Source organism: Ranitomeya variabilis, chromosome 8, assembly GCF_051348905.1.
Source record: "Ranitomeya variabilis isolate aRanVar5 chromosome 8, aRanVar5.hap1, whole genome shotgun sequence".
NCBI classification, from domain to species: domain Eukaryota; kingdom Metazoa; phylum Chordata; class Amphibia; order Anura; family Dendrobatidae; genus Ranitomeya; species Ranitomeya variabilis.
Window position 1 is genome coordinate 40,713,088 of NC_135239.1, and position 288,358 is coordinate 41,001,445.

The 288,358-nt window shown below is 44.9% G+C and overlaps 3 protein-coding genes across 10 annotated transcripts in view; 1 reads left to right on the forward strand and 2 right to left on the reverse strand.

Moving 5' to 3' along the window:
* Positions 1-29,429: 29,429 nt before the first annotated feature.
* LOC143787613 (histo-blood group ABO system transferase 2-like) lies at positions 29,430-112,934 on the reverse strand. 7 transcript variants are annotated; one of them, XM_077276511.1, is made up of 6 exons: positions 112,813-112,934; positions 70,148-70,212; positions 52,814-52,934; positions 47,974-48,111; positions 46,705-46,833; positions 29,430-30,545 (listed from the first exon to the last, which is right to left on the reverse strand). In XM_077276511.1, the coding sequence occupies exons 1-6, from the start codon at positions 112,899-112,901 to the stop codon at positions 29,861-29,863; spliced, it is 1,227 nt and encodes a 408-aa protein (XP_077132626.1). In that variant the 5' UTR covers positions 112,902-112,934; the 3' UTR covers positions 29,430-29,860. The 7 variants fall into 7 exon arrangements, with proteins under 7 accessions (XP_077132626.1, XP_077132625.1, XP_077132627.1 ...); XM_077276510.1 differs by lacking the exon at positions 29,430-30,545 and adding an exon at positions 39,379-43,804 and having other exon boundaries at positions 112,813-112,918; XM_077276512.1 differs by lacking the exon at positions 29,430-30,545 and adding an exon at positions 39,379-43,804 and having other exon boundaries at positions 47,980-48,111; positions 112,813-112,917.
* A 17,435-nt stretch (positions 112,935-130,369) lies between these two features.
* On the reverse strand, positions 130,370-202,876 carry LOC143788898 (histo-blood group ABO system transferase 1-like). The gene is made up of 3 exons (XM_077278827.1): positions 202,766-202,876; positions 182,673-182,801; positions 130,370-131,493 (listed from the first exon to the last, which is right to left on the reverse strand). The coding sequence occupies exons 1-3, from the start codon at positions 202,828-202,830 to the stop codon at positions 130,809-130,811; spliced, it is 879 nt and encodes a 292-aa protein (XP_077134942.1). The 5' UTR covers positions 202,831-202,876; the 3' UTR covers positions 130,370-130,808.
* Positions 202,877-268,184: 65,308 nt separating this feature from the next.
* Positions 268,185-288,358, forward strand: part of RASAL2 (RAS protein activator like 2) — a 260,823-nt gene continuing 240,649 nt past the window's right edge. For both annotated transcript variants that reach the window (XM_077275986.1, XM_077275987.1), the window contains exon 1: positions 268,185-268,596. In XM_077275986.1, the coding sequence (XP_077132101.1) occupies positions 268,425-268,596 (172 nt within the window). In that variant the 5' untranslated portion in view covers positions 268,185-268,424. The remainder of the gene's footprint in view (positions 268,597-288,358) is intronic.

A 288,358-nucleotide genomic window follows, 5' to 3' on the forward strand; every position in this document is an offset into this window, starting at 1 on the left:
GTGGAACTCGCTGATCCCACCTGCCTATCAGAATCCTCTGTGTCTCGCATGGGCATTGATGGTCAAGTCAGACATTCTCAGCTTGCAAAGCCACTGAGCGTGTGCACTCAGCCAGGACACTCTATCCTGTCCCAGTTTGTGGTGTAAAGGACCTGCCACTCAACCTGCTGGGAGCGAACCTACTGCAGAAGCTGAAGGCAACCACAGTGTTCCACGAAGATGGGACAGTGACACTTTCTTCATCCCTGACCCAAGAAGAGTCATGCTGGCGGCCCTACAAGAACATTAAGCAACCAATGAGGCCTACTCAAGGAGGTACTGAACGTAGTACCAGGAAGTCTATGGTCTAAGGGACCCCAGCACGTGAGAACCTCAAGTTGCCCCAGTACGGGTGTCACTCAAGCCATGTACCCCGTACCCTCGTAAGGCCCAGGCCAGACCTAGAGTCAAGCTGCCTCTGACCAACTGAAGGTCTACCTGGAAATAGGAATCATTGTTCCTCGCCCATCGCCTTGCAATACCCTGCTTTTCCCTGTCAAGAAAAAGACTGTAAAAGGAGAGCCAGCCAAGTTCAGAATGGTATATGACCTGAGAGCTGTGAATGACGCCACGGTGTTTGAAACTGCAATTATGCCGAATCCGCACACTCTGCGCTCAAATGTGCCTGCCACAGTAAAAGTGTTCACAGTGAACAACCTGGCTAATGTTTTCTCCAGTGTTCCCCTTCATCTGGAAGACCAGTTCCTGTTTGCCTTAATGCACCAGGGGGGGACACCACACATGGACAGTGATGCCACAGTGGGCCCAGAACAGCCCTCCACAGTTCACCAGAGCAATGTCCACAGTCCTCACCAACTGGGTCACAGAACATGCAGAAGTAACCCTGCTACAATACATGGACAATCTACTCCTTTGTGCAGTTGACTTTGACACGTGTAAAGCCCTTTCCTTGTATCTCCTACTCTACCTGGCGGAGCAGCACTGCAAGATCTCAAAGAACAAAGTCCAGTGGTGTCAGGAAGCGAGTTACGTTCCAGAGACACTGTATTGCTCACCAAACGAAACACCTGACAGATGACCAGAAGACCACAGTGGAGAAGATGGTTCCTCCAACAACTCCAAAGGTGCTACAGGCCTTCCTTGGTCTAGTTTCGTATTGCAGAGCCTGGATCCCTGATGCTTCCGTCCTAATGCAGCCTCTGTGTGAATACGTCAGCGTGACCCCGTTCCTCCTGACAGATGCAGCCTTCAGTTCGTTCAAGAAGTTAAAAGGCACAGTAGTCTCAGAGCCAGCACTAGGCCCATCTGACTACGAGAAGCCATTCCGCCTCTACTTGATGAGAAAAGAAGGCCTTGCTACTGGAGTCCTGACACAGCTTCAGGGGGGAAAGCAGAGACTTTCAGACTACTTTTCAGCTTGCCTGGATCCAGTTGCAAGGGAAGCCTCTTCCTCCCGCATGAGAGCAGCAGTTGCAGCACACGCCCTCCTGGACAGGACTACTGACATCAGTGGAAAAAACCATTGGAAATCCTGGTTCTGCATGACATCTCAGCAATCCTCAACCAAACCCAGCTAAAACATCTCTCCACCGCCAGGCATCTTCGCCTCCAGTGCTCTCTACTCCTGCCCAACAATGTCACCATCTCCAGATGCACAGTCCTCAATCCGCCCACTCTACTCCCACTCCCAAGGGGGGATACAGATACGGATCCTCAGATAAAAAGTCTGATCAAAATCTGCATGATACCTTCTGCAGGGATCTGAATTTGCTCCGGACGGATGACCATGATTGCTTCAGCATCATGCAACAGGAAACAGCAGGACTACCCAAGGTGGCAGAAGAGCCACTGACCAACCGAGAGTTGATCCTCTCTGTGGATGGCTCCAGATTTGCAGATGATGAAGGAATATTTCACATGGGATGTGCAGTGACCAGCAATCAAGAGATCCTGTGGTCCAGAAGTCTGCCGCCCAGTCTGTCAGCCCAGGAAGCAGAACTGATAGCGCTGATGAAGGCCTACCAGATGGCAGAAGGCAAGACTGAGAAAATGTATACCGATTCAAGGTACTTGCATGGCATAGCACACAACTTCGGACCCATCTGGGCTGCAAGGGACTTCATAACAGCAAGCGGAACAACCGTGAAGCATCATGGAGCCATTAAGGACCTGCTGAACACACTTCAACTTCCAAAAGTGGTGACAATGCTAAAAGTCAAAGCGCATGGAAAACTGAACACAGTAGGGGCACGAGGCAACAACATGGCGGATATGGCAGCCAAAGAAACAGTCAAGGGAAGACAATATGGACAAGTGGAAGAGGTCATAGAGCGGGACGGCTACTACAGGACGGCTGAAGACAGGAAACCTGACAAGATGACATCCTGGGATCTGCTCAAAAAAGTTGCAAGAGCAAGCCCCAAAGGACAAGAAGGAATGCTGGATGCAGAAGTGAGCAACACATGAAGAAGGAAGGGTATACTAAATGGACTACAAACCCTGTTTACCCCGAAGCATGTACCCTATGGTGGTCCAGTTGGCACATGGGCCCACACACAGATTAAAGACACAGATGAATGATCCGATTGGTGCTTACTGGTTCGCTCCAGAAATCTCCACCCTAACAGCCAAGTTCATAAACAGCTGTCTGACCTGTGGCAAATGCAACCCTGGAAGAATGAAGAAAGTTCCCACACATCGTCTTGCCAGACCACTGTACCCCCTTCCAGAGGATCCATATAGACCACATCCAGATGCCGCCAAGTGGAGGATTCGAATATGCCCTTGTGGTCGTGGATATGTTCTCAGGATGACAGCCAGAAGCTTTCCCAGTGAGGAATCAGTCAGCAAAGACTACTGCAAAGAAGCTACTCTCAGAGACGAGATATGCAGCTATGGGGTCCCAGAAGTGATAGAGAGTGACCAGGGACCCGCATTCACAGCAAATCTCACACGAGAGATCTAGTCAGCAGTAGGGTCAGACTTAGGCCTACACATTCCCAATCACACTACTTAATGTAAGACATACTTCCAGAGGCCCAGCAAGGCTGTCACCATATGAAACTTTGTTTGTGTCTGGTCCCAGGTTGGGGGTATCCTTTCCCTCAGCAGCTGACTATGTAATATGATACTTTGTCTGCTTATGTAATTGAAATCACCAAGAAACTTGCTAACATCCATTCTCGAGTTTTTTTTTCTTCATTGCCAGATCCAGATTCAGTGTCCGGTATGCACTCCTAGAAGCCAGGAGACTGGGTGTTGGTGAAAAAGCTTGTAAGGAGAACACCACTCGATCCCAGATTTGATGATCCTGTTCAAGTGCTGCTGATGACACCAAACTCTGTGAAACTGGAGGGAAGACTCGCTTGGATCCACTCATCGCATTGCAAGAAAGCTCCCCTACCAGAAGATGACACCCAAGCCAGAATGATGTCGTGGATGCCCTGCCTGACCGAACAGATGACCTACCTGATAAAGACTGCACATCGCTCACTACACCTGCTATTGACTAAGAGACTGATTGCAACGAACCCCCGTTAGGGACAGATCTCCTGACCGCCCATTTGCGAAAAGTCTGTACGGAGTGGGGCACAGGCGTTAGGCTTGTGTCAGTTCGCCGACAGCACAAAAGAGTTGCAGCGCTTTGGGACAGGAGGCTAGGATTAGGGCAAGTGATATCTAAGGGGGGCTTGTGATAGAAATATATATATCATGTAGATCTCACTTGCATGTATACTCCTCTATAATCAAATATATACTTATATGCTCACAGCTAATATATACATTATAATCAATGGTTTAAAATGGCTGACAAACTGATATAACCCAGACAGATCATATGGGGTTTTCCATCCCAAAAAAGCAGAAGAGTGTCAGATGTTTGGTGACTGCTGATCAGATGTCTCCACTTTGTCCTAGACACAGAACTCAAGTTTAGTTGCTTAATCAGCAGTCATATGAGCATTAATCACAATATTCCATATATGTTTAGATAACCAATGACAGAGGAGCTAGACAATATGGTAATTAACTAACCACCCCTGACAACCCCTAACCACTCCTTTCTATGTGAAAATATAAAACTATGTATGTACAATAAAGTTTCAGTATTGATGGAATGTTGTTCTGTCACAGTTGTGTACAGTCCATTCTTGATGAGCGCTCAAAATACTCAGTCTAATTGGGAGCGGCCTCAGCACACACAGGGATATATTTATCCAACCCTAATATTTCCATAACAATTCCTCTTTGGGACACCCTCCTTAATCGGGTGCGACCAATACTCATAGACACGCGGTGGGTCTGGATTTCCTGGGGTTCCGCGGAGGCAGGTTCCGTCACCTTCTCCGCAGGGGATTTATCCTCCGACGTCCCGGCAGCGGCCTGGAGTGCGACGCACCGCTGGACACCCCGAGCCACCCAGCTGACCTCCCTCCTCCACCGCGTGTAGGTTACTGCATCCCCGGGCTCCAGGTCGCGGTCATACCTTCCTCCGCAGGGCTCCACTTCTTTCCGGTCAACACGGACCTGCAGTGGCTCTCCAATTTCTTGGATGACTCCCCTTCCTTCCCGGGAGTTGAAGAACACCACCACACCCCAGTGTGACGGCGGAGCCTCCTCAACGCCCGTCAGGTTGACCTGGGCCGCAGGTTGGGGTCTGCTTCGCCACGCCACCATGAAGCGCCGCAGGTGTTCTGCCTCCGGCAGGATCCTCAGGCCCTGTGCCTGCAGCACACACTCTGTCGTGGCCAGGATGGAGGAAGCAGGGGACACCGGAGTTAGGCGGACCTCCGTAGGCTGACCCAGCCGAGCGGTCACACGAGCTTCGGCCTCCCGGCGGCGTGCTATCTGCCGGGCCTCAGCTGCAGCCACACACTCCTCAGACGGCGGCCAGTTAGGTCTGCCCAGCGGTACCTCCGTGAGGGCCAGTCCCTGTAACGATGGCGGGTCTGGGGCTGTGACGGGTAGTGCAGCCTCATGCTGGGTCGGGTCGCCCCCAGGCGGTGCTTCCGACATCGCCATCTTTGCCTCCTCCTCGGTATCTTCTTCCCGCGCTCTCTTTCGTGGGCGGCCCCATCTCCATGGTCTCCACCCTCCAAAGAGGATGAGAAGGCAGACCTCAGCTACTGACGGGCACGTCCTCAAGATACAGAGATATTTGGACTGGGCGGCCATTGCCTTTCGCGCCCTTCAGTTTAGTTGCACCCACTCCACGCCCTTCTTCTTCTCCTGCGCTCTCCTTAGCGCTGTAATGGCGGTCGTTTTGGTGGCAAGTGGCAATACACAGTCATTGCAATAAGTCACAGTCCAAGCACAATAAATCACAGTTCCAAGGCACACATGACCTGATTCTTCAGGCTTAAGTAGATCCTGTTCGTGACGCCAAGTTGGAGCGCCCCCACTGCCGCAGGGCCGAGAGGTACCGGGCCTCTCTGTCTCGGTTCTGGGATTGTCACGGTGGCTAGACCCGGTCTGTGACCCTGCTGAGGGGCGTCCGATGAAAGTTGGGAATGTTGTGGTGTGGTGCAGGTCGCGATGAATAACGAGGACACCAGGTTGCAGTCTCTTTACTAGGGTTGAGCGACTTTTATTCTTATAGGATCGGGTCGGGTTTCACGAAACCCGACTTTCTCAAAAGTCGGGTCGAGTGAAATCGGCCGATCCTATAAAAAAGTCGGGTCGGGGTCGGCCGAAACGCGAAACCCAATGCAGTGCAATGGGATACTATGGTTCCCAGGGTCTGAAGGAGAGGAAACTCTCCTTCAGGCCCTGGGATCCATATTTAAGTGTAAAATAAATAATTAAAATAAAAAATATTGATATACTCACCTCTCCGACGCAGCCTGGACATCGCCGCTGGTAACCGGCATCTTCCGTTCCTAAGAATGGCGCTTGAAAGACCTTTCGATGACGTCACTTCTTGTGATTGGTCGTGGCGGCCCACGTGACCGCTCAGCGACCAATCACAAGCCGTGACGTAATTCTCTTAGGTCCTAAATTCCTCATGCTAGGAATTTAGGCCATGAGAATTACGTCGCGGCTTGTGATTGGTCGCTGAGCGGTCACGTGGGCTGCCGCGACCAATCACAAGCCATGACGTCATCTAAGGCCCTTCACGCGCTCATTCTTAAGAAGGAAGGCTACCGGAAAGAAGCAGGGCGCGTACGAGGGTGAGTATATACCTAATAAGAATATACTCACCCTCGGCTTCTTTCCGGCAGCCTTCCTTCTTAAGAATGAGCGCGTGAAGGGCCTTAGATGACGTCACGGCTTGTGATTGGTCGCGGTGGCCCACGTGACCGCTCAGCAACCAATCACAAGCCGTGACGTAATTCTCATGGCCTAAATTCCTAGAATGAGGAATTTAGGACCTGAGAGAATTATGTCACGGCTTGTGATTGGTCGCTGAGCGGTCACGTGGGCCGCCGCGACCAATCACAAGCCGTGACTAGTGTTGAGCATTCCGATACCGCAAGTATCGGGTATCGGCCGATACTTGCGGTATCGGAATTCCGATACCGGGATTCCGATACTTGCCGCGTATCGGATACCGGAATCGGAAGTTCCCAGATTCAAACTGCACAAATTCAGCCAATGACAATGATTCCAAGTGTGGGCACATCCTGTTCAGCATGGAGGGCATGAAACTACTGGCATGGCTGTGATTGGCTGCTGAAATGATGTCATGATGCAGTTTAAAAGTCGCTGGCGCCATTTTGCGCTCACTCTGCTGTGAATTCAGTTAGTGACAGGATGCTGTTTGCTGACTGAGGGCCAGTTTAGAGATAGCGATTTGCTTTTTTGTGCTTTTCAAAGGCTAATTTAGCAACCGCTGTGTTCACCTACTATTCACCTTGCTTTTGCCTTGTAGCGCTGTTTTCACAGCGATCTGCAAGGTCTGTGTGTGTGTGTGTGTGTGTGTGAGTGCAGCCCACTCTCTAGTCTGAGTGCAGCCACATAGGCCATCCATAGCTGGTTGTATTCAGTTCAGGGAGGGTGGTTCATTGCCTCATACTGTTTTTTTTTTTTTTTTCCAAGTAGTGTAGTCTGCTGCTAATTTTTTCAAAAAAATCCTATTAGTGTCTTTCCACCCGTCTCCAGCTAATTTGTGGAAAAACACTACATAGGATAACGTAGAGGAGGGTTTTTGGGCCTTGCAGCGCCGTTTACGGCTGTCTGCACGGTCTCCGTGTGACTGCAGCTCGCCCTGTAGTCTGTGAGCAGCCATAGCCTGGTTGTCTCCAGCTCAGGGTTCTTCACTGCGTCATACTGTAAAATCAATTTTCCTTTTCTTTTAAGTAGTGCAGGCTGCTGCACATTTTTTCAAAAAAATCCTATTAGTGTCTTTCCACCCGTCTCCAGCTAATTTGTGGAAAAACACTACATAGGATAACGTAGAGGAGGGTTTTTGGGCCTTGCAGCGCCATTTACGGCTGTCTGCACGGTCTCCGTGTGACTGCAGCTCGCCCTGTAGTCTGTGAGCAGCCATAGCCTGGTTGTCTCCAGCTCAGGGTTCTTCACTGCGTCATACCGTAAAATCAATTTTCCTTTTCTTTTAAGTAGTGCAGGCTGCTGCACATTTTTTCAAAAAAATCCTATTAGTGTCTTTCCACCCGTCTCCAGCTAATTTGTGGAAAAACACTACATAGGATAACGTAGAGGAGGGTTTTTGGGTCTTGCAGCGCCGTTTACGGCTGTCTGCACGGTCTCCGTGTGACTGCAGCTCGCCCTGTAGTCTGTGAGCAGCCATAGCCTGGTTGTCTCCAGCTCAGGGTTCTTCACTGCGTCATACCGTAAAATCAATTTTCCTTTTCCTTTAAGTAGTGCAGGCTGCTGCACATTTTTTCAAAAAATTCCTATTAGTGTCTTTCCACCCGTCTCCAGCTAATTTGTGGAAAAACACTACATAGGATAACGTAGAGGAGGGTTTTCTGGCCTTGCAGTGCCGTTTACGGCTGTCTGCACGGTCTCCGTGTGACTGCAGCTCTCTCTGTTGTCAGTTCAGCCCCCCCAAAAAAAATAAATAATAAAGTTCACCAAACACACCAGTGACACCACTTTACATTTGTGTAGGCCACATTAGCTCATATTAAAGTCTAGTCCACACTTTAGAAAATTAGTGTTTCTTATACCTGTTAGGAGTTGTTCAGGAATAAGCACACAAAGCCGTTAGTACTTTTCTGCTTATCTTTATCAGTCAACCAAGATGAAGAAGGCAGTGAGTAAGGCACGTGGGCGTGGGCGTGGGCGCTGAGCAGGGAGGGGACGTGGGGATTCTGTGCCTGCTGCGGGCACCGGTGACTCATCAGCACCCACTTTCACCAGGGAACAGTCATTCATGCGCAGCTTTGTCGCAGAGCGCCGTACACCGCTGCTGCGTGAAGAACAAATTGAAGCCGTTGTCGGATGGATGGCAGCTAATGCATCAACTTCAATTAGTGCCACATCCTCTCAGACACAGAGCACTGGAGAGCAGCCATCTGTCTCTTCACCACCTGCCAAATTGCCCAGGCAGACAGAGAGCCCAGGACAGGAGCCGTCTCTACTTCTGTTCTCTGAATCTCTTGGCTTGGAAACAGGGGGCCAGCCAAGCAGCATTGGAGAAATGGAAGAAGAGGAAGGGTGCAGTGATGCCCAACAGCTTTTTCTCTCTGAGTCTGAAGAGGCGGGTGGGCCAGTGCCTCCGGTCACCACATCGCAGGCCGCATCCGCTGATGATGACACTCAGGTGCCACTTACTGGTGCGTGCTCTGCTGCTGAGACTACCCAGGAGGAGCAGTTGGGGGCAGAGGGTAGTGTAGATGATGAGGTCCTTGACCCATCTTGGCGTGAGGGACAGGAAGGTGGTGGGAGCAGCTCTGAGGAAGAGATTCCCCGTACAGCCCAAAGAGGGAGAGGGAGGGGGAAGACTGCGGATCCTGCAGCCTCCGCTTTGGCACCCGTTAGGAGCATGTCTCTTCCAAAAGTCAAAAAGGGCGCTCCCAAGACTTGCAGTGCCTGGTCCTTTTTTGACACAGTTGCAGATGACATTTGCTATGTCAAATGCAAGGTGTGTCATCACAAAGTAAAAAGAGGTCGAAATGTCAGCAACCTCAATACCTCCAACATGTGGAAACATGTGCGCAACAGGCACGCGGCGGAGTTACAAAAACACACTGAAGAGCTAGGCCAAACAACAGCGGCAGCTACCACCTCTTCAGCTCGTGTTGCCTCTTCCTCCAGCTCACATGCAGCTGGTTCGGCTTCCTCCCAGGATCACCGTGGAAGAACCTCTGGCCCTGTTGTCCAGAGACCCGGTGTAATTCCACCCGCAGCACCTCTTTCCCAGTCATCCACACACTCCCAGCCCAGTCTACAGCCATCGGTAGTACAGGCATGGGAGAAAAGGCGGCCTTTCTCGGCAAACCACCCACGAGCACAGGCTCTGACTGCAGGCATTGCCAAACTTCTGTCACTGGAAATGCTGTCATTCAGGCTGGTGGAGACTGACAGCTTCCGTGACTTGATGTCATTGGCAGTCCCACAGTACAATGTGCCCAGCTGCTTTTATTTCAGCAGGCAAGCCGTCCCTGTCTGCACAAGCATGTGGAGGGACACATAAAACACGCGCTACTGAACGCCGTCAGTAGCAAGGTCCACCTCACCACCGATGCGTGGACCAGTCAACATGGGCAGGGGCGATACCTTTCCCTCACTGCCCATTGGGTTAATGTCGTTGAGCCGGGTACAGACCGTGCGAGTGGCGCAGGACGTGTCCTGCCCACTCCAAGGATTGCAGGAATCCATTCTGTACGCATTGACTCCTCCTCTTACACCAGTTCCTCAGAATCATCGCTGCAGGAGCCGTCACAGTCCACCTCCACATGGACCCGTGATGAACGTTTACCTGTTACGACCGACATGAGCACAGCAGTGGCCAAACGTCAACAGGCCGTCTTGAAATTAATTTCTTTGGGGAATCGAAGCCACACAGCGCAGGAGCTCTGGAATGCCATCAAGCAGGAGAGCGATGTGTGGTTTGTGCCAGCGAATCTCCAACCAGGCATGGTAGTGTGTTATAATGGCCGAAATCTAGTGGCAGCTCTGGGCCTCGGCAACCTCACTCACATCCCATGTCTGGCACATGTGCTCAATTTGGTCATGCAGAGTTTTTTGAGGGACTATCCGGATCTTGATGCGCTGCTGCACAAGGTCCGCCTAGAGTGTGCTCACTTGTGGCGTTCCAGCACGGCAAAAGCGTGCATTGCGGCTCTGCAGCGCCGACACCACCTGCCGGAACATCGCATCATATGTGACCTACCTACCAGGTGGAATTCCACGTTACATATGTTGGAGCGGTTGTGTGAGCAGCAGCAAGCTGTAATGGAGTACCAGCTGTATCAGGCGCAAAGAAGTCGCACTCCGCGCCGTACAGACTTCACAACCACAGAGTGGGCCACTATGAATGACGTCTGCCAGGTTTTGCGTCCCTTTGATTATTCCACGCGGATGGCGAGTGCAGATGATGCACTAGTCAGCATGACTGTCCCCCTTATCTGCCTGCTTGAAAAATCACTGCAAGCGCTAAGGGATGATGTTGTGGAAGAGGTGGAGGATGAGGATTCACCACTTCCATCATCTTCTGGACAGTCAGCGCCACGTGGTTCCTCACAAACGCGTAGGCAGGGGACAGTTTGTGAGGAGGATGAGGAGGAGTCAATGGAGGAGGAAGACATCCGTCCAGAGGAGGGAGTTACACAATTGTCCAGTACTCAGTGTGTACAGCGAGGGTGGGGTGATGACGAGCGGGCAGAGATCACGCCTCCAGCAGGGGACAGCGTTTCTTGGGCAGTTGGCAGTCTGCAGCACATGGTGGATTACATGCTGCAGTGCCTGAGAAACGACCGCCGCATCGCCCACATTCTCAACATGTCTGATTATTGGGTGTTCACCCTTCTCGATCCTCGCTACTGGGACAACGTAGAAAGCCTCATCACACCGTTGAACCGGGAGCGAAAAATGAGGGAGTACCAAGACACACTGGTGAATTCCATCATCTTCTCCATTCCAAGTGAGAGAAGTGCTGCTAGTGCATTACAAAGCAGCTCAGTGCGTCCAGGCAGTTGTGGAGGCTCTGCACAAAGAGGGAGCAGAAGCAGTGCCTCTGCCCAAGGCAAGACCAGTATGGCCCAACTGTGCCCGCCACAAAAGTCTACACCATCACAGACGGCTCCAGTCAGCAGGAGGCAACGGTTCCGTCAGATGGTGACAGACTACATGTCTTGCCCTCTTGCTGTACTCCCAGACAGCTCTTCCCCTTTCAAGTTTTGGGTCTCAAAGCTGGATACATGGCCAGAGCTAAGCCAGTATGCATTGGAGGTGCTGGCTTGCCCTGCGGCTAGTGCATTATCGGAACGCGTCTTTAGTGCTGCAGGTGGTGTACTAACTGACCGTCGCATGCGACTATCCTCCGATAACGTTGACCGGCTTACTTTCCTGAAAATGAACAAGGCCTGGATCTCGAAGGAATTTGCCACTCCTCTTCCTGATTAAATAATTAGGTGACTGTCTACGTTATCCAGGTCTCCTGTTGTGTTCATCTTTCTACCACCTGAACTTAAATTCCTGGGCTCCAACACCGCCAGTTGAGGCTCAGAAGTGCCGTCTGCACAGTCAAAACATACGACCCAGTGTTATTGGGTTTCAGTAACGTCAGCTGATCCCCAGCTGTGTAGCCGGCAATGTGTCCTGCGACCGCCACGCTGACACAACAACTGAAATGTAAGGGAACCTGTCCCCCCCCCCCCAAGGCGTTTGTTACTGAAAGAGCCACCTTGTGCAGCAGTAATGCTGCACAAGGAAAAGGTAGCTATTTTTGTTAAGCTCCTTGCACACGCAGAACTTAACACTTATAAAATGTGTCCACTGATACCGTAAAACCGTCCCGGAGGTGGGACTTTCCTTCGTAATATGACGCAGCACAGCTGTCATTCCTACCCCATTGGCGACGTGCCCCGGCTCCTCAGCGTTGTTTAAATCTGTCCCGGAGCCTGCGCTGTTATGTTATCCCTTGGCCAGGCACACTTAGCGCTGCCCATCTTCTGACATCAATTGGTGTCAGGCTGGCTGCGCCTGTGCGGCCGCGCTGGCCGAGAGCCCGCCTCGCATTGTCTTCTGATTTCATCCCACTGGGGGCCTGAGATCCATGGACATGCGCAGTGCATATCTGAACCTCCGCCTCTCACTCATCTCCCTACGCCTTCTTCAGACTGTGCGCCGTCAGCTGATCCCTAATAGCATGCCACGGCCGTGACGCCGCACAGTCTGAAGAAGCCGTAGGGAGGGGAGTGAGAGACAAGGATATGCACTGCGCATGGCCACGGATCCCAGGCCCGCGGTGGGATTACATTAGATGACACTGCGAGGCGGGATCTCGGCCAGCGCGGCCGCACAGGCGCAGCCAGCCTGACACCAAATGATGTCAGAAGATGGGCAGCGCTAAGTGTGCCTGGCCAAGGGATAACATAACAGCGCAGGCTCCGGGACAGATTCAAACAACGCTGAGGAGCCAGGGCACGGCGCCAAGGGTGTAGGAATGACAGCTGTGCTGCGTCACATCACAAAGGAAAGTCCCACCTCCGGGACGGTCTCACGATTTCAGGGGACACATTTTATAAGTGTTTAGTTCTGTGTTTGCAAGGAGCATAATGAAAAGAGCCACCTTTTCCTTTTGCATCTTTTGTGCTGCACAAGCTGGCTCTTTCAGCTACAAACGCCTTGGGGGGGGGGTTAAAGGTTCCCTTTCTCCAATCAGGCTTCGGCCTACATTGTGTTCCTCTGCTTCTCCTGCTGTCCCTGGGCTCCAACACTGCTAGTTGTTGCCTGGTAGTGCTGTACGCACAGTCAACAGTCGCTCCTCTGTTATTGGGGTACAGTAACGTCAGCTGTTCCCGTGCTGTGTGTGTGGCAATCCCTCCTATCTCCTCCACCTCCTCCTCCTCCTGTCCCTGGGCTCCAACACCGCTAGTTGTTGCTTGGTAGTGCTGTACGCACAGTCCCAACAGTCCCTCCTCTGTTATTGGGGTTCAGTAACGTCAGCTGTTCCCCTGCTGTGTGTGTGGCAATCCCTCCTATCTCCTCCACCTCCTCCTCCTCCTGTCCCTGGGCTCCAACACCGCTAGTTGTTGCCTGGTAGTGCTGTACGCACAGTCCCAACAGTCCCTCCTCTGTTATTGGGGTTCAGTAACGTCAGCTGTTCCCCTGCTGTGTGTGTGGCAATCCCTCCTATCTCCTCCACCTCCTCCTCCTCCTGTCCCTGGGCTCCAACACCGCTAGTTGCTGTCCAGAAGTGCTGTACGCACAGTCCCAACAGTCCCTCCTCTGTTATTGGGGTTCAGTAACGTCAGCTGTTCCCCTGCTGTGTGTGTGGCAATACCTCCTATCTCCTCCACCTCCTCCTCCTCCTGTCCCTGGGCTCCAACACCGCTAGTTGCTGTCCAGAAGTGCTGTACGCACAGTCCCAACAGTCCCTCCTCTGTTATTGGGGTTCAGTGACGTCAGCTGTTCCCCTGCTGTGTGTGTGGCAATCCCTCCTATCTCCTCCACCTCCTCCTCCTCCTGTCCCTGGGCTCCAACACCGCTAGTTGTTGCCTGGTAGTGCTGTACGCACAGTCCCAACAGTCCCTCCTCTGTTATTGGGGTTCAGTAACGTCAGCTGTTCCCCTGCTGTGTGTGTGGCAATCCCTCCTATCTCCTCCACCTCCTCCTCCTCCTGTCCCTGGGCTCCAACACCGCTAGTTGTTGCCTGGTAGTGCTGTATGCACAGTCCCAACAGTCCCTCCTCTGTTATTGGGGTTCAGTAACGTCAGCTGTTCCCCTGCTGTGTGTGTGGCAATCCCTCCTATCTCCTCCACCTCCTCCTCCTCCTGTCCCTGGGCTCCAACACCGCTAGTTGCTGTCCAGAAGTGCTGTACGCACAGTCCCAACAGTCCCTCCTCTGTTATTGGGGTTCAGTAACGTCAGCTGTTCCCCTGCTGTGTGTGTGGCAATCCCTCCTATCTCCTCCACCTCCTCCTCCTCCTGTCCCTGGGCTCCAACACCGCTAGTTGTTGCCTGGTAGTGCTGTACGCACAGTCCCAACAGTCCCTCCTCTGTTATTGGGGTTCAGTAACGTCAGCTGTTCCCCTGCTGTGTGTGTGGCAATCCCTCCTATCTCCTCCACCTCCTCCTCCTCCTGTCCCTGGGCTCCAACACCGCTAGTTGTTGCCTGGTAGTGCTGTACGCACAGTCCCAACAGTCCCTCCTCTGTTATTGGGGTTCAGTAACGTCAGCTGTTCCCCTGCTGTGTGTGTGGCAATCCCTCCTATCTCCTCCACCTCCTCCTCCTCCTGTCCCTGGGCTCCAACACCGCTAGTTGTTGCCTGGTAGTGCTGTACGCACAGTCCCAACAGTCCCTCCTCTGTTATTGGGGTTCAGTAACGTCAGCTGTTCCCCTGCTGTGTGTGTGGCAATCCCTCCTATCTCCTCCACCTCCTCCTCCTGTCCCTGGGCTCCAACACCGCTAGTTGCTGTCCAGAAGTGCTGTACGCACAGTCCCAACAGTCCCTCCTCTGTTATTGGGGTTCAGTAACGTCAGCTGTTCCCCTGCTGTGTGTGTGGCAATCCCTCCTATCTCCTCCACCTCCTCCTCCTCCTGTCCCTGTGCTCCAACACCGCTAGTTGTTGCCTGGTAGTGCTGTACGCACAGTCCCAACACTCGCTCCTCTGTTATTGGGGTTCAGTAACGTCAGCTGCTCCCCTGCTGTGTGTGTGGCAATCCCTCCTATCTCCTCCACCTCCTCCTCCTCCTGTCCCTGGGCTCCAACACCGCTAGTTGCTGTCCAGAAGTGCTGTACGCACAGAGCCAAACACCTCGCCAATGTGTTAGTGGGGTTCAGCACCGCCAGCTGTTCCCCTGCTGTGTATACGGCAACGTGTACTGCGACCGCCACGCAGGCACAACAAGTTAAATTTAAGGGAACCTGTCCCCCCCCAGGCGTTTGTTACTGAAGGAGCCACCTTGTGCAGCAGTAATGATGCAAAGGGAAAAAGTGCCTCTTTTCGTGGTGCTCCGTGCACATGCTGAACCTAACACTTATGAAATGTGTCCCCTCACAACGTTAAACCGTCCGGTAGGTGGAACTTTCCTTTGTCATGTGACGCAGCACAGCCGTCATTCTTACCCCCTTGGCGCCGTGCGCCGCCTCCTCAGCGTTGTTTGAATCTGTCCCGGAGCCTGCGCTGTTAGGTTACCCCTTGGCCATGCACACATTTTGCGCTGCCCGTCTTCTGACATCATTTGGTGGCAGGCTGGCTGCACCTGTGCGGCCGCGCTGGCCGAGAGCCCGCCTCGCATTGTCTTCTGATTTAATCCCACTGGGGGCCTGAGATCCATGGACATGCGCAGTGCATATCTGAACCTCCGCCTCTCACTCATCTCCCTACGGCTTCTTCAGACTGTGCGGTGTCAGCTGATCCCTAATAGCATGCCACGGCCGTGACACCGCACAGTCTAAAGAAGCCGTAGGGAGGGGAGTGAGAGGCGAGGATATGCACTGCGCATGGCCACGGATCCCAGGCCCGCGGTGGGATTACATTAGATGACACAGCGAGGCGGGCTCTCGGCCAGCGCGGCCGCACAGGCGCAGCCAGCCTGACACCAAATGATGTCAGAAGACGGGCAGCGCAAAATGTGTGCATGGCCAAGGGCTAACCTAACAGCGCAGGCTCCGGGACAGATTCAAACAACGCTGAGGAGGCGGTGCACAGCGCCAAGGGGGTAAGAATGACGGCTGTGCTGCGTCACATGACAAAGGAAAGTTCCACCTACCGGATGGTTTAACGGTGTGAGGGGACACACTTCATAAGTGTTAGGTTCAGCATGTGCAAGGACCATAATTAAAAGAGCTAAGTTTACCTTTTCCAGCATTAGTGCTGTACACGATGGCTCTTTCAGCTACAAACGCCTGGGGGGGGGTTAAAGGTTCCCTTTCAACTTGCTCCAGTGCAGGCTTCGGCCTACACTCCGCTCCCCCTGCTCCTCCTGCTGACCCTGGGATCTAACACCGCCAGTTGGGGCCCAGATGTGCTAGCTGCACAGAGAAAAACACCAGCCAATGTGTAAGTGGGGTCCAGCACCGCCAGCTGTTCCCCTGCTGTGTAGCCGGCAACGTGTCCTGCAAAAGCCACGCAGACACAAGAACTGAAATTGAAGGGAACCTGTCCCCCCTCCCCCAGGTGTTTCTATGTTTTACAGCCACCTTGTACAGCAGTAATGCTGCATGTGTGCAAGGTGGCTCAGAAACTTATTCTCCTTGCCCATGTGGAACTGAACACGTCTAAAATGAGTCCTCTGAGACCATTAAAACATCCCTCAGGTGTGATTTTCCTTTGTATTGACACGCAACAAGCTCCTTGGTAGCGCTGCCCGTCTTCTGGCATCATTGTTTGGCTGGCTGCGCCTCTGCGGCCGCCTTGCCCCACACAACGCCCCTCGGTCTTATTTATTTTGACTGCGAGGGTGTGATTGACGGGCATGAACGGTGCATTTCTTCGCCTATCCCTCATCTCCTTCCGCCTTCTTCGGACTGTGCGGCTTCATGGCCGTGGCATGCGATAAGGGATCAGCTGACGCCGCATAGTCTGAAGCAGGTGTAAGGACCCAAGCGAGAGGCGAACATATGTACTGCGCCAGGCCATGAATCCCAGCCCCGCAGTGTTTTAACTATGTAAAGACACTGCGGGGCTGGGATTCATGGTCATCGCAAAGCGCAACGGCCGACATCAAATGATGTCAGAAGACGGGCAGCGCTAACAGCGCAAGGCCAAGGGATAACACGACAGCGCAGACTCCTGTACAGCAAATAACAACGCTCAGGAGGCTGCGCTCAGCACCAAGGTGGGATTCTTGACATCTGTGCTGCGTCTCATTACGAAGGGAACTCTCGCCTCCAACACAGTTTGACTGTATAAAGGGCTAAATGTTATACGTGTTTCATTCAGCGTGTGCAAGGAGAAAAATTAAAAGAGCAACCTTTGACTTGTGCAGCACTACTGCTGCATAAACTGTGGCTCTTCTAGTTTGTAACCCCTGAGGGGGGGTTAAAGGTTACTTTTAAAATCGGTTCAATTAGGCTTCGGCCTACACTCTGCTCCACCTGCAGAGCCCGGGCTCCAACACCGCTAGTTGCTGTCCGGAAGTGCTGGCTGCACAGAGCCAAACACCTCGCCAATGTGTCAGTGGGGTCCAGCACCGCCAGCTGTTCCCCTGCTGTGTAGCCGGCAACGTGTCCTGCGACCGCCACGCAGACACAACAGACCCAAAGCTGCCGCCAGTGCAGGCTTCGGCCTACACTCCCCTCCTCCTGCTCCTCCTCCTGCTCTTCCTCCTGCTGACCCTGGGCTCTAACACCGCCAGTTGGGGCCCAGATGTGCTAGCTGCACAGAGAAAAACACCAGCCAATGTGTCAGTGGGGTCCAGCACCGCCAGCTGTTCCCCTGCTGTGTAGCCGGCAACGTGTCCTGCGACAGCCACGCAGACACAAGAACTGAAATTGAAGGGAACCTGTCCCCCCTCCCCCAGGTGTTTCTATGTTTTACAGCCACCTTGTACAGCAGTAATGCTGCATGTGTGCAAGGTGGCTCGAAAACTTATTCTCCTTGCCCATGGGGAACTGAACACGTCTAAAATGTGTCCTCTGTGACCATTTAACCGTCCCGGAGGTGTGACTTTCCTTTGTAATGACACGCTGCAACCCCCTTGGTAGCGCTGCCCGTCTTCTGGCATCATTGTTTGGCTGGCTGCGCCTCTGCGGCCGCCCTGACCCACACAACGCCCCTCGGTGTCTTATTTATTTGGACTGCGAGGGTGTGATTGATGGGCATGAGCAGTGCCTATGTTCGCCTGTCCCTCATCTCCTTCCGCCTTCTTCAGACTGTGCGGCTTCATGGCCGTGGCATGAGATAAGGGATCAGCTGACGCCGCACAGTCTGAAGCGGGTGTAAGGACCCGAGTGTGAGAGGCGAACATATGTACTGCGCCAGGCCATGAATCCCAGCCCCGCAGTGTTTTAACTATGTAAAGACACTGCGGGGCTGGGATTCATGGTCATCGCAAAGCGCAACGGCCGACATCAAATGATGTCAGAAGACGGGCAGCGCTAACAGCGCAAGGCCAAGGGATAACACGACAGCGCAGACTCCTGTACAGCAAATAACAACGCTCAGGAGGCTGCGCTCAGCACCAAGGTGGGATTCTTGACATCTGTGCTGTGTCTCATTGCGAAGGGAACTCTCGCCTCCAACACAATTTGACTGTATAAAGGGCTAAATGTTATACGTGTTTCATTCAGCGTGTGCAAGGAGAAAAATTAAAAGAGCAACCTTTGACTTGTGCAGCACTACTGCTGCATAAGCTGTGGCTCTTCTAGTTTGTAACCCCTGAGGGGGGGTTAAAGGTTACTTTTAAAATCGGTTCAATTAGGCTTCGGCCTACACTCTGCTCCACCTGCAGAGCCCGGGCTCCAACACCGCTAGTTGCTGTCCGGAAGTGCTGGCTGCACAGAGCCAAACACCTCGCCAATGTGTCAGTGGGGTCCAGCACCGCCAGCTGTTCCCCTGCTGTGTAGCCGGCAACGTGTCCTGCGACCGCCACGCAGACACAACAGACCCAAAGCTGCCGCCAGTGCAGGCTTCGAAGCTGCCGCCAGTGCAGGCTTCGAAGCTGCCGCCAGTGCAGGCTTCGGCCTACACTCCCCTCCCTCTCCTCCTCCTGCTGACCCTGGGCTCTAACACCACCAGTTGGGGCTCTAGGAAGACAAGCTTGAATAGGTCCCCATCCTGGTTCCAGTACCGTCAGCTGGTTCCGGGCAGAGCCTTTGGCTTAGGTGCCTCCCTCTGGGTATCCGAGTTCCACCAACGTCAGGTGGTCCTTGGTAGTGCTTTCAGGCACGGGTACCTCCTGCTTAGTAACCGGGTTCCAGTAACGTCAGCTGGTCCTTGGTAGTTCCATTGGCTCTTGGACCTTCGGCTACCCATCCGGGTTCCAGTACCGTCAGTTGGTTCTCGGCAGTGTCTTTTGCTCTTGTACCTTCTGCTCCCCATCCTGGTTCCAGTACCGTCAGCTGGTTCCGGGCAGAGCCTTTGGCTTAGGTGCCTCCCTCTGGGTATCCGAGTTCCACCAACGTCAGGTGGTCCTTGGTAGTGCTTTCAGGCACGGGTACCTCCTGCTTAGTAACCGGGTTCCAGTAACGTCAGCTGGTCCACGGTAGTTCCATTGGCTCTTGGACCTTCGGGTAGCCATCCGAGTTCCAGTTCCATCAGCTGTTTCTCGGCATTTTCTCAGCCTTCTTGTACCTTCTGCTACATTTCCAAGTTCAAGACCCTAAAGACGATGACCCGGAAGACCACCCCTAAGATGATGACGACACCAGAGACGACAACCACCGAGATGACGACGACCCTGGAGACGATGACCCTGAAGACGACCCCGATGACGATGACCCAGATGACGACGACCCCGGAGACGACGACCCTGGAGACAACGACGACAACCTGGAAGACCGAGAAGCAGAAGAACAAGAGGCTGCAGAACAAAGAGCAGAAGAACATTAAGCATAAGACTAAATATAAGAGCAAAAGATATTATCTAAATTATAAGCAGAAGAAGACTAAGCAGTGTATGGGGGTGAGTCCGTTCCTCCTCGTGGTGCCCCTGGATAAAGCCTGATGCTGCAGGCCAAACTGAACGCGGACAAATGTAACTCTTTTGTGACAGGCAGAACGGAAGGTGTAATCTTCAAACTTTTATAGATAACAACTACGGGAATGCCTGTCACAAATAAGAATATGATGAAGAAGTTGAATATGAAAAAGATAATAGTTAAATAAAAAGAATATGAACAATGTAAAAAAAAAAAAATATAGGTAGAAGAAGAAGAAGATGAATAAGGTGAAGATAGTTGATGTCAAAGAAGCTGATGATGAGGATAATGAAGAAGAAAGTGTGGGAGAAGTAAAAAAGAAGGTGAAGAACGTGGAAGTAGTGAAACATCAATATCTGACAAAATAAAAAAAAAAAATAGTCAAAATCTTTCTAACGCCGAACGTCATAAAAAAAACCAAAAAAACCTGCTATTCTATTTGTTTGGGCTAAACCTCTGTGCCTTTAATGTCTCCGCCACCTCCCCCAATACATCCTACATTATTCTTAGTTGTTTTCCTTCATGTAGAATTAACCTACAAGGAAAGAAAGGGTTTATTTTAATTCCGATATTTTCGTCCCATTGACTTGCATTGGGATCGGGTATCGGTATCGGTATCGGATTAGATCCGATACTTTGACGGTATCGGCCGATACTTTCCGATACCGATACTTTCCGATATCGGAAGGTATCGCTCAACACTAGCCGTGACGTCATCGAAAGGTCTTTCAAGCGCCATTCTTAGGAACGGAAGATGCCGGTTACCAGCGGCGATGTCCAGGCTGCGTCGGAGAGGTGAGTATATCAATATTTTTTATTTTAATTCTTTATTTTACACTTAAATGTGGATTCCGATACCGAGTTCCGATATCGCAAACATATCGGAACTCGGTATCGGAATTCCGATACCAGATTCAGAAGATCGCTGACCTCATGGCCGACCCCACACAGGGGTCGGGTCGGGTTTCATGAAACCCGACTTTGCCAAAAGTCGGCGACTTCTGAAAATGGTCAACCCGTTTCGCTCAACCCTACTCTTTACCTCTTTACTGAAGGCTTCAGGATCCTCAATCCGGAGTACGGTTAGCAGGGCTGTCTGAGACCGGCCGGTCCGATGGCACTTCCAGAGTTCCCTTTGCAGGTGGAAATCTGTGCCTACCTTCTAGTGCTTGTGTGTTGTAGTCCTTCCCTGCTTAGCACCACGGGATAGTCCTCACAACTGTTGTGTCTGTTTCTGAAGTTCCCTCACAACTGATTCTGATGTTCTTCTCCGTCCCCCAGATGATATGGCTAGGACGCACCCGTATGACAGGTAGGCCTGGAGGTCTTCCGGGACCCTAGAGTCGCCCCTCTCCAACTGTTGCCCCCTATGTCTGCTTAGGTGATTTAGGTGAGACAGCCCGCCTATAACTGACTGTCCTGCCGTAGGTTTGAAGTAAGGCTTGGAGCTCAATACTTCCTCTGCGTTTCCGGCCACCGGCTACGCGCCTCAGTAGGATGTTGCCTCATTCTTACAGCATGACTCCTACTGGCATTTCTCCTTGTTGCGTTGATCTCGTTTCTCACTCTTCACAATAAACCTCGCTTCTTGTCCTTTCTTGGGGTACCGCCGCAATGAAGTGCAGGTGCGGTCCCGTAACGTTCTTTCTGTTCGCTAGGCCTCTGTCAGGATCCCACCCCTGACAGGGACCCCCTGAATCTTCCCCTGCAACACCCTCTGCCACAGGATGTTGCCTGGTTCCAACCCAGTCAGCTTCTCACTAACTTCCTATCTAACCCCCAGTTTTACCAGATTGTGAGGAGTGGCCTAATACATAGCACCCTTAGCTCCCCCCTGGAGGCCAGACTGTGAAGTGTATTGGTGTCTGTGATACCTGGTCAGGTGAACCCCTTCAGTGCCATCAGACGTACCAACACCCCCCTTAGCGGCGGAGCATCAGTACTGCAATGACCAGGACTCTGGGGCACTGCACTTATACAGTGTAAGCTCCTATGATCAGCAGGGTCCTCTCTTTCTACTGTAGAGTGTAAACTCTTATGGTCAGTGGGATCCTCTCTCTCCTATATACTGTAGTGCAAACTCTTATGTTCAGTGAGGTCCTCTCTCTCTCCTACAGTATATAGTGTAAGCTCTTGTGAGATGTGTGTCAGCTCACCATGGTGATATAATTGAAGATAAGTGTCATTGTACTCACTCCTGAATAATCTTTGTATTTGTTGTCAATAGTTTTGTTTCTTTATAGTTAATGTTATTAACTGGCCACAAGATGTCACTGTTGTTTGAGCATGGTTAAGAAACTGTGATATGTATGTAAGATGTAAAAGGGAGGGGTTTTATGAATCTGAAAGACAGGGAGAGGAAGCGAGGCCATCTTGGTCAAAATCTTCTGGAATGAGGAGTGTATGAGGCTGTGCTGGAGAGGGATACAGTGACATCCCCTCATGACAGCACCCAACTGAGTAAAGAGCAGCGGCAGATTCAGGTCTGGGGAACGGGCGGGCCAGTCCATAGCTTCAATGCCTTCATCTTGCAGGAACTCCTGACACACTACAGCCACATGAGGTCTGGCATTGTCCTGCATTAGGAGAAACTCAGGGCCAACTGCACCAGCATATGGCCTCACAAGGGTGGGTCGCCCCAAGGCTCAGGGCAGTGGGGTACTCGGCATCGGGTCCCTCGGTCTCGGTTCTGGGGGATGTCACAGTGGCCCGACCAGGTCCATGGCCCTGCTGAGGGGCGCCCAATTAAAGGTGTAAGTTTGTACGGTGTTCGTGACGCCACCTGTGGTATTCAAATGCAAGTAGAGGAGCTGCGGAGACACCATCACGTGTTTCTCAACGCAGGCAGTGAATAGCCAGGCCTTTCCCCGGGAAGGAACAACCAAGGGAAGGGCAGCATCCCTTCTCCGCAGCTCCTCTACTTGCATTTGCATATTTGGGGGCAGTGTTCTGGATCACTGCGTTGAGAAACACGTGATGGTGTCTCCGCAGTGTTGGATGCTTTGGTCTCCACGAGGTCAATCATCCGTGCCTTTATAGTCTTTCTACTAGGCACTGCTCCTGATAGCCAGTTTCCTACTCCACACTGATGAGGGGCAAAAACCCCGAAACAGCTGTCTGTGGATGGATACCATGCTTGGCATAGGTGGTTTTCCTTTATTGGATGTTTTCCTTTATTGGATGCTGCCCTTCCCTTGGTTGTTCCTTCCCGGGGAAAGGCCTGGCTATTCACTGCCTGCGTTAAGAAACACGTGATGGTGTCTCCGCAGCTCCTCTACTTGCATTTGCATATTTGGGGGCAGTGTTCTGGATCACTGCGTTGAGAAACACGTGATGGTGTCTCCGCAGTGTTGGATGTTTTGGTCTCCACGAGGTCAATCATCCGTACCTGTGGTATTCAGTCAGGGTGACCGACCCTGCTGGGGGTCCGCTGGGGTGATGGAATGGCAGCTAGATGGTATACCTTCCCGCAGGTGAAGTATGTCCCCAGGGCTTCCCGAAATGTGTGGATGATGATAGTGGTCGTTGTAAGGCGCGATGAATAATGAGCACACAAAGGTTGCAGTCTCTTTACCTTTTACTGAAGACTTCAGAGTCCACAGTCCAGAGTACTGCTCACAGGGCTGGCTGAGTCCGGCCGGTCCGAAGGCACATCCAGAGTTCCCTTAGCCAGGAGGAAATCAGAAGCCTTCCTACTAGCGCCTGTGTGTTGTAGCACCTCCCTGCTGAGCATCACAGGAAAGTCCTCACAACCTTCGTAGATATTTCTGATGTTCTCTCTCTCTGTCCCACAGATGATATGGATAGGACAACCCGTATGACAGAGTAGGCCTGGAGTTAATTTAGAGGGACCCTAGAGACGCCCCTCTCCCACAATTGCCTCCGTGTCTTCTTAGGTATTTAGGTTGGGCAGCCAACTTGGAATTAACTGTCCTGCCGTTGTTTGGAATAATGCGTAGAGTCAGTACTCTCTCGGTGTTCTGGCTGTTGTGAAATTGGATTTTGGGCTCCCCCGGTGGCCACTGGTGGAATTGAACTGGTGTGCATCATCCCCTCTGTTCACCTGTTTCCATCAGGATGTGGGAGTCGCTATTTAACCTTGCTCCTCTGTCACTTCCATGCCGGTCAACATTGTAATCAGAAGCCTTTCTGTGCATGTTCCTGCTGCTAGACAACTCCCAGCTAAGTTGGACTTTAGTCCTCGTTTGTTTTTGCATTTTGTTCCAGTTCACTGCTGTAGTTTCGTTTCTGTGTCTGGAAAGCTCTTGTGATCTGAAATTGCCACTCTGATGTTATGAGTTAATACTAGAGTCTTAAAGTAATTCCAGGATGGTATTTTGATAGGGTTTTCAGCTGACCATGAAAGTGCCCTTTCTGTCTTCCTGCTATCTAGTAAGTGGACCTCAATTTTGCTAAACCTATTTTCATACTTCGTTTGTCATTTCATCTAAAATCACCGCCAATATATGTGGGGGCCTCTGTCTGCCTATCGGGGAAATTTCTCTAGAGGTGAGCCAGGACTATATTTTCCTCTGCCAGGATTAGTTAGTCCTCCGGCCGGCGCTGGGCGTCTAGGGATAAAAACGTAGGCAACGCTACCCGGCTACTGTTAGTTGTGCGGCAGGTTTAGTTCATGGTCAGTTTAGTTTCCATCCTTCCAAGAGCTAGTACTTATGTTTGCTGGGCTATGTTCTCTTGCCATTGAGAACCATAACAGTTTGACTGGCCAAAAAGGGTTAAATTAATTGACAGAGAAAGGAGAGAAAAGAGAAGTCTGCTGAAGATTTTTTTTTTTTTTTCCCTTCCCTTCAGTTCTGAGTGTGCTTGTAATTGAATCTCTTGCAAGTCTGCCTATATTGCAGCCTTTCTCTCTCTCTCTCTCCTTCTAATCCTGGAATGGCTCTGTGTTCACCTGTTTAAAATGGATATTCAGAGTTTAGCTGCAGGTTTGAATAATCTCACCACGAAAGTTCAAAATTTACAAGATTTTGTTGTTCATGTTCCTATATCTGAACCTAGAATTCCTTTGCCTGAATTTTTCTCGGGGAATAGATCTTGCTTTCAAAATTTCAAAAATAATTGCAAGTTGTTTTTGTCCCTATGAGGGTTTCTTCTCCTAAGTTTAAGCCTCGGTTCATCGGCCCGTACAAGATATTGGAGATTCTTAACCCTGTGTCCTTCCGTTTGGACCTCCCTGCATCTTTTTCTTTTTAGAAAACATAATGTTTTTCATCGGTCATTGTTGCGCAGGTATGAGGTACCGGTTGTGCCTTCCGTTGAGCCTCCTGCTCCGGTGTTGGTTGAGGGCGAGTTGGAGTACGTTGTGGAAAAGATCTTAGACTCTCGTGTTTCCAGACGGAAACTCCAGTATCTGGTCAAATGGAAGGGATACGGTCAGGAGGATAATTCTTGGGTCACTGCCTCTGATGTTCATGCCTCCGATCTTGTCCGTGCCTTTCATAGGGCTCATCCTGATCGCCCTGGTGGTTCTGGTGAGGGTTCGGTGCCCCCTCCTTGAGGGGGGGGTACTGTTGTGAAATTGGATTCTGGGCTCCCCCGGTGGCCACTTGTGGAATTGAACTTGTGTGCATCATCCCCTCTGTTCACCTGCTCCTATCAGGATGTGGGAGTCGCTATATAACCTTGCTCCTCTGTCAGTTTCTTGCCGGTCAACAATGTAATCAGAAGCCTTTCTGTGCTTGTTCCTGCTACTAGACAACTCCCAGCTAAGTTGGACTTTTGTCCTTGTGTGTTTTTGCATTTTGTTCCTGTTCACAGCTGCTGTTTCGTTACTGTGTCTGGAAAGCTCTAGTGATCGGAAATTGCCACTCTGGTGTTATGAGTTAATGCTAGAGTCTTAAAGTAATTTCTGGATGGTGTTTTGATAGGGTTTTCTGCTGACCATGAAAGTGCCCTTTCTGTCTTCCTGCTATCTAGTAAGCGGACCTCGATTTTGCTAAACCTATTTTCATACTACGTTTGTCATTTCATCTAAAATCACCGCCAATATATGTGGGGGCCTCTGTCTGCCTTTTGGGAAAATTTCTCTAGAGGTGAGCCAGGACTGTCTTTTCCTCTGCTAGGATTAGGTAGTTCTCCGGCTGGCGCTGGGCATCTAGGGATAAAAAAACGTAGGCATGCTACCCGGCCACTTCTAGTTGTGCGGCAGGTTTAGTTCATGGTCAGTATAGTTTCCATCTTCCAAGAGCTAGTTCTCATATATGCTGGGCTATGTTCTCTCGCCATTGAGAATCATGACAGCAAGCAAATGCATGTGCTTAAAAATGCATGCGTTTACATAGACAACAATACTTTTTTTGCGGCAAAAAAACGCCTCTAGAAATTACTACATGTTGCATTTCTGTGACAGAACGCATGCAGCAAAAAAATGCATGCGTCGTTAATCGCGGCCAAACGCGTACAAAAAAACGCATGCGTTTTTAATGTTAAACATAGGGAAAAAACGCATGCGTTTTTTTCTGTACAAATGCTGCAGATCAAAACGCAAGTGTGAAACCAGCCGTATATAGGGTTTTAATGTCATTAGACAACACTTCTCCTCATTACAGAGATGCACATCACCTGATTTACTTAATTGGTAGTTGGCTCTCAAGCCTGAACAGCTTGGAGTAGGACAACATGTATAAAAAGTATCATGTGATCAAAATACAACTTGCCTAATAATTCTGCACACAGTGTATATGGTCCCTTCATTCTCATTCTAATACATATGGCCCCTCATCCCTATAATGGTATGCATGGCTCCCTCATCCCTATCCTGGTATGCATGGCCCCCTCATCCAGACCTGGTATAATAAGCCCCATCACGGCCCTGGTTTGATTGGTACCATCCTTTTTCTGGTATAAATGGCCCCATCCTGTTCCTGGTATAAATGGCCCCATCCTGTTCCTGGTATAAATGGCCCCATCCTGTTCCTGGTATGATTGGTCCCATCCTTTTTCTTTTATAATTGCCCCATCCCGTTCCTGGTATGATTGATCCCATCCTTTTTCTTTTATAATTGCCCCATCCCGTTCCTGGTATGATTGGTCCTATAAAAAAACACACACAAAATTTCAGCTCACCCTTCTTGAATAATCTCCATGAGTTTTAATCAGTCCGAGCACGGAAAGGGCTTCTGCCAAAGCTCTCTGGGAACGATGAAAGTGAGAAAAGAATCCAGCTCAGGAAAATGTATAAAATCCAAAATTCTTTATTCCAAACTCTTTTTAAAAAGAGAGGAAACACTGCATGTCAAAAATCAGCAATATCCAAAAAATGGAAGGACAACCATGATACAGCTGAATGCGTTTCGAACACTGAGTGTTCTTAGTCCACAGGGCTGTATCATGGTTGTCCTTCCATTTTTTGGATATTGCTGATTTTTGACATGCAGTGTTTCCTCTCTTTTTAAAAAGAGTTTGGAATAAAGAATTTTTGATTTTATACATTTTCCTAAGCTGGATTCTTTTCTCACTTTCATGATTGGTCCTATCTTTTTTCTTTTATAATTGCCCCATCCCGTTCCTGGTATGATTGGTCCCATCCTTTTTCCTTTTATAATTGCCCCATCCTGTTCCTGGTATGCATGCCTCATCAGGAAAGATTAAAAAAAAAAAAATTACACTCACCTACACAGCGCTCCCTTGCAGCGTCCTGCTCTGGTGCCAGCAGCTGCTTGATGCTTGTAAGCAGTGCATGATGGGACTTCACAAGCAGAGCACAGCTGCCAGAATACTCACCGGGACCTTCATCGCAGAGAGTGGTGAGTATCCATTCCTCTTCACTAGCGCACCGTGTCAGCCAGTGACTTCCTGCTGCGGGCGGTGGTCACGAGTGCTGATACTTAAGAGAAATGAATATTCAGAATATTTAGGCATTAGTGATAGAGTAAAAAAAAATTGCCTCCTCCAAGATGGCGGCGCCTGCGCAGTAACATCTATCAAGTCGCCGATAGATGCAACTGCACAGGCGGCGCCATCTTAGTGGAGACAATTTTTTTTTTCTCTCGCAAGATGGTGCAGCCTGTGCAGTGACATCTATCGGGGATCTGATAGATGCTACTCTGCAGGCGCTGGTGGCACCATCTTGGAGGAGGCAATTTTATTTTTTTCTCTAGCTAGATGGCGCCACCTGCACAGTAGCCTCTGTCGGGTCGCCGATAGCTGCTACTGCGCAGTCAAGGCCCGCGCCATTTTGAGACAGATTTTTTTAATTAATTTATTTATTCATTATGTAAACTAGAGGGCAGGTCACTGAGGGATCAATGGTCTGTCAGGAGCCACACTGATGAATACCTAATCAAAGCACCACATATAAAGCCCCGCCCAGGAGCACGAGCATGTCATTAACTCAAAACTGAAAATAAACATTAAACAACAACCACAAGATGGAATCATCAACCAAGGTATCATTTTAATCAGTATAATGGCGCTGACCTGTCACTGTCTGTAGGTTTATGGGGAAAATCCTGCTGACAGGTTCCCTTTAAGCTTTTTCACATTAATTTCCCTGTAAAAAAATTAATCTGATTTTTCAAAAAATGACTTCTGCATTTGAATAGGAAAAAATATTTATTTTATTCACAATAAAATCCAACAAAATAGCCAATATCCAACTTATATAGCCACTGTCATTACACTAAACTTTGCATAAGTCAATAGTACAGGCAAATATAGAACATTTTGTAATATCTTTTAAGAAATATTATTTTTAATCCATTTATGAGCCACTTCTTCCATTCCCCACACCTTCTGAACTCATCAACCCCTCTGATAAACAACTAAAATCCATCATCACAGTAGAGAAAGATGGCCTGCCAGTTCACTGAGAGATCAGATTACAGCTGCCTATTGAAGTCAAAAATAGCAGATACGGAAGGGGAGGGAGAAGAAGAGAATATCAGCATTGGGGAAGGTGCAAACAAGCATATATTCTCTCATCCAACAAAATCTAGTTGATTATGCAAATCACAGTCTGATCATAGTGTTTTCCAGTTCTCTCGATTGAGGAGAAAAAAATCTCCATCTCCTCCTTTCTGTGAGTCTGTAGAAAACAGACTGCACTCAGATGTCATCCGAGTGCAGTCCGATGTTTTCCACAGACTCATTACATTTGGGCATGCAACGGTTTTTTTCCTAGGACTGACTTGATCCAAAGAAAAAATGTGACATGTGCACTGCCCCATAGAAAAACATAGGTCTCAGTGCGTTCCAATGTTTTGTCAAATCGCATTCAGGCTGAAAATACAGTCATGTACACGATCCCTTATAGAGACACAGACATGGTACTGGTGCTTTCTTGTAACTGATTTATTTCACCCTAGTGATGGACTCCCAGCTACACTGCTTAGTACGGCTGTATTATACCCTTGTCATTCTACATAGAGAAAAAAAAGCTGGAATCCCTCATATCTGTGTGCTGTGTGTAGGAGATATAATTGCAGCTTGTCTCTTTTCTAGCTCAGAGAAAACTGAAAATTAGAAAGAACTTATATAGGGAAACACTTGAGAAAAATGCAGAATACATATGTACATATATACAAAGGTGAACACATTCTTAAAAGTCACATGTGGTGACTGATATACTTTAAAGACTTTTTTCTCAAACCCACATAGAAACAGTTACATTCGTTATAGTGAGGTATATGCAATACTTCAGTCCATGTTCATTAAAATGGACAGCAATAAATTGTTCAAAATTGTAAAAAAAGAGAGGTCCAGATGTTATAATAACCAAATCACATGACTCAATGACTATGACGCAATAAATGTTAAAGTAATACAAAGAATGTTTACAGAAGTGTCTAAACCCAAAAAACAAGAAAATGTAGGTTCCTATGTCAGGCGTCTTTCTCTGCTGTTCTTCTAGAAGTTAAAGACCATTGAAAATTTCTCAAATTCTCCCAATCTAAGCAAAGAGACAAATGCATAATGAAAAAAGCTGGAACATTATTTGCTCTTTGCAATAGTCATCTCCACTTCCAGTATCATCAACTCAACACCTAAAAAATGAAGTGTAAAGTTCAATGTCCTTGACAATACATTAACTCCTAGCTTGTAAATATACGAGCAGAACTGCTTCTAGTTCCTCACCGGATGAACACATTACATATTTCGTTTTATCTTTACATAACAGCATTTTAGTTCCTCACTTGTCGATGGTTTTTGTGCACGGCTAAGAATCGCTTCTTCTTGATGAACTCACCATTACGTAGGTTGGTATCCCAGATGTATTCAGGTGAAAGTATCTTAGTAGGTTTATTATAGACCAGATACCTGTTCAGATGAGATTCCTCCTGCCACACAGCTTCTATACTTTCTATCTTGTCCTCCATAATACCTTTCTGGCATTCCATACTAAGTTTGTAAATTTCTTCCACTTTTCCACCATACAGAGCGGCCATGTAATAAAAGTCTCCTTCCCCTTGTGGTATATATGCTGCAGAAATTGGTCTACGCTCATATGGGAAGGACTCTGGTTCAGAAAGAAAATATCCTGGGTGGAGAGTAGCTACTAAATCTCCAAGTATTTCAACGCCTACGTGATCATTGAATACCATATCTACATCAGCGCATATCAGGTAGTCTATCTCATTGGGCATATGCTCCTTGGTGAAAATCGTGAGGGTTTCCATTCTTCTCATGGAAATATCTTGCCAGCGTTGGTCAGCAGCCACATTGTGCAGTTGCAAGATGCGTCCATCGGCCATTTTGGGTTTAACTAAATCGTTAACTTTGTCCGTGAATACATAGTATGTAACATTGTGACCAACCATGAAATAACGTTCCGCAGACTCCAAGAATGGTAGAAGGAATCGGATATACCTGTAAAAAATGAATTTAATTTATTAAAGGAGTTGACAACTGCTCGGGCAACCCTGAGTCAATCAGCATGTTTCCACCCATAAAACAACAACACCTATAATCACTTCTGGTGCCAGCGCCGTTCCAGTGGTGTCAGCACTCGCTCTCGCAGGGCTTAAATGAGATTGTTATGTCATGTAAGCCCTGTGTCCAATCAGTGCAGCCTTCCTTGCTTCCTTCCTGTTTTCGGATGAATCGGATCCAGAAAAAGTGAGCTGCCAGGTTGCGGTTCTGACTTCCTCTTGATGTCCAATTTGTCTTAAGGTGAGGAGAGTGACGCCCACTCTTTTTGGCGCAGGGCTTGCATGACATAAGAATCTCACTCTGGCCCCGGAAGAGGGAGTGCTAACAACACTGGAACAGTGCCGGCACCGGAGGAAGTTTAGATGTTGTTATTCTTCCGGTGCAAACATGTTGAGTCGGGGTGGTCCGAGTAGTAGACATCCTTTATAAATACAATAATAGGCTTTAACCTGAAGTTATTTAACAAGATAAAATGTGTAAATTAGCTCTTTAACCCCTTCACTACCTGGCAATTTTTCGTTTTTTGTTTCTGATTTTTCCTTCCCTTCTTCCAGGAGCCATAACTTTTTTATGAGGGTTTTTTTTGTGAGACAAGTTGTACTTTTGAATGACATCATTTATTTTACCATATAGTGTACTGGAAAAGGGGAAACAAATACAAGTGCCTTGAAAGAAAAATATACAATTCTACAATTTTTTGGGGGGTGTTTTATTATACACAGATGCTAAACATATATAGTTTTTTCTTATTTAGGTGGTGTAAAAAAATGTGGATATTTGTAAAAAATACATTTTGCTTTTGTTGCCATTTTCCGAGACCCATAACGTTCTCATTTCTTTCATCTATGGATATGTGAGGCCTTATTTTTTGTGCCCTTAACTGACGTTTTTACTAATACCATTTTGGGGTAGATACAATGTTTTGATCTTATTGCATTTTTTTGCAACTTTCCAGAAGCCAAAAAAACTAAAATTTGATGTTTTGATTTTTTTCATCTTACATTGTTTACTAATCAGATTAATTTATTTTATATTTTAATAGATTGGACATTTCAGAATGTAGTGATACCAAATACGGTATGTGCATTTTGGGTTTTTTAATAGTTTTATTTTTAATGAGGCAAAAGGGGGATCATTTGAATTTTTATGTTTTTATTTTTTTTAAAGTTATGGAAAACTTTTTTTTTTTTACTTTATACTGAATTTAATAGCCACCATAGGGGACTTGAAGCTGCGATCATCCGATCACTTGTGGCATGTACAGCAGAAATCACGTTCACAGCAGGCTCGTAATGACAGGCACGGTGGTCTTCAGCAGACTCCTGGCTTTCATGTCAACTCATCGGCGCCCGGTGATCAGGTCATGGACGCGCCAAGTGAAGCTTGGAATGACGCGCTCCCTGCCAGCGCGTGTTAACTGCCACTGTCAGAGATTGAGTTGATTTATATTGAGTGAAGACCTGTAAGTCTAGTCGGAATGTGACTGAAATTTACAATATACAGAATATGGTTATTCATGAACCATGGAAAAAGTTGTCATTGTGTGTTATGCATCTCAAATATTAGAGGAGGATACACCTGCTTGTAAAAGGTTAATCTACAAGTGGAGGACATAGCTGCATATAAATGGTTAATCTGCTAAGGGAGGACATCTTTCAGATGCTGTTTTAAAAAAAGTAGAACACCAAAATCACAGGTTAATTATTTAAAAAAAATAATAGTAAATAGAAAAAAATACCTGCAAAAATAACACATATTTATAACCATGTGCAAAATGACCCATACTCTATCTTTTATAATGAGTCTAGTAAAAAAAAAAATCTATGCCAACTTTACTGTTTTTGTTCAGCTCGCCTCACAAAAAAAATGATGTTAAAAAAGATCAAAAAGTTATATATATCACAGAGTGGTACCAAAGAAAACTACATTTGTTATGCAACAAAAAGTCATCATAAAACTCTGTAAACCGCAAATTGTAAGAGTTATGGCTCTTTTCTTTTTCATTTGAATAGCTTGTGTAAAACTAAACAAAAAGGAAATTAGGTAATCATGCCTCACTCAACTGGGAACGGCGTATTGTACTGATTGTGAACACTGTAAAAATGTCTTTTAGCAAACAATTTCAAATACGTATATAGATTTTTGTTCATGTATCTTTCCAAAATGAAACAAAAAATTATCAAAAAGATGTATGAGAAATGGTACGAAAGAAAATGTTATCTTCTTATGCAGGAAAATAAGCCCTAAGATAACCCTATTGATAGAAAATTGAAAAACCTATGACTCCCAGAGTATGATCACACAAACAATATTGATTTTTTTTAATGAATGTATTTATACCATCAAATTAAATACTTAAATGCACATTATACATGCGATTATAAGGCAGCGCAGGCGCATGCCTGCTGAAGGTGATTGTTTTATTTTTTTAATATATATATAATATTCATTATGTAAACTAGGGGGAAGGTCAGTGAGGGATCAGTGACCTGTTAGAAGCCATACTGGTGAATACCTAATCAGTAAATATAGGTAAACTGACTGAACAGCAATCTAATAATCAGCAAGGTAGATGGAGTATAAACTAGAATAAAATATAGCTTTTAATATTAATATTTCAAAATCTTAGACAAAAACAACAAAACAGACATCGGTACACAAAAATTAATGCACCCAGACTATATGTCTATTTCTTCTTGGTGCATCAGAAAAAATTGCTCAAAAACATTCGCAATTTGATCACTACCAAAGCACTGACCTATGGCCTCATGCAGGTATTATTCTATGTACACAAAAGTCAGCATAACTTAAACACAATAAATACATGTCATAAAGTGCATGATAGCCATGAATATATAGGGCCCTATATATTCATGGCTGTCATGCACTTTATGACATGTATTTATTGTGTTTAAGTTATGCTGACTTTTGTGTACATAGAATAATACCTGCATGAGGCCATAGGTCAGTGCTTTGGTAGTGATCAAATTGCGAATGTTTTTGAGCAATTTTTTCTGATGCACCAAGAAGAAATAGACATATAGTCTGGGTGCATTAATTTTTGTGTACCGATGTCTGTTTTGTTGTTTTTGTCTAAGATTTTAAAATATTAATATTAAAAGCTATATTTTATTCTAGTTTATAATCCATCTACCTTGCTGCTTATTAAATTTTAGATTGGTAGTTAATTTTTTCTTGAACAGCAATCTAGTCTGAACTGGTGCATAACCAAAAAAGACTTACATAGCAAATAGATCAATGGCTGCACTCAACTGTACTAAAGCAAGGAAAGGTGCGATTCATGAAATGTGAATTTCTTAATGGCTTGTGAAATCTATGAAAAAACACATGAGATGCTTAGCACAAGATTGGGCCAAAAAATGTGAGCCCATCCACCAAACGTCAAGGTAATCTCAGATCGGATGGGTGTTGTGAATTCCGTTCTTGGGCTCCCTCTGATGGTTGTAAATGCACTTTTGTGAATTCTGCCCTTGGGCTCCCTCTGATGGTTTCAAGTGGAACTGCTGCTCCTTGGGTTTAACATTAGCAGCTGTTTCCACTTATCTTCTCTCCTGGCTTTGCTATTTAACCTGGCTCTGGTCTTCAGTCCATGCCAGCTGTCAATGTTTCTGGGTTGGATTCAGATCTCTCCTTGGATTTCTCTTATGGCCTGTCCATTTCAGCAAAAGATAAGTTCTTGCTAGTTCTTTTGTTGTCCATTTGCTGTGGACTTAATCGCTCAGCTCATGTTATGTCTCTTTTGTCCAGCTTGTCAGTATGATTTATTCAGTCTAGCTGGAAGCTCTGGGGAAGCAGATTTGCCCTCCACACCGTGAGTCGGTGTGGAGATTATTTTTGTAAACTCTGCGTGGACTTTTAGTTTTTAATACTGACCACACAGTATCCTTTTCTATTCTGTCTATCTAGATTAGTAGTGGCCTGCTTTGCTAAAATCTGTTTTCATTTCTGTGTATGTCATTTCCCTCTCCACTCACAGTCAATATTTGTGGGGGGCTATCTTTCCTTTTGGGGTTTTTCTCTGAGGCAAGATAGCTTTCTGTTTCCATCTTTAGGGGTAGTTAGTTCTCAGGCTGTGACGAGGTGTCTAGGGAGTGACAGGAACATCCCACGGCTACTGCTAGTGTTGGTGTTAGGATTAGGAACTGCGGTCAGTACAGATACCACCTCCTCAGAGCTCATCCCATGTTGCTCCTTAACCACCAGGTCATAACAATGGGTCCCTGACCTGACTGCCTAGTGTGAAAACTTACCTATGGCTAATAACATGGTAAAGCCTGCATTTATAGGAAGGTCGGAACCAACTGTGTTTGGATGTAATTAAAATCACAGCTATTCACATTTCATGTATCGCACATTTCCTTGCTTTAGCACAGTAAAATTGAGTGCAGCCATTATCTATTTGCTATGTAAGTCTTTTTTGGTTATGCACCTGTTCAGACTAGATTGCTGTTCAGTCAGTTTTCCTATATTTACTATGTACTATTTTTTCTAACTTGAACGTCCCGCCCTTCACCATGCTGTGATGTTAATTACATCCAAACACAGTTGGTTCCGACCTTCCTATAAATGCAGGTTTTGCCATGTTATTAGCCATAGGTAAAGGTACCGTCACACTAGGCGATATCGCCAGCGATCCGTGACGTTGCAGCGACCTGGATAGCGATATCGCTGTATTTGACACGCAGCAGCGATCTGGATCCCGCTGTGAAATTGCTGGTCGCTGCTAGAAGGTCTGCACTTTATTTGGTCGCTAGGTCGCCGTGTATCGCCGTGTTTGACAGCAAAAGCAAGGATACCAGCGATATTTTACACTGGTAACCAGGGTAAACATCGGGTTACTAAGCGCAGGGCCGCGCTTAGTAACCCGATGTTTACCCTGGTTACCAGCGTAAAAGTTAAAAAAACAAACAGCACATACTCACCTGCGCGTCCCCCAGCCTCTGCTTCCTGACACTGACTGAGCGCCGGCCCTAAACTGAAAGTGAAAGCACAGCGGTGACGTCACCGCTCTGCTGTTAGGGCCGGAGCTCAGTCAGTGTCAGGAAGCAGAGGCTGGGGGACGCGCAGGTGAGTATGTGCTGTTTGTTTTTTTAACTTTTACGCTGGTAACCAGGGTAAACATCGGGTTACTAAGCGCGGCTCTGCACTTAGCAACCCGATGCTTACCCTGGTTACCCGGGGATCTCGGCATCGTTGGTCGCTGGAGAGCGGTCTGTGTGACAGCTCTCCAGCGACCAAACAGCGACGCTGCAGCGATCGGCATCGCTGTCGCTATCGCTGCAGCGTCGCTTAATGTGACGGTACCTTAAGTGTTCACACTAGGCAGTCAGGTCAGGGACCCATCCGATCTGAGATTACCTTGACGTTTGGTGGATGGGCTCACAATTTTTGGCCAAATCTTGTGCTAAGCATCTCATGTGTTTTTTCATAGATTTCACAAGCCATTATGCTATTCACATTTCATGTATCGCACCTTTCCTTGCTTTAGTACAGTTGAGTGAAGCCATTGATCTATTTGCTATGAATACCTAATCAGAGCACCACATGAAGACCTCCAAAAGACTAACCCTTCAAAGCATGAGCATATCATTAACTCAAAACTGAAAAAAAGGATAAATAACAACCACAAGATGGATTTCATTAACCAAAGTATCCTTGTAATCAGTATAACGGCGCCGTCCTGACACTGTCTGTAGGTTACGGTGCACAATCCTGCTGACAGGTTTTTTTCACATGAATTTCCCTATAAAAAATGAATCTGATTTTCCAGAACATGACTTCTGCATCTGAATAGGAAAAAATATTTATTTAATTCACAATAAAATCCAACAAAATGCTTTTATTCTTAAATAGTTACTGTCATTACAACAAATTTTGCGTAACTCAATAGTACAGGCAAATATAGAACATTTTGTAATATCCTTTAAGAAATATTATTTTAATCCACTTAGGAGCCACTTCTGCCATTTCCCACACCATCTGAACTCATCATCCCCTCTGATAAACAAATAAAATCCATCATAGCAAGAAAAGATGTCCTTCCAGTTCACTGAGAGATCACATTACAGCAGCCTATTGAAGTCAACAGAGAGCAGATACGGAAGGGGAGGGAGAAGAAGAGAGTATCAGCATTGGGGCAGGTGTAAACAAGCATATATTCTCTCATCCAACAGAATCTGGTTGATTATGCAAATCACACTCTGATCAGAGTGTGATCATAGTGTTTTCCAATTCTCTCAGTTGAGAAGATGGGGATAAAAATCTTCATCTCCTCCATTCTGTAGGAATCAGACTGCACTCAGATGTCATCCTTGTGCAGTCCAATGTTCTCCATTGACTTGCATTGCTGAGTACCATCACATTTGGGCATGCAGCATTTTTTTCCCTAGGACAGACTTGGTCCAAGGAAAAAAAAATGTGACATGTGTACGGCACCATAGAAAAACATAAGTCTCGGTGCAATCCGGTATTTTGCCAAATCGCATTCAGGCCGAAAATAGTAATTTATACGATCTCTTAGATAGATACAGACATAATGCTGCTGCTTTCTTGTAAGTGATTTATTTCACCCTAGTGATGGACTCCCAGCTACACAGCTTAGTACGGCTCTATTACACCCTTGCCTTCTACATAGAGAAAGAAAAGCAGGAATCCCTCAAATCAGTGTGCTGTGTGTAGGAGATATAATAGCAGCTTGTCTCTATTTTCTAGCTCAGAGAAAACTGAAAATTAGAGAGAACTCATATAGGGAAACAATTGAGAAAAATGCTGAATACAAGGGATATAACAGTCAGAGAAAATATTTTTCCTCATATATACAAAGGTGAGCACTTATTCTTAAAAGTCATATGTGGAGACGGATGTGCTTTAAAGAGTTTCTCCCAACATAGAAACAGTTACATTCATTACCGAGAGGTACAGTTGCTCTCAAAAGTTTACATACCCTGGCAGAATTTTTGCTTTCTTGCCCTTTTTTCAGAGAATATGAATGATAACACCAAAACTTTTTCTCCACTCATGGTTAGCGGTTGGGTGAAGCCATTTATTGTCAATCTACTGTGTTTTCTCTTTTTAAATCACAATGACAATTCAAAACATCCTAATGACCCTGATAACAAGTTCACAGACCCCATTTCTTAATACCGTGTTTTGCCCCCTCTAACATCAATGACAGCTTGAAGTCTTTTGTGGTAGTTGTGGATCAGGTTCTTTATTTTCTCATATGGTAAAGCCGTCCACTCTTCTTGACAAAAAACTCAAGTTCCCGTAAATTCATGGGCTGTCTAGCATGAACTGCATACTTGAGACCTCTCCAGAGTGGCTCAATGATATTGAGGTCAGGAGACTGAGATGACCACTCCAGAACCTTCACTTTGTTCTGCTGTAGCTAATGACAGGTCGACATGGACTTGTGTTTTGGATCGTTGTCATGTTGGAGCGTCCAAGTAATGTCCCATGCGCAGCTTCCAGGCTGATGAGTGCAAATTTGCCTCCAGTATTTGCTGATAACGTGCTGCATTCATCTTTCCGTCAACTTTGACCAAGTTTCCTGTGCCTTTGTAGCTCACACATCCCCAAAACATCAGCGATCCACCTCCATGCTTTACAGCAGGAATGGTGTTCCTTTCATCATAGGCCTTGTTGACCTCTCTCCAAATGCAATGTTGATGGTTTTGGCAAAAAAGTTCAATTTTGGTCTCATCACTCCAAATTACCTTGTTCCAGAAGTTTTGATGCTTGTCTCTGTGCTGTTTTGCGTATTGTAGGTGACATATTTTGTGGCATTTGCGCAGTAATGGCTTTTTTCTGGTGACTCGACCATGCAGCCAATTTTTCTTCAAGTGCCTCCTTATTGTGCATCTTGAAACAGCCACACCGCTAGTTTTCAGAGAGTCCAGTATTTGAGCTGTTAATTGTGGGTGTTTCTTTGCATTCTGAACAATTTTCCTGGCAGTTGTCGACAACATTTTTGTTGGTCTACCTGACTGTGGTTTTGTTTTTACAGAGGCCCTGATTTTCCATTTGTTAATAACAATTTGAATGCTGCTGACTGGCATTATTAATTCCTTGGGGTCTTTTTGTATCCCTTTTCTGTTTTATACAGTTCAACTATCTTTTCCCATAGATCCATTGACAATTATTTTGCTTTCCCCTTGAATCACAATCTAGAAACATCAGTGGCTGGATGAAAAATGCAAGGGTCTGTCTGGATCCCAGAAACTCACTCAGCTTTTATGCACACACACTGATTAAAAGCAAACAGGTCACAGGTGAGGATGTTACCTTTAGTAGCCATTCAAACCCATTTGTGTCAACTTCTGCTGTGCATGTTATCAGGCCAAAATCACGAGGGTATGTAAACTTTTGATCATGGTCATTTGGATGTTTTGGGTTGTCATTCTGATTTAAAAAGAGAAAACACAGTAGTTTGACAATAAATAGTTTCACCCAACCACTAACCATGAGTGAAGAAAAAGTTTTGGTGTTATCATTCATATTCTCTGAAAAAAGGCCAAGAAAGCAAAAATTCTTTTGCTGTATGTAAACTTTTGAGCACAACTGTATACAGGGCCATATTTGCCACTAGGCACTTGAGGGCATGTGCCTAGGGCGGCAGGATGCGGGGGGCGCACTCGAGCTAGGTTTTTTTTTAATAAAAGTCCGAGGTCAAGTGCCCGCCCCCCTCCTCCCTAACCTCCTTGACGCCCCCTCCCTCCCTCCCTCCTTGATGCCCCCTCCCTGAAGATGTCATACCCACCTTCCTCCAGCGGTGGCTGCAACTCCATCTCAGTGCCGGCAGCACATCCTGTCTTCAGCGGTCACGTGGTGCCGCTCATTAAGGTGATGAATATGCGCATATTCATCACCTTAATGAGCGGTACCACGTGACCGCTCATACAGGAAGGAAGATGCTGCAGAGATACCGGGAAGTTCTGCGCCACGTGGTGAGAGGTGAGTATGAGAGGGGAGAAGGATGGGGGAGCCATGCATGCAGGGGAGAAGGATGGGGGAGCCATGCACGCAGGGTGGGAGGATAGGGGAGCCATGCACACAGGGGAGAAGGATGGGGGAGCCATGCATGCAGGGGTGGAGGATGGGGGAGCCATGCACGCAGGGGAGGATGGGGGAGCCATGCACTCAGGGGAGAAGGATGGGGGAGCCATGCACGCAGGGGAGAAGGATGGGGGAGCCATGCACGCAGGGTGGGAGGATAGAGGAGCCATGCACACAGGGGAGAAGGATGGGGGAGCCATCCCGCAGGGGAGAAGGATGGGGGAGCCATGCACGCAGGGGAGGATGGTGGAGCCATGCACGCAGGGGAGGATGGGGGAGCCATGCACGCAGGGGAGAAGGATGGGGGAGCCATGCACACAGGGGAGAAGGATGGGGGAGCCATGCACGCAAGGGAGAAGGATGGGGGAGCCATGCCCGCAGGGGAGAAGGATGGGGGAGCCATGCACGCAGGGTGAGAGGATAGAGGAGCCATGCACGCAGGGTGAGGATAGGGGAGCCTTGCACGCAGGGGAGAAGGATGGGGGAGCCATGCACGCAGGGTGGGAGGATAGGTGAGCCATGCACGCAGGGGAGAAGGATGGGGGAGCCATGCATGCAGGGGAGGAGGATGGGGGAGCCATGCACTCAGGGGAGAAGGATAGGGGAGCCATGCACGCAGGGTCGGAGGATAGGGGAGCCATGCATGCAGGGGAGAAGGATGGGGGAGCCATGCATGCAGGGTGGGAAGATGGGGGAGCCATGCACACAGGGTGAGAAGATGGGGGAGCCATGCATGCAGGGTGGGAGCATGGAGTATAAATATGGAGTATAAATACTGGGCCCTATAGGGGGGACACAGTGTAAGAAGACAGTGTGAAGAGGGGGCCGGTATAGAAAGCAGAGGTCAGTGTGAAGAGTATGTACCATAAGAGGGACAGTGTGGGGGTCATATTTTGTGCAGACAATATAGTGAGGGGCAATTTTTTATTCAGGAGCATTATAATATAATAATATATCTTTAAGGGCATCATGTGGAAATTTTCTGCAAAAGAGCGGAGAAGATGGAAGTCTGCAGAGACGGCTGTGGATGAGAAAACTCATCATGGGGTCTGGACAAGATGAAGAAGAGAAGGAAAACAGCTTCAGAGGCAACGTCATCTATAAGGATGTCCAGGTTTGTGATGAGTCTGCAGTCATTCTTTGTGACTGCAGACTTCTGAATTCTCACAGTGCGCACTGCACGCTGTCAGAATTCTCTCATGCTGGTGATTTACATTAATGCGGTCACATGCTGACTAGACATGTGTGGCCTCCGTCAATGAAATTGAACTAAGCGAGGCCGGCACATCTAGTCGGAATGTGGTCAGAAGTATACAAATCGCAAGTGTCATGATCCATGTTTGGATCTGTGGCAGATCTGGTTTCCTTCAGATTAAAACCTTTTTTCCTTTCAGGTCTTCAGAGGTTATTGCAGTTTTTCCCCGATGGCCACTGGTGTAATTGCATTGCTGCTTGTTTTGCTGGTGCATCAGCTGAATGTTGGTTATACAGGTCCTTTGGATACCAACCTTGCTGGAATAGGAGCTTGCTGAGTGCTGTTGTTCTACAGCTGAATACTCATTCCTGGTGCCTTACTCTGCTGTGCGGTGCATTGCAGCAGAGAAAGCTAAGTGTGGTTTTATTGTTTCTTTATCCCTTTGTTGATTGTAACTTTCCCAGTGCTGTATTAGTGCAGCGGTGGGACCAGTGCTCTCACCTGCCAGTTCCCTATATAGAAATTAGAGCAGGGCAACTGAGGGACTAGGTATCCAGGTCGGCGACAGGTTGAAAGAACCCATATAGGGATGGTAGCAAGATCAGGGCACAGCCTCAGGTGAGCGCAGGAGGTGCCCATTCCCTGTTCCCTACCGACAGGGCCCACCGTTGTTAAAGTGTCCCTGGTGTACCCTTGTGTGTTTCATCATTTTGTGATCGACTACCCGCCAGGTCGTGTCACATCAGGACAGTCACTGCGTGACATTATAACCAACCATCCCTTTTTTTTTTCTGGTGAGCTATGGCTCAAATGCAGGCCTTTGCCCAACTGCTTCAGACCCTCACCGATGAGTTTAAGGTGCTTCGTGGTGAGGTGGTGCAGCAGCTGCAGCAGTTGGTGGGGTTTTGGGCTTCGGCCCAGGTACATGCTCAACCAGAGCCCAAGATATCTCTTCCTGACAGGTTCTCTGGAGGGAGAAATACATTTTTGGTTTTTCAGGAAGCCTGTAAGCTATACTTTAGGCTCCGCCCTCGTTCATCAGGGAGTGAGGAACAGCGTGTGGAGATTATAACCTCCCTTCTTAAGGGTGATCTTCAATCCTGGGCTTTCTCCCTGCCAGCCGGTTCTCCATCTTTACGGTAGGTGGACGAGTTTTTTGCGGCCTTGGCGCTTGTGTATGGGGATCCTGATGGCGTCTCCCTGGCAGAATCCCGACTGCGTAAAATCAAGCCTCCTGCACTGCAGTGCCCCATGTATTGTGCCCTGTGCCTCCTGCACTGCTGTGCCCCGTGTGTTGTGGTGCCCTGTGCCACCTGCACTGCTGTGCCCCATGTGTTGTGGTGCCCAGTGCCTCTTGCACTGCTGTGGCCAGTGTATTGTGGCTGGAGGGTCGAATGTTACTTGTCCCTGCCCCAATGGTCAAGCAACCCATTGGTCCCAGCCAGGCCCGCTAAGCTCCATATACTTGCCGAGTGTAACCTGGCAGCAGTGCTGTATTTGTCACTAGTCACTTGAGGGCACCAGGATGGGGGGGAGGGGGTGCACCTGAGCAAGTTTTTTTTATCTTTTTATGCGGATGTGGAAAAGCTGCCGGATCAGCCGCGAATAGCAAAAATCTCTGATGTGAAAGTAGCCTAAGTCACTGCCGATAGTGTCATACTCACCAATGGGGGAGGCAGCACGAAAAGTGCCTAGGGCAGCATAAACTCTAAATACAGCCCCGACTGTATATGCAATACTTCAGTCCATATTCATTAAAATAGACATATTTAAATACAGCAATAAAGAAAATAGTCAAAAATTGTAAAAAAAAAAAAAAAAAGTCCAGAGGTTATAATAACCAAATGACATGACTCACTGACTATGACACTACATATGTTAAGGTAACACAAAGAATGTTTACAGAAGTGTCTAAACCAAAAAACATGGAAATGTAGATTGCTATGTCAGGCGACTTCCTCTGCTGTTTTTCTAGAAGTTAAAGAACATTGAAAATTTCTCAAATTCTCCCAATCAAAGAGACAAATGCACAATAAAAAAAGCTGGAACATTATTTGCTCTTTGCAATAGTCATCTCCACTTCCAATATCAACAACTCAACACCTAAAAGATGAAGTGTAAAGTTCAATGTCCTTGACAATACATTAACTCCTAGCTTGTAAATATACGAGCAGAACTGCTTCTAGTTCCTCACCGGATGAACACATTACATACTTTGTTTTATCTTTACATAACAGCATTTTAGTTCCTCACTTGTCGATGGTTTTTGTGCACGGCTAAGAATCGCTTCTTCTTGATGAACTCACCATTAGGTAGGTCGGTATCCCAGATGTATTCGGGTGAAAGTATCTTAGTGGGTTTATTGTAGAACAGATACCTGTTCAGATGAGATTCATCCTGCCACACAGCTTCTATACCTTTTTTCTTGTCCTCCATAATACCTTTCTGGCATTCCATACTAAGTTTGTAAATTTCTTCCACTTTTCCACCATACAGAGCGGCCATGTAATAAAAGTCTCCTTCCCCTTGTGGTATATATGCTGCAGAAATTGGTCTACGCTCATATGTGAAGGACTTTGGTTCAAAAAGAAAAAATACTGGGTGGAGAGTAGCTACCAAATCTCCAAGTATTTCGACTCCTACGTGATCATTGAATACCATATCTACATCAGCGCATATCAGGTAGTCTATCTCATTGGGCATATGCTCCTTGGTGAAAATCGTGAGGGTTTCCATTCTTCTCATGGACACATCCTGCCAGCGTTGGTCAGCAGCCACATTGTGCAGTTGCAAGATGCGTCCATCGGCCATTTTGGGTTTAACTAAATCGTTAACTTTGTCTGTGAATACATAGTATGTAACATGGTGACCAACCATGAAATAACGTTCCGCAGACTCCAAGAATGGTAGAAGGAACTGGATATACCTGTAAAAAATTAATTAATTTTATTAAAGTAGTTGTCCACTACTCAGGCAACCCTGTGTCAATCAGCATGTTTGCACCCATAAAACAACAACACCTATACTCACTTCTGGTGCCAGCGCCGTTCCTCTGGTATCAGCACTCACTCTTCCAGGGCTCAAGTGAGATTGTTAAGTCATATGAGCCCTGCACCCAATCATTGTCTTAAGGTGGGTAGAGTGACGCCAACTCTTATTGGGCGCAGGGCTTACATGACATAACAATCTCACACTGGCCCTGGAAGAGCGAGTGCTGACAACACTGGAACGGCTCCGGCACCAGAGGAAGTTTAGGTGTTATTTTACCGGTGCAAACATGTTGATTGAGTCAGAGTAGTCTGAGTGGTGAACATCCCCTTTAAATACAATACTAGGCTTTAACCTGAAGTTATTTAACAAGACAAAACGTGTTAATTACCTCTCTAACCCCTTCACTACCTGGTGATTTTCCATTTTTTGTATCTGTCTTTTCCTCCCCTTCTTCCAAGAGCCATAACTTTTTTATTTTACTGTTCATATAGCCATACGAGAGCTTTTTTTTTTTTGCAGAAGAGTTATACTTTTGAATGACACCATTTATTTTACCCTATAGTGACTGGAAAAGGGCTACTAATTACAAGTGAGGTAGTAAAACTGACCTGCCAATATGATTCACAAGGTGAGTACGAGTACACAGATGCTAAACACGTATAGATTTTTTATATCTAGGTGGTGTAAAAAATGCGTAAATTTGTAAAAAAATAAATTTTGCTTTTGTTGCCATTTTCTGAGACCCATAATGTTTTCATTTTTTTTTTCATCTGTGAGGCCTTATTGTTTGTGCCCTGAACTTTATGTTTTTACTAATACCATTTTGAGGTAGATACAATGTTTTGATGTTATTGCATTTTTTTTGCAACTTTGCAGAGGCCAAAAAATAAAAACTCGGGCGTTTTGATTTTTTTTGTGCTACATCGTTTACCAATCAGATCAATTTATTTTATATTTTGATAGATTGTACATTTCAGAATGCAGTGATACCAAGTGTGTGTATTTTTCTCCTTTAATAGTTATATTTTAAATGGGGGAATCATTGAAGTTTTGTGGGGTCTTTTTTTTTCATATTATGGAAAAAAACTTTTTTTACTTTAAACTGAATATCTCTTTAGGGGACTTGAAGGTGCGATCATCCGATTGCTTGTGGTATGTATAGCAGAAATAATGTTCACAGGAGGCTCGTAAAGACAGGCACGGGGGTCTTCAGCAGAATCCCATCTGTCATGTCATGTCAATTCATCAGCGCCCGGTTATCATGTCACGCGCCAAGGGAAGCTTGGAATGACATGCTCATTGTTGTCATTGTGTGTTATGCAACCCAAATATTAGAGGAGGATACATCTGCTTCTAAAAGGTTAATCTACAAGTGGAGGACATAGCTGCATGTAAATGGTTAATCTGCTAAGGGAGGACATCTTTCAGATGCTGTTTTAAAAAAAAAAATTGAACACCAAAAATCACAGGTTAATGAATTTTTTTTTTTTTAAATAATAAATAGAAAAATAAATACCTGCAAAAATAACACATATTTGGCATCACCATGTGCAAAATGACCCATACTCTAATCTTTTATGGTGAATTCAGTAAAAAAAAAATCTATGCTAACTTTATTGGTTTTTGTTCAGCTCGTCTCACAAAAAATGATATTAAAAAAGATCAAAAAGTTATATATATCACAGACTGGTACCAAAGAAAACTACAGTTTGTTATGCAACAAAAAGTTCACAAAACTCTGTAAACCGAAAATTGCAAGAGTTATGGCTCTATTCCTTTTCATTTGAATAGCTTGTGTAAAACTAAAAAAAAAAGGAAATTAGGTAATCATGCCTCACTGAACTGGGACCGGTGTATTGTACTGATGGTGAACACAGTAAAAATGTCTTTTAGCAAACAAATTCAAATACGTGTATTTTTTTGTTCATGTATCCTTGCAAATGGAAACAAAAAATGATCAAAAAGATGTATCAGAAAGGGTACGAAAGAAAACGTTATCTTCTTATGTAGAAAAATAAGCCCTAAGATAACCGTATTGATAGAAAATTGAAAAATCTATGACTCTCAGAGTTTGATCACACAAACAATATGGATTTGTTCTTCAAAGGGTGTGATTTTTGTTGAAAAGTATAAAAAAAAGAAAATTATAAATAAAAAAACATATAAATTAGGTATCATGATATTTTTACTGACTGATGCAATAACGTGTTTCCACCTACCAACGCCCTCCCTCCATAAGAAAAAAGGGATCACATACTACTTTGTAGATGAAAAAAAAATGTTAAATAACACCAAAACGTAACAAAACAATGAAGTGAAGAAGGGAAGAAAAAAAAGGTTTGACATAAGAGACAAAACTGACTTTGGAGGAAAAGGAGCTTAAAGTCAAGCACTTAACTCATTTTTTCACATCCTTTTAAGCTGTTGATAGTTTCCTATTTTGATATGTAAGCCACACTAACGTATTATCTAAAAAGAATACTATGAAAATAACCTCAACCAGCTCCACTCTTCTAAGCTTAGTTAACATCACTTTACACTGCACAATTAATTCCTAAGAAAGCAGGCTTCACTATAATCGTGCAGATGTTTTGTTTTGCATAAAAAATCTTTTTTTGGCAGCGCATCATCCTGTGTAAACAGGACTCGAGCTGCTGAGAACAACAGCCTATGTGCATTGAATAATCTATTACTGATCGTTCAGTGCACGTCTAAAGCTTGTGTAGGCAAACTACTAAATGATCATCGACCAGCAAGCGAGTTACCGATCGGCAGTCGATCAACGCTTCACATCATGCACCATGAACCAACCATTACTTTTCAATGTATACTTACTTTTTGACAGCGAACACAAACAATCCAATTCTTGTACCTTTGTGTTGCTTATCTAGAATCTTAATGTTGTATATTCCATCCCAGATAATTGGGGCGAGCCAAGGAGTGAGAACATTGAGACCCGTTTTCCTATTGAAAAAAAGAAGAATGGTATCAAAATAACACATACCACACTCTCCCCGTATACAGTATGTGTATATATATACAGGGTTACCTTACATAGAGAAGCTTTAACATTGGAGAATGGACTCCTTACCAATAGAGGGGTTGTCCCATTTCAACAATTCTTAGCTCATAGGCTAGCTGATGTCTAAAATAACCAACTGGAGTTTACGTACCATACTCACAAGCAGCACTGCCTCTCCACTGCTACTCCGATTTTTGTTGATTGGCTGCAGCGGTGACATTTGCGTGGGCAGAACTGCAGCAAACTGGTAAGATCACCACTGAAGATGATCAACAAAGACTGGGGAGGGTAAGTAAAGCTCAGTTTGTAGTTCTATGTATCAATGAACCTAGGAGCTAAAAAAGTTGGAACATGACAATTCTTTTAAGTGCTCGCTCACACCAGCATATACATCGGATTACTGCTATCCTATTTTTTATCAGATAGGACTTAGACCAATGTTATTTGCTAATTACCAATTATTTTCTCTGACTTAATCTGTCTGTGAAAGAAATCGTAGGATATTACGATTTCACTGCGAAGTCAGAAGCCAATCGCCCTTTCAAGTGTCCGGTTGTGTGGAAAACATCGGGCGGCACTCGGGTGACATCCAACTTCCGCGGACTCACAGATCGAAAAAGACAGAGAAATTTAGTTATCCATCTTCTCCTCAATGCATGCTAAGATTCTCTCATCTGAGAGATTCAGATAACACTATGCTGATAGTCCGATCAAACTCAAACTTACTGCTCGGTTAAGCAGGTGGTATATTTCATGGAGAATTTATGATATTCCTGGTCATGGCAAAGTGAATGGCGCCATTAAAAACTATAACTCGTTCCTCAAAAAAAATATACAAGCCTTCATACGGCTATCAAGACTAAAAATAAATGAAAAGTTATGGCTCTTGGAAGAAGGGGAGGAAAAAAGCCACAAAAATGTAAAATTGCCCAGTAAGGAAGGTGTTCTTCTGCCTCGGTGTCTGAAGATTGTACCAGACTGTAGTAACCATAGCAAGTAGTTGTCATCTTACTTTTTGGCAATATACTAATTTATTTCTTATTTATTGACAACACAGTTTATTTTATCAAAGATTGATTTACCGGTACCTCATATTTCCAGTCTTTAGAAGCAGTTTCCTCTCACAGTGCTCCAGTTCTATAGCCTTCTCCACCACCTCCTGCGACCATTCAATAGGCCATTCTTGTTTGGATGGAAATACTAATTTTGCATTTTGTATGCTGTGAATGAGAGGAGGAAAAAGTCAGAGAGAAAAACAAATATTACCAAAGGAAAATTATTGTAACTGTAAATATGCAGGGGCTCAGCTATAGGTGAAGAAATCTGACGTGCTGTCCTTCCATTATTGCTCCTATAAATGTATTTACAATAGAGATGAGCAAATTTGTTTTAGCGGAATTTAATTCTAGATGAATTGTACAAAAATCTGCATTCTCTAAAAGAATGACCAGGTGAGGAAATCCTTTAAGCCCCAGGTTCGAATAGGCACACAGACTCCAGGCGTTGATGGAAAAAGCTGGAAGACGTGAGGACAAGTGAAGAGGGACCCAACAGGAATGAATGCGAACACAAACATTGCAAGTACAGATAATGGAGTAACCCAAACATGGAGTCCCAATCCCAAGACACAGGAGTGCATCTAAATGGGCCTTAAATAGGTCTAGGTAGATGATATATTTAATCCTCTCCAGGCTACCTGCAAAATCCGACGCTAAGCACAACAGAAGGCACTGGACCCAGGGGAAGGAAATGGAGCACGGGATACACGGGATAGGTGTGCAACATGAACGTTGAAAAGTTGTGACGCTGTGATCTCCCACAAGTTTGCACAGAACCTTTGAACGAAACCCACAAGTCCCGCCTGAGCATGAGGTTGGGTATATAATTAACAGGAATACATGTAACACTTCCCTTATCATAGTTTATTTTGACTGTACGTTCTGTCTTCTCATCCGGTCTTTACCACAATGTCTGTACTTGCAGATGTTGGATTAAAATTTTTACTATTTTCTTAAAGCACAAATTTTCCAATTTTTCTAGTCCAAGTTGGTTTACATTTGAAGCATGAAATGAACATTTTGAAAAAGCCGCTGATTAAGGAGACAGAACTGCGGTAACGCGACAAACTTCTAAAACAATGTTAGAAGAGCTGATACCGCAGAGGGTTACATACAAAAAGGATCCCCACAACAGCGTACTAGATGAAATTTATACAAGAATGGAACAATATACCATCTAAAAGGTTCTGCGCAATTGATAAAATTAACAAATAGCCAAACAACATTTAGAATTCAAGAAATACATAGCGCAATAACAGAATTTGCCAAAAAGTCAAAGTTTGTAGCTATGGATACGAGAATTAAAAGAAAACATTGCAAAAATCTGAGATAACAATAATGGGAACTAATGTACAACCCCATTTTAAAAAAAAAACGTTGGGATGCTTTATAAAAGGTAAAATAAAAAAGAATGCAATGATTTGGAAACACAGATCAGGTGAATGTCAGACATTTTTCTATGTAATTGGAAAAATTAAATAATTTAGCAAAACTTGATGGCAGCAACATATTTCAATGCAGTTGGGACAGGGTTATGGCTACAAAAGATTTCCTAATCATCGTATCGTAATATATAAAGAAAGTGGTTCCAATAGGAGAATTGCACATAACAAAAATAAATTGCTCTGAGGACTTGCTCTAGAATAGTGCTTCTTAGGGTATGTGTCCACGTTCAGGATTGCATCAGGCTTTGGTCAGGATTTTATGCAAGTAAAATCCTGACCAAAACTGCACCTGAGGTCACTGGCAGGTCACCTGCGGTGTACCTGCGTGTTTTGCTCATAGTAGCAACATGCTGCGTTTTGAAAAAACGCACCACGCATGCGTTTTCGCGGCAAAAACGTATGCGTTTTTTAACGCATAGTGGAGTCTGGATTTCATGAAATCCCCTCCACTATGCTGTAACATCTGGACGCTGCGTTTTTGACGCTGCGGAAAAACGCAGCGTCAAAAACGCAGCGTTTCCTGAACGTGGAAACATACCCTTAAACTCCACAACATGTCATGTTTTCAGGATTTCCTTAGGGTAAGTTCACACAAGGCTTTTTTTTGGCATGTTTACTTGCATTTTTCGCAGTGTTTTTTGTGGCAGTTTTGGCATGCGAGATTTGTCTAATTGTGCATGCTGATAAAGTTTAGTATTAAAAAAAGGCCTATTCCAAAGAATGAGGTTTTGGCACAAAAAAAAACTGCAAAAAATTATACCTGCATTTTTGCTGCATTTTCTCAGCGTTTTTTCACCACCCATTCAAGTCAATGGGTGAAAAACACTAAAAAAGCGATGAAAGCAGTGACATGCTTTATGAAAAAAACTGATGACAAAAAAAACAATGTGTGTGCATGAGATCTCTGAAATCTCATAGGCTTTGTTAGTACTGTAAAAAGCAGCTGAAAATTAGAATGAAAAACCGTGGCAAAGACGCCCAGTGTGAACCTAACCGTAGTATTGCACAGGTGATGGACGTTTCATCAAGGTATCGGGAATTCTCTCGCTGAGATCTCATCTCCCGAGATCTTGGTGCCAAGATCTCCATCTGCACATGCGCTGCCCCTGGCAGCCGTTTTCCCTGCATCCACCGCATAGGAAACCATGTAGCTGCAGGGGCTCTGGGTGTTCACAAAATGTCGGCAGAGCCCCCGCAGCACCGAACACCCGCAGCGGCGTACCGCACATCCAAACACCCCCCTCATCCCAGCCTGCGGCCTGTAGCAACGCTCCACTCTTGCCCAGCGACCCTACTTCACCACAGCCACCACCCTCGGTGGCAATAAGACACACGGATTATAAGAAGTACCACCATTTTATTTTTTTTAAAAAGTGTTTGGTTTTTTTTTCCTATTTTTCTCCTCAAAATTTTGGGTGCGTCTTATAATCCACAAAATACAGTGCACTGAAAGAGCATGTAATCCAAAACATGACTTTATCAATAACGTTTTTATCAATGCTGGAAGCATCCAAAACAAAGCAGTTTTATGTAAAACGTGACAGCAAAAGAAGACAAAAACTGCAGCAGGAAAAACATATTAAGAACACAATGAAAATACACAAATAATCTAATTTAAGTAAGTGGTGCAGAAATGCTGCAGCAACAAAAAATGTATCGTGGGGACTGGACAAAATCTGCAGACTCCCAGCTCTTTCCGCAGCAGTAAATATCTGCAGCATGTAGCATGGCCTAAAATTGTAGGTTCACATACCGAGAATCAGGACAGGTGCAGACACCATTTTTTCTCCATCTGAGAAAATCTGTCCGATTATGCTAATCACAGTCTAATCAGAGTGAAATATGATTTTTTTGGAGGTGGAGAGAACACGAAAACATTTCTCCGCCTTCTCCATTATGTCAGTCTGTGAAATTCAGACCATGTTTTAATGTCATCCTAGTGCGGTCCGATATTTTTTCCATGGATCCATAGACATGAATAGATGAGGGCTATCCGATTCTAGGAGGCAAATTGTGCAAGCTGTCATTCTTTTCTTCTAACCACTTGGTTCGAGGGGGGAAAAAAAAATCAAACACGTGCACAGACTCATTAAGTAACATTGGTTCAAGTTTGTTCCGATGTTTTGAAGAATGGCATTAACCCCAAACTTCTGTCGTCTGCTCAAGCCCTTAAGGAGGTTTCTGGTCTCAAGATTAATAGCACCCCCCACCTATGAATCAGAAATTTAGCACAAATTCTGTAGACGGGTAATATTATTTAAATTAATTATGTGACAACCCCATTCATTTCGAAAGAGATATTTGTATGCATGAACAATCCATTTGATCAAATATTCTTCATTGCTTTTCACATAACGTAGGAAAACTATGGTAGTTACAGAACCTTACTGAACTGAATAGAAACATTAAAAAATGAGCATTCCTGTGTTCTAATTTAAAAGCTACATAGTTATTTGAAGTGGTTTCCCACTTCTAGAAATAAAGCTTAATCTCTTTAAGAGAACTTACAACTTTCCAATGTCATTTATTTTTAAACTTCTCGTCATTGTCAGGATATTTGTTTGCTGTCAGTGACTGAGAACATTCCTCACTGTAGTCAGAGGTAATAAACCTGTACATAGCGAGCCCTGCATTCAGAAAAAATGGATATTGTACATTGTATAGGCATTGGTCTACGAGCTAAATCAACATTTTTTCCTCTTAATTCTAAGTAAATTTTACTTTGTCTGCCCAAAGTCCGAGGAAAATAAAAAAGTAAAATTTAAAAAATCGCAGCATGCACAATTTGCCTCTTAGAATCAGATGGCCCTCATCCATTTATGTCTACGGGTCCGCGAAAAAAAATCGGACCGAACTTGGATGGCATTTAAGTAAGGTCTGATTTTCACGGACTGACATAATGGTTAAGGAGGATAAACTTTTTTTTTTCTCCATATCCAAGAAAATTGGATCCCATGCTGATCAAACTCCTGATCAGAGCCTGATTAAACTCTGATCAGAAACTGATAAAACTCTGATCAGGGCCTAATCAAAGGCTGAGCAGCACAATCTGATCAATTTTCTCAAATGGAGAGAACCCAGTTGTTCGCACCTGCCCTTAGAATTTAGCAAGGATGTTTTCATTCACTGGCAACAATAAGAAATCTTAGAAATCGTGGTAAATGTTAAAGCAATGTATATTAGAAAGCTATAAAACTATATGTATATATTTGATATTTTTTCATGCAGACACAAGTAACAAGAAAAAAATTTGCCAAGAGATCAATTTTTAGAGAATCCAATTTTTGCATTAAGCAGAATGGATGAAATCAGCATACCGCAAATAAATATTATTGCTATTTTTTTTTTTTTTTTTTTAAACAATACATGTAAGCTAACAAATAAGGAAAACGCTACAGTAATACACAGAAATTACTTACCAAATTCCCACTATAAACAATATGAACACGAACAGGGCTACAAGTACATAACACCTGGGAGACACCATGTTCTTGCTAGCCTTCTTGCATTTATTCTTGGTGAATGTCAAAGTTACAGCTTCTTACATGCAAAAGAAAAAAAAATACAGCTCTCAGAAAGTTGCACTAAACTGTCATTGAGACAGGTAAGCGTTTGGAATGACAAATATGGTCATGGTCATCCATTCCGTCACCATACGCTATTCTCTAGATCTCAGAGGACAATGAGTCAGTTTCTCATGGAGCAGTGAGGCTAAGGCGTAACCTCCTCTTCCTCCTCCTTATAGTACTTCAACAATAACACACAGTCGCATTTGAATGTCAGTAGGAAATATCTGACTGTCAGAAAACCATCTAGGTAATCCAAAAAACTACACTCATATGTATCCAGTCACCAGAGTTCCCTGCTCAAACCTCCATACAATTATGAAGATTGTTTAGGATGTTTATAGCCTCTGTCAGGTTTCAACCTTTCTTCTATAGCTGGAATGTGTAACGTTAATGCCGGCACCCCAGCATGTTCACTCTCCCTCTTCTCGGCAGGGACGCAGACGTACTCACTGCCGCGACCACTCTGCAGCCTCTCTCTGTCTTTTCGCTGTTTCCTGATCCTGGCCCCGTTTTTTAAAGGGGTACTGTGCGCAATCTGAATCTGCCCCGAGCCAATAGCTGGGCGGCATCTAGTATTTAAGGCATGCACCACTGTAGGGAGGTGCCTGTACAATACCCTCTTCAGTGTTAGTTTGGGTTTGTCCCTGTTTGTTAGTTGTTAGGTCCCTGGACCTATTCTTAAACCTGTTGCTGAACCTATTTTGTTAGAACCTGAACCTGTTGCTGAACACGTCTTGTCTGAATCCAAATATGTTCCTGTTATTCGTGTTACCTGAACCTAAAGCTGCTTCAGCGGTACCAGAACCTGAAACCTCTCTGGCAGTACCTGAACCCGCTCTGACTGTACCTGAGCCTGAAGTCGCTTCAACGGTACTTGAACCTGAAGCCATTCTACCAGTTCCTGAGCCGGCTGCAGCTCCGACAGTACCAACAGAGGTGTATCTAGCATTTCTGGCACCCGGGGCAAGAATTCATTTTGGCGCCCCCCCCAAGGACATATGCCCCCCGTCAGCCCCATCATTGCCCTCCCCTCCCCCTACACACCCACCATTCACTTCTCTGCACATTCCCCTGCAGCGCGATACACACACACCCAATACTGAGCCACACACATATTCACACACACTCACATACACACACACACACATTCACACTCACCTCTCCTCGCGCTCTGCCACAACAGCTCCATCGCCTTCCTCTGACACAGCTGGCCGCTGAATGATGACGTCATCCAGCGGCGCGTCTGTGTGAGAGGAAGCAAGAGGAAGCAGGAAGACAGATCACTGGGCAGCGGAGCTGCAGGGATTTCTCCCTGCCCGCCGCAGCCACTCTGCAGGGGCTCCCCTCCCCCTCTGCACACATTGGGAGCCGGCACTCTGCAGCTTCTCTGTACCGGCTGTCAGCTTGACAGTCGGCACAGAGAACAGCTGACTCCCAGACCGGGGCGGCAGAATGCAGCCGCCGGGGGAGACACTGCGGACTGCCGAATTAGGCGGCCCGACTGCGCCCCCCTGCTGGCTGCGCCCAGGGCACATGCCCCGGCTGCCCCCCCTAGATATGCCACTGAGTACCAGTACCATTTTCTGTCTTGTCAAATGTTCCAAGATCCACACTGTCTGAACTTGCACCAGTGTCTATCCTGTCAAGTGTTCTAAGCTCTGTTGTGGCACTGTCTGAAGCCGCAACAGAATTCAGTCTTGCCTTGGACTCAGAGTCTGTGTCTGCAATCCTGATCCTTTGGGTCAGCTGCCGCAGTATGAGGACTGCCCTTGGAGTGGTACCTGGCGGCTCCTGGGACCAGGATCTCCTGCCCAGTCCTGTTGTGAATTTGGATTCTGGGCTCCCCCGGTGGCTACTGGTGGAATTGAACTGGTGTCTTCATCTTCTCTGTTCACCTGTTCCCATCAAGATGTGGGAGTCGCTATATAACCTTGCTGCTCTGTTAGTTGCTTGCCGGTCAACAATGTTATCAGAAGCCTCTCTGTGCTTGTTCCTGCTCCTAGACAACTACTAGATAAGTTGGACTCTTGTCCATGTTTGTTTTTGCATTTTTGTTCCAGTTCACAGCTGTAGTTTCGTTACTGTGTCTGGAAAGCTCTTGTGAACAGGAATTGCCACTCTGGTGTTATGAGTTAATGCCAGAGTTTTAAAGTAATTTCTGGATGGTGTTTTGATAGGGTTTTTAGCTGACCATGAAAGTGTCCTTCCTGTCTTCTGCTATGTAGTAAGTGGACCTCAAATTTGCTAAACCTATTTTCATACTACGTTTGTTATTTCATCTTGATTCACCGCCAATACATGTGGGGGGCCTCTGTCTCCTTTCGGGGTATTTCTCTAGAGGTGAGCTAGGACTAATATTTTCCTCTGCTAGTTTTATTTAGTCCTCCGGCTGGTGCTGGGCATCTAGATTCAACGTAGGCATGCTACCCGGCCACTGCTAGTTGTGTGTTAGGTTTAGTTCATGGTCAGCTCAGTTTCCATCTTCCAAGAGCTAGTTCCTATATATGCTGATGCTATGATCTCTTGCCATTGAGATCATGACAGTTTGACCGGCCCACTAAAGGGTTAAAATCCTTGGCTGAGAAAGGAGAGAAATAAGTAGTCTGCTGAAATTTTTTTTTTTTTTTTTTTTCTCTCCTTTGAATGGCTCTGTGTTCACCTGTTTGCAATGGATCTTCAGAGTGTAACTGCAGGTTTGAATAATCTCGCCACGAAGGTACAAAATTTGCAAGATTTTGTTTGTCATGCACCTGTATCTGAGCCGAGAATTCCTTTGCCGGAATTTTTCTCGGGGAATAGATCTGGGTTTCAGAATTTTCGAAATAATTGCAAATTATTTTTGTCCCTGAAATCTCGCTCTGCCGGAGATCCTGCACAGCAGGTCAGGATTGTGATTTCCTTGCTCCGGGGCGACCCTCAAGACTGGGCTTTTTCATTGACACCAGGGGATCCTGCGTTGTTCAATGTGGATGCGTTTTTTCTGGCCTTGGGGTTGCTTTATGACGAACCTCATTTGGAGCTTCAGGCAGAAAAAACTTTGATGTCCCTATCTCAGGGGCAAGATGAAGCGGAAATTTACTGCCAAAGATTCCGTAAATGGACTGTGCTTACTCAGTGGAATGAGTGCGCCCTGGCGGCGACTTTCAGAGAGGGTCTCTCTGATGCCATTAAGGATGTTATGGTGGGGTTCCCTGTGCCTGCGGGTCTGAATGAGTCCATGACAATGGCTATTCAGATCGATAGGCGTTTGCGGGAGCGCAAACCAGTGCACCATCTGGCGGTGTCCACTGAGAAATCACCAGAGAGTATGCAGTGTGATAGAATTCTGTCCCGAAGCGAGCGGCAGAATTTTAGACGGAAAAATGGGTTGTGTTTCTATTGTGGTGATTCTACTCATGTTATATCAGCATGCTCTAAGCGCACTAAAAAGCTTGGTAAATCTGTTTCCATTTGCACCTAACCGTCTAAGTTTATTCTATCTGTGACCCTGATTTGCTCTTTGTCATCTATTACCACGGACGCCTATGTCGACTCTGGCGCCGCTTTGAGTCTTATGGATTGGTCCTTAGCCAAACGCTGTGGGTATGATTTAGAGCCTTTGGAGACTCCTATTCCTCTGAAGGGGATTGACTCCACCCCATTGGCTAATAATAAACCACAATACTGGACACAAGTAACTATGCGTATTAATCCGGATCACCAGGAGATTATTCGCTTTCTGGTGCTGTATAATCTACATGATGATTTGGTGCTAGGATTGCCTTGGCTGCAATCTCACAACCCAGTCCTTGACTGGAAAGATATGTCTGTGTTGAGCTGGGGATGTAAGGGGGCTCATGGGGATGTACCTGTGGTTTCCATTTCATCATCTATTCCCTCTGAAATTCCTGAGTTCCTGTCTGACTATCGTGACGTCTTTGAAGAATCCAAGCTTGGTTCGTTACCTCCGCACCGAGAGTGCGATTGTGCCATAGATTTAATCCCGGGTAGTAAATACCCAAAGGGTCGTTTATTTAATCTGTCTGTGCCTGAACATGCTGCTATGCGTGAATATATAAAGGAGTCCTTGGAAAAGGGACATATTCGTCCATCGTCATCTCCCTTAGGAGCCGGTTTTTTCTTTGTGTCAAAAAAAGACGGCTCTTTGAGACCATGTATTGATTATCGGCTTTTGAATAAAATCACTGTTAAATATCAATACCCATTGCCGTTGCTGACTGATTTGTTTGCTCGCATAAAGGGGGCCAAGTGGTTCTCTAAGATTGACCTTCGTGGGGCGTATAATTTGGTGCGAATCAGGCAGGGGGATGAGTGGAAAACCGCATTTAATACGCCCGAGGGCCACTTTGAGTATTTAGTGATGCCTTTTGGTCTTTCAAATGCTCCGTCAGTTTTCCAGTCCTTTATGCATGATATTTTTCGCGATTATTTGGATAAATTTATGATTGTGTATCTGGATGATATTCTGATTTTTTCGGATGACTGGGACTCTCATGTCCAGCAAGTCAGGAGGGTTTTTCAGGTTTTGCGGTCTAATTCTTTGTGTGTGAAGGGTTCTAAGTGTGTTTTTGGGGTACAGAGGATTTCCTTTTTGGGATATATTTTTTCCCCCTCTTCCATTGAAATGGATCCTGTCAAGGTTCAAGCTATTTGTGATTGGACGCAGCCCTCTTCTCTTAAGAGTCTTCAGAAATTTTTGGGCTTTGCTAACTTTTATCGTCGATTTATTGCTGGTTTTTCGGATATTGCTAAGCCATTGACCGATTTGACTAAGAAGGGTGCTGATGTTGCTGATTGGTCCCCTGATGCTGTGGAGGCCTTTCGGGAGCTTAAGCGCCGTTTTTCCTCTGCCCCTGTGTTGCGTCAGCCTGATGTTGCTCTACCTTTTCAGGTTGAGGTCGACGCTTCTGAGATCGGAGCTGGGGCAGTGTTGTCGCAGAAAAGTTCTGACTGCTCCGTGATGAGGCCTTGTGCCTTCTTTTCCCGTAAATTTTCGCCCGCTGAGCGGAATTATGATGTTGGGAATCGGGAGCTTTTGGCCATGAAGTGGGCTTTTGAGGAGTGGCGCCATTGGCTTGAGGGGGCCAGACATCAGGTGGTGGTATTGACTGACCACAAAAATTTGGTTTATCTTGAGACCGCCAGGCGCCTGAATCCTAGACAGGCGCGCTGGTCATTATTTTTCTCTCGGTTTAATTTTGTGGTGTCATACCTACCGGGTTCTAAGAATGTTAAGGCGGATGCCCTTTCTAGGAGTTTTGAGCCTGACTCGCCTGGTAACTCTGAGCCCACAGGTATCCTTAAGGATGGAGTGGTATTGTCAGCCGTTTCTCCAGACCTGCGGCGGGCCTTGCAGGAGTTTCAGGCGGATAGACCTGATCGTTGCCCACCTGATAAACTGTTTGTTCCTGATGATTGGACCAGTAGAGTCATCTCTGAGGTTCATTCTTCTGCGTTGGCAGGTCATCCTGGCATTTTTGGTACCAGGGATTTGGTGGCAAGGTCCTTCTGGTGGCCTTCCCTGTCACGAGATGTGCGAGGCTTTGTGCAGTCTTGTGACGTTTGTGCTCGGGCCAAGCCTTGTTGTTCTCGGGCTAGTGGATTGTTGTTGCCCTTGCCTATTCCTAAGAGGCCTTGGACGCACATCTCGATGGATTTTATTTCAGATCTGCCTGTTTCTCAGAAGATGTCTGTCATCTGGGTGGTGTGTGACGGTTTCTCTAAGATGGTCCATTTGGTTCCTCTGCCCAAGTTGCCTTCTTCTTCCGAGTTGGTTCCTCTGTTTTTTCAAAATGTTGTTCGTTTGCATGGTATTCCTGAGAATATCGTTTCTGACAGAGGGACCCAATTCGTGTCTAGATTTTGGCGGGCATTCTGTGCTAGGATGGGCATAGATTTATCTTTTTCGTCCGCTTTCCATCCTCAGACGAATGGCCAGACTGAGCGGATTAATCAGACCCTGGAGACATATCTGAGGTGTTTTGTGTCTGCTGACCAGGATGATTGGGTTGCTTTTTTGCCATTGGCGGAGTTCGCTCTCAATAATCGGGCCAGCTCTGCCACTTTGGTGTCCCCGTTTTTCTGTAATTCGGGGTTTCATCCTCGATTTTCCTCTGGTCAGGTGGAATCTTCGGATTGTCCTGGAGTGGATGCTGTGGTGGAGAGATTGCATCAGATCTGGGGGCAGGTGGTGGACAATTTGAGGTTGTCCCAGGAGAAGACTCAGCTTTTTGCTAACCGCCGTCGTCGTGTTGGTCCTCGTCTTCGTGTTGGGGACTTGGTGTGGTTGTCTTCTCGTTTTGTCCCTATGAGGGTCTCTTCTCCTAAGTTTAAGCCTCGGTTCATCGGCCCGTATAAGATATTGGAGATTCTTAACCCTGTTTCCTTCCGTTTGGACCTCCCTGCATCCTTTTCTATTCATAACGTTTTTCATCGGTCATTATTGCGCAGGTATGAGGTACCGGTTGTGCCTTCCGTTGAGCCTCCTGCTCCGGTGTTGGTTGAGGGTGAGTTGGAGTACGTTGTGGAGAAAATCTTAGACTCTCGTGTTTCCAGACGGAGACTCCAGTATCTGGTCAAGTGGAAGGGATACGGCCAGGAGGATAATTCTTGGGTGAATGCATCTGATGTTCATGCCTCTGATCTGGTTCGTGCCTTTCATAGGGCCCATCCTGATCGCCCTGGTGGTTCTGGTGAGGGTTCGGTGCCCCCTCCTTGAGGGGGGGGTACTGTTGTGAATTTGGATTCTGGGCTCCCCCGGTGGCTACTGGTGGAATTGAACTGGTGTCTTCATCTTCTCTGTTCACCTGTTCCCATCAAGATGTGGGAGTCGCTATATAACCTTGCTGCTCTGTTAGTTGCTTGCCGGTCAACAATGTTATCAGAAGCCTCTCTGTGCTTGTTCCTGCTCCTAGACAACTACTAGATAAGTTGGACTCTTGTCCATGTTTGTTTTTGCATTTTTGTTCCAGTTCACAGCTGTAGTTTCGTTACTGTGTCTGGAAAGCTCTTGTGAACAGGAATTGCCACTCTGGTGTTATGAGTTAATGCCAGAGTTTTAAAGTAATTTCTGGATGGTGTTTTGATAGGGTTTTTAGCTGACCATGAAAGTGTCCTTCCTGTCTTCTGCTATGTAGTAAGTGGACCTCAAATTTGCTAAACCTATTTTCATACTACGTTTGTTATTTCATCTTGATTCACCGCCAATACATGTGGGGGGCCTCTGTCTCCTTTCGGGGTATTTCTCTAGAGGTGAGCTAGGACTAATATTTTCCTCTGCTAGTTTTATTTAGTCCTCCGGCTGGTGCTGGGCATCTAGATTCAACGTAGGCATGCTACCCGGCCACTGCTAGTTGTGTGTTAGGTTTAGTTCATGGTCAGCTCAGTTTCCATCTTCCAAGAGCTAGTTCCTATATATGCTGATGCTATGATCTCTTGCCATTGAGATCATGACACAGTCCCTAATGCCAGGGCCACCATCAGGGCATTAGTGCTCTTACTGATGTATGGGGCCCAGTAAGCAGAGGGGGCCCGCAGCAGTCCCCCTCTCCTCTGCTCAGCAGGCCTCAGCGGCACGATTCTGCCTGCCCACCTGATCATGATCATGATCCTAAGATGCACGAGCAGTTAAAATCTGTTGCCTTGCAGGAGATTCCTCCCGAATGGCAACAGTTAACAGTCGCCAGCCAATCACAGGCTGGCAGCTGTTGTAAGCGGGCACATCGTCGGCATATGACGTCACTGCCATACAACGGTCCACGTCTCAGATGTATCAAGCGAAGGACACCATTAGACCTCAGCTAGGTAAGAAGAAACAATTTTTTTGTAAAGCCGCAGTATGGGGCTGCATTATCCTACTATGGGGGTGCATTATACTCCTATGGGGTGCATTATACTATGAGGTGCATTATATTACTATGGAGTGCATTATACCACTATGGGGGTGCATTAAACTACTATGGGGCTGCATTATACTATGAGGTGCATTATACCACTGTGGGGGTGCATTATACTGCTATGGGGTTGCATTATAATACTATGGGGGTGCATTATTCTACTATGGGGGTGCATTATACTGCTATGGGGGTGCATTATACTGCTATGAGGCTGCACTACACTACTATGGGGCTGGATTATACTACTATGGGGCTGCATTATAATACTATATGTGACTATGGGATGCTGTATACTATTATGGAGTTGAATGTTGGGGTTAGGGTGGTGTTAGAGATGGGGTTAGGGTTGTGATTAAAGTGAGGGTTGTGGTTAGGGTCAGGGTTAGGGCTGTGTTAGGGTTGGAGTTAGAATTGGGCAGTTTACACTCTTTAGGTACATGAGGGGTCTCCAAACGTGACATGGCACCCGCCATTGATGCCAGACAATTTTGGGTTCAAAAAGTTAAACGGTGCTCCCTCCCTTCTGAGCCCTGCTGTGCTCACAAACAGTGGCTTTCCCCCACATTCGGCATATCGGTGTACTCAGGAGAAATTGCACAACAAATTTTGTGGTCTATTTTCTCTTGTTACCCTCGTGAAAATAAAAAAGTTTGGGTCCAAAGTATATTTTTTTTGTGAAAAAAGTAAAATGTTCATATTTTCCTTCCACATTGCTTTTGTTCTCATGAAGCACCTGAAGGATTTTTACATGCTATGTAGCGACTCAGTGGATGAGATGAGAAGTGACTGTGACTCATCATTATGAGTTGGCTGAATCAGGATCATTATGGAATTATTGTGACAATGGGTTCCTGATCCTGCTGAATCTGAAGACGATAGTTAATGGAGGACAGGTGTATGGAATTGTGATATTTTAGGAAATTGAATCTGCATCCACAGCTAGATTGTTGTCCTCTATGTCATTAGATCAAACCTGGAAAGATTGTGCTGCAATCTGATGAAGTACCTTCTTCAGGACTGTAAATTAGTTTCTTTTTAGCACAATTCTAAATTATATTTATCCCCTAACATTGCTTCATTGTTCTCTTTGAAATGAAACGTTACCATCTGGAAGCCAGCACTGAATGAACGCCACACCTTATTCTTTTTATCTGTTGAACCCATGGTCGGACAAGGTAACCGACAAGGATGCGGCAGCAATCACATGTGTAATGACTGTATGCACAGAGATGAAAGAGAGCACAAACTAAACCTGCTCTGCTTGTAAATTTGCCCATCTGTCAATACTTTCTCGCATTTCTTGATGACGTTATCGGCAGTGGAAACTACAAACAGGAAATATTTAGATATCTTTTTATAGCCAGGTATCTTGATTTTCAGATTTTTTTTCAACTGTTTAAGCCCATATTCTTTTCTTTTGTAGATGTTTGGTCCAGAAAGTATTACTGTATAGATGACCACAAGAATAAGGAACTTGTTTCCATTGTTCTAGCTTAGTTCTCTCTGGTTACAAAACCAAAGTCAGAAGAAACTGAAGAAGGCAGGTAGGTGGTCATCCATGTGCCATGCTTCTCTATGCAACCCTGAGCTTGACGATATCTGTACCTTCAGTGCCATGGACGGAGTGGAGCGGCAAGACCTTTAAATATTGGAATTGTCTACTTGTAACTTGGATTCCACAAAATAAGAAAAAAACCATTTTTATCCATCTACCTAATTTTTTTTTTTTCATACCTTTAGGCTCTAATGCTTTGGATACTTTCCAGTTTGCCTTGTAACATTTTCTAATAGTTGATCTTGGTCATAAGAAACTCATTACATTTATTAAAACTGGGCTTCAAGCCAGAGTCAATTGCAACATTTATGCCATGGTCCCTGTGCTAGAAATTCTGTGCATCTTCCATTAGTTACACTCATTAACCTCTAATGATTAACAGGTGATTAAAGAGACAGGAACATCTAGAAATAAAATGCACTCATATATATTAGACACTACAAATCTTCCCACAGATTTTCTTAGAAGTAACATTTTTAAAGGAGAAGGAATATGAGGTGTATTGCTCACGACTCGGCACAGTACTCATAAATCTAGTAGATAAGCTGGAAACTGGACATCAACCTTGGACTAAAAATCTGTCTGCTTTAAAGATTTTGGGACACTTTTTATCACTTTTACATTTAATAAACTCTGTTTTTACATGTAATAAACTCTGTTAATAGTCCTCCACCAGCTCACATTCAGTCTAAGGCTATGTGCACACATAGCGGGTTTTACCGCGGAACCGCAGCATTTCTGCAGCTGCGGGTCCGCAGCAGTTTCCATTGCGTTTACAGTTACATGTAAACCCTATGGAAACCGCAATCCGCTGTGCACATGCTGCGGGAAAAAACGTGCAGAAACGCAGCGGTTTACATTCCGCAGCATGTCACTTCTTTTGTGCAGAATCGCTGCGATTTTGCACCAATAGGAATGCATTGATCCGCTAACTTCCCGCATGGGGCTGTGCCCACGATGCGGGAAGTAAGCGGATAATGTGCAGATGGTACCCGGGGTGGAGGAGAGGAGACTCTCCTCCAGGCCCTGGGAACCATGTTAGTGTAAAAAAAAAAAGAATTAAAATAAAAAATAATGATAGTGTAGCGCCCCAGAGTCCTGGTTGTTGCAGTACTGATGCTCCGCCGCTAAGGGGGGCTATGGTACGTCTGATGGCACTGAAGGAGTTCACCTGACCAGGTATCACAGACACCAATACACCTCACAGTCTGGCCTTCAGGGGGAGCTAAGGGTGCTATGTATTAGGCCACTCCTCACAATCTGGTAAAACTGGGGATTAGGTAGGAAGTTAGAGAGAAGCTGACTGGGTTGGAACTGGGCAACATCCTGTGGCAGAGGGTGTTGCAGGGGAAGATTCAGGGGGGTCCCTGTCAGGGGTGGGATCCTGACAGAGGCCTAGCGAACAGAAAGAACGTTATGGGACCGCGCCTGCACTTCATCGCGGCGGTACCCCAAGAAAGGACAAAAAGCGAGGTTTATTGTGCTGAGTGAGAAACGATATCAACACAACAAGGAGAATCACCAGTAGGAGTCGGGCTGTAAGACGAGGCAACATCCTACTGAGGCGCGTAGCCGGTGGCCGGAAACGCCAAGGAAGTATTGAGCTCCAGGCCTTACTTCAAACCTACGGCAGGACAGTCAGTTATAGGCGGGCTGTCTCACCCAAATCACCTAAGAAGACATAGGAGGCAACATTTGGAGAGGGGCGACACTAGGGTCCCGGAAGAGCTCCGAGCCTACCCGTCATACGGGTGCGTCCTAGCCATATCATCTGGGGGGACGAAGAAGAACATCATAATCGAGTTGTGAGGGAACTTCAGAAACAGACACAACAGTTGTGGGGACTATCCCGTAAGCACAGCAGGGGAGGACCACAACACACAAGCGCTAGAAGGTAGGCACAGATTTCCACCTGCAAAGGGAACTCTGGAGGTGCCATCGGACTGGCCGGACTCAGGTAGCCCGGTTAACCGTATTCCGGACTGAGAATCCTGAAGCCTTCAGTAAAGAGTTAAAGAGACTGCAACTTGGTGTCCTCGTTATTCACCGTGACCTGCACCACACCACAGCATCATCACGTTCTCAACTTTCACTGGACGCCCCTCAGCAGGGTCACGGACCGGGCCTAGCCACCGTGACAACCCCAGAACCGAGACAGAGAGGCCCGGTACCGGGTGCCCCTCGGCCCTGCGGCAGTGGGGTCGCTCCAATATACTCACCTCTCAGCGCTGCACGCGGCCGTCCGGTCTCAGGGTTGCTGTGCGAGCAGGGCCTGAGATGATGTCGCAGTCACATGACCGTGACGTCACAAAGGTCCTTCTCGCACAGCATCTTTGGAACCGGACCGCCGCGTGCAGCGCCGAGGAGATCGGGACGTCAGAGGGTGAGTATATAACCGTTTTTTATTATTTTTAACATTACTATTGATGCTGCATATTCAACATCAGTAGTATAGGAGTAAACCCGCAGCGGAAACCGCAAAACAAACCGCGATAAATCTGCAGGGATAACCGCAGCGGCTTTGCCCTGCAGATTTATCAAATCCGCTGCGGGAGAACCCGCAGAGGACCCCGCAAAGTGTGCACATAGCCTAAAGAGAAAATGGACCATATGTAAAGTCTTGAGTCCTGATGGGAGACTTGTCAAGAGGGATCATGTCAATATTTACACAGCAAGTGACCATGAATGTGGTCATGACATCCCAGACAATCAGTCAGGAAGGACAAACATGTCGCCTTTAGTAGATCATTTAAAGAGGCTTATGACTGAGAATGACCCCACCAATAAAGTTTTGTATTAACTCGAGAGTGGATTTTACTGCCAGTATGGCAAACATCTGTTAGTCTACCAATGTTTGGTGCTATTCCGCAGCATTTTAGTAATCTTAAAGGGGTAATCTAGAGGTCAACTAAATTATGATCTAAATCTCAATCTATTGGATGCCATAATCTAAACTAATTTCTAATATTCTTGCATTAAAAATTCCCTACTGTTCCCCAATTACACTATCTAACAGCTATTGCACTTTTTTCCATACTTCTTTCTGGCATCCTACAGACAAGGGGTGTCTCAGTCCCGGTGTGCTGCTGTGTATGTGGTGCTTTCCACTTACTTCTGACCTGCAGGCCTCTTCTAAGTCCAGGAATCCTTCTTCTGGAACCAGGGCAGCAAATAATCCAGGAGACACAAGGTTGATAAAAAAAACAAACTTTTACTTTGTGATTGGCAGTCTGTACAGTATTTACAGGCAGAAGCAAAGGATAAGGCCCAACGAGTTGTCATCTTTCCCACAGGTACCTGATACAACTTCAGCCCTGGTTTTCGGAATAGGTGGCATATCCCCCTCTCTGGCTTTCCTAGCTCTTGGGGATCTTCCTGATCTCTGGCAATATATCTGGATTGCAATACCTTCCGCCCCATGTAGTCTGAGTCCATCTTTTCCCTGTAGCTTCAAAAGCTGAGTATTCCTTTGGCCCCCAAATCACATGGAAAAGGATTTGCTGCAATCCACTTCCCCCGAGTATTAGGCTCACGCTGTCCCTAGCAGCCAACTGCAGCCTGCTAGCATACTCTCTCCTTCCCTCACACTCATTGACTGTCACTTCCTCCACTTGCCAATGACACTCAGTTCCTCCTCCCAAACTGGGCTGGCAATTATAGTTAACCCTGTCCCAGCTAACTCAAGCCCCCAAGGGTGTAATACCTTTATGACATACATGGGGATCAAATACATTTAACCTTTGAGTATCAGGGAGCAATCCATCAGCTCCCACCACTGTTACAGGGTGACACTTCGTTTGGAAATCCCAGTGCAAGTTGGGATACTCAAGCGAAGCTTCATCAGAGCAGCGGACAATGGCTGCGGTCACTGACACATCCTATGCCCCCTCCCTGAAATTAAGTGTCACATTTGGCGCTGGTCTCTTCACGCCAGATATCCTGACACCGCTCTCTGATAGTTTGTTCTCCTCTGTGTTGCCGGTTCATTACTACTGATGTGAGCCGGTATCACATAGAGTGTGCATCGCACAATGACAGTGCGCAAGGACTAGCCCCGCCCTGGAAATGAGTGTCACTGACGACGCTTAGTTTTAGGGAGGGGGCATAGGCTGCGTCAATTACCTCAGCCTCCCCTTCCTGCTCTGATGACGCTTTGTTTGAATATCCCAGTATGCAATGCAGCAAGTAGGCAAAAAAAAAGGTACAACAGCTGTTAAATCATATAGTTTTGGAACAGTAGGGAGTGTTTAATGCAAGCATATTACAAATTAGTTTAGATTATGGTATCAAATAGATAGGGATTTAGATTAAAGTTTTATGGGAAATTCTGTTGACACAAAAGTTAAAGAACTATAGTGCGGAAGCTATGATTGTCCTGGCAAGATCCATTAATCATTTCATGACCAGAGTACACAAAACAATGCGCTGGTCCTGAAATGATGCAATCCAATCAGGTAAAAATATTAGCATCCTTAACATCACTAATTTAGTTTCAAATTAAGAAAAAATAGAGAAAAAAAAAGAACACAAATCTTTTGAAATGCAACCTTATTTTAGAACTTTATTGGGATTCTTCCACGAACAAAAGTACATTGTAATCAATAAGTATTGGAATATTAAAAAGCTCCACAATTGGATGTGTTAAAAAAAAATGTTGCTGTGCTGAGAATCTGACAAAGGTGCAGGGGCTGTATCCTGTGTAACTAGCTGTGTCCTGGCATGTAGAGATGATACAGCTGATAGTTGCACATACAAAGCTTCTGACAAGATGAGGAAGCATAAGTGAATACACTGATGTCATGGGAAAGGACTTTTTCACCTGCTTTTCGTGTGAGGTAACACATTTCCCTGGCTGTTTGTTTTATCAAAGGAGCAAATGTATCCGTTTCACTAGTCATGTGAGCTCAAGTAAGTAAATTAAATCAGTAAAGCATGTTTGCTGATCCATCCGGACACCTAAACTGAGCACACACAGCTTATCATTACAGTGATATCTACCGTATATACTCGAGTATAAGCCGAGATTTTCAGCCCACTTTTTTGGGCTGAAAGTGACCCTCTCGGCTTATACTCGAGTCATTGGCAGCGGGGGGGTTGGCGGGGGAGGGGGAGCAGCGCGGTGACATACTCACCTGCTCCTGGCCCGGTCCCTGCATGTCCGATGGTCTCTGGGAGCCGGCGGTATCTTCCTGTGTTCAGCGGTCACGTGGTGCCGCTCATTAAAGTAATGAATATGCAAGCATATTCATTACTGTAATGAGCGGTACGTGATTGCTGAACACAGGAAGATGCCGCCGGCTCCCGGAGACCATCTGACAGTGAGACGCTGCCAGGGACCAAGCCGGGAGCAGGTGAGTATATCGGGGGAGGTGAGCATTGCGCGATAGTCACCTTCCTCGTTACCTCGCTGCGCGTTGCTCTGTCTTCCGTCCTCTGGCTGTGACTGTTCAGGTCAGAGGGCGCGATGATGCGATTAGTGTGCGCGCCACCCTCTGCCTGGACAGTCAGTGCAGAGGATGGAAGACAGAGCAGCGCGCAGCGGTGGAACGAGGAAGGTGACTATCGCAAGTGCCGGGGCCGGAGCGAAGAGACGTGAGTATGTGATTTTTTTTTTATTTTAATCGCAGCAACAGCATATGGGGCATAGTGTGTGGAGCATCTATGGGGCCACAATGTATGGAGCATCTATGGGGCCACAATGTGTGGAGCATCTATGGGGCCACAATGTGTAGAGCATCTATGGGGCCACAATGTGTGGAGCATCTATGGGGCCACAATGTGTAGAGCATCTATGGGGCCACAATGTGTGGAGCATCTATAGGGCCACAATGTATGGAGCATCTATGGGGCCACAATGTGTGGAGCATCTATGGGGCCACAATGTGTAGAGCATCTATGGGGCCACAATGTGTGGAGCATCTATGGGGCCACAATGTGTGGAGCATCTATAGGGCCACAATGTATGGAGCATCTATGGGGCCACAATGTATGGGGCATAATGTTTGGATCATCTTATGGGGCATAATGTGTGGATCATCTTATGGGGCATAATGTGTGGAGCATCTTATGGGACCATCAACCTTTATGCAGCATTGTATGGGGCAAATGTTTCTATAGAGCATCTTATGGGGCCATTATTAACCTTTGTGCAGCATTATATGGGGCGTATTTTGTATGGAGCATCTTATGGGGCCCATCATGAACTGTATGGAGCATTATATGGGGCTCCAGATTCAATATGGATATTCAAAAGCACTTAATCTACTGATGTCCCAATTAATTTTACTTTTATTAGTATCTATTTTTATTTTTGACATTCACCGGTAGCTGCTGCATTTTCCACCCTAGGCTTATACTCGAGTCAATAAGTTTTCCCTGTTTTTTGTGGCAAAATTAGGGGGGTCGGCTTATACTCGGGTCGGCTTATACTCGAGTATATACGGTAAGTTGTCACTGAGTGCAGCACCAGAGTGAAGGAGCAAGCCAAATGCCAAACGTCCGGTGAAATAGCAGGCACACTTGGTTCTCAGATAAAAATAACCAGAAAGAAGGAGTGCTTCCCTAAGTGGCATCATAGATATCACTGTAATGATAAGCTCTGTGTGCTAAGTTTAAGTGTCTGGGTGGAGCTCGTACTTCGCTGTCAGGATTCCCCACTGCCGGGAGCGGTTAGGCGTGTGACCACAGATATGCATTTTGCATACTTGCGGGCATGTGATGAGTAGATGTGTTTGACCTCCTTCAATACAAGTAAATTGGGCGAGACCGGACACGTATAGTACAAATGTTGTAGAAAATATGCAAACTGAATACACGCTGTAAGATGACTGACCCTCTCCCATCAACGGCACCGGAGAATTCTGACCGCATGTACTGTGCGCGCTGTGAGAATTCACAGAATGACTGCAGAGTTGGACACCAAGCCTTGACAAGTACTATAAGTTTTTATATAAATTGATACAGAATCAAGTAAAGTATCCCAAGATTCTGTGCTATGCTAAAGTTTGTTTAACTGAACCTCTTGAAGACCAGAGTTAGGCCGGCACTCGGGATCGGGGTGTGCGGCTGCATGTATTCCTATGCAGCTGAATGCTCCGGTCCGGACCGCCGGCGGCAGTGCCGGGTATTGATACGAGAGACTCACGTGAGTTTCTCGCATTACACTCGCAAGAGTGACCCGGCCTTATAGTTGCATTATAGTCGAATGAGATACTCAGTGCCAATTGTTTACTTTCTAAGGACAGACTGATGACAAAATTTATCCTAGGAAGACAATTTTATATACCGGTCAATCTTTAACAATTATGGAAATGATTTTGGCCAACATATCCTATTTCCTTAGATATCATTAACTTTGCTACTTAGCTTATGTGATTTAGAAGTCATATTTTAGGGACAATTTGCAGTAAAACTTGGAATCTTTTTCTCCAAGCTGAGAACTCATTTATTTATAATTTATCTGCATAATGTAACAGCAAAATCAATGCCTCTTTGTATGCATCAAGATATATTAACATGTATATTTCTGCAGAGAACAGAGCTGGCAAAGTTCCCAAGTGCACAGCTGTTTTTCAAAGATAGTGTCGCTTTAACAAATATTGATGCTGCTTTGAATTCATCAATATACAATTTGGCCACTTTCCATCTAATGTACCTATTAATGATATCCATGTAAGTGAATCATTTTAATTGCTCGCAATTTATTACTTTGATATAAACTACTAAAGTACTTACTCCAAACTGAGTCAAAGGCTTTAAATTGACCAAGAATCCAAACTCTGAAAAGATGGATTAGTTGCCTGTAGGGAGGTTTAAGAACACAGCATTAGGTACACTTATACTTTAGCAATAGGCTACCTAATATTAAAAAATACTCTGTTGCATTAAAGTAGCACTGCATGGATTGTTTTTAATTAGTGATGAGCGAGGGTACTCGTTGCTCGGGTTTTCCCGAGCACGCTCGGGTGACCTCCGAGTATTTGTTAGTGTTCGGAGATTTAGTTTTCATCACGGCAGCTGGATGATTTACAGCTATTAGTCAGGCTGAGTACATGTGGGGGTTGCCTGGTTGCTAGGTAATCCCCACATGTAATCAAGCTGGCTAATAGCTGTAAATCATGCTGCTGAGGTGATGAAAACTTAATCTCCGAGCAGTCATAAATACTCGGAGACCACCCTGAGCGTGCTCATACACTCGCTCATTACTATTTTTAATTCATCCTGTCACTAGTTCACTAGTGACAGGATGAATTGAAAACAATATATATATATATATATATATATATATTTATATATATATATATATATATTTATATATATATATATATATATATATATATATATATATATATATATATATATATATATATATATACTAGATGGTGGCCCGATTCTAACGCATCGGGTATTCTAGAATATGCATGTCCACATAGTATATTGCACAGACCACGTAGTATATTGCCCAGTTACGTAGTGTATTGCCCAGTGACGTAGTATACAGCACAGAGCCACGTAGTATATTGCCCAGCCACACAGTATATTGCCCAGTTACTTAGTATATTGCCCAGTGACGTAGTATATTGCCCAGTGACGTAGTATACAGCACAGAGCCACGTAGTATATTGCCCAGCCACACAGTATATTGCCCAGTTACTTAGTATATTGCCCAGTGACGTAGTATATTGCCCAGTGACGTAGTATACAGCACAGAGCCACGTAGTATATTGCGCAGCCACGTATGTCACAGGTTAAAAAATAAAACATATACTCACCTTCCGAGGGCCCCTTGTAGTACTGTCGCCTGTGTGCGGTGCAGGCGGCAGCTTCCGGTCCCAGGGTGTGATGACGTCATGGTCACAGACGTGTGGATTCATGGACCGAGATAAAAGAGCAGCCCAAGGTTAAATTATATATTTAATCGTCTTAAGGACACACTAGACAATACGCTATAAGAACAACTGTCAGATATGCAAATACAATAGTGGTAGGACAAAAGATATAAGCAGAATATATGTCAATTACGGTTGATGTTAGATCATGGGTGCGCTGGGCGTCAGGGGGTATCAGCTTCCAGCTGGGTCCTAGGTCCTTCACAGCACGTTATTCAATGTGACGCCCCTCGTTTGAAGTGGACCGCATGTATCAGAAAGAGAGAGAGAGAGGGAGACAGACCACATGGCCTTACACTAGCTTTTTTTCCCTTTGGGTCACTTCCTTCATTCCTTGCTGTTGTAGTGCAGTGGGGTTTACACATAATGCATAACACAGTGCGGGGCTGGGATTCACAAGCTGGGTGGCCACACAGGCGCAGTCTGCGAGACTGCATCTGAGGTCAGACGGGCATCGCTCACTGCGTCTGCCCCAGGCAGAACAAAACAGCGCAAGCGCCGGATTTGAGTTGAAAACAGTGCGGAGGGGGCGGCGCCCGGCGCCGAAGAAGCCTGGAGTGACGGCAGCGTGGCGTGTGCAGCAGGGAGGTTAAGACCTGCCTCCAGGGCTAAAGACAGGTATTTTTGCGAAATTATAGAACGCTTTATTTCTGCTTTGACTGCACCAATAACTAAAAGAGCCACCTTGTCAGAATGCAGCATTACTGCTGCACAAGGTGGCTCTTTTAGTTTCTAACGGCTGGAGGGGGTGACAGAGTCCCTTTAAAGGCGGTTTATCCCAAAGTTCACCCATTTGGTTGGTCCTTTGAACAAGCTGCTGAGCGGCACATCTCGAGGGCCCAATAATTGTCTTATTCAGTGGGGTCCTCTACAACAGAAGGCCTTTGAGGATGTAAAAGATGCCCTAACGAGCACATTGATTATGGCTTTCCCCTGGAAGCAGTGTTATTGCAAGTAAAGGATGGCCGGGAGAGAGTGGTCGCTTATGGAAACCGTACCCAAAGAGACAGAGCGTAACCCTGCAAATTATAGTTCATTCAGGATAAAGTTACTGGCTTTGGTTTGGTTTTGACGGAACGATTTGCAGAGTACCTAACGGGGGCTGAAATGGTAGTAATGACTGACAACAATTCATTGGCCCACCTGGTAAATGTTAAACTTGAGGAGCAAGAATAGAGGTGGATGGCACAGCTGACTAAGTTTAACTAAAGCATCAATTTCCGGTCAGGAAGGGAAAATGGAAACGCAGACGCATTATCCCATGTTCCGATGGGACCGACGGCTAGGTGTATCAATGATTAACTCGAGGACACTGAGACACCCGGCCTAGGCCGACTGCCTGTCCTCCAGAGCATGATACATTCAAGTGGAGTGGCCTCTAGGATACCCACGGTGCTTGGAAAAGCCCCACGGATTGGGAACAGGCCCAGAATAACAACAGAGATGTGCAGCAGGTCATACGCTGAGTATAGACCAATATTTGGCCCCATCCTGAGGATTGAGCAGGGCTGTCCTCAGAGGAAAAAAAAACTGTTGTCTCAATGGGATAAACTGAGTGTGAGGTCAGGGCCTTTTGTGTTGTAAGATCTACTTACAGTAGCAGTTGCAGCACTGCCATCAGGTTGTAATTCCTATGTCATTAGGTCCAGTAGCTGCTCGAGAGGCCCATGAGAGAGAGGCTCACCTTGGGAGCGAAAAGAATTACAAGTGGTTACAGAGAATAAGATACTGCCCAGATCTGGAAAAGATGGTAACTGAAGCATGCCAAAAATGTTGAGTATGTGGGTTGAGCAAGAATCTCGAACTGCAAGCTCTTGTTCAGACCATCCCGACGTCCACTCTGTTGGAGGTGCTGATGATAGACTATGTGCAAATCGTGTACTCCAGTTTGGGACACTCTTCTCATCTCAGGAAACACGGTCTCTCTAAGTCTTCCACTGGTTTATTATATACATGCGGCATAAACCAGTGTGAAGTAAAAATAAACACGGCCCTTCTAGCAAAGCAGGTAAACAAAACAAAATGGTATACAGGCTCAGCCTTACCAAAACATACAATGGTTCAGTTTTCCTTATCAGGACCCATAGCACTGGAGTGTGGATCCGTTGAGCCAATGGATTGTGACTGATGGCAAAAAAACTGATGTGTGAAAGGGGCCTTACACTCTACAGGCCTACCAAACACCTAATGATTGTGAAGGCTGAGTGTATACCTTCTACTTACCTGGGGTGAAGATATGGTGAAAAACCTCCCACCTGCTCTTTACTTGTTCACTTAAAATCCCATCCCTTAAAATGGCCAATTAACCCCTCTCAGTGAACTTCTAGGTTTCAAATCAATGAAGCTAATAGCCTCAGTGAAACATGTCACTTTACCATTGACTTTGTCAGGGTACTCTGCACGAGGCTCTGTCAGGGTACGCTGCACCAGGCTCTGTTAGGTTACTCTGCACCAGGTTCTGTTAGGGTACGCAGCACCAGGTTCTGTTAGGGTATGAAGCACCAGGCTCTATTAGTCCACTTTGCACCAGGCTCTATTAGGGCACTCTTCACTAGGCTCTATTAGGGCACTTTGCACTAGGCTCCATTACGGTTCTCTGCCCCAGGCTCTATTAGGGCTTTCCGGATCAGGCTTTATTAGGGCACTTTGAACCAGGCTCTATTAGGGCACGCTGCACCAAGCTCTATTAGGGAACTCTACTGAATGGGTGCTCCAGTGTGTGGGAGAGCCTGCCGAGATGGATGCAGACCAATGATCGTCCGACAGCTATTTAATGTATATGGTGAGTTTTAGTTACCATAAAGCAGGGGTGCACATCCTGCAGCCTGTGATGCCATTCTGTGCAGCCTCCCAACCATAAGGACAGAAAAATTCTAGTCTGATATAGTATCAGAGATGTCCTCTCCAAAGTTGCCAAGTATAGTTATATGCCAAATCACCATAAAAGTATGGCCTGTTACATTTAATAGTGGTTTAGTGTGGAAACAAAAGCACTGCCAGCTCTATACTCACTTATTGTAGATAGTGATCCCTCGCGGGCAGGGTCCTCTCTCTATACCATATAGCTGCTATTGCGCAGGCACTCGTTGCGCCATCTTGGATGAGGAAATTATTTTCTCTAGCAAGATGGCACCACTGGCGCCTGCGCAGTAGCAGCTATCGGATCACCAATAGCTGCCACTGCGCAGGCACAGCTGATGCCATTTTCAAACTGATTTTTTTTTATGAATTTTAGGATAACATCAAACAAATGAATTATGTACACTTTACATATGATTACATATGCGATCATGCTGCAGTGCAGGCTCCACTGCTGGCGCCTGTCTGCAGAATGGGAATTTTTTCCCAAGCTATATATAATATTCATTATGTAAACTAGGAGGCAGGTCAGTGAGGGATCAGTGACCTGTCAGAAATCATACTGGTGAATACGTAATCAGAGCACCACATGAAGGCCCCAGAGCACGAGCATATCATTAACTCAAAACTGTAAATAAAGACTAAACAACAACCACAAGACGGATTTCATCACCAGGTATCATTGTAATTAGTATAACAGCGCTGACCAGACACTGTCTGTAGGTTACTGAGCACAATCCTGCTGACAGGTTCCCTATAATTCATACAAGCACATGCAATAATATACTGTATGTTCCGAGTGGGGTGTTGTGAGTCAGACAAAACTTTATTACTTTGTAGCACAGAAAGAAAAAGCGCACAAAAAGTCCCAAATAAAATCCAAATAATAATTTATTCCAAGAATACAAGTAGACACTACAAAATAACCCCAAAAGAATCAAATAGACAAAGTGGAATAGCTAACATTACAGGTATAACACCCAGATACCGCGTATATCAAAGTGGATGGGAGGTCACCAAATACCAATCCCACACACAATGTATGATATGCTATCACGTTGGGTAAATAACGTCACTGGTAGGAGATATCAAAGTGCTCAGAACAATAATTTAGCGCAGCTTCTAAAACGGTATATCCATAAATACAAAGTCAAAATATAAGGTGCTGCTATAAGAAAACTGAAAAGCAGTGAGACACTCAACCAGTAACAACGTAGCCCAGCACAGAATTAGGTATGTATCACTTTAAGATACATTCACATTAGGGGTGTGCAATGATATCCTTACCCATAGTCTCCACTGCGGTAACCTGAGTAGTGCAGCCCCAATGCGCGTTTCGCATGGGCTTCCTCGGGGGGCCACCCGAGGAAGCCCACGCGAAACGCGCGTTGGGGCTGCACTACTCAGGTGACCGCAGTGGAGACTATGGGTAAAGATATCATTGCACACCCCTAATGTGAATGTATCTTAATATAATACTCACCTTACTATAGCACCCCTATCATGTAAATTAAGGGGAAGAAGTGATCAAGGAAATGTTTTCTGTTCTAAAGTTTGTGTTTCTGAAAACTTTATTATTTACAGAATGAAGTAGCAAATGCGTCTTTGGAAACATGAAGCCAAACCCTTGTGTTTGTATTTGTCATGGGTTGACATGTTTTCTTTACACGTTTACAGATTTTGTCTGAACATGTTTTGCAATGTTTGCAATAGGATTTAATGTGGATCAGTTGGATTTCATCAGTGTCTCCCGAATAGAGCTGAGGGAAGTTCCCAAGATTTGCTCTAGACAGATTTATGCAAATCTGTCCGCTGATTCTACTGAGCACGAGTACAATTCTATTAAGTTGAATCACTTTTAAATTTGCTCAGTTGCCATGAAAAGATGTTTATTATTCTCTGAGTTGTCTCTTGAGTCCAAACCATAGTAAACGTAAGAGGGAAGTCTTTATACTCACCTATGTGATATACTCACCTGGCTCCTTGTACCTGCTCTGCCGCTTATCTGGTCCTCTAACGCTGAGGGCCACGTCGTTGCATGAGTAGCGACACATTTTCATATCATTGACACTAATGACATGTGCCACAGCTCAAGTGACGGCATAAGTCTCAGTGCTGTAAGAACCTAAAATTGCCGTGGGACCAAAAAGCAGTGGCGGGAACGACAAGAAGTCAGTTGAAGACCTAGGACAGCTGAGAATGATTTTCTTTTTATTTTAACTCCTTCTCAGCCCTCAAGAGAATCCGACAAATTGGTGAACCGGCTGGTCGCCATTTTGCTGGAGCCATGCACATTGAATCATGAAAATTTCACATTTATCTGAATTTTTGGCGAAGTTCATTGCAAATTCCATGTGATAGAAATGTTCATCCATTCTGCTGCAGCTTAAAGCCACAATCTGAAGTTCCTGCACCTTGATCTAACTTAGTGGCAAAGACAGCGGCATTTGTACCTTAAAACACAACTTTTAATTAGATCAAATTAAATCCCCAATCGGGTATCAGTTTAATATAAAAACCTGCAGACAATACATATAACATACATGGCTACAAAAACAAATATATATATATATATATATATATATATATATATATATATATATATATATATATATATATATATAGTGCCCACAATGTAACCAATGCAATTATAAAATTGGAAGGATCTCACCACTATCTTGAGACACCTGCTCATGGAAGCACCGTGCTGGTAAAAAGGGGGAAGAGATGAATATGTCTATCACTAAAATCCCCTTTCGTGCCCCATGTAATGACTCCTGCCCTAACACCAGCCTATTCGAGTCGGTGAACACCTCCCACACCAACCTATTCGAGTCGATGAGTCAGAGTGACACGATATGCGTCATAGAGGCGTCTCTGAAGGCACGGCTATAGAAAGACAAAAAAGGACATATTGAGGGGGATGGTATTCATAGATGTCATTGAAGTGGCAAATCTCCCTAACCTGGCAAGTAAAGAGCCAATGATTGTTTATATAACAGCATAGTTCCATATTTGGGATAAACCTGCTCCATGGAACCTAAACCGAAAGGTCCATATCTTCTCCTTCATTCATGTAAAGGAGAGAGCAACTCTGCTAGTTTATATGGTTCAATTAATCCAACTAAACATCAAATGAAACATCGGAAAAGGATCTCAGGCATATAATAGATGTTAAAAAGTAAAGCACAATATTGTCAAAGCAATAAGTACCAGGTATCTGTTAGAATTTGTTTAGTTTGTGACTATCCGCCATTTTCTTGTGGAGATCTGGCTGCTGGTCTTTTTCCTCTGGTGCTGGTTTGTCTTGGGTCAGGTGATTGTATCACCCTTTATTAACCAGCGCCTGCCTCCCAGTCCTTTCTGGACAACAGTGTTAATCTGCTTGAGTCCTGGCTTGGTGCTTTGCTTTGTGTTCTGTGTGTGTAATTTGTGCAGTACTGGGACCTCTGGTTCTGCTAGCCTTAGTTTCTGTTTTCAGTTGGTATCTCCAGCCTTCTCTGTGATTTCTATTAGGAGATGACCCGTTTTTGTACCCAGTCCTTAGATCTTTTAGGGAACCCCTTCCCCTATCTATAGGTCTTTGCTTGAGATTAACCAAGGATCATCGGTGGGTCTCTTCGCAAGAATGGGTCCATCGAAGGGTATCAGCCTAGTCATAGTGCAGGGTCAGTTTTCCCCCTTCTACACTAGTCCTGTGTTGCAGTTCCGTAACAGTATCCCTGGGTGATTATTTTTTTGCAGCTTAAGAAAAAATCGTGATAACCAGGTTCTGACAGTGTGTCACAGGTTACCACAAAAGAGAGGAGCCAGAAGACCGCTGCATCTGATTTCTCCTACTCCTGCACTGATTAGAAGCACTTCACCTTTGTATTAAATGGAATAAATTTCTTTTGGCAGTGCAGGGGTTAATCTGCTCAGTTGAGAGCTCCTGGAAGCTTTCCTGTGTTAAGGCTCAGCTGTTCACTGTTAGCCACTCCAATCTCCTATATAATCTGGGTCCTGGCTAGCACTCATTGTCAGAGCAAGCTTTTGCTGCATGGTTGGAGGTTGTTGTTGATGGTTATTAGAGTAGACATTTGGTGGATTTATCTGTGACTGTTCCTAGGTTTTGAGTGTGTGATAATTCCCCTACTCTTAGAGACAGAGTCATGACACACTGAATTGAAAGGAGGGAGGGCATATATCAGGCATGTGGGAAGGATGGAAATATTGTGGGGACTATATGAAGCAATTAAAATTGTTATTTTTTTATGAAGCAATTAAAAGCTTTCAGTCTAGTCAGTTCAACCACCCAGGAAGATAGATTACCGAGCTGGAGCTGGATCCAGAGGAGGACTACCCACGGACAGGGGTGTCCACCTGGGTTCGAGAACACCATCATCGTCTGCAGATGCTACATCATCTGGTGCAGACCAGATTTCAGGAACTAGAGCATCCAGAAACAACTCCTCTGCGGGGGACGGCTCTTCAGGCAGGGGATCGGCTTTTTGGTTCGAGATAAATGTCCTTGAGATAAACTAGAGTACCGTGGGAGACAAACCCATATCAGGTGAAGCAGAGAATCAACTCAGAAGGGTCCATCTACGAAATTCAACCAGAAGGGGAAGAAAACGCTTCCACTTGAACAGTTCACCGGAATATGCTACGACCCAGTCTGTCAAGAGATCCTGACCAGGTGGAGGAAATACAAGATGCTCCTGATATACCTCCTTCAGACATCGCTGGTGGTGAAGAAGAGGAAGGGACTGAACAACTGCCTGTAGATCTGAGAGAGGGACAAGAGCTTGAAGTTCCTGACGAGACTGTCCCATTGGAAATCGGCGTGTCCCTGTCTTTACCTGTAATACCTGACTCAACTACTCAACTTGACTCCACTACTCCTTCTGACTTACGGTGCTCTGAACGGACAACAGCTGGAATACCCCCCAACCGATACAATCAAGACCAATTTATTTGACAACAAATTGTTCATGGATCAGAACTCTTGCCTGCGGAATGGCGAGCAAAAGGAGAAGGGAAGTGTAAGAAGATGGACCAGGGGTACCTTTCTTGCTCCAGTTCCAGAACTGTTGGGGCTGTCACCTTTGTTGCCTGGGGGAAAGCTTTCTGACCCATACGGACCTTTGCGCTGTTCAACAGGGGGCATGTCTGATATAAAGTGGGCTGTGCGCGGGAAGGGAGCAAGAAACTTGGCGGGAAGACAGCAAGCGCAACAGGTGAAGGTTGGTGCTTGGACCTTCAAGCAACATGACAGCGCAGGCCCATGCTATAGACCCCTCAGCTGTCAAGTACAGTGACTGTCAACAGAGACCTGCTTTTTGCCCGCTGGATCCTGCATCCGAAAGTGTCAGATGCTCCGGGCCATTTTTGCTGCGCATGTGCCACCTGAGACAAACAGGGTGACTTGCATAGAACTGTGTCCTTCCTCAGCCGTAGTGTTCTGCCAAGCTGAACCACGCTCAAGCTGCATCATAGACTATTCTTCACTTCTCAAGGCGAATCAAGACCCAGGACCCCGTTCGAGACAACGAGGACTCGTCACCACCATTAGGAACCAGGTCTTCAATTTCTTTAGAACAAACCCGGGATCATCACATGTCGGTTGCAAAGGCGCCACCATTAAGCATTAAGACTCTGCACCAAAGAAGCCTTCAGACTGATAAGTTTAACCTCTCATAACAGTTGCTTTATCTACTAACATTTTTTACTTTAACCTGCCCTTATTCTGGGCCTTTTCCTCCTGCCAAATACCTGTTTACCCTTCACCTCCCTGCGTGGAGTAATCCCTTTGTTAATAAACCTGCTAATTCTTGTTCTGCCTTCTGTCCATCACTGCATCTCGCAACCTGCTCACACATGGGCCATGTTGACTGCTACTGTGCCATTATAAAATGTTCTACTGTGGGTCAATTGATCAGTCAACTAGCTATGCTACTATCCTTACATTTTTCTAACATTAGCACTCTATCAAGTTTACGTTTATTTGTGCCACCTGAGTGTTGCTGGGAAAAAAAAAACAGTTGGAGCTGTCGCATGAGATATCAGGGCTCTCAGCAAAGAAGGTTTAGACCGCTCCCTCACCCACCTAGTCCTAATTTAAACTTCAATTCAAAGCTCTAAATGCTGGCACAGACCCCGATACCTCATGCTTGGCCCATGACTCACTGCTTCTTTGCCATTATAAAATGTTCTACAGTGTCAATTGATGCCACTTTCTCTGGTGTCTGCCCCTAATTCTTGGAAATGTTTGGACTCCAAGTTGGGATGGCTTCATGCATGTTGCTTGAATTTGGCAGACGTTTCAGAAAGCAGGCCTACACCTGTCACTCATCCACCTGTCAATGTTTCAGCTAGAAATGCTAGTCCAAGCCCTGTCCCATGCATCCATGTTGTGCAATTATACTATTTGTACACTGGGTCAATTAATGCCACTTTTCCTGGTGTCTGCCCCAAATTTGAGCTGTTTGGAAAGTTTTTTTGCCCCTCTTCCTTAAGATTTTGTATAGCTGTTTGGATTTGCCTCCCATTTAATGCAATGGGATTCGGGAACGTTAGATGAACCGTTCTGTGAAAATGATCATCGGGACATTCGCCGAACTGAACCTTGAAAGGTTCACTCTTTTCCAATCAAGATTTGCTGCTGGCAGTGCCATTTGCAATTGCCATCCAATGACTGATATGCTCAATGGGAGACAAGTCCAGAGATGCTGCAGGCCATGGTGGCATGTTTAGGCCATGCAGGCTGCTGACAGTAGTATGAGCAACATGTTGCCAAGCGTTTGGAGGGCTGCCTGATGACCCTCCAAAATGTATGAGTGAGAGCCATTAGCTTTTTCATTTTTCCATCAACATGGCAATATGAGAGATTGTTTTTTTTTGTGGGATGATTTGTAGTTTTGAATTACACCATTCATTTTATCAAATAACATACTGAAAGATGGGACAAAAGTTCCAACTGCTGTAATATGGTAAAATGAAAAAAACACACAATTACGCCATTGTTGTTTGAGTTTGTAGTGCAATAAAAATAAACTGGTAATATGATTATAAAGGTCAGTATCATTACAACGATGCAAAACTTCTGAATCTTTTTTTTTTCTTTAATTCTCTTCATATTGCCATTTTCTGATACCCTTAATGTTAGCATCTTTTGGTCCATAGAAATGAGTGAGGGTTCTTTTTTTGCACATTGAGCTGATGTTTTAGTGATTCCATCTTGAGGTACATGTGATATTTTGATCACTTTTATTGTATTTTTAAGGTGACCAAAAAACAGCAAGTCTGGTATTTTGGTTTCTTTTATGTTCGTCATTTAATGAATAATTTAAATAATATTATGTTTTGACAGAATGGACTTTCTCGGACACCTTGATGCCAAATATGATTATTGTTGTCATTTTTTAACTTCTATATTTTTGAATGGGGAAAGAGGGTTGATTCAAAGTTTATATATTTTTAAAACTTTTTTTTACTTTATATTCTAGCCCCTGTAAGGGACTTGAACTTGTGATCAACTTGTACTATATTTTGCAATACCATAGTATTGCAGTATATGGCGAAATTGCAGTTCATGTGCACATAGAAAATTACATCATAAAAAGTGGCTGTCAGTAACTGATAGCAGCAACTAAATAGTTAACAACAGCGGAGTTCAACCCTGGCTTCTGCTGTTAGGGACAGATGACAGCAATGTAACACAGTTGGAATCTGCTGTGGATGAACCAGGTTCAATACAGCCCTAAGCAAAAGGGCTGTGGCAAAAATGTACATCCCAGGTCGATAAGGGGATTAACTCTATTATATCTATATTTGTTTGTAAGCTACTTAGAAATCTCTACAGCAATTGTAAAGTTTTATACAAAGCATTTCATAGTCCTCTCTTTTGTAGAGAAAAATGTAATAAAAATGAAATGTTTCAGTTGGAAGAAAAGAACAACTTGTGTATCAGGCCATTTCAATAATACAAAAGTCCTTGGAAGCCTTGTAACTATGATTATATAAATCAAATGTAGCATTTGTGGCTTTATAATTAAACTCACTGGAACTGCTATTAATTTTAATGGTATTACAGAAGAACTAACTGGAAAGTCATTAACAAATAAAAGTCAGTAAATAAATACGGAACGGCTACTTTTAATTTTCTAATTTCATTTTTTTATCACCTCTCCTAATTTTATAATGACACAGAAAAATTGATTTAAATTCAAATGCGGCTTGTTTTATTTTTGTAAATTTACTAGAGTGTTTGACTATTTCTATGGTTTTTCTTGTGTTATATGGTACAGTCACAGGTTTACCGTGACAGAGAGGGACTAGAAGACCGCAGCGTCTGATTTCACGTACCCCTGCACTCATTAGAAGCACTTCTCCTTCATATTAAATGGTACAGGATTATGTTAGCAGTGCAGGGGTTAAACTGTTCAGTTCAGAATCTATGAAGCTTTCCTACCTGAATGATCTCAACTGCTCAAAATTGGCCACTCGCCTCTCCTATACATACTGGCTTCTGGCAATCAGGATTGCCAGTGTTAGTCTTATACTGCCTTGTGAGGAGTTGGTTGTTTGTAGAGGCATTTGGAGTGTTGATCTGTGACTGTTGCTAGGAGTTTCGGTTGTGTGCAAATTCTAAGGCTATGTGCACACGTTGCGGATTTTGCTATGGAACTGCAGTGAATATGATGCTGGAGATTAGCAGAAGTTTTCCATGTGATTTACAGTAGCATGTAAACCTATGGAAAACCAAATCCGCAGTGCACATGCTGTGGAAAATTCCGCACTGAAAAGTTGTGGTTTATTTTCCGCAGCATGTCAATTCTTTGTGCGGATTCCACAGCATTTTACTCCTGTTCCATAATTGGAATCCGCAGGTGTCAAAATGCATGTGAAATCCGTACAAAATCTGCATTAAATCCGCAGTAAATCCGCTGTGGCATTTTACCACGCAGGGCGTTTTGCCTGCAGATTTTGCAGAATCCGTGCGTAAAAATCCTCAATGGAATCCGCAACGTGTGCTCATACCCTAATCCTCTCAAATTTGGTTTTCCTTCCTTTTTCTCCCTGATGTACCTCTCTGTTGTCTGTGAGTGCATATCTGTATGTTTGGTATTTCATTTTTTCCTATATGTCCTCTGGGGTCCATAGGGGGAATTGATGCTAGGAACCTACCTTACAGTTACAGTTACGTCCATATATATTTGGACAGAGACAACATTTTTCTAATTTTGGTTATAGACATTACCACAATGAATTTTAAACAAAACAATTCAGATGCAGTTGAAGTTCAGACTTTCAGCTTTCATTTGAGGGTATCCACATTAAAATTGGATGAAGGGTTTAGGAGTTTCAGCTCCTTAACATGTGCCACCCTGTTTTTTAAGGGACCAAAAGTAATTGGACAATTGACTCCAAGGCTATTTCATGGACAGGTGTGGGTAGTCCCTTCGTTATGTCATTCTCAATTAAGCAGATAAAAGGCCTAGAGTTGATTTGAGGTGTGGTGCTTGCATTTGGAAGGTTTTGCTGAGAAGTAAACATGCGGTCAAAGGAGCTCTCCATGCAGGTGAAACAAGCCATCCTTAAGCTGCGAAAACAGAAAAAACCCATCCGAGAAATTGCTACAATATTAGGAGTGGCAAAATCTACAGTTTGGTACATCCTGAGAAAGAAAGAAAGCACTGGTGAACTCCTCAATGCAAAAAGACCTGGGCGCCCACGGAAGACAACAGTGGTGGATGATCGCAGAATAATCTCCATGGTGAAGAGAAACCCCTTCACAACAGCCAACCAAGTGAACAACACTCTCCAGGAGGTCGGCGTATCAATATCCAAATCTACCATAAAGAGAAGACTGCATGAAAGTAACTACAGAGGGTTCACTGCACGGTGCAAGCCACTCATAAGCATCAAGAACAAAAAGGCTAGACTGGACTTTGCTAAAAAACATCTAAAAAAGCCAGCACAGTTCTGGAAGAACATTCTTTGGACAGATGAAACCAAGATCAACCTCTACCAGAATGATGGAAAGAGAAATGTATGGCGAAGGCGTGGTACAGCTCATGATCCAAAGCATACCACATCATCTGTAAAACACGGCGGAGGCAGTGTGATGGCTTGGGCATGCATGGCTGCCAGTGGCACTGGGTCACTAGTGTTTATTGATGATGTGACACAGGACAGAAGCAGCCGAATGAATTCTGAGGTCTTCAGAGCCGCCATACTGTGTGCTCAGATCCAGCCAAATGCAGCCAAACTGATTGGCAAAGAAGTGGAATATTCTTGAATGGCCAAGTCAGTCACCTGATCTCAACCCAATTGAGCATGCATTTCACTTGTTATAGACTAAACTTCAGACAGAAAGGCTCACAAACAAACAGCAACTGAAAACCACCGCAGTGAAGGCCTGGCAGAGCATCAAAAAGGAGGAAACACAGTGTCTGGTGATGTCCATGAGTTCAAGACTTCAGGCAGTCATTGCCAACAAAGGGTTTTCAACCAAGTACTAGAAATTAACATTTTATTTAAAATTATTGAATCTGTCCAATTACTTTTGGTCCCTTTAAAAACAGGGTGGCACATGTTAAGGAGCTGAAACTCCTAAACCCTTCATCCAATTTTAATGTGGATACCCTCAAATGAAAGCTGAAAGTCTGAACTTCAACTGCATCTGAATTGTTTTGTTTAAAATTCATTGTGGTAATGTCTATAACCAAAAGTAGAAAAATGTTGTCTCTGTCCAAATATATAAATATATATGGATGTAACTGGATATACAAATACCTGTTAGCTATTATCCCTGTTATAGTGGTGCATCAACTGTAAAACACAGGCAGCTCCTGTACATCTAATGTGTGCACATCATTACAGGAATGTACAATTACGGTAGTTTGCATTAAAGGTGTTCTTTACTTAAATGAAGTTATAATAATACCACATACTGTACAAGGGAGAAATACTGACACACCAAGATTGGACTACATATTTCACCACATAATGACCAAATAATACCACATACAAGGGAAAAATACTGCCACGCCATGACTAGACCACATATTACCACATACAAGGAACAAATGCCACCACACCATGACCAGATCAGATATTATCCCCACATAATGACCAAATAATACCACATAAAATGGAGAAATACAGCCACACCATGACCAGACCAGATATTACCACCACAGTGACCGAATACTACAATACCAATCATGAATAAATCTTACAATACTAACAACACTGTTATTACCACCAGTGACATTATACACAGGAGTGTATAGTGTACAGTATAGTGTCAGTGTTCAGGTAATACAATAATCACCAGTGACATTATAAACAGGAGCTCTGTGTATTGTGTATAGTTTACAGGTAGTACAGGTATAACCAATTACAGTATACACAGGAGCTCTGTATATAGTGTCAGTGTACAGGTAATACAGTGATCACCAGTGACATTATACAAAAGAGCTCTGTACATAGTGTCAGTGTACAGGAAATATAGTGATCACCAGTGACATTATACACAGGAGCTCTGTATATAATGTCAGTGTTCAGGTAATATAGGGATCACCAGTGACATTATACACAGGAGCTCTGTATATAGTCTCAGTGTTCAGGTAATATAGGGATCACCAGTAATATTATACACAGAAGCTCAGTATATAGAGTCAGTGTACAGATAATACAGGTATGAAAATAAATGAAGAAAATGAAGCGTCAAGCAGTATATGCTGGTTTCAGTATACCAACTTTCATCAGCTCTTGAGGATCGTATCTGGACATACCGGTATATTTTGAGTAATACCTTGGTGCCGTTCACCTTTGGATCTTTCTGGTTGCCATGAAAATAAATTGAGCTACCAATCCGGATATAGTATATAGCAAGGTAGTGGTAAGATTAAAATATAACTTTTAATAATCCTTTTAAAATAGACCCTTAGTCTCAATAAGATAACAAACACAACAGACACATATATATAAAATAATAGTGTGATGCGTCCAACAATACAAAGGTATTATTAAATGGGGATTAAGAGTGAACATTGGTTTAATAATACCTTTGTACTGTTGGACGCATCACACTGCAATACTGTAACTCTACGGATAATACAGGGATCACCAGTGACACTACATACAGGAGCTCTGTATATATTGTACAGGTAATACAGGGATCACAGGTGACATCATACACAGGAGCTCTGTATAAATTGTACAGGTAATACAGGCATCACAGGCAGTGTCGGACTGGGGTGCCAAGGGCCCACCCGTAACTGACTTTGGGGGGCCCACTTTTCACACAAATTTTACACTGCCCTCATTCACAAATTTACCTGAATCTCTATATAACAATAAACTGGGCAGTTTGGTTAATGAATGAGGAGATGCTGCTTTTTTCTGTACAGAGAGAATCAAGTGAATTATGCCAAGTACAGCCCATACAGTGGGGTTGGGGGCCCAGATCTGCACAGGAGCCCGCCGGGGGATTCCCCTGTTACTCTGTGGGCCAGTCCGAGCCTGATCACAGGTGACATCATAAACAGGAGCTCTGTATATATTGTACAGGTAATACAGGGATCACAGGTGACATCATACACAGGAGCTCTGTATATAGCTTTAAGTGTGTGTGTACATGTGATACAGTGACTCACCAGTGACGTTTCTAGGTGAAATCCTATATCTTCACTTTTCTTCTTCGTCTTAGAGACTGCCATGACTTCTTCTTGCTGGGAGTTGTCTCTACAGGAAATAACAGTCATTTATAGCTGATCTATTCCAGAGCACATTCCTCCCTTTTTTCCTGACTACTACACTATGCCAGAGGAAGAATAAAAGCAACAGTGACGCCCTACACAGTAACAAGACCCCCCTTCCATGGAAAACAGTCTCCTAAAAGTAAATTATATTACAGCAGTAATAATGGATCGCCCCCACGTGAGGGCAATCGGGTACTCGGTACCGGGTCCTTCAGTTCTCGATGGGGACGTCACGGTGGCCTGACCCGGTCCGTGGCCCTTTGAGGGGCGTCCAATAAAAGTAATATGCTTTACGGGAATAGTGTTCGTGACGCCACCTGTGGTATTCGGTCAGGGTGACCGACGCTGCTTAGGGGTCCTCTGGGGTGATGTTATGGCAGCTAGATTGTATACCTTCCCACAGGTCAAGTGTATCCCCAGGACTTCTCAGAAGTGGAGATGGTGATGGTGTAAGGCGCAGTGAATAACGAGGACACAAGGTTGCAGTCTCTTTACCTTTTACTGAAGACTTCAGCATCCACAGTCCAAGGAACAGACCACAGGGCAGGCAGAGTCTGGCCGGTCCGAAGGCAAATCCAGAGTCCCCTTATCCAGGTGGAAATCAGTAGTCTTCCTACTAGCGCCTGTGTGTTGTAGTACCTCCCTGCTGAGCAACTCGGTAAGGTCCTCACAACTTTTGTAGATGTTCTAGATGTCTTCCTCTCTGTCCCCCAGATGATATGGATAGGACAAATCCGTATGACTGATGGCCTGAGGCTTGTTTATAGGGACCCTAGAGACGCCCCGACCCACACAATTTGCCACCGTGTCTTCTTAGGTATTAAGGTCGGGCAGCCAACTTGGAATTGACTGTCGTGCCGGTCTCTGAAGTAATGCGTAGAGTCAATTACTCCCTCGGTGTTCTGGCCACTGGCTACGCGCCTTAGAAGGAGGCTGCCTATTTCAGGGCAGAACTCCTTCTGGTGTTATCTCCTTGTGCTGTGACTTTGTTTCTCACTTTCTACAACACAGTTCTCTTCGTGTCCTTTCTTAGGATGCTGCAGCATGTGGGGCAGGCGCAGCTCCGTAGCTTTCTATCCCGCTAGGCCTCTGACAGGATCCCACCCCTGTCAGGGACCCTCTGTCTGCAGCTCAGATGTTCCTCCTTTCCCCCTGTCTACCTGACAGGTCCTCTCTGGGTCAAACCCAGGCAGCGTCTCTCTAACTTCCTATCCAAACCACCAGTTTTACCCTTCTGTGAGGAGTGCCCTAGTAGATAGGAGCAAGGCTCCCCCTGGTGGATTGGAGTGTGAAGTGTGGTGTGTGGTTTGTGATACCTGGAAAGATGAACTCCTTTATTACCTTCAGACGTAATATCACTCCCCCTTGTGGAAGAATGACATTACTGCAACAACCAGGACTCTGGGGCGCTGCAATAATGTCTCCCACTTGCCACCATACACTAATAATGTATGTTGCTCATTCTGACCCCCATACAGTAATTAAAGGGAACCTGTCTGGTCCCCCATGCCCTCCAACCAAGCAACATTCACTTGTTTGAGTAAACTTCCTGCTACTTTCACACTTCCGTCTTATGGCCTACGTCGCGTAAAACTGCATCCGCTGCCCACGTTGTGCTACATTTAGCACAACGTCCGTCGGGCCGACGGTTTGCGACGGCCCCGTACCGACGGAAGTGTGAAAGTAGCTGGTTAGGTAGTTTACTCATAAATAAGTGAATGCTGCTAGGTTGGAGGGCATGGGGGATGTAAGAGGTTCCCTTTAAGTCCCTCATCCTGGCCACCTTTACTTAATAATGTGCCCCATCATGGCCCCCTTTGTCCTTTGTCATGGTCTGTGCCCCCTAATTCCCTTGGCCCTATGACGGGGCACAGCCAGGACCAAGAGATCTAGGGGGCATAGCCAGGTGACCTAGGGGGCACAGCAAGTGCCAGGGGGCCTAGCCAGGGCAAGGGGGTCTAGCCAAGGCCAGTGGGCCTCTGTCCCTTGTCTCTGGCTGTACCTCCTAGGTCCATTAGCCTGGCCCCAGGAACATGCCGCATCCACAGTGACATTAGAAAGAAAAAAAAAGATCCCTCTTACTTGCCTGCACTCCCAGCGCTGCACAGCGTCGTCTTCTTATATCTGGCGCAATCATGTTAAAATGGCCGCTGGCCTAGCAGAAGTCAGCAGCTGGCGCAACTGTGCCTGACAGTGACGTCATTCACCGGCGACATCAATGTCATGAGCCGCCTGCGATGGGTGCACACAAGTCAGCCATCTGCCTCTGCTAGGTCGATGGCCTATTGAGACGGCGACGGGGCAATACACTTCAACTCAATGTGCGTCCGAGGACACACATTCAGTTCACAGCAGCGGCAACTTCTGCATCCTGCTTGGGGACCCGCCAAAGCCCCAGGGCCCACTGAAAAATTCTCCACTGGTCTCAGGGGACCTGTCCGACCCAGTTTGTGTATATACTGTACATATGTAACCAGACAATATGACCATTCTGTAAAATTGGTGCCATTAATGAGCGCATACCTCGGGGATTACGCGTTTCTCTACGCCCGACCCTATTTTCAGAGAAACCAGATTTTTGTTCTAAGTTTGAAGGTATTCTCAATAAATGCTCCATGGATATTATGATTTTAACCATAGAATATCTTCAGAAAGAGATTTCTGAGATAGAGAAGCAATTGGAGGTTACTCACCAACAACTGCGTGATACACTTTCTACTGAGAAATTTGATGGTAGGAAACAAAAAATTGAGAAAACTATTGAGGACTTCAGAAATCAACTACAGGACAGGAAACGTTTAAAGTTTTTACGAGATACAGAAGACTACCATCGCAAAACTGTATACAGATGGCGTGATAATAACACCCAGAGGGATCGTCGACAATTTAGACGTGGATATTCCACTGCCTCCTCCAGCTCCGATAATGACTCTAACCCTCGTGATACCTTTCCTTTTTTAGAGCAAAGGCGAGGTCGGTCCAACAGAGGCCGACGAGGAGGGGCTCCGGAACCCGTCGACGTCAACTCCAGAATCAGAACTCGGTCTCAGGTAGGGACCAATTGGTCTATAACATCTCCTCATACAATCTCTCACCATCTGAACTAACTGTTCTACAAAAGGGACTTTCCTTCTGTCCCACTCCATCATTCAATGAGTTCCAACTTTATCAGGAACTTCAACGTTTCTTCAGAAATCTTAGATTGAAAGTACATTTTTCTACGGCTGAAACCAGTGACCGCAGTTCGAATTTTACCTCTGATATAACACAAAGTGCATTCAGTCTCAGTGATCTTAATTTGTCTGTACCCAGTAACTATAATCCGCCTAAATCAAACCACCCGGTGGAGACATACATCTCGCTGGTAACACAGGACATTCAGAATAAATGTACTCTAATTGGTCAGGGTCTTATTCCCATTAAGAGAAATTGCACCCCCCTTGAAAAGAGAGCCTTGGACAGTCTGAAGAACAATAAGTCTATCACCATTAAACCGGCTGACAAGGGGGGTGCGATTGTTGTTATGGACACTTCGTACTATAATACTATGGTTTTTCAACATTTGAATGATCACATGACCTATTTACCTGTGGATAGAGATCCTACTTCAGAGATCTCCCGACAGATCCAACAGTTGATTAAACTGTACAAGGAACAAAACGTCATTGACTCTAAACTTGGTGAATTTATGTATAATATGCATCCGGTAATTCCGGTTTTCTATGTGTTACCGAAAATTCACAAACATTTAACACGTCCTCTAGGAAGACCTATTGTAGCGTCCACTGACTCTTTATTGTCACCAATAGCTAGAACAATTGAAAAAATTCTAACCCCTCTATTGACACACATTGCCTCCTTTATTAAAGACACTACTGACTTTTTGCAGTATCTTAAGTCAATGGGTACCTTACCTCAGGGATGTTTACTCGTCACCATGGACGTGAATAATTTGTACACTAGTATTGATCACACTAGAGGTCTACATGCTATTCAATGGTTTCTGGATACATATACCGACTTTTCTGTGAGACAAAAGGAATTTTGTTTGACTATGTTAGATCTGGTTTTATCCAAGAATTTTTTTATGTTTGCCGATCAGTTTTTTCTCCAGAAGGTCGGGACCGCTATGGGGTCGAATGTCGCGCCTCCATATGCAAACATCTTTATGGCATTTTTTGAAGAAAAATTTGTTTACATCCATCATTTATATATTCAACACGTAGTATGTTGGAAAAGATTTATAGATGATGTTTTCTTGATATGGAGGGGCGACGAGTCATCCCTTACACAATTCTTTCAGGATCTAAATTGTTTGATACCCAAGTTGACATTTACTATGGTGAAAGATCCCCAGAAAGTGAGTTTTTTGGATACACTAGTGAGTTTGAAGGAGGATGGGACACTAGACATTGATTTATATATAAAAACCACTGATAGAAATAGTCTATTGGAGTTTTCAAGTTGTCACCCAAGTCATGTAAAGAGATCTTTACCAAAGTCACAAATTGAACGCATTAGACGCATCGTCACCAGACCTGATGTGTTGCAACAACGTATTCATGAGATGCAAACAAAATTTAGGGCACGGGGTTACCCCCCCTCGGTTCTTAATAGAGCCACGGATCAACCGGATATACGTCCCCAAAAGACGAAGAGAGTGGCCTGTGTAACCACCTATCACCCTTACACGAATTTTTTGAAAGGCCCCATTTTGGAACATTGGCCATTACTTCATAAAGCCTATCCCACTATCTCTGAATTTAGGATACCACCCCTATTATGTTATAAGAAGCCACAAAATATTAGGAACATTTTAGTGAAAGCAGATGTGGGCAGTGATAGGAGGGATTTGAGGCAAGCCACACTTATGACACAGAGAAGGGGTACATTTCCGTGTCTACATTGTTCACAGTGTTCCAACGTTACCAAAGGAGAAACCTTCTCACATCCACGATCAGGAAAATTATTTCCCATAAAAGGTTTTTTTACATGCGACTCTACTCATGTCGTTTACTTGATCAAATGTCCTTGCGGTCTCGGATATGTTGGAGAGACTACCCAACATATCCGAGACCGCATCTCTAAACATAAGTCTACTATTCGATGTGGTCGTACATTACTACCGATTCCCGCACACTTTATATCAGTAGGACACTCGATATCTCAATTGAGGTTTCAAGTTCTTGAGAGTATCCCTCCACTGAGACGGGGTGGCAATAGAGTCGCGAAACTGAAAGAAAGAGAATCCTTTTGGATTTTCACACTCCAAACTCTCCATCCCCTGGGTATGAATAGGGAGTATGAGATACTTCCCTACTGAAATTCAGCTTTAGATTTATTCTTGTGTTGTATCATAGTATAATCATGTTTCTATTTTTTTCTAGATGCCTTCTTGATTCGAATATTATTCAACTTGATCTGTTTCCTTACTTGAGAACACGTTTTCTATACTATATGTTGCTATATATAATATGTGTATAATCATTGTTGATAAGGATTATATTATAACAATATTTTGATGTCGTTCCCTTCCTTTTTCTTCAGTCTGATTGGTTTCCTTAATAGATTTTCTCTATTTTCTCTCTTTTCGCATTTCTCTAGCCTGGGTCTTCCAGTACACTGGTTTATGGGTGTCGTTTCCCCCTTTTTTTTCTTCTCCTTTGGACCAGGTGGGTTCTTAGTATATAAGTCAGATTTATTGTGCTTTAGTATTATTTATTCAGCTTATGTTTGTTAGTACCGTACTCTGGTATTCCCCAGACATCACTTTTTCTTACAGATTATTCTGGTTAGTTACCGCTCACTACACTAGGGGGCGCCTGTCATAAGGCTGATTAATCTGTAGTAAATTCATTGAATCATGTTGTACCTACAGCAGTTCCCCCTGCTACCTTCTGCGCATGTGCTAGCTTTCACTTTCACATTTACTTCATACATAGCACTTGCTATGACTGGAAGTGACGTATCAGCGTTCACTGCATTTATATCCACTTTACGGCACCTCTTTCACTCCTGGCTCACACACACACCGGTCTCCTGAGGACGGACATGCATTAAGGTATTTATACTTCTATCTTGTATCTTCTACTGCCACTCAGTCCCCCTGGTATTAGAGCGATGTTCTGGTTTGTTGTAAATAGGATTGGCTGATTCCCCTTAGACTGCCTGTTCACTTATCCAGGATTCAGGTATTTTGTGAACTACAGTGTATGGTATTTACCCTGGCGTTTTTTCATAGGTTATAGCTACTCACTGACTGCACGTGGCTCTTTTGTTTCTGTTTCTTTTTCTTTTTTTCTTGTTATCTGAAGCCTCCATGATGTCCATATGGTTTATTGCTGCTGGGTTCACCCATATATCTCTCTCATATTCCTTTATCTACTCACTTATTTCTGGTGATTTTTTTCCTTAGGATTTTTCACTATCATGTGGTATGACCTGATTAGATACACAGATAATGAGATGAATTGTCCTGTATACTATATCATTTAATGTATGATTATATGTTGTTTATTGTTTATCATAGACTTCCGTGAAAAAGGCTTTAAATTAGCCGAAACGTTGGAGATAATCTGTTTATTAAGACCGGTAGTGAATAAATCCACTTTTTCAAATATAAACATTTGTCTGTTTTTGAGTGCCAGAGGTTGTATAAAAATATATATTTAGTTTCTTTTTCCTCTGAGCACCGCCCTATTATATGGAGTGCGCCCCTCCTGCTCTAAATATATTAATGAGGAAAGACTTCCATCTGCTGGCCAGCCAAAATCAAGCGGAACCAAAGTGTGCTGGAAGATTTGCAGAGGGACGAACCTTGTGTGCTGGATGAGATCAGGTGACTCTCTGTAAGAACTGCCCTGATATAAAAGCCCAGCGTGCCAAACCACAGGGGAATTTGGTGCCAGAAAAGAGAGCACGAGCAGACGTGCTCCAGAGACTCCACTGAGACCAACATGACAGGCCTCAGCAGGGAGTCTGTGGTACCTGGGTGTCGGTCAGGAAGATATCCCAGAGTGTGGCTTAAGCTGGTCTGAGCTGTAATCTGCACCCTGCACTGGTCAAGCTTCCAGGTTCCGACTACGCCTGTCAAGAGTTGAAGACCAATCCTCTCTTCCCCCAGCCTGAGAGACTTTCGTCGATGAACAAGCCGAGAAGAGCCATGCAGAAATTGCGACAGGAGAGGCACGCCTGCAAGAGAGGGATAGTGCAAATGAGCATGACCATCACTTCCAGCTATCACCTACGGTACCAGGGTTAGCTGGGACTAGGTTTACAAATTGGGAGGGGGCCGGTTGGGGCACAGGAGGCTCAAAGGGCTTTAATAGGCTAAGTCAGGAAGAGACTTGTGGCCTAGCGTGAAAACCAGATGACCACCACTAGAGACAGATCTTCAAGTGAGAACTCACGTTCTGTTTGCCAAGACTGGGCACACCACTAACTTTAAGTACTGAGAGACTTTCTAGCTTGTTCATAACCTCTTATAATCCTCTATATTGTTAAATTGCATATTTACTAACCCTAATTGTTTACAGGTTATCGTTGTATAAAAATACCAAAATATCAACCCCTGGCTGTTTCCACCTCGTGATCTCTGTACGTTGCATCCAGGCACCTGCATTAGACATACACTATTGCTCGCAAATTACCTGAATGGGGGAGAGGGACAGATATAGGGCTGATTCAGAAGTTCAGCAAGGTACGTGACCCTGGCGTCTTCACCATCAGAAGCAATTTAAGGAGCAGAGAAAGCTACGGCACCCCTAGTGTTAGGGACAGGAAAGGAGCCCCAAGTATTCTGACAACAGAGTTGTGACAGGTATGATTGGAAAATTAGATGCAAAACATACTGAAATGCGTGGATGAATGGAAGATCAAGGTTTCAGGGCTCAAAACAATATGTCTTAGATACGTGTTAATATAGTGTATTGGTGGAGTTCTTGAACTTGGACTACTTCTAATTTACAGAATAAAAGGGCTACTGGATTCTGTAGATCACCCTGACTACAAGGAACATTCCTAACACTATTTATTTCAATCGCTGTTTGTTTAATATTCTGCAACAAAGAGTGTCTAATTGGAAATTTCTAACCCATGCCGTAAAAGTTTGATGTTTTTGGAAGTCTGAGTTCATGCACTCTGTTCACGTTAATCTTCTGGTACAGTATATTACTATATAGATTTAAAAGAAAACCTTTGGGATGAATCCAAGTGCAAAAGTTGTAGCGTGTATATGATACGACACGATACGATACAATACACTTTATTGATCCCAGGGGAAATCATGGTATTACAGCAGCAATACAAACAGCACTACATAAAATATTAGGACACAAATCTTGCACAAGTATACCAACATTACATAACAAATAAATGTGGGTAGTGCAAGTATATAAGTCACTTAATTGACATTAGTACACCTGCAATCAGTCATTGTTGTCTACCACCCTTAGGAAATTATTATACACTAGATGGTGGCCCGATTCTAACGCATCGGGTATTCTAGAATATGCATGTCCATGTAGTATATTGCACAGCCCACGTAGTATATTGCCCAGCCATGTAGTATATTGCCCAGCCACGTAATATATTGCCCAGCCACGTAGTATATTGCCCAGTCACGTAGTATATTGCCCAGCCACGTAGTATATTGCCCAGCCACGTAGTATATTGCCCAGTCACGTAGTATATTGCCCAGCCACGTAGTATATAGCACAGCCCATGCAGTGTATAACAGACAACATAGCATATAACACAGCCACGTAGTTTATAACAGCCCACGCACGCAGTATATAACACAGCCCACGTAGTGTATAACACAGGCCACGTAGTATATAACACAGGCCACGTAGTATATTGCACAGCCCACCTAGTATATAGCCCAGCCCATGCAGTATATAGCACAGCCCATGTAGTATATAGCACAGCCCATGTAGTATATAGCTCAGCCCATGTAGTATATAGCACAGCACACGCAGTATATTGCACAGCCCACGTAGTATATAGCAGCCCACGTAGTATATTGCACAGCCCACGTAGTATATTGCACAGTCCACATAGTATATTGCACAGCCCACGTAGTATATAGCAGCCCACAAAATATATTGCACAGCCCACGTAGTATATTGCACAGCCCACGTAGTATATAGCAGCCCACGTAGTATATAGCAGCCCACGTAGTATATTGCACAGCCCACGTATTATATTGCACAGCCCACATAGTATATTGCACAGCCCACGTATTATATTGCACAGCCCACGTATTATATTGCACAGCCCAGGTAGTATATTGCACAGCCCACGTATTATATTGCACAGCCCACGAAGTATATTGCACAGCCCACGTATTATATTGCACAGCCCACATATTATATTGCACAGCCCATGTAGTATATTGCGCAGCCCACGCAGTATATAGCAGCCCACGCAGTATATTGCACAGCCCACATATTATATTGCACAGCCCAGGTAGTATATTGCACAGCCCACGTAGTATATAGCAGCCCATGTAGTATATTACACAGCCCACATAGTATATTGCACAGCCCACGTATTATATTGCACAGCCCACATAGTATATTGCACAGCCCACGTAGAATATAGCAGCCCACGTAGTATATTGCACAGCCCACGTATTATATTGCACAGCCCACGTAGTATATTGCACAGCCCACGTAGTATATTGCACAGCCCACGCAGTATATAGCAATGTGGGCATCATATCCCTGTTAAAAAAAAGAATTAAAATAAAAAATAGTTATATACTCACCTTCCGTTGGCCCCGGATCCAAGCGAAGCGGTTACCGACGCTCTTCGGGCGCTCCGGAACCAAGAGTGCATTGCGGTCTCTCGATGATGACGTAGCGGTCTCACGAGACTGCTACGTCATCATCTCGCGACACTACAATGCATGGAGCGGTCACCGGAGCGTAGCGAGGAGCTGGAAAGGCCGGTTCTGGATCCGAGGGGCCGACGGACGGTGAGTATATAACGATTTTTTATATTTTTTTATTATTTTTAACATTAGATTTTTTAACTATTGATCCCGCATAGGCAGCATCAATAGTTAAAAGTTGGTCACACAAGGTTAAAAGCAGCGGTAACGGAGTGCGTTACCCGCGGCATAACGCGGTCCATTACCGCTGCAATTAACCCTGTGTGAGCGCTGACTGGAGGGGAGTATGGAGCGGGCACTGACTGCGGGGAGGAAGGAGCGGCCATTTTGCCGCCAGACTGTGCCCGTCGCTGATTGGTCGTGGCTGTTTTGCCGCGACCAATCAGCGACTTGGATTTCCATGACAGACAGAGGCCGCGACCAATGAATATCCATGACAGACAGACAGACAGACAGAAAGACGGAAGTGACCCTCAGACAATTATATAGTAGATCCCCATAGCAGTAGGTACAAATGATTTCCTGAATTTCTCCTTCTTACACCTTAGTAGGATTAGACGACTGCTGAATGTGCTCTTCTGCTTCAAGAACAGCTCGTATAATGGGTGTGTATTATTGTTCATTATAGCCCTACACTTCTTCTGAATCCTATCCTCCAATACCTCCTCAAAAGAGTCCAGATGGAGGCCAACAGCCATGTTTGCCTTCTTGATAAGCTTGTTGAGCTTATTAGCGTCAGATACTTGCACACTACTGCCCCAGCATATGATAGCAAAAAAAATGGCGCTTGCCACAATGGACTGGTAGAACATTTCCAGCATTTTACTGCACACAATGAACGACTTCAGCTTCTGAAGAAAGTACAGTCTGCTCATTCCCTTATTGTAAACCTTTTCTGTATGACGCCTCCAATCGAGTTTACTGTCAAGGTGAACCCCAAAATATTTGTAGCTCTCAACAATCTCAACCTCCCGGCCAGCAATATTGATCGGTATGTAATCCTCCTTTTTCCTTCTATAACTCACCACCAACTCCTTGGTTTTCTTTACATTTAGCTCTAGACAATTAGTCCAGCACCAATCCACAAAGTCAGAGACCACCCTTCTATATTCCTCCTCCCCCCAGCCCCCCACAATGCCCCTACAATCACTGAGTCATCTGGGAATTTTTGGAGGTGACAAAAATCTGATTTATACAATGTTAAGAGGAAGGGCGACAGCACTGTACCCTGAGGGGCTCCAACACTGCTCCGAACACTGCCAGATACCACCTCCCCCATCCTTACAAACTGCGGCCTGTCTGTCAAGTACTCGCTTATCCAGTTCTCCATCCCCTCATCCACTGCCATATCAGTCAGCTTATTACCTAGTAAGAGCGGCTGTAAGGTATTGAAAACACTTGAAAAGTCAAAGAACATGGCACGCACTGAATAATGAATGTACTATATGTAGCAGAGACACTACAGCATCATCCACCCCCATTCTCTGCTGGTACGCAAACTGTAGGGGGTCAGTAAAAGCCATCACCCTCGGACACAAGTAGGCCAGTATTATTCTCTCCAAGTACTTCATAGGATGTGATGTTAAGGCCACTGGACGATAGTCTCGTAGGGAAGTTGGAAAAGTGGTCTTCGGAAACGGCACCAGGCAGCTGGTCTTCCACCATTCTGGTACACCCTGTGATTGAAGGCTCCAGTTAAACAGGTGCTGGAAGACAGTACACAGTTGTTTGCACACACTCTGAGGACAGGTGGACTGAGGCCATCAGGTCCAGCTGCTTTGCCAATAACTAGTCTACTAAACTGTTTTCTCACGTCACTTTGGGAGACAGTGAAAGCAGGCAGTTTATCCCCCAATGATATAGAGGTAATAGTTGCTCCCAGCTAGGTTGCTTAAAGGGGCCCAAAGTTTCCACTGCCTTAAAAAAATTACAGAGAATAAAAGAAGTCATATCAATACAAGGTTAGAATGCCAATAGTCTGCAGGATGCAGACATGCCACAGTGATATATAGTGAAGATTGCAAAACGAACAACCACTAAAGGTACCGTCACACTCAGCGATGCTGCGGCGATATAGGCAACGAGCCAACCTAAACTAGATTGCTGGAGCATCGCTGTTTAGGTCGCTGTAGAGACGTCAAATACAGCAACTCCAGAACGATGCAGGAGCGATCCTGTGACGTAACGGCGACTCACTGATCGTTCTCGCTGGTTGATAGCTCCATGTCTGGCATTGCTGGCATCGTTGCTTTTGATGTCAAACATGATGATATACGCCGACCTAGCGACGAAATAAAGTTCTGGACTTCTAGCTCCGACCAGCGATGGCACAGCGGGATCCAGATCACTGCTGCGTGTCAAACACAACGAGATCGCTATCCAGGACGCTGCAACGTCACGGATTGTTGTAGTTCTCGTTGCAAAGTTGCTGAGTGTGATGGTACCTTAACACACTCAGCAATCATGATCGGACGATTACTTAGTATTATAAGTACACATGGATAAGGCTTATATAAGGTGCCAGACACACAGTTATGTGTAACCACAGCCTATTTGTCTTGCCCATACTGATAGATCAAGCTAGCAGTCCAGCACCTATGTAACACAAGACACCAGATTTTTAAATCAGCCAAAAAGCTTGCCTCAGACAGACTTGGCTCGAGTGACTATCCAGTGGATTTCAGACAGAAGAATCCTACCTTTCACCAAATACAAGGATCTGACTTAAAACACGGCCCCCTGGGTTGCATCCACAAAGTGTCTGCTAGCCGGAGGAGCAAGCCTGAGATAAGAGCAGTCTATTTCCTGGGTCAACAGCTGGATGGACTGAACCTGGGACAAAATCAGGAGACTAGACATAATGAGTCTAGTCGGAGTCATAGTTAGGGACTACAAACATGGTCAGAATCAGTATACACCGTGTTCCAAATTATTATGCAAATTATATTTTTCTCGGATTTTCCTAAATGGTCGGTGCCAATGACATTCAGTCTAATAAAAGTCATCACCCGTTAGAGTATACATCGAATTTTATTGAACAAACCTCCCAATGATAACAGTATAATCTCCAAAATGAATAAAAACACAAAATGCACTGTTCCACATTATTAGGCACAGTAGAATTTCTAAACATTTGATATGTTTTAAAGAACTGAAATTGCTCATTTGTGGAATTTGCAGCATTACGAGGTCACATTCAGTGAACAAAAAAGCTATTAAACATCCTAACAGGCCAAGTTACATGTTAACATAGGACACCTTGTTTGATATCACCTTCACAATTCTTGCATCCATTGAACTTGTGAGTTTTTGGAGAGTTTCTGCTTGTATTTCTTTGTATGAAGTCAGAATAGCCTCCCAGAGCTGCTGTTTTGATGTGAACTGTCTCCCACCCTCATAGATCTTTCGCTTGATGATATTCCAAAGGTTCTCTATAGGGTTGAGGTAAGGGGAAGATGGTGGCCACACCATGAGTTTATCTCCTTTTATGCCCATAGCAGCCAATGACTCAAAGGTTTTCTTTGCAGCATGAGATGGTGCATTGTCATGCATGAAGATGATTTTGCTTCTGAAGGCACATTTCTGCTTTTTATACCATGGAAGAAAGTTGTCAGTCAGAAACTCTATATACTTTGCAGAGGTCATTTTCACACCTTCAGGAACCTTAAAAGGCCCTACCAGCTGTTTCCCCATGATTCCGGCCCAAAACATGACTCCTCCACCTCTTTGCTGACGTCGCAGCCTTGTTGGGACATGGTGGCCATCCACCAACCATCCACTACTCCATCCATCTGGACCATCCAGGGTTACTCAACACTCATCAGTAAACAAGACTGTTTGGAAATTAGTCTTCATGTATGTCTGGGCCCACTGCAACCGTTTCTGCTTGTGAACACTGTTTAGGAATGGCCGAATAGTAGGTTTATGCACCACAGCAAGCCTTTGAAGGATCCTACACTTTGAGGTTCGAGGGACTCCAGAGGAACCAGCAGCTTCAAATAACTGTTTGCTGCTTTGTAATGGTATTTTGGCAGCTGCTCTCTTAATCCAATGAATTTGTCTGACAGAAACCTTCCTCATTCTGCCTTTATCTGCATGAACTCTGTCTGTGCTCTGTTTCAGTCTCAAATCTCTTCACAGTATGATGATCACTCTTAAGTTTTCAGGAAATATCTAATGTTTTCACCCCTTGACCAAGGAATTGTACTATTTAACGCTTTTCAGCAGCAGAGAGATCCTTTTTAGTTCCCATATTGCTTGAAACCTGAGGCCTGCTTAATAATGCGGAACATCATTTTTAAGTACGGTAGTTTTAATTTAATTAGAATCACCTGGAAAACTAATTATCACATGTGTTTAAGATGGATTTCAGTGATCCATTGAGCCCTGAGACACAATACCATCCATGAGTTTATTTGAAAAACGAAACAATTAAATCTTTATGACACTTAAATCCAATTTGGAACACAGTGTAAAAGCATCAAGAGTAACATCAGTGAACCAGGATAAAGCCAAATAATTCCTGGCAGCTCCCAGCAATAAGCTGGGAGTTTAAGTAGGGTGTGGTACTGGGCATTAATCTCAGTATCCATGGAGCAAGCTAAGCTATTGGACAGCGCACACACCAATTCTGCCTGAATAAGAGGCACAACAGATCTCAACCACCACAATTATAACAGACAAACCTGTGCCACCCAGCGATATTGGCAATATCTCTTTCTATCACTAGTGCCACCCAAATAAGGAATAAGATGGTGCCTGACAACAAAGTCAGATGTTACTGAACAGGCCCGGATAGCGGTGTAAGGCTACGTTCACACGATCCGTTTTTTGCTGCGGATCCGTAGCGGAATTGCAGCTACGGATCCGCAGCCGTTTTCCATGCAGGGTACAGTACAATGTTACCCTATGGAAAACAAAACCCGCTGTGCCGACGATCCTTTTTTTCGCTGGAAAATCCGCGCGGATTTGCCAACGGAAAAAAGAAGTACCATGTCAATTCTTTCAGCGGATTCCGCTGCGGGTTTCCAACAGCACCAATAGGAAACTGCAGTTGGAAACCCGCAGTGGAATCCGCAGAAGAAAAAGGACACAAATCCGCCTAGAGAAGCACCGCCGTTTTCCACTGCGGATTTCCCCGAAAAAGGACCGGAAAAATCCGCAGTGAAAAACGGATCGTGTGAACGTAGCCTAAGATAGTATTATAAATGGTGTGTGATGGGTACTTTTAGGGCTACAGAGGTTCAAGTTACTCCTTTGATGATTTCTCTTTAACCCAAATTAATAACCTATTATTACAGGTACACAAAGGTTATTCTTGTGGAATAATCGTTAGTTTTCATCTGCATATCAATGCAATTTTCTGCAACAATAAACAGTGTAACTTATCAAAATAACCAACTACTAATTCTGGTGGTCAAATCTGAAGAAAAAACTTAGTTAGGGCCCAAGAGAGACGAAGAAAAAGAAAACCATGTAATATGATTGCAGTTAAATGATATTTGACAGGATTCACCATTTTCTACACTGTATGTAACATTAATTGAGTTCAAAGTCAACTACAATTATTGCTAATTTGACTTTACTAAACTGTGAAATGAGACTTTCCACATTGCATTAGGGCTTTGGTGCCATCTGCTGTCACATCTACTGTATGGGTTTTATTTCAATGAATTCCTGCAAAGTTTATGAAAGTACAGAGCTCGGCTAACTTCATAAGTCCCACAGACTTTGAATGGAGTGTACGTTTGCGTGATCAATTGATGTTCCATTCAAACAGGGGACATGGTATTAGAAGATGGAAGTGTTGCCCACATTTCCTCTGAAAGACACGTAGTATTGTTGCAATGTATTTTATGTGCAACATGCTTAGTTATGTGTGTTATTAGTGATAGGTTGTGGTCTGCCCAGCAGCATGGAGTTAATAGGGATGGTTAGGGTTAATAGTTGGGACTAATCCAGAGTTGGAGGGGCTAGGGTAAGGGACGGAGACAGTTTCCTGTCAGGAAGTAACATGGGGCCCAGTCTGCAGAAGATGTCGCATGACGTGGGTGTCCCTGGGTGGTGTGGAGACCGAGGGAACAGATAGCGAGATCCAGGAAAGAGGAAAGAGAAAGCGACAGAAGGTGTGAGTGATTCTCCAGAGATGGGATCTTTGGGCAGGAAACCTAGCAACTTGATACCGAGCTTGCAAGTCCAGAAGGTAATGAAACAGATCAGAGCATGGAACGTGAGATGAAGAGAGTGCCCCGAGCAGTGGATCCAAGGCATCAACAAGCAGAGAAGTTGAGTAATGGCCATCGTGGCACAGTAGCTCCCCTAAGGGGAAAAAGGACGTGGAACCGAGGGTTGAAGTGCAGGACTCTCACGTACTGACTGTAGTATCATTATTGGGGAAAGGTAAGTTTATGAAGTTTTGTACTGGTTTATGATGAAGACAGAGGACTAAGCCAAGCAGAACTGAGTCATTTTGGGAAGGACGGAGAGAATGTGTACAAGGATTTTCCATGTAATAAGTGAAACGTTCATCAAGTTATGCCCCCACTATCTGCTGTATATAATTCCCACCAAGTTATTGTTCAGCAAAAATACAGTTTATTCTTAAGTGATGGTCCCCCTTGTTGAACTTTTCAAGACCTGGTCCTGGCCAGCTAAAGTCACCAGTATTATGCGCCCTGCAAGAGCGTAACGCCTCCATAGCTAAAGTCCACTCACCCTGCCAGGACCCCATTTTCAAGCAGCATGCCAGGGCATAGAACACAAATACCATGCCCACGGCTACCACCCTGCACTACAATGGAACCCATGTTTTTGTATTTATTGGGGAGTCTAACATGTGGTCATCCGCTATCAAGGACTGACTTCTCACTTTCCTATATAAAGGAAAAGTGTTAATTGTGAGAAAATCTCTTTAGAGAAGTATTAGGATGGGAGGTTTGTGTGGTCTGCCAAGCACTGGTGTAAACCAAACATCTACCTATGGTCAATGTATGGTGGTCTGTGGTGGCATCAAATATTTACTCAGTAGCAGGGATTAAACATCAGCCCTGGCATTTGAAAGCACACAGAAGCATGTTGCCCCCACTTCCCCAGATTGGGGTCTCAATTGCTAATATTACCATGCAAGAAGGAAATCAAGACTTACAACAAGACCAAACATTTTTTGTTCCTTTTTTACTTCTGTAAAAGTCGGGAGGTCATGGTCCAAGCATGGGGTTGAAATTGACAGTGTCATATACTGTATGCCCAGGAGGCTGTCACACTCAGGTCAGGAGACAGAACATGACACGTGGATTGATGAATACGGCATTACCTATACAAGTCTATGGGTTAGTGAAAAACACGGCCAGCACATGGATGATATCAGTGTGTAGCCCTTGTGCTGTCCATAATGTATGAGGGAAGCTTTATCATTTATTTATTATCCATACATGAAAATCACTGATGACTGATGGTAAAACCTGACACGGACCAAACACTCTGTGAAATTTGAAACTTGGATCCCAAACACTAATGAACAACGGTCTATGTTTTTATGTCTGAACGAGACTGAATGGTTTATTTTAGTTTCCTATTTATGAGCACCGGACGATGTTAGATTTGTTGGTCAGTGTTCATTTACATAAGTCAACGAGAAATTATGGGAACAGAACGATTATTAATACGATGAGAGAAAGACATTACACCTGTAAGGACATTATGTGAAGCCTTAGGCAGTAAGGAACTACAACACTGCAGCGCAAAGGAAGGCTACTGATTTCCACCTGGACAAAGGGGACTCTGGACTTGCCTCCAAACCTGCCGGACTCTGCCTGCCCTGTGGTCAGTACCCTGGACTGTGGATGCTGAAGCCTTCAGTAAAGGTAAAGAGACTGCAACCTTGTGTCCTTGTTCTTCTCTGCGCCTTACATCATCCACCATCTACACACTGGGAAGCCCTGGGGACACACTTCACCTGTGGGAAGGTACACCATCTAGCTGCCATAACATCACCGCAGCAGACCCCTTAAAGCAGCGTCAGTCACCCTGACTGAATACCACAGGTGCCGTCATGAACACAAACTTAATCTCTTTAAAGACCTTTCCCTTTTATGCGGACATCACAGGGCCACGGACCGGGTCAGCCACCGTGACATCCCCCTGTGAACCACAGGACCCGGTACCGAGTACCTCACGGCCCCATGGGGGCGATCCATATACACGGGGTACTGTGCTGCTAACAATGATCATTTCTATGCCGGCACAAACGATCCAATCACCCCCTGAATTAGCTTTTTGGTCGTTCATCGGGTTATCACAGGCATAAGCCAGTAACCAGGGTGGAGTCCTGCAGCATATCCTTGTTGGTCACCAATTATCGGCTCATTTAAATGCGCCATTACGTACTTCTTGCTTGTAACATTGTTCAGACAGGCTGTAAACTGGAAATAAAGATCTTTCCAATTAACCTGATATTCAACAAAAGGCAACAATCACAAACAGCATTTATCAGGGACCTAGAGGTTGCGAAAACATAAAAAGATGATGTCAAACATCCAGGAGATCTTCTCAGGTCCTCACGTCTTTGGGGATGCATGCCTCGGTGCATGAATGATGGCAAGACACACGTCTAGGCTGGAATGTGGCGTCATAATGTCATCTGCACCCCTCACCTCAGATGCTGACATGACTAGCACCAGAATTTCACTTTTAAAGAAGTTGTCCACTACTGGATACCCACTTCTTAAAAGTCCCACAATGCACGTATAGTGACCTCCCACACTACAGTTCCTCCAAGCCTGATCCGCTTGTAAGGGTGTGGACTGTATTGTCACGTTCCTGCCCTTGAAGACGCCAATCGCATTATGTGAATAGTGTTCTGCATCTTTTACATAGACGGCATCTTGTGAAATGTAAACTATGTCCTGCGGCTTTCAGTATTTATTGCAATATAGACTGTGATATGGAAATATGCATAGTGTAAAGATAATGTATGATGTGAGTAGTGCCAGGTTTAAGTAGGGTGCTCGATCAGGAGATCACAGGGTGAGCCAATCAGGAACTTGGGGTGGAGACATCAGGAACAACACAGGTACTTGTATCTGAAGGAGCTATCCATCGACCTGAATAGCTGAGAGGGAAGAGCTGCCGCCTGGTGCAGAGACACAGTAGTGGTGAGGACGCTGGGCTACAAGGCCTAAGCATGTGTCATCAGAGGCAGTTGCCTGGCTACCATGCTAACCTGATGTGCACAGTAGCAGGGTTAGCCAGTCGGAGGTAAGTAAAATGTGACTAAACGTGTATGTGCAATAGCATGTCTGCATGTGTAAAAGAAAATGAACTAGCAATATTTGTATGTAACTATGGGATAGACCCCCAAAACTTTTTTCTCTGAAATCCCAATCTGACGCTGTTTGCGCAGCACTTCTGCAAATGAGATGTGGTGCTTTACATGAAATTTATTACAATTTGCAAGGCTGCATTCTCCTATGATAACAGCAGGTGGTGCTGTGGACTAATCAATTGCCCACGCCGCACTCTGCATGGCCTGAGCTACTTGTATAAAAGCCTAGAATCTCATAAATAATGAAAAAACACATGCACTCCGATATACATGATATCTATTTGTTGGTAAAGGGACAATAGAAGTTGCATTTAACTGTAAATATTTTTTAATGTTTAAATTGTAGAACTATAATCATGGAGTTAAATGAACATTTTAGTGGTCGGCCTAGCATTTGGGAGTTGCATGTAAGTGAATGGAACATGATGAAATTGGCATTTACACAGTCTATACCTCATTCGAATAGTTTCTAAAGTGTTTATTTATATCATATACCCTTCCCAATTTTTCTAGTACACAGCAAGGTAGTGGTAAGATTAAAATATAACTTTTAATAATCCTTTATAAAATAAAATGACCCTTACTCTCAATGAAATTACAAAAACAACAGACAAGTAAAACATAAAAAAATATGGGATAATATGACTTAGGTTATGTGTAGAAGAGACAAAGAGGACTGGCCACCTTATTGTTATCTTCACTGTGGAAACCTATACCCGGGGTATAATCTGGCCCAGGCCACTTTAACCCCGGATATATTCTGGGCGGGGGATTAATCTGGCCTGTTACACTGGTACTCAAAGTTCCTGACATCCTTGATGTAAGAATATAGATCTAGTTGGGAAGGAGGAGAGGTTTGCTTCCAATGGTAGGCAATCAAACAGCGTGCTGCTGTTAACATATGTAAAAGCAATCTAATTGATCTCTTGGGTATGGATTCAGGTAAAATATTTAATAGAAAGAGCTGAGGATATTGGGGGACATCCAATCTAAAAACTGGCTTACTGAGGAGTTGGAATTTCACCCAAAACAGTTTAATCAGAGGGCCGTCCCAAAAAATATTGAAAATAGAACCTCTAGATGCACCGCTAGCAAAGGCAAAATGGTATTAATAAAAACATTATTATTATTATTATTATTATTTATTGTTATAGCGCCATTTATTCCATGGCGCTTTACATGTGAGGAGGGGTATACATAATAAAAACAAGTACAATAATCTTGAACAATACAAGTCATAACTGGTACAGTAGGAGAGAGGACCCTGCCCACAAGGGCTCACAATCTACAAGGGATGGGTGAGAATACAGTAGGTGAGGACAGAGCTGGTCGTGCAGCAGTTTGGTCGATCTGTGGTTACTGCAGGTTGTAGGCTTGTCGGAAGAGGTAGGTCTTCAGGTTCTTTTTGAAGATTTCGATGGTAGGCGAGAGTCTGATGTGTTGTGGTAGAGGGTTCCAGAGTAGGGGTGATGGGCGAGAGAAATCTTGTATGCGATTGTGGGAAGAGGGGATAAGAGGGGAGTAGAGAAGGAGATCTTGTGAGGATCGGAGGTTGCGTGCAGGTAAGTACCGGGAGACGAGGTCACAGATGTATGGAGGAGACAGGTTGTGGATGGCTTTGTATGTCATGGTTAGGGTTTTGTACTGGAGTCTCTGGGTAATGGGGAGCCAGTGAAGGGATTGACAGAGGGGAGAGGCAGGGGAATAGCGGGGAGACAGGTGGATTAGTCGGGCAACAGAGTTTAGAATAGATTGGAGGGGTGCGAGAGTGTTCGAGGGGAGGCCACAGAGCAGGAGGTTGCAGTAGTCAAGGCGAGAGATGATGAGGGCATGGACTAGGGTTTTTGCAGATTTTTGGTTGAGGAATGAACGGATTCGTGAAATATTTTTGAGTTGAAGTCGGCAGGAAGTGGAAAGGGCTTGGATATGTGGTTTGAAGGAGAGATCAGCGTCAAGGATTACCCCGAGGCAGCGAGCTTGTGGGACTGGGGAGAGTGGGCAGCCATTTACTGTAATGGTTAGGTTCGTTGGGGGGGTCGCGTGAGATGGGTTCTGTTTTGTCCATGTTAAGTTTCAGAAATCTAGCGGAGAAGAAAGATGAAATAGCGGACAGACCTTGAGGGATTCTGGTTAGTAGGGAGGTGATATCTGGTCCAGAGATGTAGATCTGTGTGTCATCGGCATAGAGGTGATACTGGAAGCCATGAGATTCTATGAGCTGTCCCAGGCCAAAGGTGTAAATGGAGAAGAGCAGGGGCCCAAGGACTGAACCTTGTGGGACTCCGACAGATAGGGGGCGAGGTGAGGAGGTGGTGTGTGAGTGGGAGACGCTGAATGTCCGGTCTGTTAGGTATGATGAGATCCAGGATAGGGCCAAGTCTGTGATGCCAAGGGATGAGAGGGTCTGTAATAATAGGAAATGGTCCACTGTGTCAAAGGCAGCTGACAAAAACATTGTCTCATCCCGCAAAAAAAAAGCTATCAAACAGTTGTATCAGCCAAAAAATAAGTGATCTCGAAAAATGGAAACAAAACCCCAAAAATTATTTTTTGCAAACTTCTGATTTTTTCACCACTAAAATTATTTTAAAAACTTGACATTTTGTATTGCAGCAATCCTATCGATGAGGAGAATAATATTGCAAGGTCATTTTTTTTTTTTTTAAAGTACACCGCAAAAACGAATCCCAAAAAACAATGTCAGAATTGAGGTTTTTTTCACAATTTCAACACACTTGGAATTTTTTTTCCATTTTCCAGTACACTGTGAAAAAATGAATGGTGTCATTCGAAAGTACAACTCGACCCATAAAAAACAAGCCCTCATATGTCTATGTGGCCATAAAAATTAAAGAGTTATGGCTGTAAGAAGGGGAGGAAACAAAGGAAATTGTCCGCGATGTGAAGGGGTTAATGTATGACCGTCATTTCAGGAGAGCTTGCAGCTTAATGTCTGTATCGGCTTTTAGCTCCTTCCCTCCATAGACTTTTATGAGCACCAACTGTCATCTCCTATCTCCATAATGTGAATTTGAGAGTCAAAGATCATTCCAGGAGCGGAAAGGAAATCATTACAAAGTTTATTTTTTTCACTTTTACTATTGGTTGAAAAAAATAAAAATAAAAAAATGTCTAACGAACAATCCCAGCACAGCTTCCATGTTTTGGGTTCTATAGTAAAGACTATTATGCTGCCAGGTTGTGACACTCATGCCCTTTGTATGACTATTTTGGTCAATTTCCCACCACTTTGCTAAAAATGTCATCCCTCTATAGAGGGGAGTTCTGTATCAATCACCAATGGGGATGACATCAACCAGTTGTGCCTGTTTACAATGGGCCCCATAGCAGCCCACGGGCCGCGTCTCTGGTAGATGTAAAAGGGCATCACATTGGCCCTATTTTAGTGGTTAGCGGTCATTAATCAGACATAGAACTAACTGCAGCATTGCATAGTCATCATTTTTTATTAATTTGGACCATTTCCTTTTTACGATAAGTCAACTTGTCAAATGGCTGTTTTGAAAAAAAAGACTAAAATATGCAGATTGTTTACATTTAAAAACTAACACTTTATTCCTATTGGCTGCTGAAAGTCCCTCCCATTTAGAATGCTTGAGTAGAACGCTCATAATCATCACCGCAGAAACCATCTGGCGATGCAGTGACAGCGGTTGGAGAGACAGCATCTCTTTTTGCGATTTCCCAAATTTTGGAAAATGTTTCGCACTATATTTGAATTGTCTTTGAATGTCTTGAAATTTTCAGAAGGGCAGTACGTCATCACGTCAGGTGAGATCTTTAACCGTTTATGTACATTACTAGATGGTGGCCCGATTCTAACGCATCGGGTATTCTAGAATATGTATGTATGTATATAGCAGCCACATAGTATATAGCACAGGCCATGTAGTATATACGAGCCATGTAGTATATAGCAGACAAATAGTACGTGGCCTGTGCTATATACTATGTGGCTGCTATATACATACATACATACATACATATTGTAGAATACCCGATGCGTTAACACAGGCCACGCAATATACTGTATAACAGTGGCCACGCAGTATATAACAGCCCAAACAGTATATAACACAGCCCACGTACTATATAACACAGCCCACGTAGTATATAGCAGCCACACAGTATATAACACAGGCGACGTAGTATATAACACTGGCCACGTAATATATAGCACAGCCCACGCAGTACAAAACACAGCCCACATAGTATCTAACACTGGCCATGTAGTATATAGTAGCCACGCAGTATATAACACAGCCCACGTAGTATATAGCAGTGTGGGCACCATATCCCTGTTTAAAAAAATAATGAAAAGAAAAAATAGTTATATACTCACTCACCGGGATCCAGCGAAGCTCTCGCGATGCGCGCGCGGCCTCCGCCATCTTCCGTTCCCAGGATGCATTGCGAAATTACCCACATGACTTGCGAGACCGCTAAGTCTTCTGGGTAATTTCGCAATGCATCTCTGGGAACGGAAGATGGCGGCAGCCGCGTGTGGCTCGGCGGACTACGGAGGGTGAGAATAGCAGGTTGTTTTTTTTTATTATTATTTTTAACATTACATCTTTTTACTATTGATGCTGCATAGGCAGCATCAATAGTAAAAAGTTGGGGACACACAGGGTTAATAGCAGCGATAACGGAGTGCGTTACCCGTGGCATAACGCGGTCCGTTACCGCTGGCATTAACCCCATGTTAGCGGTGACTTGAGGGGAGTATGTGGGCGCCGGGCACTGACTGCAGGGGAGTAGGGAGGGACTAATCGGACTGTGCCCATCGCTGATTGGTCACGGCAGCCATGACAGGCAGCTGGCGAGACCAATCAGCGACGCGGGATTTCCGTTACGGAAGTTGCGGACAGAAAGACGGAAGTACCCCTTAGACAATTTTATATATATATATATATATATATATATATATATATATATATATATATATATATATATATATATATATACTATATGGTGGCCCGATTCTAGCGTATCGGGTATTCTAGAATTTGTAGGTAGTATAAAGCACAGGCTACGTACTATATTGCACAGTGACGTAGTATATAACACAACCGACGTAGTATTTAACATAGCTACGTAGTATATAACAGAGCTACGTAGTATGTAACACAGCGTACGTAGTATACAGCAGAGTTACATAGTATATAACACAGCCACGTAGTTTATTGCACAGGTATGTAGTATATTGGTCAGCCACATAGTATATAGCAGAGCCAAGTAGTATATAACATAGCCACGTAGTATATAGCAGAGCCACGTAGTATATAACATAGCCACATAGTATATTGTAGAGGCACGTAGTATATTGCATAGCTATGCAGTATATTGCACAGTCGAATAGTATATAACAGAACCGACACAGGCACATAATATATTGCACAGCTACGTAGTATATAACACAGAGCACGTAGTATATTGCACAGCCACGTAGTATATTGGACAGTCACGTTGTATATTGCACAGTCACGTTGTATATTGCACAGCTACATAGTATATAGCACAGAGTTGTAGTATATAACAGAGCCCACGCAGTATGTAACACAGCCCACGTAGTATATAGCAATGTGGGCACTATATGTGTGGTTAAAAAAGACTTAAAATAAAAAATAAACATATACTCACCTTCTGAAGGCCCCTTGAAGTCCTGGCGCCAGTGTGCAGTGCATGCGGCAGCTTCCAGTCCCAGGGTTGGTATGAGCGCAGGACCTGTGATGAAGTCGCGGTCACATGACCGTGACGTCATGGCAGGTCCTTCTCGCATAGCATCCTTGGCACCGGAACCTGCCGCTTGCACTGCCGAGGACAGCGCGCGACGTCGGAAGGTGAGAATAACCTTTTTTTTAATTATTATTATTTGTAACATTAGATCTTTTTACTATTGATGCTGCATACGCAGCATCAATAGTAAAAAGTTGGTCACACAGGGTTAATAGTTGCGTTAATGGAGTGCGTTACACCGTGGTCCATTAACGCTGGCATTAACCCTGTGTGAGTGCTCAGCGCTGACTGCAGGGCACTAAAGCAGCGGCCATTTCGCTGCCAGACTATGGCCATCGCTGATTGGTCGTGGCAATGGTCGTGGGCGTTTTGCCACGACCAATCAGTGACTTGGATTTCCATGACAGACAGAGGCCGCGACCAATGAATATCCGTGACAGACAGACAGACAGACAGAAGGACAGACGGAAGTGAACCTTAGACAATTATATAGTAGATATTTAGAAATATTTGGAGAAAAGCCGCCCATAAGTATTATATCTCTGCCAAAACGTAAATTTTGTGGTCAGGTGCCTTTCATGATCGGAGGCTGTTAGTGGATGTTGGGATCTTCCTTTAAAATGTCCCATCCAAAATTTGCAACATCATCTCCTAAAAAGTGTACAAAAACTACCCATTTTAATACATAGAGGTGAAAAGGGCTTCTAAAATCACTGATGCTGACATTGTATGATCATCTCCATGGTTATGTAGGTTTCTTCCAGGGTCTTCAAATTCCACAACCCAGAAACATCTTGGCCCAATATGAGAATTAGTGTCCTCTAAAATTAAAGAAGAAAACCGTTCTAGATTTTCTAGTCTCGGATGGGGAGTTTGGTGGGCTGATAATGAAGTCTAAGATCCCCTGTACCCCTCTCTCTAACCTTCCAAATAAGTACAGCGTTTCTTCCTCAGAGCAGAGGATCCTCCTTCTTGCTTGGGTTAGTCTTAAACCGTCTTTAACGGCCGCCATGTTTCAGTTAGCCTTTGGCTCATGCACTCGGATGGTCACTCACTCAAGGTTTCCATGGGGTGATCAGAGACTAGATGCACATTCAATTACCTACCAAATAACGGGAATATATGGGGGAATTTTTTTTTTTTGTGTGCCTTAAAAAATCCAAAATGTTGGTGTTCATCATATTTGTGTAAAAATATTAGAAACTTTACTTGTCTTTCGATACTTTGGGAAGTTTCTTCAAAGTGTTCAGTGTTAACAGGGAGAGGGAGGATGGCCATAATTGGACCCAAATACGTTTAGATACATGATACTTGGTTACTTAAAAACACTGCTTACATGGGAGGTAGATTGGATTGGAAAGGGTTGTATTTTTTTCTATAAACAGCGCCATTTTAGTTAATAGGCTGTGTCTGGTATTGCAGCTCAGTCCCATTCCAGCTGTTTCTAGAAAAAATTTAGGAACTACTCAGGTTTTCCTTGCCCCCCATACAATCACCCCTGCCATACAGTTCTGCTCCAGTACTTTCTAAAGTTCAGGAAATTCATCCCTCTTCACTATGGACTGAACGCACATAGCGCCACCCCTCTCCATAGGCACCACAAGAAGAGGGTTAGGTAAAGGCCCATGGGGCATTCTGTGGCCAAGTTGTCTCTCACCATGGGATGTAGCCAACAAATACCTGGTGTAAGCAGAGGACACCGTTTATTCCTGGTGTACGTTCCTCCATAAATGATAACTGTACTATTCATTTCCTACAGGTTTGACTATAAACCCACTAGACTCATTACCACCATTAAGACGTAGAAGACCACGAATTAGCGAGCAGCAAAGAAGGATTTTTATGCGAAGAGTTCAGAGGGACGGATACCGCGAGATAGCGATGGGAGGATAAGTGGTGTGTCAGTGCCCTATATACACAAGCCCACCTACCACGCACCCGATGCATATTAAAGAAAGCTCCGGACCCTCTTACTAAAGAAATAAATCAATCATGTAGATGATTATGTGATATTGTCACGTGTGTCACATCTGTGCAATTCTTTGCATGCATGGCTTATGCTCGTGCACGTTGATCCATGCCAGCATTGTCTGAACTAGGTCGCTCTTAAAGGGGTTGTGCCATATACATCACCGTATAATCCAGTGTTTCTCAACTCCAGTCCTCAAGACCCACCAACAGGTCATGTTTTCAGGATTTCATTAGTATGGCCCAGGTGATGGAATTAATGCTTGAGCAGGTAATGAAATTATCACCTGTGCAATACTAAGGAAATCCTGAAAACATGACCTGTTGGTGGGTCTTGAGGACTGGAGTTGAGAAACACTGGTATAATCAATGGGGACAACTACAATGTATTTACTTTGATGGCAGTGCTTCTTTAACACAGCAGTGTCACTTGTGTTCCCTTAAAGCAGTTGTCTAAAATTACAAAACATGGCTGTGTTCTTCCAGAAAATTAGTCACACTTGTCCATGAGATGTGTGTGGTATTGTAGCTAGGAGTACCAGAGGAGTACCAGTCTTTATAGCAGTCTTTATTGTGTTTTTTTCTTTCTCTGTATTGTTGCATTCTGTGCAAGCCAGGGTGTGGCCTCCCTGTTTCTGAGCTAGAGATTATATATAAGGCTTCCACAGTCTAGTGTTTCACTGGTTGGGCCCAGTCCTTTTGTCTGCCCTTATTCACACTGAGGTCAACATTGGCACATGGTAAGGTTTTAATATTAGACAGTGTAGGACTGTCCCGATCAGAGTTACCTTGTCGTGGTGGGATGGCTTTTGTGCTATTTTTTGATCAAAAAACAGTATTACTAAAAACTCTGCGTTATTTAAATGCACTTTAGCTTTTTTACGTAGTTATATCAGGGTTTTTGCTTACTTTTTTTTCTTGTAGGTTTTAATGTTTTGTGGCCAATGTGAACATGCGTTTAACCTCTGCATGTGTACCAACTCAAGTTAAGCTCAATTTTTGTGTTTTTTTTTTTCAAGATGTGGTGCTATTTGTAGAAGAGACCAGCAATGTTTGACTTACCCTGTAGAACCCCTTCCAATGGATAGGCTATTTTCACAATAAATAATGCCCCATTCAATAAAATATGTACTTCTTCTCTGATATATTTGTTGATTAGCTTTTTATTAGTATTGATTGAAAAATTGCATTTTTTTCTGCCTCAATGGGAGAGAAATTCAGGAAATTATGTTAATAGTTTTTTTCACAAATGGGCAACCCGCTTCGGAACACAATAAGGTGTATAGTCGCCACGCTACATCCGATTACACATCCTCCACCAATACCTGGCCACAAACTAACGACCATTTTCATATCTGTTTTTACGCATTTTCATGAGTTTACCTAGAAAAATAATCTTGATTTTACAAAACATTACTTGCATCTACATTAAATATAAATACTTGTTTATTTAACTTACAGTAAAATGCAACAAAGTGCTTTAATTCCATGCTAAAGAGTCTATCATTTTAACAAAGTGTGCAAAAATCAACAGAACAAGCAAAAAAGGAAACTGTAATACACCCTAATAAATATTCTTCTTTCTCTACTTATGAGCCATTTATTCTGCCAGTTAGCTGAGGGATCAGATTAGAGTTGCTTATTAACGTCGATAGAGAAGAAAGGTGGAAGGAGAAGGAGAGAGTATTGGCATCAGAGAAATGCAGACAGTGTTGTTTTATTTTAAATGATTTATCTCCTAGTGCTGGATTCACAGCGACAATGCTTAGTACTCCAGTATAATGTCCTCGATCATTCTCCTGCTTCTTAAGATGTACTATATAGAAAAAGACAAAATGTCTGAGGGGGTGTGTATGATTCAATGACTCAAAATAAAACCACCAACATGTGAATTCCTATGTCACGTGCCTCCCTTTCTGGGGTTACATTAGCCATAAAATTCTTTTAGAAGCACTGTTTCACACCCCAAACTATTTATACAGTATGTGCATGTATCTTGTCATGACAGACAGATGCCACAGGCTCAAAAATAGTACCTTGGATAGACATGAAATAAACCACTCCGCTTGACAGATACCAGAGGAACCCCAAACTTCTCCTTTAACCCCTTATTGACGGAGCCAAATTTTTGAAATCTGACCAGTGTCACTTTATGTGGTAATAACTCTGGAACGCTGCAACATATCCCAGTGATTTTGAGATTGTTTTTTTCGTGACACATTATACTTTATGATAATGGTAAATTTAGGCCAATATGTTTTGTCTTTATTTATAAAAAATATCAGAAATTTGAGGAAAATGTTAAACAATTAGCAATTTTCAAACTTTGAATAATTATCCCTTTAATCTACATAGTCATACCACAGAAAAACATTAATAAATAACATTTCCCACATGCCTTCTTTACATCAGCACCATTTGTAAAATGTTCTTTTATTTTCGTTTAAAAATGTAGCAGCAATTTTTCATTTTTTCCTAGGAAATTTACAAAATTTATTTTTTCAGGGACCTATCCATGTTTGAAGTGCCTCTAGTGGTCCTATATATTGGGAAACCCCCAAAAGTTATACCATTATAAAAACGGCACCCCCCGACATACTAAAAACTGCTGTCAGGTAGTTTATTAACCCTTCAGGTGATTTTCAGGAATTAATGCAAAGTGGCATGACAGAAATGAAAATGTGTATTTTTACCACCTAAACGCCGCTAACTTCTGAACAGGTTGCAACAGCCGTCAGACTCTAAGACCGCTATTTGGTCATGAATTGCCATGGCAAACATCAGGACCATACAATCATGATGTGAGGGCTTCATTTGGGATAAATAGGAAGCCCCCCACACTCTGTCAAGCATTTATATGGTGTAGTCACTATTGACAGCAGCATCTAAGGGGTTAAACAGATTTGAACGGTGCAAACACTGTGGGTGATGCAGCAAGTTGTCAGCTGTAGTGTACAGCCGACAGATGCTGGATTGTCACCTGTATGGGGAGGCTATTCTCTTATATCTGAGGTCAGTTAAAAGATGTATTGGCGGTCATTAAAGGGAACCTATCAGCCCGTTTTTTAAAGATTAGATAAAAATAGTGTGAAATAGGGGCAGAGCTGGGCTTTACATTACTGCCTTTTTGGTGCCTTTACACCCCCGTTAGGCTGCCGAAATACCTTTGTGAAGTGGCCGTTTTGTCCTGTCACTCAAGTTGGTCAGGTCGGATGGGCGTGGTCACAGCGCTGTTTCTCCCCCAGATCAGGCTCATCATTACGTTGGTGGCGTAGTGGTGTGCGCATGTCCAAGGTCCCGAATCCTGCACAGGGGTGTGAAAATAGCAGCGATGTCCGTTATTCCATTGGTGGTCGGTGGGCGCGGCCATCTTGCTTTGGCCGCGCGTGCGCAGAAGCGGCGCTCTGCTGGCCGCGGCTTCAGGAAAATGGCCGCAGGCATCCGCGCGTGCGCAGATGGCTATCGCGGCGGCCATTTTCGTGAAGCCGAGATGCGAACTCTGCTTCACGAAAATGGCAGCCGCGATAGCCATCTGCGCACGCGCGGATGCCCGCGGCCATTTTCCTGAAGCCGCGGCCAGCAGAGCGCCGCTTCTGCGCACGCGCGGCCAAAGCAAGATGGCCGCGCCCACCGACCACCAATGGAATAACGGACATCGCTGCTATTTTCACACCCCTGTGCAGGATTCGGGACCTTGGACATGCGCACACCACTACGCCACCAACGTAATGATGAGCCTGATCTGGGGGAGAAACAGCGCTGTGACCACGCCCATCCGACCTGACCAACTTGAGTGACAGGACAAAACGGCCACTTCACAAAGGTATTTCGGCAGCCTAACGGGGGTGTAAAAGCACCAAAAAGGCAGTAATGTAAAGCCCAGCTCTGCCCCTATTTCACACTATTTTTATCTAATCTTTAAAAAACGGGGTGATAGGTTCCCTTTAAGGGGGTAACCCATTTACAGTAATCTTGGTTTACATTAAGGTTCACTGGATTGTTTCCACGGAAGGACTACCTTCCGGAGGAGCAAAACAGAGGCAAGAAGGGTCACCATGCAGGATCAATGATAAAAGGTCACATCAGGGAAAATAAATAAATTGTAAGACAAGTGGATGGTCAAAATTAAAGCCGAGTTCAGAAAATGGGAGAAATCAGGAAGTCCACACCAGTGCAAAAACTAGAGCTGCCATCCAGGTAAGCAGAACTTATTGACTGGCAGTGGAAGTCAAACACCCAAGGGTTTATATAGCTGTCAGGCCAGCCCAGGACACTCAGAAAGGAGTAATCAAAACCAATTAATCCTATAGCTCCCTGTTCTAGGGGTACAAAAAGTCTCAGGAATAAAACAGGACTGACGAAGTCATGGATCACCCGTAACAAAAGTGTGACGCTGTCTAACAGTTAAAGCAGAAAAAGAGGTTACAGGAAGCGGCACAGATGTTTTAGAGAGAAGTCCAGCAATACCTTTCCATGGCCATTCTCTTCCTCTTTTACTGAGAAATCAGTATTTAACTTGATGTGCAAATGAGTTTGAGGGACTATGATAGACCTGAAGCCTCTGTCACACCAGATCTATTTCCCGCCCAATGCCGCCTCCTCCTGCTTGACTGACAGCCTCTGTGTGATTTCAGGCAAGAAACAGTCAAATAGGAGGAGGTGACGCTAGGGGAGGAATAGAGTTTGAGTGATAAAGGATTCAGATCTACCATAGCCCTTCAACCTAATTTGCATATCAATTAAAATTCTGATTTCCCAGTAACAGAGGAATGGACTGCCCTGGTAAAGGTATTGTTGGACTTGTCTTGGAAAAAGCTACATGCACATACTGTATACATAGTTTGTGGTGTGAAAGCCTGCTGCTAGATCCCCTTTAAAGAAAATTTTAAAAATGTCAGATTACTATAGCAAAGAAACATATGCATCATGTTAAAAGCAGCAACATTGTTTGCTCTTTGCAATGGTCCTCTCCACTCAAAGTATTATCAACACGTACAAGATTAAATATAAAGTTAAATGTCCTTGTTGGGAGAATGCCATAAATCACCTTATAGCATGCAGACATAAAGTTAGAACTGCTCCTAGGTCTTGACTGTGGGAACACATTATATATTTCATCATGACAACATTTTAGTTCCTCACTTCTTGATAGTTTTTTGTGCACTAATAAGAATCGCTTCTTCTTGATGAACTCACCATGAGGTTGGTTGGTATCCCAGAGGTATTCTGGCGAAAGTATCTTAGTAGGTTTATTATAGACCAGATACCTGTTCAGATGAGATTCCTCCTGCCACACAGCTTCAATACCTTTTTTCTTGTCCTCCATAATACCTGTGGTATAGCGACCCCTGTGGCAGCTAGGGGGCGCTGTGTGTGTGCTCCTTGAGATATGCATTGAGGCATATATATGGTGTGCAAGGACCTGTGGTGATGTCACGCTCACCTGACTAGCCATGTGACAGGTACCTGGGTGTGGTTACACCTATGTAAAGGAGGTGTGTGGAGCACATGGAGGAATGTGAGTGTTCGTAAGTGTCCGTCGGGGTGGACTTGCGGAGCGCCCCCACACCGCCGCAGGGCCGAGGGGTACCCGGAGCCGGGCCTCTGGGATCTCAGTCCTGGGGTTGTCACGGTGGCTAGACCCGGTCCGTGGCCCTGTCTGTCAGTGGGGGACGTCCGTTGTAAATAGGTGCTGTTAACGGTGGTGTAGCGGTGCAGTTGTGGGGTGCAGGTCGCGGTAAATAACGAGGACACCAGGTTGCAGTCTCTTTACCTCTTTACTGGAGATCTCTCGGTCCTCAGTCCGGAATCCGGCCCACCAGGCTGCGCAAGTCCGGCCGGTCCAATGGCACCTCCAGAGTTCTCCTCACAGGTGGAAATCAGTGCCTTCCTTCTTAGCGCTTTGTGTTGTAGTCCTTCCCTGCTGTGCTTACGGAAAGTACCCCGCAACTGTTGTGTCTGTTTCTTAAGTTCCCTCACAACTCGATTAACTGATCTTCTGCTAATCTTCCGTCCCTTCCTGATGTTACAGTAAGAACGGCACCCGTTTGTCAGGTAGGCCTGGAGTTCTTCCGGGACCCTAGAGACGCCCCTCTCCCGCAATTGCCCCCCAAGACTTCATAGGTGATATGTGGTAGACAGCCCGCCTGAGACTGACTGTCCTGCCGCTGTTTGGAGTATGGCTTAAAGCTGTATATTATTCCACTCCCTCGGCGTTCCGGCCACCGGTAATGCGCCTCAGCAAGGTGCTGCCTCTTTCAACAAAACCCCTGCTGGTATTCTCCTTCTGCTCGATTTCGTTTCTCACTCAGCACAATCTATCTCGCTTCTAATCCTTTCTTAGGGCACCGCCGCTATTCTGAGCAGGCACGGTCCCGTTACGTTCTTTCAATGCCAAGCCTCTGCCAGGATCACACCCCTGGCAGAGACCCTACTGTCTCTTCCTCCACAACACCCTCTCTCACTAGGTGTTGCTTCGTTCGATCCAGTCAGCTTTCTCTACTAACTTCCTGCCTGACCCCCAGTTTACCCACTATGGTGGGGAGTGGCCTAATGAATAGCACCCTTAGCTCCCCCCGGAGGCCCAGCTGTGAAACATATTGGTGTCTGTGATACCTGATTGGAGGAACTCCTTCAGTGCCATCGAACGCACCATGGCTCCCCTTAGTGGCGGAGCCACAGTACTGCAACGACCAGGACTCTGGGGCGCTACACTCCCCCCTGGTTAAACACAGTACTCCGGGACTGGGAAGAAAACAACAATACAGGTTAGCAAAAAGACATACAAATTTGTTGAGTGCAAAACAATAAGCATACTTGAACAGGCTTCCCTTTATGGGAGGTGAGGACACTTTTAACGTTACAAAACATAATCAAATATCATAGCAACAGGCTACAATTAACTCTCATTACCCAACCGGGTATTCTACTAAGTGCAAATGCTGGAACAATAAATTAACATTGCCTTTAAGAAACATACACTCTTAGTTTATCAAAGGCCTTCCTATAATCACATTACAGGGCAAGGTAACTTCACATTCTCCTACTTTGAACCTGCAGGACCGCCTGTCCCTATGGCACCAGACCTACTGCCTCTCCTTTCTTTTACAGGACCGCCCTGTTCAGCCAGGGCCTACTGCCTTTCTCTACTATACATAGTATAGACATAACATTCCTTTTAATTTGAGAGCATGGAGCCCACTCTGCTTGGCTCCTATAAGGACTCACTCACTAACCCCTACGGGTCTACTTTCTGTCCTTAGTAACGAACTAACTTTCTATGGGGACGCAGGGTTTACCTTCTATCCTCACCTTCGTTATTACTTCTTTACTTTCAGTTAAACGGAACTCTACATCTACCCCTACGGGCTTTCTGCATCTTTCTCTTCAAAGAACATTATCTAGGTTTCACATTTTAAACAAATTAAACACACATAACTTTTCCATGAAAAACAGTTACATTTTCTTCAAAGCATTATCTCGACATTACTGTTCTAAAACAGTATCACTTTCAAGTTCAATTCTAACCTCCCCTTTAAGAGGAGATCAAGTCTTTCTGAGGTAGCTCTTCTTCTCAGCCTACCAGTCCATGCAAAGGCTCCGGAATGGTATCTTCGCAAAATGTCTTTAAACAAAACCAGTAGGAAGCACCTTTAAGAAGGTGCAAACTATTTACAAGAAAGTTCAAATCATGCACAGTCCATGATTTCGCAGTTTGTGAAACTTTGTGCAAAACTTCAAGAAAACAACAATAGTGACCCCGGGTCAACAAAGGGGTCACCTTTTTTTTTTTTTTAAAGTTTACCCTGGACGGGTTTAGCAGCAACTTAAAGAACAAACAGTAACTATTTACATTTTCATAAAAGAGCATTCAATTCAGAATCCCCCACGAGGCGCCACCTGGCGGGGGAACCCCTGCAATACAGGCAGGTCAGGTTCCAGATTCACTCCCGCGGCCAGGTACACCCCATGGGTGCGGGTCTGTTGCACAACCAGATCGTGTGCGGTGATGAGGGTCTGCGTTCCCACGTCTTTCTGCGCTGGTACATCAGGAACATTGGTCACTTGGAAAGGCACTTCCTTGACCACTACGGTGGTTGCGGGGGTCATGCGGCAGATCGCAGGTTTTGTGATCAGACAGGTGGGGCCGACCGGGGTGGTTACGGATCGATCACACGGTGGCACCTTGGCTACAGGGGCTGGTTTCTCTTTCTTGTAGACGTTCAGAGCAAACCATCCCTTTTCCCCAAAATGCCGGGTGTAAGTAACGCTATCCCCCGGGTAGAGGTCCCGATCGGGGTGGCCCTCTCTAAGGTGTGACTCAACATCCCATCGGTTGACAAAGATCTCCGCATATAGCCCCGGTTCCTTAATAAAGCCCCAGCCTCCTTGGAGCTTAAAGGTGGTGACGATGCCCTGCCTGCGCGGGGCCTGGTGAGTGGTGGGGTCCTTGCGGGCCCGATCCTTGACCGCCAAATCCTTTTGATGGTGGGCCTCCCGCCCAGCCTGATGTACTTTCTCCTCCTCTCGCCACCGATGTTCTAGCTGGATTTGGTATTCCTCCCAGCTTAGGGCCTGTACCATCTCCCCCTTCTGGGTCTCCACCCCGGGGAACCCCATAAGATTGGATCCGGGGTTCACCCAGCGGCACACCGTGCGCTCCGCGTGGACCTCACACAGCAAGGGAGTAGGGGTGATTGGGGCTCGCATACGGTGTTCCATGCCCGTGGCTTCCTCCCATGGTAGCAGGCGTTGGAGTCTGTGGGTCCCCGGGAGAGGTGGTGCCGCTACAGGACCCACTAACACACCCTCGGCTGGCGGGGCAGGATCGGCGGACTCACCAACTGGTACGAGTTCACTTTCCGTAGCAGGTCCCGCTGGTTCTTCCGGTGAGAACTCCGATGTCCGGGAACCCTCTACCGGCTCCACCGGGTGCGGAGCCTGGACTCTCACATTCAGTTGGAGGAGCTGGTTATATAAGTCCTCCATCTCAGCTCTCAGGAATCTGGTGTTATCCACGGAGGACGGGCTACTGGGCTCATCCGGGTAGTCGGGGGAGACTTCCACTTCAACCCCACTGTCGGGTTCGGAGCTGCTGGCCATAGCGTCCTCCACGCGGGTCACTTCCTGGTCTTTTTCCCGCTCTCTCCTTCGGGAGCGGTTTCGTTTTCTCTGCCTCCGCCCCCCATTAAGAATTAGGAGGCGGATCTCTGCTGCTGACGGACACGTCCTCACCGTGCAGAAATATTTAGACTGGGCGGCCATTGTTGTTCGCGCTCTCCAACTTGTCTACGCCCACTCCACGCCCCTCTTCTCTTCCTGCGCTCTCCTCAGCGCTGCAATGGCGGCGGATTTTGGCGGCAAATGGCACAACACAGTCTTTTCAATAAAGTTACAGTTCATGCACAACAAATCACAGTCTCTAGGCACACATGACCTGATTCTTCAGGCTTAAGTAGATCCTGTTCGTGACGCCAAGTTGCGGAGCGCCCCCACACCGCCGCAGGGCCGAGGGGTACCCGGAGCCGGGCCTCTGGGATCTCAGTCCTGGGGTTGTCACGGTGGCTAGACCCGGTCCGTGGCCCTGTCTGTCAGTGGGGGACGTCCGTTGTAAATAGGTGCTGTTAACGGTGGTGTAGCGGTGCAGTTGTGGGGTGCAGGTCGCGGTAAATAACGAGGACACCAGGTTGCAGTCTCTTTACCTCTTTACTGGAGATCTCTCGGTCCTCAGTCCGGAATCCGGCCCACCAGGCTGCGCAAGTCCGGCCGGTCCAATGGCACCTCCAGAGTTCTCCTCACAGGTGGAAATCAGTGCCTTCCTTCTTAACGCTTTGTGTTGTAGTCCTTCCCTGCTGTGCTTACGGAAAGTACCCCGCAACTGTTGTGTCTGTTTCTTAAGTTCCCTCACAACTCGATTAACTGATCTTCTGCTAATCTTCCGTCTCTTCCTGATGTTACAGTAAGAACGGCACCCGTTTGTCAGGTAGGCCTGGAGTTCTTCCGGGACCCTAGAGACGCCCCTCTCCCGCAATTGCCCCCCAAGACTTCATAGGTGATATGTGGTAGACAGCCCGCCTGAGACTGACTGTCCTGCCGCTGTTTGGAGTATGGCTTAAAGCTGTATATTATTCCACTCCCTCGGCGTTCCGGCCACCGGTAATGCGCCTCAGCAAGGTGCTGCCTCTTTCAACAAAACCCCTGCTGGTATTCTCCTTCTGCTCGATTTCGTTTCTCACTCAGCACAATCTATCTCGCTTCTAATCCTTTCTTAGGGCACCGCCGCTATTCTGAGCAGGCACGGTCCCGTTACGTTCTTTCAATGCCAAGCCTCTGCCAGGATCCCACCCCTGGCAGAGACCCTACTGTCTCTTCCTCCACAACACCCTCTCTCACTAGGTGTTGCTTCGTTCGATCCAGTCAGCTTTCTCTACTAACTTCCTGCCTGACCCCCAGTTTACCCACTATGGTGGGGAGTGGCCTAATGAATAGCACCCTTAGCTCCCCCCGGAGGCCCAGCTGTGAAACATATTGGTGTCTGTGATACCTGATTGGAGGAACTCCTTCAGTGCCATCGAACGCACCATGGCTCCCCTTAGTGGCGGAGCCACAGTACTGCAACGACCAGGACTCTGGGGCGCTGCAGACACACTTCCGTGTGTCCTGGCAGGACACTGCAAAGTGGCCTGTGTGCTGGACGGTCCCAGGTGGGGACAGACGTCCTGGAAGCACACAGTGACCATTCCAGGCTGGAGAGCCTGTGTGCTGGACATAGCACGGACGGTTGGTGTTGGAGGCTCCGGCGAGTGGAGTCGTCCTGGAAGCACCTGGAGACCGTAGACCTGGGAGGTCTGTGTTGAGGACCTGGGACTGACCTGAAGTCAGTGTGAGTGAGAAACGTCTGATGGATACCTCTGTGGAGAAGAGGGATCCAGGAAACCTGTGTGGCACCAACAGGTAACGGGAAGGAACCGTGTGACACTGACCGGGGTCAGAGTAAGAGACATTGTGTATGGGCACCTCGGAGGCCAAGGGGTGTCCAGGAACCCGTAAAGGTTGCCAACGGGTAACGGTCTGAAAACTGTGTATAATGCTGACCGGGGTAAGAGACGAACTGTGGTAAAGATGAATATATGCAGACTGTGTTCAAACTGTTACCAAGTTCCTGTGGATGTGGTTTACATTGTGTGAAATAAACCGAAAAGACTGTTTTTGATAGAAAACCGTGCCCGAGTGCTTTGATTCTGCTGCCAAGCGAGTGTTCCCCAAGACACGTAGTAGGCGCTACGCTACATACCTTTCTGACATTTCCTGTCATGTTGGCTTTTGCAATGATCATAAATAAATCTCAGGGACAGTCCTTGGATGTTGTAGGAATTTATTCGCCTCTCCCGTTGTTTTCACACGGGCAGTTATATGTGGCTTTCTCCAAGGGGAAGAAAAAGCCAACAAATAAGGGTCAAAATATTTGAGACACAGAAGCAAGGTAAACTTATTCCTAACGTTGACAAATGGTTTACTGTCAACTGTGTGTACAAATAAGTCTTTTATTAAGCTTTTTAACAATTGTAAAAGACAAAAAATTTTGTACACAAAAGCGGAACTAACTCCTAGCCGCGGTCTGCGGACCAAACATTGGGCATGGGCAGGGCCTTGGGGGTATGTAGCAATATGTTATATGTTCATGTGGCCTCTAGGGGTCTCACTACTTTTATGTGTGTTCTATATTCGTTGTTTTGGAACTTGTTGGATGTTGTTGCAGACCAGATTCATGTAATGGAGGTTGAGAGATGATGTGAATAAAGAGCCTGGAGATACTCAAAGAGTGTGATTCATGACAGGATTCATCAAACAGAACATGGTGGCAGCCGGGCACAGAACCTGCAAATTCTCAGAGCTTATATGAGGCTGGAACTGCACAGATCACTGCAACTGTAAGTACAGATTCCCTGACAGTACAGCAAAATGGAGACTGGTCTGAAGCCCCCTCAGAGACTGGATGTCACTTCATGTAATCTGTCCCAGACCTGGAGACATTGGAAGGAAGAGTTTACACTGTATGTGGATCTGACTGTGGGCCCCACTGACGATAAACGGAAAGTAAAGCTGTTTTATTACCTAATTGGGGAAAATGGCAGAGAATTAGCCCACACCTTGCTCCCAGACACAGACAACCTCCTCCTAGCAGACATTGTGCAGGCATTTGATCAGGCATTTGATAAACACTGTGACCCAAAGAAGAATGAGACAGTGGAAAGATATACAGTAAGTTTTTCACAAGACATCAGGAGGATGGTGAAAATGTGGACAGATATCTGACAGAGCTGAGGAGACTTGCAGAAACATGTGGCTTTGGAGAGATCAGGGACAGTCTAATCAAGGACAGAATGGTGTGTGGCATAAAGGACAGTCATCTCAAAGAAAGATTACTGAGAGAGGAAGGCATGACTTTAGAGAAATGTATGCAAATCTGCAGGGCTGCTGAGCTCACACAGCACAGCCTGAAGATGATGGCAGGCACCAGTGAGAATGATGATGACAAGGTACATGCAGTATCTATGAAAGGAAAGACAGGACCAGACTACCCTATAAACACTGTCCACTGCAAGTATTGTGGGAAAAGACATGAGAGAGACAAAACCAAGTGTCCAGCATATGGGGAAACCTCCAGGTCATGTGGCAAGAAGAATCATTCCTCTGCTGTCTGCAGGCAGGGAAGAGGCAAACAGTACAGTCAGCTCCACACTGTGACACCAGACACTGACAGTGCAGAGGACATTACATGGCTACAAATGCAGTCTACAACAGAGAAAGTCAATGTAGTCGGGCAGGCAGTAGTGAAGGATGCCAAGCAGCTTTATGCAACATTCTTGTTGGATGAGAAGCCCATTAGATTTCAGCTGGATTGTGGGGCAAGCTGCAATGTAATTTCATTTGATCTGCTAAACAAACAGGTTTCTATTGAGCCAACTGACAAGGTACTGGTGATGTACAACAAAAGTGTTCTGAAACCAATGGGGACATGTAAGCTAAAAATACGAAACCCATGTAACAGAAAGAGTTATAGAGTTGAATTTACCGTGTTACGGGGTGGTAACCATGTACCATTACTGGGAGTAAAAGCAGTTCAGGCAATGGACTTAATAAAAGAACAGTCTCAGAACATTATGTCTGTTGAAGTTGCCCAGGATATACAAAATCCAAAACTAAATGCAGAGCACAACTTGGACATGCAGAAAATAAAAGCAGAGTATGCTGATGTATTTGAAGGTGATGGGTGCTTTGAAGGTAAATATAGGCTAGAAATTGACAACACAGTGCAGCCCACCAGATTACCCACAAGAAGAGTGCCTGTAGCTTTAATGCAACCGCTGAAAGTAGAACTGCAAGATCTACAGAGAAGAGGCATGATAGCACCAGTCCATAAGAGCACAGATTGGCTCAGCAGTTTGGTCATAGTGCAGAAACCATCGGGCAAGTTAAGAATATGTATTGATCCTAAGCCACTCAACAAGGCGCTGAAACGAAACCATTACCTAATGCCAACATTAGATGATGTCCTACCAGATTTATCAAAGGCTAAAATATTTTCTGTATGTGATGTAAAAAATGGATTCTGGCATGTGGCCCTGACTGAAGATTCAAGCTTATTGACAACATTTTCTTCACCATTTGGACGCTTTAAATGGCTGAAAATGCCCATGGGACTAAAACCTGCTCCAGAGATATTCCAGCAGAAATTGATGCAGGTTTTGGAAGGACTTACTGGAGTGAAGACAATAGCGGATGATATCCTGGTAGTGGGAGAAGGTGAAAATATGGAATCTGCAATCAAGGATCACGATCAGAAGATGATACAATTTTTGGACAGATGCAGAGAAAAAAACATAAAGCTGAATTTGGACAAATTCAAATTGAAAATGACAGAAGTGGCCTATATTGGTCATCGACTGACTTCAACTGGGGTCAGAGTGGATCCTGAAAAGGTGAGAGCAATACAAGATTTGCCTACCCCTACTGATGTTTCTGGAGTACAACGATTTTTGGGCATGGTGAATTACCTCTCAAAATTTTGCGGACATCTGTCAGACATGTGTGAGCCACTGAGACAGCTAACCCACAAAGATGTGCGCTGGGAATGGACAGAAAGCCAGGAAACGGCTTTCCGAGCAGTAAAGAATGCATTGCAGATACAGCAACCCTAAAGTATTTCGATCCAGATCGAGAAGTGGTGGTACAATGTGATGCTTCGGAAAAAGGCCTTGGAGCCACATTAATGCAGAACAAACAGCCAATTACATCTGCAAGCAGAGCCCTTACAACAACAGAGCAGGGATATGCGCAGACTGAGAAGGAACTACTGGCTGTGGTATTTGGGATGGAGAAGTTTCACCAGTACACCTATGGTCGACGGGTAACAGTGCAGTCGGATCACAAACCATTGGAGAGCATTACAAAGAAACCATTACTAAATGCCCCAAAGAGACTACAGCGCATGCTGTTGCGACTTCAGAAATATGATGTTGACATCGGGTACTGTCCAGGAAGAGACTTACTGTTTGCAGATACGCTAAGCAGAGCTTACCTTCCTAGCACAAAGGATGAGGAGGAAGACATTGAAACCATCAACATGTGTAACTACCTTGCAGTGTCAAAAGAAAAGGTCAAGCAAATCCAGACTTTTACAGAGAAGGATAAAAGTCTCCAGAGTTTAAAGACTGTCATCTTGCAGGGCTGGCCAAAATACAAGCAGCATGCTCCGAGGGAAGTCTCACCATTCTTCCACATAAGAGATGAATTGTCAGTGCAGCAAGGAATCATCTTTAAAGGAGACAGGGCTGTTATACCTGAAGTTCTCAGAAGAGACATATTGAAAACATTGCACTCTTCTCACTTAGGCATGGAAGGATGCCTACGTCGTGCACGAGAATCAGTTTATTGGCCAGGAATGAATGACCACATAAAAAATTACATAGCACAATGTGAAATATGTGCATCCTGCAATGATAAGCAACCAAAGGAGACATTGCAACCTCATGAAATTCCACATAGGCCTTGGTCAAAAATAGGAACAGACTTGTTCCCATGGAATGACAAAGAATACCTGATTACAGTGGACTATTTCTCTAACTTCTGGGAGGTTGATTTGGTGCAGGACACAAGGGCGAGAACAGTGATTAAAAAACTCAAGGCCCATTTTGCCAGGTATGGCATTCCAGATATCGTTTTCTCTGACAATGCGGCACAGTTTACGTCGGAAGAATTCAAAACTTTCAGTAAGAAGTGGGAATTTGAACACCAGACGTCTTCTCCGAGATATCCTCAGAGTAATGGGAAAGCAGAGTCAGCAGTAAAAACGGCCAAAAGACTCATGCGGAAAGCAAACCAGGCGGGTGCTGATGTATATCTGTCTATACTGGATCATAGAAACACACCCACCCAAGGCCTAGACAGCAGTCCGGCACAGAGGCTCATGAGTAGGCGTACAAAGACACTCGTACCAACTGAGTGTCATCTGTTAGAGCCAAAGCTGCTGGGAAACATCGAAGCTAAATTACAGAAGAATCAAGCGAGGCAAGCTTTCTATTACAATAAATCTGCAAATGATCTGCCCGAGCTCCAGAGAAATGACAACATTCGGCTGCAGCCAAGCAGCACATTTGACACACACTGGCGAAAGGCGAAGGTTGTCCAGAAACTGGGACCTCGGTCCTACGAAATTCTAACAGACGACGGAAGAAGACTAAGGAGGAATCGGAGATATTTGAGGAAAACGCGAGAAAGAGATGATTCATGGCCTTTTGAACAGTATCCAGACACCCAAGACAACGAGGCAGAAAGTACAAGTCAGGCACCAACAGTGACAGCTGACCATCAGGGTGAGGACTCTGGCCAGAGACAGACAATATCAGAAGAACTACCAGATGTACCAGATGTAGAAAGGGACACATCTTATATCACCAGAGCTGGCAGAATTAGCAAAAAGCCGGCGCACCTCAAAGATTATATCTAACTGGATGTACTAGGTTAATTTCTAACTTTGTCATAGTATACTTTAGTTTAGTATCTTTTATTGTTCCTCCAGTTAAAAGAGAAAGGATGTAGCAATATGTTATATGTTCATGTGGCCTCTAGGGGTCTCACTACTTTTATGTGTGTTCTATATTCGTTGTTTTGGAACTTGTTGGATGTTGTTGCAGACCAGATTCATGTAATGGAGGTTGAGAGATGATGTGAATAAAGAGCCTGGAGATACTCAAAGAGTGTGATTCATGACAGGATTCATCAAACAGAACAGGGTAGATCCCAAGTGCGCTCAAACATGTAAAATAGCTTATGCTCAGGAACATTGAGGAATAGCGCTATTGGATAGCTCTACCCGATCATTTCCTTTAGGAATAGGGCTAAGGGATAGCTCTACCCGTTCACTTTCTTCATGGATAGCTCTATCGGATAGCGCTACCCGAACAGTATTAACTACAGAGCTTTTTCATGCACAAAGTAGGAGAGGCAGGAGAGGTACACCAGGTATTTATGTTTGCTATTAGTCTGTACATACCCCAGTCTGGTGCGTGGGTACACCCCATTGCGAGGTCAGTCTGCTCCTTGGTTACACCCCATTGCGTGGTTTGTAATCAATCACTCGTATATGTTAAAGTAACACAAAGAATGCTTACAGCAGTGTCTAAGCAAAAAAAACATGAAAATGTAAATTTCTATGTCAGGCGTCTTCCTCTCTGCTGTTCTTCTAGAAGTTAAAGAACATTGAAAATTTCTCAAATTCCCAATCAAAGCAAAGAGACATATGCATAATGAAAAGTGTAAAGTTCAATGTCCTTGATAGAAGCGTGCAATAAATTAACTCCTAGCTTGTAAATATACGAGTAGAACTGCTTCTAGTTCCCCACCGGATGAACACATTACATATTTCGTTTTATCTTTACATAACAGCATTTTAGTTCCTCACTTCTTGATGGTTTTTGTGCACGGCTAAGAATCGCTTTTTCTTGATGAACTCACCATTAGGTAGGTTGGTATCCCAGAAGTACTCTGGTGAAACTATCTTAGTAGGTTTATTATAGACCAGATACCTGTTCAGATGAGATTCATCCTGCCACACAGCTTCTATACCTTTTTTCTTGTCCTCCATAATACCTTTCTGGCATTCCATACTAAGTTTGTACATTTCTTCCACTTTTCCACCATACAGTGTGGCCGAGTAATAAAAGTCTCCTTCCCCTTCTGGTATATATGCTGCAGAAATTGGTCTACGCTCATATGTGAAGGACTTTGGTTCAGTAAGAAAAAATCCTGGGTGGAGAGTAGCTACCAAATCTCCAAGTATTTCGACTCCTACATGATCATTGAATACCATATCTACATCGACGCATATCAGGTAGTCTATCTCATTGGGCATATACTCCTTGGTGAAAATCGTGAGGGTTTCTATTCTTCTCATGCACACATCCTGCCAGCGTTGGTCAGCAGCCACATTGTGCAGTTGCAAGATGCGTCCATCGGCCATTTTGGGTTTAACTACATCATTAACTTTGTCCGTGAATACACAGTATGTAACATTGTGGCCAACCATGAAATAACGTTCCGCAGACTCCAAGAATGGTAGAAGGAATCGGATATACCTATAAAGAATAAATTGACTTCATTATATACAATAATGGGCTTTGACCTGAAGTCACTTCTACATTACTGAAAACCTGATACTTTTGCATTCTTATAAACACTGTAATAATTTATATAATTCTAGACTTCAAGCAAATTTTATCTTGCAGCAGTTATATTTAGTGATGAGCGACTGTACTCCTTGCTCGGATTTTCCCGAGCACACTCGGGTGACCTCCGAGTATTTATGACTGCTCGGAGATTTAGTTTTCATCCCGGCAGTTGAATGATTTACAGCTACTAGCCAGGCTATGTACATTTGGAGGTTGCCTGATTGCTAGGGAATCCCCACATGTATTCAAGCTGTCTAGTAGCTGTAAATCATTCAGCTGAAAACTAAATCTCCGAGCAGTCATAAATACTCGGAGGTCACTCGAGTGTGCTCTGGAAAACCCAAGCAATGAGTACACTCGCTCATCACTAGTTATATTATATTGATGTGGCAGGTTATTATAATCTTATTGTTATCAGTTTATGAGTTTAATTTGCAAATTAACACTCTTCTGGAAGCAAATTAAAAAAAATCATGACAGTATTGCCTAACACTCTATACTCTCAATGTCTGAGCATTTAAACAGCCATGCAAAATGAAAAAGGATATTAAGAGAGCCAGACACTTAAGCTAGAGCAGGGGTGGACACTTACAGCTTGGGGCCCATGTGCAAGAAATGTGTCTGGGCCCCTTTCCTTTTATGGCGACAAAGCTATATATATACAGGTCCTTCTCAAAAAATTAGCATATAGTGTTAAATTTCATTATTTACCATAATGTAATGATTACAATTAAACTTTCATATATTATAGATTCATTATCCACCAACTGAAATTTGCCAGGTCTTTTATTGTTTTAATACTGATGATTTTGGCCTACAACTCCTGATAACCCAAAAAACCTGTCTCAATAAATTAGCATATTTCAACCGTCCAATCAAATAAAAGTGTTTTTTAATAACAAACAAAAAAAACATCAAATAATAATGTTCAGTTATGCACTCAATACTTGGTCGGGAATCCTTTGGCAGAAATGACTGCTTCAATGCGGCGTGGCATGGAGGCAATCAGCCTGTGACACTGCTGAGATGTTATGGAGGCCCAGGATGCTTCAATAGCGGCCTTAAGCTCATCCAGAGTGTTGGGTCTTGCGTCTCTCAACTTTCTCTTCACAATATCCCACAGATTCTCTATGGGGTTCAGGTCAGGAGAGTTGGCAGGCCAATTGAGCACAGTAATACCATGGTCAGTAAACCATTTACCAGTGGTTTTGGCACTGTGAGCAGGTGCCAGGAAGCATGAAGTGCTCCAAAATCTCCTGATAGCTAGCTGCATTCACCCTGCCCTTGATGAAACACAGTGGACCAACACCAGCAGCTGACATGGCACCCCACACCATCACTGACTGGGTACTTGACACTGGACTTCAGGCATTTTGGCATTTCCTTCTCCCCAGTCTTCCTCCAGACTCTGGCACCTTGATTTCCGAATGACATGCAAAATTTGCTTTCATCAGAAAAAAGTACTTGGGACCACTTAGCAACAGTCCAGTGCTGCTTCTCTGTAGCCCAGGTCAGGCGCTTCTGCCGCTGTTTATGGTTCAAAAGTGGCTTTACCTGGGGAATGCGGCACCTGTAGCCCATTTCCTGCACACGCCTGTGCACGGTGGCTCTGGATGTTTCCACACCAGACTCAGTCCACTGCTTCCTCAGGTTCCCCAAGGTCTGGAATCGGTCCTTCTCCACAATCTTCCTCAGGGTCCGGTCACCTCTTCTCGTTGTACAGCGTTTTCTGCCACATTGTTTCCTTCCAACAGACTTACCATTGAGGTGCCTTGATACAGCACTCTGGGAACAGCCTATTTGTTGAGAAATTTCTTTCTGGGTCTTACCCTCTTGCTTGAGGGTGTCAATGATGGCCTTCTTGACATCTGTCAGGTCGCTAGTCTTACCCATGATGGGGGTTTTGAGTAATGAACCAGGCAGGGAGGTTTTAAAAGCCTCAGGTATCTTTTGCATGTGTTTAGAGTTAATTAGTTGATTCAGAAGATTAGGGTAATAGGTCGTTTAGAGAACCTTTTCTTGATATGCTAATTTATTGAGACAGGTTTTTTGGGTTATCAGGAGTTGTAGGCCAAAATCATCAGTATTAAAACAATAAAAGACCTGACAAATTTCAGTTGGTGGATAATGAATCTATAATATATGAAAGTTTAATTGTAATCATTACATTATGGTAAATAATGAAATTTAACACTATATGCTAATTTTTTTAGAAGGACCTGTATATATATATATATATATATATATATATATATATATATATATATATATATATATATATATATATATACACTGCTCAAAAAAATAAAGGGAACACTTAAACTACAGAATATAACTCCAAGTAAATCAAACTTCTGTGAAATCAAAATGTCCACTTAGGAAGCAACACTGTTTGACAATTATTTCATATACTGTTGTGCAAATGGAATAGACAATAGATGGAAATTATTGGCAATTATCAAGACACACTCAATAAAGGAGTGGTTCTGCAGGTGGGGACCACAGACCACATCTCAGTACCAATGCTTTCTGGCTGATGTTTTGGTCACTTTTGAATGTTGGTTGTGCTTTCACACTTGTGGTAGCATGAGACGGACTCTACAACCCTACACAAGTGGCTCAGGTAGTGCAGCTCATCCAGGATGGCACATCAATGCTAGCTGTGGCAAGAAGGTTTGCTGTGTCTGTCAGCGTAGTGTCCAGAGGCTGGAGGCGCTAACAGGAGACAGGCCAGTACACCAGGAGATCTGGAGGCGGCTGTAGGAGGGTAACAACCCAGCAGCAGGACCGCTAACTCAGCCTTTGTGCAAGGAGGAACAGGAGGAGCACTGCCAGAACCCTGCAAAATGACCTCCAGCAGGCCACAAATGTGCATGTGTCTGCACAAACGGTTAGAAACCGACTCCATGAGGATGGTCTCAGTGCCCGATGTCCACAGATGGGGGTTATGCTCACAGCCCAACACCGTGCAGGACGCTTGGCATTTGCCACAGAACATCAGGATTGGCAAATTCACCACTGGCACCCTGTGCTCTTCACAGATAAAAGCAGGTTCACACTGAGCCCATGTGACCGACATGACAGAGTCTGGAGATGCCATGGAGAGCGATCCGTTGCCTGTAATATCCTTCAGCATGACCAGTTTGGCAGTGGGTCAGTAATACTGTGGGGTGGCATTTCTTTGGAGGGGCACACAGCCCTCCATGTGCTCACCAGAGGTAGCCTAACTGCCATTAGGAACCAAGATGAGATCCTCAGACCCCTTGTGAGCCCATATGCTGGTGCGGTTGGCCCTGGGTTCCTCCTAATGCAGGACAATGCCAGACCTCATGTCTCAAGATGAAGGCATTGAAGCTATGGACTGGCCTGGCTGTTCCCCAAACCTGAATCCGATTGAACACTTCTGGGACATCATGTCTCGCACCATCCACCAAAGTCACGTTGCACCACAGACTGTCCAGGAGTTGGCGGATGCTTTAGTCCAGGTCTGGGAGGAGATCCCTCAGGAGACCATCCGCCGCCTCATCAGGAGCATGCCCAGGCGTTGTAGGGAGGTTATACAGGCACATGGAGGCCACACACACTACTGAGCATCATTTCCTTGTCTTGAGGCACTTCCACTGAAGATGGATCAGCCTCTAACTTCATTTTCCACTTTGATTTTGAGCATCATTCCAACTCCAGACCTCCATGGGATACTAGTTGTGATTTACATTGATCATTTTTAGCTTTTATTGTTCTCAACACCTTCCACTATGTAATGAATAAAGATTTACAACTGGAATATTTCATTCAGTGATATCTAAGATGCAGAATTTTAGTGTTCCTTTTATTTTTTTGAGTGTATATATATATATATATATATATATATATATATATATATATATATATATATAGCCACACACAAATATGTATATATTACATAGTCTCCTTTGTTATGTATATTACCGTCCTCTATTATACAGTGCCCGCTCTTGTTATGTACAGTACCGTCCCTTACATATTGGATTATATAGAGCCCTGTTTTTTTATTACATACCGTCCTGTCTTGTCAGATGTACAGTACAGACCAAAAGTTTGGACTCACCTTCTCATTGAAAGATTTTCCTGTATTTTCATGACTATGAAAATTGTACATTCACACTGAAGGCATCAAAACTATGAATTAACACATGTGGAATTATATACTTAACGAAAAAGTGTGAAACAACTGAAATTATGTCTTATATTCTAGGTTTTTCAAAGTAGCCACCTTTTGCTTTGATGACTGCTTTGCACACTCTTTGCATTATCTTGATGAGCTTCAAGAGGTAGTCACCGGGAATGGTCTTCTAACAATCTTGAAGGAGTTCCTAGAGCTGCTTAGCACTTGTTGGCCCTTTTGCCTTCACTTGGCGGTCCAGCTCACCCCAAACCATCTCGATTGGGTTCAGGTCTGGTGACTGTGGAGGCCAGGTCATCTGGCGTAGCACCCCATCACTCTCCTTCTTGGTCAAATAGCCCTTACACAGCCTGGAGGTGTGTTTGGGGTCATTGTCCTGTTGAAAAATAAATGATGGTCCAACTAAACGCAAACCGGATGGAATAGCATGCCGCTGCAAGATGCTATGGTAGCCATGCTGGTTCAGTATGCCTTCAATTTTGAATAAATCCTCAACAGTGTCACCAGCAAAGCACCCCGACACCATCACACCTCCTCCTCCATGCTTCACGGTGGGAACCAGGCATGTAGAGTCCATCCGTTCACCTTTTCTGCGTCGCACAAAGACACGGTGGTTGGAACCAAAGATCTCAAATTTGGACTCATCAGACCAAAGCACAGATTTCCACTAGTCTAATGTCCATTCCTTGTGTTCTTTAGCCCAAACAAGTCTCTTCTGCTTGTTGCCTGTCCTTAGCAGTGGTTTCCTAGCAGCTATTTTACCATGAAGGCCAGCTGCACAAAGTATCCTCTTAACAGTTGTTGTAGAGATGTGTCTGCTGCTAGAACTCTGTGTGGCATTGACCTGCTCTCTAATTTGAGCTGCTGTTAACCTGCGATTTCTGAGGCTGGTGACTCGGATAAACTTATCCTTAGAAGCAGAGGTGACTCTTGGTCTTCCTTTCCTGGGGCGGTCCTCATGTGAGCCAGTTTCTTTGTAGCGCTTGATGGTTTTTGCCACTGCACTTGGGGACACTTTCAAAGTTTTCCCAATTTTTCAGACTAACTGACCTTCATTTCTTAAAGTAATGATGGCCACTAGTTTTTCTTTACTTAGCTGCTTTTTTCTTGCCATAATACAAATTCTAACAGACTATTCAGTAGGACTATCAGCTGTGTAGCCACCAGACTTCTGCACAACACAACTGATGGTCCCAACCCCATTTATAAGGCAAGAAATCCCACTTATTAACCCTGACAGGGCACACCTGTGAAGTGAAAACCATTCCCGGTGACTACCTCTTGAAGCTCATCAAGAGAATGCCAAGAGTGTGCAAAGCAGTCATCAAAGCAAAAGGTGGCTACTTTTAAGAACCTAGAATATAAGACATAATTTCAGTTGTTTCACACTTTTTTGTGAAGTATATAATTCCACATATGTTAATTCATAGTTTTGATGCTTTCAGTGTGAATGTACAATTTTCAAAGTCATGAAAATACAGAAAAATCTTTAAATGAGAAGGTGTGTCCAAACTTTTGGTCTGTACTGTATAATGCAATGATGGCTGATGGAGCATGGGAAAGCTTCTTTTCTAATGGAGGACCTGATGGACTGGTCGTCTGGTCACCGGCTCCTGCACAAGCAGTCATTTTATATCTAAAAAGAGAGGGGACTACAGTATGTAATAAAAGAGGGCGCTGTGAATAACAAAATTAACAAGAATACACTATGTAAGAGACAGCACTGTACATAACAGCAGAGGAAGCTATATAATAAGGGATGGAACCCTATATAACTAGAGAGGATGGTACGTAATAAGGGACGGTGTTAAATATAATAAAAGAGGAAATTATGTAACTATGGATGATGTTATACAGAATTAGTGAGTACACTATATACTAAGTGACTGTGCTATACATAATAAGTACATACACTCTATACTAAGGGACTGTGTGAGACATAATAAGTGAGTACAGTATATACTAAGGGACTGTGTTGGACATAATAAGCGATAATAATGTCTTTCTCCACCTCCCCCAGTTCCTAAGTCCATTATAAGTCCCCCTTCTTCCCATCCCAATCCCCCACACCCCTCATTGTCCTCCTCCCCTGCATCCCATTATTGTCCTCTCACCCACCACATCATTACCCATTCCACCACCTCCATCATTTCCTCCTCCCCCACCACCCCCATTGTTGCCCTTTCCACCACCTCCATCATTGCTTTCTCCCCTACCACCCCATCATTGCCCTCTCCATCACTCCCATCATTGCCCTTTCCACCACCTCCATCATTGTCTTCTCCTCCACCACCACCATTGCCTTCTTCTCCACCACTCCCATCATTGTCTTTTCCACTACCACCATCATTGCCTTCTCCCCAACCTCCATCATTGCCTTCTCTCCCACCCCCATCATTGCCCTTTCCACCACCTCCATAATTTCCTCCTCCCCCACCACCCCCATTATTGCCCTTTCCACCATCACCATCATTGTCCTTTCCACTACCATCATTGCATTCTCCCCCACCACCCCATCATTGTTCTTTCTACCACCTCCATCACTGCTTTTTCCACCACCACCCCATCATTGCCTTTTCCACCACCTCCATCATTGCTTTCTCTCCTACCACCCCATCATTGCCCTCTCCATCACTCCCATTATTGCCCTTTCCACCACCTCCATCATTGTCTTCTCCTCCACCACTTCCATCATTGCCTTCTTCCCCACCACTCCCATCATTGTCTTTTCCACTACCACCATCATTGCCTTATCCCTCACCCCATCATTGTCCTTTTCACCACCTCCATCATTTCCTCCTCCCCCACCAACCCCATAATTGCCCTTTCCACCACCCCCATCCTTGCCCATTCCACCACCTCCATCATTTCCTTCCCCTCCACCCCCATTATTGCCCTTTCCACCACCTCCATCATTGCCTTCTCCCCACCATCCCCATCATTGCCCTCTCCATCACCCCATCATTGCCTTCTCTCCATTACCCCATCATTGCCCTCTCCATTACCCCATCATTGCCTTCTCTCCATTACCCCATCCTTGCCCTCTCCATCACCCCATCATTGCCTTCTCCCCATTACCCCATCATTGCCCTCTCCATCACCCCATCATTGCCTTCTCTCCATTACCACCATCATTGCCCTTTCTTAATTAATTTCTTAATTAATTTCTTAATTAATTTCTCTACCTCCTCCGCAGCACACTCAGCTCCAGCTCACAGCAGAGCAGGAGCCGAAGGTCATTAGCATATCGCATCCTATGCTCATGCATCGGATGCCATACCCTGGTGTGACTTCAGCCTTAAACTAACATACAGACAGATTTTTCAGGGAACTTGCTCCTAATGCTGCCACAGAAGGAACCTCCCTCGCTTACGCAGTTGTCTGAATGACAGCCAAGACTTGTGTCTGGCGACGTAAGATAAAGAGCCAACATAAGATATAGACCCTGTTAAATTAAAAAAAAGTGTGAACCGATGAGCAATCCAATCTGCCTTACAGATTTGCAGAACAGTTGCCTGGTGTTGGGAAGACCTAGGAGGCTTCCACAACCTGCATAAATGGCATCCTATCCCTGAAAGGGGGAGATCTGGCCTTCACCCTACATGCAATGAGATAGGCCGATCATATCCAGTGAGCAATAGTTGCCTTAGAGGTGGCCAGGTCTCTGCGCAGGCCTTCCAGAATGATAAAGGCATTTCTGAACAGAGCATGGGCTGACAAGTAGGACAGCACAGTTCTGAAAATGTCCAGCTTGTACAAAACTCTCTCAGGAGAATGAGCAGGCATAGGGCTGAAGGAAGGTAAGACAACATCTTTGCTAAGGCGAAAAGCTGAAATCACCTTAAGGATAAAAGACAGAACTAGCCTCAACTAAATGTCTAGGTGCAGGACAAAATAAAGAGCATGACAGGAGAGGGCAGCCAGCTCCGAAACCTGCGTGATGGAGGTAATTTCTAGAAACGCCACCTTACCGGGAAGACAGAATGTCGAGATGTCTCTAATTGGCTCATAGAGTGGGGACTGAAGTGCGTTTAAACCTTTTTTCCAAGGGTCTCTTGCTCCATGAGAACTCCCAGTCGCTCAGTTTAATGGCAAGTCTATTAAGGCTGCGATACTAAGTACATCAGGCCTGGAACCAGTTATCCAGATTAGAATTAAAGCATGCAAGCCCTTGTTATCATGTATCTACCATTGTACTTGAAAGGCCGTAATAATCTTTTCCAACATGGTCCCGAGCAGTTGAGGACACTGAAGCGGAAGACCTGTGAGTGATCTCTTGGAAGCAAAGTCTGCCTTCCACACTCTGAGACAATACTGCTTGCCACTTGAGCTAAGCAGCCAACTGTATTGTATATCAACTGTAACGCTCGCGCCCAGACTGGTTGGCTCAGGCGTCCGGGGGTGTGGCCCCACTGGACCACTGACCAGACTACCCTGGAAGGGGAGTAACTAAGTAGCTTCCTAGGTGTTCGCTGGAGCCTCTGATGGTGAGGTCAGACTTGTGCGGCAGGTAGTTACCAGGTACCACTCCAGGGTGGTGTCTGGCTGTGGCTGTTGATCCCACCGGGGGACAGGACACAGGCAGGCAGGCATGGCTGTGACACTGGCAGGCGGACGGGTACGTCTGAGACACTGGCGGACAGACAGGCACGACTGAGACTCTGGCAGGCGGGCACAGCTGGCACTCAGGCAGGACAGGCGGATATGGCTGATACTCTGGTAGGACAGGTAGGAACTGGTATACAAGTGGGTGTATGGAAACAGGTAAGAACCTGTTCAGACTGGAGGATATATGGGAACAGGTAGAGAACTGTTCAGACTGGTGAATATAAGGAAACAGGTAGAGACCTGTACGGCAAGTTGCAGAACAGAGGTAGAGCAAGACCGCAGGAGCGGATGCAAAGCAGAACCACAGGAGGCGGAGCCAAGAGCAGAAGCGTAGGAGGCAAAGCCAAAAGCAGAGAAGGAAGAAGCGGAGCTAAGATCAGAGAAGGAGGAGGCGGAGTCAAGAGCAGAGAAGGAGGAGCCAAGAGCGAACCCGCTGGAGGCGGAGCCAAGAGCGGAGCCGCTGGAGGTGGAGCCAAGAGCAGAACCACTGGAGGCAAAGCCAAGAGCCAGAAGGTGCAGAGCCACAGGTTGTGGCAAGCAGAGCAGAGTAGCACAGAGACATGGGTTGTGGCAAGCAGAGCAGAGAAGCACAGAGCCACGGGTTGTGGTGAGCAGAGCAGAGAGGTGAAAAGCCACAGGTTGTGGTGAGTGGAGCAGAGAGGTGCAGAGCCACTGGTAGTGGCAAGCAGAGCAAAGAGGTGCAGAGCCACTGATTGTGCCAAGCAGAGCAGAGAGGGAACACAGAGGTACACACAGCAGAGTGGGAATGGCAAACAAACAAAGAAAGAACAGGAATGGACATAGACCAGAGTACAGACAGCAACAGACATGGATACACAAATGGAACACAGTAGCAAATAGTAACTGAAGGAAATAGTTTGCTCAGGCATCCTCCAATGGGTGAGGACGGCTTAAGTATCAGAGGCCTCTAGGCAATTGGCCAGGGACACCTTAGGGGGGTGCACACAGTCTCAATAAGAATCTGGATTTGCCAGCGCCGCCCCCCTATGCACACAGCCAGGAAGTGTACACAGAGCAAGCATCCATGAGGCACACGGCATGGAGCCAGCAGCAGACAGAACTCACAGCATGGCACGGGGTGAGTGAGTTGATGTATCAGGCAGGTGGGGGATGGAAGGCCAGGCAGTGATGCCAGCAGGGTTGTTACAGTACCCCCTCCTTTACGGCCCCTCTTCTTCAAGCCCACCAGAATGATCTGTAGAAGAAGAAAGGGTCCACTGTCACGCTCACGCCCTGACTGGTGGGCGTGAGCTTGGGGGGTTTGTGGCCCCACTGAGCCACAAACCAGACTACCCTGGAAGGGGCGTGACTATGACAGCTGCCTTGGTCTTCTCTGGAGCCTCTGATGGTGAGGTCAGACTTGTGCCGCAGACAGCTGCCAGGTTCTACTCCAGGGTGGTGTCTGGCTGTGGCTGCTGATCCCACTTGGAGAACAGGAACACTAGGACAGGTGCAGGCATCAGGCAGGACTAGCAGAAGAGCACGGATGAAACTCAGATGAGTAGGCTGGCACGGCAGAGACACAGGGCTAACAGGTATGGCAGAGACACAGGGCTGGCAGGTACCGCAGAGACACAGGGCTGGCAGGTACAGCAGAGACACAGGGCTGGCAGGTACGGCAGAGACACAGGGCTGGCAGGTACGGCAGAGACTCAGGGCAGGTTGGTGTGGTGTATGAAGGAACAGGTAAGGACCTGTTCACACAGGAGATGCAGGTAAGGAAACTAGCAGGAAGGAATGGAGTATGAAGGAACAGGGTGGGACCTGTTCACACAGGAGGTGGACCGCAAGGTATGCGGAGAGGAACTGCAGCAAAGAGATGCTGCAGAAGCAAGAGCCAGCATGAAGCAGAACCGCAAGAGTACGGAGCACAGGTAGAGCCACAGAGAGACAAGGGTAGAGAGCAAGGTAGAACCACAAAGTGCAGAGCCAAGAACAGAGCGAAGGCACAGAGTGCAGAGCCAAGAGCAGAGCGAAGGCACAGAGTGCAGAACCAAGAACAGAGCAAAGGCACAGAGTGCAGAGCCAAGAGCAGAGCGGAGGCACAGAGTACAGAGCCAAGAGCAGAGTGGAGGCACAGAGTGCAGAACCAAGAGCAGAGCGGAGGCACAGAGTGCAGAGCAAATCCACAGAGTGCATAGACAAGAGCAGAGCAAGCTCCAGAGTGCAGAGCAAAGTCACAGGTTGCAGAGAAAGACACAAAGCAAGGTCGCAGAGTGCGGAGTCGAGAGCAGAGCAGAGAGGCTCTAGGAAAGACACAGCAGGGAAAGAAGCCACAGACAAGGAGACAAAGGTAGGACAAAGTTCAGACAAGGTAATAGAACAAGACAAGGTATAAGAACAAAGACACAGGGACCAGGATATTCAGCCTCCTGGAGGGAAGAGAAACAAGATACAAGGCAAAGCAAGGAGAACAGCCTTCAGAGAAGGCAAGACACAGAGCAAGGCCTGGCAGCTCAGAAGCAAAACACCAACTGAGTTAACACATTGCACAGGCCCAGTCCACTGGGTGGAGCTGCCCTAAACACTGGAGACCTCTTGGTAATTGTTCAGGAACAGATTAGACAGGTGCATCTGATTCCTATAAGAATCAGAGAGTTCAGGCACCGCCCCCCTATGCACACAGCCAGGAAGCATGCAGAGAGCAGAGGCACAGAATACGGAGCTGGCAACATACAGAAACCACACCATAACCTGGAGCAGTGGGTAAGATAGTGTGTGGGATGAGAGGCCATGCCGTGATGTCAGCAGAGTTATTACAGTACCCCCCCTTTATGGCCCCTCTTCTTCAAGCCCACCAGAATGATCTGTAGAAGAAGAAAGGGTCCACTCACAATCCAAGTCATCGTGACATCTTTAGGGTAGAACAAAGCAGACAGGTCACCAGGAATCTCAGATAGCAAAGTGTTTTTGTGCTCAATGGGGTTAGCTTCCACAATGGGCTGGACTATTTCCTCCGGGTAGATAAGAAGCAGGGACTTGGATGCTACTGACTTAACATCTGCATAAGCTGAACAGTTGGAAACTGAAAATCCTCTTACCGGGTTCAACTTCTGCCCGTAATCCCGAGAAAATTGGTCCTCCTCTTCCAGATCAGGGGAAATTGGAGACAAGAAAACTTCCGTTTTGGTATCTTCACCAGCCGGCCACATGGAAGCTGAGGGAATTCTCACAGGATACATCTTCTGCCCGATATCCAGAGACAAATTTACAGGTAGCAGAGATGTTCTTGGGTACTGAACACAGGAAAAGTCATTGGAGCTGAGTGAGGAGAACAACTGCTTCACCGGATCAGAGAAAAACGGAGAGGAGGAAACTTCTGTTTCGGAATCTTCACCAACCAACCACTTGGACGCTGAAGGTACCCACATAGGAACCATCTTCTGCCCATTATCCAGAAGAAAAAGTCCAAGAGGCGGGGATGTTCCTAAGAACAGATTACAGGCATAGTCGTTAGAGTTGTGTGGAGAGATTTTCACCGTTTCCCCATCTTTGGTGACATCAGCACACCTTGACTCGACGACTAGCAGACCAGCTGAAGAAGACGACACAGTTGACTGTCTTTGACGCATGGGAACCAGACACTTCTCATGACTGGGTAAATTCAAACAAAGCATTTTGCTGGAACTCTTGACCAGAGCGGGTGGTAGAGTCCTTGGCTCAGAATGACCCATGGGCATAACATTCAGCATACGGATGACAAACTTCGAGTATAAGACTCCAACCTGGAGATGTAGTTGTCCTTAAGGACTAGACTGCTCTTGAATACGGCTTAACCATCTTCAGACAACGCCCTCACCGGGTTCTGGAGCTGAAAGACGGAGACCACACACCGACTCCGAATAGCTGGCGACTTTACCACACCAAAGCTCCTGGAAAACAGAGACACAGTCTTTGATTTTGATGGAGAGGAAGTACTCTCGCCAAGGGCAGCCTCTCCTGCTGGCCCAGGGTTTCGGAGTTTAAAATTCACAGAGCAGAGCCGTCTGAATGTTCCTTACAACCGCAGCGATACCACGTTCCCTTCTTGCGGCTGGATTTGGGCTGCTGCTTTGCCAGCCCACTTTTCTCAGCCTTCTTGGGATTTGCTTGGGTAGCTGCTGGGACAGAAAGAGGAACAGGTGGGTTTTGGATGGACTTGGTGTGACGTGGCAGTTTCCTCTGGGGTTTCACTTGTCTGGACCGTCTCTGGGATCTAGTGATGGAAGACTTTGCAGGAGGAGCTGGCTTAGGTGCTTTGAAGGCTTTAAGGAAGACCTAGGGAAGGTCTCAAGGTTCGAGAGGATAGGATCCCTTGCTTCCCAGAGGGGGCTAATCCAACTCAATGCATCTCCTGCTAGGTAGGACTTCAGGAATCCCACCTTGGTCCGATCGAAGGTGAAATCGGAAGCATTCTCTTCGATATTCATCAAGCAACGCACCAGGAACTCAATGCACTCCTCTGGATTCCCATAGAATCTTAGTGGAGGCTTCGGAAGGAGTTTTTCATAAACGGCAAGCTGATTATACATCTCATCAGAGACTACAATTCCATCTACTACAGAAACAGTCTGGAATCCTGATCGGGTAAAAACTTTTTTCGTTCTCCTATGCTGGCAAGAAGAAAGTTTCTCGCTGAGAGCGATGGCTCATGGAACTCAGTGGGGACCATGGCCTGAGCAATCTGTAACACTCGTGCCCAGACTGGTTGGCGCAGGCGTCCGGGGGTGTGGCCCCACTAGACCACTGACCAGACTACCCTGGAAGGGGCGTAACTAAGTAGCTTCCTAGGTGTTCGCTGGAGCCTCTGATGGTGAGGTCAGACTTGTGCGGCAGGTAGTTACAAGGTACTGCTCCAGGGTGGTGTCTGGCTGTGGCTGCTGATCCCACTGGGGTACAGGACACAGGCAGGCAGGCACGGCTGACACCTCTCAGGCTGACGTGTGCGGCTGAGACACTGGCAGGCAGACGGGCATGGCTGGCACTCTGGCAGGACAGGCAGACAGGGCTGATACTCAGAAATAAGGAGGGCACATATGAGTCACTCGAATTTTAAAGGTATAACAAAGTACAAATTTTATTAAATAACATTTGTTAAAAACACATACAAATTGATTATCATAGATATTCAGGATAAGCAAACATTGCGCACATATAGTCTTAATCAAAATAGAGAGGCGGTAGCTGCCATATTTATATGATTATGCAGCAGGTAAGTAAACGCCATAGGGCACAGCAGGGGAGCAATAGGAGTAAAGCAAGTAGCTAATTGTGGCTCTGTGGAATACAGGGACGGCACATATTGTGCTGTAGCGCAGTGCCCTAAATAACATGAAGGTAAAGATCGATCAGTATTAAGGCAAAACTTACCGCTGGGTACGCAAAAAACCCCCGCAGGGAGTGGTGGATGACCCGACGCGCGTTTCGTGTCCGCACTGGACACTTCTTCAGGGAGTATGCTGTTCTCATATGGAAAAGGACCTTAAGTAGTCATGACAGCGTGTCATGTGGTGTGCAACAGGGCTATAATGAGCCAACCAGAGCGCGGCATGGTTGGCGCATGCGCAATGCGTACCGCAGGTCCTAGCATGGCAGCAAGGCGTCAGACATCACAGCGCGTGCGCAAAGGAAGAATTTCTTAGGCAGGCGAAGGAGGCCAACGAGACACCCGTCATCATGCCGGACCCGGGGACACCAGCGCACGCGCACAGCCGTGCGTGGCATTGTGGACAAAGAGACTGTGCAGAGATAAGGTAATAGTAAAAGCAACAAGAACAAAACCAACCAGATAAGTTATGCAGATATGCGGTTACATAATACAATCATTAGATATCAGTATAAGCAGGATCACAATAATAATGGTTGATATAAAATCATAATGAAAATGTTGCATGGTTAGTTCCTTGAAAATAGCGTGACACGATAGACATCTGTGACGTTGTGCAGTCTCAATAGCAAGATGGTGAATTTTTTCAACATTAAAGGTCTTGACTAGTGTTGAGCGATACCTTCCGATATTTGAAAGTATCGGTATCGGATTGGATCAGCCGCTATCCAAAAAATATCGGATATCGCCGATACCGATACCCGATACCAATACAAGTCAATGGGACACAAATATCGGAAGGTATCCTGGAAGGTTCCCAGGGTCTGAAGGAGAGGAAACTCTCCTTCAGGCCCTGGGATCCATATTCATGTAAAAAATAAAGAATAAAAATAAAAAATATGGATATACTCACCCCTCCAACGGAGCCTGGACCTTAGTGGTGTAACCGGCAGCCTCCGTTCCTAAGAATGCAGAGTGAAGGACCTTCGATGACGTCGCGGCTTGTGATTGGTCGCGTGACCGCTCATGTGACCGCTCACGCGACCAATCACAAGCCGCGACGTCATCGCAGGTCCTACACTCACTGCATTCTTAGGAACGGAGGCAGACGCTTGCACCGGTGAGAGCCAGGGCCCGTCCGAGGGTGAGTATATCCATATTTTTTATTTTTATTCTTTATTTTTTACATGAATATGGATCCCAGGGCCTGAAGGAGAGTCTCCTCTCCTCCAGACCCTGGGAACCATACGCACCGCACATGCCTGGGAACTTATAGGAACTTCCGATTCCGATTTCCGATATCACAAAAATATCGGAACTCGGTATCGGAATTCCGATACAGCGAATATCGGCCAATACCCGATATTTGCAGTATCGGAATGCTCAACACTAGTCCTGACTCCTGACCATATAAAGGTATCACTGAATAAAAGGAAAAGTTAAAAACAAAAATTAAAAACAAACACATATACACCATCGAGGGGGGTAGTGTAGAGTGATAGATGGGCTTAAAGAGAAATGAAGTGGAGCAGACATTCATAGGAATGAAGCGAAACTGAGGGATTCGTTTAAGCCTTTAGTAGTCAGAGTGTCCAGGACGACAATCCATCTGGATTCTTTTTGGGCTAAGATTTTTTCGTAATTACCGCCACGAATCCCAAGATGAATAGCCTCAATCCCTCTTACTTTAAATGTTACTGGATCACAATTGTGATAAGCCTTAAAATGACGAGGAATAGACTTCAATTCGGAGGGATCAGTGTCATGATCTCAATGGCAAGAGAACATAGCATCAGCATATATAGGAACTAGCTCTTGGAAGATGGAAACTGAGCTGACCATGAACTAAACCTAACGCACAACTAGCAGTGGCCGGGTAGCATGCCTACGTTGATTCTAGATGCCCAGCACCAGCCGGAGGACTAAATAAAGCTAGCAGAGGAAAATATTAGTCCTAGCTCACCTCTAGAGAAATACCCCGAAAGGAGACAGAGGCCCCCCACATGTATTGGCGGTGAGTTAAGATGAAATAACAAACGTAGTATGAAAATAGGTTTAGCAAATTTGAGGTCCACTTACTACATAGCAGAAGACAGAAAGGACACTTTCATGGTCAGCTGAAAACCCTATCAAAACACCATCCAGAAATTACTTTAAAACTCTGGCATTAACTCATAACACCAGAGTGGCAATTCCTGTTCACAAGAGCTTTCCAGACACAGTAACGAAACTACAGCTGTGAACTGGAACAAAAATGCAAAAACAAACATGGACAAGAGTCCAACTTATCTAGTAGTTGTCTAGGAGCAGGAACAAGCACAGAGAGGCTTCTGATAACATTGTTGACCGGCAAGCACCTAACAGAGAAGCAAGGTTATATAGCGACTCCCACAACTTGATGGGAACAGGTGAACAGAGAAGATGAAGACACCAGTTCAATTCCACCAGTAGCCACCGGGGGAGCCCAGAATCCAAATTCACAACAGTACCCCCCCCTCAAGGAGGGGGCACCGAACCCTCACCAGAACCACCAGGGCGATCAGGATGGGCCCTATGAAAGGCACGAACCAGATCAGAGGCATGAACATCAGATGCATTCACCCAAGAATTATCCTCCTGGCCGTATCCCTTCCACTTGACCAGATACTGGAGTCTCCGTCTGGAAACACGGGAGTCTAAGATTTTCTCCACAACGTACTCCAACTCACCCTCAACCAACACCGGAGCAGGAGGCTCAACGGAAGGCACAACCGGTACCTCATACCTGCGCAATAATGACCGATGAAAAACGTTATGAATAGAAAAGGATGCAGGGAGGTCCAAACGGAAGGAAACAGGGTTAAGGATCTCCAATATCTTATACGGGCCGATGAACCGAGGCTTAAACTTAGGAGAAGAGACCCTCATAGGGACAAAACGAGAAGACAACCACACCAAATCCCCAACACAAAGCCGAGGACCAACACGACGGTGGCGGTTGGCAAAAAGCTGAGTCTTCTCCTGGCACAACCTCAAATTGTCCACCACCTGCCCCCAGATCTGATGCAATCTCTCCACCACAGCATCCACTCCAGGACAATCCGAAGATTCCACCTGACCAGAGGAAAATCGAGGATGAAACCCCGAATTACAGAAAAACGGGGACACCAAAGTGGCAGAGCTAGCCCGATTATTGAGAGCGAACTCCGCCAATGGCAAAAAAGCAACCCAATCATCCTGGTCAGCAGACACAAAACACCTCAGATATGTCTCCAGGGTCTGATTAGTCCGCTCGGTCTGGCCATTCGTCTGAGGATGGAAAGCGGACGAAAAAGATAAATCTATGCCCATCCTAGCACAGAATGCCCGCCAAAATCTAGACACGAATTGGGTCCCTCTGTCAGAAATGATATTCTCAGGAATACCATGCAAACGAACAACATTTTGAAAAAACAGAGGAACCAACTCGGAAGAAGAAGGCAACTTGGGCAGAGGAACCAAATGGACCATCTTAGAAAAACGGTCACACACCACCCAGATGACAGACATCTTCTGAGAAACCGGCAGATCTGAAATAAAATCCATCGAGATGTGCATCCAAGGCCTCTTAGGAATAGGCAAGGGCAACAATAATCCACTAGCCCGAGAACAACAAGGCTTGGCCCGAGCACAAACGTCACAAGACTGCACAAAGCCTCGCACATCTCGTGACAGGGAAGGCCACCAGAAGGACCTTGCCACCAAATCCCTGGTACCAAAAATGCCAGGATGACCTGCCAACGCAGAAGAATGAACCTCAGAGATGACTCTACTGGTCCAATCATCAGGAACAAACAGTTTATCAGGTGGGCAACGATCAGGTCTATCCGCCTGAAACTCCTGCAAGGCCCGCCGCAGGTCTGGAGAAACGGCTGACAATACCACTCCATCCTTAAGGATACCTGTGGGCTCAGAGTTACCAGGCGAGTCAGGCTCAAAACTCCTAGAAAGGGCATCCGCCTTAACATTCTTAGAACCCGGTAGGTACGACACCACAAAATTAAACCGAGAGAAAAATAATGACCAGCGCGCCTGTCTAGGATTCAGGCGCCTGGCGGTCTCAAGATAAATCAAATTTTTGTGGTCAGTCAATACCACCACCTGATGTCTGGCCCCCTCAAGCCAATGGCGCCACTCCTCAAAAGCCCACTTCATGGCCAAAAGCTCCCGATTCCCAACATCATAATTCCGCTCAGCGGGCGAAAATTTACGGGAAAAGAAGGCACAAGGCCTCATCACGGAGCAGTCAGAACTTTTCTGCGACAACACTGCCCCAGCTCCGATCTCAGAAGCGTCGACCTCAACCTGAAAAGGTAGAGCAACATCAGGCTGACGCAACACAGGGGCAGAGGAAAAACGGCGCTTAAGCTCCCGAAAGGCCTCCACAGCATCAGGGGACCAATCAGCAACATCAGCACCCTTCTTAGTCAAATCGGTCAATGGCTTAGCAATATCCGAAAAACCAGCAATAAATCGACGATAAAAGTTAGCAAAGCCCAAAAATTTCTGAAGACTCTTAAGAGAAGAGGGCTGCGTCCAATCACAAATGGCTTGAACCTTGACAGGATCCATTTCAATGGAAGAGGGGGAAAAAATATATCCCAAAAAGGAAATCCTCTGTACCCCAAAAACACACTTAGAACCCTTCACACACAAAGAATTAGACCGCAAAACCTGAAAAACCCTCCTGACTTGCTGGACATGAGAGTCCCAGTCATCCGAAAAAATCAGAATATCATCCAGATACACAATCATAAATTTATCCAAATAATCGCGAAAAATATCATGCATAAAGGACTGGAAAACTGACGGAGCATTTGAAAGACCAAAAGGCATCACTAAATACTCAAAGTGGCCCTCGGGCGTATTAAATGCGGTTTTCCACTCATCCCCCTGCCTGATTCGCACCAAATTATACGCCCCACAAAGGTCAATCTTAGAGAACCACTTGGCCCCCTTTATGCGAGCAAACAAATCCGTCAGCAACGGCAATGGGTATTGATATTTAACAGTGATTTTATTCAAAAGCCGATAATCAATACATGGTCTCAAAGAGCCGTCTTTTTTTGACACAAAGAAAAAACCGGCTCCTAAGGGAGATGACGATGGACGAATATGTCCCTTTTCCAAGGACTCCTTTATATATTCTCGCATAGCAGCATGTTCAGGCACAGACAGATTAAATAAACGACCCTTTGGGTATTTACTACCCGGGATTAAATCTATGGCACAATCGCACTCTCGGTGCGGAGGTAACGAACCAAGCTTGGATTCTTCAAAGACGTCACGATAGTCAGACAGGAACTCAGGAATTTCAGAGGGAATAGATGATGAAATGGAAACCACAGGTACATCCCCATGAGCCCCCTTACATCCCCAGCTCAACACAGACATAGCTCTCCAGTCGAGGACTGGGTTGTGAGATTGCAGCCAAGGCAATCCTAACACCAAATCATCATGTAGATTATACAGCACCAGAAAGCGAATAATCTCCTGGTGATCCGGATTAATACGCATAGTTACTTGTGTCCAGTATTGTGGTTTATTATTAGCCAATGGGGTGGAGTCAATCCCCTTCAGAGGAATAGGAGTCTCCAAAGGCTCTAAATCATACCCACAGCGTTTGGCAAAGGACCAATCCATAAGACTCAAAGCGGCGCCAGAGTCGACATAGGCGTCCGTGGTAATAGATGACAAAGAGCAAATCAGGGTCACAGATAGAATAAACTTAGACGGTAAGGTGCAAATGGAAACAGATTTACCAAGCTTTTTAGTGCGCTTAGAGCATGCTGATATAACATGAGTAGAATCACCACAATAGAAACACAACCCATTTTTCCGTCTAAAATTCTGCCGCTCGCTTCGGGACAGAATTCTATCACACTGCATACTCTCTGGCGACCTCTCAGTGGAAACCGCCAGATGGTGCACTGGTTTGCGCTCCCGCAGACGCCTATCGATCTGAATAGCCATTGTCATGGACTCATTCAGACCCGCAGGCACAGGGAACCCCACCATAACATCCTTAATGGCATCAGAGAGACCCTCTCTGAAAGTCGCCGCCAGGGCGCACTCATTCCACTGAGTAAGCACAGACCATTTACGGAATCTTTGGCAGTAAATTTCCGCTTCATCTTGCCCCTGAGATAGGGACATCAAAGTTTTTTCTGCCTGAAGCTCCAAATGAGGTTCGTCATAAAGCAACCCCAAGGCCAGAAAAAACGCATCCACATTGAGCAACGCAGGATCCCCTGGTGTCAATGAAAAAGCCCAGTCTTGAGGGTCGCCCCGGAGCAAGGAAATCACAATCCTGACCTGCTGTGCAGGGTCTCCAGCAGAGCGAGATTTCAGGGACAAAAATAATTTGCAATTATTTCGAAAATTCTGAAACCCGGATCTATTCCCCGAGAAAAATTCCGGCAAAGGAATTCTCGGCTCAGATACAGGTGCATGACAAACAAAATCTTGCAATTTTTGTACTTTCGTGGCGAGATTATTCAAACCTGCAGTTACACTCTGAAGATCCATTACAAACAGGTGGACACAGAGCCATTCAAGGGTTAAGAGGAGGTAAGAAGCAGCTAGACAGCAATTAAGGGCTAGGCAGCAAAACTCTGAAGGGAAAAAAAAAAAAAAAAAAAAAAAATTTCCCTTAAACACTTCTCTATCTCCTGCTTCAGCCCAAACAATTAACACTTTGTTGGCCGGTCAAACTGTCATGATCTCAATGGCAAGAGAACATAGCATCAGCATATATAGGAACTAGCTCTTGGAAGATGGAAACTGAGCTGACCATGAACTAAACCTAACGCACAACTAGCAGTGGCCGGGTAGCATGCCTACGTTGATTCTAGATGCCCAGCACCAGCCGGAGGACTAAATAAAGCTAGCAGAGGAAAATATTAGTCCTAGCTCACCTCTAGAGAAATACCCCGAAAGGAGACAGAGGCCCCCCACATGTATTGGCGGTGAGTTAAGATGAAATAACAAACGTAGTATGAAAATAGGTTTAGCAAATTTGAGGTCCACTTACTACATAGCAGAAGACAGAAAGGACACTTTCATGGTCAGCTGAAAACCCTATCAAAACACCATCCAGAAATTACTTTAAAACTCTGGCATTAACTCATAACACCAGAGTGGCAATTCCTGTTCACAAGAGCTTTCCAGACACAGTAACGAAACTACAGCTGTGAACTGGAACAAAAATGCAAAAACAAACATGGACAAGAGTCCAACTTATCTAGTAGTTGTCTAGGAGCAGGAACAAGCACAGAGAGGCTTCTGATAACATTGTTGACCGGCAAGCACCTAACAGAGAAGCAAGGTTATATAGCGACTCCCACAACTTGATGGGAACAGGTGAACAGAGAAGATGAAGACACCAGTTCAATTCCACCAGTAGCCACCGGGGGAGCCCAGAATCCAAATTCACAACAGATCAGCCACTGTCTTGGCCGCGCGAATGTCCCGCACGTGCTCCCGTACCCTCACTCTTAGTTCTCTAGAGGTGAGACCAACGTATATCATGGAGCAACCACATGTAGCGTAGTAGATTACGTTGGTGCTACTACATGATATACACTGTTGTATTTTGAACTGTTTTAAACCATCTGATGATTGAAACGTAGAGCAGCGCAGGATATTCGCGCAGGCAAGACAGTGGCCACAAGAGAAACAACCCACAATAGGTCCTCTAGCGCGTTGGGTCATCCACCACTCCCTGCGGGGTTTTTTTGCGCACCCAGCGGTAAGTTTTGCCTTAATACTGATCGATCTTTACCTTCATGTTATTTAGAGCACTGCGCTACAGCACAATATGTGCCGCCCCTGTATTTCACAGAGCCACAATTAGCTACTTGCTTTACTCCTATTGCTCCCCTGCTGTGCCCTATGGCGTTTACTTACCTGCTGCATAATCATATAAATATGGCAGCTACCGCCTCTCTATTTTGATTAAGACTATATGTGCGCAATGTTTGCTTATCCTGAATATCTATGATAATCAATTTGTATGTGTTTTTAACAAATGTTGTTTAATAAAATTTGTACTTTGTTATACCTTTAAAATTCGAGTTACTCATATGTGCCCTCCTTATTTTTGAATTATTTATGGAGTTCGAATCTTTTCACATACGTCGGGTCACTATTTAGTACCGCTATTTTTTCTGGCATTTACGATGCATCTGGGCCTAATTATTTGTATATTGATTCTTTCTGTATCTATTACAGCTTTTCCCAGCTTTTATATGGATTTCCGGGCACGCGATCGCACCTGGCGTGCCCAACTAAATGATACCTTTCAGGATAGCAATCAGATGAGTATAGATGGGCCTAATAGAGATTTACAAGAGACAATATATAAGTTAAAGATCTACTTAAAAAGAGAACCCGCGTCTGGTGGAATCACGCATATCTAGAAAAATATCTGCAAAGAGAACTTATCCCCCGTGGACTGCGTGTCCAGGTTTTTCCAGCCTTTCCCATACAAGATGACGAGTTTAAAGATAAGTGGGAGGAACTGGCTAATACCTGTTCAAAAGGGTTCCTGGAGCTGTTAAAAAACACTAATCAAAGCTCACTAGAATCCCTTGAAGCAGATATTGATGGCTTACAAACTACACTACACAAAGAGATGACGGGCGATGCTCTGAAAAAGCTTAACGAAGAAGTTGATGTGGAGCTGCAAAAATGGGTTAGCGACATTCAGGCTACCAAAAATAAAAAATTTCAAAGAGACATCCAGGATAAGCTTTCAGGCAGAGTGTACAGGTGGCGTAACTCAAATGAGCGTTCTCGCCAACAATATAGAAACCAATCCCGATCCAGATCAAGATCTGCCTCTATGAAATCTAATCGATCATACGATGATGATACTCAACTACAGGCACCTCTTGCTGGTGGACAGTCCTCTTTGATCAGTCTAACAAACGAATGACTACAAGACAATCTACTAAAACTAAGAATAAAGATGTCGGAGCGAAGTCGGCCTCTGGCGGAGTGCGGGGTGGACTTCAGGTACTAAATTTATCCACTCATGTTCTTACTGCTGTACAGCTACAAGTACTTGAGAAGGGCCTAACATTTTCCCCCACTAATTACTTTGATTATTTTTCAGCATTAAAAGATCTTAATTTATTTTCTCGTAAGCTGCTACTAAGAAAACTCCATAACAAGAACCAGATGGCAGAACCGCTGGATGAGATCGAGAGGGAGGTACTTCACAATTTAGAAGATCTTCTTGACGAACAGGCTCCTGCGGATCGAGGTAGGTTTCCATCTACTATCCGTCCCAGATCACTGAGGTTCCCTCCCTTGTCTCTGAGTCCAGCAATAGAAATATTCACCAAACTTGTCAGTGAAGATTTCAAAAAATTGTCCTCTAGGCGTAGATTTGACAATCTCACCTCGGCACAACGTCGTGCCATTGCTGAACTACAAGCACTCCCTGATGTTATATTTAAGAGAGCAGACAAGGGAGGGAACATCGTGATCTGGCCGACTACACTTTATGAAAAAGAAGCCCTTCGTCAACTTAGAGATCCTTTGACATATACCAAACTATTGTATAATCCTACTACCTCTTTCTCCCTCGAACTCCAGCGCATTCTGATTTCTGCCCTTGAAAAGGATATCAAAGGACATTTTTGAGGGTTTAATGGTAAGGTACCCAAAAACACCCACCTTTTACCTTCTCCCTAAAGTCCACAAGGATGCCCTTAACCCTCCGGGACGCCCCATCGTGTCGGGGATTGAAGGTCTCAGTGACCCAATTTGTAAATTTATATAGTTCTACCTTAAACCACTTGTAGAACTACTACCATCATATGTCGGTGACAAGGGACGTCCTGGCACAGGTTGATGGCATCCTTGTGGACGAAAATACACTGCTAGTGACAGCAGATATCGAATCCCTATATACGTGTATCAACCATGAAAACGGTCTGGATGCGATTCGCCACTTCCTGGGGACCTCCGACCAGGACGGCACGATGGTGGAGCTTATCCTCGAGCTCCTGCATTTCGTCCTGACCCACAACTTTTTCGTTTTCAAAGATTATTTTTATTTACAGAGGCGCAGCACGGCCATGGGCGCGGCCTGTGCGCCTTCGTATGCTAATCTCTTCCTAGGTCACTGGGAGAGATCTTTATTTGGCAACGAGGGCACACAGGCCGCCTCCCATGTGCTGTGCTGGCTTTGTTATATTGACGATGTTCTATTTTTGTGGAACGGGACGACGCAGGAGCTTGAGGACTTCATGTCGGCTTTGAACGACAATATACTTAATATCAAACTTACTTATAAATACGACACCACTACCGTCGACTTTCTGGACGTCTCTTTCTCAATCGATACCGACAGGTCGGTACAAACTGACGTTTACAGGAAGCCGACATCTGTTAATTCACTTATACATGCTAGTTCTTCCCATAATCCTTCCACCATCAGTGCCGTCCCGGTCGGACAGTTCCTCAGGATGAGGAGAATCTGCTCCACCAATGACCGTTTTGAAAAACAAGCAGCGGATCTTAAAACCCGCTTCCAAAATCGAGGATATATGTTGTGATTTTGCTTTTTGCTCCCTCTAGTGGTCATTAGTGATTTGACTCTGGAGCGTCTGTCTTTTCCTATATCCTCACCTGGGCCGTTAGTTCAGGGGCGTTGCTATATAAGCTCCCTGGACCTTCAGTTCAATGCCTGGCATCGTTGAAATCAGAGCTAATCTGTTGTGCTCTTGTCCTCTGATCCTGGTTCCTGTTTTTCAAGCTAAGTCTGCTTCTTTGCTTTTTGCTTTTGTTTTGTTTGGTATTTTTGTCCAGCTTGTTCCTATCTGTATCCTGACCTTTGCTGGAAGCTCTAGGGGGCTGGTGTTCTCCCCCCGGACCGTTAGACGGTTCGGGGGTTCTTGAATCTCCAGCGTGGATTTTTATAGGGTTTTTGTTGACCAGATAAGTTATCTTGCTATATTCTGCTATTAGTAAGCTGGCCTCTCTTTGCTGAACCTGGTTCATTTCTGTGTTTGTCATTTCCTCTTACCTCACCGTTATTATTTGTGGGGGGCTTGTATCTTGCTTTGGGGTCCCTTTCTCTGGAGGCAAGAGAGGTCTTTGTTTTCTTCTCCTAGGGGTAGTTAGATTCTCCGGCTGGCGCGAGTCATCTAGCGATCACCGTAGGCATGATCCCCGGCTACTTCTAGTGTTGGCGTTAGGAGTAGCTATTTGGTCAACCCAGTTACCACAGCCCTATGAGCTGGATCTTTGTATCTTGCAGACTTACACGTTCCTCTGAGACCCTGTCCACTGGGGTCATAACAGTATGCCAGGCCAGTATTAAATGTTTAATGCATTGCAGAAGTGGGATTATAAGAAAGAAAATTTTGAGGTTTTTTTTTTCCCTCTCTCATTTTTTTTTTTCTTTTCCCCTTTACCTCAGAGTGGCTTAAGCTTGCTGCAGACATGAATGTCCAGACCTTGATTACAAGTGTGGACCAGCTTGCCGCTCGTGTGCAGGGTATACAAGATTATGTTACCAGAAATCCTAGGTCTGAACCCAAGATTCCGATTCCTGAACTGTTTTCAGGAGACCGATTTAAGTTTAGGAATTTCAGGAATAATTGTAAATTATTTTTGTCCCTGAAACCTTGTTCGTCTGGAGACTCTGCTCAACAAGTAAAAATTGTTATTTCATTCTTACGGGGTGACCCTCAGGATTGGGCTTTTTCGTTGGCGCCAGGAGATCCGGCATTGGCTGATATTGATGCGTTTTTTCTGGCGCTCGGTTTACTTTATGAGGAACCCAATCTTGAGATTCAGGCAGAGAAAGCCTTGCTGGCTATGTCTCAGGGCCAGGACGAGGCTGAGGTGTATTGCCAAAAATTTCGGAAATGGTCCGTGCTGACACATTGGAACGAGTGTGCACTGGCCGCTAATTTTAGAAATGGCCTTTCTGAGGCCATTAAGAATGTTATGGTGGGTTTTCCCATTCCCACAGGTCTGAATGATACCATGTCCCTGGCTATTCAAATTGACCGGCGGTTGCGGGAGCGCAAAACCGCAAATTCCCTCATGTTGTTGTCTGAACAGACACCTGATGTGATGCAATGTGATAGAAAAACCGCAAATTCCCTCATGGTGTTGTCTGAACGGACACCTGATTTGATGCAATGTGATAGAATCCTGACTAGAAATGAGAGGAAAATTCATAGACGCCGGAATGGCTTGTGCTACTACTGTGGTGATTCTACACATGTTATCTCAGCATGCTCTAAACGTATATCTAAGGTTGTTAGTCCTGTCACCGTTGGTAATTTGCATCCTAAGTTTATTCTGTCTGTAACTTTGATTTGCTCACTGTCATCTTATCCTGTCATGGCGTTTGTAGATTCAGGTGCTGCCCTGAGTCTTATGGATCTCTCATTTGCTAAGCGCTGTGGTTTTATTCTTGAACCATTAGAAAATCCTATCCCTCTTAGGGGTATTGATGCTACGCCATTGGCAGAAAATAAGCCGCAGTATTGGACACAGGTTACCATGTGCATGACTCCTGAACACCGCGAGGTGATACGTTTTCTCGTTCTACATAAAATGCATGATTTGGTTGTTTTGGGGCTGCCATGGTTACAGACCCATAATCCAGTCCTTGACTGGAAGGCTATGTCAGTGTCTAGTTGGGGCTGTCGTGGTATTCATGAGGATTCCCTGCCTGTGTCTATTGCTTCTTCTACGCCTTCGGAAGTTCCGGAGTACTTGTCTGATTATCAGGATGTCTTTAGCGAGTCCAGGTCCAGTGCATTGCCTCCTCATAGGGAATGTGACTGTGCAATAGATTTGATTCCAGGCAGTAAATTTCCTAAGGGAAGACTGTTTAATCTGTCGATACCTGAACATACCGCTATGCGTTCATATATCAAGGAGTCTCTGGAGAAAGGACACATCCGTCCGTCTTCTTCCCCTCTTGGTGCGGGATTCTTTTTTGTGGCTAAAAAGGACGGATCTTTGAGGCCTTGTATTGACTATCGGCTTTTAAATAAGATCACTGTCAAATTTCAGTATCCTTTGCCGCTGTTGTCTGACTTGTTTGCCCGGATTAAAGGTGCCAAGTGGTTTACCAAGATAGACCTTCGTGGTGCGTACAACCTTGTGCGCATTAAGCAAGGGGATGAATGGAAAACCGCATTCAATACGCCCGAAGGTCATTTTGAGTACTTGGTGATGCCTTTTGGGCTCTCTAATGCCCCTTCAGTTTTTCAGTCCTTTATGCATGACATTTTCCGGAACTATCTGGATAAATTTCTGATCGTTTATCTGGATGATATTCTGTTTTTTTCTGATAATTGGGACTCGCATGTGGAGCAGGTCAGGATGGTCTTTAAAATTTTGCGTGAAAATTCTTTGTTTGTCAAGGGCTCAAAGTGTCTTTTTGGTGTACAGAAGGTTCCCTTTTTGGGGTTCATTTTTTCCCCTTCTGCTGTGGAGATGGACCCAGTCAAGGTCCGAGCTATTCTTGATTGGACTCAGCCCTCGTCAGTTAAGAGTCTTCAGAAGTTCTTGGGTTTCGCTAACTTCTACCGTCGTTTTATCGCTAACTTTTCTAGCATTGTGAAACCTTTGACGGATATGACCAAGAAGGGCTCCGATGTGGTTAATTGGGCTCCTGCTGCCGTGGAGGCTTTCCAGGAGTTGAAACGTCAGTTTACTTCGGCGCCTGTTTTGTGCCAGCCTGATGTCTCGCTTCCCTTTCAAGTTGAGGTGGATGCTTCAGAGATTGGAGCAGGGGCCGTTTTGTCGCAGAGAGGCCCTGGTTGCTCTGTTATGAGACCTTGCGCCTTTTTCTCTAGGAAGTTTTCGCCTGCGGAGCGAAATTATGATGTGGGCAATCGGGAGTTGTTGGCCATGAAATGGGCATTTGAGGAGTGGCGTCATTGGCTCGAGGGTGCTAAGCATCGTGTGGTGGTCTTGACTGATCACAAAAATCTGATGTATCTCGAGTCTGCTAAACGCCTGAATCCTAGACAGGCCCGCTGGTCATTGTTTTTCTCCCGTTTTGACTTTGTTGTCTCGTATTTACCAGGTTCAAAGAATGTGAAGGCCGATGCTCTTTCCAGGAGCTTTGGGCCTGATGCTCCTGGAGTCGCTGAACCTGTTGGTATTCTTAAGGATGGTATTATCTTGTCAGCTATTTCTCCTGATCTGCGACGTGTGTTGCAGAGATTTCAGGCTGATAGGCCTGATTCTTGTCCACCTGACAGACTGTTTGTGCCTGATAAGTGGACCAGCAGAGTCATTTCCGAGGTTCATTCCTCGGTGTTGGCAGGTCACCCAGGAATTTTTGGCACCAGAGATCTGGTGGCCAGATCCTTTTGGTGGCCTTCCTTGTCTAGGGATGTGCGGTCATTTGTACAGTCCTGTGGGACTTGTGCTCGAGCTAAGCCTTGCTGTTCTCGTGCCAGCGGGTTGCTCTTGCCCTTGCCTGTCCCTAAGAGACCTTGGACACATATCTCCATGGATTTCATTTCTGATCTTCCGGTGTCTCAGGGCATGTCTGTTATCTGGGTGATATGTGATCGCTTCTCCAAGATGGTCCATTTGGTTCCTTTGCCTAAACTGCCTTCCTCTTCCGATCTGGTTCCTGTGTTTTTCCAGAACGTGGTTCGTTTGCACGGCATCCCGGAGAATATTGTGTCAGACAGAGGATCCCAGTTCGTTTCCAGATTCTGGCGATCCTTTTGTAGTAGGATGGGCATTGACTTGTCGTTTTCGTCTGCTTTCCATCCTCAGACTAATGGACAGACGGAGCGAACTAATCAGACTTTGGAGGCTTATTTGAGGTGTTTTGTCTCTGCTGATCAGGACGATTGGGTGACCTTCTTGCCGTTAGCTGAGTTTGCCCTTAATAATCGGGCTAGTTCCGCCACCTTGGTTTCGCCGTTTTTCTGCAACTCTGGTTTCCACCCTCGTTTTTCTTCTGGTCATGTGGAACCTTCTGACTGCCCTGGGGTGGATTCTGTGGTGGATAGGTTGCAGCGGATCTGGAATCTTGTGGTGGACAACTTGAAGTTGTCACAGGAGAGGGCTCAGCGCTTTGCCAACCGCCGCCGCGGTGTGGGTCCCCGACTACGTGTTGGGGATTTGGTGTGGCTTTCTTCCCGCTTTGTTCCTATGAAGGTTTCCTCTCCCAAATTTAAACCTCGTTTTATTGGTCCTTACAAGATATTGGAAATTCTTAATCCTGTATCCTTTCGCCTGGATCTACCTGTGTCGTTTGCTATCCACAACGTGTTTCATAGGTCCTTGTTGCGGCGGTACGTTGTGCCTGTGGTTCCTTCTGCTGAGCCTCCTGCTCCGGTGTTGGTTGAGGGCGAGTTGGAGTACGTGGTGGAGAAGATCTTGGATTCTCGTCTCTCCAGGCGGAGGCTTCAGTACCTGGTCAAGTGGAAGGGCTATGGTCAGGAAGATAATTCCTGGGTGGTCGCCTCTGATGTTCATGCGGCCGATTTAGTTCGTGCCTTCCACGCCGCTCATCCTGATCGCCCTGGTGGTCGTGGTGAGGGTTCGGTGACCCCTCACTAAGGGGGGGGGTACTGTTGTGATTTTGCTTTTTGCTCCCTCTAGTGGTCATTAGTGATTTGACTCTGGAGCGTCTGTCTTTTCCTATATCCTCACCTGGGCCGTTAGTTCAGGGGCGTTGCTATATAAGCTCCCTGGACCTTCAGTTCAATGCCTGGCATCGTTGAAATCAGAGCTAATCTGTTGTGCTCTTGTTCTCTGATCCTGGTTCCTGTTTTTCAAGCTAAGTCTGCTTCTTTGCTTTTTGCTTTTGTTTTGTTTGGTATTTTTGTCCAGCTTGTTCCTATCTGTATCCTGACCTTTGCTGGAAGCTCTAGGGGGCTGGTGTTCTCCCCCCGGACCGTTAGACGGTTCGGGGGTTCTTGAATCTCCAGCGTGGATTTTTATAGGGTTTTTGTTGACCAGATAAGTTATCTTGCTATATTCTGCTATTAGTAAGCTGGCCTCTCTTTGCTGAACCTGGTTCATTTCTGTGTTTGTCATTTCCTCTTACCTCACCGTTATTATTTGTGGTTTGCTTGTATCTTGCTTTGGGGTCCCTTTCTCTGGAGGCAAGAGAGGTCTTTGTTTTCTTCTCCTAGGGGTAGTTAGATTCTCCGGCTGGCGCGAGTCATCTAGCGATCACCGTAGGCATGATCCCCGGCTACTTCTAGTGTTGGCGTTAGGAGTAGCTATTTGGTCAACCCAGTTACCACAGCCCTATGAGCTGGATTTTTGTATCTTGCAGACTTACACGTTCCTCTGAGACCCTGTCCACTGGGGTCATAACAGATATAGTAATAGGTGCATAAGGAAGGGATATAATAGAGCTAAAAGTACCCCACGCAGCAATTTGCTATATCCTCGTGAGGGTGTGATCAAGAAGGATAATCAAAGGATTTGGTTTATTGCTACGTTTAATCATGAGTGGAGTAATATGCGAGATATTCTAATGAAACACTGGGCTATTCTGGGTGTCGAACCCTCCCTGGGTCCGTCTATTGGCAGCTTTTCTTCTAGGTCTCGCTCTGGGCCACTGGACACGCACCAGCCTCTTATCCTCTACAGTTATGCATCCTGTCTTCCAGTCATGTTTGACTAATTAACCCATTAGGAGCGCTATATACTATATGCAGACTACCTTGAAAAAGGCAATGTATGCCGAAACGTCGGATTTTGAGTCTGTTATACATTTTTGCTGGCTGCCAAAATAAATCTGAATTCAAAAGCAAAGAATTGTGGACTTGTTGAGTGCCAAAGGTCTTCTTTATTAGCTTTTCTTCTATGACATCAAGACGATCTACTCGTTAATAGTCACTACGTCCCCAAAGGAGTTAATCCATTCAGCACTAGAGGACCTATTGTGGGTTGTTTCTCTTGTGGCTACTGTCTTGCCTGCGCGAATATCCTGCGCTGCTCTACGTTTCAATCATCAGATGGTTTAAAACAGTTCAAAATACGACAGCATATATCATGTAGTAGCACCAAGTAATCTACTACGCTACATGTGGTTGCTCCATGATATACATTGGTCTCACCTCTAGAGAACTAAGAGTGAGGGTACGGGAGCACGTGCGGGACATTCGCGCGGCCAAGACAGTGGCTGATCCCTCCGAATTGAAGTCTATTCCTCGTCATTTTAAGGCTTATCACAATTGTGATCCAGTAACATTTAAAGTAAGAGGGATTGAGGCTATTCATCTTAGGATTCGTGGCGGTAATTACGAAAAAATCTTAGCCCAAAAAGAATCCAGATGGATTGTCGTCCTGGACACTCTGACTCCTAAAGGCTTAAACGAATCCCTCAGTTTCGCTTCATTCCTATGAATATTTGCTCCACTTCATTTCTCTTTAAGCCCATCTATCACTCTACACTACCCCCCTCGATGGTGTATATGTGTTTGTTTTTAATTTTTGTTTTTAACTTTTCCTTTTATTCAGTGATACCTTTATATGGTCAAGACCTTTAATGCTGAAAAAATTCACCATCTTGCCATTGAGACCGCACAACGTCACAGATGTCTATCGTGTCACGCTATTTTCAAGGAACTAACCATGAAACATTTTCATTATGATTTTATATCAACCATTATTATTGTGATCCTGCTTATACTGATATCTAATGATTGTATTATGTAACCGCATATCTGCATAACTTGTCTGGTTGGTTTTGTTCTTGTTGCTTTTACTGTTACCTTATCTCTGCACGGTCTCTTTGTCCACAATACCACGCACAGCTGTGCGCGTGCGCGCTGGTGTCCCCGGGTCCGGCATGACGACGGGCGTCTCGTTGGCCTCCTTCGCCTGCCTAAGGAATTCTTCCTTTGCGCACACGCTGTGATGTCTGACGCCTTGCTGCCATGCTAGGACCTGCGGTACGCATTGCGCATGCGCCAACTATGCCGCGCTCTGGTTGGCTCATTATAGCCCTGTGACACACCACATGACACGTTGTCATGACTACTTAAGGTCCTTTTCCATATAAGCACAGCATACTCCCTGAAGAAGTGTCCAGTGCGGACATGAAACGCGCGTCGGGTCATCCACCACTCCCTGCGGGGTTTTTTTGCGCACCCAGCGGTAAGTTTTGCCTTAATACTGATCGATCTTTACCTTCATGTTATTTAGGGCACTGCGCTACAGCACAATATGTGCCGCCCCTGTATTTCACAGAGCCACAATTAGCTACTTGCTTTACTCCTATTGCTCCCCTGCTGTGCCCTATGGCGTTTACTTACCTGCTGCATAATCATATAAATATGGCAGCTACCGCCTCTCTATTTTGATTAAGACTATATGTGCGCAATGTTTGCTTATCCTGAATATCTATGATAATCAATTTGTATGTGTTTTTAACAAATGTTGTTTAATAAAATTTGTACTTTGTTATACCTTTAAAATTTGAGTTACTCATATGTGCCCTCCTTATTTTTGAATTATTTATGGAGTTCGAATCTTTTCACATACGTTGGGTCACTATTTAGTACCGCTATTTTTTCTGGCATTTACGATGCATCTGGGCCTAACTGTTTGTATAGGGCTGATACTCTGGTAGGACAGGTAGGAACTGGTATACAAGCGAGTGTATAGAAACAGGTAAGAACCTGTTCAGACTGGAAGATATATGGGAACAGGTAGGGACCTGTTCGGACTGGTGAATATAAGGAAACAGGTAGAGAACTGTATGGCAAGTTGGAGAATGGAGATAGAGCAAGACCGCAAGAGCGGATGCAAAGCCGAACCACAGGAGGCGGAGCCATGAGCAGAAGCGTAGGAGGCAAAGCCAAAAGCAGAGAAGGAAGAAGTGGAGCTAAGATCAGAGAAGGAGGAGGTAGAGCTAAGAGCAAAGAAGGAGGAGGCGGAGCCAAGAGCAGAGAAGGCGAACACGGAGTTAAGAGCAGAGAAGGAGGCGGAGCCAAGAGCTGATCCGCTGGAGGCAGAGCCAAGAGTGGAGCCGTTGGAGGCAAAGCCAAGAGCCAGAAGGTGCAGAGCCACAGTTTGTGGTAAGTAGAGCAGAGAAGCACAGAGCTACGGGTTGTGGCGAGCAGAGCAGAGAAGCACAGAGCCACGGGTTGTGGCGAGCAGAGCAGAAAAGCACAGAGCCATGGGTTGTGGTGAGCAGAGCAGAGAGGTGTGGAGCCACTGGTAGTGGCAAGCAGAGCAGAGAGGTGCAGAGCCACTGATTGTAGTGAGCAGAGCAGAGAGGGAACACAGAGGTACACACAGCAGAGTGGGAATGGCAAGCAAACAAAGAACAGGAACGGACATAGACCAGAGTACAGACAGGAACAGACACGGATACACAAATACACAAACAGAACACGGATATAGGTCTGCGTATTGCAGCCCTCAGAGACAGGAGACAGAACACGACCTGGCAGCTCAGTAGCAAATACTGAGAGAAATTGTTTGCTCAGGCGTCCTCCAATGGGTGAGGACGGCTTAAGTATCAGAGGCCTCTAGGCAGGGGCGTAACTACCGCGGTCGCAGCGGTCGCAGCTGCAACGGGGCCTGGACTACTTTGGGGCCCCATTGGCAGTAGTGAAGGAGAATGAATGACCCATGATGACCCACCATTTGTGAGTGACCCGCAGCAGGGAGCCGTCACCGCAGGTCCTCCAGTTACATGGGGGAAGATGGATTCAATGCGGTCAGGTGATCCAACCTTGTGACCTGGAGAGGCGTGTCCACAGGTCCTTCAGACCTTCAGCCACAAAGGAAAGGACCGGTCTAAGGCAGCTGCCGGAGCTGCTTGAGTGAGTGGCCGAGTGCCGCAGCTTGCACTTTTTAAACCTAAAAAGCGGCAACTTGCTGTTGCTGCGTCCTCCTCCTCCTGCTGCCGAGGGGTCCCTCAAGCCGATCTTTATTTGTCCTGTTATTTGCAGCCGCCCGGAGGTGTGCAGACATAATTTGTATGTGAGTAGTGGCGGGAAGCTTCCGCATCGCTTTCAGTTATTATCCTTGCTCTACTGCTCTCCTTATTATATGCATTTGTCAAATCACCTTTCAGCACAAATTAGTTCTATATTGGTTGGACCCTTTATCTTATTGGATATAGTCATGTGATGTTGAAACCTTATGGTCAGCATATTCAATAGTGAATTGCACTGGTCCTGGATCAGATTTTGGGCTGTGCCACACACACTTAAGAAAAGAGAAGGCAGAAGAAGGGGTATTTTTTTTCTTAATTTTGCCTTTTGAAACAGATCCAAAAAGATTGTGTAAGCTATACACATTATTTTTTTTCCATTACAGTCACTAGGAAAAGAATTGTAATACTAGACCACTTCTTACAGGAATTATTGATGCAGCATGTTTGGGTCTGCCAAAAATTTGACCCTGATAGGTCCATCAACCAATACAGCACACATCACCACTGTAGCCAATCACCAAGTTCAGTGGCTCGCTCAAGTCTACTACAGAACTGCTGAGCCCGGTCATTGGTTGCAACCATGATGTGTGCTGTAGTTGTTATATCACCGATGCAGCCTGGAAACATGAGAGCCGTAGTAGAGTGTCCACTGTGGAGCAGGGAAAGCCAAGTACCAGCCTAGTTTGTTATTTTAAACCTCTTAGGGTATGTGCACACGTTGCAAATTTGGCTGCGGATCTGCAGCAGTTTTCCATGCGGTGTACAGTATCATGTAAACCTATGGAAAAAAAAACCCACTGTACTCATGCTGCGGAAAAAACATGCGGATTCGTAGCTTTTTTTTCCGCAGCATGTCAATTCTTTTGGCTGATGGGGGGGGGGCCCATTTGAAAATTTGCACCGGAGCCCATAACTTTGTTGTTACGCCACTGCCTCTAGGCAATTGGCCAGGGACACCTTAGGGAGGTGCACAAGGTCTCAATAAGTATCTGGATTTGCCAGCGCCGCCCCCCTAGGCACACAGCCAGGAAGTGTACACAGTGCAAGCAGCCATGAGGCACACAGCATGGAGCTGGCAGCAGATAGAACTCACAGCATGGCACGGGGTGAGTGAGTAAATGTATCAGGCAGGTGGGGGATGGAAGGCCATGCAGTGATGCAGGCAGGGTTGTTACATCAACGATTCATAAATGTGCTTTGCTGCCATCGACTGGCCAATGTGTGTACATAAAAGTATAGGGCAGCACGGTGGCTCAGTGGTTAGCACTGCAGCCTTGCAGCGCTGTAGTCCTGAGTTCAAATCCCACCAAGGACAACATCTGCAAGGAGTTTGTATGTTTTCCCCAGGTTTGCATGGGTTTCCTCTGGGTACTCCGGTTTCTTCCCACATTCCAAAGACATACTGATAGGGAATTTAGATTGTGAGCTCCATCGGGGACAGCGATGATAATGTGTGTAATGCGCTGCGGAATATGTTAGCGCTATATCAAAATAAAGATTATTGTTAATTGATTATTCTCCTCACAATAAGCTGCCATAGAATTAGCTGTGAGGAGTCTCCCAGCTCAGGGCTCACACACTTCCTGAGGTAATTTCCAGTTTTGGGCAGTTCAAGCTGCCTGAGGGAGCAAACACTACTGCTCCCAGCATAGTTTTCCATGCCAGTCCATGCTGGGAGAATGTCTTTCTCCTCATAATCTCCTCCACAAAGGAGTGAAGCCTCTTCTAGTCAGGAGGGATAACACTGCACATATGCTCTCCTGCATGCTGGTTATCCTGCTTGCCTGTAGCCAGGACCAGATCCATGTACCTGCCACGCTACAGACTTTGTTTAATCTACCCCCTGCAAAAGGGAACGGTGAGTACTTCCATATTTTAGTGTGTTTCCACAGAGAGCCAATCTGTGAAGGTCCCTCCATCAGTGTGATATTTTTTGGACTGCACATAACACTTCCTCTAATAGCAAGTAAAGAGAACTGTGCTCCAACCACCCAGATAGGCCATAAACTCGCTTGTCTCATGAGGAGAGAACCATTACTTTCATATCCACAATATTCTGTGAACTTTGCCTTTAAGAGAGAGACTGTACCCCATTACCTCTTTCGGTAAAATTGTTATGTTTACAAGTTCACCTGCGTGTCTGGCTGCTTGAGATTGCACAAGCACCACGGGCGCTCCAAAACCTGCACAGACATCACAGTTACAGGAGTGCCCCCTGGGGGGGTCCTATACCATCCACAAGTGCCACCTCCCGATATTGACATTTGTTGTGGATACGAGGGAAGTGTTGAGGGGTCCATCAACCCACTTCAGCTACCGTGACATCATTATCTGCTGCCAGTATGACTATATGTCCCAGCTAGCCTTTCTGCAAAATATAGGGCCTGGCCAGTGGCCCTCCACATAACCACTTCAAAAACCTGAGTGTCGGCAAAAAGCCTAGGCACTGTGCAGCATCCTTAGCTTCAAACACTGACCTAACCCTGGACCCAGTTCGCCTTTACATAGGGTGTCTTAGTTCCATTAACTCAGCAAAACGGAAGGTGGTAGTTTTTTTAAAATTAGGTACCATAGTGTGCTGTTCAGTTTATTCTGATAGACTTTCAGCCATACATGGACATTTATGTAAAGGTAATATACTTAGTTCTATCATCTATTGTATTTGTTATACTTTGCTGCCATCTACTGGCCATTGCTGTATTACACTGTAATATTTTGTTATGGTACTTTCCCATAATACCTCTCTGTCTATAGCTCCTCCTATCTTTTTCCTTCTCTTCCTGTTTGTACTCCGTACCATCTTAGAACACACATGTGCTGCAGAGCTGGAGAAAGGATTCTCTTGTTACCTCTAACCTGGAGCTTCTATTATCTTTAATCTGGTGCTTCTATAACAGCTCTAACATACAGTCCGCACTCCTACCTCATCTTCATTCCTTCATCTTCCCTGACGTCTCATCTCATCAAGGTACTGTAAATAAAGTTGTATTCATCACTGCGTCATCCTTCCAGACCACCACGCGCAGCTGATAAGGACTAGGAGCACAGGTTGGCGAGTGTTATGGACTGGTAATTTAGGAGCGACATGCGACTAGCTCTGGGCAGGTGGTAACTATACAGACCGCAGTCCCTGATCTTAACACAACACTAGCAGTAGCCGTGGAATGTTCCTGTCACTCCCTGGACATCTCGTCACAGCCGGAGAACTAGCTACCCCTAAAGGTAGAAACAGGAAAGCTATCTTGCCTCAGAGAAAATCCCCAAAGGATAGGACAGCCCCCCACAAATATTGGCTGTGAGAGAAGGAAATGACATACGTAGTATGAAACAAGATTTAGCAAAGGAGGCCAATTCTAGCTAGATAGACAGTAAGGAAAGAAACACTGTGCGGTCAGTAATAAAAACTAGAAAAAGTCCATCGCAGAGATATGTAAAAATCTCCACACCTGACTAAAGGTGTGGAGGGAAAAATCTGCAGCCCAGAGCTTCCAGCTTAGCTAAATAGATACATACTGATAAGCTGGACAAATGAACAAAACATAAATGTGCTGAACAATAAGTCCACAACAAGTGGACTGCAAAAGGACAAGCAAGGACTTAACTTTGCTGAACGGGTCAGAGTGTCAGGGAAATCCAAGAGCCGTGCCTCCAGGCAAGAACAATTGGCAACTGGCATTGATTGAGGGATAAAGCCAGACTAAAATAGCCGAGCAGAAAGAAGATCAGTGGAAGCAGCTGCTGATACTAAATCCAAGAAGCAGCTATACCACTCAAAACCACAGGAGGGAGCCCAAGAGCAGAATTCACAAAAGTGCTACTTACAACCACCGGAGAGAGCCCAAGAGCGGAATTCACAACAGGCGAGTAACTCTATCCACCATTGTTTATACAGAGATTCGTGATCACATCCCTTAGACACATCTCATCCACGTATATCGGTGGCAGAATACATAGTGTCCACTACCAGATGGGAGAACAAAGTTGCCACCAGCTCCGCGAAGAAGGGGTAAAATTTTTCCAGTCGTCTACATTTCTGAAAACATTTGTCTGGATGTCCCAATATCTTATCTAGAATCCCACAAAACTCCTTGTGGTTGGTGAAAAGCATAGTTACTTACCGATAACGGTATTTCTCAGAGCCCATGACAGCACCACAGAGAGAGAGGGGATCGCCCGTCAGGGACAGGAAACCTACAGGATAAAAAGGGCGGTACCTCTCCCCTGCATCAGTTTGGTTTACAGAGCATCGGAGGTCCTCCAGGTTAGTCACAACAAAAAATATACTATTTTATCATATTGCTTAACAAGTGAACACCATGTCTATATAGAAAAAACACACTTCGTACAAAAGAATGTGCTCACCGCACACGTGATGAGGGGGGGAAAATAAGCGGGTGCTGTCATGGGCTCTGAGAAATACAGTTATCGGTAAGTAACTATGCTTTTCTCAGTCCCCCATGACAACACCACAGAGAGAATTGCAGAGATTATTGCTTAGGGAGGGACCACAGCCTGCAGAACCCTTCTTCCGAAGGCTAAGTCAGATGAAGAGGCTAGGCCTAAGCGGTAGTGTCTAAAAAAGGTTGAAGGTGATGACCAAGTGGCCGCCATACAGATTTGATCTAATGGTACCTCCGACCTTTTGGCCCAGGAGGTCGTCATAGCCCTTGTAGAGTGGGCCTTCAGTCCCTCCGGAACGGCGTTCCCGGCGGATGAGCACGCCAAGGCTATCGCGTCTGTTAACCAACGTGCTATAGTGCCTTTAGAGGCTCTGAGTCCTTTCCTGGGTCCCTGGAAGCAGATAAAAAGAGACCCTTCCTTCCTATACTGCTGGGTGGAATTTATATACTGAACTAGACACCTTCTCGCATCTAATGTGTGGAACTTTTGTTCTTTCTTATTTCTAGGGTCTGGACAGAAGGAAGGAAGGATTATTTCCTGAGACCTATGGAATGTGGACGCTGCTTTTGGTAGATAGGCAGGGTCTGTTTTAGTACAACCTTATCATCCACGATTTGTGTAAAAGGAGGGTTTGCAGACAGGGCTTGGAGATCACTTATTCTGCGGGCCGATGTTAGGGCTATCAGGAGGGCCGTTTTAAGTGATAGAATTTTAAGGGGTATTGATTCTATAGGCTCAAACAGGGATTCTGTTAAAGCTGACAAGACTAGATTCAAATCCCAGGCTGGTAACCTATGTATAGTTACTGGTCTAGACCTTGCGGCTGCTCTGACAAACAGTGTTACCAAAGGGTTTGGCGCTTTGTTTTCACAGTACAATGCTCCTAGGGCTGCTATCTGTAATTGTAAGGTACTTACTGAAAAAAGGCCTAGATCTAAACCCTTTTGTAGAAATTCTAATATTTCAGCAACTGGGACGCCATCTTGTAATCTTACCCCGGAGGTGGACAAAATTTTTTTCCAGGTTTTGCCATAGATTTTTGTGGTCACGGACTTTCTACTTTTCATTAGTGTAGAAACTAACTTGTCCGAAAAACCTATCTCCTTCAATAGTGACCTATCAAATAAATAACTCAGAAATAACTAACAACTACATATAGTATAATATCTCAATTACCAATTAACCCTATTCTGGCTATATAAATCACATTATATTGGGATAGAGTGCATGTATATCACAACAGAGTTATATATCAAATGTAATGATTCCAAAGTGAATAGCTATTGCACCTAACCTGTTATTATATTCCAATACAGAGGCATCATGAAATCATCACAATATACCTGTAGTCATGATGACTTAAGATGTGTGACTCAGTGCTGCACCTCGACACGCGTTTCACCGCCTCTGCAGTTTCTGCAATAGCTATTCACATTGGAATCATTACATTTGATATATAACTCTGTTGTGATATACATGCACTCTATCCCAATACAATGTGATTTATATAGCCAGAATAGGGTTAATTGATAATTGCGATATTATACTATATGTAGTTGTTAGTTATTTCTGATGATTGTTATTAACAATTATGGGCCTTCTATAGAATGTGAGTGGAATGGCTGTGATATATATTGATGTGTGACTCCATCTTTCTATTTCTTCAAATTATCTAGATTTTCTATGGATGGATAATACCATCTGATGTGTACTCATATTTTTGATATGTGGTTAATGGTGTTATTGTAACATGTCATTTTATCCTATGATAATGTAAATAAAGCTTGCTATATTGGAAAATTATTCCTTTGTTTTCTCTATTGGTACATGATCTTTGGTGAAGGTATTCCTATTAGATTAGTACATGAGGTGTTCTCTTTAAGTGTGTGTAATGTCCTCTTGTCTGAGCATGCTTACACCATCACTGGTCCACACTGTTTCTGTAGTGTTGATTTGCCTCTGCGGGGCATCCTCAGGATGATATTGCCAACCACTGACTCTGGTCCCAGAGGTCTGCAATTTTCCTACTCTTGCCTCATCTCTGCAATACAGCTTCTATTTGCTCCTTGCCCTGGGTATGGCAATGCAGGCACTGCATTCTATTCACTTCTTGCCCAGGTCATGGCTGCCTGGGCTCTGCTCACTTACTTCCTGCCGCTGTTTCCTTATCTACTTGCTCCTCCCTCAAAACTAGCCCATGCCTGCTTGTAGTCGACCACTGCTCCCCTTCTAGTGCCTTCTGCTGCTGCCACCTATTGACCATCCTGTCACAACATTCACTCACATGCACAACACATTTGCAGTCTATTAGAACACAGATGTGGTGATGAGGAGCAGGAGAAGAAGAGGTACTATACCACCATCCCTACATGCTGGTCAAGCCTCCGAGACCCAAATACACCTCCCCGCCCTGAACCTGAGAGACTTCCGCAGACTGTGACGCCGAGAAAAGGTGTACGGAGACTGCAACAGGAGAGGCATGCCTGCATTTGCAGAGGAACAGTGCAAGTGAGCAGGGCCATCACGGTATTGGGATCGGTTGGCAATGGGAGCACAGGTTGGGAGGGGGCCAGTTGGTGTGTGGGAGGCTCAAAGGGCCTCAATAGGCTACGTCAGGAAGAGACTTGCGGCCTAGCGGGAAAACCCGGTGACCCCCGCTAGGGCCAGAGTTTGAGTGAGAATCCACGTGGTGACTTCCAAGTCTGGACGCACCATCTTTATGAAAAGGACACTAACGCCAAGTAGTGAAAGACTTTCTCATTTATTCTAAACTTGTTGTTATTCCCTCTACTGTTAAATTGCATAGCTACTAACACTAATTGTTTAAAGTTACTGTTGTATATAAATAGCATTATTTCAACCCCTGGCTGTTCATGCCTCATGATTTCTGCTCATTGCATTCAGACACCTGCATTACAGATCGTCTCTGTGATTGGCCGTGCTGGTGCAGTGTAGCTGGTGTGTCTGACTCACTCTGGGCAACAGTCAGAGTACCAGGGGCAGTAGAAGCCTTAGTCAATCATTTCTCAACTGTAACCAAGGTCTGGGATACATTAGTTAACTCAACTACTCAATGAGCTAAAGCCAGGGCCCATGCAGAGGGACAATCCTCCTCAAATGGATATGAAAAACTAAGAAAGATAACTGGTACCAGTGTGAAGATGTGTTATGATCCTAGTGGCTGAGGATCACAAAACGGACTAGCTAAGTTTATGAAATAGACACGAGCTCTAGGGAGGTGGCAACTGGACCGACCGCAAAACCCGATCCCAACCAAACACACTAAAGGTAGCCGGTGAACGCGCCCAAACTCCCAGACGTCCCGACGCAGCCCGAGAAACCAGCTACCCCCAGAGAGAAAGAAAGCAAGACCTCACTTGCCTCAGAGAAATAACCCCAAAGATATAGAAAGCCCCCAACAAATAATAACGGTGAGGTAAGGGGAAAACACAAACGCAGAAATGAAACAGATTCAGCAAATGAGGCCCGCTAATACTAGATAGCAGAAGACAGATAGGAAACTGCGCGGTCAGTAGAAAACCCTATACAAAATATCCACGCTGAGAATTCAAGAACCCCCACACCAACTAACGGTGTGAGGGGAGAAACTCAGCCCCTTAGAGCTACCAGCAAGCGAGGAAATCACATATTAGCAAGCTGGACAATGACAGATAATAAACCAAGAAACATATTGAACACTGATGATCAAAAAATGAACAAACAGAAACTTAGCTTCTCTTGAAGAGACTGATAATGAAGGACTGCAGGAGAGCTCCAAAATAGCACTGAAGACATTGACAGCAGGCAACAACTGAGAGTCCAGGTGAACTAAATAGGAAACCAGCTAACAGATAACGAGACAGCTGATCAAGCCTCAGACCTGCAGAATGACACAAAGAGCCACCAGAGGGAGCCCAAAGACAGCACTCACACAGTACCAGTTGTGACCACAAGAGGGAGCCCAAAAACAGAGTTCACAACAGAGATGGACATACTGCCCATGTTCCCCCTTGAAGACATATATAGATATAAATGTACCTTGATGTGTAATTTGTATTATGATATACTTTATTAGTGACCGTGTTGTAGTTTGATGGACAGTAGAGAGAATTAGGGTTAATGTTTGCCCAGAATGGTAAGGACTAAAGTGAAGGTACAGAGAATGTGTAAGGAAGTAAAACACAAGAAGAGTCTGGGGGCGGTTACCTTCTCGGCTCTGTGCCTGGAACCATTGAGCTGTGCTGCAGGTTCCCCAAGGGGCAGACTTAGAGACTGGGACAGGAAGGAAACGGGCGGAGAGCGGGAAAGGCACTCGCGCAGGGGACAGAGGAGCCTGAGCAGCGTGCAGAGCAGGGTGCAGCTGTGCTCCGGGAGAGAGAGAACTCCCGGTCTGGGGACAAATAGAGGGAGACTGCCCAGAAAGACTGCATCTTGTGAGTACATTAAGGAGGACTCTGCTGTGACTGGAGAGGGGCGCTTTGAGACTCTTGTAGAGACATTGGCCCGTGCAGAGACTTCGACCCCCTGGTCCCCGCGGTATCAGTACAGAGACTGTGATTCCTGGTACAGTGATTTAACAGTGCAGATCCCCTGATTCCCAGTACAGAGACTTAACAGTGCAGAGCCCCTGATTTCTGGTACAGAGACTTAACAGTGCAGAGCCCCTGATTCCTGGCTGTGCTGTAAAAGCTAAAGACTCAGAGCCTGTGCATACCACATTAACTCCCGAAACCCCAGGCAGCAGGCTCATAGAGACTACTCAGCCCACGGACAATAGAGGGACGACAAGTGCCGCTGTTTCTCGGCGCCTACGTTGGAGAAGACGACCCTCCAAGCAAGTCCTCATCAGACTGATAAGTGTTCTTTTCTCAAGAAATCCTGCTTAATTCTGTTATATTGTTTGACTCCCATATTTTTGCAATGTTTTATTGCTAGTTATTTTCCATTGCTTCCTCCCTGCGAGGAGAACCAAATTCCTGTTACTAAATCCCTCAACTGTTGGTCTGTCTGTTCCGTGGTGACATACTCAGTAACTGCACACTATTACATTTGTTTCCTGTCAGGAAGTTAGATAGGGCCCAGCGTGTTCCAGAAGCAGACCTAAGGACTGACTAGTCAGCAGAGCTGACTGACTTGGGTGTCCCTGACTTGAGTGGAGACCGAGACAGTGGATAGCGAGATTCGGAGTAAAGAAAGGAGAAGTGACAGAAGGACAGCTTGATGCACCAGAGAAAGTCCTGGGACAGGACGCCAAGCAGTAGAGCCCCGAGTTTATAACTCAAAGAAGTAACAGGCAAGTATGGAACAGAGAATGAAGAGAGTGCTCTAGGCAGGAGTTCCAAAGCGTCAGCAAGCTGAGAAGCTAAGTATCAGCCATATTGGCAAAGTATTTCCCTTTGTACTGGCCATATCGGCAAACTATTTCCCCTAAAAGGGAAGAGGACACAGAACCGCCGGTTGAGAAAAGAACTCTCAATAAATGAAGTGTAATAGTGTGCTGGGTGGTGGTGAAGAAAGAGAAACTTGAGGCAGGAACCAGTAAACTTGAAGAAGTAGAGAGGCTGTGTGTGAAAAAAAACATATGTGAAGTTATGCAACCACTATCTACTGTACACAGTTCCCTCCAAGTTAATGTTGAGTAAAAGATTTTATTTTGAAACAGTGGCATCCTGTTATGAACTGGTGGTTTAGGAGCAACATGGGACGAGCTCTGGAGGAGATGGTACCTGTACTAACCGCAGTTCCTGAGCTTATCACAACACTAGAAGTAGCCGTGGGATGTTCCTGTCACTCCCTAGACACCTCGTCACAGCCGGAGGACTAACTACCCCTAAAGATGGAAACAGGAAAGCTATCTTGCCTCAGAGAAAATCCCCAAAGGAAAGGCAGCCCCCCACAAATATTGACTGTGAGTGGAGAGGGAAATGACATACGCAGAATGAAATCAGAATGTAGCAAAGGAGGCCAGTCTAGCTAGATAGATAGAACAGGACAGAATACTGTGCGGTCAGTATAAAAAAAACTAGAAAAATCCACCACAAAGTTTACAAAAATCTCCACACCTGACTAAAGGTGTGGAGGGTAAATCTGCTTCCCAGAGCTTCCAGCTTAACTGAATAAATCCATATTGACAAGCTGGACAAGAAAAAAACATAGAAAGAGCTGAACGATTAAGTCCACAATATGTGGACAGCAAAAGAACAAGCAAGGACTTATCTTTGCTGAACTGGTCAGAATATCAGGGAAATCCAAGCAGAGATGTGAATCCAACCAGGAACCATTGAAAACTGGCCCAGGCTGAAGGATAGAGCCAGGATAAATAGCCGAGCCAGAAAGACGATCAGTGGAAGCAGCTGCTGACTGCTAAATCCAAGGAGCAGCAGTTCCACTCAAAACCACCGGAGGGAGCCCAAGAGCAGAACTCACAAAAGTGCCACTTACAACCACCGGAGGGAGCCCAAGAGCGGAATTCACAACAGTACCCCCCCTTGAGGAGGGGTCACCGAACCCTCACCAGAGCCCCCAGGCCGATCAGGGCGAGCCAAGTGAAAGGCACGAACCAAATCGGCAGCATGGACATCGGAGGCAACAACCCAAGAATTATCCTCCTGGCCATAACCCTTCCACTTGACAAGATACTGAAGCCTCCGCCTCGAAAAACGAGAATCCAAAATTTTCTCCACCACATATTCCAACTCCCACTCAACCAACACCGGGGCAGGAGGATCAACCGAGGGAACAACGGGCACCACATATCTCCGCAACAAAGATCTATGGAAAACATTATGGATGGCAAAAGAGGCTGGAAGGGCCAAATGAAAAGACACCGGATTGATAATCTCAGAAATCTTATAAGGACCAATAAACCGAGGCTTGAACTTAGGGTAAGAAACCTTCATAGGAACATGACGAGAAGATAACCAGACTAAATCCCCCACCCGAAGTCGGGGACCAACACACCAACGGCGGTTAGCAAAACGTTGAGCCTTTTCCTGAGACAATGTCAAATTGTCTACCACATGAGTCCAAATCTGCTGTAACCTGTCCACCACAGAATCCACACCAGGACAATCAGAAGGCTCAACCTGCCCCGAAGAAAAACGAGGATGAAAACCAGAGTTGCAGAAAAAGGGTGAAACCAAAGTGGCAGAACTAGCCCGATTATTAAGGGCAAACTCGGCCAACGGCAAGAAAGCCACCCAATCATCCTGATCAGCAGACACAAAGCATCTCAAATAGGTTTCCAAGGTCTGATTACTTCGCTCAGTTTGGCCATTTGTCTGAGGATGGAACGCCGAAGAAAAAGACAAATCAATGCCCATCCTAGCACAAAAGGCCCGCCAAAACCTAGAAACAAACTGGGAACCTCTGTCAGACACAATATTCTCTGGAATGCCATGCAAACGAACCACATGCTGAAAAAACAATGGAACCAAATCAGAGGAGGAAGGCAATTTAAGCAAAGGTACCAAATGGACCATTTTAGAGAACCGGTCACAAACCACCCAGATAACAGACATCTTCTGGGAAACAGGAAGATCCAAAATAAAATCCATGGAAATATGCGTCCAGGGCCTCTCAGGGACCGGCAAAGGCAAAAGCAACCCACTAGCGCGGGAACAGCAAGGCTTGGCCCGGGCACAAGTCCCACAGGACTGCACAAAAGAACGCACATCCCGCGACAAGGAAGGCCACCAAAAGGACCTAGCAACCAAATCTCTGGTACCAAAAATCCCAGGATGACCAGCCAACACTGAAGAATGAACCTCAGAAATTACCTTACTAGTCCATCTATCAGGAACAAACAGCTTCCCCACTGGACAGCGGTCAGGTTTATCAGCCTGAAATTCCTGAAGCACCCGCCGCAAATCAGGGGAGATGGCAGAAAGAATCACCCCTTCCTTAAGAATGCCAACCGGCTCAAGGACTCCAGGAGAATCAGGCAAAAAACTCCTAGAGAGGGCATCAGCCTTAACATTCTTAGATCCCGGAAGATACGAGACCACAAAATCAAAACGGGAGAAAAACAGGGACCATCGAGCCTGTCTAGGGTTCAGCCGCTTGGCCGACTCGAGGTAAATCAGATTCTTATGATCAGTCAAGACCACAACGCGGTGCTTGGCTCCCTCAAGCCAATGTCGCCACTCCTCAAATGCCCACTTCATAGCCAACAACTCTCGATTGCCAACGTCATAATTGCGCTCCGCAGGCGAAAACTTTCTGGAAAAAAGGCACACGGTTTCATAAAAGAACCATCAGAATTCCTCTGAGACAAAACGGCCCCTGCCCCAATCTCAGAAGCGTCAACCTCAACCTGAAAAGGAAGAGAAACATCCGGCTGACGCAACACAGGGGCAGAAGTAAATCGGCGTTTAAGCTCCTGAAAGGCCTCAACCGCCGCAGAGGACCAATTCATCACATCAGCGCCTTTCTTCGTCAAATCGGTTAGGGGCTTAACCACACTGGAAAAGTTGGCAATGAAACGGCGATAAAAATTAGCAAAGCCCAAAAATTTCTGAAGGCTCTTCACCGATGTGGGTTGAATCCAGTCATGAATGGCTTGGACCTTAACAGGATCCATTTCTATAGACAAGGGAGAAAAAATAAAACCCAAAAAAGAGACCTTCTGAACTCCAAATAGGCACTTAGACCCCTTCACAAATAAAGCATTATCACGAAGGATCTGGAATACCATCCTGACCTGCTTCACATGAGACTCCCAATCATCGGAAAAAATCAAAATATCATCCAAATACACAATCATGAATTTATCAAGATAATTGCGGAAAATATCATGCATGAAGGACTGAAATACAGAAGGAGCATTAGAAAGCCCGAAAGGCATCACAAGGTATTCAAAATGGCCTTCGGGCGTATTAAATGCAGTTTTCCATTCGTCACCCTGTTTAATACGAACAAGATTATATGCCCCTCGAAGGTCAATCTTAGTAAACCAACTAGCCCCCTTAATCCGAGCAAACAAATCAGAAAGCAAAGGTAAAGGGTATTGGAATTTGACCGTGATCTTATTAAGAAGGCGATAATCAATACAGGGTCTCAAGGAGCCATCCTTCTTGGCAACAAAAAGAATCCCGCTCCCAATGGTGACGAAGACGGCCGAATATGCCCCTTTTCCAAAGACTCCTTGACATAACTCCGCATGGCGGCATGCTCTGGCACAGACAGATTGAAAAGTCGGCCCTTAGGGAACTTACAGCCAGGAATCAAGTTAATAGCACAATCACAGTCCCTATGTGGAGGAAGGGAACTGGACTTGGGCTCATCAAATACATCCTGGAAATCTGACAAAAACTCAGGGACTTCAGAAGAGGGGGAAGAGGAAATTGACATCAAAGGAACGTCACAATGTACCCCTTGACAACCCCAACTAGTCACAGACATAGATTTCCAATCCAGCACCGGATTATGTTCCTGTAACCATGGAAAACCCAGTACAACAACATCATGCAAGTTATGCAACACCAGAAAACGGCAATCTTCCTGATGTGCTGGAGCCATGCACATGGTCAGCTGAGTCCAATACTGAGGTTTATTCTTGGTCAACGGTGTAGCATCAATGCCCCTCAAAGGAATAGGGCTCTGCAAAGGCTGCAAGGAAAAACCACAGCGCCTGGCGAATTCCAAGTCCATTAAGTTCAGGGCAGCACCTGAATCCACAAATGCCATGACAGAAAAGGACGATAATGAGCAAATCAGGGTCACAGATAAGAGAAATTTAGGCTGTACAGTACTGATGGTAACAGACCTAGCGACCCTCTTAGTACGCTTAGGGCAATCAGAAATAACATGAGCAGAATCACCACAGTAAAAACACAGCTTATTCTGACGTCTGAATCCCTGCCGGTCTGCTCTAGTCAAAATCCTATCACATTGCATAGGCTCAGGACTCCGCTCAGAGGACACTGCCATATGGTGCACAACTTTGCGCTCGCGTAGGCGCCGATCAATCTTAATGGCTAGAGACATAGATTCGCTCAAATCAGCGGGTGTGGGGAACCCCACCATAACATCTTTAAGGGCTTCAGAAAGACCCTTTCTGAAAATTGCTGCCAGAGCATCCTCATTCCATTTAGTGAGCACAGACCATTTTCTAAATTTCTGGCAGTATAATTCTGCCGCTTCCTGACCCTGACATAGGGCCAACAAGGTTTTTTCTGCATGATCCACAGAATTAGGTTCGTCATACAATAATCCGAGCGCTTGAAAAAATGCGTCTACATTAAGCAATGCCGGATTCCCTGATTCAAGGGAGAATGCCGAGTCCTGAGGGTCACCACGCAGCAGAGAGATGACAATCTTAACCTGCTGAATGGGATCACCAGAGGAACGGGGTTTCAAAGCAAAAAACAATTTGCAGTTATTTTTAAAGTTCAAAAACTTAGATCTGTCCCCAAAAAAAAAATCAGGAGTAGGAATTTTAGGCTCTAAAGCCGGAGTCTGGACAACATAATCTTGGATACTCTGTACTCTTGCAGCAAGTTGATCCACACGAGAAAACAAACCCTGAACATCCATGCCAGCGCCAAAATCCTGAACCACCCAGAGATTAAGAGGAAAAAAAAGACAAAACAGACTGCAAAAAAAAAAAATGGCTCAGAACTTTTTTTTTCCTTCTTTTGAGATGCATTTAATTCATTTTTGGCCAGTTGTACTGTTATGAACTGGTGATTTAGGAGCAACATGGGATGAGCTCTGGAGGAGATGGTACCTGTACTAACCGCAGTTCTTGAGCTTATCACAACACTAGAAGTAGCCGTGGGATGTTCTTGTCACTCCCTAGAAACCTCGTCACAGCCGGAGGACTAACTACCCCTAAAGATGGAAACAGGAAAGCTATCTTGCCTCAGAGAAAATCCCCAAAGGAAAAGCAGCCCCCCACAAATATTGACTGTGAGTGGAGAGGGAAATGACATACGCAGAATGAAATCAGAATGTAGCAAAGGAGGCCAGTCTAGCTAGATAGATAGAACAGGACAGAATACTGTGCGGTCAGTATAAAAAAAACTAGAAAAATCCACCACAAAGTTTACAAAAATCTCCACACCTGACTAAAGGTGTGGAGGGTAAATCTGCTTCCCAGAGCTTCCAGCTTAACTGAATAAATCCATATTGACAAGCTGGACAAGAAAAAACATAGAAAGAGCTGAACGATTAAGTCCACAATATGTGGACAGCAAAAGAACAAGCAAGGACTTATCTTTGCTGAACTGGTCAGAATATCAGGGAAATCCAAGCAGAGATGTGAATCCAACCAGGAACCATTGAAAACTGGCCCAGGCTGAAGGATAGAGCCAGGATAAATAGCCGAGCCAGAAAGACGATCAGTGGAAGCAGCTGCTGACTGCTAAATCCAAGGAGCAGCAGTTCCACTCAAAACCACCGGAGGGAGCCCAAGAGCAGAACTCACAAAAGTGCCACTTACAACCACCGGAGGAAGCCCAAGAGCGGAATTCACAACAGCATCCCTCATTAAACTATTCAACATCCGGTTCTGGCCATCTGAAGTCACTAGCATCATGCAGCCTGCCCCTTTAGACAAATTACACACACCCACCCAGGACTCCCACCTTCATGTAAATGTACCAGGGCATAAGAGACAAGTACCTCACCCACGGCTACCGTCCGGCATCACATTACATTTTTATATAGGGCTTATTAGGATTCAGCTATATTCAGCTAGTAAGTTTTTAATCACATGATGTCACAGATCTACTGGAAAAGAGAGGAATAATTGGGTAGAAAGGCAAAATGAGCAATTGTAAGTACACAGTGCTGTATAATATGATGATTGCAATATATTAAGAGGATAAACTTTAGTGGGACTGTTTTTTTAATGAAGTAAAAACGGAATATGTTGAAAATGCTATGTAGGCGTTTTATTGGTCTTTTTATTGGAATTGATACAAAACTGGTAGATTCATAATTTGAAAGGTCGGTGTGCTGCATAATATTGCCTATAAATACTGGAGTGGAGGGTCGAGGCCCTCAGTAAAACCAGCGAGAGAAAGGGCATCCACTAGTGCCCAACCAGGACCATGACACCTGGGATGGAGCAAAGACGCCCCAGTCACACCAAAAATTACCACAGGTGAGCCAGTGCAATGCAGGACCACAGCAAGGGACATATGGTACTTTATTTATTTACATTTACTTATTAATTCATTATCTTGTGTAAAAATAGTAATGCATAAAAAAACCAAATTGGGTATCACAGTAATCTTATCAACAACTATATTGGAAACTTAAATTATATTGTATGGTGAGCATAGTAACCATTCTATTAACAATTACAAATGTATTGTTTTTTTCTTCATGTCTTCTGAATTTTTTTACGCATTTTATAGTACCAGCAAAAGCTACAAGACTGCAGAAATATCATTAACAGGCTTGATTTTTTTTTTCTTTTTCACCCATAGAAAGCAATGAGTAAATGCAAAAACACAGCAAACAGCACCCCTACCAATCAGCTGTTACGGGCGTCACCTGATGTATAAGCAAAAGAAAATTTTACACTAAACGATCTATTACTGAGCATCCAGTGCACATCTGAAGGGTGGTCGGACTGCAAGCAAACTATTGAACGACACATCGTGCAGTGAATAACAAACTATTAGTTTCCAATGTATACTTACTTTTTGACAGCAAATACAAATAATCCAATTCTTGTACCTTTGTGTTGCTTATCTAAAATGTTAATATTATAAATTCCATCCCAGATAATTGGGGCGAGCCAAGTAGTGAGAACATTGAGACCCGATTTCCTATTGAAAAAAAAAATAGAATGATGCCAAAATAACACATACCACACTCTTCCCATATATGTGTGTATCTACATTACTTTATCTCATACAGAGAGGCCTTAGCATTGAAGAACATATAAAATAAGAATCTAAGCTTTATCTACCCTACTGGAGTCCAAGGCTGTCTCTCCACCACTGCTCCAGGCTTTGTTGATTGGCTGTAGTAGTGATGTCACATCGACAGCACTGCGGCCAACCAGTGAGATCACCTCTGCAGATGATCAACAAAGACTGGGGAAGATAAGTAAAGCTCAGTTTGTTATTATCTATACCAATGAATCTATTTTTTTTAAAAAGGTGAAACAAGACAATCCCTTTAAAAGCGATTTCAGATGGGAATTTTTTTAATAATGCCGCAACAAAGGCCTTCTGGTACTGCCCCATTTTAGTAGACCTGTCTGCCTCAAGAATAAGAGATAGAAAGTTCTCCTTGTAGCGTGGGTCTAGAAGTGTCACCAAAATTTTGAGAATGCCAGGGTCACAGGAAAGGCAGCGTAACATAAATTCAGCCATGCGCACCAAACTGCTAACAGGCAAGACTTCAGTGTCCTCGCCAAGAGGACGATTGACCATGCTCTCCTAATGTCCTCCTCCCTGTCCTCAGCCCATCCACGCTGAACAAACGGTATGACAGTTATGCAGGTAGTACCGTCTGTAGCGCATGGACCTAGCTCCTGTTCTTTCTCCTTTTCCTCATTGTCAACCAATCCACGTTGGGATGAGATGAGGCTGGGCTGTGTGTAATCACCCTGTATGGTTCCTTGCTCCATCTCATCGTACTCCGCCTGCAATGCATCTTCTTTGATTGTGAGCAGAGAGCATTTCAGAACACAGAGAAATGTGATGGTGATGCTAATTATGGCGTCATCGCCGCTCACCATTTTGGTGGAGTCCTCAAAGTTTTGGAGGATGGTACATATGTCTGACATCCATGTCCATTCCTGAGGTCTTATATGTGGAGTCTGAACTGAATACCGACAGCCTTGTTGATGGTGGTAGTCAACAACTGCCCTCTTCTGCTCACAAATCCTTCCCAACATCTGCAGTGTAGAGTTCCAACCTGTGGGGACATCACACACCAGTGGGTGAGCCGGAAGCTGCAAACGCTGCTGAAGCACGGCAAGGGCGGCGGAAGCTGTAGCTGACTTTCTAAAATGAGCACACAGGCGGCATAATTTGAACAGCAGATCCGGCAGCTCCGGGTAGGTTTTGAGAAACCCCTGAACCACGAGGTTAAGCACATGGGCCAGGCACGGTATATGTGTGAGCTCGCCTCAGAGCCACCACCAGGTTCAGGCCATTGTCACACATGACCATGCCTGGCTGTAGGTTCAGCGGTGTCAGCCACAGATCTGCCTGCTCTTTCAGAGCTGTCCACAACTCTTCAGCATTGTGCGGTATGTCACCTAAGCATATTAGCTTCAGTACAGCCTGTTGCCGCTTGGCTGAGGCAGTCCTTCCAGCTTGTGACTGATGTGGTCATGTCAGAGATGGAGGCTGAAGAGAAGGAGGTGCAGGAGCTGTAGACTGTGGGGGCAACCCTGATTGACCTAGGGCCCGCAATCCTCGGCGTCAGCAGGATGTGCTCCATCCCAAGGTCCGACTGGGTCCCAGCTTCCACTATGCTAACTCAGTGTGCCGTGAGCTAAATGTACTGTCCCTGCCCACAAACACTTGTACACGTGTCCGTGGTTAGGTGGACTTTCCCAGTAAATGCACTGTTGAGGGCACGGCTAATTTTGTGGGACACGTGCTTGTGTAATTCGGGGATGGCACACCAGGAGAAATAGTGGCGGCTGGGGACCAAGTACCAGGCGACTGCCACCACCATCAGGTTGCGAAAAGCTTCTATCTCCATGAGCCTAAAAGGCAACATTTCAAGCGCAAGCAGTCGCAAAATGTATGAATTCAGTAATGTGGCCTGTGGTGCGTTGGCTGCGTATTTGCGCTTGTGTTCCAAGGCCTGGGGTATGGACAACTGAACGCTGCAGTAGGACAAGGACGTGGACTTGCTTGCTGATGGTGCTAGCTGAGTGTGTGCAATGACAGATGTGGGGCAGGAGGCATCTTGGCATGCACCATGGACAGGGGATTGGCTTGCATGCACAACAGCAGAAGCAATGGTGTCACCCACAGACACTGTTTGTGGATGCTGGGTTTCAGCCCACAAAGTTGGGTGCTTTGCTGCCATGTGCCTGATCAAGCTGGTGGAGGCCAGGCTGGTAGTTTTGCTACCCCTGCTGATGCTGGCTTGGCATGTGGTGCAAATGGCCTTTTTGGGGTTATCGGCAGAGTCTTTAAAAAACAACCAGACTAACAAGTTAACCGGGCTACAGCGTTTAACTTCCCATTTTCATTTAATGTCAAAACAAGAATTCATCTCAAAATATCAAGTACCACCATCTGAAAATTTTAGACTAGAACAAGTCTTCCATTTTTTACTTACTTTGATGACCAATGCACCAAATCCAAAACCTACAAGTTTTGAATTAAAATGTTTATACGACCCATTGGGAAATGGCCTCATATCACAGTTATATTCCTTATTCAATCAAACAAGAGATGATGCGAAATTGAAGGTCATAGAACAATGAGAGGAAGACCTTCGAATCTCTCTCACACCTCAAAGATGGTATCAATGGTATGATGGTATAAATGTTATGAAAATATCCTAAGGGCAAGTAACCAAATCTCATTAACTGAGACATCTCTTAAATTATTCCTTAGAATTCACTATGTTCCCAGCTATCTACATAATATTTATCATTCATTCCCTAATAAATGTTTTAGAGGATGCATCGATGCGGGAGATACACTTCATATATGGTGGACATGTCCAATACTAAAGTCCCTCTGGAAAGATGTAATAAAACTAATTAATACAGTTCTAAATAAGGAATTGCTCCTAACACCGACAGTGTTACTTTTAGGAGACAGACCAATTAATGCTAACAATAAAATTTGTCGCCTTATTGATTTTATTTCTATGGCAACCAGAAACCATATTGCTAGACAATGGAAAACTAATATGTTGTCGATACTCCAGGTGAAGAGAAGGATTAACTTAATAATGCTATATGAAAAAAATGAGGCTACTAACTCTGACACTATTGATACTTTTTGGAGTATATGGGATCTTTGGATCCAAGCTCAGAATGACGACAACCTTTCCAGAACATTGTCTCTAGCTACATAACACACGATTATACTTATAAGTCAAGATAACCTTAATTCTTGGTTCATTCAGTCTGGTATCTCATGTCAACTTAACTCTCATCAAAAACACTCAATGTTCTCTGTACTCCCCCTTTTTTTCCCCTTTTCCTTCCCCCCTCCATTAACCCGAATATAATTGAGTTAAAATAGTTGTAAACTGGATTTATACAAATAATATAATATCTTCAAGGATAATGTAACTTTCCTCATCTTATTTTATCATATTTCCCCCTGCGAGGGGATCCTTGAACATGATGATCTGTGTCTACTATGATGTTCTCAGAAATAAAAAATGTTGAAACTAAAAACAACCAGACTCGGGAAGACCTAACAGTTGTACTGGCAACTTCTGTCATGTTGGTGTTACGGGGAACGGTTGCCCGCCTTCTGTCTGCGGTCACCACACTGCTTCTTCCTGCCTGTTGGGGTGCTACACCTTTCTCCCTCCCCCTGTGTGCTGCTGTCCTCGCTCTGCATGTCGTCCTGCCAGGTTGGGTCAGTTACTATATTATCCACCACTTTGTCTTCCACTTCCCACCCTGGTCCTCCTCCTGATTTTCTGGCAATTGTGTCTCATCATCGTCCACCTTTTAAGACACTTTCCCACCGTCGCCTTCATGTGACCATGGCTGCTCAAATAATTGGGCATCGCTACATGCGATCTCCTCCTGCCCCGCTTCAAGTGGACCGGGCGACAGGCCCGAATCTATAAATGGAAAAGTGAACAGCTCTTCGGAGTGTCCAAGTGTGGGATCAGTTGTCTCCGGGCACTCAGCATGGTGGGAGGAAGGAGGATCAGGGTGAGGAATATGCGGTTCAGACTCACGGCTACTGAGACTTGACCGCGTGGACGACAGGGTGGTGGTGGTGGCAAAGTAACTGGAAGCATTATCTGTTATCCAACCAACCTTTTGACACTGCTCTGGGTTCAATAGTGGTGTGTTGCGGTCCACTAGTAATTGGGATAGGATGGTCGGACGAGAAGATGTGGGTGTTTGTTGTGGCACAATTTCAGCTTGCCCACGGCCTCGACCTCTGCATGCACCATCACGTCCATCCCCGTCCCTTGCCACACGCCTTGCCCATATTAAATGGAGGACAATATTTTCCACGTTCACTACAAATGGCTGAATTTGGAGGGAACTTATAAGTGATCTGTGTGACAGACAAACCACAGTTTTAAATAGCTGTCCTGTAGGTAACTATTTTTAACAGCAAACTGGTGTCAATAACTTCACTAACACACTGCAACAAAATTTAAATGGAGGCCAGAAATTGCAGAATTTTGAGCGCACTTATATGTGATCCATGTGACGGACAAACCACAGTTTTAAATAGATGGATTTTTAGCGCTGTAATATGGAAAATATGTGGCTGTATTGTACACTGCAAACAAGCAAATGGAGCAGAAAAACAGCGTTCTCTGGATTGCTTTTTAAGCAAATAATCAGGACTAAGATCCAAACAAAATTATTCCGTGCCCCTGATACCTGGGCCTATGTCTAGAAATATCCGTAAAAGCAGCAGCAGACAGAACTGGAATTGACCCTCTTGCTATATGCACTGCAGTCTGTCACATACACTGCCTGCCTGCCTAGCACTGATATCTATGCAGCTGGATTAATCCTCAGAAGAACTGATCGTTTAGATGGATATGTGTATAATATATTGTGGTATACCTACACTAACTAAGAAACAAGCAAATCTCTCCCTAGCTCAGCAGCAGCTCTCCCTACACTGCTTGATTCCAGAGTAGACTGTGACAAGCATGGCGGTCAGTGGCGTAACTACAAAGTTATGGGCCCCGGTGCGAACTTCCAAATGGGGCCCCCCCCTGCAGCCCTGCCATACAACTCAATGCAACCCCCATAGAATACAACGCAGCCCCCCTCATAGTATAATGCAGCCCCTCCATACAGGGGCAGTGAGAAAGACACGAGCAAATGGTGACGAGGGGGCAGGGGAGAGGGCACAAGGGGGCTAGGGGAGACAGGCACAAGGGTAACATAGGGGGGCTAGGGAGCAATGAAGACAGGCACAAGGGGACACATGGGGGCTAGGAGGCAGGGGAGAAGGTTACAAGGGGACTAGTGGGCAAGGGAGACTGACACAAGGGAACAAGAGAGACTGACACAAGGGGACTAGTGGGCAAGGGAGCCTGACACAAGGGGCACACAGGGACAAGTGGGCAAAGGCGACTGACACAAGGGGCACACGGGGACTAGTGGACAAGGGATACAAGCACAAGGGGACACAGGGACAAGTGGGAAAGTGAGACTGACACACAGGGACTAGTGGGCAAGAGAGACTGGTACAAGGGGACAAAGGAGACAGGCACATGGGGACACACAGGGACTAATGGGCAAGGGAGACTGGCACATGGGGACAAGGGACACAAGCATAAGGGGACAAGGGAGACAGGCTCAAGGGGACACACGGGCCCCTGACCTGCCAGAGCCGCTCGCAGCGGCGACTGCTGCGACTGTGGTAATTACGCCCCTGCCTCACACACACTACGATATCACACACACACATATAGAGAGGGACAAGGAAGGAAGGGCCCCCAGAGAGGGACAAAGAAGGAAGGGCCCCCAGAGAGGGACAAGGAAGGAAGGGCCCCCAGAGAGGGACAAGGATGGAAGCACCCCCAGAGAGGGACAAGGAAGGAAGCACCCCCAGAGAGGGACAAGGAAGGAAGCACCCCCAGAGAGGGACAATGATGGAAGCACCCCCAGAGAGGGACAAGAAAGGAAGAGCCTCCAGAGAGGGACAAGGAAGGAAGCATCCCCAGACAGGGACAAGGAAGGAAGCATCCACAGAGACGGATGAGGACTGAAGCGGCCTCAGAGACAGTCAAGAAATTAAGCGTCCCCTGAGAGGGAAGAGCACTGCAATTGTGCAGTGATGAGGAATAAGGAGCTCATGATCCCCATTCTAGTGATCGGTCGGAGCCAGTAGTGGTGCCCCTAGTCACCAGACATTAACCTCCCCTTTAACATTCCGGCCACTTTATAAATTTATTGTACGCATCAATGTTTCGGCCACCTGATGTGCAGGGCACACACACACACAGGATGGTTAGGAGCGCCACTGTGCAGGAGAACTGCTGTAGCATTATCTGTCTTTTAGTTTTTGGGATCGCCACGAAATGTGTACATTTATTTTATTTACCCCCTACCAAAATCTCTCCTGTCCAAGTAAATGATTATAACTAGTATTTTTTCATGTTCATTAAGATCAGCATGAACAGAATTGCATATCTTGGCTACATACGACTGTGGTAATTACGCCCCTGCCTCACACACACACACACACACGCACACGCACACGCACACACACACTACAGATATCACACACACACACACACACACACACACACACACACACATACTACAGATATCACACACACACACACACACACATACTACAGATATCACACACACACACACACTACAGATATCACACACACACACACTACAGATATCACACACACACACACACTACAGATATCACACACACACACATACTAAAGATATCACACACACACACACACACACACACACACACACACACACACACACACACACACACCAGCCCTCTCACCTCTCCTCGCGCTCTGCTGCAGCATCTTCCTCTGACACAGCCAGACGCTGAATGATGACGTCATCCAGCGGCGCTGTCTGTGTGAGAGGAAGCGCGGGCAGGAAGCAGGAATACAGATCGCTGCAGCTCCGCAGCTATTTTCTCTTGTAGGCAGCGGATCTGCAGGGATTTCTTCCTGCCAGCCGCAGCCAACATGCAGGGGCCCCCCTCCACCTCCGGGCCCATATGCGGTACGTCCACACATTTTGGGAGCCGGCGCTCTGCAGCTTCTCTGTGCCGGCTGTCAGCTTGACAGTCGGCACAGAGAACAGCCGACTCCTAGACCGGGGGCGGCAGAATGCAGCCGCCGGGGGAGACACTGCGGACCGCCGAATTAGGCGGCCCGACTGCGCCCCCCTGCCGGCTGCCCCCCCTGGATACGCCACTGCCTGGGCCCCTGACCTGCCGGGCCCGGTCGCAATGGCGACCTCTGCGACCGCGGTAGGTACGCCCCTGATGGCGGTGCCAGGTCTGATATAGACCTGATGACGCTGTGCGGCCAGCCAATCACTGTAATGCCACAACCAACATGGCTGCGACACTACAGTGTGTGGCAGACAATCCCTGCATGTTCATTGGCTCTCTAAAGAGCGCCAAACATGCCGGGAGGGGACCTGAGCTTCCGCTGAGCAAACCCCGGAAATACTCGGTGAGCTCCAAGCATCTCGAGCAGTGAGATGCTCGGGCGAGTACCGAGTCGTGGCGAGCATGCTCGCTCATCACTACTTAAGAGCAATGCTAAAGTTTAGACTATAAGAATTTAATTACAGGTAAGTGTAATCATTCATTAACCTAGTAACAAAGCCACAAAAGAGGACTGAAAATCCTCCAAAAATTCAAAAATACAGCTGAAAAAGGTGCAGCACCGCTTACCTCCAGTCTCTGAACAAATGCACTACAAGATGCAGCCAGCCCATGCAACAAAGATGTTGGCAACACAGGTGCAAAATACTAAATAGACAGCCACTCACAGTCTACCAATTAATGGAGGGGGTGACTGCTTAGTATATGTTAGCACAATAAAGGCCTGTATAGGGCTCTGTTCACATGCAGGTAATGCATAGTGTCTGGTTCACAGCCTATTAGTCACACATACTTTTCGATTAAGCGGGCTGGCCAGCACTCTCTCAATGCTTCCCATGTGAACAACCCTGTATACAAGACCCAACGTGCTGGGCTGCACCCTAAAAAATAAAGTGCACAAAATACATATAAATATGTGAGGTATTGGTCGATAACACAGGTCAACAAAAAAAAAAAAATTTTCTGGTGTCCAAAATATTTTAATGAATTTGGGGTATTTTTGGGGTGCTGATTCTGAATATGTCATCAGTTTTGCCAGACTGGCTCAAGTTTTTGACATTTTTGGTATCTTATTTATAGCACTTGTTGGTAAATGCGACGCATCATCTCATTAATTTCTTTGGATTAGTACTTGAACTGAGCAGTTCTCAATATAGTTTTGTGTTAATTAGTGTTCTAAAAGTTTGTTCATAGCTTGATTTTTGCACTAACTTTATGTTGTTGTCTGTTTTCCAGTGAAAAGCATGAACTCATCAAGAAGAAGTTGTCTTAACGATCCAGACTCATTCTGTTACATTTGTGGTGAATACACACTGCCAAAACATAGAAGAAACATAACAGACTTCGTAAAAAAAGTGTATTTTGCCTATTTTGGGGTTATGCTTGGGGACCAAGACAAGTTTTGGGCACCACACATAGTGTGCAAAGCATGTATCGAATTATTACGAAAATGGAGCAAAGGACAAAGAAAAAGCTTCAAATTTGGTGTTCCAATGGTGTGGAGAGAGCCAAAAAATCATCATGATGGCTGTTATTTCTGTGCAGTGCAAGTGCAAGGATTCAATAAGCATAAGAAACGAAAATGGGAGTAACATGGAATCTGCAAGAAGGCCTGTCCCTCATTGTGAAGATGTGCCTGTACCTGTGTTTACCATAAATAACAGTCATCATGATGATTTTTTTGGCTCTCTCCACACCATTGGAACACCAAATTTGAAGCTTTTTCTTTGTCCTTTGCTCCATTTTCGTAATAATTCGATACATGCTTTGCACACTATGTGTGGTGCCCAAAACTTGTCTTGGTCCCCACAGTCTTCACGGCACGGGGGAAGGAGGAACAAAGTGCAGGAGTGCAACTCCTGCACTTTGTTCCTCCTTCCCCCATGCCGTGAAGACTGTTTTGTATGAAGCAATAAAGAATCATTGAACTGCAAGATTGGTGAGTGCTTTGGCGTTTTCTCTGCACCCATTATCTGTAACTGTGCAGTGATCACTTACAGTATATGTTCTGTAGGACTGGTATCTACCACTGACCATATGGCGGTAATATTCATGTTGGTCTTTATATAGAGATTATCTTCAGTAACAGTGCGGTCATCTGCTGAGGTTCTCCTCCACTATTTAGGGTGCGTCACCCAGTTGTAATCAAGGTTACCTGGTTAGTCTGGTTAGGGCCCACTCAGAATGCTGGAGAATTTCTGTGAAATGTACTGGAACCCTTGTGAATTTGTCTTTGCCATGGCTTTTACAAAGTTTTTAATCAATCCCAAATTTATTTGTTACCGGCGGGCGCCGTGGGTGTCATGGTGACGGAGGACTACTTCCGGTCTCATGCGCGATGTGTTTCCGGGCTCAGCCTTTTTAAACTCACAGCGTTATTAGTTCACATGCCCCCTGACGAAGGTGCTTCACTGAAACGCGCGTTGGGGTGGGCGCACGCTCTTTCGACATCCTGACCACATTGACTCTAAGGTAATATCAATGATAAATCAAGTTCAGCTATTCTGAGGTGTGATCATGGTGGATAGTGGGTGATCTACAGAGGACTGGCTTTCTATATATTTTGGTAGATGTATAGTATTATTGAGAGAGGCCAGTCACCAGTATTATATGCCTAGTAGTAGATGCCCAGGGAGACGTGCTCCCTTACTTTTTGCACAGCATTTTTTTAGGGTTATGGTTATGTGTTTCATTCCCTCTTACCCTTGTCTGTAATTTTAATAATAAAATCTTGGATTTTTAGAATAATTTGGACTAGAGTATCATCTTTTTCTATATGGTGGTGTTCCAAATTTATATGTAGTGGAGGAAGAAAGATTTTTGTTGGAGCAACTAAAGGATTATGCTGAACATTTTCTCTACCTGGAGCATGGATGTTTCTCTGTCCCCAATCACGATGAACCTAATGCTCTACTGTATTTCTACTGTCCCATAAACACAAGAAGCAACAATATTTTGTGAAACCTCCTTGCATTCCATTAGCAGACCAATCACTTTTAAATCTCAACAGATATTCCATTGATGATGCTTATATTGTATAGAATCCAAAACAACTGACAGATTTTCATAACTTTCTTTTAGATGACATGAGTGTGCAATAGGGATTGATGGTTTCATATTTCCATTGTGAAGCAGCACTGCTTTCAAACTTCTCTGGGATGAGTCAATAAACAATCGCCAATCTGCAACAAAATACTCTTGATTCAGTTCTTCAAAGAGGCTGTTCACATTGTTACAGTACACCATTGGTCCATCAACTGTGAAAAATTGTGTTAGTGTTACTTCTGTTTCGGTAATAATACACTTTGACATCATCATGAAGAAGATTCTTTGGTTTCAACTAGGATGCAAGAAGTTAGGCTTTATCTTTTGACAATGAAAGGTCTCTGATGAGATCATTTAATTCATGTTGAGTAAAGCATTCTGGCTGCTCGGCTGCTTCATCAGGTACATACTCATCTTGACTTGAGGTTTCCTTGTTTTTGCCAGTAGCTTCAGCTCCATAATCTTCATATTCTACTTCATGTTCATCCAATCCAGACAATGGTGGTACAGGAACTGGCAAGGTACCATCATGTCAAACTGGCCTAATCGCAGATTCAAGTTCAAGGTAATTAATCTTATGTTTGTTCTTTATAGAAAAGCCCTTTAGTTTGACAAAACAAAAGTAGCAGTCCTTACTTTGATTTTTGGGTTATCTCCAAATCTTGGGAACAGGGCTGCCACTAGGAATTTCAGGGCCCCATACTGGTAAAATTTTCGAGCCCCTTAAGACTCTGCCCAGCCTCTAACCAGATCCACCTCCACCCCTCGAACCTTCCACTCTTATTACATTTTCTTATGTTGTTGTGGCTGATGAGAAACCGCAATTCTGGTACTTTGATTTTTTATATTTTTTTTTTCATATTTTTCAAAGCATTTTTCTTGTATTTTTCTCTGCATTTGTTTGTCCTCTTAGGGGGCTTAAACCCGCAATAATCCGATCACTTGTGCTATATTTAGCAGTGCCACAATATTTCTCAGTATTGCAAAAATCACGATCTCCTATGAAAGTCAGCTAAAGGCTGGTTTTCACAGGAATTTGTCATTACTGGCACAGGCCGTCAACAGGCCTCTGGTTATCATGGCAAAACATCAGTTCCCCACGATCACGTCACAAGAGTGCCATGGGCGCATAGAACAGCACTCTCCCTTGCCAACACGCTGTAAATGCTACTGTCACAGACCCACAGCAGTGTTTAACTGTTAGTGACAGATGATGGCTGAATATTGCTGCCATCATTTTCCAGGAAAGATGCGGGATCAGCTTGCGAGCCAGCATCAAGGTCAGGGAGAAAACATCATATGACTTACCCAGTATGTCATATTTCATTAAGGGCTTAAACACTCTGGGGATATTTTTCAAAACTAGTAGTAGGCAAAAATGATGTAGCTTCCTATATCAATGCACTCACAGTACATACCTATATATAAGACACACATATAGAATATGCTCATGTATAATAAACACCAGTGCATATGTGATATACTATACATTTATGTATTACTAGATGGTGGCCCGATTCTAACGCATCGGGTATTCTAGAATATGCATGTCCACGTAGTATTTTGACTAGTCACGTAGTATATTGCCCAGTCACGTAGTATTTTGCCCAGTCACGTAGTATAATGCTCCATGCAGTTATGGCCCCATAGATGCCCCATATAATGCTCCATGCACTTATGGCCCCATAGATGCCCCATATAATGCTCCATGCAGTTATTGCCCCATAGATGCCCCATATAATGCTCCATGCACTTATGGCCCCATAGATGCCCCATATAATGCTCCATGCACTTATGGCCCCATAGATGCTCTATATAATGCTCCATGCAGTTATGGCCCCATAGATGCCCCAAATAATGCTCCATGCAGTTATGGCCCCATAGATGCCCCATATAATGCTCCATGCAGTTATGGCCCCATAGACGCCCCATATAATGCTCCATGCAGTTATGGCCCCATAGATGCCCCATATAATGCTCCATGCAGTTATGGCCCCATAGATGCCCCATATAATGCTCCATGCACTTATGGCCCCATAGATGCTCCATATAATGCTCCATGCAGTTATGGCACCATAGATGCCCCATATAATGCTCTATGCAGTTATGGCCCCATAGATGCCCCATATAATGCTCCATGCACTTACGGCCCCATAGATGCCCCAAATAATGCTCCATGCACTTATGGCCCCATAGATGCTCCATATAATGCTCTATGCAGTTATGGCCCCATAGATGCCCCATATAATTCTCCATGCACTTACGGCCCCATAGATGCCCCAAATAATGCTCCATGCACTTATGGCCCCATAGATGCTCCATATAATGCTCTATGCAGTTATGGCCCCATAGATGCCAAATATAATGCTCCATGCAGTTATGGCCCCATAGATGCCCCATATAATGCTCCATGCAGTTATGGCCCCATAGATGCCCCATATAATGCTCCATGCAGTTCTTTATGGCCCCATAGATGCTCCATACAGCATTGTGCCACATGTAATGCTGCTGCTGCAATAAAAAAAAAAAATCACATACTCACCTCTCGTCGCTGCTCCTCAGTGTCCCGTCTCTCCGCACTGACTTTTCAGGCAGAGGGCGGCGCACACTAATACGTCATCGCGCTCTCTGACTTGCACAGTCACTGCAAGAAGACGGGAAGACGGAGCGGCGCCCGGCGGATGGAACGCGGACAGGTGAATATGAAATACTCACCTGCTCCTGGTGCTCCTGACGCTGTTCCTGCTTGTCCCATAGTACCGAAGCTTCTTCGCACCTGCGCGAGAAGGACTTGCCATGACGTAACGGTCACATGACCGTGACGTCATGGCAGGTCCTTCGCACAAACCATCCTTGCCACCGAAACCTGCGGAAGGTGAGTATATAATGATTTTTTTTTTTTATTATTATTTTTAACATTAGATTTTTTTACTATTGATGCTGCATAGGGAGCATCAATAGTAAAAACTTGGTCACACAGGGTTAATAGCGGCGATAACGGAGTGAGTTACCCACGGCATAACGCGGTCTGTTACCGCTGGCATTAACCCTGTGTGAGCGGTGACTGCGAGGAGTATGGAGCGGGCGCCGGGCACTGACTGCAGTGGAGTAGGGAGGGACTATTCGGACGGTGGCCGTTGCTGATTGGTCGTGGCAGCCATGACAGGCAGCTGGCGAGATCAATCAGCGACTTGGATTCCATGACAGACAGAGGCCGCAACCAATGAATATCTGTGACAGACAGACAGACGGAAGTGACCCTAAGACAATTATATAGTAGATGTGTGTCTGTGTATTGTACCTGTGTGTTACATGCAAGAGGTACAGTATATGTGTATAAAGTCTTCACTGGGGGATGGGGTCAGGGGTCAGGGGTCAGTCCCAGCCTGGATTTGTTACAGTAGTAATGACTGGAAGCCGCCTGTCAGAGAACACAGCTTGTGATTTAGCGACTGTGTTCCCAAGCCCTGAGCTCTCTGGTTGGTGCTGTATGTGGATGAGAATCCTGCACCGATCAAACAGCACAAAACTACGGGGAAACAGTTAGTAAATCACTAGTTTTAGTCTCTGACTGCAGCCTCTGCCTCCCCTCATCACTGTGCTAAACAATTGGACACATTCAGGCCGTTCTTTACTTCCGGTTCAAGGGGGTGATTGAGGTCCTGCAAACCATATGTTTGGCGTAAAGGCAACACATCTCATCACCCTGAACACACCATCCCCACTGTCAAACATGGTGGTGGCAGCATCATGATTTGGGCATGCTTTTCTTCAGCAGCGACAGGGAAGATGGTTAAAATTGATGGAAAGATGGATGGAGCCAAATACAGGACCATTCTTGAAGAAAACCTGTTGGAGTCTGCAAAAGACCTGAGATTGGGATGGAGATTTGTCTTCCAACAAGACAATGATCCCAAACATAAAGCAAAATCTACAATGGAATGGTTCACAAATAAATGTATCCAGGTGTTAGAATGGCCAAATCAAAGTCCAGACCTCAATCCAATCAAGAATATGTGGAAAGAGCTGATGGGAGTAGTGGGAGCTGCACATGACAGAATGGGGGCGCAGGATGGGAGCAGACATGACAGAATGAGGGCGCAGGATGAGAGCAGCACATGTCAGCATGGGGGTGCAGGATGAAAGCAGCACAAGACAGGACAGGGGTGCAGGATGGGAGCAGCACATGACAGGATGGGAGCGCAGGATGGGAGCAGCACATGACAGAATGGGGTGCAGGATGGGAACAGCACATGACAGGATGGGGGCGCAGTATAACAGCATCACATGACAGGATGGGTGCGCAGGATGGGTGCAGCACATTACAAAATGGGGGCGCAGGATGGGGGCAGCACATACCAGAATGGGGGCACAGGATGGGAGCAGCACATGACAGGATGGGGATGCAGGATGGGAGCACCACATGACAGGATGGGGATGCAGGATGGGAGCACCACATGACAGGATTGGGGCACAGGATGGGAGCACATGACAAGATTGGGCTGCACATGACAGGAAGGGGGCGCAGGATGGTAGCAGCACATGGAAGAATGGGGGCTCAGAATGGGAGCAGCACATGGCAGAATGGGGGTGCAGGATGGGAGCAGCACATGACACGATGGGGGCACAGGATGAGAGCAGTGCATGACAGCAAAGGGGGTGCAGGATGGGGGCGCAGGATGGGAGCAGCACATGACAGAAGGGGCGGAGGATGGGAGCAGCACATGACAGAATAGGAGCGCAGGATGGGCGCAGCACATACCAGGGTGGAGACCATATACCAATATAAATATATACAGTACAGACCAAAAGTTTGGACACACCTTCTCATTTAAAGGTTTTTCTGCATTTTCATGACTATGAAAATTGTACATTCACATTGAAGGCATCAAAACTATGAATTAACACATGTGGAGTAATATACTTAAAAAAAAAACCTGAAATTGTGACAGTGACATGACAGTGGTCATGCAGTCAGCATAGCACACGAACAACTCCTCTCCAGTGGAGCTGGAATTCTAGTGGCTATACGCCAGCCCTGAATTCACACACACAAAACTCCTCACCGGAGGTGCCGGTATTCTAGGGGCTTATTTCAGCCAACCCTAACCACATGCAGACATGACCACAAGGTAGCAAGCTCATAACATAGGTTGACACTAGCGCATGGCCGTGCGACCATGCAAACCTTTTATAGCTGCAGCAGACAAGGACCTTCCTAGTGATCCAACGGGAGCTGCTATAGTACCTGAGCATGTGACCCCCGACCTCCAATGAGAGGTCCTCCCTTGGGCATGCTCAGAAGGGAAAAAGCAGAACTTAGTCCAAGAGACGTCTGTTCGCCGCAGACCATTACTGGCTACAATGGCTAAGCCTGGAAGAGCAGCAGTAACAAAGCGCAGAGTATCAGCCCGAGCCAGACGCTGGGACCAACGTCTCCATTGAGCAGACTCCACTGTGGCTGGAGGAGAATGGGAGACCGCAGCGGAGGTGGTTCGAGATTCCCCCTGTGCAGCGGTGGGAACTCGACACCTAACAGGTGGTGTCCTGCTTTTAAGTCACCTGAATGGGGAAGCAAAAAATATAAAATAGTCCACAAAAAAAGAGAAGGTGGCACTCACCACGTTAAAACACTTTTTATTTAGGTCCTTTTAAAACATGCAGGCAGGCAGGAAGAGGGAGAGAATGGGTGCGGCTGGTCAGACGATTTGTGCATAGAGATCCGTGGAAGCATCTGACCAGCCGCACCCTCTATCTCCCTCTCCCTTCCTGCATGTTTCAAAAGGACCTGAGTAAAAAGTGTTTTTATGTGGTGAGCGCCACCTTCTCTCTTTAAAAAAAAAAAAAAAATACCATGTCCTACGAGTGAATGATCTGCTATCGGAGGGTGTGTGTATGTGTCAAACATGGCCAGATGGCAAAATGTATATGAGCACGCAAGAGTGAGTTTCTAAAGAAGTTTGGAGGTCCCGGCGCTGCGAGGCTGCGATGGCTTGGTTGGGAGGAGGAGGTGTCCCGACGTTGCAAGGTTGCAAGCCCGGGCAGAAAATTACAGTATTGAGCGGAGTCATACATAGAACGTTAGAGTTGGAAGGGATCTCCTGGGTTATCAGGTCCAACCCCCTGCTCAAAGCGGGATTCACTAAATCATCACAGACAGATGTCTGTCCAGTGTTTGTTTGAAGACTTCCATTGAAGAAGGATTCATCACCACCTCTCGTTGCAGCCTGTTCCACTCATTGATCACCCTCACTGTGAAAACATTTTTTTTCTAATATCTAATCTGTATCTTCTCCATTTCAGTTTCATCGCATTGTTTATAGTCTTTCCTTGTGCAAATGGAAGTAAAGCTGATCCCTCTACAGTGTGACATCCCTTCAGATATTTGTATACAGCTATTAAGTCTCCTCTCAGTCTTCTCTTTTGCAAGCTAAACATTCCCAAATCCTCTAACCATTCCTCATAGGACATTGTTTGCAGACCGTTCACCATTCTGGTTGCTTTTCTCTGAACTTGCTCCAGTTTTTCAATTTCTTTTTTTTAAATGTGGTGCCGAAAACTGGACACAGTATTCCGGATGATGTCTGACCAAAGAGGAGTAGAGGGGGGGTAATTACTTCAAATGATCTAGACTCTATGCTTCTGTTAATGCAACCCAGAATTGTGTTTGCCTCTTTTGCTGCTGCATCACACTGTTGACTCATGTTCAGTCTGTGATCTATTAGTATACCCAAGCCTTTTTCCCATATACTGCTACATAGACCTATTCCTCCCATTCTGTATATGCCTTTTTCATATTCCTTACCCAGGTGTATTACTTTGAAGTTTTCCCTTGCATTTCCCCTGTAGGGAAATCAATAGGAAAGTGCGGGGACTACGCTCAATGCCAACGTTTTCTAAGGACCCAGGGTCCGCAGCTTCGCAGCATCAGGACACCCCCATCTCCCAGCCATGGACCCGCAGAATTGTCCTACTCCTGCTGCTGCCGGCCTCCTGCAGCAGTGACCCTGACTCTTGTGACCCTGCTTAACTGCAGCCGCTGCCTCACCCCGGTAACCTTCATTCGGATTATAAGACACAGTCACATTTTCCTCCCACATTTGGGGGAAAAGTGTGTCTTATAATCCCAAAAATACGGTAGTTAAGTAAAATTACAATACATCATTAAATATATATAAAACTGAATAAATAAAATAATCAAGCACAATCAGAGCCGCTAAACACTAAATGAATAATTCAGTTTCAACATCTTCTAATTGCAGTAATTCACTTTCCCTTTGTACTTCATGACCCAGACTTCATGTAGGCTCATGTAAACTTTGCCATCTGGACATGTTTGAGGCCATGTGCACACGTTCAGTATTTTTCGCGTTTTTTCGCTATAAAAACGTGATAAAAACTCGAAAAAAACGCTAACATATGCCTCCTATTATTTACAGTGTATCCCACATTTTTTGTGCAAATGTTGCATTTTTTTCCGCGAAAAAATCGCATCGCGGAAAAAAAAGCAACATGTTCATTAAAAATGCGGAATTGCGGGGATTCCGCACACCTAGGAATGCATTGATCTGCTTACTTCCTGCACGGGGCTGTGCACACCATGCGGGAAGTAAGCAGATTATGTGCGGTTGGTACCCAGGGTGGAGGAGAGGAGACTCTCCTCCACGGACTGGGCACCATATAATTGGTCAAAAAAAAAGAATTAAAATAAAAAATAGTGATATACTCACCTTCGATGGCCTCCGGAGTCTTCCCGCCTCTCCGGTGCATGCTGCCGCTTCGGTTCCTATAGCTGGTGTGCGGTGAAGGACCTGCCATAATACAAATTCTAACAGTCTATTCAGTAGGACTATCAGCTGTGTATCCACCAGACTTCTGCACAACACAACTGATGGTCCCAACCCTATTTATAAGGCAAGAAATCCCACTTTTTAAACCTGACAGGGCACACCTGTGAAGTGAAAACCATTCCCGATGACTACCTCTTGAAGCTCATCAAGAGAATGCCAAGAGTGTGCAAAGCAGTCATCAAAGCAAAAGGTGGCTACTTTGTAGAACCTAGAATATAAGACATATTTTCAGTTGTTTCACACTTTTTTGTTAAGTATATAATTCCACATGTGTTAATTCATAGTTTTGATGCCTTCAGTGTGAATGTACAGTTTTCATAGTCATGAAAATACAGAAAAGTCTTTAAATGAGGAGGTGTGTCCAAACTTTTGGTCTGTACTGTACACACAATCATGTCCCATGATTTGGGAATCAATAGACAGTATTGCATTATCATTGTGTTGTTATATTGTGCTGTTTCGTTGCTATGCAATAAGGTTTGCCCTCTTTAGAAGTTTGTCCTTCCTCTCTCTCTGTCTTTGGTGTAGCTCTGATGTCAGTAACCCCTCCCTTCTTCATTCACTTTCTGTCAACCATCTTAGAAGCCCGTGTGTTTTCAGCTCTGGTTCAGAAAAGTCTTTTTTACCTACTGTATGTCTGCAGAACTACAATAATTCAGCTGGAAAATATATCTTATTCTGGAATCTTCATGCATGCCTCCTGCCGTCAAGTTCAAGTTATCTAAAGATATCACTTGAGTTAACGTACATAGAAACAGTGTCTCAAGCGCCCTACACTCTCAGCTTAGTTATGGAGTCATACTACACACACTTTCCGGTAGCAGATCATTCACTCAGAGGACACAGGTTCATTGTTCTCGTGATCGGCGGGCTCCCAGCCATCAAACCCCCAAAAACTATACATTTATCACCTATCTCATGTATAGGGCATCAATTTTTTTCGAGAGATGTTTAACTTCTTACTGACATTGGACGTACTGGTATGTCCTATTGGTCTTCCAATTGCAATGTTAGTCATATTGCTCCCATATTAAGTGTCTAACACCTCTCTACGTCTCTTGCCTCCAAAGTATCTGACAATTATGTGGGGACAGTAACATTAAATTGTCAGTTGAATTTTTGCAATTTATTCATTTATTACTAGTGTTGAGCATTCCGATACCGCAAGTATCGGGTATCGGCCGATATTTGCTGTATCGGAATTCCGATACCGAGTTTCGATATTTTTGTGATATCGGAAATCGGAATCGGAAGTTCCCAGTGTATGGTTCCCAGGGTCTGGAGGAGAGGAGACTCTCCTTCAGGCCCTGGGATCCATATTCATGTAAAAAATAAAGAATAAAAATAAAAAATATGGATATACTCACCCCTCCGGCAGACCCTGGACCTTAGCAATGTAACCGGCAGCCTCCGTTCCTAAGAATGCAGTGAGTGTAGGACCTGCGATGACGTCGCGGCTTGTGATTGGTCGCGTGAGCGGTTACATGAGCGGTCACGCGACCAATCGAAGGTCCTTCACGCTGCATTCTTAGGAACCGAGGCAGACGCTTGGACCGGTGAGAGCCAGGGGCCGTCCGAGGGGTGAGTATATCAATATTTTTTTATTTTTATTCTTTATTTTATACATGAATATGGATCCGAGGGCCTGAAGGAGAGTTTCCTCTCCTTCAGACCCTGGGAACCATTCCGATATTTTGTGTCCCATTGATATGCATTGGTATCGGGTATCGGTATCGGCGATATCCGATATTTTTTGGGTATCGGCCGATCCAATCCGATACCGATACCTGTGCATATCGGAAAGTATCGCTCAACACTATTTATTACTTATTTACAACATATAGGTTATTATACCAATGTGGCACTTACCTGTTATTTCCACTGTTCAGAAGTAGTTTCCTCTCACAGTGCTCCAGTTCTATAGACTTTTCCATCACTTTCTGTGAACAATCAATACGTGGTTCTTGTATTTCGGATTTCTGTATGCTGTGAATGAGGGAATTAAAAGAAAACTGTTATTGAAAGTTGTAAATATGCAGGGACGAAGCTATAGATGACGAAGTCTGTATTGTGCTGTCCCTTTGTTATTACTCCTACAAAAGTATAAATTGATTGACAACTTTTCATTTTGGGTTTTCTCATATCTTTCTTGCTAAATTTTATAAAATTGTGAATGTTACATTTCTATCCTGACCTCCTCTAGCGACATCCGACTGTGTTGGTCACTGCTACCGAACTTACCCGTCAAAAGGTGCTGGTCCTACAGGAAATGTTATGGTCAAAATGTATAGACTACACATTGTCCACGGTGATATACTGGTGTGATTGAGCATTTGTGGGACATCCTGACATTTCTCTACGTAATTTGTATAATAAACTATATGTGAATTGGTATACTTCAATAATAAAAGCAAATTAATTCAAATATATGGTTATTTGTTTAAGATTCAGCTGTTTTAAAGGTAAATTCCCATGGATTTAATATTAGTTACATTCATTAGATATAAAAGGAATTTGCCAGCTTTTTGTTTTTCACTCTGAGGGCAGCGTAAAATGAGTGCAGAGACCCTGATTCAAGAACTGGATTATTTCCTTGACTTCTTGCTTTAGTTTTGATCTAATCATCGTTTAAGCTATTGCAGCTCTGTTATTCTTCTCATTGATCACAGCCATCTTTCCATACATTAATAATGGGAAAATGTACATTCACTTAAGAGAGATTTTACCAGAGAATTAAGAATCGCTAGGGAATCCCCACATGTAATCAAGCTGTCTAGTAGCCACAAATCATCCAGCTGAGTCAACAAAAACTAAATCTCCGAACACTAACAAATACTCAGAGACAACCCGAGCATGCTCGGGAAAACCCGAGCAACGAGTATACTCGCTCATCACTAATGATCAGTGTCACGGATCTCTTCTCCGTGGTGTAACTAATTCGTCACGTGCCCGCTCTCAGCACGTGACTTGGGTTGTGCCTGCAAGGGTTAATCTATCTCCCCACTCTCAGTCCAGCATTCAACCTCTGTCCTATGCTGTAAAGGGAGCATAAATCACACACCGACCCAGGCCACACACCCGCTCATACGCGCTGCCACCACTCATCGAATACATGGGCGATGAGTCCCAGAAATATTAATACTAATAATGTCTACCACTCATAAGGCTCACACACCTTAGGCTATGGATTCTTTTAGAACATTCAAGGTTCAACTTGTTAAAGTTTTATACTTTAATAACAAAAGGTTCAGTGCTTACAGTAAGAAAAGGTATAAAATATGATAATAAAAAGACATACAACTTATGCAAAACAGTATAAAAATAAACAGGAGAAACTTACAGAAATCATCTAACTGGTAGTTTGCTTTCTGCTCCCTGAGGGAGGGGGGGTGAATGGAGTTGGTGGAACACATAAGCTTCTCAGGCTGCCCTCACATGTGAACACGTTTTTTAGGTATCGGGTCTACTTTATACCTTCTGGAGGTCAGGTTACTAGACCAGCCCCTCAGATTAATATCATAACTGCTTGTTTTTTTATTGGACCACGGCCACGCCCCCAATGAATATATTATTTTTTCTTGAGATCCTTTGTGTAACAGCTCTCCCAGAGATACTATCAGGTCATAATTAACATCTCTCTTCCAAGAGCTAGGAGGTGCCAAATGTTACCTTTCTTCTCGGCTTCCAGCAGGACCCCTTGGTGAGATTGGAGACAGAATTCGACTTGTCCCAGGAAAGTACATATTAACACCTGGGTGCGACATGCAGCTTTTCAAGACAGATGTTACATCATTGCCAGTGACACAATAACTCTATACATAGTCCACTGCACACATATTTTATATATATATATATATATATATATATATATATATATATATATATATATATATATATATATATATATATATATATATATAAATATATATATATACACATATTTCACCACAATCAGTCTTAGGCTGGGGTCACACTTAACGTATGAAAAATTGGTCCGAGTCTCCCTGCCGAGGGAGGCTCATTGTTGGCAGTTCTCATTGTATTCATGTACATTGATTTATACTATGGCTGCATACCTATTATAGGTTATTGCTGGATTCATACCCATCTGATATAATTTCTCCTTGTGCAGCTAGTATTATTTATTTTTCGGTCCTCATAGTTTTGATATAATGCTTGGCGTCCCCAATTTCAGCATTCCTGCTATTTAATTCTTGTCTTTTAAATAATTGCTTAATAAAATTAAATGATTTATCTTTATTCCTGTGGGATCTCTTCTTTGCCCTGTATATACTTATATGGGACTAGCTGTTGCATTATGCATGAAGTGCCCCTGTGATATTTGGACACTTGTTGATTTAATGCTATAAAAAGGTGTTAAGAAGGAAAAGTCTGAACCGTAGACTAGATGCTTTTGCTTATTTTTATTCTTCAAGTTTCAAAAGAAAGTCTGTGTGTCTTTAAACTGTGGCTTTTCCTTGCCTCTTTTGTTGCTTAGTCATGAGACTTACTGGATCTTCATCTTGGGAACTAGATACCCCACCAGGGCCGGACTGGCCATCTGGCAATTCTGGCAAATACCAGAAGGGCCTGTCTGGTCATGGGCCGCCTTGTCTGCTACATTGTTAACAGAATCGGTGTTCTCAAGACACCCATACTGTTAAGAGTTGTGATGGAGCACAAAGTCACTGACTCCGTCACTTACCCCAACAGGCCACAGGTATCATTAGAAATATTGGTCTTGTAGAAAATCTTCCTTTCTTCCATCCAGGGTAATATTAGTAATAATATATCCCATCTGGTTCATGGGGATGGGGACAACATGGGCCTGTGTGATTTCAAATGCCAGGGCTGAATTTCAGCCCCAGTCCGTATCTGTACCCCACGGTTATAAACCACAGATATGATTTGATGTCGTATTTTTGATCGGGGAATTTATATATGATGCATTATCCTGTATAATGCTTTTTTTTCTTAAATTATTCCCTTACTATAATTTTATAATTATAAATGACAAATAACCTCTATTTGTGTGTCACATGCTAACTATTAATATTAACATTATTTTTACTTTTTGCTCGTGTATGTTTGTAAGAGGTTATATGTGCATCTACAGTACATGTTTTTATGTTTTCATGTTTTTGTTGGGTGCTATATTCCGACGAGTAGTCAATAGTGATGAGCGAATATACTCGTTACTCGAGATTTCTCAAGCACGCCCGAGTGTCCTCCGAGTATTTTTTAGTGCTCGGAGATTTAGTTTTTCTTGCCGCAGCTGAATGATTTACATCTGTTAGCCAGCATAAGTACATGTGGGGATTCCCTAGCAACCAGGCAACCCCCACATGTACTTATGCTGGCTAACAGATGTAAATCATTCAGCTGCGGCAAGAAAAACTAAATCTCCGAGCACTAAAAAATACCCGGAGGACCCCCAAGCGTGCTCGAGAAATCTCAAGTAACGAGTATATTCACTCATCACTAGTAGTCAAGCACAGACCGTTTGGAGTCGGACTGTATAGGAAGTGGCGTGTTCAGGAGTTTTTAATGAAGACATGAGTAGGAAGTGAATGTGTTGTAAATGCTTTGTAAGTGTTTATTAGCGTTTTTATTGGATTTGATAATAAATCTACAAAATTCATGTTTGGAACTGGCGATGTAACTTTATAGACTCAAGATTATCCAGCACATTATACTATATTGTCATGGGAGGATTCAGGTAAATGAGTTGAGCTGAAAAACCAGACACAACCAATGACCAGTGTGGTACCAGTCAGAATCCAACTGACTCAAGGTACGTGCCTTACACATGCCTGTGAGTCTGTTTGTTTATCGTCAGGAGACTTGGGGTTCCTCGGGGAATTGTGGTCCATGTTCAGACTTTGAAGCACAGATATCTGATTTCTTTCTAAGACTGGTTTCACACATCCGTGTTTCTCTTTGCTTTAAAGACGTCGTGTGCGAGTAGGCATCTGAAAATCAAAAAGGCTGCAAAAAAAGATTCAGGAAAAAAGCCAGTAAAAATTCTTGAAAAACTTCTCAAAAGTGCTCCAGGAAACCAAAACTCCTTAAATTCCACAAGTACATGTCCACATGATGTCTGTGAAACACTGGCAGACCCGCAAGGTTTTCCTAGGTGTATCCGCTTTAGGCTATGTGCACACGTTGCGGATTTTGCTGCGGATCCGCAGCGGATTTGACGCTGCGGATCCGCAGCAGTTTTCCATGCGGTGTACAGTACAATGTTAACCTATGGAAAACAAAATCCGCAGTGCACATGCTGCGGAAAATTCCGCGCGGAAATGCTGCGGGAAAAAAAGAAGTAGCATGTCACTTCTTTCTGCGGATTCCGCAGCGGTTTTCAACCTGCACCAATAGGAAAGTGCAGTTGAAAACCCGCAGAGGAATCCGCAGAAGAAACCGCGTAAAAATCCGCAGTGAAAACCGCAGCGGTTTTGCACTGCGGATTTTCCAAATCCGCTGTGGAAAAATCGGCAGCAAAATCCGCAACGTGTGCATATACCCTTAGGAAAAAGTCAGCAGTCTTTTTCCTGAAGCGGCGGTGCTAGTGGACAATTTTCCATCAGGAGATGCTTAAAGCATAACCGTCATTTAAATTTTTATCTCAAATCAATAGTGCACATGAAAATAAGCCAATTTGTTGCAATATGTATTATCAGGGAAATTTGCTTCTTTATCTGCCGGAATTGATCAGTCATTATCAAAATTCTCAAAAAGAAAAAAGACACTTACAAAGAATGGTTACACTTCAGAAATGTGAACATTTTGTATTTTAGTTATCTCTCCATTAATTTACAAGTGATACCCATTATGTTGTTACTTTTTGGTTTTGGGCATTTTCACGTCATTTTTTACTCAACTGTCAAAGTCTGTATATCTGGGGCGGAACGATGCCACAAGGTGTGGCACCTCCCGCTCATCAAATTCTTGACGAGTTTCTTCATTCTCTATGAGACAGATCCTACTCCAGTCCATGACTGGAGTAAGATTTGTGTCGAGGCGCACAAGGAAGGGTAAGCCATTTTGTGCCTCACCTGATTCATTAAGAGACATGTGCCTCTTAATGAAGCTGGTGCTCGCAATTCCACCATACCTGCTTATCAAGACTGGCGTGAAAAGTGCTTGATGAATCGGGGTCTGAGTATTTTTGCTGAGTTTTTGGAGAGAAAACTGAGTGGAATTTCAAACCTTTTACATTTTTGAAAAGGATATGGAAAATTTTCAGCTCAGTGTCTGCTCCCAAAACTCCTAAAAAAAATCAGTGTAAACATTCCTTAATCAAGTGACATGCACTTTTTCTCCCACCTGGTGTTTTTCAAAAAATAAAGCAGAAGAAAAAAAAAACTAAAAAGACAAAGCATATGACCAGCAAAGTGGTTTACAATACAAATTAATGGATAAAGTGTTTCAGGTGTTTTTGAACAATTTTTCAGGTATGTTTTTAAAGCGGACTCACTCCAAAACACTCAACTAACTCATTGTGCACTTAGACTTAGTATACTAAAACAAGCAATACTAAGACCATGTGCCACTTGTTACTACTCCCTATTTTATGTTTGTTTTCTGCAAGTAACATTGCATCTGAACTCTCCAATTACCGTCTATTCAAACCTACACACCGACTAATCATTCCTGACTAGCGATTGCATAGAGAGAATTAATTAACAGCTACTGAACAAAGCTGTTTCAATCTATTTCCTCATCATAACGAACAGCAAATTATACCCACTCATTTTAACTATCAATATGTCAAACTTAATAATTAAGATCATTTTTCAAAAAGCAGATTGTAGAAGAGCTGATCAATATGCTCAGTCTTCAAGGGAAACTACATTTCCTCCTTTAATCTAAATTTCACAGAGATGAGTTCTTTTGTCAAGTTAATGAACTATATATATTTTTTTTACGTTTTGTACATATAGGGGTGTGGCCCCCCTTTTTGGGCTGTGCCTCTTTTCTATATAGCTTTCCATGGGCATGTGCAGAACAGTCAGGTCTGAGTCCTGCTCTGCACCCATCTATTTGGAGGTCTGCTCAAACATAAAGAGGTGAGATACTAGAGTTAGGGACTATCCTGATTGGGTACCGGTTGTCGGACCCCGGCTGATAAGACATTTATGATCTATCCTAAGGATGGGTCATCAATGTACAAGTAGTGAATAACCTAGTCTTTAACGTTTACAAATTTCCTATATTACATCAACATGTTCAGTACGTTTGTGGCAGGTTGCTAACGTTCATTTCATCTTAATAGAAATTTCATATGAAGGATATCATCTGAGTGGGTTCTGTAATTTATTTAGACTGATAATTATCAGATTTTTTTTTTAAATAAAAACTAGTATAATCTCATACTTGGATGTATTGGTAACACCCCAGGGTCCTGGTTGTTACAGTGGCATTGCTTTCCTCCCGGGGAGAGTGATGTCACACTTGGAAGCGAAGGAAGATCTCTTTTCTCAGGTAATCATAATGCACACAACATGTTCACGCTCCAGGCCAGAAGGGGAAGCTCTGATCCAGATTGTGGGTGGCTCCCATATATATATATATATATATATATATATATATATATATATATTCTGGCTGGATGGGAAGTTAGTGAGCAGTCTGTCAGAGGACAGAGAAGAGAGCAGTCAGACAGTGAGTGCCGGAAGGACTGAAGGGGCCGTGCAGCCAGAGGTGCTGCAGCTCCTGGAGAGAGAGAATTTGGAAGGACGAACAGCTTGTAGCGAACGTGCAGGAGAGTGGAGCACAGGAGAATGACAACAGGGGAGGACAGCTGTGACAGGGCTACCTCCCTGGCAGAGCGCAGATTCCGGTAGCCGGAAGACCGAGGCTGTGTCGGACTCTAGGAGGCACAGTAGAATCCGGCAGGACAGCTGGACTATACGTTACCTGTCCGCCCTAATACCCAGGAGGCACAGTGGCACATAGAGCCCGGGTCGTGATAGAGACCCTATAAAAAGGCTCGAGCCACCTGTCATACGGGTTTGTGTCCCACCTTTATGGAGGACAGAGAGAACTGTGAGAACCTTGCTAGAAGCCATAAGCAGTAAGGGACTACTACAGCAAAGCGCTGATGGGAAGGCTTCCATCTCCACCTGGTAAAGGGGACTCCCAACTTGCTTTGAAGCTGGCCGGACCCTGCCTGTACCTGTGATCTGGTACCCTGGACTGTGGCTGCCTAAGACCTTCAGTAAACCAGGTAAAGAGACTTCAAACCTGTGTCCTCCGTTCTTCATTGCACCACTCACCATCCTCCATCTATACACCGGGAGCCCTGGGGACCTACTTCACATGTGGGAAGTTATACCTTCTAGCTGCCATAACATCCCCCCAGAGGACCCCTTTAAGCAGCGTCAGTCCACACTGACCGAATGCCACAGGTGGCGTCAAACTTTATTACAAAACCCCTTTAAAGACCTTTCCCTTTAACATGGGCACTCAGGGCCATAGACCGGGTCGCCGCCACCGTGACATCCCCCTTTGAGCCAACCGGACCCGGTACCGAGTACCCCACGGCCCTGGTGGGCGTTCCATATTGATGATAGTATACCAATACTGTTGTGAATTCTGCTCTTGGGTTCCCTCCGGTGGTTGTTGGTGGTATTGCAGTTGTCCCTGGGTTGCAATCCTGGTCAGGTGTCCCTGCTGATTGCAGGTCTGACTGGGGTATTTAGGGTTGCAGGATTCATTAGTCCTTGCCAGTTGTCCATTGTTCTTGGAGGTTTTGGATCTCTTCTGGTTTCTCCTGCCCGGCTGCCAAATCAGCAAAGATAAGTGTCTGGTTTTTGTTCCTGCAGCACACATGCTGTGTGCTTACTATTCAGTGCTATTCATTTGTCTTTTCTTGTCCAGCTTAGACTGTGTCAGGATTTTTACAGTCAAGTTGGATTCTCAGGAGATGCAGATATACGCTCCATGTCTTTAGCTAGATGGTAGAATTTTTGTATTATCTGCTGTGGATATTTTTAGGGTTTTATACTGACCGCTTAGTATTCTGTCCTATCCTTTCCTATTTAGCTAGAGTGGCCTCTTTTGCTAAATCCTATTTCCTGCCTGCGTATGTCTTTCCTCTAATACTCACAGTAAATATTCGTGGGGGGCTGCCTATCCTTTGGGGTTCTGCTCTGAGGCAAGATAGTATTCCCATTTCCATCTATAGGGGTATTTAGTCCTCCGGCTGTGTCGAGGTGTCTAGGATGTGTCAGGTACACCCCACGGCTACTTCTAGTTGCGGTGTCAGTTTAGGGATTGCGGTCAGTACAGGTTCCACCTACTCCTGAGAAAGTCTCATGCGGCTCCAAGGTCACCGGATCACAACACAATACCATCACACAGTGACCACATAAGCAATAGTATAACATACCACAACTGCAGTCACTTCAGCAACCGAGGGGCCCAATAACTGTGCTGGTTCTGACCATCGACCCTGCTTTTTCACCTGATAAGGGGAAGGGTCTATCCCATCGCCAACACTCTGACAGTGCTTGGTTCATGCCTTTAAAAATGTAATTAATATTCATTTCTGACATTTACTTTGTACAGTAGTTGATCTATGGGTGGACCCATACTCAGGCACTACATTAAATTGTGCTAGGCACAGGCCATACTTTTGTATATGATAGTTTTTTTGCTGCTTTGCACTCTTCCTCCCATCAAAGTTTTAAACCTTTTAATATACAGTGCCTTGCAAAAGTATTCGGCCCCCTGGAACTTTTCAACCTTTTCCCACATATCATGCTTCAAACATAAAGATACCAAATGTAAATTTTTGGTGAAGAATCAACAAGTGGAACACAATTGTGAAGTTGAACTAAATTTATTGGTTATTTTAAATTTTTGTGGAAATTCAAAAACTGAAAAGTGGGGCGTGCAATATTATTCGGCCTCTTTAACTTAATACTTTGTTGCGCCACCTTTTGCTGCGATTACAGCTGGGAAAAGGTTGAAAAGTTCCAGGGGGCCGAATACTTTCGCAAGGCACTGTATTATAGTCATCATATTATATAGCGTTGTGTACTTACAATTGCTCATTTTGCCTTTCTACCCAGCAAATTCTTTCTTTTTCCATTAGATCTATGACATCACGTGATTAAAAACAGACTGGCTGAATCCTTCTAAGCTCTATGTAGAAACAGGAAGTCTCATCCCTGCATGAGTCATCATTAGAACTACAATTTTACATCACTGCAAAGTCCCTGACAGCGTAGTGTATCCCGTCTTCAACTACTGACCCAGCTGCTTCGCTCCTCCCCCTGTCAGGGACTTTGTAGTGATGTAGAATTGTAGTTATATTATAAAGCCGCCAAAAATTGAATAGATAAAACCATATACTGCTAGAAAAATACCACCATACATTGACCAGAAATATGGTCATACCGCATTGGAATATTACCACTATATAGTGATCAAATATTACTGCCCTACAATGAGAAAACTATACCATAATAAGATAACAAAAACAGTAATTAAATGATATTATATACATATTTAAATATTACCAAACACAAAAAAATAACACTGCTACAAAGCATCAAATCATCTCTAGTACACAAAACACTTCTACATAATATAGACTGGTCAAAGGAATGCTGAATAGATCAAACACAGTCAAAGGAGCTACAAAACAATGAATAATTCAGTGCCAACATATTCTAATTGCAGTCATCTGCTCTCCCTTTGTGTTTCATGACCCAGACTACACAGAGGCTCCTATAAAGTATTTCATGACCCAGGCTGCCTGGAGTCTCCTGTAAAGTTTGCCATCTGGACATGTTTGACACATGCACTCTGTAACGCTATAGACTAGGATTATCCTAGAGTGGACCCTCCGGGCCATGGTACCGAGCCTCCCCTGGGCAAGTGGAAACTAGTGGACCAACCCCTACACAGGAACCGTCAGGGGCAGGCCCTGGGGACTCTAATACCATGCCGGTACCGAGAGGGAGAATCATAGGGAACGGGGCTCAGAGGGTAGCAGCACGAGGAGCTGACAAAGGGGAAATAAGTAGAGCATCTCGTGGGGACCGGGGTACGGAGGGTAGCAGCACGAGGGGCAAACTAGAAGGGCAAGGAAAGGGCGTCTGGGGGACAGGGGCACAGAGGATAGCTACACGAGGGATTAGGGTTCCAGGCCAGATTGGGCGTGTGCCAAGAGCGGGAGATGGGGGGCTGGTGAGAAGGAGCAGGGTCGGGAGCCTACCAGGAGCACGGACGGCAGGAGACACTGTGGAGGAGACAAGGGCAAGACAGGGTTAAACGAGTACAAGGTAAATAGCACGAATAGTACAGGGGAGTACAATAAGGGGCCTGTGCTAGCAAAACTAACAAAACAATCAAGCATGGCCCAGAGGAGGAAGCAGCAAGAAGTACCCCGTACCTTACCACCATTGGAGGAGAGGTACTTCTGGGTCAGGGCACGATAGCCCCAAAGAGCGCAGGAGACGTGCGCGCCCACGTCCTAAGCCGACCAGGGAGTATGCGCAAACACTGGAACCCTGCAGCTGGCCGAGAGACAGGAAGTGCTGGAGAGGACCGGGAACACCCCCGGCAAGCAGCACACCGGGATGTCGGAGCAGGCAGCGTGCGGTGAGTATCGGGGGACCGGCAGATACCTGGCGCTGTGACAGTACCCCCTCCTTTACACTCCCTCTTTCTAAGACTGGAAAAAAATCTCCTCAAAATACGAGGCTCATTAATGTTTTCCCGCTGCTCCCAAGATCTCTCCTCAGGATCAAAACCCTTCCAGTCAATTAAGAAAAAAGTCTTTCCCCTAATTTTCTTCATATCAAGCTTGTCCCTCACCTCAAAGACATTCTCGGTGCTCACAGGTAAAAAAAATAGTACTGGGTGAAGAATGAAAGCGAATAAATGCCGCGGGTTTAAGAAGGGACACATGAAAGGCGTTGGGGATACGGAGCGAGGCAAGCAACCTCAACTTGTAGGCAACATCATTAATTCATCTTAAGATCTCGAAGGATCCAATGAAACGTGGTCCTAACTTGTAGGAAGGAATCTTAAGTCTGATGTATCTGGATGAGAGTCAAACTTTGTTGCCAGGACGATAGGGAGGAGAATCCAAGCGCCTTGTATCAGCATGTCTCTTCATCCTACTACAAGCTTTCACCAGAGCACATTTGGTCTCTTCCCAAATCTTAGAAAACTCCAAGGACAGAGAGTCGGCTGCTGGAACACCCGAGACAGAAGAAACTGGAAGAGGCATACCTGGATGTTGTCCATAGACGAAAAACGGGGTCTTGGAAGAAGACTCGCTGGTGTGATTATTGTATGCAAACTCTTTGTTCTCGTGATCGGAGAGCTTGCAGCAGTGAAATCCCCAACAACTGTACATTTATCAACAATCTCATGGATAGGTCATAATGAGCTGACTCGTGAAAAACATTGAACTCTTTGACGACAGTGGATGTACTGATATGTACAATGTTGGCTCACCATGTATGATGAGGCAGGCCTGAGAAGCTCAGCCCAAATCTTACCCGGCAGATGCGGTTTGTGTTACACAGCTATTATATGCCTCAAAGACAACAATTCAAGGCTGATAACTCCTTAAATGCCACAGTGAATCTCTGATATTGGACTTTAAAGCTCGTGGTCCGAATAACACCCATATACCTGCCATGATAAGTGCTTCTGTGAAGACCAGCCTGTGGCTGAGCTTCCTAGGAGACCATGATTTTTACCATGCACTGCAAAGCCATGGTATTGCGATACATAGTACGATCAAACAGGGGACGTGAATCCGCAATCGTCTAACATGAGTACAAAATAAAGTTAAAAAAAAATAATAATGTATAAAAATTCCAATCACCCCCCCTCCTACACACACTTTGCTTCTGCAGCCAATTTTTATTTCTACATTTCTACATTTGCATTTTTTCCCTCCCCTTCTTCCAAGAGCCATAACTTTTTTGCTTTTTCTGTTATCATTAGAGCTTGAATTTTAAGGGACTAGTTGTAGTTTTGAATGACAACATCCATTCTACCATATCATAAAGAAAAATGGAAGAAAAAAAAAATAGGTGGAAACAATTCAATTCCACCATTGTTTTTTTTTAGGTTTTGCATTAACGATATTCATTGCATGGTAAAGATGAGCTGGAAACATTCTCCAGGTCAGTATGCTTACGGCGATATCAAACTTGCATGGATTCTGCTTTATTTCAATAGTTAAAAAAACAGTTCAAAACAATTCTGCAGTTTCTTTATTAAAAAAAAATGTGTCGTTATTTTCCGACAGCAGTATTTCCTTTATTTTTTCTTTGATGGATCTGTGTAAGGCTGCCGTCACACTAGCAGTATTTGGTCAGTATTTTACATCAGTATTTGTAAGCCAAAACCAGGAGTGGAACAAATAGAGGAAAAGTATAACAGAAACATATGCACCACTTCTGCATTTATCACCCACTCCTGGTTTTGGCTTACAAATACTGATGTAAAATACTGACCAAATACTGCTAGTGTGACGGCAGCCTAAGGCCGGCGTCACACTAGGCGTATGTGAAGCGCCCCCAGACGCAGGGCCGCGGGGTACTCGGTACCGGGCCTCTCTGTCTCAGTTCTGGGATTGTCACGGTGGCTAGACCCGGTCTGTGACCCTGCTAAGGGGCGTCCAATGAAAGGTGTAGGTGGTGGTGGTGGTGTAGGTCGCGGTGAATAACGAGGACACAGGGTTGCAGTCTCTTTACCTCTTTACTGAAGGCTTCAGGGTCCGCAATCCAGAGCACTGTTAACGGGGCTGGCTGAGACCGGCCGGTCCGAAGGCACATCCAGAGTTCCCTTTGCAGGTGGAAATCAAGGCCTACCTTCTAGCGCCTGTGTGTTGTAGTACTTCCCTGCTGAGCACCACGGGATAGTCCTCACAACTGTCGTGTCTATTTCTGGTCTTTCTCTCTCTCTCTGTCCCCCAGATGATATGGATGGGACGCACCCGTATGACGGGGTAGGCCTGGAGCTATTTTATAGAGACCCTAGGGACGCCCCTCTCCCACAGTTTGCCTCCGTTGTCTTCATTAGGTGTAATGATGAGACAGCCAACCTATGGTTAACTGCCCGGCCGTAGTTTAAAGTAATGCATGAAGTCCTCTCTCTAGCTCTTCCCAGCTACATTCTCCCTGACTACCTGTCCAACCCCCAGTTTTACCAGAGCGTGAGGAGTGGCCTACTAGATAGAACCACTCCCCCTGGTGGCCGGAGTGTGAGGTGCAGTGTGTGTGTTACCTGGTCAGGTGAACTCCTTTAGTGCAATCAGACGTAACATCACTCCCCTTAGTGGCAGAGCGACATCACTGCAACGACCAGGACTCTGGGGCGCTGCATATGAAAATACGGTCCGTTTTTTACAGCCGTAATACGCAGTAATTGTCCCAAAACACTGTTCCATATTCAATGCGAGGATGCGATTTTTACACACAAATTTATCCGTGTGTCATCCGTATGGCGATTTTTTTCTCGCAGGCTTGCAAAATGGACATATCATGGATCCATCGGCTCAAATATTCTTAAAAACATATATACAGTCTATATATATATATATACTGTATATATATATATGTCAGTGAGACACAAATATATATTTATATTTCATACAGCGCTAGATAGCAGAAAAGCCGGTAATTCAATTGCCAGCTTTTCCTATCTCCTTCACAAACCCGACAGGATATGAGACATGGTTTACATACAGTAAACCATCTCATATCCCTTCTTTTATTACATATTCCTCTTTACTAATGTAAGAAGTGTCTTTGTGTCAAATTTGGCAGCTCTAGCTATTAAATTAAAGGGTTAAATCCCGGAAAAAATTGGCGTGGGCTCCCGCGCAATTTTCTCCGCCAGATTGGGAAAGCCAGTGACTGAGGGCAGATATTAATAGCATCAATTATGACACCTATCCATTATTAATCCAATAGTACGAAATGGTTAATAAAACACACACACATTATTAAAAAGTATTTTAATTAAATAAAGACACATGGTGTTTTAATATTTTATTGTACTGTTAATCCACCTGAAGACCCTTGTCACCTGAAATAAAGTTAAAAAAACAAACAACAATATTCCATACCTTCCGTCGTTCAGTCTTGTCCCATGCTGTAAATCTATCTGAAGGGGTTAAATCATTTTACATCCAGGAGCTCTGCTAATGCAGCTGTGCTCCTGACTAGGGTTGAGCGACTTTTATTTTTATAGGATCGGGTCGGGTTTCACGAAACCCGACTTTCTCAAAAGTCGGGTCAAGTGAAATCGGCCGATCCTATAAAAAAGTCGGGGTCGGGGTCGGCCGAAACGCGAAACCCAATGCAGTGCAATGGGATACTATGGTTCCCAGGGTCTGAAGGAGAGGAAACTCTCCTTCAGGCCCTGGGATCCATATTTAAGTGTAAAATAAAGAATTAAAATAAAAAATATTGATATACTCACCCTCTGACGCGCCCTGGTAGTAATTGGCATCTTCCGTTCCTAAGAATGGCGCTTGAAAGACCTTTCGATGACATCACGGCTTGTGATTGGTCGCGGCGGCCCACGTGACCGCTGAGCGACCAATCACAACAAGCCGTGACGTAATTCTCAGGTCCTAAATTCCTCATTCTAGGAATTTAGGCCATGAGAATTACGTCACGGCTTGTGATTGGTCGCTGAGCGGTCACGTGGGCCGCCGCGACCAATCACAAGCCATGACGTCATCGAAAGGTCCTTCACGCGCTGATTCTTAAGAAGGAAGGCTGCCGGAAAGAAGCCGAGGGTGAGTGTATTCCTATTAGGTATATACTCACCCTCGGACGCACCCTGCTTCTTTCCGGCAGCCTTCCTTCTTAAGAATCAGCGCGTGAAGGACCTTTCGATGACGTCACGGCTTCTGATTGGTCGCGGCGGCCCACGTGACCGCTCAGCGACCAATCACAAGCCGTGACGTAATTCTCATGGCCTAAATTCCTAGAATGAGGAATTTAGGACCTGAGAATTACGTCACGGCTTGTTGTGATTGGTCGCTCAGCGGTCACGTGGGCCGCCGCGACCAATCACAAGCCGTGACATCATCGAAAGGTCTTTCAAGCGCCATTCTTAGGAACGGAAGATGCCGGTTACCAGCGGCGATGTCCAGGCTGCGTCAGAGAGGTGAGTATATCAATATTTTTTATTTTAATTCTTTATTTTACACTTAAATGTGGATTCCGATACCGAGTTCCATACAATACAGTGACCGCAGTCACTACTAATAGGCACCGCAAGGCATGGGGGTCTTTTTCATCCCGGTCCCAGCCTGGTGTCCTGGTGAGCCCATTCTACTTTGCGGTAAGCATGCCTTGCGGTGCCTATTAGTAGTGACTGCGGTCACTGTATTGCACTTATTAGCTATATGGCGTCTTGCGGTTATGTACACCACTAGTCTGCGGTTTGGTGCAGACTGATTGACCATTTGGGCCCCGTTCACCAGTGGGATATTCTGTCCTCATCCTTTATGCACCTTATATGTAGTTTCTATTTATGCTTTGTATATATATATGTAAATTGATGCTCGTATTTATACACTGTATATTTAATAAACTTTGATACCCAATATACTCCTTTATCCTCCTTATTTCTACAGGAGTACCAATATAGAAGTGATGGGGGCCTTTATCAGACTCTCACCTGCCATGGTAGCCCATCAGTGTTGATGAGAGCTAATGTGCAAATGCAGCGACAACCACTCCATTTAAGTGTCACTGTCAGAGATTGACAGCAGCATGTAAATGGTTAACTGCAGCGGTCAGAGCTCAGCTCTGATTTCTGCTATCTGAGACAGATGTCTGTGTGACTTTTAGCTCGTGTTCAGGGGGCAATGCTCCTAAGGCCGGTTTCACACGTCAGTGGCTCCGGTACGTGAGGTGACAGTTTCCTCACGTACCGGAGACACTGACACACGTAGACCCATAAAAATCAATGCATCTGTGCAGATGTCATTGATTTTTTGCGGACCGTGTCTCCGTGTGCCAAACACGGAGACATGTCAGTGTTCGTGGGAGCGCACGTTTTACACGGACCCAATAGAGTCAATGGGTCCGCGTAAAACACGCACCTCACACGGACATTCTCCGTCTGGGGTCCGTGTGCGTGCAGGAGACAGCGCTACAGTAAGCGCTGTCCCCCCCACATGGTGCTGAAGCCGGTATTCATATCTTCCCTGTAGCAGCGTTTGCTATAGAGAAAATATGAAGAATAGTGTTAAAAATAAAGATTTAGGTGTCCGCCGCCCTCCCACCCCCTGTGCGCCCCCCCGCTGGTCAGAAAATACTTATCCGGGTCCCCCGTCGGCTGTCGCTCCTTCCTGGTCTGGCCGCGCCTCCTACTGTATGCGGTCACGTGGGGCCGATCAATTACAATCATGAATAGTCGGCTCCGCCCCTATGGAGGTGGAGCCACATATTCATGACTGTAAATGATCGGGCCCACGTGACCGCATGCAGGAGAAGCCGCGGCAAGACCAAGAAGGAGCGACAGCCGACGGGGGACCCGGGTAAGTATTTTCTGACCAGCGGGGGGGGCGCACAGGGGGTGGGGGGGCGGCGGACACCTAAATCTTTATTTTTAACACTATTCTTCATATTTTCTCTGCAGCAAACGTTACTGCAGAGAGGATATGAATCGCAGCTTCAGCACCATGCAGAGTGGGTACCACACGCTCCGTGTGGTACCCACTCGCCATACGGGCGGCACACGTGTGCCGCAGGTATGGCCTCCGTGAGTTCCCAGGCACACGGACACGGATAACTCCGGTACCGATTTATTCCGGTACCGGAATTATCTGGACGTGTGGGACAGCCCTCAACCCCTCTACACATGTTCACCCCAGAGCTGACATACTGTTACATCAATTTGCGCTAAAGTATTAAAAATAAATAAAAAATAAACATTAGTCTTCACTACATGCAATAAAAGTCTGATCTCTGAAAATATAAAAATTACGCATGTGGATAAAGCTGTAAAGAGAAAAAAAAAATGCATTTTCTCTGTCGGGACAACTCTGCTAAAAAATTGAACAAGAAGTGACTAAAATGTTGCTCGCACCCCAAAGTTTTAACAATAAAAACATTAGTTTATCCTGCGTGAAATTAGCACTCCCTAAAAATAAAGCCCCCAAAAAACATTGGGGGGGGGGGGGGAATTTTAGCAAGTGCACCGCATTTTGAACTTTTTTTTGTATAAGTTGCATGGTAAAATGGATGGCATTCAAAACTACAAGCACATATACTGTACGTCTACTGCGACTGAAAAATAAAAGAAAAGTTATGCCTCTTGGAAGACGGGGAGGTGAATAAAAAAGAAAGGACAAAAATAAAAGATCTTGTGGACAGGAAGGGGTTAGTATGGCAACAATAGTGCCCCATAAAAGACAGTTCTCCCAGTAAGCAATGACAGCCACACTCACTCCATACGTGGTGCCACGTCTAACACCTGTCCATCTTGTGTCTCCACAAACGCTACCTGCCATTTGCCCCAGATTGCTTAGTGACAGTAAAAGTTGTCACTATTTTTTGACAATTTATTAATAATTTATTGATAACACAGTTTATTATATTGATGCGTGACTTACCTGTTATTTGTAGCATTTTCAAGCAGTTTCTTCCTACAGAGCTCCAGTTCTATAGACTCCTCCACTTTCTTTAACAAAACAAAAGTTGGTTTTTCTTTGAATGGAAGTTTTAAGTCTATGTTCTGCACGCTAGAATTAGAGAGACAGAAATGAAGGAAAACTGTGGTTGAATAAAATGTATTTCACAAATAAATGTGTCACCATTATTGATATGCAGCAGCACGGTGGCTCAGTGGTTAGCATTGCAGCATTGGGGTCCTGGGTTGAAATCCCACCAAGGACAACATCTACAAGGAGTTTATATGGCTTCCCCAATGTTTGCGTGGGTTTCCTCCGGGTTCTTCAGTTTCCTCCTACACTCCGAATTGTGCTATATAAGCAAAGCATAATAATAAAAATATGCAGGTATGTAATCAGCCTCCTGGTTAAGCAGAATGGATGAAACCACCATAAAGAAATATAATAATAATAATTTTTATTTATATAGCGCCACCATATTCCGCAGCGCTTTACAAATTAATATAATATATTATTATATCTATATATTTTTTTATTGAGAATACATGCAAACTAACAACTAAAAAAGGCAACCATAATATAAAGAAACTACTTACCGAAATGCCAATATAAACAGTATGAACATGAACACGGCTGCAATGACATAAGACCTGGGTGACGGCATGTTCCTACCAGCCTCTGTGCATTTATTCTGGGTGAGTGTCAGAGTTACGTATTCTTAAAATGCAAAGGGAAAAAAGGATGTACTGCTCTCAGAGCTCTAGGAATGATAGATGTGGGCAGTTACAATGAGCGATTGTCAGGATTTCAGAGGACAATGGGTTTCTCGTGTAGCAGCGAGGGCAAGGTGAAACTTTCTCTTCCTCCTCCTAGTGATTCAACCAAATTATTATTATTATTTATTATTATAGCGCCATTTATTCCATGGCGCTTAACATGTGAGGAGGGATATACATAATAAAAACAAGTACAGAAATCAATACAAGTCATGACTGGTACAGGAGGAGAGAGGACCCTTCCCGCGAGGGCTCACAATCTACAAGGGATGGGTGAGGATACAGTAGGTGAGGATAGAGCTGGTCGTGCACTGGTTTGGTGGATCGGTGGTTACTGCAGGTTGCAGGCTTGTTGGAAGAGGTGAGTCTTCAGGTTCTTTTTGAAGGTTTCCACGATAGGCGAAAGTCTGATATGTTGTGGTAGAGGGTTCCAGAGTAGGGGTGATACGTGAGAGAAATCTTGTATACGATTGTGGGAAGAGGAGATAAGAGGGGAGTAGAGAAGGAGATCTTGTGAGGATTGGAGGTTGCGTGCAGGAAAGTGCAGCGCCCCAGAGTCCTGGTCGTGCAGTATTGTCGCTCTGCCACTAAGGGGAGTGATGGTACGCCTGATTGTACTAAAAGAGTTCACCTGACCAGGTATCACAGTCACACACTACATTTCACATTCCGGCCAACAGGGGGAGCAAAAGGTTCTATTTATTAGGCCACTCCCACACTCTGGTAAAACTGGGAGTTGGATAGGAAGTTAGAGAGAAGCTGACTGGGTTTTGCCCAGGCAACATCCTGTGAGAGAGGGAGTTGCTGGGAAGATTCAGGGCGGTCCCTGTCAGTGGTGGGATCCTGACAGTGGCCTAGCAAGAGACAGATCGTTACGGAGCCGTGCCTGCACTACCTTGCGGCGCCATCCTAAGAAAGGACAAGAAGCGAAGTATATTGTGGAGAAGTGAGAAAATGAGATCACAGCACTAAGGAGATAATACCGGGAGGAGTCGTGCCCCAAGACCGTGGCAACATCGTTCTGAGGCGCGTAGCCGGTGGCCGGAACACCGAGGGAGTACTTGCTCTACGCATTACTCCAGATAACGGCAGGGCAGTTAACTTTAGGTCGGCTGTCCACCCTTTACACCTATGCAGACAACGGAGGCAATTGTGGGAGAGGGGCGTCTCTAGGGTCCCTATAAAATAACTCCAGGCCTACCCCGTCATATAGGTGCGTCTTTCCATACCAACTGGGGGACGGAGAGAGAGAGAACATCAGGAACAGATATAAGAGTTGTGAGGACTATCCCGTTGTGCTCAGCAGGGAGGTACTACAACACACAGGCGCAATTAGGAAGGCTACTGATTTCCACCTGCAAAGGGAACTCTGGATGTTCCTTCGGACCGGCCGGTCTCAGCCAGCCCTGTTAGCAGTGCTCTGGATTGTGGATGCCGAAGTCTACAGTAAAAGGTAAAGAGACTGCAACCCTGTGTTTTCGTTATTTACTGTGACCTACACCATCACCATCTACACCTCAAGGGACGCCCTGGGGACATACTTCACCTGTGTGAAGGTATACCATCTAGCTGCCATTCCATTACCCCAGCGGACCCCTAGCAGCGTCGGTCATCCTGACCGAATACCACAGGTGGCGTCACGAACACTTGACAGACTTCTACCTACACCTTTAATTGGACGCCCCTTAGCAGGGCCACGGACCGGGTCGGGCCACCGTGACATCCCCAGAACGGAGACAGAGAGACCCGGTACCGAGTACCCCGCTGCCCTGCGTCTAGGGGCGCTCCAAAAGTACCGGGAGATGAGGTCACAGATTTATGGAGGAGACAGGTTGTGGATGGCTTTGTATGTCATGGTTAGGGTTTTGTATTGGAGTCTCTGGGTAATGAGGAGCCAGTAAAGGGATTGACAGAGGAGGCCAGGGAATAGCGGGGGGACAGGTGGATTAGTCAGACTGCAGAGTTTAGAATAGATTGGAGGTGTGCGAGAGTGTTCGAGGGGAGGCCACAGAGCGGGAGGTTGCAGTAGTCAAGGCGAGAGATGATGAGGGCATGGACTAGGGTTTTTGCAGATTCTTGGTTGAGAAATGTACGGATCCGGGAAATATTTTTGAGTTGAAGTCAGCAGGAAGTGGAAAGGGCTTGGATATGTGGTTTGAAGGAGAGATCAGTTGCAAGGATTACCCTGAGGCAGCGAGCTTGTGGACTGGGTGTTATGATCCTTAGTGGTTGAGGATCACAAATTACTCCAGCTAAGTAACAAAACATAGGACAAGCTCTAGGGAGGTGGCAAACTGGACTGACCGCAAATCTGAACCTATCCAAACACACTAGAAGTAGCCGGTGAACGTGCCTAAAAATCCTAGACGTCTCTAGCCAGCCTGAGGAACTAACTACCCCTAGAGAGAAAGAAAGACCTCTCTTGCCTCCAGAGAAATAATCCCCAAAGATATAGAAGCCCCCAACAGATAATAACGGTGAGGTAAGAGGAAGGCACATAAACAGGGGTGAAAGCAGATTCAGCAAAAGAGGCCCACTAATTCTAGATAGCAGAAAATAGCAAAGGGGTCTATGCGGTCAGTAAAAAACCCTTACAAAATATCCACACTGAGATTTCAAGAACCCCCACACCAACTAACGGTGTGGGGGGAGAAAGTCAGTCCCCTAGAGCAACCAGCAAGTAAGAAATCACATTTTAGCAAGCTGGACAAAAAAACATGATGAACGCTGATAATCAGAAAATGAACAAACAAGGACTTAGCTTGTCTTGGAGAGACTGGGAGCAAGGTAGTCACAAGGAATCTGAAGAGCACTGAATACATTGATAGCAGGCAAGGAACTGAGTATCCAGGTGAGTTAAATAGGAAACCAACCAAGGATAACGAACCAGCTGATGAGGCCACCTGCAGAAAGACAACACTACACAGTACCGCTTGTGACCACTAGAGGGAGCCCAAAAATAGAGTTCACAACAGTACCCCCCCCTTGAGGAGGGGTCACCGAACCCTCATCAAGACCCCCAGAGCGATCAGGATGAGCCGCGTGGAAGGCGCGAACCAAATCGGCCGCATGAACATCAGAGGCGACAACCCAGGAATTATCCTCCTGACCATAGCCCTTCCACTTAACCAGATACTGAAGTCTCCGTCTAGAGATACGAGAATCCAAAATCTTCTCCACCACGTACTCCAATTCGCCCTCGACCAGCACCGGAGCAGGTGGCTCAACAGAAGGAACCACAGGTACCACATACCTCCGCAACAAAGACCTATGGAACACATTATGGATGGCAAACGATGCCGGGAGATCCAAACGAAAAGACACCGGGTTAAGGATTTCCAAGATCTTATAAGGACCGATAAAGCGAGGCTTAAACTTAGGAGATGAGACCTTCATAGGAACATACCGAGAAGACAGCCACACCAAATCCCCAACACAAAGTCGGGGACCCACACCGCGGCGGTGGTTGGCAAAGCGCTGAGCCCTCTCCTGTGACAATTTCAGATTGTCCACCACATGGCTCCAAATCTGCTGCAACCTATCCACCACAGAATCCACCCCAGGACAGTCAGAAGGCTCAACCTGACCCGAGGAAAAACGAGGATGGAAACCAGAATTGCAGAAAAAAGGCGAAACCAAGGTAGCAGAACTAGCCCGATTATTAAGGGCAAACTCGGCCAATGGCAAAAAAGTCACCCAATCATCCTGATCAGCAGAAACAAAACATCTCAAATAAGTCTCCAACGTCTGATTAGTTTGCTCGGTTTGGCCATTAGTCTGAGGATGGAAGGCCGATGAAAAAGACAAATCAATGCCCATCTTAGCACAAAAAGTTCGCCAAAACCTGGACACAAACTGGGATCCTCTATCAGACACAATATTTTCAGGAATGCCGTGCAAGCGAACCACATTCTGAAAAAATAGAGGAACCAAATCGGAGGAGGAAGGCAGCTTAGGCAAGGGCACCAAATGGACCATCTTGGAAAAACGATCACACACCACCCAGATGACAGACATTTTCTGAGATACTGGAAGATCCGAAATAAAATCCATGGAAATGTGCGTCCAAGGCCTTTTCGGGACAGGCAAAGGCAAAAGCAAACCGCTGGCACGAGAACAGCAAGGCTTAGCCCGAGCACAAATCCCACAAGACTGCACAAAGGAACGCACATCCCGCGACAAGGAAGGCCACCAGAAGGACCTAGCCACCAAATCCCTGGTACCAAAAATCCCAGGATGACCCGCCAACACCGAAGAATGAACCTCGGAAATAACTCTGCTGGTCCATCTATCCGGGACAAACAGTCTCTCTGGTGGACAACGGTCAGGTCTATCCGCCTGAAATTTCTGCAGCACTCGTCGCAAATCTGGAGAAATGGCAGACAAAATCACTCCCTCTCTGAGAATACCAGCCGGCTCAGAAACTCCCGGAGAGTCAGGCACAAAGCTCCTAGAAAGTGCATCAGCTTTCACGTTCTTCGAACCAGGCAGATATGAGACCACGAAGTTGAAACGGGAGAAAAACAACGACCAACGAGCCTGTCTAGGATTCAGGCGCTTGGCAGACTCGAGTTAATCAGATTTTTGTGATCAGTCAGGACCACCACACGATGTTTAGCTCCTTCGAGCCAATGACGCCACTCCTCAAATGCCCACTTCATAGCCAACAACTCCCGATTACCAACATCATAATTTCGCTCGGCAGGCGAAAACTTTCTTGAAAAGAAAGCACACGGCTTCATCACAGAGCCCTCAGAGCTTCTCTGCGACAAAACAGCCCCTGATCCAATCTCGGAAGCATCAACCTCGACCTGGAAGGGGAGAGAGACATCTGGCTGACATAAGACTGGAGCTGAAGAAAACCGGTGCTTCAGCTCCCGAAAGGCCTCCACGGCCGCAGGAGACCAATTAGTCACATCAGAGCCCTTCTTGGTCAAATCCGTCAAAGGTTTAACCACGCTAGAAAAATTAGCGATGAAACGACGGTAAAAATTAGCAAAACCCAAGAACTTCTGAAGACTCTTAACAGACGTGGGCTGAGTCCAGTCATGAATAGCCTGGACCTTGACTGGGTCCATCTCCACAGAAGAAGGAGAAAAAATAAAACCCAAAAAGGAGACCTTCTGTACTCCGAAGAGGCATTTTGAGCCCTTCACAAATAAAGCATTAGCACGCAGGACCTGAAACACCATCCTGACCTGCTTCACATGGGACTCCCAATCATCAGAAAAGACCAAAATGTCATCCAGATAAACAATCATAAACTTATCCAGATATTCTCGGAAAATGTCATGCATGAAGGACTGAAACACAGAAGGTGCATTAGAGAGTCCAAAAGGCATCACCAAGTACTCAAAATGGCCTTCGGGCGTATTAAATGCTGTTTTCCATTCATCTCCCTGCTTAATGCGCACAAGGTTATACGCACCACGGAGATCTATCTTGGTGAACCAACTGGCACCCTTAATCCGAGCAAACAAATCAGACAATAGTGGCAAAGGATATTGAAATTTGACTGTGATTTTATTCAGAAGGCGATAATCTATACACGGTCTCAAAGAACCATCCTTCTTGGCCACAAAAAAGAATCCTGCACCAAGAGGGGAAGAGGATGGACGAATATGTCCCTTCTCCAAAGACTCCTTTATATAACTCCGCATCGCGGCATGCTCTGGTATAGACAAATTAAAAAGTCGTCCCTTAGGGAATTTACTACCAGGAATTAAATTTATAGAACAGTCACAATCCCTATGAGGGGGCAGGGCACTGGACCTGGGCTCATCAAATACATCCTGGTAGTCAGACAAAAACTCAGGGACCTCAGAAGGAGTGGAAGAAGCAATAGACACCAATGGAGTATCGCCATGAATTCCCTGACAACACCAACTAGACACAGACATAGCTTTCCAATCTAAAACTGGATTATGAGCCTGCAGCCATGGCAGACCCAAAACGACAACATCGTGTAAATTATGCAGAACAAGAAAGCGAATCACCTCCTGATGAACGGGAGTTATGCACATGGTCATTTGCGTCCAATACTGAGGTTTATTCTCAGCCAATGGCGTAGCATCAATTCCCCTCAGAGGAATAGGAAATTCCAAAGGCTCCAGGACAAAACCACAGCGCCTGGCAAACGACAAATCCATCAGGTTCAGGGCAGCACCCGAATCCACAAAGGCCATAACCGAGTAGGACGACAAAGAACAAATCAAAGTAACAGACAAAATAAATTTAGGCTGCATAGTACCAATGGTGACAGGTTTAGCGATTTTTTTTAAGCGTTTAGAGCATGCTGAGATAACATGAGCAGAATCACCACAGTAAAAGCACAACCCATTTTGACGTCTATGACTTTGTCGCTCAATTCTGGTCAGAGTTCGATCACATTGCATAGACTCAGGTCTCTGTTCAGAAAATACCGCCAAAGGATGAGCAGATTTGCGCTCCCGCAAACGCCGATCAACCTGAATGGCTAAAGCCATAGAATCACTCAGACTTGTAGGGGTGGGGAACCCCACCATAACGTCCTTAATGGCTTCAGAAAGACCTTCTCTGAAATTTGCAGCCAAGGCACACTCATTCCATTGAGTAAGCACTGACCATTTCCGAAATTTTTGACAATACACCTCTGCTTCATCCTGCCATTGAGAGAGGGCCAGCAACGCTTTTTCTGCCTGACTCTCAAGATTAGGCTCCTCATAAAGTAGTCCAAGAGCCAGAAAAAACGCATCCACATTAAGCAATGCAGGATCTCCTGGCGCCAGAGAGAAAGCCCAATCCTGAGGGTCGCCACGCAACAAGGAGATAACAATTTTTACTTGCTGAGCGGAATCACCAGAGGAACGAGGTCTCAGAGATAGAAATAACTTACAATTATTCTTAAAATTCTGAAACCTAGATCTATCTCCAGAGAACAACTCAGGAATGGGTGTCTTTGGTTCTGACATAGGGCTATGAATAACAAAATCCTGAATACTTTGCACCCGTGCAGCAAGATGATCCACACTAGAAGTCAGAGTCTGAACATCCATGTCTGCAGCTGAGCTCAAAACCACTCAGAGTTCAAGGGGATGAAAGAAGCTAGACAGACTGCAGCAAGGAAAAGCGGCGGGGGAAAAAAAAAAAAAAATGTACTCAGGTCTTCTTTTAATCCCACTTCTGCGATGCATTAAACACTTTTTGGCCTGCTATACTGTTATGATCCTTAGTGGTTGAGAATCACAAATTACTCCAGCTAAGTAACAAAACATAGGACAAGCTCTAGGGAGGTGGCAAACTGGACTGACCGCAAATCTGAACCTATCCAAACACACTAGAAGTAGCCGGTGAACGTGCCTAAAAATCCTAGACGTCTCTAGCCAGCCTGAGGAACTAACTACCCCTAGAGAGAAAGAAAGACCTCTCTTGCCTCCAGAGAAATAATCCCCAAAGATATAGAAGCCCCCAACAGATAATAACGGTGAGGTAAGAGGAAGGCACATACACAGGGGTGAAAGCAGATTCAGCAAAAGAGGCCCACTAATTCTAGATAGCAGAAAATAGCAAAGGGGTCTATGCGGTCAGTAAAAAACCCTTACAAAATATCCACACTGAGATTTCAAGAACCCCCACACCAACTAACGGTGTGGGGGGAGAAACTCAGTCCCCTAGAGCAACCAGCAAGTAAGAAATCACATTTTAGCAAGCTGGACAAAAAAACATGATGAACGCTGATAATCAGAAAATGAACAAACAAGGACTTAGCTTGTCTTGGAGAGACTGGGAGCAAGGTAGTCACAAGGAATCTGAAGAGCACTGAATACATTGATAGCAGGCAAGGAACTGAGTATCCAGGTGAGTTAAATAGGAAACCAACCAAGGATAACGAACCAGCTGATGAGGCCACCTGCAGAAAGACAACACTACACAGTACCGCTTGTGACTACTAGAGGGAGCCCAAAAATAGAGTTCACAACACTGGGAGAGTGAGCATCCTATGTTATGCATACACGTAAACCTAAAAACTAAGTAATAATAATTGTCCTAAGAAATATAAATATTTGTTTATATCCTATATAGAGGGTAAATGGGAAGACAGCAAAAGGGAAAAGTACCACTAAGGCTATTCCCACGATGGGATTTTGGTGCATTCTTGGAGGCACTGTGATATACCAACTAGTGTATTGAGAGACAGGTATGTATCGCACAGACAGAGGTCTGCTGCGATCTGAATCCAGGTCAGGTTGCTGGGTCTTGTTGTCCCACAAACCTGTATATTTAAAAAGGGCTGGATTTAAGGATTAACCAGAAAGTGATGGGTGGGTCTGGTTAACCACATACCTCTCAGTGGGTGCCTTCCTGTGAGCTCAGAAAAGTCCTATATGCTTCCTGGTTGCATGACACATGGAGAGAGAGAAAGGCCATGCGGGAGTCTGGAGCTGGCTGGAGCTCCTGAAAATCCAGGAAGCTACTGAGGGTCTGGACTAGTGACAGGACCAATATAAAGCCAGTCTGTTAAGTAGGTAACCCAGAGCATGGGGAACTGTGTGCACTGACAGGGGTCAGTTAATGAACTGAGAGGTCATAACCGCAGTTGAGAATGGACTGTATGTCAGGTCTGTGATGTGTACATGGCCTACAGTGGTTTTTTATGATGATGTAATAAACCAGAGCTGGACTTATTTAAATAAAGAAATGTTTGCTGTATGTTGGAATATCACTGCCAAGTGAGCGTGCAGCTCGGTGGCTCATTGTTAGCACTGCAGCCTTGCAGCGCTGGAGTCCTGGGTTCAAATCCCACCAAGGAAAACATGTGCAAGGAGTTTGTATGTTCTCCCTGTGTTTGCGTGGGTTTCCTCCGGGTTCTCCGGTTTCCTCCCCAAAGACACACTGATAGGGAATTTAGATTGTGAGCCCCATCGGGGACAGCGATGATAATGTGTGCAAACTGTAAAGTGCTGCGGAATATGTTAGTGCTATATAAAAATAAAGAGTAGTGGTAGTGGTAGTGGTAGTGGTAGTGGTAGTGGTAGTGGTAGTGGTAGTGGACCGTAACCCGCTTATTGATCACTACATCACATGTGGTCGGAGAATGCAGGCACTCTTGTAACCTTGTTGCTAGGGGCAGCTTATGAGGCCTACAAGTTTGGTTGCTGGAGGCAACAATATGGCTGCAACAGCACACGCAGAGGCAAGCATCTGGCTCATCTGGCTGTGGCTCAGAGGGGCCACGAATTAAAACATCTGGTTGTAACTCGGCGGGGTTACGAAGTTATCAATGCACTCAACCCAGGTTTGCGGTGGCTCAGAGGAATGTCCCAGGACCAAGAGCGACCCCAACAGGAGCTGTGCAGAATGCCCAGCGTGGATCGGAGTGCAGCGGCAGGGGTCCGACAACTGGGGGTGCCAGGAGGTCCAGCGACAGCCTTGGGAAGCGAAGCAGATGTGAGTGAAGTGGCTTACATTGATGCTCTCGAGGAATTCTATCACTCCATGATCCGGGTGCATCCGCAGGAACTGGTGGAGTGTCCACGGAAAGTATCACCTATAGACTGGGTTGCCCCAAAAGGGGCGGAGTCACAAAAGAGGGAGGTATCCCAGAAGGGGGTAGTTGCACAAAAGGGGGTGGGGTCCCAAAATGGGGCAGTGTGCCAGATGGAGGTAGTTGCCCAAAAGGGGGCGGTATCCCAAAAGGCGACGGAGTCCCAAACAGGGTGGTATCCCTAAAGGAGGTGGTGGATCTAAAGGGGATAATGGCCCAAAAGGGGAGGAGTCCTGCAAAGTGGTAGGTGCCCAAAAAAGGGCAGAGCATCCCGAAGTAAAAGGGGTGGCACAGACAGACTGTTGCCATGTTCAAGTGCACTATATGTGTCCAATCTGCCATATGAACTACCCACTCGGCAAAGGTCTACGTGGGTGTGCCCTGCAGATGAACGCAGAGGGTGCATTCAGATTGGTCCTAGTGAGGGCTGCGCCAAATGTATATATAATACCCAAAAGGAAGATTGGGGTCATCTGCATCCATGGCCTCAATAAAATGACTATCCAGTGTCCATGGTGATCCTCGAGACGGCCATGGACATTGCAAGCCATGATGTCACTGTAGTCCCGAACTTAACCTATCCTGTGATAACAGGCACCGAAAAGGCTTTAACCCCTTCACCCCTGGAGCTTTGTTCGGTTTTGCATTTTCATTTTTCGCTCCCCTTCTTTCCAGAGCCATAACTTTTTTATTTTTGTGTCAATATAGCCATGTGAGGGCTTATTTTTTTCTGGACAAGATGTACTTTTGAATGACACCATTGGTGTTACCATGTCGGGTACTAGAAAATAGAAAAAAAATTCCAAGTGCGGTGAAATTGCAAAAAAAGTGCAATCCCACACTTGTTTTTTGTTTTACTTTTTTACTAGGTTCACTAAATGCTAGAAACTGACCTGCCATTATGATTCTCCAGGTCATTACAAGTTCATAGACACCAAACATGTCTAGGTTCTCTTTTATCTAAGTGGTGAAAAAAAATTCCAAACTTTGTTTAAAAAAAATAAAAAATTGTGCCATTTTCCGATACCCGTAGGGTCTCCATTTTTCATGATCTCGGGTTAGGTGAGGGCTTATTTTTTGCGTGCCGAGCTGACGTTTTTAATGATACCATTGGTACAGATACGATCTTTTGATCGCCCGTTATTGCATTTTAATGCAATGTTGTGGCGACTAAAAAAAACTAATTTTGGAGGTTGTACTTTTTTTCTGAACATGGCTATACCAAATATGTGTAGGTTTGATTTTATTTTTATTGTTTTATTTTGCATCAGGAGAAAGGGGTGTGATTTGAACTTTTATATTTTTTTTATATGTCTAAAAACATTTTTTTTACTGTTGGCATGATTCAATAATCTCCATAGAAGACTAGAAGCTGCCATAGCCCGATCGGCTCTGCTACATAGAGGCGATGATCAGATCGCCTCTATGTAGTAGAATTGCTGACTTGCTATGAGCGCTGACCATTGGGTGGCGCTCACAGCAATCCGGCACTGACAATCATAGAGGTCTCCAGGAGACGTCGGGTTGTCATGCGACACACCAGTGACGAGCGATCAAGTGACGCAGGTCACCGGTGTGCGTATTTCTGGCGCGATTGCCGGAAGCGCCATTTAAATGCCGCTGTCAGAGTTTGACAGTGGCATTTAACTAGTTAATAGCCGTGGGTGGATTGTGATTCCACCCACGGCTATTGCGGGCACATGTCAGTTGTTCAAAACAGCTGACATGTCCCCGGAAAGATGCGGGTTCACTGCTGGAGCCTACATCAAAGGGAGGGATACCAACATCGGCGTACTATTACGCCTGATGTCGTTAAAGGGGTTGTCAACCTCAATAATCCCTTTACCATACAACGATCCTATGAAAATTTCAAGATGTGTGAACGGCACTAAGCTGTGATGCACAATTTGTAATGGAGGTACGCTGGATCCTCTACGGGCTCATAGAGCGGGCATTCCTGCAGCAATCAACGGGGGTGCTCAACATGGAAAAATAAGCAATGTCCAAGAAATGAAAAAACGAGAGATGTGGCACTCACCCGGATGGACTGCTCAATTAATATCCTTTATTCGTCATGCGGTAAAAACACATACCAATTGGAGAGGCGGCTGGGATCGGGTAATGGTGCGGGGAGTGAAGGAGAGGACGACGGCCGTTTCGCGCCGGTGCGCTTCCACGGGTCCAGGTGCACAAATAAAAACGTCATATCCTTTATAGGAAACTCCATGACGCAACACAGACAGGTGTGAAAATTAAAAACACAACAAGTTATGTGCAAAAACATTATTAACAAGCACAGATAAATAATCACATTTCAGGCCATATATAATAATAGGCATCGCTCACTCATTTTATAGGAAGATAGTCATGTCCAATTTATCATTGAGACCAATAGGTCCCTGCGCATTAGTTTCCATTATCCATCTCCCCTCCCGTTGTAACAACATTTTATTGCGGTCGCCTCCCTGTATAGGGCTTTTTACCACCTCTAAGCCTGCGAACCGCAATACATTCGGGTCGGCGTTATGATGGTCGCGCATATGTTTAATAAACCGGGGACACCCTTTGCCAGATAACACTGAATTGTAGTGTTCCTTAAATCTGGTGACCATCGGCCGTATAGTTTTGCTGATGTAATAGTATAGACATGGGCAGAGAATCAGGTAAACTACGTATTGGGTTTTACACGTAATTAAATGCCGAACTACATGAGTGACGAGACCCATTCGGATAGGATTTTCCAGCAATCTCAGGTGGCAGAATTTACAATTCCCACACTTGTGGTTACCCGTTGGTAAAGCTTTTGAAAGCCAATTATTTACCGTCGGAGGGAGTCTATTCTTGACTAGTAAATCACCCAAGTTTCTCGTGCGCTTGTAGCCAAATCTTGGTCGACTTATTGCTAATGATTTCAGTTCTCTATCATTTTGTAATATGTGCCAGTTTTTATTTATGGCCGCATAGATTTCTCTGTCTATTGGACTATGTGTAAAGGTAAAGGTGAACCTTTTCTGCTCGCATTCATTACGGGGGGTTGACGCTATACGTTTGCGGGTTTTCAACAAATCTTTTTGTGTAAGCTGCTCCACTCTATATTCCGCCGCCGCTAGAATACTAGATGGATAATGTCTATTGGAAAATTCAGTTTTTAGTTCTGCTATTTGTTGTTTGAACATTGCATCGTTGTTATTAATTTTTCTGTACCGCACCATTTGGCTATATGGTAAGCTATTTTTGGTATGGTGCGGATGAGCACTGGAATAGTGCAGTAAGCTATTTGTTGCAGTGGACTTTTTATGAACTTTCGTATTCAGTATTCCCTCCAATACGTCAAGTTTCACGTCTAAATATTCAAGTGTATTTCCCCCGAAACAAGCTGAAAATTGCATATTCTCATTATTCACCATATTCAGATAAGCAACGAACGAATCAAAATCATTTTGGGACCCGTCCCAGACGATAAAGATATCGTCCGCGAATCTTAAATATAGACGGATGTACTTCAAAAAAGGATTCATGGTGGAGGTGATGTATTTCTCCTCAAACACCGCTAGAAATAAATTCGCAAAAACGCAAGCGACGGGCGTACCCATCGCGGTTCCGGTACGTTGAAGGAACCACTTTTCCCCAAATTTAAATGCATTGTGATGCAGGATGAAGTGCAGGCTTTCAACAATAAACGCAATAAAGTCCTGGTCCTTGTTCGTGTTTAGCAGGACAGTTTCAACCGCTTCTATGCCTTTATCCTGCGGTATCCTTGTATAAAGGCTAACGACATCGATTGAAGTTAGTGCATATGAAGGTTGCCAATCAATAGATTGTAGAGCAGTGAGGAAATCTCCTGAGTCCTTTACAAATGAGGGGATTTTTTGCAACAGGGGTTTCAGCAACCAATCAAGGAATTGAGACAATGGTTCTGTTAGTGACCCGATGCCCGATATTATCGGGCGTCCGGGAGGGTGGGTAGCATTTTTATGCACTTTTGGCAAGCTATACCAATGAGGTATGCTCGGATAATTCGGGAGTAGTTTTTCAGCCTTATTTTTAGACAAGGTGCCCTTTGATACATATTTATTCAATAAGCATCTCAATTTTTCTTTAAATTTCACCGTTGGATTATGATCCAAAGGGGTATATGTATTTTTATCGTTTAGTTGGGACATAGCTTCATCAATATAGTAATTGTCCTAATTCAAATAGAAACGAAACAACAAAAGAAGGACAAATTTCTTAGAGACAAAAACGATTTCGCAACGGGACAAATCTTTACGTGGAGTAAAAATAAAAAAAGAAACTTCCAAAGACATTTTCCTTCTAGAAAATTCAATAAACGCAGGCCACAAAAAGATGGATGGGTAACTGACTCTGACTCTAGTGGAGTCGATGAGGCAATAAACGTGGCTTCCCCCGCGATGACAACTACAGGGGCGAATGCCCCTTTAGGAAAAAGACCCGACGGGGTGGACGAAGAAAAAAATGTGCAAAAGAAACGCAAGCAAGTTTCTTGGAGAAAGTAGCGAGCAATGAGCTTCAAATAATAAATCTTTCCAACAAAGTCCTGTCCGTTGAACAAAGGAAAGTATTATCCTTAGGTTTAAATTTTTGTGTTCCGGATGAATTTGATTTAACCAATTTTAAGATCGACCTCTTCAAGGCCACAAGAAAATTACATCTGCATAAACATTTTTCCAACATAAAAAATCAAAGTACCAAACCTGATGTAATCTCGACTGAAACTCCTGCTACCATAGGCACCTTGGGGTTTATTGCGTTTCCTCCAACGGATCCACAGGACCTGGAAAACGCTTGGCTGTTAGCCAATCTTAGTGAATTATCACAGGAAACCAGTGCCCCTATAATTACCAGCAACATCCACACTAAGATTGAGCCCTTTAAGGGTGGCATAAGTTCTACTTTTATGCCCCCCGTTTCTCCGGGCAACGCGATTGATTTATTCCAGGATTTGGTAATTAAGGATGTTGAGGCTATTCTATACCGCAGACCTAGAAAGAATTTATCTAATAAAGAAGAAATGGCAATACGGGAAATGCAACAGTGGGAGGACGTAATCATAAGGAAAGCAGACAAGGGAGGTAATTTGGTTCTTCTTGATAAAAATGACTATATTGATGAAGCTATGTCCCAACTAAACGATAAAAATACATATACCCCTTTGGATCATAATCCAACGGTGAAATTTAAAGAAAAATTGAGATGCTTATTGAATAAATATGTATCAAAGGGCACCTTGTCTAAAAATAAGGCTGAAAAACTACTCCCGAATTATCCGAGCATACCTCATTGGTATAGCTTGCCAAAAGTGCATAAAAATGCCACCCACCCTCCCGGACGCCCGATAATATCGGGCATCGGGTCACTAACAGAACCATTGTCTCAATTCCTTGATTGGTTGCTGAAACCCCTGTTGCAAAAAATCCCCTCATTTGTAAAGGACTCAGGAGATTTCCTCACTGCTCTACAATCTATTGATTGGCAACCTTCATATGCACTAACTTCAATCGATGTCGTTAGCCTTTATACAAGGATACCGCAGGATAAAGGCATAGAAGCGGTTGAAACTGTCCTGCTAAACACGAACAAGGACCAGGACTTTATTGCGTTTATTGTTGAAAGCCTGCACTTCATCCTGCATCACAATGCATTTAAATTTGGGGAAAAGTGGTTCCTTCAACGTACCGGAACCGCGATGGGTACGCCCGTCGCTTGCGTTTTTGCGAATTTATTTCTAGCGGTGTTTGAGGAGAAATACATCACCTCCACCATGAATCCTTTTTTGAAGTACATCCGTCTATATTTAAGATTCTCGGACGATATCTTTATCGTCTGGGACGGGTCCCAAAATGATTTTGATTCGTTCGTTGCTTATCTGAATATGGTGAATAACGAGAATATGCAATTTTCAGCTTGTTTCGGGGGAAATACACTTGAATATTTAGACGTGAAACTTGACGTATTGGAGGGAATACTGAATACGAAAGTTCATAAAAAGTCCACTGCAACAAATAGCTTACTGCACTATTCCAGTGCTCATCCGCACCATACCAAAAATAGCTTACCATATAGCCAAATGGTGCGGTACAGAAAAATTAATAACAACGATGCAATGTTCAAACAACAAATAGCAGAACTAAAAACTGAATTTTCCAATAGACATTATCCATCTAGTATTCTAGCGGCGGCGGAATATAGAGTGGAGCAGCTTACACAAAAAGATTTGTTGAAAACCCGCAAACGTATAGCGTCAACCCCCCGTAATGAATGCGAGCAGAAAAGGTTCACCTTTACCTTTACACATAGTCCAATAGACAGAGAAATCTATGCGGCCATAAATAAAAACTGGCACATATTACAAAATGAGAGAGAACTGAAATCATTAGCAATAAGTCGACCAAGATTTGGCTACAAGCGCACGAGAAACTTGGGTGATTTACTAGTCAAGAATAGACTCCCTCCGACGGTAAATAATTGGCTTTCAAAAGCTTTACCAACGGGTAACCACAAGTGTGGGAATTGTAAATTCTGCCACCTGAGATTGCTGGAAAATCCTATCCGAATGGGTCCCGTCACTCATGTAGTTCGGCATTTAATTACGTGTAAAACCCAATACGTAGTTTACCTGATTCTCTGCCCATGTCTATACTATTACATCGGCAAAACTATACGGCCGATGGTCACCAGATTTAAGGAACACTACAATTCAGTGTTATCTGGCAAAGGGTGTCCCCGGTTTATTAAACATATGCGCGACCATCATAACGCCGACCCGAATGTATTGCGGTTCGCAGGCTTAGAGGTGGTAAAAAGCCCTATACAGGGAGGCGACCGCAATAAAATGTTGTTACAACGGGAGGGGAGATGGATAATGGAAACTAACGCGCAGGGACCTATTGGTCTCAATGATAAATTGGACATGACTATCTTCCTATAAAATGAGTGAGCGATGCCTATTATTATATATGGCCTGAAATGTGATTATTTATCTGTGCTTGTTAATAATGTTTTTGCACATAACTTGTTGTGTTTTTAATTTTCACACCTGTCTGTGTTGCGTCATGGAGTTTCCTATAAAGGATATGACGTTTTTATTTGTGCACCTGGACCCGTGGAAGCGCACCGGCGCGAAACGGCCGTCGTCCTCTCCTTCACTCCCCGCACCATTACCCGATCCCAGCCGCCTCTCCAATTGGTATGTGTTTTTACCGCATGACGAATAAAGGATATTAATTGAGCAGTCCATCCGGGTGAGTGCCACATCTCTTGTTTTTTCAATCCTATGAAAATACCCTGATATTATGGTGTCCCATACTCGGACCACTCGAACTCGAACATTCTTGTGCCACCACAGAAAGAGACAAGAGTGAAATGTACTAGAAAAAGGCAGAAAAGCAAAGATTGTGGAATTCTATAGGAGGCTGGATCAAATAACTTCGTCAGCAATAAAATGACACATTAATAAACGACTGAAGAAACTGTCCCTGAACCAACCTCATTATTGGACGGGTGATGTAAGGTCCATGGGATCTGTAACACATGGAGGGTCCCGCTGTCGTCGGCCACGGCCAGGAAATGCTGCTTTGCTGCAGTAATAAAGATGCAATTCATTATCTTGAGTATCAGTTTTGGTCTCACAAATTCATTCCTTATCTTTGGGCTTGTGCGAGCGCCAGATTTACGAGAAATCTTTGAAGACGTGGTCTCACAAAAACAACCCCTGTTATGGTGTATGGACATCGTAGATGGGGGTCAGCAAATGAGGGCAGTCCCCCCGTCTATGGGCCAAAAAAGAGCTGATTTGTACAAGCAGCTCTGAGCTCTCCCTATGGCAGACCTGCGATTGCAAAGAACTCATAGGTGTAGGCTTTTTTTTCAGTCAGACAATTGAACATTTAAAAAAAAAACTTTCACCCTCAATCCCATCCTATCCCAGCCCTCCACATCCAACTCTCAGATTCAAGAAAAGAGACATTCAGTTAGTTATTCCAGGTTTAATGGTGTAGTCTGATCCGGTCATTTATTACTCTCTGAAGTCTTCCCCCTTCTGTTTGTGAATGAGGAAGAAAAGGAGATAGATAGATAGATGATAGATAGATAGATAGATAGATAGATAGATAGATAGATAGATAGATAGATAGATAGATAGTGTAATGCTGCGGTAGCATCGTACGCGGTGAAGAGGCAGTGACCCACAAAGTTCAAACACAAAAGTCTCTTTAATGTGTTACTGCACACATAAAAGTCTATAGCACTTTGTAGTACACAACATCAAAGTTCAATACACACAGTTGCATCTTGTCTCAGTGCCTGTTTCATACTGCAGCGCCCAAGAGTCCTGGTCGTTGCAGTACTGTCGCTCTGCCACTAAGGGGAGCGATGTTACATCTAATTGTACTAAAGGAGTTCACCTGACCAGGTATCACAGTCCCACACTACACTTCACACTCCGGCCACCAGGGGGAGCAAAGGGTTCTATTCATTAGGCCACTCCTCACACTCTGGTAAAACTGGGGGCTGGATAGGAAGTTAGAAAGAAGCTGACTGGGTTTTGCCCAGGCAACATCCTGTGAGAGAGGGTGTTGCGGGGAAGATTCAGGGGGGTCTCTGTCAGGGGTGGGATTCCTGACAGTGGCCTAGCAAGAGACAGATCGTTACGGAGCCGCGCCTGCACTTCATTGCGGCGGCATCCTAAGAAAGGACAAGAAGCAAAGTATATTGTGGAGAAGTGAGAAACGAGATCACAGCACAAGGAGATAACACCGGGAGGAGTCGTGCCCTAAGATCGGCAACATCCTTCTGAGGCGCATAGCCGGTGGCCGGAACACCGAGGGAGTAATAGACTCTACACATTACTTCAATCACGGCAGGGCAGTTAACTTTAGGTTGGCTGCCTCACCTTTTCACCTATGCAGACAACGGAGGCAAATTGTGGGAGAGGGGCGTCTCTAGGGTCCCTATAAAATAGCTCCAGGCCTACCCCGTCATACGGGTGCATCCTATCCATACTGGGGAACGGAGAGAGAGAACATCAGAATCAGATTCAAGAGTTGTGAGGACTATCCCGTGGTGCTCAGCAGGGAGGTACTACAACACACAGGCGCAAGTAGGTAGGCTACTGATTTCCACCTGCAAAGGGAACTCTGGATGTGCCTTCGGACCGGCCGGTCTCAGCCAGCCCTGTTAGCAGTGCTCTGGATTGTGGATGCCGAAGTCTACAGTAAAAGGTAGAGAGACTGCAACCCTGTGTCCTCGTTATTTACTGCGACCTACAACATCACCATCTACACCTCAAGGGAAGCCCTGGGGACATACTTCACCTGTGGGAAGTCACATCATCTAGCTGCCATTCCATCACCCCAGCGGACCCCTAGCAGCGTCGGTCATCCTGACCGAATACCACAGGTGGCGTCACGAACACTTGACAGACTTTTACCTACACCTTTACTTGGACGCCCCTTAGCAGGGCAACGGACCGGGTCGGGCCACCGTGACATCCCCAGAACCGAGACAGAGGGACCCAGTACCGAGTACCCCACTGCCCTGCGTCTGGGGGACCTCCAATAGTACTACACATCATATGACTTTTAGATTGCAGTCCCTAAACACGCCAGACCTCTCCTTGTCCTGTATCCGTGGGGCGACGGCATGCCATATTACATGTTGCAGACACTACACACACCAGCACTCCTCTGACTAGTTACCGTGGGTGTCCTGCATCACTGTATCATAGCCTCTTTACTCACACAGCCGTACACAGCCCAGGATATCCTCCGGGTAGCAGCTGGGCACCATATCCACCTGTTTGCAGTCGTTACACATGCTAGTCCTCTTTCGGGCACCGGACATCCACCTCTGGGCTCAGGACTGTCCACATCTGACTCTTTCGGGTACAGGACATCCACCTCTGGGCTCAGGACTGTCCACATCCGACTCTTTCGGGTACAGGACATCCACCTCCGGGCACACAACTGTCCACATCCGAGACCAGTACCATGGACGACTCGCATCTCTGTATACGCTGTGGGTGCCAGGCTGTTCAGCTGCCCTGGGTGCTGGCTCCGCTGGCCTGTGCTTCCATGCACTCAGCCAGTGCTCTGCAGGCCTCTGCTCTGCACAGCAGCACACACCAGACTGACACACCCATACCCCTTACTGCAGGGCATTTAACAAACAAACCTGTGGCTTTCAGCCACATGGAAAACCCAGACCGAAAATCCGTGACTGCCATGCAAACCTATGGACTTCATCCGTCTCCATGCATAACCTGGGGAGATCACACAGTGACCCCTAGCTGTAATAGGGGTCACTGCCTCACAATAGATAGATAATAGATAGATAGATAGATAGATAGATAGATAGATAGATAGACAGATAATAGATAGATAGATAGATAGATAGATAGATAGATAGATAGATAGACAAGACATGACTGCAGGATCAGGCTACACATAGTTTGCTTGTAGTCTGTAACCATAAAGACACATCGATCTGCACTTAAGCCCCATACACGAAATAGCCATATTATCATTTTGTATTATTTCGGCTCTTACCTGACATGATCCAGGGTTTAATGCAGGTAATGGCTGCTGCTGATTTGTTCTGCGTCTGAAAAGGCTCATGTGTCTTCTCCAGTAAGTCCCAGATATCCACATTTCCATCTTCCTTTCCGATGAAGAAGACGCCGGGCCTCGGCAGGGACCAGTGGGCTGCAGTGTACCTTTTCTGAGTGTAACACGACTGGAGGATCGGTCCGCTCTGGAAGAGAAAGATGCAGTAAAAAAAAAAAAAATTACATTATATATATACATAAACAGAAAAAAAACATTGCTGCATCTTTAACAACAAGATTGATACAAGAGCTGCTGGGTTTGAATCCTAACAAGGAGTGTTCTGGGAATGTGAAGATGAATAGAGTTTGGTTGGTCTTGACACTAACAATCCAGAGACACAGTAGTGGTGAGGACGCTGGACTACCTGAATACTCAAGCGGTGCACCACTGTCTGAGCTGACCTACAAGGCCTAAGCATGTGTCATGAGAGGCAGTTGGTAACCTGATGTGCACAGTACCAAGGTAAGTAAAATGTGACTAAACGTGTATGTGCAATAGCATGTCTCCATGTGTAAAAGAAAATGAACTAGCAATATTTGTATGTAACTATGGGATAGACCCCCAAAACTTTTTTCTCTGAAATCCCAATCTGACGCTGTTTGCACAGCACTTCTGCAAATGAGATGTGGTGCTTTACATGAAATTTATTAAAATTTGCAAGGCTGCATTCTCCTATGATAACAGCAGGTGGTGCTGTTGACTAAGCAAATGCCCACGCCGCACTCTTCATGGACTGAGCAACTTATAGAAAAGTCTAGTAACTCATAAATAATGAAAAAACACATGCACTCTGGTATACATAATATCTATTAGTTGGTATTAGGACAATATAATTTGCATTCAACTGTAAATGTTTTTTTGTTACACCAATGTCTGCTAGCATTTGGAAGTTGCATGTAAGTGTAATGGAACATGATGAAACTGGCATTTACACAGTCCAGAAGTGGTGACGTGTTTCTATTATACTTTTCTCCAATTGTTCCATTCCTGATTTAACCTTACAAATACTGATGTAAAATACTGACCAAATACTGAATGTATTAAACACAGTCTTGGAAGAAAATTTCTTTGCAACACGTCAAAAAACTGTAATAAATACACACTACTACCTGAATGCGGAGTAGAAAGACGAAACAGCAAAATATTAAAATAATTATAATTTTATTAACAAGATAATTAAAAACATATAAAAAGCTGTATGAACCACACCAAAACAGAGCGCGCATAACCGGACTCCTGAAAAATCAATGTATATATATCGGATCAGGTATGTACAGAAAATTAATATCTTGAAAGAAACATATTTCTGAACTAATAAATACAATTAGCTGTGTTGCCAATCATATATGACACTTAATTATATGTGCAAATGGTTGCTACATAAAGTGCCAGTAAATAAATATCTACACGAGATGTGCAAAAAATTGCTACATAAAGTGCTGGTGATAAATACTACTTATATATATACAAAATTAATACCTAATAAATGTAACACAAGTGTACTAGTGCAATTGGTATGTCTATATAAAGTGTTAAAAATTGGGGATGCTGGATATTCTATAAAAGTATACCATGATGAAAATGAGAGTCTAGCATAGAGTGCTATGTGCATAATGCATCTCACATAAGGTGCTGAGTATTAAGTATAAAGACTTGGTATACACGTGTGTCACTGCACGATAGCCACACTATGATTTTTGATCTAAAGTGCAGAGTGCTCAGTGCTAATATCTGGTACACAAATGTGTCATTGCAAAGTTATATCAACAGAGATCCAGCTCATTGCATGAAGTAAAGTGAAGTGAACAGATCTGTAATCATACCTGGCAATGGATGCGGTCCTAAGTGCGTGCTCTCACCCCGACAGCGCCGTTTCGCTAGTGCTTCCTCTATGGGGGCGTGGCTATTACATGGAAAAGGATGGGTCTAAATACCGGAGGCGAGTGGAAAAAGTGAATCTCATTGGTGGGCAGAAGTGGGCGCTTCCATGGAAATGCAAGTCTGAGCCAGGTTAAGAAGAAAAGACTTCCGGTTTCTGCGCTGGAACACATGCTGGAATGCATAACAGCTCCTTTGCGCAGGACCGGAAGTCCAGGCTGACTTATGCCGTGGAAGCGCACCTCCCTTCAATGAGAGCGACAAAGAAAGAAGACGCTCTGCTATATCTAAGACAAAGGAAACGGGATAGACATACACTAAATAAATAAAGATGTGAACAATGTGATAAGTGTTGATATAAATTACTTATAATGTTAATAAACAATTAATGACAAGATTACTTGTACTACACAGAACTATAACTGTTTTGTAGAATAAATTGAGTGTATTTTCTTTATGTGCATCCCTATTTTATACAAATACAATGTGCCCATCAATAGTACATAGTGACAATAAGGTGAATAAATTAAATATACATATAAATAATACATAGATAACTAATAATAAATAATTCATAGTGCAAAGTGTAATATGAAAAATATAATAAATAATAAATAAATAAATAATAAATAAAATAAATTAAAGATAATAATAGATAAATAGAAAACAAATACAATTAATAAATAATATATTTTAGAATAATAATAATAATTACTCATTTCATAACTATAAATACATACATATATAACATACATACGACACAGAGCTACATCTGAAAAAACAAATAGTGAGATAATAACAGTTCTTCAGAAAATGATGGAGTTCCGTTTTTTCTTTTTAAGAAGCTGCCTGATTGAAGTTCAAGTACCTTCGTATGGACCCACATAAATACCTCCGAATAGACACTATCAAATACAAATTACCAAAGTCAAAAAACAAAATTAAAACACAGAAAAATTTTTATTTTAAATATAAAACCATGTAAAAACACCATAAAAACAGGATACCTGAATATTAAGGAATGTGTATTGAGAATATCAAACTCTAACAAATATCTACATATTTATGCATATCTGCCTGTGTATATACCATACATATTTATTTACATATACACAGAAAGGACATGATACTTCAAAAATGCACTAAAACCAAGGTTTTCATTCAGGCCTTGGGGAGTTAAAGTGCCTAGTCTATAGATCCAACGACTCTCTAATTGGGCTAGAGACTTTCCCAGATCTCCACCTCTTATTCCCAATAAAATTTGATCAATCGCCTTTATTTTTAGACCTCTAGGGTTACTATTGTGGAAGATCTTGAAATGTCTTGGTAGAGTTTTTAAGGTTTTTATATCATCATTGGTACTTGACTTTTCAATATCTAGTATGTGTTCACGTGTGCGGATTTTAAGTTCCCTTGTGGTAAGGCCTATATAGATCTTACCACAGGGACATTCCGCGTGGTAAATTACGCCCTTAGATGAACAATTGAGAGTTTTATGAATCTCATATTTCCTAGTCCCATTAAAATTTGAAAAGGATTTGCTTTTGATTAAATTACCACAAGCTTTACAACTACCGCACGGAAAGAAGCCTTTGGTCGAAGATACTGGTTTAACTGGCTGTGAAAAATGACTATGAACCAATAGGTCTTTCAGATTATTTGACCGTCTTGCCACCATAGAAGGTTGGTCAGGTATGATTGTTGTCAAAATAGGATCCGTTTTTAACACATTCCAATGCCTTTTTAAAATGGAAGAAACCTCATTCCATTGTTTGTTATAGTCCATTATCATCCTTATTGGTTGCTTCTTGTCCATATCTCTTGTATTTGGGGCATATAACAATTCTTCACGTGATTTTGAGGAAGCCCTCGAATAGCCTCTCTTAATTTGCCTTCTGCTATATCCTCTCTCTTCAAAACGTCGAGAAAGGTCACATGCTTGATCAAAAAATGTTTTTTCTTCAGTACAAATTTTACGAATCCTTAAAAACTGTCCAATGGGTATTCCATTTATAGTGGAATTATGATGGGCTGAGGACGCATGTAAGAGGGAGTTTGTGGATGTTGGTTTACGAAATACGTCAGTTACAATAGTACCGTTTGGGAGGGTTGAGATTTTTAGGTCAAGGAAGTCTAAATCACGACCCATTTTGTAAGTTAATTTTATGTTTAAGTTGTTACAATTCAGTTTTTGTATAAAGGAAACAAGTTGCTCTGCAGTCCCTTCCCAGATAAACCAAATGTCATCAATAAAGCGGATCCAGCCTTGCACATATTCAATGCCATCTGGGGGATTATTAATGAAAATTTCGCGTTCCCAAGCCCCCAAAAAAAGATTAGCATATGAGGGGGCACATGTGGCCCCCATTGCTGTACCCTGTTTTTGTAGAAATATTTTTTGGTCAAAAGTAAAAACATTGTGTTCTAGGACGAAACGCAATAAATCCAAAATTGTCTGGGCCAAGGGTTTATCCAAACCACTTTCTTCCAGAAACAAAGCGACAGCCCTCAGACCATCATTATGTCTGATTGAGGAATATAAAGATTCCACATCAGCAGTAACCATGATGGAGCCATCTTCTAATTGTATATGGTTGATACGTCTGAGAGCTGCCGATGTGTCTTGTATGAATGAAGGAAGTGTACCAACAATGGGCTTTAGATAGTAATCAATGATTTTACCGATGGTTTCACACAAACCCCCATTACCTGATACAATCGGCCGCCCAGGTGGGTTTTGGGGATTTTTATGCAACTTAGGCAATAAATAAAACGTGGGAAGACGAGGATGTAACTTTTTGATATAATCAACCACTTTTTTAGGTATAATGGACTCATCATATGCCCTTTCCAGGATGTGAATCAAGTCATCCTGGAAACGAGACATGGGGTTAAAAGTAAGTTGACAATATTCACTAGAATTACCCAGAATCTTATAAGCTTGATCTCTATACATGTTATTAGGCCATAAGACGAGGTTACCGCCTTTATCGGCCGGTTTTATTACGATATCCGACACATTACGAAGTTCAGTAATAGCTTGTCTTTCCTCATTATTCAAATTTGATATCCATTTGGGACTATCAGGCAATGTTTCTATGTCTTTTATTACCAGTTTTGTGAAGACTTCAACCGATGCACTGGTATTCAGAGAAGGGAAAGTTTTGGATTTTTGTATTAGATGGTTAGGAAACCTACCTCCCATACTTGCTAAATTTTCTTCCTCCAGGCTTTCCAAGTCACGTAAAGTCTCTCTTTCTAACTCTGACAAAGACCCATTCTCTCCCTCCGTTTTATGATGTAGTTTCTGTAGAATTAGTTTCCTCGCGAACAAATGTATATCTTTCACGGCTTTGAATTTATCTAAATAAGAGGAGGGAGAGAAAGTTAGACCTTTTTCTAAGACCTCAATTTGAGGACCCGTCAATTGATATTGGGAAAGATTAACTACCTTCATTCTGTCCGACTTTTTATTGTGGAATGTTTTCTTATTAAAGATATCTGGGTATCTTTTGCTATAATTTGTACCCATTCTCGTTTGTGATGAACCCTCTCTAGGTCCCTCAGTGTCGCTGCAAGATATGCTGCTTTCAGAGCAGGAGGAGGCTTCATCTCTTGACCTCGTAGGGGGATGACGATACCGATTAGGTTTTTGTTTCGGTAGTTGCCATTTAAATATTAAGTCTGAGTCGTAGTCTTTTGTATCTCTCAAATATTTTTTATGTTTGATCTGACTGATGTCTGACTCCCATTTATCAATGTCCTTTTCGATCATTTTTATACAATTATCAAATAGTTCGGTAGTTAAATTTTGTTTAAGAGTCTTCTGTAAATCTTCAATCTCTTTATCAATAATAATCAAAGATGCCGCATTTTTTTCAATAATAATCTTAATAAACTCCAAAGAGCATGTTGTTGCGGCTAATTTCCATCTCTCTATTAACCCTGAATCACCTAGATCAAAAGAAGGGAATGTCTGAACTCTTAGACCTCGTGGAATTATTTTCTGTTCAAAATAATTTTCCAGAGTTGTTTTGTTCCACCAAAGTTTCAATTTTTTGTGTAACACATTCCTATATTTCAATGTCATTTCTTTGTTACCAAGCGTATCCTGTGAAGAAAGTGTAGCTCCTTGCTTGAATAAGTTATGTGCTTTGGACCGCCAAGACGTCTCTCTGGCTTTTAGGTCCATAATTATACAAAGACAATCTGTTAGAAAACAGTATAAATAGATATATTAAACACAGTCTTGGAAGAAAATTTCTTTGCAACACGTCAAAAAACTGTAATAAATACACACTACTACCTGAATGCGGAGTAGAAAGACGAAACAGCAAAATATTAAAATAATTATAATTTTATTAACAAGATAATTAAAAACATATAAAAAGCTGTATGAACCACACCAAAACAGAGCGCGCATAACCGGACTCCTGAAAAATCAATGTATATATATCGGATCAGGTATGTACAGAAAATTAATATCTTGAAAGAAACATATTTCTGAACTAATAAATACAATTAGCTGTGTTGCCAATCATATATGACACTTAATTATATGTGCAAATGGTTGCTACATAAAGTGCCAGTAAATAAATATCTACACGAGATGTGCAAAAAATTGCTACATAAAGTGCTGGTGATAAATACTATACTTTTCCACTCGCCTCCGGTATTTAGACCCATCCTTTTCCATGTAATAGCCACGCCCCCATAGAGGAAGCACTAGCGAAACGGCGCTGTCGGGGTGAGAGCACGCACTTAGGACCGCATCCATTGCCAGGTATGATTACAGATCTGTTCACTTCACTTTACTTCATGCAATGAGCTGGATCTCTGTTGATATAACTTTGCAATGACACATTTGTGTACCAGATATTAGCACTGAGCACTCTGCACTTTAGATCAAAAATCATAGTGTGGCTATCGTGCAGTGACACACGTGTATACCAAGTCTTTATACTTAATACTCAGCACCTTATGTGAGATGCATTATGCACATAGCACTCTATGCTAGACTCTCATTTTCATCATGGTATACTTTTATAGAATATCCAGCATCCCCAATTTTTAACACTTTATATAGACATACCAATTGCACTAGTACACTTGTGTTACATTTATTAGGTATTAATTTTGTATATATATAAGTAGTATTTATCACCAGCACTTTATGTAGCAATTTTTTGCACATCTCGTGTAGATATTTATTTACTGGCACTTTATGTAGCAACCATTTGCACATATAATTAAGTGTCATATATGATTGGCAACACAGCTAATTGTATTTATTAGTTCAGAAATATGTTTCTTTCAAGATATTAATTTTCTGTACATACCTGATCCGATATATATACATTGATTTTTCAGGAGTCCGGTTATGCGCGCTCTGTTTTGGTGTGGTTCATACAGCTTTTTATATGTTTTTAATTATCTTGTTAATAAAATTATAATTATTTTAATATTTTGCTGTTTCGTCTTTCTACTCCGCATTCAGGTAGTAGTGTGTATTTATTACAAATACTGAATGTGTGAACATGTCCTAACTCAGTAGCACAACAGCTAAGAAAAAAAGCATAGGTGTCTCCGGAGCCCCAACCACTTGTGGGTGCTACACAGAGACAAATATCTCAGCCATTAATGTCTTATATAGGAATATCCCTTTAAGCCATCAACTTTTGGAGCTTTAGCAAACTACTAAATCCCATTCAAGGAAGAAAAACAAGACAGTGTTCAGTGCAATTATCATGATTTGATGGGTCACAAAATTTAATGAAGAGGTTCCACACTTATAAAAGAGCTTCTCATATTGTTCACACCACTTTTTACATGAAGTAGTTTTTGTGGGGGCAGATCAATTTTCTGCACACCCTGTTCGAACGCCACCATCAGCCTCTCCCCTGCCTGAAACGGCTGCTTACAGAGAACAATAGACAGTATTCAATAGTAAGGCACAGGGAGGGTTTGTGTCCCTTGAAGCAATATGTCTGAAGAGCACAAAGGACGAGATGTGGAATGTAAAGTTGTCTGAGCCTTTTAATCCATCGTTGCTGCATTCTGTAGCCTGTAGCCATGTATAATATTGTCCCGTTGGTTCTTACTGTATACCGGAATAGTTGATTTTTTTTTATAACACCTTATATTTTATAATACGGTCACATAAAGTAAATCTAGAATTCATGTCTGAAAGGTATTGTCCACTACTTTTATATTGAAGCCCTATCTCAGCGTTTCGCAAACTCCAGTCCTCACGGCCTCCCACTGGTCATGCTTTCAGGATTTCCATCGTGTTCCACAGGTGAGAGAATTCCTGATGCCTTGATCCTTCCATCACCTGGGCAATACTAAGGAAATCCTGAAAACATGATCTGTTGGGGGCTTTGAGGACTCGAGATTGGGAAACACTTCTCTATCCTAAGGATAATTCAAATCCAAGAGATTTAAGTCCAGCACTGGTAGATAAAATCAGGTAACTCCATCGCGTTTCTGTCCTTGTAAAAGGCAAATTTAACCAAAAATCTATGCTAAATAAACATCTAAAACCAAGAAGACCCAATCGCAACACGTGTAATACAACACGTCAATGAAAAATATACTAATGGAGTACGTAAGTTGCAGGAGTTCAATTTCAGAAAATTCCAGTCCCCAGGCACAGTTGTTTATAAATAAAAAAACTGTGCTTACCCCCCTCTACTAATTTTGTTATCTACTCCACCACTGCTCACGGTATCTGATATGGGCAGCAGCATTGATATCACGTTGACAGCGGTGCAGCTGTGGCGCCCCAGGAGTCCGGATGCCACAGTGGTATTGCCTGCCTCCCGGGGAGGGTGATGCCATGCCTGGAAGCGAGAAGCATCCCCTTAGCAGGTAACACTAGCATACAACACTTTCCTGACTCCAGGCCAGAAGGGGGAGCTCTAAATCCGGTTTCAGGGTAGCTTCCCTATAAGTTCTGGTCTGGAGGAGGAGTTAGAGTCAGTCTGTGTGAGACAGTGAAGCAAGAGGAGGCACAGGAGGAGAGAGAAGCTGGGAGTGGAGCTGCGATTGAGCTCCCTTCCAGGATTAAGCGCAAGAAACTGGACACCGGGGTCCGAGGTTGTGTGGGAACTGTACACCCCAGAGCAGAAACCAGAGGGCAGGAGATTGCAGGTCTCCTGGCCACCACTGACACCCGAAGGCACAGCAGCAGAATAGAGCCCGGAGTCACCACGAGAGAAGGGACACCTGTAAAAAGGCTTGAGCTGCCTGCCATGCGGGTATTGTTCCACCTGAGAGACAGATTGAGAGAAGGTCTTGAGGAAAGCTAAAGCATCAAGAACCCAGAAATCAGCGCAGAAAGGAAGGCTTCCAACCCCACCTGGCTAGAGGATTCCGAACAGCTTCCAGGCTGCCCGGATTTCAAAGATCACCTGTAATCTGTGCCCTGGACAGCAATTTTAGCAGTAAAAGGTAAAGAGACTGAAAATCCTGTGTCCTCCAATTATTTCCTGCACCCCAACATCTACAACCCCTCATAGACTCTCCTGGTAGCCCTGGGGCCTCCGCTCCACTTGTGGGGAGCAAAACCATCTAAGCTGCATTACCATCGGCCCCAGCGGACCCCTTTAAGCTGCGTCGGCCATCCCTGGCTGAGTACCATAGGTGGCATCACAAACATTGCTACATTAGACTTTATTTGCAACTACACTTTATTTTCTTTAATTGGATGCGCAGGGCCAAGGACCGGGTAACTGCGCCGACCCGGTACCGAGTATCCCACAGTCCTAGCAGGCGCTCCACAGCCAATCAGCTCAAGGGCTCTGGGAGGGGTGTTTCACCTACACAGGTTCCTTCATGTATCACAAAGTTTCGCCGAGCCATGAATGTTTTGAAAAATCTTAGACAAAATAAAGCATGTGCATCAGTGATAGTGAGCGGTGACCTCCACCATGTCCAGCGAGGAGCACCACCAGTGCCGGCCTTGGGTAAATGTCTCTACAAGAACAGTATTTACTGCAGATTTCACTGCAAAATAATAATAATAATGATCAACAATAAATGATTTACCGCTGACCTTCTTCATTAACATTGGACGCTTTTTCTACCACCACCATGAAACTAGCAAATCCTCAGAATGAATGAATGAGCTTTCAGCCAGAAATCATGGTTGGTTTAGGCTTTGATTTTGTACCTCCGGAGCCGAGCTTATCATCATCAGCTAAGTATGTGTTGTATCAGCTAAATGATCTTTGTTTCTATGGCTACGATAAAAATAGTTATAATAGATACCCCCAAGTAGGATGAACATTCATAAACCCCTTAGTGACCGAGTCAATTTTCACCTTCATGACCCATCCAAATTCTTGAAATCTGACCAATGTCACTTTATGTGGTAATAACTATGGAACGCTTCAACGTATCCCACTGATTGCGAGTTTGTTTATTCGTGACGCATTGTACTTTATGTTAGTGGTTAATTTAGGTCGAAATGTTTTACGTTTATTTGTGAAAATATTGGAAAATTCTCCAAACGTCTGGACACCAATTGGCACGGAAAAACCTACCTGATTTTTTCTGACTGTCCCACAGGTCCCTATATTTTCAGCGTGGAGGGATCTGTATAGGGGGATACTTGTGTAATACTTATTGGTGAAATTAAAAGGATTCATTATTATTACTTTTGTGTCAGCCCTGGCACCTGGCTGTTTGATTCCAGGTGCTAAGGATAGTACTCACATAAGGGAGCGCTGGTGTTTTTCTGTCTAATACTTATTGGTGTACACGTGGTACCCTTGATGTAGGAATGGCATCATTAGCTCCCAGACAATTTTACCAGGGATGCCAATTGTCTGGGGGCAGTTTACTGCGTTTATTTGGAGTTACCTACCTTCATAAATGAGAAAGGTGCATGTGTACCTGTGGCACCCCAGGAGTTCGGGTACCACAGTAGTGCTGCCTTCCTCTCGGGGAGGGTAGTGCTATGTCTGGAGACAAGTGAGATTCCCTTTGGCAGGTAAATCTCACACACAACACCTTAAAAAACCAGGCCAGGAGGGGGAGCTCAAAACCCTGTTTTAGGGCAGCATCCCTGGATAAAGATCCTGGTTTTGGAGGAGGAGTCAGTTCAGTTTGTACTGACAGTCTGTGTGAGAGGACAGAGAGGGAAGAAGCACAGTGGAGGAAAGGGCTCAGGAGGGGAATAGCAGAAGGACACCCTCAGAGCCAGAGCGCAGAAGCCGGGTACTGGGAGCCCGAGGTTGTGTTGTTCTCCAGGACGGGCGACAGAACCGGAGGGCATAGTACTATATGTCAATTGCCTGTAACAAGTCTGAGGTGCAGCAGTGACCTTAAAGGGAACCTGTCACCCCCAAAATCGAAGGTGAGCTAAGCCTACCAGCATCAGGGGCTTATCTACAGCATTTTGTATTGCTGTAGATAAGCCCCCAATGTATCCTGAAAGATGAGAAAAAGAGGTTAGATTATACTCATCAAGGGGAGGTCCCGCTGCGGTCCGAGGCCTCCTATCTTCTTATGATGACGTCCTGTTCTTGTCTTCACGCTGCGGCTCCGGCGCAGGCGTTCTTTGTCTACCCTGTTGAGGGCAGAGCAAAGTACTGCAGTGCGCAGGCACCGGGAAAGGTCAGAGAGGCCCAGCGCCTGCGCACTGCAGTCCTTTGCTCTGCCCTCAACAGGGTAGACAAAGAACGCCGGAGCCGGAGCCGCGGCAGGAAGACAAGAAGAGGACGTCATTGAAAGAAGATGGGAGGCCCCGGACCGGACCGCGACGCCCATCGGATCGGACTGCCCCTGGGTGAGTATAATCTAACCTCTTTTTCTCATCTTTCAGGTTACATAGGGGGCTTATCTACAGCATTACAGCATGCTGTAGATAAGCCCCTGATGCTGGTGGGCTTAGCTCATCTTTGATTTTGGGGGTGACAGGTTCCCTTTAATAAACACTAAAAGAAATATAGAACAAAAAATGTGGTAGTCAGTATTTGTTACTTTTTTAGAACAAGCAAAGGGGAAACATTATGGAGTCACTCAATTATGTGGGAAAAAATTATGGAATCATGAAAAATAAACAAAAAAAAACAGTCCATCACATCACTAGTATTTTGTTGCACCACCTCTGGCTTTTATAACAGCTTGCAGTCTCTGAGGCAAGGACTTAATGAGTGTCAGACAGTACTCTTCATCAATCTGGCTCCAACTTTCTCTGATTGCTGTTGCCACATCAGCTTTGCAGGTTGGAGCCTTGTCATGGACCATTTTCTTCAACTTCCACCAAAGATTTTCAATTGGATTGAGATTTGCAGCCCATGACATTGACCTTATGTGTCTTTTTTCAAGGAATGTTTTCACAGTTTTTGCTCCATGGCAGGATGCATTATCTTGAAAAATGGTTTAATCATCCATAAACATCGTTTCAATTGATGGGATAAGAAAAGTGTCCAAAATATCAACTCTCTGACCTTTCCCGGCGGCTACAAGAAGAGGACGTCATCGTTAGAAGATGGGAGGCCCCGGACCGGACACCAGCGGGACCGCCCCTGGGTGAGTATAATCTAACCTCTTTTTCTCATCTTTCAGGATACATTGGGGGCTTATCTACAGCATTACAGAATGATAAGCCCCTGATGCTGGTGGGCTTAGCTCACCTTCTATTTTGGGGTTGACAGGTTCCCTTTAAGACCCGGGTCATCTAAGAGATCCTATAAACAGGCTCAAACTGCCTATCGTACAGACGTCTGTCTTAGGACAGGAGAGAGCGGACCCTGTCAGCAAGCTTTAAGCCGCAGGGACCTCGCCATCTGGCGCAAGTAGGAAAGGCTTACGGACCTCACCTGGGAGAGGGATCTCCTATTGCCTCCAAGCCGGCCGGACTACAGCTACCCTACACCTGGTACCCTGGACTGAGGACTGCTACCATCAGTAAACCAGGTAAAGACTTTGCAAACTTGTGTCCTCGTTCTTTGTGCATTCATCAGCTTACACCATCTTGCCATACAATTGGGAAGCCCTGGGGACCCCACTTCACCTGTGGGAAGCGTCACCATCTTGCTGCATACCATCACCCCAGAGGACCCCTTTAAGCAGCGTCGGTCCCAACTGACCGAACACCACCGGTGGCGTCACGAATAATAGACATTACAAATACCTTTAAAGACCTTTCCCTTTAATTGGGTGCCCAGGGCCACGGACCGGGTCACAGCCACGTGACATCTCCTTTAAGACCGGACCCGGTACTGAGTACCCCACTGCCCTGGCGGGCGTTCCATACCCCGATGCGCGCTCACACATTTTGTAGAGCTTGATGTTGGAGAGGATGAATTGTCGAAATGACAGACGGCTGCAAATACACAGATGATGTGGTCACGTTTTGTTGCCCTGTAGAAGCAGAGAGTGTTTTTTTACTAGACAAATATTGAGGGTAATGACTCCCCCCAAAAAATATTATTTCAGGGACACTTGTGGGCAGGGCCGGACTGGCTGTCGGCGCACTCTCCCCGCTGTCAGCGCACTCCCGGCCCCGCATTCAACTATACCGGCGTCATAGACGCCGGTACAGTTGAATGCAATGATGGAGGAGAGAGCGTCTGCTGACGCTTCCTCTCCCATCATTCCCCGCTCTGCCTGCCGCTGACACTGCGGGTGCGCGATGACGTCATATCATTGCGCACCTGCTGTGTGACCGGGTGGGCAGACTGCGACTGCTGAGGCCGGAGCCAGGAGCAGCGCAGGACACGAGGAGAGAGGTGAGTAGTGTGCCTGCCTGCCTGCCTGCATTACTTTCTATGGGGGCTGCCTGCCTGCATTACTTTCTATGGGGGCTGCCTGCCTGCATTACTTTCTGTGGGGGCTGCCTGCCTGCATTACATTCTATGGGGGGCTGCCTGCCTGCATTACATTCTATGGGGGGCTGCCAGCCTGCATTACATTCTATGGGGGCTGCCTGCCTGCATTACATTCTATGGGGGGCTGCCTGCCTGCATTACATTCTATGGGGGGCTGCCTGCCTGCATTACATTCTATGGGGGGCTGCCTGCCTGCATTACATTCTATGGGGGGCTGCCTGCCTGCATTACATTCTATGGGGGGCTGCCTGCCTGCATTACATTCTATGGGGGCTGCCTGCCTGCATTACATTCTATGGGGGCTGCCTGCCTGCATTACATTCTATGGGGGGCTGCCTGCCTGCATTACATTCTATGGGGGCTGCCTGCCTGCATTACATTCTATGGGGGCTGCCTGCCTGCATTACATTCTATGGGGGCTGCCTGCCTGCATTACATTCTATGGGGGCTGCCTGCATTACATTCTATGGGGCTGTGCTGCATTATATTCTATGGGGCTGTGCTGCATTATATTCTATGGGGCTGTGCTGTATTACATTCTATGGGGGCTGTGCTGCATTTAATTCTATGGGGCTGGCTGCATTACATTCTATGGGGGCTGTGCTGCATTACATTCTATGGGGCTGGCTGCATTACATTCTATGGGGGCTGTGCTGCATTACATTCTATGGGGCTGTTCTGTATTACATTCTATGGGGGCTGGCTGCATTACATTCAATGGGGTCTGTGCTGTATTACATTCTATGGGGGCTGTGCTGTATTATAGTCTATGGGGGCTGTGCTGTATTATAGTCTATGGGGGCTGTGCTGTATTACATTCTATGGGGACTGAGCTGTAATGCTGGATACAGCTGTAATTATGTTATATAGTCGTGTTACACTCCCCTCACTTCTTGTAGCCTACAAGTGTACAAAGATATTATACAGTCACCATGCGACAAGTGGGCCTGTGTGACTTCAAATGCCAGGGCTGAATTTTAGTCCCAGTCCGGCCCTGCTTGTGGGGATACACGAACAGGAATGGAGGGTTTTGGGATTTTTAGAAATGTATTGTCAGGCATATAGATTTATTTGGTGGGTACGGTAATTAATTGTAGGACTTCTTGGGCTACAAAAATTTGGAACCTAAGGGGTGAGGTTTCTGTAGAGTGAAATGCCAGATCTGGCATGTCAGAGTGAGGAGACTTGTACGCCATAGAGTGAAATGCCAGGTCTGGCATGTCAGAGTGAGGAGACTTGTACGCCATAGAGTGAAATGCCAGGTCTGGCATGTCAGAGTGAGGAGACTTGTACGCCAAACATGGTCCTCTGGGAAATTAAATATGCAAACTGTCTCTTCAGTGAGGAAGAGGACTTGAACTATAGTGCTACCTATTGGAAGATACCATATTTCAAGGCTTGTTAAAGGGTCGATAATGACTTGTAGGATTTCTGCTTCTTATAGGTAGCTCTAGAGTTCTAGTCCTCTTCCTCTCTGAAGAGAAAATTTGCATACAAATTTTGAAAAAATGAAAGGGGGTGAAATTAGTGACATCTACTTTTATACCAGGGGCTGCTAAAAAAGGGGACATTTGTGCAGAAAAGAAATAGTCGGGATACCACAATGGAGGGTGAGCCTGATCCTGCCTTGAACATTTCAGCAGTGACGACTGACTCCGCTACTTTCAGGCTGAAAGATCCTGTAGAAGATGAGGAATCATCACTGGCTGAAAACAGTTCTGCTTCTGAAGCATATTCTGTATCTGCCTCAGACCCGCCGGAGCAAAGTAGGGTTCACCGTATGCTTGCTCCGCGGTAAATGTTCTGCGGGGCATAATTTTATTTTACGCCTTCCTAACAAAAAAAACTAAACCTAATATAGCATTAGATTTATTTTTTATTTTATTTAACCCTAACCCTCAACCTAACATTGGCCCTTTTTATTGTGTATTGGCGGTTGTTAAGGAGTTAAAAAAGTTAGCCCTGTTTTGAATCTGAAAATCAGATTTTTTTTAAAGAACATTTACAATTGATTTATGGTTGTGGCAGATGGTTAGCACTGTAACACGCTAGTTCATATCTACCGACTGTCCCGGATTTACCAAGAGTGCCCTCAATTTTCAGTCACAGTGACACAACTCTGTTGTTGGAATGCCCGGTGACAGGGGCTCCTTCCCTGTCCTTAATGCTAGCTATTACTGCTCCCCGGATTACTTCTGATGGTGAAGACGCCGGGGCCACGGACTTTGCTATACTTCTGAATCAGCCCTATATCTGTCCCTTTCCCCCACCCAGAGAAATGGAGAGTAACAGTGTATGTATGTACACAAACCAGACTAACAAGGGAGGATGTACAGGAATAAATGAAATACCAAACATATAAACATGCACTCACAAACAACACAGAGGAACACAAAGGAGAAGAGGAAGGAAAACCAATTAGGAGAGGATGAGAATTTGCACACAGCCGAACAAACCTAGCAACAGTCACAGATCAACACTCCAAATGCCTCTACCAATGACCAACTCCTCCACTCCTCACCAGGCAGTACAAGACTGACACTGGCAATCCAGATTGCCAGAGGCGAGTATATATAGCAGAGTGGAGTGGCCAATACTGAACAGCTAAGATCATCCAAGCAGGAAAGCTTCAGAGACTCTAAGCTGAACAGTTTATCAGAGCCAATGGTTTACTGATGGATAATGATTACTGATGGTGATGAGCCATCGTGCTCGAATAAGCCGCAACACATGCAGGGATTACCTAACAGCCACAAGACATGAAGCCGCGGGAACTCAAACATATTTTTCGAGCACACCGAAGACACTCGGCTAGCACACGAGCATGTTTGGAGAACGCCTTATTTGAGCACGATTGCTTATCAATAATAACTATCATTTTACAATGCACTTCAATAATATGGCACTTAGAAAACTAGATAAAATCCAACACTGGTTTTTCAGTGAGAATAAAATTTAAAAAAAATTTCCAAATTAAAATCATTGAAATATTAAAAAACAGGACATCCTGGAGATAGCAGCAAAAAACTCTGCGTTTTGAAACAGCATTTGTGTGCAGTTCTCATTGAGAACAGATCTAAGCAAGCATATGAGAGGTGAGCTGAAAGTACACCTCGTCGGGGTGAGATGGCATTTACGCTTTTTTGATCAAAATAGCATTAACTAAGTCCCCTATGGTATTACATGTATTATTTACTTACTGCAGGGTATTTGCTTTGTTTTTATTTTAGGTTTTGTCTGTGATATCGCCACGGTGTGAAAGTGCTTCTACACATTGCACATATACCAACTTATACTCCAGCTCATTTCTTTGGCTTTGTATTATATAGGTTCAAGTTCCCTAGGGAGACTAATTAGAAAAAAAAATAATAATAATAACAATAAAACTTAACAGTGCTGTATTTGTAACCGGAAAGTTATTATAATATAAGAAATACAAAAAAAATAACTGTCCGAACTAATAAAATATTATAACTTTCATATATCATGCAATAAATGCCAAATTCAATAGCCAAAAAAAAAGAAAATAATAATAATAAAATTTCCCAGTGCTCTATTTTTAACCGGAAAGTTATTTAAATGTAAGAAATATAAAAAATAACTGTCCGAACTAATATAATATTATAATATTCATATATCATGAAACAAGTGCCAAATTCAATAGCCAAAAAAAGAAAATATTAATTCTAATAATAATAATAAAATTTCCCAGTGCTCTATTTTTAACAGGAAAGTTATTAAAATGTAAGAAATATCTACTATATAATTGTCTAAGGGTCACTTTCGTCTTTCTGTCCTTCTGTCTGTCACGGATATTCATTGGTCGCGGCCTCTGTCTGTCATGGAAATCCAAGTCGCTGATTGGTCGCGGCAAAACGGCCACGACCAATCAGCGACGGGCACAGTCCGGCGGCAAAATGGCCGCTCCTTCCTCCCCGCAGTCAGTGCCCGCTCCACACTCCCCTCCAGTCAGTGCTCACACAGGGTTAATGGCAGCAGTAACGGACCGCGTTATGCCGCGGGTAACGCACTCCGTTACCGCTGCTATTAACCCTGTGTGACCAATTTTTTACTATTGATGCTGCCTATGCGGCATCAATAGATAAAAGATCTAATGTCAAAAATAATTAAAAAAATAAAAAATCGTTATATACTCACCGTCCGTCGGCCCCCGGATCAGGAACAGGCCTTTCCCGCTCCTCGTGATGCCCCGGTGACCGCTCCTTGCATTGCGGTCTTGCGAGGTGATGACATAGCGGTCTCGCGAAACCGCTACGTCATCATCTCGCGAGACCACAATGCACTCTTGGGACCGGAGTGCGCGAGGAGCGTCGGTAACCGCTTCACCTGGATCCGGGGCCAACGGAAGGTGAGTATATAACTATTTTTTATTTTAATTTTTTTTTTAACAGGGATATGATACCCACATTGCTATATACTGCGTGGGCTGTGCAATATACTACGTGGGCTGTGCAATATACTACGTGGGCTGTGCAATATACTATGTGGGCTGTGCAATATACTGCGTGGGCTGTGCAATATACTACGTGGGCTGTGCAATATACTGCGTGGGCTGTGCTATATACTACGTGGGCTGTGCAATATACTACGTGGGCTGTGCAATATACTACGTGGGCTGTGCAATATACTACGTGGGCTGTGCTATATACTACGTGGGCTGTGCAATATACTACGTGGGCTGTGCAATATACTACGTGGGCTGTGCAATATACTGCGTGGGCTGTGCTATATACTACGTGGGCTGTGCAATATACTACGTGGGCTGTGCAATATACTACGTGGGCTGTGCAATATACTACGTGGGCTGTGCAATATACTGCGTGGGCTGTGCAATATACTACGTGGGCTGTGCAATATACTGCGTGGGCTGTGCTATATACTACATGGGCTGTGCAATATACTACGTGGGCTGTGCAATATAATGCGTGGGCTGTGCTATATACTACGTGGTGGTGCAATATACTATGTGGGCTGTGCAATGTACTACGTGGGCTGTGCAATATAATACATGGGCTGTGCAATATACTACGTGGGCTGTGCAATATACTTCGTGGGCTGTGCAATTTACTACGTGGGCTGTGCAATATACTACGTGGGCTGTGCAATATACTACGTGGGCTGTGCAATATACTACGTGGGCTGTGCAATATACTGCATGGGCTGTGCTATATACTACGTGGGCTGTGCAATATACTACGTGGGCTGTGCAATATACTACGTGGGCTGTGCAATATACTACGTGGGCTGTGCAATATACTGCGTGGGCTGTGCAATATACTACGTGGGCTGTGCAATATACTGCGTGGGCTGTGCTATATACTACATGGGCTGTGCAATATACTACGTGGGCTGTGCAATATAATGCGTGGGCTGTGCTATATACTACGTGGCGGTGCAATATACTATGTGGGCTGTGCAATGTACTACGTGGGCTGTGCAATATAATACATGGGCTGTGCAATATACTACGTGGGCTGTGCAATATACTTCATGGGCTGTGCAATTTACTACGTGGGCTGTGCAATATACTACGTGGGCTGTGCAATATAATACGTGGGCTGTGCAATATACTACGTGGGCTGTGTTATATACTACGTGGCCTGTGTTATACACTACGTGGCCTGTGTTATACACTACGTGGGCTGTGTTATATACTGCATGCGTGGGCTGTTATATACTACGTGAGCTGTGTTATATGCTACGTCGGCTGTTATAAACTGCGTGGCTGTGTTATATGCTATGTGAGCTGTTATACACTCCGTGGGCTGTGCTATATACTCCGTGGGCTGTGTTATATACTACGTGGCTGTGCTATATACTATGTGGCTGTGCAATATACTACGTGGCTGTGCTATATACTACGTGGCTGTGCAGTATACTACGTGGCTGTGCTATTTACTACATGGCCGGCCGCGAACAATCAGCGACCGGCACAGTCCGGCCGTGATTGGCGCAGGATTTGAACCACGCTTTGCTAATTGGTCGCAGCCAGCCGAATCCTGTGTATTCAATGTATTATTCTAAAATCTTCATAAATAAACTACATACATATTCTAGAATACCTGATGCGTTAGAATCGGGCTACCATCTAGTAAAAAATAACTGTCCAAAGTAATACAATATTATAACATTCATATATCTATATATATAATTGTCTAAGGTCCACTTCCGTCTGTTTGTCTGTCTGTCTGTCTGTCAAGGAAATCCCGCGTCGCTGATTGGTCGCGGCCGGCTGGGCACGACCAATCAGCGACAGGCATAGTCCGGCCGCGAATTGGCCCCTCCCTACTCCCCTCCAGTCAGCACCCACATAGCGTTTTAGCAGTCCATTAAACTGACTGCGTTACACTGCGGCATAACGCGGTGTAACGCAGTCCGTTAATGCTGCCATTAACCCTGTAAGTGTGAATAACTTTTTACTATTGATGCTGCCTATGCAGCATCAATACTAAAAACATATAATGTTAAAAATAATAATAATAAAAAAAATAATTATATTCTCACCTTCCTTAGTCCGCGGCAGCCTTTCCCGCTCCTCGCAACGCTCCGGTCCCAAGAATGCATTGCGGCAATGACCTGGGATGACGCAGCGGTCTCGCGAGACCGCTACATCATCATGGGTTATTGCCACAAGGCATTACTGGGAACGGAGCGTCGCGAGGAGCATCGCTAAAGGCCTGGGCCGGATCCAGGGGCCGCCGGAAGATGAGTATATAACTATTTTTTATTTTAATTCTTTTTTTAACAGGGATATGGTGCCCACATTGCTATATATTATGTGGGCTGTGTTATACACTACGTGGGCTGTGTTATATACTGCGTGGGCTGTGTTATATACTGCATGGGCTGTGTTATATACTATGTCGCTGTGCTATATACTACGTGGGCTGTGCTATATACTACGTGGCTGTGCAATATACTAGGTGGCTGTGCTATATACTACGTGACTGTGTTATATACTACGTGGGCTGTGTTATATACTGCGTGGGCTGTGCTATATACTATGTGGGCTGTGCTATATACTACGTGGGCTGTGTTATATACTGTGTGGGCTGTGTTATATACTGCGTGGGTTGTGCTATATACTGCGTGGGCTGTGCTATATGCTGCGTGGGCTGTGTTATATACTGCGTGGGCTGTGCTATATACTATGTGGGCTATGTTATATACTGCGTGGGCTGTGTTATATACTGCGTGGGCTGTGCTATATACTACGTGGACTGTGTTATATACTGCGTGGGCTGTCCTATATACTATGTGGCTGTGTTATATACTACGTGGCTGTGCAATATACTACGTGGCTGTGCAATATACTATGTGGCTGTGCTATATTCTACGTGGCTGTGTTATATACTACGTGGCTGTGCTATATACTACGTGGTTGTGCTATATACTATGTGGCTGTGCTATATACTATGTGGCTGTGTTATATACTACGTGGCTGTGCTATACACTACGTGGCTGTGCTATATACTACGTGGCTGTTCTATATACTACGTGGCTGTGCTATATACTATGTGGGCTGTGTTATATGCTACGTGGCTGTGCTATATACTACGTGGCTGTGCTATATACTACGTGGCTGTGCTATATACTGTGCAGGCTGTGTTATATGCTACGTGGGCTGTGAGACTCTTTCGCCCAGGGCCCTCAAAAACCTGCAGCTGGCCCTGGCTTCACTGATTGGTCGCCGGCTGTGAACTATCAGCGACAGGTGCAGTTCGTCTGTGAATTGGCGTGGGATTTGAAACTAATTGCCTGGCCGGCCGAATCCTGTGTATTCATTGCATTATTCTGAAATCTTCATAAATTTCCACACAGACTTTCCTCTGCTCCTAGCATGCTCATGGTATACCTTTCAGCTAACCCCAGCTTACCCTGTGATATTTATGACCTTGTTTACTCAGGCTTGATTGTATGCATCTGGTCCACCCTTAATTCTCTGACCAAGATGAGCAGAGACCACTCCTCTCTGCTTCACACCTGAACGCACTTAGTTTTACATATATTGCATAGCTAAAGTCTGCATGACTTTAGTCTGCAGTGTGATTCCTAGAAGTGTGTCCTAAAAGTGTGAAGATAACAGTAGAATTAAAACCTGAATTGAACCAGAAGGGAACTGAAGGTAACTGGCCAGTCACTGTAAACAATGTTTCTGTTTGTTTTCACTTTCACCCCTATAATCCTTCACTTTCTGCTAACTCCCCTAATCCCCACACCAAGTAAGGAACTGTTTATCTCTGCTTCAATCCTCCCCATCCATCTCACCTCCTCCTCAGAACTGTTCATTAACATACAATCCTCTGCCTCCAAACACAGACAGTCTCCTCATGCCCTCTCCTGCTCCCACCTGCTAACACTTTCTCTGCTCCTTCTCACTGCTTGTGATATCTCTCCAAATCCTGGTCCTCCTCATCACAAACTTCCGTAACCTCTCTAACCTTATACCCATTCGTCCAGCCCCCGCTTCCCCAGTCCCACTAACAGGAGCTCTGTGGAACGCTCGCTCTGTCTGCAACAAGCTTTCCTACATCCATGATCTTTTTGTTACTACCAAACTTTCATTCCTCGCCATCACCGAAACCTGGCTCACCCCTTCTGACACAACCTCCCCTGCTGCACTCTCTTACAGTGGCTTCCACCTTTCTCACACACCCCGCCCCAGCAGCAAACATGACAGAGGAGTTGGTTTTCTCCTGTCAGACAACTGCTCCTTCACCCCAATCCCACTGCCACCCTCTGTTACCCTCCCTTCCTTTGAGGTGCACTCTATGCGCATCTACTCCCCCTCCAACCTCCAACTGGCTGTCATTTACCGCCCCCCAGGGCCAGCCACCACCTTCTTTGACCACTTCACCACCTGGCTACTTCATTTCCTTTCCGCGGACATCCCCACTATCATCATGGGCGACTTCAACATCCCCATTGACACTTCCCTCTCAGCTGCCACTAAGCTCCTATCTCTCACTTCCTCCTTCGGCCTTCGGCCTCACTCAATGGTCTTCTGCAGCCACTCACAAAGATGGTCACACACTGGACCTCATCTTCACCCGCCTCTGCTCCCTATCTAACCTCTCTGTTGTGAATTCTGCTCTTGGGCTCCCTCCGGTGGTTGTAAGTGGTAGCGCTGCTGTCTCTGAATCACAGCATTTATCAGGTGTGTTCACTTTTTGCAAATCTGACTGGGCTATTTAGTCTTGCTTCACCCTTTAGTCAGTGCCAGTTGTCCATTGTTCCTGGAGGATTCACATCTCTGCCTGGTCTCTCCTGCTTTGCAGTTCTTTTCAACAAAGATAAGTTCTGGCCTTGATTTTTTTGCTGTCCACATGCTGTGGCCTTATTGTTCAGTTCTTTTCCATGTTTTTTTGTCTTGTCCAGCTTGGTCTGTATAAGGATTTGTTTAGCCAAGCTGGAATCTCTGGAGATGCAGATATACCCTCCATATCTTTAGTTAGCTGTGGAGTTTTTGTATTTTCTGTGGTGGATATTTTCTAGTGTTTTAATACTGACCGTATAGTACTCTGTCCTATAGTTTCTATTTAGCTAGAAGTGGCCTCCTTTGCTAAATTCTGATTTCAGTCTGTGTATGTTTTTTCCCTCTCCTCTCACAGTCAATATTTGTGGGGGGCTGTCTGTCCTTTGGGAATTTTCTCTGAGGCAAGATAGTTTTCCCTTTTCTATCTCTAGGGGTAATTAGTCCTCCGGCTGTGTCGAGATGTCCAGGGAGTGCTAGGTACATTCCATGGCTACTTCTAGTTGGGGTGTTAAGTTCAGGGTCTGCGGTCAGTACAGGTACCACCTTCTCCGAAGTACGTCTCATGCTGCTCTTAGGCCACCAGATCATAACACCTCTCTAACTCACCTCTTCCTCTCTCTGACCACAACCTTCTCACATTCTCTTCCCTCTCCACTCCATGTCTACAATCCCCACCCCACAAACTTTCTCACCCTCGCAGAAATCTTAAACATCTTGACCTACATTCATTCTCTGAATCCCTCCTCCCTCTCACAGACATAAGTTCCTTACACAATGCGGATGATGCTGCCACTCTATATAACACCACAATAGCTGTAGCTTTGGAATCTGCTGCCCCATTTACACATACCAAAGCTCACAAAATCAACAGACAACCCTGGCACACCAGCCTGACCAAAGAACTGAGGCGAGCTTCCAGGGCTGCTGAGCGCAGATGGAAAAGATCCCACTCCAACGAGCACTTCATCGCATTCAAACAGTCCCGTACTACTTTCAAGACCTCACTCACCACAGCAAAACAAACCTACTTCTCATCTCTCATATCCTCCCTGTCTCACAACCCTAAACAGTTATTCAACACCTTCAATTCTCTCCTCTGTCCCCCAGCACCTCCTCCCTCCCCACTTATCTCAGCTGAAGACTTTGCCTCATTTTTCAAGCAGAAGATTGATAACATCAGAGACAGTTTTGGTCAACAACCCCCAGAGCCCTTCCTCCCGACTTCCCAGCCCTCCACCTTCAAAACCAACTTCTCCACCATTACAGAAGATCAACTCTCCACTCTACTCTCAAAATCGCATCTCACCACCTGTGCACTTGACCCGCTCCCTTCCCACTTCATCCCAAACGTCACCACAGTCTTCATCCCAACCCTAACCCATCTCTTCAACCTATCACTAACAACTGGTGTTTTCCCCTCAAGCTTTAAACATGCCTCCATCACACCTATCCTCAAAAAGCCTTCTCTTGACCGATCCTCTGTATCTAGCTATCGCCCTATATCACTTCTCCCCTATGCCTCCAAACTACAGGAACAACACGTCTACCTTGAACTGTCCTCCCATCTCTCTTCTTGCTCCCTCTTTGACCGCTTAGAATCAGGCTTCCGGTCACACCATTCCACTGAAACTGCCCTAACTAAGGTCACCAATGACCTATTAACCATCAAGAGCAAGCGACACTACTCTGTCCTCCTCGACTTGTCGGCTGCCTTTGACACAGTGGACCATTACCTATTATTACAGACCCTCTCATCCCTTGGCATCACAGACTTGACCCTATCCTGGATCTCATCATACCTAACAGACCGAACATTCAGCATCTCCCACCCACACACCGCCTCCTCACCTCGCCCCCTATCTGTCGGAGTCCCACAAGGTTCAGTCCTTGGGCCCCTGCTCTTCTCCATTTACACCTTTGGCCTGGGACAGCTCATAGAATCTCATGGTTTTCAGTATCACCTCTATGCTGATGACACACAGATCTACATCTCTGGACCAGATATTATCACCCTACTAACCAGAATCCCTCAATGTCTGCCCTCTATTTCATCCTTCTTCTCTGCTAGATTTCTGAAACTTAACATGGACAAAACAGAATTCATCATCTTTCCCCCATCTCACGCGACCCCCCCAACGAACCTATCCATTACAGTACATGGCTGCCCACTCTCCCCAGTCCCACAAGCTCGCTGCTTCGAGGTAATCCTTGACGCTGATCTCTCCTTCAAACCACATATCCAAGCCCTTTCCACTTCCTGCCGACTTCAACTCAAAAATATTTCACGAATTTGTACATTCCTCAACCAAGAATCTGCAAAAACACTAGTCCATGCCCTCATCATCTCTTGCCTTGACTACTGCAACCTCCTGCTCTGTGGCCTCCCCTTGAACACTCTCGCACCCGTTCAATCTATTCTAAACTCTGCTGCCCGACTAATCCACCTGTCCCCCCGCTATTCCCTGGCCTCTCCCCTCTGTCAATCCCTTCACTGGCTCCCCATTGCCCATAGACTCCAGTACAAAACCCTAACCATGACATACAAAGCCATCCACAACCTGTCTCCTCCTTACATCTGTGACCTCATCTCCCGGTACTTACCTGCACGCAGCCTCCGATCCTCACAAGATCTCCTTCTCTTCTCCCCTCTTATCTCCTCTTCCCACAATCGCATACAAGATTTCTCTGGTGCATCACCCCTACTCTGGAACCCTCTACCACAACATATCAGACTCTCACCCACCATCGAAACCTTCAAAAAGAACCTGAAGACCCACCTCTTCCGACAAGCCTACAACCTGCAGTAAGCACCAATAGACCAAACCGCTGCACGAGCAGCTCTACCCTCACCTACTGTATTCTCACCCATCCCTTGTAGATTGTGAGCCCTCGTGGGCAGGGTCCTCTCTCCTCCTGTATCAGTTATTGACTTGTATTGATTACTGTACTTGTTTTTATTATGTATACCCCTCCTCACATGTAAAGCACCATGGAATAAATGGTGCTATAATAATAATTATTAATAATAATAATAATAATAATAATAATAAATAAACTACATACATATTCTAGAATACCCGATGCGTTAGAATCGGGCCACCATCTAGTAATGCAATAAACACCAAGTTCAATAGGCAAAAAAAAAAAAAAAAAAAAAGAAAAAAAAAAAATAATAATAATAATAATAATCAAATTTCCCAGTGCTCTATTTTTAAGTTATTAAAGTTATTAAAATGTAATAAATATAAAAAATAACTGTCCAAACTAATAAAATATTATAACAATCATATATAATGCAATAAACACCAAGTTCAATAGGCAAAAAAAAAAGAAAAAAAAATAATAATAATAAAATTTCCCAGTGCTCTATTTTTAACCAGAAAGTTATTAAAATGTAAGAAGTATAAAATAAAAACATATCTGGTATTGCCTAACTGACTGACCTAATAAAATATTATAACATTAATATCTCATTTAATAAAAAAAAATTAAAAAGAATGTTTCTGGTCACTTCATCTTAAAAAATTGGGGCTAAAAAAGGTGAAAACGTGGGAAAAAATAATAATAATAAATAATAATAAAAAATAAATTATGATAAAAAAAAAGTAGAATTTGAAAGCGAAGCGGTGTCATACCCCACATTCGCCACTAGGTGGCGCTTTCTGAAGGCATTATCGATGAGCTCGGTATTCCCGAGTGTCCCTATTGTTCCACGCGTTTCCAGCGCTGGCCCCGCCCCCTGCCGTGGATAGGCGGCCGGCTGCTCCGGTCTATCTCCCAGGGATGCCGCTGATGCCGCTCGGGGTTGGCACAGTGGAGACGCCGCCGCCGTCACTGTCGGTCGGGCAGCAGCTGGCAGCGCGGAGCCCAGTGCCACACGGACGCCCTGTCAGCTAGAGGCGCTGCCCCACGCACTGCCCCAGCGAGGAAGCCGACGGGCGGCACCCGGAGCCCTGTCCCCGGGGAAGGCAGGATGGATCTGTCTCCGGGAGGGGACTCGTTATCCAGCGGACATGACTTGTTCCACAGCAGCAGTTTCCAGGACTCCGAGGAGCCGGAGTCTCCGTGCCCCGGGGCCGGCGGGATGCTGGAGCGGATCCTGATGGAGTCGGTGTGTCAGCAGCAGGGCTGGATGCGGGTGTACGGTAAGAGGCTGCTCGCCCCGGGCCTGTGCTGGCCTCACCCGTAGAGCTGGGCTGCCCTGTGATGCCAGGCGCACTGGGCACACTGCCAGGGCTTCTCCTCCTTTGGGGAACAGTTTATTATATCTTTTTTTTTTTTTTCTGAAATGTTCATATTTGGGGCTAGATATTATTAAAGATGTTTCCCCGTCTGCCTCCTCCAGCCTCTGTGTGTTGCCGGCTGCGGAAGGAGTAAACTAAGGGCCTGTCAGTGAGCGCAGTCTGACAACGTTGTATCATTTGTATCTGACTGTCTCTGAGCTGATTTATGGCCGCAGATCACATACAAGGGGGGAAAAAATGAGCCCCTAGAAGCAAAAAATATATATATAATGGTCCGCAAGGGTAGACTACCCCTATATCATTGATCTCAATGGAGTTATGACCAAAAAGAAGCGTGTGGCGCCATTATCTTGTGTGGGGTGAGGGGCTCTGCCCACATTTTGCTGATGGTTTTCGCTCTGATTTTTCACACGTTGCCTGAAATAGCAGACAGGGCTGTGTGCTGGGACTTGTGGTTCCTTGTCATTTAATATAACATCATGCTTGTCCTCTATAGACCCTGTCTTATAAGGCAGAACCATCTTTATAATTTCACCTTGACTTGTTCGCCTCCGTTCTTAGCCCCCCATTATGGTGCATGTCCCCGGACCACCAGAAGCCGTAATATTTAGTGCCAGGAGTTGGATCAGAGACCCCGGAGAGACGCGTCACACTGAAATGTATCTTCCGTTGTTTGTTTATTTTTTATATATTTATTATTTTATTGTGATTGTTTAGTCTTTTGCTGTAAATCCTCCCATCACCGCTCCTTAGACTATGGAGAAGTTCTCCACATTGGTTTTATTATTATTTGTTATTGACTGTCCTGCAGACTCCTCTCCGCTTCCATCTTCATTTCCTATCGGATGATTTTTTTTTTCTTTTTAGCTTAATTAAGACCAGCCCCTGCACCCAGTGTTAGCAGAGAACACCCTTTTATTTCCTTTTGGCACGCACTACTTATTGAGTGCACGTGTCTTGGCATTTCTATATTCCAGCAATTGTCAGAATTATTTTCTGAAAATAGCAGCACATTGCGGCTTTGGTAACGCCGACCGCTTGTATTTCCTCCAAAACCATCAAAGTGTGGCTTAAATTAGCTGCAAGCGCAGGAGGAGAAGAATGGGAATGGTGCAGAGACCTTGACAAGGTCAAAGTAAGTCTTCAGTGATCTGTGGGCGCAATGGGATAACTTTTTGGCTTCTTTGGTTTGGCATTGGATGGCAGATTTGGTGGGCTCACACGCTCTTTACGGTACGATATGAGACTGTGCTTATTATCGGACGGCTGAGGATCAGTATTAGTCCAAGGTGTATTGTTACGGTACCTTTTCTGAGACATTACAGTGGTCAGGTGCATCTCTCTGATAGTTGCCAGTGATTGTCTCTAGTGATGAGGTGTTATCTGAGCATGCTCAGGTGCTAACTGAGTGTCTTCAGAGTGCTCGAATAATATGCTCGAGTCCCCGCGGCTGCATGTCTTGTGGCTGTTCAACACCTGCAACACGTGGAGGGATTGTCTAACAAACAGACAATCTCTGGATGTGTTGTGGTTGTCGGGCAGCCACGAGACATGCAGTCACGGGGACTCGAGCACTCTGAAGACACTCGATTAGCACCTGAGCATGCTCAGATAACACCTTATCTGAGTATGTTCGCTCATTAATTGTCTCCTTGTAGGACGGCCATACATGGTATATTCTTGGTACATTGATTGGACATGGCGTCATGTTCTTAGAACACCTGAATAAATACCTTTTAAAGGACACGTAAGAAAGAAAATTTATAATGACAGCTCTTGGTTTGGAATTTATAGATTGAAATCCCGTCTCATTCTGGGCTTAGGTGTCCAGTGGGCGGTCTTCATAAAACCAACCTTTCATGATCATGACCTGATGATTTCATGATCAGATGGTAAAGAGGTTAATTTGTCATTATGGAAAGGCATAGGTCTGTATTGGAGCAGTATACACACTCCGGTATGTGTGAGATCGGTAATTAGCACTGTAGCTTTGCAAATCCGGGTTCCACTGGTGGTCCAGATAGAAGAGGGTCCCTGTGCAAGACCAATATATGGGCCATTGCAGTCCATTATCTCATCATAAGGCACAATTCCACCCACTTTGGAGGTAGAAGTGGGCCCGTGGTTGCACCAATGATATGTCCGCCCCTGCTGGGTTCATATCCAACCAAGGACAACATCTGCAAGGAGTTTGTATGTTCTTCCATGTTTGCGTGGGTTTCCTCCGGATTCTCCATTTTCCTCCCACATTCCAAAGACATACTGATAGGGAATGTAAACTGTGAGCCCCAATGGGGACAGTGATGATAATGTCTGTGAAGCGAGTAAAATGAATACTGCAAGAAGTTACAATCAAAGATATTCAGAAAGAAAAAAAAAATGTTTTCAATAGTACATTTGTCCCTATCTATCTCCATTTTTATGATTTCAAGTTCTATGATTTTCGGTGCATCGTGCTCCAGGGTTATTGCTTTACAAATAAACTACGTTTCTTTGAGATATTTCAGATAATTTAATAATCCAGCTCTCAGTTTATTCCAGATAAAAGGAAATATTTCTGTCACCTGCAGGGTTGTTCCGAGCTCGCCTCCTGCTGTGTTCACTGTTCTTATCGGCCTCCAGAGCCGCCATTATCAATATATTGTTTAATATCCCTGAGTAAATGTTGGGGAAGGCTTCTCTGCAGCAGATCACATGTTACATGATGGTGAACTCTGATCCTTATTGTAAATATATCCTCCCGGGTAAACTTTACGTTCGCCTATTGTCTGCCTCTCGCTGGGTGGGTCGCACTATTAATAATACAGTAATTCAGATACCAAGGCTGAGATTATAAAGGTGATCTAGAATACAGGCCCAGTCATACAGAAGCAGCACGCTTCAAAGCTGCGGGGTCCTCAGGACCTGGACCCCAACCAATCGGCAGCAGCAGCCTCTAGGACATATTGAAAAATAATTATCATATGAAATGATAGATGCCCTTTTGGCCACATTCAGTATGAATATAAATACTCATGTAAAATACTAACCAGATACTCAGTGTGAACATTGCCTTAAAATGAACAGCTTGGTTCTTTACTAAACAATTGGTTATTCATTAATTACAAAAAAGGAACTATTGAGTTTGTATGAATTACCCCATCCTCTTCTGTAGAAGCGATTTGTCCACCCATGAGTCATCTCCGAGTCATATCCACTGTTACGGGGAGCGGCCAAAACCTTAGTCGGACCTCTGCTTAGCCAGCGTGGTGACAAGTGAGTCTGAGGCTTTACATCACTTTCACACATCAGAGTGTCTCCTAAAAGGCAGGTGCCAATCTATCAGTTATACTTTCCCTCTGATTGTTCCACTCCTGGTTTTGTTTACAAATAATGATGCAAAATACTGACCGAATACTGAGCGTGTGAATAAGGGAGTAGTCAGACCGATATCGGACATTGATCACATCACAATGCTCGGACTGGCCGGCGGCTGTAGTGACCCGAACGTGACCGCTTGTATTTCTATGCAACTGTCAGGAGAGCCACCAGCCAGTCCAAGCTTTGTGGTATGATCATCGTCCATGTTATTCGACCATCTGACTGCGGCCTAAGCCCTAGACTGGTGCTGGTTACAGGTGGATCATCGGCTTTAGGCTACAGTCACATCGTCAGTATTTGGTCAGTGGTTTACATCAGTATTTGTAAGCCAAAACCAGGAATATGTGAAAAATGTAGAAGTGGTGACGTTTTTATTATACTTTTCCTCTCCTAGTTTTGGCTTATAAATACTGGTATTATGCTGTGGTGCTAACCGAGTGTCTTCGGCGTGCTTGAATATTATGTTCTAGTCCCCGCGGCTGCATGTCTCGCTCCTGTTCGACATCCACGACACAGGCAGGGATTGCCTGTTTGTTAAGTAATCACTGCACGTGTTGCGGCTGTCGAATAGCAGCGAGACATGCAGCCGCGGGGACTAGAACATAGTATTCAAGCATTCTGAGGATACTCTGATAGCACCAGAGCATGATCACTAATGTGAAAGCATTGATAGGCTATGTCTCCACATTCAGGATTCCTTGCGCTTTGGATACCCACTCCGGCTCAAGCGCTGCCCCCTGTTGGACGCGCAGTGATTCCGGATGTGTTCATGCAAAATCACCGCATCATATTCATATTCATAGACTTGGTTATTTATCTGGCAGAGACGGAGATAAATTGACATGCTGCGGTCTATAAAGATGCGCTGCATGTCCGGTTACACAAGGCCGCCGGATGCGGCCCAGCTCACATAGTGGAGATGGGATTTCATAAAATCTCCTCCACTATTCTATAACATCTGGAGTCTGTGGATTGGACGCTGCGGCTGTACGCAGCATTCAATCCGCAGATAATCCTGAAGGTTTCCTGACCGTGGAAACATAGCCTTAAAGTGGCTGTGCTAGAGAGAAAAAATGAAAAGCAGAGCCATCCTTTTCTACTGGTCTCTGTCTGGTATTTCACCATTTTTTTCATTCAAGTAATGTTTCCGAGTTGGATAACCTCTGCAATAAATAGTAATGTTGGCAGCTACAGCAGGTTCGCTTTTACAGCTGTGCTATTTTCCATCTGTATTAGAGATGTCGGTGCTCTGCCCTTTACACCTCTGTTCTCCATCACATCCAGTCCACCATGCTCAGCTGCACAGAAAGATCTCCTGTGGTTTCATGGTGTATTATGTCACTCTCGATGACAACTTCAGCAGCGGAGAAAGACTGTCAGGTCAGCAGTGCTGGGTAATGGATGGCCACAGCAAACAGCTGGTTAATAACCCTGCCCAGCCGGGCTTTATGACAGCTTGTCTCAGGCAGGGACATGACTGTTTGCACAATGAAGTCAGTGGCTGGAGAAGACTATGTAAAACTTAACCAAATGCAGGAAAATCCTCCATGACGGGAGGCATTGTGAACAACACTCTCACCAGTGATGAGCGAACGTGCTCAAATAAGGTGTTATCTGAGCATGCTCCGGTGCTAACCGAGTGTCTTTGGCGTGCTTGAATAATATGTTCGAGTCCCCGCGGCTGCCTGTCTCATGGCTGTTCGACAGCCGCAACACAGCTGTGCCAGTAACGGCACTGGCAACGTAAGTGCGTATAAGTGTGTTACTGGTGCAAATGTGCTGCTTGAGATGGGATTCTTAGTGGACATCCAGACATTGCGGAACTGTGTGTTTTGTTTTTTTTTTCCCTCTATAGACTTCTATGGAGAGCTTGAAAGTAGGGATGTAAATAACACAGTTGTGGTTTTGCATGCAGAATCAGCTTTTCTGTACTAAAAAAAGCATTAAAAGCTTCAAATCTACACAAAAAATGCACCAAATAAGGGAAACTCAGCAAAAACACAATAATCGGAGATTACCGTATGTAATTTGTTGTGTAGACCTGCAGAAAAAACCGCAGCATTTACACTACATGTGAACACGCCCTTAGCGTACCTCCGTTCAATAAGTGGCACTATGATAAAATGTGTACAGTGGACGTGGACACTGTAGAGCTGCTCACTGGTTTTGGCACTGAATGCTCTCCTATAGTTTGTGAAGGGGAATAAGCTCTAGATGTCTTTACTGTTGGAGATTTCTGTATCCTCCAAATAGAGGATAACTTGCTGAGATCCCTAGTAACCCCAACACAGGGTTCTGCAGCCTCGTACTGTTTCCGCCAGCCCCAGAGACCATAAATGGAGCAGAGGATGGAACATCTACACCTCCACTGCATTTGGGAAGGGGCTGCAGAGCCCTGTCCTCGGGAGCTACAGAACTCCGATATTGGGATCGCTTTGGGTCCTATCCTTTATATATGGGATCTCTTCTTTTTTGGGGGGGATTAACCCCTTTGTAAATGATGACTATGAACAGTACCAGCATTCTGTCCATCGCAGACCCAAAGTTGACCCCTGGTTGACTGTCCCCATCTCCGCCAGCTGGCATCCTTCCACCAGCGGATTTCAGCGAGACGTTCATTGAGATCTGATAATGAATCCTAGTATCTGCGGGGAGATTACTGGCTCTTCTGCACAATGGTTCACAAGCTTCTCTTGTTTAATCTGTCCATTTAGGTGAATTTTCCATTTTTCATATCTTTCCAGTTTCACTAGGACGTTACAATCTCAGCATCCCCGGCGTGATTTGTCTTAGACATCGTAGAAGAAGCGATGGTTACTATAGAAACAGTACTGAAAAGCAGCAGCAGATTGCATGTGTGGTTTGTGAAACAGTCCTATTTGCGTATCCCTCTATGTGATGCCGTTACTTTTTGTTGTCCATGGGGTCATTTTAAGTCACTACCCTAGCCCGGGGAATGAATGGGGCTCTGTATGTAGATTATGCTGGAGTCTGCAGTGTGCATTCCTGAAGAGAAGGCCGGGGTCGTGCGAGGGAGGAGCAGGCCGGGGTCGTGCGAGGGAGGAGCAGGCCGGGGTCGTGCGAGGGAGGAGCAGGCCGGGGTCGTGCGAGGGAGGAGCAGGCCGGGGTCGTGCGAGGGAGGAGCAGGCCGGGGTCGTGCGAGGGAGGAGCAGGCCGGGGTCGTGCGAGGGAGGAGCAGGCCGGGGTCGTGCGAGGATTCCTAGTAGTGTCTACAAAACAAAAGCTGTTCTGTAGACTAGACTCCTTGGACGTTATCATTTCAGTGGGTGGTCTGTCTTGACATAACTCGTCAAGTTGATATTACCTGTTTATCACCTATCCATAGATAATGTGCTGACCCCCCACCAATCCTAAGAGCGGGTCTCTGCAGTGCCACTTTTCATGGAATGATGGTCACACCACTGCTCCAGTCATTGTTTATTGGACTGACGGCCATGGCTGAACACTGTATTCAGCTATCCCTGACAGTGCAATAGACAATGAACAAGGTCTTTCCATTCTCTCAGGATTTTTCTTTATCCCTTTTCGGGATCAGTGGTTCCCCCAGCGGCTAGCAATTTTTCATGTGTCCTGTAGATAGATGATAACCTGCTGAGTCGGGAATAGCCCCATAATGAGTATCTATAAAGTCCTCCCTCCAGAACGCTGTTTCGGACTACTTACCCCTCGTCCGTTCAGGACACGCGTCCTGTTGTGATCTTTCCATCATGTTATTAATCCATAGAAAAGCTGTTATGTTTTTTTTCTCCAGTGTAGTTTTGTATCTAAAGATGTGTCATTTTCTCTTACCTTTTCAGGTTTGAGGCTACAGAACAATCCATTTTTGGGAACTATGAAATGGCCATTTCGATTAGTAGTCATGACAAGTAAGGTTTCCATGGCAACTGCAAATGACAGTTTTGCGAGTAAGAATAGAAGTTGGCAGCGGATTTTATATATTTTAATTATACATTACAGTTTCATAATTCTTCTTCCTTTATCTTATAATCATCGTTATTGAAGTGTTACGTTGTGAAGAAATGGTCAGTTTGTCACATTTAGAAATCTGTCACACAGAAATATTTGCGTTTCTTTTCTTTCTTTTTTTTACAATTGTATCCATATGTCATTGGATGGTTTTGCTTCAGGAAGGTGCAGTACCCGAAACAGCCACTATAGGTGGTATGGCGCTGTGACTGGAACCGGAGGGCGGCATTGGAACGATGGCTCAGTGGTTAGCATTGTTGCTTTGTAATCTTGGTGACAACTTCTACAAGAACTTTGTATGTTCTCCCCGTGTTTGCGTGACTTTCCTCCGGGTTCTCTGTTTTCCTCCCACACTCCAAAGACATACTGATAGGGAATCTAGACTGTGAGTCCAAATGGGGACAGTGATGATAATGTGTGCAAAGCGCTGCGGAATATGATGGTGCTAAATAAGCAAAGCAGAATAAATAAATGTCAGGCGACTACATGTACCAGGTATAGTCAGAGCTTCATGGCCTGCAATGAAGGACAAATGGAGAAAAAAAAAAAGACAATAAGCTGATGTGGCTGCGCTTAAGAAAGCTTCATGTCTTTTCTTCTTCCTCTGTCCTTCACTGCAATCCGTTACTGATGAAAGTCTGAGTGTACATAGACCGATCGGCATGCGTTTTTTTTTGTGGATTGCCTATCCAGTAAATTCCTTCATTTGCTTCAAGGTATGTGAAGTACTCTATATTTATTGCATTTGGTGGGGGAACCCTACTTTGCAATTTCCTTGGGTGGTGCAGCCATAACTCCCAAGCAGCAAGCTCGCTGTCTTGGGGTTATATTTGACACAGAACTTCACTTTATTCTCCACATCCAATCTCTCACTCGCTCGTGTCACCTGCACCTTAAAAACATCTCCAGAGTCCGACCCTTTCTCACCTTTTGAAACTGGAAAAACTCTTACTGTCGCTCTTATTCACTCTCTACTGCATATATCTACTGATAGTCTCCTCTCCCATCCATCCTGGATATGGCATTCTTTGTATCAGGCCGCTTCACCGACACCTCTACTCTGTGCCAGTCATTGCACTGGTTACCCATTCTCTATAGAATAGAATACAAACTCATCTCTCACCCACAAAGCCCTCCACAGTTCTGCACCGCCCTAAATATCCCTCATTTCTGTCTATCACCCTTGCCATGCCCTCCATTCAACAATTGATCTAAGACTAACATCCACCATAATCTGAATCTGGCCCCTCCTTCTCCAAGACTTCTTTCATGCTGCTGCAGTTTTCTGGAATGCACTACCCCAAACGATCCGACTAATATCTAGCTCTTATCGTGCTTTAAAAACTTAATCACCTCAACTCACTAACCTAAATGTTCCCTCCTAAATGTTAATCATAATCTGCTCTCCATATCGTCCATGCACCAATCGCACACGGTAACTGCAGTCAGACAGATCCTGGCTGATGACCGGATCAGGCAACTTAATATGAAAACCCTTATTTATCATAATGATGGCTGGACCGTACCTAACAGCATGTTCTACCCATTGTGTCCCCCCTATAGATTGTAAGCTTGCGAGAAGGACCCTCGCTCCTTCTGTAACTGTTGAAATGTGTTATATTGTAATGCTTTTATTGTCTGTACATGTCCCTGCTTAATTGTAAAACGCTGCAAAATATTTTTGGGATATATAAATAAAAATTATTATTATTATTTTGACACCTTCCATAGGAGGCATACAACTAGAAGGCTCAAATGAATCTGGATTTTAGTTTATTTTACTGATGCTTTTTATACATTACCGGTATATTATTTGTAGGTATATGTAAATTTTGTTCTCCTTTACAAAAAAATAAAAACTGTCACCATAGTTCCACCTGTTAAAGGTAGCCAGTCTATAAGTCTATGTTCAACCCTTTAGAAGGAATTTGTGAGATTTTTTTTTTTTGCCATTTAATGTGATAGAAGAATAATCTTGAGCAAGATAGTGTGATTCCAGGGATGTGTCACTTACCAGGCTGTGTTGTCGTTTCAATACATTAAGTGTTTTCTCAGCACGAGATTATCACTGCCTGACTAGATCTCACGTGCAGACAAGTCAGGCTGATCTGTGTAACTCCGTTCCCCACCAGTGATTGGCAGGCTGCTGGCAGTTTACAGTGTACACATGAATTTGCCAATCAGTGGTGTGGGCGGGGTTCTACAGGGCTCAACATTCTTAAACCCTGCTACATTTACACCACAGCTAGAAAATGAAAAAAGGCAGTCCACTAAGTGATACATCACTGGAATCGGGGTCTCTGCTCCTACATCATTTTGATCTCCGATTACATAGCAAAAGCTTGCCTTTAAGTAGCCTAATAATAATTAAAGGTGTAGATAGTGGTGGAGAGCTAATTTGCATACCCTTTTCCCATAATCCTATGCCAACTGGCAGTCTCCAAAAGGTGAAACCTTACCCCCAAAACCTTATTAGATAGAAAAATATCCCTAATGTGTGTCAGGTTGTTTTAATCAGCAGAGTAGTATACAAGGGTGTGCTGTCTTTTTGTACGCGGTTATGCCCTTTAATGTTTAGCTTGGCATCAGACCCCATGTATCAGCGATCGGCGGTGCTCTTGTTACTTCGGCGTGCACAGGAACGTTCCCACAATTGGAGCAGCGTAATAGTTTCCAGCCAGCAGTGTGGGCAGCTTCCAAATCTTTCTTTGTGGAGTGTGAGGAGTGGGAGCCGGCTTGCATTGAATCGGGGCGGTCATGCTTTTTTGCCCCCTTGTCAACCCTTGCTGAGTTTTTATTTCCAAATCTCTCGCCTTTTACCTCATTGTATGAAACAGCGATTGGCATCCTCTGCATTATCGCTGCTGGCTCGAAGGGCTCCAGAGTAAAAATACTTTTTTTTTTTCCCTTCTGCCATATCCTGTCTTCTATCGGAGGCTATTTATGTTCCCGGTGGAATGTGAATCACACAGCGCTCACGTTATGCCATGTCATGTGGTGTATAGGAAGAGAAAAACTCTGCAGGGGCTCGGGGTGGGGGATTGAAAATGATTTAATGTAAAGATCTTATAACTATTTTATCAGGAATTATGAGCAGTTATCTGATACATTGGTGTTGTCCAATTCAATCATCTGGCGACGTGGGCTTATCCGTGAGATCCAACGTATTCATACCCGACTGCCAATTGGAGACCACAGTATATAGTTTTTTGGGCTTGTCTTCAAACTGCAAATTTCTAATATCAAGGCATCCATGATTCCATTTTTACACTGGCTTCATTTATGCTTTTGGATGAGTTAATGCCAAACATATAGGGGTTGTCCACAGAGCTGTGGAGTCGGAGCTGGAGCCCATTTTGGTGGAGTTGGTGTCATGGAAATTGAGGAGTCGGAGGTTTGGCTTACCAACTCTACACCCCTGGTTGTCTACTACTACCTTCCCCCCTCCCCCCAAGAAAAATAATGGCACTTATACTCACCTCCGGTGTCTGCATTGGCTCTCCCAGGGCTTGTATGACATTATGTCACGCAATCCTTGTGGCCAACCAGCTCTGGCTTCACTCTCCTTTCCTACAGGCGTAACTGACATTCAGAATTCAGATGAAGTGAGAGCTGCGTCTTCTCTCTCACTTTTTCCAGATGTCTTCATTTGTCTGAAAGAGAGCAGATTGAAGCCAGCGCTGATTTGCTGCACTGATCGCGATGTGAGCCCAGGAAGAGCCAGTGCCGATTGGCTGCACTGATTTCGTTGCAAGTCCAGTAAGAGCCAGTGCCGATAGGCCGCACTGATCGCGATGCGAGCCCAGGAAGAGCTAGTGCCGATTGGCCACACTGATCGCGATGCGAGCCCAGGAAGAGCCAGTGCCGATAGGCCGCACTGATCGTGTTACGAGCCCAGTAAGAGCCAGTTCTGATAGGCCGCACTGATCACGATGCGAGCCCAGGAAGAGCTAGTGCCGATTGGCCGCACTGATCGTGTTACGAGCCCAGTAAGAGCCAGTTCTGATAGGCTGCATTGATCGCGTTATGAGCCCAGGAAGAGCTAGTGCCGATTGGCCGCACTGATCGTGTTACGAGCCCAGTAAGAGCCAGTTCTGATAGGCTGCACTGATCGCGATGCGAGCCCAGGAAGAGCTAGTGCCGATTGGCCGCACTGATCGTGTTACGAGCCCAGTAAGAGCCAGTTCTGATAGGCTGCATTGATCGCGTTATGAGCCCAGGAAGAGCCGGTGCCAATTGGCCGCACTGATCGCGATGCGAGCCCAGTAAGAGCCAGTGCCGATTGGCCGCACTCATCGCGTTATGAGCCCAGTAAGAGCCAGTGCCGATTGGCCGCACTGATCACGTTGCGAGCCCAGTAAGAGCCAGTGCCGATTGGCCGCACTGATCGCAATGCGAGACCAGGAAGAGCCAGTGCCGATTGACCGCAGTGATCACATTGTGCCAGTGCCAACACCGGTGGAATCTCACAGGCACGGGAGGGGAGGATAGTCATATATTTTACTGGCGGGAAACATAGGAATTCATACTGGGTTGTCTGAGTGATGGACAAACCCCTTTAATTATATGATATGAATAGACCATAAGACTGATGATCATGAAACCTTTGGATGGTCCATCATTAATTCTGGGGTCTAGATTTTTGTGAGCGTTTCTAATGGCATCCATACTTACGGTATTATTACGGTACATACCTGTCGGTTCACTACCTCCTCTCCTAGCCCCTACATTCACTTGCATGCACATTTCAGCTAAGTGTGCATGTGTTCCGTATATGAATGTAGGCCACTGCCAGAGACCTATGCCAGAGACCTTCTTGGAGAACAAATAAATCTGTGGTTTAAAAGGTTTGTGTTTACATAGGATAGGGGGACAACTTCCCAATTGCTGGGACCCACCCTGATTCCAGTTTTCGGCCTGTCTGAATGGAGTGGAGGTTGAGCTTGTGCACACCCACCCAATTTATTCTCTTCGGGACTGGCTGAGTTCTGTAGAATGTAGTGGTTCCGAGCGGGATTTGTAATAAAGGAGTATCGATAATGTGCCACCAGCATTTCCAGGCCCTCTACCTGAGAAATGAAGACTTGCTCGTTCCCACGGACTGGGCACAGAACTCCTAGATGTGTATTTTGATGTGTATTTTTTTTTTTAAAGAAATTATCAATATTTGTTATGAAAAGGGACATCTGACTGGAGTATCCATTGCCCCATTATGTTCTCTTCTGAGTATTCTGCATTTATTTCACTAAACCAAGGGGACTCTCTACAAAACACAGGAATATTAAACACAAAACACATGTTGCGCTCCTCCTGTCAGATAAAAGCGGGGTTTTTTTGGAACCTGTTGAGAGGTCCACAAAAAAAAAATGTCCTGATAATAGTGGCCTTTGAAACAGATTTTAAGCCATCCTCAAGCCAAAGCCGGCATGAACGCTGGCCAAAAAAACAGGGAAAAAAGTCTAGGACTTGTAGAAACGATTAGCATGTCAAAGCCGCTTTCTTCTTTCTTCTCCATTGTGTTCGAGAGGACGCTTTCACACAGAAGGGACATCTGTGCAACGCTTCAACCTTTTTGAGGGGAAGGAAAGACAGACAATACCTCCCGGCGTTGGGGATGTGGGCCGCGTCCTATAAGCCCTTTTGAGCGCCACAGTCGGCCCTGGCGCACTGCTGCTCCATGCTTTGTGGTCTCGGCAGGCAGCTTTGGGGTTAACGGAGCAGAGCCTTCACCAGTCAGACCCCACGTACTGTCTAGAAGTGTTCCCAGGATAGTCCCTATCTTCTAAGCTTGTCATATCCCCACACTTTCATAATTAGACTAATTGCCGCAGCATGTCATAAATGCACTTCACGCGGAGACAGCTCGGCGCGCGTCTCCCCTTATAAACGCAGACTCGCTGGATCCCAGCGTTCTCAAGTTAAAAAGCACTGGTTTTTGCAATGACGTGTTCTGAAAGTAAATCCTTCCTATTGTTTAGGCCATTTTTGCATATATGTAGATAGGCTGGTAATGGGAAATGAACGACATATTTGGAATTCTTATTTGGGCTGCGCAGGAAGTCGTTGGCTATTTCAATACCCTTTGATGTCTAGGAATGTCTTTTACTAAATGTTCTTTAAAAAAAAAAAAGCCATTTCTGCCAGTTCTGTAATGGAGAAAAAGGCTGTTAACAGGACATGGTACTAATCTGAGCCTTCACATCATCGGGCATGGCGTTCACCAACAGCTGAAGGTTGCCTGTTGTTAGGTTCCCTTTAAACCATTCCTATCGGCATATTTTTTTACAGATGGCAGTGGTGGTCTGGCTGTATAGGCGCTTGTCCCCCTATAAAAATGATATCTTATTTGTAGAGATCTGATGGGCCAGTCATGAAAAAATCTCAAGTAGAAGTCGTATGCAAAACAGGTTGGAAGAGCACCAGGGGCGTGGCAATGTATTGTGACGGCACTGACACACCCCCAGTGAACTTCCAGGCAAATTAACATAAAAAACCAAACCGTTAAACAGATATTAAATGGACTTTAAAAAAGGTGCAAATTGAAAGAATAATAAGGCGCATATGTCAACCAGGCAAAAAAGTAGACTAAAAAAAAAAGTTTCAAATGCCATAATTAATCAGGCCCTTAGTATTCCATTGGGTAGCAGTGCCTTCACTGTGTAGCAGGTGACAGGTCCTGCAGAGTGCATTCGCTGATCTCTTCTGATGTTTTTATGTTTCATTTGTCCAGACATCATGTAGTCATTTATATTTTGCAGGCGTTAATGTGCGCTCATGGTTTCCATCTCTCAAGTTTTACCAATCGTTTAGCGATTACGTTGTGTGCACTTTTCAAGCAAGGTGAGTAATGAGTATAGTTGTCCCGGTTGTTCTGTTTTCTATGAGGTTAACAGCCCATCATTGACTCCTGTAAGTGTTCCTCTGTTTGCTGTAGCTATGTACACAGCTACAATTCAGTAGGTTATGATCTCCGCACCCCCTTCCACCAGTCCGGGGTTTTAAGCTAATGTACGCATTGTGGAGGTAAATATCTTTATGGATGAGGGTTGGTCTTTTTATAGCAATAAAAAAACAGCGTAAAATGACAATTACGTAATCTTTTGGAAATGGCTGATTTTGCCTTATGTCTGTAGTAGCCAATGTACATGTCAGTTGGATTTGTTACATGATTTTTTCTTAATTGTTAAATATATATAACAACTTATGCTGAGGAACAGAAGGGGGCTGGCTTAGCTTTCAAACAGAGCAACACAGTCAGCCTCATTTAAGCTAGTCACAAGTTCCAAAAGTAGAAGAGGAGAAAGCCTCCTTTATGTGTTGGAACAAACAAGGAAAGTTGAGCAAAACTGGCGCTGACAGCGGCACAGCTATCGTAATAAAAGTATATTATTACTGTTAAAGGGGTTGTCCAGCCATAGGGTCAGGGGTTCAACCTGTGCGGCTGCATAGAGGCCCAAGAGGTAAGGGAACCCATTTCCACCTCCAGAGCAAGTGCAATTTTAGGAGATCTTGGGCTGCAATGGGCCCATATATTGTTCTTGCACAGGGGCCCTTTTCTGTCCCGTGTCCGCCAGTGTGTAGGGTACTAGTCTGCAGTCACTTGATATGATTACAGACTTGTGAATATGCATAGTGCGCACTGTCAGGATTCTCCAGTGTGGGCAGTGGGTGTTCATGTAATTGAAAGTATGTGATTTGCATACCAGCAGCCACATAGCTACTAGACTTGTCCAGCCTCCCTCAATTCACTTGTATTAAGCAAGGCTGTGCATGTCTAGTTGGTACGTGACCACTAAATCCATGATAGGTGAGGGTCTGACTGCTGAGACCCCCACTGATCCTAAAAATGGGGGATCACACCACATGTCAAATGATATATTAAAATAAAAAAATTTATTTTACCATTTTGCAGTAATGGATCTGGCTTGGTCATAAAAGGAACAGATTTTAAGTTTTTTGCAATCTTCATTAATCCGTACATGTTTTATAGCCGTTCGCGGACCGCAGTTTGGAAGGAATTGCCGATCATGTGGAAAATCTAATTCTTATAACATCTACCCGTCTAATATGGAAAGTCGAGCACTGAAGATAATGTGCCGTGTGCACTGCAGGAATAATTGGGTGCAGATAAGGCATTTCCACTTGTTAGAGCATCAGCATGAAAACATTGCTTTTGGCTTAGAATGCGATGATGTGGCAGCTCTGGGACATGATTGAATGGGAGTCGGTAGCTTTTGCTTTTCCCAAACCAGTAGCTCCTCATCGCTGTAATTTCATAAGACCTGCAAAGAAATGAGCAGAGAATCGATTCGACCATGAAAGCATTCCTGGGAGAACTCCGTCAGTCGCACCGTCTTCCTGTATGCCCCATCACCAAGACTTGGAAAGTCGTTATTAGCTGCTCAGGACACGTCTTATGAAATATTAATGTATAGATCTTGGAAATATTGAGGCTTGGAGGAACGCTTCCTAAAATGTGACTGCTTTGGAGATTATTCAGAGAGGAGTTTTGTGTATCTATGATTTCCATATTATAATGTGCATGGAAATAGTAAATCTTCTGTTTGCCTCCAAGGTAATGCAGTAAATGAAGACCAGAATTAGAGAAAAGTCAGAATAAAAACTTCTCAATGAAAGTAAATGGATTCCACCTGCAATACTCAACTCAACCTGTCCACAAGAGTGGCTCTGTTTATTGAAAAAAAAAAAGAGATCTTTTCTGACAGTGTACAAATTATGGTAAAGGTTATGGACATGAGAAATATATTTTTACCTATGTTAGTGATTACATTTTAATTTATAAAATTAAGTTTGTCTGCCATCTACATTCGTTTTGTTCATTTTCAGACCCCTGATATGTATTTTGATTCAAGTTTACGATTTTTGTCTTGTGGGAGTGTCTCTCCCAGTAATATAGGCTGGATGTAAGGGCTGTGTGTTTTTAGGGTGCAGTTGTCTTCTTGCTTTTAGGGGGGATGAAGGGGCGAGAGGAGAAACCATCAGAATCAGGAGCCCTGATGGCTCTGTATTTTTTTTTTTGCAGAACTCTGCTAGATACATTGTCAAAGTGGTAGACGATGCACAGAGTAATATACCAAACAAATCCGCATCAAATACACAAGCGGTACAAGGAAAATCTGGAGCGGAAAACTGTTACTTGAGAACATACCCAAAACGATGAAGGTTGTTCTATGTAAAGATGACATAAAGCCAAGGGACCCATTTAACCAGGAGATGGGAAATGGAAAGTGTACTGGTGGGTGCCAGTGGTTGGACCCCCTAGTGATCATACATTTATCACCCGTTCTATGAGAGTGTACCCCTGTTTACCATGCTGGTGCTTTGTGACTAGGCTCTAATAGCATGGTGCTGCTCCTCATTAGTCCACACGCTCAGCTGTTCTCAGGAATCTCTGTTCCTCTGGCTCCATACAGCTCGTCAGATGTGTCCTCCTGACCCAACCTCTCCTAAAAGTGATAGGAACAGACCGGAACAGCTGCAGATTTAACCTGTGTTTCATGTAACAGATGGGCTGTCCTGCAGTGGAAGTATGCACACATTGGTATTTACACCCGGGTCCTGGTTTGTAGAAGCTAAAAGTGGTGCTTATTTTTTAAGCCTAGCTCACATGCCTACTGTCATGTGTCTATTGAAAATGTGCAAAAAGTAAAATTCTCAATCAAAATACAGGATGGTAAATTTTGGGTTCCCCCAGAGCTGCAGTGGGAGTTGCAGGTTGTACAGGTATGCTGACTTACCGTAAGTCTAATGTGTATGGCCAGCTTTATGTCGGCCGAAACTGCCAATATCGACAGATAATTGCTATTGGCAAATCAACAATGATGTTCCTGGACAAGGTCTTCAAATCGAGGAACGTTTCACTGGTGACGAAGACACGGCTGGTTGATAGTTTGATCTTTTCAGTGGTAACATACAGATGTGAAACCTGGACGATAAAGAAACAAGACGAGAATAATCAACGCCTTTGAAATGTTGTGCTGGAGAAGGATGTTATCAATATCATGGATGGCAAGGAGAACAAACAAATCAATTTTGGATCAAATCAAGCCAAACATGTCACTCGAATCAAGGATCACCAAGCTATGACTTGCCTACATTGGACACTTCATACTAGAGTAATCACTGGAGAAGGACATCATGGTTTGAAGAATAGAAGGAACAAGATGAAGAGGAAGACCAGCAACCTGATGGTTTGATGCAATCAAGATAATGGCGGAGAAGACCCTGGTGGACCTATGTAGACTTAAACAAGATTCATCCATCAAATTGCCATGGCTTGAGATTGACCTGAAGGCTGTTAATAATAATAATAGTAATCATTTGACGGTCTGTATATGCGGGTGCCATCTGACTAATAGGAGAAATGTTGATCGCAGACGTCTGAATGTTGACTGCTGATATTATTGTTCTCCCTGAGATAAACCGCCGGCTGACATGTCACTTGGTGACTCTCATAGAGAACACACAGTGCTTCTGTGTTCGGAGGAGTCGGCTGAGATGACTGTTCAGCCAACAATCTTTCAGCCGACAGTCAGATAATGTGTATTACCAGCTATGTTGGTTCTTTATGGCTACAAGCACCATGCCAATCCCAAGTTTTATTACTTGCAGTATTGCAGGGATCTATGGTGCTACATAGTTTGGGTTGGTAGACTTGTAGACTTGCAATCAGGCTGGGATTTGCGCCCATAATATTCAAGCAAAAATGTGCAATTATTATATCTGTCCGACTGAGGCCTTTAAATAGATATTCCCATCTCCAAGATCCTATCCCAATATGTAGTAGGTGTAATAATATTATTAGCAAATACCTTCAATTAGAAATGTAGTTTAGTTTTTCTGATTCTGTCTCTTTTCTCGTGTGCAGGCATTGCAGGACCTTAGGTATCCTTGGTTACGACCACTGATATAGTGACCGTTGGCTAGCTGCTAGTGGTCATAACCATGGATACCTATGGTCCTGCAATGCCTGCCCATGAGGAAAGAGACTTTCAAACATTACCAGTTTTTCAAATGAAAAGGTGTGAATTGCCTGAAAATTGCATAACTTTCCGTAATTTTGGATCAAACCTGTAGCGTTGATCGTTATATAAATTACGAGAAAAGAGGGCACCACAAACCGACCTAGCACGTATTTATGAAAATACCAAAAACCACAGGGAAAAAAGCTATGCCAATATGATGGGATCGCCTATAAAATATCCATTTTCTATTGATATAAGGAAACAAAACAAAAAAACACACAATATAAAAACAATTAAAAATTGCCAATATACATACCCTCATCAGCCAAAATAAAAACAGGTTATAAGAACCCTATCAAGATAAACTAATATACGGAAACATGGATTTGGATAAGTAGTACTGACATAAGATGATAGTCAATGAAAATACAACTGAAGTAAGTACCGAAGTGCCAACCCCAATAAACATAAGTGAAGAAATAAAAACAAATATTCCACAAAAGTAATAGTATATAGAACAGTGTGCTGCCAACACAAAATCACTATCAATCCAGATGACCATCAGGAGTAAAAAACTGTAAGAATAGATAATGGGGGAACCTGTAAAGTTAGGCGAAAATGAAATGAGGAAAAGACGACCCCACGCATATCGCCACCCAATCTGTGGCTTCCTCAGGATCCCTTATTGATCTTCATGGGATGTACCCAGAAAATGCAATTTTATTTTATTTTATTGCTAACGTCTTCATTTGGAATATTTTTTGTGTGTGTTTTGTGTTGGCCCCTGTACAGAGCTCATATACATAATTGACCATTCTACTTACCCGGATTGATTCTGGATTTAAGTAATTGATTTGGCAGCCCTGCATCAAGGTCTTTTAATTTTGCAGAATGAATCTCTTTATTGAAGAAGGGTGGGAAGAGGACAGCAGGGAAGGTAATGTCTTAAAAAAGAAAGTAGTATCACTAAACAATGGCCTCCTACAAAGGAAGTCCTACTCCCTCCTTTGCTTCAGTTTTCCATGTTTGCAGACTTTATGAAGAGATGACTGACGTTCTCGGCGTCCTCCGGAGAGACGGCTGCGTCCCGTCAACACTGCCTTTTGAAGTAGCTGAACGTGACCTCTTTGCATTGCTGAATATCTTCTTTTTAACCTTGGGAAAAGTCGCTTCTCGTAATACTTTGGAATATCTGCTGGAACTGAAGCAACAAGCTTAAATCTTCTACAAAACTGTCATTCTGTCTAGGCTTTAGGTTTTCAAATATTTATGAAAAAAATTATTTATTTTATATTTTTATTTTATAAATATTCTATCCATCGTTTAACACA

Bases quoted from the DNA above. Each gene is read 5' to 3' on its own strand.
- LOC143787613 (XM_077276511.1), bottom strand. From the start codon at position 112,901: ATGGCGGCCGTTAAAGACGGTTTAAGACTAACCCAAGCAAGAAGGAGG. The intron at 52,935-70,147 runs GTAAGTACTTTA...TTTGCATGTAAG, and splicing joins AGCCTTTGACTCAGTTTGGA to AAGCTGTAACTTTGACATTC. The intron at 48,112-52,813 runs GTAAGTAATTTC...TCTCATTCACAG, and splicing joins TTGTTTATAGTGGGAATTTG to CATACAAAATGCAAAATTAG.
- LOC143788898 (XM_077278827.1), bottom strand. From the start codon at position 202,830: ATGGAAAAGTCTATAGAACTGGAGCACTGTGAGAGGAAACTACTTCTG. The intron at 182,802-202,765 runs GTAAGTGCCACA...TTTTTTCAATAG, and splicing joins CTGAACAGTGGAAATAACAG to GAAATCGGGTCTCAATGTTC. The intron at 131,494-182,672 runs GTAAGTATACAT...TATTCTTTATAG, and splicing joins TTTGTATTTGCTGTCAAAAA to GTATATCCGATTCCTTCTAC.